This window comes from Acipenser ruthenus, chromosome 10, assembly GCF_902713425.1.
Source record: "Acipenser ruthenus chromosome 10, fAciRut3.2 maternal haplotype, whole genome shotgun sequence".
Taxonomy (NCBI): domain Eukaryota; kingdom Metazoa; phylum Chordata; class Actinopteri; order Acipenseriformes; family Acipenseridae; genus Acipenser; species Acipenser ruthenus.
This window is the reverse complement of record NC_081198.1, coordinates 34,508,301-34,796,658: the sequence shown is the minus strand read 5'-3', so window position 1 is coordinate 34,796,658 and position 288,358 is coordinate 34,508,301. Positions and strand designations below refer to the sequence as shown.

The 288,358-nt window shown below is 37.8% G+C and overlaps 4 protein-coding genes across 22 annotated transcripts; 1 reads left to right on the top strand and 3 right to left on the bottom strand.

Moving 5' to 3' along the window:
- Window positions 1-17,198: 17,198 nt before the first annotated feature.
- Window positions 17,199-25,068, bottom strand: LOC117400650 (leucine-rich repeat-containing protein 3-like). Its single transcript, XM_034000903.3, has 2 exons — window positions 24,995-25,068; window positions 17,199-22,673 (listed from the first exon to the last, which is right to left on the bottom strand). The coding sequence occupies exon 2, from the start codon at window positions 22,454-22,456 to the stop codon at window positions 21,662-21,664; it is 795 nt and encodes a 264-aa protein (XP_033856794.3). The 5' UTR covers window positions 22,457-22,673; window positions 24,995-25,068; the 3' UTR covers window positions 17,199-21,661.
- Window positions 25,069-53,720: 28,652 nt separating this feature from the next.
- On the bottom strand, window positions 53,721-129,669 carry LOC117411024 (poly(rC)-binding protein 3). 17 transcript variants are annotated; one of them, XM_059032072.1, is made up of 17 exons: window positions 129,400-129,658; window positions 99,843-99,972; window positions 99,359-99,470; window positions 98,821-98,968; window positions 95,372-95,502; window positions 73,451-73,616; window positions 72,660-72,683; window positions 71,806-71,838; window positions 70,870-70,986; window positions 69,715-69,846; window positions 68,790-68,918; window positions 67,938-68,081; window positions 64,761-64,802; window positions 62,943-63,021; window positions 58,892-58,944; window positions 58,118-58,287; window positions 53,721-56,738 (listed from the first exon to the last, which is right to left on the bottom strand). In XM_059032072.1, exons 6-17 carry the CDS (start codon window positions 73,517-73,519, stop codon window positions 56,702-56,704), a joined length of 1,029 nt encoding a protein of 342 aa, XP_058888055.1. In that variant the 5' UTR covers window positions 73,520-73,616; window positions 95,372-95,502; window positions 98,821-98,968; window positions 99,359-99,470; window positions 99,843-99,972; window positions 129,400-129,658; the 3' UTR covers window positions 53,721-56,701. The 17 variants fall into 17 exon arrangements, 16 of the variants coding, with proteins under 16 accessions (XP_058888055.1, XP_058888054.1, XP_058888058.1 ...); XM_059032071.1 differs by lacking the exon at window positions 95,372-95,502 and having other exon boundaries at window positions 99,341-99,470; XM_059032075.1 differs by lacking the exons at window positions 62,943-63,021; window positions 95,372-95,502 and adding an exon at window positions 65,398-65,434.
- Window positions 129,670-134,535: 4,866 nt separating this feature from the next.
- slc19a1 (solute carrier family 19 member 1) lies at window positions 134,536-150,136 on the top strand. 2 transcript variants are annotated; one of them, XM_034018769.3, is made up of 7 exons: window positions 134,536-134,670; window positions 134,854-134,989; window positions 135,787-136,070; window positions 142,732-143,491; window positions 145,302-145,494; window positions 146,012-146,153; window positions 147,325-150,136. In XM_034018769.3, the coding sequence occupies exons 3-7, from the start codon at window positions 135,876-135,878 to the stop codon at window positions 147,511-147,513; spliced, it is 1,479 nt and encodes a 492-aa protein (XP_033874660.1). In that variant the 5' UTR covers window positions 134,536-134,670; window positions 134,854-134,989; window positions 135,787-135,875; the 3' UTR covers window positions 147,514-150,136. The 2 variants fall into 2 exon arrangements, with proteins under 2 accessions (XP_033874660.1, XP_033874677.1); XM_034018786.3 differs by lacking the exons at window positions 134,536-134,670; window positions 134,854-134,989; window positions 135,787-136,070 and adding an exon at window positions 137,702-137,826.
- Window positions 150,137-150,698: 562 nt separating this feature from the next.
- On the bottom strand, window positions 150,699-260,597 carry LOC117409287 (collagen alpha-1(XVIII) chain-like). Of its 2 annotated transcripts, XM_059032070.1 has the most exons (44): window positions 260,430-260,597; window positions 260,273-260,346; window positions 187,558-188,096; window positions 183,233-183,316; window positions 182,775-182,825; window positions 179,517-179,631; window positions 178,419-178,502; window positions 177,792-177,904; window positions 177,496-177,513; window positions 176,571-176,768; window positions 176,362-176,388; window positions 175,907-175,969; window positions 174,975-175,049; window positions 174,490-174,540; window positions 174,155-174,310; window positions 173,827-173,889; window positions 173,207-173,251; window positions 170,116-170,247; window positions 169,752-169,820; window positions 169,487-169,522; window positions 168,601-168,636; window positions 168,408-168,479; window positions 168,027-168,062; window positions 167,674-167,760; window positions 167,048-167,077; window positions 166,812-166,847; window positions 166,174-166,233; window positions 164,644-164,730; window positions 164,444-164,479; window positions 164,120-164,173; window positions 163,761-163,835; window positions 163,366-163,422; window positions 162,333-162,372; window positions 161,573-161,662; window positions 161,225-161,259; window positions 160,785-160,916; window positions 160,133-160,277; window positions 159,643-159,707; window positions 159,189-159,317; window positions 158,939-158,977; window positions 158,195-158,515; window positions 157,408-157,605; window positions 155,925-156,040; window positions 150,699-152,956 (listed from the first exon to the last, which is right to left on the bottom strand). In XM_059032070.1, the coding sequence occupies exons 1-44, from the start codon at window positions 260,438-260,440 to the stop codon at window positions 152,743-152,745; spliced, it is 4,194 nt and encodes a 1,397-aa protein (XP_058888053.1). In that variant the 5' UTR covers window positions 260,441-260,597; the 3' UTR covers window positions 150,699-152,742. The 2 variants fall into 2 exon arrangements, with proteins under 2 accessions (XP_058888053.1, XP_033870998.3); XM_034015107.3 differs by lacking the exons at window positions 260,273-260,346; window positions 260,430-260,597 and adding an exon at window positions 201,002-201,962.
- Between the last annotated feature and the right edge of the window lie 27,761 nt (window positions 260,598-288,358).

Genomic DNA, 288,358 nt, shown 5'->3' with positions numbered 1-288,358 from the left:
GCTTGGTGAAAATAGTTTGAAAATGGAACATTCAGAAAAAGCTGATTCATGGCTTTAAAATCCATTCCCCAACCCTGTACTAGATTTAGAGTCATTTTCACTTAGAACTTTATCATAGTGCTAGGCATACTAAAAGGAACATAGCAACATTATTTGACAGGTGTATTTAGAAGTCTTTGTAATTGTCTTTAATCATAGTGCTGTTGAACCTTTGATATTTTTTATACATTTCAGAAGGTGAACATAATTGGACATTCTAAATTTGGGAGAAAAACTGGGGTAAAATAGTTGCCACTCTAAAATAAAACAGCCAAAACAAAACAAACAAACATACATAAGACATATATACCAGTTGTAGTACTGCCATAAACCTATTCTGGATTGTTTTATATTTATTTATTTTATTTATTTATTGCATTTACAGTATATAGTGCTTTTTATACAAAAGTATCGCAAAGCACTGTACAGTACATAGCAGAAAAAAGAACAAACCACAATACATGTGTATAGCATGTCACACATACAACTGCCACAATCAGACCATTTAAATAACAGATTTAAATAACAGTATACACATACTTTTTAACAAGTTAATAAATCTTGGAGTTACGGATACTACACTGTTGTGGTTTAAACCATATTTAAACTGGGAGAAAACTCAGATTGTTGTATGGCCATTGCTTACATTTTACATCAAGGTTTAAATTAGCTAAGCACCTTTTGTTTCCTATTCTGGATTATAATGATGTGATTTACATGACTGATAGTAAGGAGTCACTGAAGAAGATTGATACAGTTTTTAACAGGATTTGTAGATTTGTTCTTCAGTGTACTCCTTTAGAACATCACTGTACCTTGTATTCCAGGTTAAACTTGTTGTCACCTGATAATGGAAGGAACTTTCACTGGAATCAGATTCTTTTTAAAGGGGTGCTTAACAAACTGCCAGTTTATTTGAGTAATCTATTCCAGGAGTTTACCTGTGATTACAGCTTACTAAATGTTTGTGGAACCAAATATTTTAAAATACCGATAGTAAAAAGTGCTACTGGAAGGAAATCTTTTGCTTTTGCTGCAGTTTCAGATTGGAATGCATTGCCGATGGGACTTCGATCAGAGACTTCCCATCGTCAATTTAAAAATGTGTTGTTTCACTATCTGAAGAAGCCCTCTGTATGTGTATGATGTGTAGAGTTTTAAATGTGTATTCTGTGTTTTTATGTGATTCTAATTTGTTGTACACCATTGTAAATGAGCTAATTATAGCTCATATGGCCCTTTTCCAATAATTTTTTTAAAAAATAATAATACACAAGCAGCAATTTTAAAGTTACATTAAAACCCACTAAGAAAGCCAGTATAAAAAAGTGTGTTTTTAGTCTTAACTTTTACCGTCCCAGCTTCACTGACAAACGAAGGCAGAGCATTCCATAATTTAAGAGTTCTACAAGAAAAAGCCCTACCTCCCATGTTGCTTTTGTTGACCCTAGGAATAACCAGGAGCCCCACATTTTGTGATCTCAGAGTGCGGTTTGTAAGATACAGGGTCAGTAACTCCTGCAAATAACTAGGTGCTGATCCAATCAGGGCCTTGTAAGTTAACAGCAACATCTTAAAATCAATTCTATACTGCACAGGAAGCCAGTGTAAATAGGCCAAAACAGGGGTAATATGTTCACTTTTCCTGGTTTTAGTCAGAATTCTAGCGGCGGTATTCTGAACAAGCTGCAAGCGGGATACCACACGTTTTAGGACACCAGAAAAAAGTGCATTACAGTAATCAATTCTAGATGAAACAAAGGCATGCATTAGTCTCTCGGCATCAGATACGGAAATAATTGGTCTAAGTTTGGCTATATTTCTCAAATGGTAAAAAGATACTTTAGTAACTTCAAATGAAAGATCAGGATCAAAGATGACCCCCAAACTCTTAATTTAAACTCAGCCCCATTCGTTTTGGTGCACCAGTGCACCAAATTTTAGGTGTATATTACTCAAGTCATGTAAAAGCCACCTACGTGGTTCAAGGCTTGTTTAAAAGTACAGACCCGGTGCTTTCCATTGATGTATTTACTGTTAGTATGCGGTATTCCTAGCCGGGGCTATGGTCATCTGAAGGTAAGCCACTCATCATGTGACAGGGGTCACCTGCATAGGTTTCGTTATGAGTCGACTGCTCCGTCATTTTAGCAGCGAGACGGAAAGGGGTGGTATCGTTGGAAAGCTTAGAATCTCAGCTATACGTAGATCATAGAGAAAACTACAGCCTCCAGAATGCAATATTACAGTCCTGTGAAACGTGTCAGATCGGTGGGTGTATATCAGTGCCTAGCTAGGTTGCTAGAGAAGCTACAGATCAGAGAGAGACAGACATGGCCTGAACATGTACAATTGTAAATAGTTCCCTTCCGTGTTCCATATGCAATGTTTCTGTTTTCAAAGATGTGATTATTCTCGTTTGGTAAAAGTGCTAATAAAACAGTTGTTTTTCACACAATGTTCTTCATTTCTTTCCCATGTTCATTTCATACTGAAGTTCAATGTTGCAGTGTGTTTTTTTTAGCCATCTATGATTACAAAATATATAGCAGTGACCAAAAATATTTTTTTGGGAAAAGCGTTGTTTTTTTTTAAACATATATTCTCATCTCTACCACATATAGTATGCCTCATCCTGTTGCAACTTATATAATATGAAAGGAAATATATGTTACATGCATGCAGCACAAACTATCCAGTAGTTACACATACATAAATGAAAACAGTGAAAAACAGGTGGAAATAATTTCTAGTTTAAGTTTTGATGAGAGATTGCAAGGGTCGAGCTCATGTAGTTCCACATTTCCTTTTACTTGGTTCTGTGAGTCCACTAGCATAACCTCTGTTTTATCTGAATTCAACATTAGAAAATTCTGTGACATCCAATGCTTGTAAGGCAAGCTAAATAGCTAATAATAGCACCCAAGGACAAATATAGCTGGGTATCATCAGCATAGCAATTCTGTGCATTCTGTGTCTGTGGATATCACCTAACGGTAGCATACATCATGAAAACAACAAGGGACCTAGAATGGTGCCCTGTGGAACACCACAGACAACTTCCGATAATGCTGTAGTGAAAGAATTAAGCTGACAAGTGGTTTTTGATTCAAAAACACTTTTATATACAAGAAAGGTATACCTCCAATACAATCATATAAACACTAGTTCCAAACTGACTGTTTGATATTTATACCTTTGTAAGCAATTGTTGACTCCCCTTCAACCCCATTGGTTTCTGTCCAGTAATCGAGGTAGTCGTTCTCTTATTACACACGGCGAGCCTACCACATACTTCCCCTGTGGGAAACGGGGCGGTGCTCTCTGACCTTATGGTCCGCCACGTGCTACATTCAGCAGGGTGCGTCCATTTTGTCTTTTAATGCACCTTCCCCCTGTCTCAGGGTCAGCCATGTGTAATGAGAGAATTCTAAACTTGGACAATAGTGCATTGGAACAACTATAAAAGAACACAATTTAAACATAATGATTAAAAACAACTTAACTATAAAATACACACACATACACATAATGCAAAACTTATAATTAATAACATAATTAATACCTCATGCAAAAAGCAGAAAGATAATATTTGAACCAGGATAGGACAAGGCCAGACAGTCCTATTGTGAATGGTCTACAATATCAAAGGCAGCACTTAGATCTAGAAGAATTAAAACTGATGGAAAGCCCAAGTCAGAGCTTATCAGCAGATCGTTCACAACTCTGACAAGGGCCGTCTCGGTGCTATGTGCAGCACGAAAACCAGACTGAAACTTCTTGAATATACCATTAACTGTTAGAACTGTTTGTAACTGAATTGCAACAACTCTCTTTAGAACCTTATCTAAGAATGGTAGGTTGGAGATTGGCCTCTAGTTATTGAAGATTTTAGGGTCCAAATTGTATATCTTAAGCATAGGCTTTACCACGGCTACCTTAAGTGCTGAGGGAACTATTCCAGAGGAAAGTGAACCATTTATAATTTTTAAAATGTGGGTATTAATAACACCAAGAACATCTTTTAATAGTTTTGTAGGAATATGATCAAGAGAGCATGTAGTAGTTCTCATATGGTGAACTAGCTCTGTCATTTACTGTAAGGTACTAAAAAAAAGCCTCCATAGTAACCTTAATAGGTCTAGTTGGTAAAATTGTGCTGGAGTCGTCCTTAATAGAAGGTGCCTGTTGAATTTCATTTCTGATGTCTAGTATTTTATTTTTAAAGAAATGTAAGAAGTCATTGCAGCTGTGCGACAGACATCACTTTATAAAAATAGGTTTAAAAAAATATACTTGTGGAGGGTGATGGGGAGGATGACTGGGTCATTTTAACCAAGGCATTTCTGACATTGATCTCACTGACAACCAAACAGATTGATAGTTCCTCTTTGCTTTGTACCTGTCTGCTGTGAATCACATACAGTTTGTCTCTGTTAGCAGAACAGCAGCAATCAATCTAAGTATAAAGCCACAAATGTTCCAGACGGATCCAAATTGAACACATTACTTTTTTCATTTTTAATTAATTACCATCATTATTCTTGTCAGTCCACACATGTATACAGAAAATACTAAAATCTGTAACGGTTTTTAATGAATTCCTTCAGTTACAAATGTACAGAAAACTGCAGTAACCTGCATTCACGTTAGGTTTACATTATGATTCTGTGTGTGTTTCCTGCATTTTTCCATAGCTTTTCCACAGTTAAACTGTGCACTTGACTTCATCAAAAAACAGATTGTTCCTAAATTTGCCATCTGGATGGTTTTTAGTCAGTCTGGCTGGATTTTGTATTGCTGTGTTGCCAGTTGAAGGATGAAATTTGACTTTTTTTTTTAAGATAATTTACTATTGTATGCGGCAAAAACTTTCAGAAATCTCGTTTATGTTGAAAAAGATACAGCAAAGTTAGTTATGAACTTTGACTAGTATTCTTTAATCATTTAAACCACAGACCAGATCACTGATATCTGACTACAGTCCCCTGCACGCTGCGGCCGTTTCTTTATCCAAATTTCAGATATGAAATTATCCATACAAAAACAATTTAACAAAAGTTCTTATTACTCTTTGAACCCCAGTTCTCTTGTCTGTCATACGAGAGTGATGATTCAGCTCTGTTGTTAAAAAAGGGACAGAAACCAATATTTCATGTAGGGAGACACCTAATGCAACAGTGGAGTTATATAAAGCTCTCATTTTTTAGCTGAATATTCCAATGCATGCAGTGTGCAATCAGATGCAGTACAGCATTGCCGGATGATGACAAAATGGACCCAGTGTGTAATCACCATGAGAGTTATCATATAATTTGATTCTCATTTATTCATTGAAAGTCAATCTGCCCTCCTTGCTAGCATATGAATAAACACTTAAAGTGTGAAAAGCATCAAACTGGAAGACCAGGCAGTCTGTCTTAATCACCATTGAAAGTTACTGAGACTAAAGTGTAAATCAGAACTGTCAGAAAATAAATTAACAAAGAATGCACCAAAGGGAGTATTCTAGCTGATTTTAAAGCAGTCGTGCACTTGGGAGACAAAGCTGTACGGAGATAAATTTGAATATCATATGAAACATAATGTGCTTAGGCAAACATGGTAATTTAACACATGATGATGTTAAATTGTGAAAACTTTTGTGTAAACTGCAAAAAATACTGTACAAATATATACAAGGGCAAACCTACAGAAGGGACAGATATCAATGTCATTGAGTTGAAGAAGATATTTTTTATAATATTATCTACCTGGCTGTGCTCAGCAGTTTGCATTGAGATATTACAAAATGTATCATTATTATTATTTATTTCTTAGCAGACGCCCTTATCCAGGGCGACTTACAATCGTAAGCAAATACATTTCAAGTGTTACAATACAAGTAATACAATCAGAGCAAGAAATACAATAACTTTTGTTCAAGCAAAGTACAAGTGTGACAAAACACAATTCAATAATACAGCAGATAATAGTGATAGTTACATCAGGATATGATTAAATAGTGATAGTTACATCAGGATGTGATTAAATACAAAGTACTACAGGTTAAACACTTGGCAGATTACAGTATTCTGAAGTACAGGATTAAATGCAGTAAAATAGGGGGCAGATAAGAGCAAAATAAAGCACATTTAAATGAAGGGTGATAGTGTCTCAGGATACAAACAGAGGAGTTCTACAGGTGCTGTTTGAAGAGGTGAGTCTTAAGGAGGCGCCGGAATGTGGTCAGGGACTGGGCAGTCCTGACATCTGTAGGAAGGTCATTCCACCACTGCGGAGCAAGGGTGGAGAAGGAGCGGGCTTTGGAGGCAGGGGAGCGTAGCGGAGGTAGAGCTAGTCTTCTAGTGCAGGCGGAGCGGAGAGGTCGAGTGGGGGTGTAAGGAGAGATGAGGGTCTGGAGGTAGCTGGGTGCAGTCTGGTCAAGGCATCTGTAGGCTAGTACAAGAGTCTTGAACTGGATGCGAGCGGTGATCGGGAGCCAGTGGAGCGAGCGGAGTAGTGGAGTAGCGTGGGCAAAGCGAGGCAGAGAGAACACCAGGCGGGCAGCAGAGTTCTGGATGAGCTGGAGCGGACGGGTGGTGGACGCAGGGAGGCCAGCCAGGCGGGAGTTGCAGTAGTCTAGGCGGGAGAGTACCAGGGCCTGGACCAGGAGCTGGGTAGCATAGTTGGTGAGGAAGGGTCGGATTCTTCGGATGTTGCTCAGGAAGAATCGGCAAGTGCGTGCCAGAGTGGAGATGTGCTGGGAATAAGAGAGGCAGGGGTCCAGGGTGACTACAAGGTTCTTAGCTGAGGAAGAGTGGTAGATTCCAGAGGAACAGAGATAGAGAGATCAGAGGAGGGGGAGGAGGAGGGAAAGAAAAGGAGGTCAGATTTAGAGAGGTTGAGTTTGAGCATTAAGATCATTAAGCATGCAGACTTGTAAGCAATAAAGATATACTATATCAGTTTACCTCAGTGGTTTTCAGAGGAGAGTTCTGTGCTGGAGACTCACTGCTTCAAGATTGCACAGGGTTAGATGAGTCATTTTGAGGGAAGTCTGGATGAAGACACTGTAGCTGGACAATCAACAACAGCCATGCTCAAGATACTGGTGTACTACCTTCCCTTGTACATTACAGTACATACAAATTTAATTAAAGTGCATTTTGAGATTGGAAAACAGGATTTTACTTCAAAGGGTTACAGAACACCCTGCAAAAATACTACCTTTGCTATTGCTATTTGCTTGTTTTCCATATTGTAGCATATATATGTGTTAAAATACTGACAGTTTATTGATTTATTTATTTATTTATTTATTTCACGTACCATGGATCTTCAATCAGCTGGGAACACATTACTCAATTTTTACTCAGGAGCACTCACCTCCTGCAACAATCTATACCTATAACTAACAGTCAATAGTGCACAATTTAGAAACACTAAAAGAAACCTAGTAAATTCAGTGTCAAAAGTTTGGACTAGAAGTCTTTCTAAATGACTGCAATGTCCTTCTGCAACATTGCTGGTGCTCTGATTCAAATGAAAGGCGTATTGGGATTATTTGATCCACTACAGAATGTATATTTGAAATTGATTTTAATACCTCCTGAAGGTTCCCAGAATTTTCAATCTTGTGCAGTTTTTATTCAGTCTTATTTTTTCATATGCAGAAATGCTTTTCTTCATAATTCAAGTTTACCACTTAGTACTGGCATCAGAGATTTTTCAGCAATGGTCTTATTTCTTAAAGTATACCTGTAAGTACTGAGGATTTCAAATACTTTTTGTATGACTATTGTAATGTCTGTTATGGTGCTTTCATCTGAGTTGAGCAGCTGCTATTATGGCTAGTTGCCTGCAATAGATATACTGAATGTAAGTTTTGCCTCACCCTATAGAATTAACTCATTTTACTTCATAAAGTCGAATAAAACCTGTGGAATAATGTTACATTAACGTATGGAATTACATACCGCTTTGTAGTTTTCCATATACTTTGAAAAATGAAAAATGTGACATTTCAAAATCTAACATGAAATACTGTAGTACTATTATGGTTTTTGATAGACTTTTGCGATTTCATTGTGTAGTTTCTTTGATTAAATGATGTTAAATCTAAATTATGTTTATGTAGGTATTTTTTTAAATGATGTCTCAATCCTAAAATTCTAGCCATATTTTTGGCCATACAGTAGCTGTAGATCAGCCAGAAAAGTAAGAGCCAGCACCATGTAGTGATCTGCCACTTTGGTAACAAGTTAACCTTAGACTGCTGGGAAGCATATGGTACTAAGATAGCATAAAAATCTAAGGAGAAAAAATAAACCAAGGAGGATGATAAACCAAGTTCATGCTATATCTATTTGTTCCAGTTTCTTGAACCCGTGTACAGTAGATAGGGGGTTTACATCCAATAATGATGGCATAGATTATAAGTAGAGCCTCGTCAAATCATGTTTAATTTTTTATAATTTTTTCGTTTTATTTTTCACAAATTTCATTTTATTTCGCATTCCAGTCGACAGTTGCAAAATCTGCACATCATTATTTTGTCACCGTTGTTATGCGCGGTTTAGGCATTTTAGAAACAAAGCTCTTTTCTCTTCCATCACAATTTTAATTCTTAAACATCTGCGCAAGTGCTAGTCAGATCTTCTGTTTCCCTTCAGACCGTGTCTATGGTAATGGCTGAGCCTTGACAACTACGATTGCAAGTATTCATTTAAAGTATTTTTTGTATAAACCTCCCAATTAAAAAATGTAATTCTATTGGGCAGCAGTGTGGCAACAGTGTGGAGGGCAGCAGTGTGGAGTAGTGGTTAGGGCTCTGGACTCTTGACCGGAGGGTCGTGGGTTCAATCCCAGGTGGGGGACACTGCTGCTGTACCCTTGAGCCAGGTACTTTACCTAGATTGCTCCAGTAAAAACCCAACTGTATAAATGGGTAATTGTATGTAAAAATAATGTGATATATTGTAATATATTGGGCAGCAGTGTGGAGTAGTGGTTAGGGCTCTGGACTCCTGACTGGAGGGTCGTGGGTTCAATCCCACGTGGGGGACACTGCTGCTGTATCCTTGAGCAAGGTACTTTACCTAGATTGCTCCAGTAAAAACCCAACTGTATAAATGGGTAATTGTATGTAAAAAAAAAAATAATGTGATATCATGTAACAATTGTAAGTCGCCCTGGATAAGGGCGTCTGCTAAGAAGTAAATAATAATAATAATAATAATAATAATAATAACAATTGTAAGTCGCCCTGGATAAGGGCGTCTGCTAATAAATAAATAATAATAATATTGTAGCGATCCATGTGTTTGTGTTCTGTAATTCCTGCTGTAATTGTGTTCCCCTCCCACTCTGTATTTCCCACTGTTGGTTTGTTTGCCTCTATCTGGGTCTGTGTAATCGTAGCTTGTGTGTGGGCATGTTCTCTGTCTCCCCTGTGATTGGCTGTTGTTTGTCTGTGCCCATTGGTTCTAGTGTGCAGCTGAAGGTGGCGGTGCTAAGGTTAAAAGAAGGTGCTGTGATGCCATTTTGTGTTGTTGTTGTTGTTGGTCTTGTAAACTGAGTAGCTGACAGAGCTGTGGTCTCTGTGAATGAGAGAAAGGTGTGCTGAATAAAATAAAAGCATCTCTGTCATTTTCTGCTTCCTGCTGAAACGCTATACTATGTTTGCTTTATAATGATTTTTCGTTTTATTTTATTTTATTTTTCCATTTTGTTTTTTTCGTGCTATTTCATATTTGTGAAAAACATGGAGCTCCAATTATAAGATAAAGACCTAATAATATAAATATTATTTATATTTGGCTTATAATAACATAAACACAATATTCAATGTATTCTTTTGTCATTCTAAATGATTTATACAGCCCGAATCATGGTATTATTCTAAAAACCAATTGGTGAAATGAATATTTATATATGCCATAGTTCTGATTTTAATTTCTGCTGCTCAATGAAGTAAATGTCTTTTTATATTTAGATCAGGGAATGTTGCCAGTACAATGAAAGCAGGATCTCTATTATTTTTATGTTAATCAAACTACCTCTTGAAATACAGAGGAAATGAGGCACTTGTAGTCTTAATTGCTAAAACTTAAATAACAATGACATGTCAACCTAATTTATATGCAAAATTCATTTTTTGATGCACACACCTGGCCTTTGGGACTAAAATATTAACTGTATTTCGCTTGAGAAATTACTAGGTAACTCTGTGCTGTTTTACAATACCGGTACTACAAGAAACATTGTTGGATGGTGTAAGACGGGATCTCAAGCCAGTGACGGCCGCATTGTAAAACCTTAAGGCCACTTCAGTATTAAGATCACATTGCAACAAAAGCCACTTTCTACAGTACAGATTTGCTCATTTTGACAGCAATGTAACGTTACCTTCAAAAATAAGAATTAAGTCCACCGCAGTCCCAAAGATATAAAGCCTCTCTTACCTCTGTAATAAGATTAACATGCTGTAAACTACCAACCACTATATATCATTTTGATGCAGCATGATATAACTCTATTGGAGTTAGTTCGAACAATTTATGTATAACTGGGATTGTACCAAAACCGCAGACCACCGTGTGTGGAACTGGGGTCTGGGTTTTAATTGTTATGAGGAACAGAGATTAGTTTAAGGAGTCCCACAGGTATAGCGAGGTGTGTCAGAGGGACCTCCTTTACAGCAGAGTAGCGCTCACCATATTCATGGCACCTTTTGTTTGCAATTTGTTTTTCAGTGTTTTGTTTTGCCTGTTTGCATTTTCTGTTCCTGTTCGTTTTGTTGTATGTCATTGCTGGTAGGGTCACGTGCTTTTCTTTTGTTGTCAACATCACTTCCATGTCTCTCCCTGTCTGTCAGTGGATAACCCACACCCCTTTATAGAGAGGTTTCACTGGATATTTAAAGTCTTCCAGTACCACATATTTAAGCAATGTAAAATATATATTTTCACTGCTTTTATGCATAACTTACATAAAGTCATAATGCTTTTCATTTATGACTGTACTGAAACCTTAAACAATATGGCAACAAGCTTACTTCTTAGGGACCACTTGAATCATTGAGACATATTTATTTTCATTGAAGCAAAAATAAATAAACAGCCCTGCCATCTCTTCCTAACACTGGCTAGTCTAACAGTGTGATAAGCAGGACTAACATCATCAATCACGTGGCCCAGGAAAAGTGTTGATAAATTAGGCCTTTTGCCGTTCTCTGGCTCTGGTGTAGTGTAGTGAGGGAGCAACGTCTACGGCCTTCTTCATTTCATTATTTATATTCCTCATTGAAAGGATTTCAGTTTCACCATTGACCCGGATCGCCTGCCATTCCTCACCGAGCCCTTGAGTGCTACAGTGAGTGATAACGTCATGGTGCACTGACTTCATCAGTAACAGTGTAATCAACCTTGGGGACTATTCACTTGGGAGTTGCATTATTTCCTCTTTAATCACTTCACTGTCAACACCACCATATTATCTTTTAAGTATTGTTAATCAATAAGACAATGAAAATGAGCCATTGAAGAAGGTTGGACAGACATGTGCAGATTATTGATCATGCATATACACAGTACAGGTACATTTGATTCTCACTAATCTGTTCAGTTGTTCAGATTCATGTTTTGTTTAGAGTACTGATCTTAAATTTGTACTTTGTTATATGTTCATCCTTATATATATATATATATATATATATATATATATATATATATATATACTGTGTATGTATGTATATATACTGTATATATATGTGTATATATATATATATATATATATATATATATATATATATATATATATATATATATATATCACAGTAGGTAATATCCATTTGAATAAACATTCAGAAACAGCTATAAACATTTTACATCACCTGAAATTGAAGCTTGGTTCCTACAGCTTCTATCATCATATATTATAGAACATCATTGTTGTCTGTATGCCACGACACCTCACAAAGAAACAATTTATTATATCAACCTTATCATACTGGGTTTCTATGAAATAGACCTAAGAGTTTATGTTGACTCAGAAATGTCTTCATCTAGACAATGTGGGGAAGCTATAAAAAAGGCCAACAAGATGCTCGGATATATTGTGAAAAGTGTTGAATTTAAATCAAGGGAAGTAATGTTAAAACTTTACAATGCATTAGTAATACCTTATCTAGAACATTGTGTTCAGTTCTGGTCACCTCGTTACAAAAAGGATATTGCTGCTCTAGAAAGAGTGCAAGAAAAGCGACCAGAATTATCCCGGGTTTAAAAGGCATGTCATATGCAGACAGGCTAAAAGAATTGAATCTATTCAGTCTTGAACAAAGAAGACTACGTGGTGATCTGATTCAAGCATTCAAAATTCTAAAAGGTATTGACAATGTCAACCCAGGGGACTTTTTTGACCTGAAAAAAGAAACAAGGACCAGGGGTCACAAATGGAGATTAGATAAAGGGGCATTCAGAACAGAAAATAGGAGGCACTCTTTTACACAGAGAATTGTGAGGGTCTGGAACCAACTCCCCAGTAATGTTGTTGAAGCTGACACCCTGGGATCCTTCAAGAAGCTGCTTAATGAGATTCTGGCATCAATAAACTACTAACAACCAAACAAGCAAAATGGGCCGAATGGCCTCCTCTCGTTTGTAAACTTTCTTACTTTCTTATGTTCTGGTTTGCTTTGTTCTCAATACACGTATATCACTGTGGCAAGATGACAGAGGTTTGAGGCTCAGAGACAGTGGAAGGGGCAAAATAATGATCTTTATTAAACAAAAAAAAAATCAAATAAATAGGCACAAGGGCCCAAACAAAAGGTTTAAACAAAATACAGAAATGTAGGCTGGGCATTAGCCTTCACTACAGTTTCTTTCTCAAAAAAACTAAACAGCACAGCACACCAACAAACAAACTCACACAAAAACCCTCCACACAAAGGGTTTCACCTGCCTTTTATAGTCTGTGGCTGGAGCCCAATTAACTAATAATTAACAATTAAACACTTAAGGCTCCAGCCACATTCTCACATGTATTTTACAGGGAGGAATTTAACCCCCTCCCTGCCAATCCAAAACAAACAAGAATTCTAAGAAAAACAACAGTAAAAATAACAATAATAAACACAAATTATAGGAGCGAGCTGGCACCCCATCACAATCACTTACCAAATAAAATAAATAAATAAAAAAATCATACCTGAGGCACCTCACAGACTTCAGTTCAACTGAAAAGACAATTCAAAACAGTGACATCCCAGTCTGCCATGTATCTCAGTCATTCAACAGTATTCTCTTCATTAGACCTTTTAACAATATAAAAATAAATACAAAATACAAAATGTATTCCAAAAAAATATTTGTACATGATATCAATATGAATAATAATAATTATCAATAATTAAACAGTATATATATATATATATATATATATATATATATATATATATATATATATATATATATATATATATATATATATATAATAGTTATATTGACACTTGCATACAAAGATGTTCCTTGTCCTTTAACCTTGTATGCTAGCATAGTTCAGATTACACAGATCAATTTGGACTACCAGGGTTCAGATTAACTAGTCTACTGTATATAGATTTACATCTTTCCCATGAACACCTATATAAGCTTAGAATAAGAAGCTAAGTGACCTAAAACAAACAATCATAAAGAATGTTGACTTTTATATAAGAGAGTGAGTGATGAATCTCCAATTGTTTTTTCCCCTGTCTCAAACTAGATTTCAGATGACGTTACTGCTCAATGAGGATTTCTAAGTGACTGACAATTATTTATATTACTCATTCTAAAGTGTCATGTGATGCTCTGACCTTATAATAGCTATAGGGAAATATCAATATTGGAGCACCAGTCAAACATCCAAAGAAAAAATTGCATAAAAAATACAAAGAACTCTTCATTTTTTATATTTTTTTACAGGTTTTTATGCATTTTCATTGTCAATGTGTCCACTGTAGTTTAAAGAATTTGACACCAAATGTATTTGTATGTATAGGGCAGCAGTGTGGAGTAGTGGTTAGGGCTCTGGACTCTTGACCAGAGGGTCATGGGTTCAATCCCAGGTGGGGGACACTGCTGCTGTACCCTTGAGCAAGGTACATTACCTAGATTGCTCCAGTAAAAACCCAACTGTATAAATGGGTAACAGTATGTAAAAAATAATGTGTAAAAAATAATGTGATATCTTGTAACAATTGTAAGTCGCCCTGGATAAGGGCGTCTGCTAAGAAATAAATAATAATAATAATAATAATAATAATAATAATAATAATAATAATAATAATAATAATAATAATAATAATGATAACCCAGTTACCGATAGTTATAGTACCTTGTGACAGGAGTGAAAGGAGTCCCTCTTGTAATTCACCCTCACGACTACTGGCAGCGCTGTGCAGGAAGGACCGAGACAGAGGAGAAAGGCTGAGTCATGGTTGGGGCAGAAGCCGCAGTGGTGGCGGCCATCTTAACTTGGTGCCGGACCTCATGGTTGAGCCCCATTATTGCAATCAGCTGTGCTGCGCTCGACGGTTGGCTGAGGTGGGGCAGTGCACTGGCTGTAGGGGTGGGGCTCGGCACTATTTAGGCTGTGGGAGTTCTGCCATTTGGGCCCTCTGTCCTGGACTGAGACAGTTGTACTGCGTGAGCTCTGTGTTTTGTTCATTTGGTTGTTTTGCTTATATCCAGACTAAGGATTCCCAGGCCGGCTGCCTTCGAGCCCGGACTTTTCCCTGTGATCCTTGACAGCTTCAGGAATTACTTATCCTGTTTTTGAAGGAGCCCGAGCCACCTGCTATGCTGTGTGGATCACTGAAATACCCCGTGGCAGTGTTTCTCTTCTGTTTTGGACTATTTTGTTTTCATTGCAAGCCTCTTCTTACCATAGCTGGTAATAGAGGCAGGTTTTTTTTGTTTGCTGCAATTGTGTTGGAACCCACTGCTCGGGACTTTGTATTTTTGTGGGTGTTGTAAATAAAAATCCAACCCCCAACTACGTGCTTCCTGTCTCCATCACTTCTGGGTCACGTCACTTCCTCCCATAACCCACCACATACCTGTTCTAGGATTCATTGATAACCCACAGTCAATCATGTATTTGTCATCCTCTCAAGTTGTTTTGAATGACTGAACAACCTATATTGTGCTCTAAAGAGACATGTATGCTTTGTTCCAACAGTGGAGACCCAACATTTACTTCTAAATGCGTTTGACTCCACAGATTCAATATGTCAGGCTGACATCAGGTTAGAGGGCATAATGAATGTTCTAGAAACTAATTTCACCTCGGGCAGGGGGGGAAACCTCTCCTCAGCATAGGGTGGAATAAATGCTCTGTGACCTTCTGGAGTGACACATTAATGAACACAGTTTAGCAGGTATTGGTCTTTTACAGTAAAAGACCAATGGAATGGACCGATGGAATTTCATAAATCTCCTTAAAAAGCAACTGATGACCCTGTATCATACGCTATAGTAGTGATTTTCTATACATTTTTCAAGGTCAGTCCAATCAAAATGACTGTGTTTTTACAGATTATATAAAATATATTTACTATCAGACAAACAAATTGTGACGTACAGCAGCAAGAATGAATAAAGTTGCAGAATACAGGAATATTTGTCCCAATTGGCAGATAATCCAGTTGCCATTAAATAAGTTAAGCAGAATGGAAACAAAGACGGTTTCTATAGACCCTTTGGAAAAGCAAAATAGGGTACTACATGCTGACTCATCCATTATCATATTAACAGCTTGCAGTCAAAGGAAAGTGTTCTCTTAAACCATAAATTTTTTTTCAAGAAACAAAACAAAGAAAATTTCAAGCAGATTGCCATGAGCCATTAAAAGCCTGTCTGTATTTTTGCAGTACCATTTACTTTTTTGGAGAGCACAGCATAATGATGTAATCCAGCTATATATCGCTATGATTCTGCATTTTAGGTGACCAAAACCTTTAATGCTGTAGTAGAAATAATGTTTAAAGTACTGGTATTGAACCTCTATTGCTAACCGACATCATATACAAAACAGAATACACTTGATAAGCATATCAACTGCAGTAGCACAGTTAAAACAGACCTGCAAGCCAAAAGGAAATTATACTGTCCAAAAATGATATTCCAAAATACTCCACACATGTGGAATGATAAAATGAGTTAGGAATTCAAAAAGTGAAATGTGCGTCACAGATTTGAAAGTTTTCATCTTGAATGTAAAATGCCTTGGGTCTACCATCAGCACACTTCAGCTTTACTGTCCCTGGCACAGTCTGCAATGAAGTCAGACCAATAAACACGATGCCTTTTATCTTTTACTTTAAATATTGCACCATCAGATCAGGCTCCCCTTTTCCTTTATCAGTCATCAGCTGGCTAGGATGTGAGAGCTTTCCTGGCTAGATTAAAGTAGCAGTGTCTCATAATAGTGTTCACCCTACATAGATCTCTAAAAATACACGTATTTTCATCTTAAACTATAGTAAACAGGTGATTTACTATTTTTTAATGTTAAATTTGACTCACTTATCAATAGGGTTCAATGTGGTAACATTGTCTGTGGTAACCCTTATAAAGGTTTTCCCACAGTAAAAGTACAGCAAAGTGTAATAAAGCAGAGTGAAAGCATGGTAAAGCATAGGTAAGCATGGTAAAGACCAGCAAAGCATGCTAAAACATATTTAAAAACATTGCAAACCAGGGTAAACTATTGTAATTGCATGGTAAAACCAAAGGAAAAGCAAGGTAAAACTTCAAAAATACACTGCGAAAATACTGTGGTAAACCTTTACAAGGGATCAAACCCTTTATGTAGGGCTTCTGGTTTTCAGGTTTAATTTTTTTATGATTTTCAGGCTGAAGTAGGGGGAACTTGGGTGCAATTTGATCATATTCATATCAAATAAACCATTAGATGCTTTAGAATGGAATAGACTTAAATTGAATACCTGGTAAAGGTACAACCATGTGGCATGTGCAGGCATGTCCACTCGTTCACTCACTCCCCCTCCCATGCTAAGTAACGGTATGACCTGTTCCCCTTACAATACAGGTAACATATAAAAGACAAACTGAACCGACAACAAGTCCTGCAACAAAGCAATTGTCCAGGTCGTTACAATATATATTTTTTAATTTGAAAGTAAAAATATATGAAAGCATGACTACCTTTATGTACAAAAATCTTCACTAATATACAATTGAACAAGAACGGTTGAGTATTTATTTTCATTTCATACAGTATTAAATGGCAGTGTTTATATGATAGTGAAAAAAGAAATATCAAGATAAAGAAAGAAATTGATTTATTGTCTATTGATTTATGTTTTCATTTATTTCAATATTTATTATTGTTTTACTTTTACCAACTATATAGGCTGTCCTTCAGCATAGCTAATTCTCAGAAAAATGTATGTTCCTTTTTGTCCAGTGGGGACCACAAATAGCGTTACTCTCATCAACCAGCATTGAAAGGAACCGTACTTCCTTGTGCCAATAGGGACCACAATGAGCATTACACTGACAGGAAACCAACATTTTTCAGAGCTCAAGATCAGTCTCAGAATGATGATGATGATGATGATGATGCTGATGATGATGACGATGACTCGAAAAATCTCCAAAATATAACAAAGTCCTGAGCTGGCTGACTTCACCTTTCAAAATACTGCTTGTCTCAACTAATCATGTAGCACTGACAGTGTAACACAACACGCTTGCAAACTTTATAGTTTTATCAAATCCCACGCATGTCAGACCTTTTTTTATATTTATATATAAAATATATTTTTTGTAGGCAAATGTTCCATTTTAAAACACAAATAAATAATTTAATATAAATGACATAGACGTCACAATAAGTGGGTTCCTTAGTATATTTCCATGTTGACAAAACAAGTTAATTGTCATTAAAACTTGGATGTCCTGTAATATATATATGGGTGGAAAACACTCCCTGGGGTCTTCAAAAAAGTATTTCTTTTTGGTGTGTGATGCGTGCGACTAGTCCATTTTAAAATATCAATAAATCGTTTAATATAAATGATACATATGTCAAAATAAGTGCGTTCCCTAGTATATTTCCATGTTGACAAAACAAGTTAATTGTCATTAAACTTGGATGTCCTGTAATACACCTATGCATGAATAAATGTGCCTGGGGTCTGCAAAAAAATACATTGGGAGAAAAAGGAGGACATTTTTACCTTACTTTGGCAACTTATTTATCTTACTGTATGACAGGTATTGACTTTTTTTTTCTACATTTCACCTAAGAGTGTTGGGAAATACAAATTAAAAATTAAATTGTGCTTTTGGCTGATTTACTTTTGCTGCGCCAATACCCTCAAAAAACACATAAACTATCCTTGCTGTATAGAGTCTGGCAGTTCTCGCGCTTCGCTGATAAATTGGCGCGAGGAACTACAAGTTCCTCTCAATGCTTGAATGCATTACAGTATGTAAACAAGCTTTAGCAAAATCTCAACCATAGTATAGAACTAGTTTAGAAATCTGGCTTACATCACACTCAGTGAGAAATCAAAGACTCAGAGGCCTTACCTGCTCTCACTTGTTTTCTAAATATTTTAGTAACTCTGAACAGATAATGGTCTCCTCTTCAAAAATTGGCAACAGACTTCAATAAGCAAGACATCCAATTAGTGTAGTATCCATTTACTGCCAATGCAGAGTAACTTTGTGGGGTTGTTTGTCCTTCTTTTAACCTCAATTTTGTTTCTACAATGGTGCTTGCCAAGACAGTTTTCATACTTAATGATGTATGAATGATGGCAGCCATTCTTGCAGAAACATTTCTTTGAGGACAATGAAGAACAAATATCCCTCCAAGTTATTCTGGATTACATTTAGCAATGCACTTCTGGGACTTCTTGCTTGTTACAACCTTTGGCTTATTTTTGAAAAGGGGGCAATAATCTAATCAGGGATATTAAGGTATTTAGTAAACAAGTGGATTAATGGGCAATAACCACCTAGTCATTCGGTATTCACAGAAAATGGAAAGCATTTTGGGGAATGACTGCACTTGTGATATGGTCTTCTCATTAAAATCTTGATTTAAATGGAATGTGGAAGTCTATTCAATGGATTCTTCAAGCAAGCTCACAATCAGGTGAAGTCAGAAGATTACAATATTGTAACTGAATTAATCAGAGCAGCACAGCCCTGAGATTATATACATCACGTAAATGGAAAAGATACAGAATGCTACAGAAGGCAGATGTGTTATTTTTCCCTGATCATTTTACATAAACAAACTCTTTGCTGTCTCCTTTGTGTCTACGCTGATTGCCCCCTTTCTGTGCAATACCATTGTTCAGTCTCCCCAAAATGCAAGATTAGGCCAACCCTCATTTCTAAAGTGCACTGTTTATTTTGATCAGTCTCACACTATCTCTCTTTCATTTTAGAGGTCTTGATTTACTTTGCTTCTCTCCCTGCCTCCAAGTCAACGATGGAGTGTAGAAGCTGGTAGGTCCTAGGTCAACCCCTATGACTTCATGTTCTTTCACTCCCTGTTTAAGAACATGTATTGATGCTTTAATATTGTTAATTAATAAATGTATGTTACACACTGTCTTGAAATACCATCCATAGTTCAATTAGAATGCTAAGTTAATACTATGAGAAACATATTATATATGTATATAATACTTTTAAAGCCATAAGGCAGCAAAACTAGGCAATCAAATTTAAAAAAAAAACAAGCATAAACATTTTAATATAAACTAGGCTATATTTCAAAAAGTGGCAATTGTGAATAAGACAATACATAAAACTTTACATGACATACAACTCACATAATTGTAGAGCATACAAACACACACATATATACAATAATACTTTAGTTACAACAACTGTAGGCTAAACATTCGCTGGTGTTGCTCACAGTACTGGTATGTAAAGGTACCTTAAGAACAGTATATTAATAATCTAGCCGCATTTCAAAAATGAAATTCAGCTTTTACATATCGAGACCAAAGTTACTCCTTAAATTCATATAGGTCCTGAGAGCTAAAAATGTATTTAATGTTTCCCTCTTTAAAAAAAAACGTGTTAAACCATCATGTGATTACATACTGAAGCCTAATTTTACCAACTGAATTAATTTTTTTCACAATTGCATGAAATATTTATTTTCACTTACGGGAACCATATAATCCTCCAAATAGGCTAAGCAAAATTTGTATGTGAAGATTTAGTTTTTGTTTAGGTTTCATGCAGACACCCAAACATGTGTGTCTAAACACAACGTCATAGATATAAACTACACCCCGTGGTTGAGTGCGAGGCATGTGAGGCGTGACCGAGATGTTTTTATGTTTGCATTACTGTTGCATTAAAACATTATTTTTTTTTGTGATAGTAAAATTGATAGAAGCCTATATCACAAAATTGTAGGTGGATTCTATTTCTGTCTTCAAAATTGTCATCTGCCCCTATTTACATGATATATATTACAGGGTAATTGATTAAAAAAAAAAAAAAAAAATCACATAATTAGTTTCTAGATTGTTTTCACATAATGTGTTAGTATAATTATCTAACACGTTATTTTTAGGTTCATGTTGGTCTGCCTGTCGTGACGCTGTCACATTACATAGTGGATTGATAACTGTCCTGAAATGTTGCTGATCTGCTCTAAACTCATAGTCTTTTATAGATGCTTCAGGTTGCATTTGGGTGCTATCCAATAAACTGTTTATGTTTTATAAACTTTACAATTGTTTACGTAATAGTGCAGTGGTTTATTCTCCACTTGAAAAAAATGTGCTTTGGTAATAACATGAAGCCAGTCGGTCACAGTATCAAATCCTTCAGAGCAGAATTCACAGTTTAAACCATACTAAACACTGCATGGAGTTAAAACTCACAACATGCTGTTGCTGTTTCCTCTTCTTATTCCTGCAATATACTTGTATTCACACAATAACGAGTAAGTGTTCTAAGCACTTTTTGATATCGATTATGATAATAAATAAATAAAGTCTAATCTTAGTAGTGAAAATATTCATGACAGAATTAAGAAATTTGGTATGCAACACCATGGGAAGCAAATCCAATAACAGGAGTATAGTGGCACAAGCCTAGATTTCGAGAACGAGTTTAGTCAAGACATGCCAGTTACCAATCAGGTTGTGTCTGACTTATCCGAACAGCCTGTAGCCCTTTCATTAACACCGGAAACAGAGAGGCTGCAAACTGACAGACTGAGCACAAGGTTGCGAAGAGGCTGTAAACAGGGTTCGAAATTAATCTGCATCAAAGCATAGTCTGCTGACAATGAACGTAAAGATCTGCCAGGTAAAATAATTCCTGAATTAATTGATTTAATATTTTAAAAAATTGCAAATGTTATCGCTATTTATTTTTAAAATACAGCTATGGCCACAAGTTTTGAATCACCTAGATTTTTAAGATTGAGATATAAGTAAAGATAAATAAATAAATAAATAAACCACTATACAGTATCTTGGTGTTACATACACATTTTCACTATCCTGATCTTTCAGAACTGCTGTACACTACAGAAACTGAGGGAATGAATATTTGAATTCCATTACAATAAAACAGAGCTAAAGCACAGTGCTAATGGTATCAAAGTCCTTGGTAAGTTGAGTGCTGGGGAGAGACTTCAAGTACTCCAGGTGCCGTCTGGCATCTTCCTGGTTATGCCTCACGTAATACACCACATATGAGATGACCATGGTGAACCAGCCAAACATGGTGACAAACATCGCCACGTCAGTGGTCTTGTGGTGAAAATTGCAAAAGTTAATGCCGGAGTCGAGAACCTGGATCAAGGGCTTGCCTGAATACTCCTCTTGGACAGAGGTCTGGCAGCTGATCTCATTGACTGTCTCCGGATCTAACTTCAGCTCCCGCAAGGCCTCCTGCAGGACACACTCACAGTGCCATGGGTTATTAGAGAGGCGGATTTTTGCCTTTAGTTTGGAAAAGGCCTCCTTGGGCACACTCTGGATGTGGTTGTTGGAAAGGTCCAGTAAGCGGAGGCCCTCGGCCACGCCGTTGAAGGCTCCGATGTCGATGATTTCGATCAAGTTCTTGGACAAGTCCAGCTCCTGGAGATGGCTCAGATCTTTGAAGGCATTGTTTGGTATTTTGGTGATTCTGTTTGAGTCCAAGAACAAAGACACAGTATCTCCCGGCAGGTCGTTAGGGATTTCTTCCAGGTTACGGGAGGCACAATGCACAGCTGTCATGCCATTTTTCTCAGCACAGTGGCAGATTTTGGGGCAGGTTAAAACAGGCTCTACAAACACAAGCATTAAGAGTAGAGCCCTGTGGAGTGTTAAACCAGCCACTCTGAAGGGTTTCCTAAACAGAGCAGGCATCGGTTTATTTACCATGTCCGACCCGATTTGTATTCTTCCTCTTAATTTCTGAATGTAGTCATGTTTAAGACAACAGGACGGTGATTAATCAGGGCTTTCAAATGCCCTGGTGCAGCATTTGAAGTTTCTGGGTGCAGGAGTTTCAGTTTTGTTACCCCATTAGTTAAAAGAGCTTCATTCGATGTTCTTACCATTTGGACAAGACACACCATGGGTATCAAATGGTGCAAAGCTGTAAAGATAAAAAAAATAATATATATATTTTTATATATATATATATATATATATATATATATATATATATATATATATATATATATATACACAGCACAGACGGAAGTACCTTGCACTATCTTTTGTGCTTGTCTCAGCTATCTAAAAAATCAATTGTGTCTGACCTTCACTATACCAGACACGATCTACATCTATGGTCAAAAGTTTTGCATCACCTAGAAGCCATAATAGTAGCATAGTATTTCATGTTAGATTTTGAAATGTCACATTTTTTAATTTGTCAGTTTTTTGTTGAGTATATGGAAAACTACAAAGCGATATGTAATTCAATATGTTAACATAATATTATTATTCAGCAGGTTTCATGCGACTTTCTGATGCAAAATTAAATAATTCTATAGGGTGATCCAAAACATTTGGCCATACAGTATGTGAATGAGCAGGGATGTTTTAGAAAAGCTCTCTATAAACAATTAATTGAGAAACAAAAGAGAAGGCTTTCATTCTGAAGAAGTCTACAAAAGAATATTCAACGTTCTCAAAAAGACAATTAAAAATGCCTGCTAATGGAAGATCAAAGGGGCCAAGTAGAATAGACTTTGGTTATAATTGTGTAAGGGGAAGACACTGGGAAGTAATTGTTTCTGTAAGTAAACAGATTGGGGCTCACCATTCTTTAAGAAGTATCTCCACTCAGTGATTATTTGAGTTTTTCAAACCTGTTTAATTAGCTTTGTTTCAAATCTATTAGGGGTAAAAAAGCAGACGCTGGATACCCAGTTTTTGTTCTTTTTATTTACGTAAATGTGACTAATCTTTCAGGTACCCGAGTTGTTCTGAAGGGAATACATGACCCTTCCTCAACGATTTCCACCTCTATATCTTTTAATGGATGTGGAAATCTGCTTCATTCTAGTTCAAGTGGACCAATAGATCATGACTTACTTATGTCCATTTTGTTTCTTGGTGATAATATAGACTTTCAAAATTGCCATTTTTACAAGAGACTTTCTCAGATCATGCTCTCAAGACAAACACACAAATTTGCCAAGGCTAAAAAGGATAGTTTGAAGTCTGTTTAGAGGAGTTGTTTGCCTAAACCAACAAACAAGACACACACAGCAGGGTATTGAAAAACAAAACAGAACTTGGAGCTGAGGGACTGCCAAATACATTTCCATAAACTTCCATAGACTTTATTACAGGTTGCATAACTCCTGTAATACTTACAAGTATCATTCTTATAATCAGTACTGTGTGTGTGTGTATATATATATATAATATATATAGTACAGATACTTGTTTTAGTAACGTTGGGGCATTCTAAAATCACAATGTAAGTGTGTCCAAAACACCAAAGGAAGGCATTGCACGTATACTATACTGCCGTGCTAAGAGTTTAATTTACTGTTTTAGCCCCGTAATACAATGCGCATTGATCAGTTTCCATCAGTACCGTTCAGTTGGGTAGCAGCATGTGTAATGACACATGCCAGAGATCCATCGATTAGGGTAGGGTACCGTATCTTACAGGATTGGATATGACTATATTATGGCAGAACCATTCACCTCAGATCACACCTTGCGTGTAAAAACTGTTGTTCTGCATTGGATGTAAATTAATAATAAAACTTTATTAGCACTGACTGCCACTTTAAGAGTTCACATGAGACACTAAGTTAAAATTCGCGATTTTTTTTTTGTTTGTAAAACAGGTTATTTTCTTCTTTAAATAAACTAGACCACGTGTTTTTATGAGCAAAAGAATTTGAGTATCATAGAAGTCAGAGTTGTACCTTTAAAACATCAATTTATCTTTTGGGGAAAAAAAGAATCAACAAATCAAAAGGCACGTCTTTTAGGCAATAAAACATACTCTGAAAACCGAATCCTACTGTTGCATTAGTATAACGGGCTTGCAATGCAATAAACGAAAGGTAACATAGACTAATCAATGTAATGTAAACCTCCCATAATATCCTGAACGAACATGCTGTAGATAACATATAGATAACAAACTTCAAAGGCATTGATGGCTTATTTTAATAAAGGAACATTTGACATTTTCTATTACAGTCCTTGCTTCTAGCTGAAAACAATGACCACTATATATATATATATATATATATATATATATATATATATATATATATATATATATATATATATATATATATATATAAAACCCTTAATTAAAAACATTGTCAGTATCAATGTATACGGTTACTTAGTCAGTTAAACCTGCCAGGTGTTAACCAGTTTGGCTGCTTTCTCTGTATAACAAAAACGAGAAGTAAAACATAAATATAACTTGATTACCTCAATGCAAGTAATGGGATCTCCACTTCAGTCTTCACTTGTTGCTGCTGTGACCAGTCTCTCTTCAATGAAACATTCTCTCCCTGACCAACATTCTGGTGTATTATTAAACCAATCTGCAGCTGCCTCTGTGCTCATTGGGCTATTCCACCACCGAGAAGAAATCATTACTTCATTACTAATTTAACAGCGACAGTGTGGCAGTATATATATATATATATATATATATATATATATATATATATATATATATATATATATATATATATATATATATAATTAGGCAGACGAGTGAAGGGCTTCTTAGTGCAGCATCGTGTTGACACGTTATTATTGTTATTATTATTATTATTATTATTATTATTATTATTATTATTATTATTATTATTATTATTATTTAGATCTTTAGACCAAAAATGCAAATGAAAGGAAAATAAAAATGCTATACAAATTGCTAGCAAAACTATTTGTTATATGACTTTAAACATATGTTAGTAATATGACAATATGCCCACAGAATAGTGTAAACATATCACTGAGAGTTTTCAAATAAACATTTATATCAAATATCATGCGTGTTGATTATTATTATTTTTTTTTTTGGTGGGTATTGCAGCCTTTACATAATAACTTGTTTTCTTATGTAAAATACAGAGTCTTTATAAGTTATGACGTCATTTCCATTACAGTCCCCCATAAGGCAGAAACACAACCAGAACCAGAGCACTGCAAACACGACCAGCCTAAAACTAATACAACTATTTGATAGATTCATGGATACATGCTAATTTATTTTCAACTGTATACTGAATTTCTCTGATGAAACTTGGTTAGGACATTTTTTAGCACAAGTTACAGGGTAGTGTCTCTGAATAATACATGCCCACATATGTTCATATATCCAGAGAACTAATTGTGAAAGAACCTGTATATGTAACTAATATACGTGTTTATGTACAATTTACTTTCGCCAGCGTGTGTGTGTGTGTGTGTATATATATATATATATATATATATATATATATATATATATATATATATATATATATATATATATATATATATATGGTCGAAATGAAATTTAAAAGTCCCGGTATGAAACCCTGTTGCTGTAGTCCTGCAGCCCATGTTAACCGTTTCACCTCTGAGAAAGAATAACGTTTTTCATTTTATATTTTAACTTAGTTTAAGTGTAAAAAAATCTACACTTAGAATACCTTTTTAGTCAATATTTTATTCATATTAATATGTTAAATTGCGCTTACCTTAAATCATCCCAGCAGGTCCAGACAGATTTCTTGCCTGCCGTGACAGTTGATTTGTTTTTCTCAGTCTGCTTTGAGCGACAAGCGGTGAAGTCTGCATGACGCCGGCCCTTTCCAGCCAAGATCGAATACATAGCTTTCCGGTTTGAAATGTTCAAGTGGTGGACCAACAGTTTTTAAAAAAATCAGCTTGGATGTATTTTCCAGTGACAACGAGTTTCTGATATTGGTTAGAATGTCATTCATTGCGCTGAACGACCGCTCACATTAAAAGTATAGAAAATGGCTATTATTCCCCACAAACTTTGCTTTTGTGACCAGGACAGTGATATTTTGAAATTTACCTATTTCCAATGAGAAAACGGGCGAATGTGTGTCTTTTTGTTCACATAAAGTCAGAAAAAAACAACACATGAATCCAAATTAACATGTATTTATACTAAAGTAATTCAAAAATGACTACAAAAGATTTAGAAGTGAGTAGTTTTTCGAGATTTACGATTATACTGTAAATCACTTTCACGAATCAGCCCCCAAATGTAGTCTCCCATCATGTTCTCGTTATACTGTCCTTGGTAGCGGCGTTCAAAGTCCAGTATATCCTGATGGAAGCGCTCGCCTTGCTCCTCCGAGTACGCTCCCATGTTCTCCTTGAATTTATCAAGATGAGCATCAAGGATACGGACTTTGAGGGACGTCCTACAGCCCATTGTGCCGTAGTTCTTCACCAGAGTCTCAACCAGCTCCACATAGTTTTCAGCCTTGTGATTGCCCAGGAAGCCCCGAACCACTGCGACAAAGCTGTTCCAAGCCGCTTTCTCCTTACTAGTGAGCTTCTTGGGGAATTCATTGCACTCCAGGATCTTCTTTATCTGTGGTCCGACGAAGACACCGGCTTTGACCTTTGCCTCAGACAGCTTAGGGAAGAAGTCTTGAAGGTACTTGAAGGCTGCCGACTCCTTATCTAGAGCTCTGACAAATTGTTTCATAAGGTCCAATTTGATGTGCAGTGGTGGCATCAGCACCTTCCGGGGGTCCACCAGTGGCTCCCACTTGACGTTGTTCCTCCCCACAGAGAACTCGGTCCGCTGTGGCCAGTCCCGCCTGTGGTAGTGCGCCTTGGTGTCCCTGCTGTCCCAAAGGCAAAGATAGCAGGGAAACTTGGTAAAACCGCCTTGGAGACCCATCAGGAATGCCACCATTTTGAAGTCTCCTATGACCTCCCAGCCGTACTCATCATCAAGGCGTCCAGCAAGGTCTTGATGCTGTTGTAATCCTCTTTGAGGTGCACCGAGTGAGCCAGGGGAAGAGACGGGTACTTGTTACCATTATGGAGCAGCGCGGCTTTGAGGCTCCTGGATGAGCTGTCAATGAAGAGGCGCCGCTCATTCTGGTTACAGGCGATTCCGATTGCCTCGAACAGACTGGTCACCTTGTGGCAGAAGCAGAACCCATCTTGACGGGTGAAGAAGCTGGAAAAAGGTTGGTGACGCTTCCTCTGATCTGCGACTTGCACACTTTCATCCAACAAGTTCCACTGCTTGAGCCTAGACATCAAAAGCTCGGCATTGGACTTGGTGAGACCAAGATCTCTAATCAAGTGGTTGAGGTCTTTTTGGTTGGGGTAGTATGGGTTTCTCTCCTCAGCTCCACCTCTGAAATTGTCATCTGGATCTACAACGTCTTCCTCGCTCTCTGACTTGCTGCTCTCTTCTAAAGACGGCTGCTCTCTCTCTGGAGGAGTGGGTACGGGGAGCTCATGGCAGTGTGGCATGGATGAAGGAAGGTCCGGATACGTGATAGCAGGTGCATTCTTGCCAGTCCAACGTTTGGAAGGGTCCACCATGCAGAAGTAGTAGTTGCTTGAGTGGTCAGTGGGTTCCCGCCAAATTCTTGGGATAGCGAACTTCATGGCTGTCTTTTCCCCTCTGTACCATCCTACAAAAATACATTTATTTCACCCATGACTAATGTGTAAGAGATTCTCGCAACATTTTTCATATATGATATATTTTTTCAATAACATTGAAAATTGTAAAACATTTTAAAATTAAAAACTTTTACAATTTTAAAAATTTTAACAAATTTTATAACATAAAATTCCGAGCAACAATTGTCCATCTTACCTTCCAGAGTTTTTTTTTGCAGTGCTCGCAGGGGAAATGAGGTGCCCAGGGTTTGTCTTGATCCCCGACAGGCATGCCGAAATATGCCTTGTAGGCCTCACACATCTTAGCAGATGCTTCCACGGAGTACTTTTTCACTCTTGTCTTGATAAATTGGCTGCAGACAAAATGCGTCTGCCGGATGCTTGCAGCCTCTTGATGCCATCTCAGAAAAATGCAGATATGTATCCACTTAGGCAGCTGGAACTAAACTGAACTGGTGGGCTTAAGGCCCCTGTATTTATACTACTATTTATATCACTGGAAAGTTCTAGAAAGTTCTAGAAGTTACTCCAAGTTTACTCAGCACTGAATCTATCTGGAATGTTCTGGAAAATAGGTAAGTTTCAAAATATCACTGTCCTGGTCACAAAAGCAAAGTTTGTGGGGAATAATAGCCATTTTCTATACTTTTGAGGCATAAGCAATTAGGAAATAACACTTACTACCCAAGAACAAAAATTGTTACATGGTGTAATTGATTCAACTAACTTTCTTCTCATAGATTTTGCGATGTGATCCGTGATGTCGGCGCAAGAATGATCAGACTGCAGTACTCGCCCAACATCTAACCCGTTTTCTGATTGTAAATTTAGAAGCACTGGCAAATCAGTAAACAGTCTGTTTAGTTTCGCTAGTGTGTATACTGTGCGAAATACACGGCATGTATTTTCCTGATATGCAGACTCTTGACGGGCAGTTGCTTTTTCAATGTGTTCCTTTTTAGCTGCCTCACATATCTCTAAGCTTCTTTTGTGCGCTATGCTGGTTTTGTGGTCAAATATCTTTTTCCTTATAGACTGACGTTTCTTTTCGTCTGTGTCACCGAAGCAAGACACTCTGCACTCTATCTACTCTCTAGACAGTTTTAGGCCTTGTGATTTTAAAGGGCCCAATGTACCCGCAGATTTGCATGCTCGGCAGCCAATGTCACCTTTTCCCACTACTAACCACTCATGTTCTTTTATTTTCTCCAACCACTGTTCCTTCTTCCAGTAACTAGGAAAATAGCCACTGCAAGAATCACTTACATGAGTGAGTGTCGCTATGTCATCGCTTGTTCCCTCCCTCGAAGATGGTTCACATTGCCCAAGTTCATTTGTTTTTAATTCTGTTCCTGATTTTACACGATCTTCGTCATCCACAGAAGCAGGAACCTTGCATGTATCTATCATTAATTTTGGACGTTTAATAAGAAATCGATCCATTACTTTATTTCTTTTACTGATCTATCACACTTGCAAACTCAATCTGTACCGTTTTTTTTCAAGGCATGTACGTGTATGCGCAGGAAGAAAGGGTGGGTTATGGATGAGGTGGCGTTGCCATGGAAACACAGCACTGCAATAGAAAGTGCCACACCATAACTACTAGAACCTTTCTCATTTGTTTTACAACGAATGTTTTTTTTTTTTTTTTTATTATTATTATTATTATTATTATTATTATTATTATTATATAATTTGTCAACGTGCATTTGGTATTTTTTGAGAAGTGCCGGTATGGCATACCATTGTATACCGGCCCATTTCGACCACTGTATGTATATGTATATGTATATATATATATATATATATATATATATATATATATATATAAACCTTTTTAACAAGACCCTGGAAACTAGCAGTACGTATACAACTAGTTATAAAAACATGCATTATATTACAGTATCATCAGTTAAAAAAAAAAAAAAAAAGGTTTATTCTTAGTTTTATTAGATCTTTTACTGTTCTCTTGCCAGCTATGTTTGCCATTATCCTGAGTGGTTATCATTGCAATTTCTAATATACTGAGTTGTTTCTACATTTTTTTTCATATGTCTGCGTTAAGGTGCTTTGACTAAGAGTTCAGGAGCAGCTCTTCAGTTCTACTTGCCTGCCATAGTCACATGTACTGTGGGCTAGCTGCTAGATACCAAAGCGGTGTTATATTGGTAAATGCCAGCCAGTGCACAGCAGTGTATTGTTAGCAAAACAATAGGCAAACTTATTCAAAGAGGCAGATCACTAGATGGTGCTGGCTTATCTATTTATTAATCAACTTGGCTGATACAGTCTACAAAACTTATGGCTATACTGAAACTGAAGAGCAGCTCCTGAACTCGGGAAAATTCAAGCCACTTAATCTTCAATTAAAAATAAAAATAGATAAAGTGATTGCTCTCATGAACACTAAAACATATCAGAAACATACATCGGCATTCTGTGTCCATATACCGTACATTACATCATCACTGTGTTGAAATCTATTTATATTTTCGTGCTTGCTGTACTATGTATTCTAACACAGAACAAACTGTCAAAATGTGTACAAATGTTATATCAGTTAGAAAAAAACTCATTTTTGCATGACAAAACGAATTCTTTTTTTCAAGATGGTGAAATGCTTTGTGAAAAATGATTCTGTAAACCTGTTGCATTACCCTGCATGTGGTCTTCATCCAACAAAACTATTTAGCATGTTCTTGCAAATTGGTGCTCTGTGGTAATCTGTGGAGCAACAGTCACGTTTTTTAATTAAACTCCCACAGCACTGTTCTTGTTACAATCTGTTTGCATGCAGCGTTGGCGTCTTAGGATGTAATCCTTTGGAGTCTTCCAGAAATCCCTTGCCGTCACCAGTTCACGAGTAGTTTTCTGGAATTTTCAGTAGGGCACTCGCTTTCATGAAAGCCAGAACTATAGTGTTTCTTCCTCTACTTTATAGTTCAGCGCTCGAGAGTGCCATCAATCAATAATATTATAATGAACCATAGTTCCTGCAGGCACTAATTTCTCACAGGCGGAGGTGGGACGGGAACCCGGGACCTCCCGCTCTGAAGCTACAGTGCAATCAACCGCTGTACAAAAGAGCCGGGTACAGCGGTATCGGCGACGCAGTCGGAAAAGACATAAACTGATATACGCTTTTGCAATCGAATCGGCTCTTGTACAGCGGTATTGCTATGGTGCTATTGCTATGCTTCAGCGCGGGAGGTCCCGTGTTCACGTTCTGCCTCCTCCTGTAAGAAACCCCTGCCTGTGGGAACAGAGATCGTTACAATATAAACAAACGTACAATTTTACTTTAAACATTACAAATGCGTCTGTCTACTAATAATAAAAAGCAAAAAAAAAAAAAAAAGTATTTGTATTAGTTTATCTCGAGTTAGTCTTTGTCACCTGGATGGCTATTGCCAAACTCATTGTCCCAATCTTTAGGGGTGATTTTTTATTTATTTATTTATTTATTTATTTTTATGGTTTTCGGCATCTTTAAACAGCTTGTTGAGTAGTAAAAACAAACTGAAGTAATCTGCATCTACGTTTCACCATGAATGTGAAGTGAGTGTGTCTTCACCAGAAGCAGTTTTAATGAACAAGTACTAAATTTAAAGCAAAATTGCCTGTGTTGATGGTTATATATGATAAGTGTGTTGATTTGGTTATAAACAACCAAAAAAAAGACGTGCATGTTTTTTGCAAATGTAAAACTAAAAATTCCCCGACAGCATAGAAAATCTGTGTTTTTCCGCGTTATTCCGCAGCAAACGGATTCCTAGGATCCAGTGATTCCAGAGCACAACCCATTTTCTGAATCTCTTTAGTATAACTGACCCATGAAATTGCCTTCAAACAATTCCCTTATTTGTATCCTGGAAATGCATTTTACTGTATCAAATTAGGCCCCAATGCAATTGAATGATGCTTACCGTCCAGACTATTTAACAAACTTACTGTTTCATTATTACATTTCCAATTAGATTTCAAATGTCACGACAGGGCATTGTTTGCCAAATCTTACATTTTTTTTCCTAGGCATCCCTTGCCATACTTAGGCTGTATATCTGTATAGCTTTGCATTCTATCACTACAGCAAATCACCTTAGAAAAAACAATACAGATGACAAAGGCTGGGCACGTTAATGAGAAACAGATACAGAAATGCAATTTAATGGCCAGGCCACACAAATTATATTATTTCATTTGTTAAAATAGAAAGAATGAATAGATCTAATTTAGTCTGTAATCAAATAGGATAAACAATGTTGACTGAAACAGTAAAGCCTTGATATCTGAACCCCTCTGTTATTTGAACAGTCCGATGACACACTGTCTTGTGTGCAGTGCCCTTCTGCCCTGTGGTATACAACCCCCAGTCTCTGGTATCTCTGTATTATATGTGATATATTTGCAGGTAAATGGGTTGAATATATTTTCAGGAGTTATCTTGATTGGTAAAGTACCAGTAATATAAACAATTTCACAGTTGCAATTCAATTATCTGAAGAGCCCCTCGTCCCATTTAGTTGAGGTAATACAGTTTTTAGGGTATGGCAAATCGTATTTTGTCATATACTTATACTTGCTAGAACCAAAGTCATTGTATTTTTATCTTGCTCTTAATTGTATTATTACTTGTACTGTGATTCTTGAAATGTATTTTTGTTTACAACTGTAAGTCGCCCTGGATAAGGGCGTCTGCTAAGAAATAAATAATAATAATAATGGCAAAAAAAAAATCAAATCGTTGAAACAAAATTACATACTGTAGCCATAGATATAGTAATAGATAGCAGTTAGCAGTTTTCAGTGCTGTGAATTGTGTATTATAAAATCAATTCAGTAATTCACAAGTTATGAGTCACAGGCTTTCATAGCAACAACCAAACAAGATATGTAATCCTTTTGTGAAATAACATTGTACAGAAAGCAACCAAAACAAACAAGAATCATACAACAAACACAACAACAAAATAGCAGAAACAGAAAAATACAAAAGAAACTACTGGCTTAACCATTCCAACAAGCACGAGTAGCACTGACAAGGGGTCTATTTTATTTATTTATTTAAAAGTAAACTGGGATATGAGTCAGTGAGACCAAGGCTTCATTTACATTGAGGTCCCTGGGGCAAGAGGCAGCAGTGTCTCACAGTACACACCACAGAAAACAAAACAAAACAAAACAATAAAGCAAATACATGCTAACCCAGGTCATATCTGTTTCCTGCCAGAGTGTACCGCAAATAACTCTGCCGACAATTTAGCTTATCGAACCCAGTAATACAGTCACAGTACAGCCTGCACATCAGGAATTCTGGTTCTGAAAGCCTCTATGAAATAAAGGAAACATCCTACAGCTTACATGGCTATTAATAGATCTAATAAATAGCTTACTGACATATTAACAAATGTAGTTTATTTTGTGTTAGTATTTATATGCTTTTGATGTCATGGTAACTACACTATTAATGTGTTTGTGGTGTCATTTACTACATAGTTAATGATGTAATGATCTACTATTCATTTCTATTTAAACCTTCAGGCAGCAGGATATTGAATCTATTCATCCATTTATTTTCCTTTATTCTTTATCTAATTGTATTTCTTCTAAAACTAGGTCATGCATGTTATGTTCATTTTTTGTAGCGTTGAACTATTGGTTCATTTACTTTCTTATTTCTTATGTTTAATAGATTATTCTGTATTCTTTTATATACAGTAGTCTCTGTGTATAGGAACACCTTCTAAGAGAACACTTCGCCTGAGAGAACACCCTTGTGGTGTAACAGATTTTTCCCATTGTAAATGCTCTGGCTAAAGGAACAGGAACTTCACTTAAAAGAACACCTTCTTGGCACCGATACCAACGCGTTCACAACGGATACAGTACAGGTTTGTAATCTGATAATTCATTATCATCAAAATTAAATGGTTTATTCAGTCTTTTCAAAAGCGACCTGCCATCTCGAGAGTGTCTTGAGGCACACTGATTGATTTATTAAATCTTTCCAGGACTGCCGTCATATCATTGAATTGTTTTGTATTCTGATTTCCACCAGTGCACCTCATCGCTACAAAATGGCATGTAAACAAACAGCAAAATGTGCTGCTGTTTCTCTTGCTACAAAAAGTTGGAAATTGTTCAAGCTTTTGAAAAAAGTCGCCGAGCAATTTGGTGTTTCCCGTTCTGGTGAGTTGCTTCACCATTCTGTTAAATAATGTACATGTCTTGTATATTGCTGCTGCATTTTTTAATGTGTGTAGGGGTGCTGTGTTAATTTAGTATGACAGTTAGTTTATTAACTGTACTTTACCTGTTAGTTTATTATTATAGTTTATAAACATAAACTTGCCTTTTGCTTTTCTTTTACTTATTCAGTTAATTTCTTATGTTGATGCACGTGCGTCATGACAAGTAATACATATTTATTTATTTATTTATTCATATTGTGTCTAGTGGCTAACTCCGTCTTAGAGAACACTTCTGGGGGGGTGGTAGCTGTTTCTCCTATATATTTTATTTTGTTACATTTTTGGCAAGATATACCATAAAGAAGGTTGCTAGTTTTGCATGCTCTTTTGAGCAAAAATAGAAAAGTCTAGAAAATGCTGGATTGTAGGTGAACATTCTTAGAGTATAACAGAGTTAGGCATAGGATGATTGCTGTCATTACCAATAAGTCATTATGGGAAAAAGTAAAGAGCTAACTGAAGACCTTAAGCAGAAAATGATTTATTGTCATAAAGCTAGAGAAGGATACAAGAAGATTTCCAAGCATTTGAGTATCCCAATTTCAAATATGGTTTCTATTATCAATAAATACAAGACTCATGGTGCTGTCACAACACTCCCTCGGTCTGGAAGAAAGAAGATTCTTTCAAAGTGAATAACAATCCGAGATGGACTGGGGTTTCCATTTCAACCATAGGTCGAGTATTGCATGGTGAAGGTCTCAATGGTCACAGGCCAAGGAAAAAGTTTCTTAGGAAAACGTCATAAGGACAATCGCTTAAAATTTGCAAAATGGCATTTGAATGATGGATATGAGTTCTGGTCAAAGGTTTTGTGGAGTGATGAAACAAAAATCGAGCTATTTGGTCACGCTGATAGTCGTTATGTTTGGAGAAAGTCTGGTGAGGCATACAAAGAAAAGAACACCATACCTACTGTCAAACATTATATGGGGCTGTTTTTCCTCTAATGGCACAGGAAATTTAGTTCCAATACATGGTAAAATGGATTCCATCGCATACCAAAAGATATTGACCAATCATTTGAAACCATCGGCTACAAAGTTTGGTTAAGCGCAACTGGATGTTCCAACATGACAACAATCCAAAGCACACATCAAAATCTACTTCAGAATGGTTAAAGAAGAATAAAATCAAGGTTCTGGAATGTCCTAGACAAAGTCCCAATCTAAATCCGATTGAGAATCTTTGGTATGAAGTTGAAGAAGGCTGTGCAAAAGAACAATTTTGCATTGAAGATTGGTTCCTCATCGTTTAAAATAGGTTACTATTGCTAAAGGTGCCTCAAATAGCTATTAATGTATTTTTCCTAGTCAGGGTATGAATAGTTCTGAATTGCTAACATAAATAATATCTATTTCTTGTAACTTTTTTCCTCATCCACAAAAGCAAAACTTTTGCTACAAAAGATTTTTCCTATAATTATTTGTTTTTCAAGAAATTTATAGAAATTATAAATTTCCATTGGGGTATGTAAACGTTTGACTACTGTGTGTGTATATATAGTATTGATTTGCTGGTTTTGGTGGATAAAATAAAATAAATTTGGACCAATTGTATTGTAGTCCAATAGATGTGAACTGTGTATTCAATACAGCAAGTCAAAATGAAAAAGCCAGTATCTGCGTGGATGAATTTAAATTTGATTCACAGTTGATGCTGTGACGTAGCAGTGGGCATCTACTGTCTGATAGAAGCCTGCTAGAGCTGAAAGCTCATTGACTAATGGTACTGAATCGTTTTCTAATCTGTATTAATCAATGAGAAAGACCATGTTTGCTTAGGTTAAAAATGTTTACACCCACTATTGTTAACTGGAACACTAAGCATGTATGAATGTTCACTACCCACTATGTGAACATTCATACATGCTTAGTGTTCCAGTTATACACACACAGAACATTATTCATTATAAGATCATAAATCATAATACGTGATGAACTTGTTTGTGCCTCTTTCTTTATTAAATATTAATTATGTTTTCATAAATATTAATTAAAAGATAACATCAGCATTAACCTGAGCCACAGCCAGCAAATATACAAAATACAGGCTATACAGTTGCTGAACTTGTGTTACTTCATATATCGTATAATCTTTATATTAAAACTATGTAATCATTAAATCCAATCCTAGCAGTAAATGTATAATATCCCAAATGTAGTCCCCTATATTTTCTTTGCATTATCCATCCCTGGAATTAGGGTTTGAATTTTAAGATTAGGTATGGGAGTCCACACTTTCTCAAGTGCTCTCCTCATCAATTTGTGCTGAACATGGGGTATGTGAGAGGGTAGCCGAGCAGTGACGTCCCAGACCAGGAAGTTGACAGAGAGGCAGACAGGTACTTAAACAAAACTAAAAATAAAAAGGTTGTACAAACAAAAATACTGTTCAGAGAGCCAAATAAAAACTTTAAACAAAACAAGTCTTGCAACACATGAAACAAAACAATATTGAGGTCAGGCTGGGCAGCCTTCACTGATTCTTTAATCCTAGTTTTACTTTCATTTTTAGACTCACATTTTTTTTCTTTTTGTTTCGCGCTTCCTCACTCTCTCACATACCTCCTTCCAAACACACCACCCCAAACAAAGGATTTCTCTCCCCTTATATCCCATGTGGCTGGAGCCTAATTAATAACCAATTATTCAATAAAGGCTCCAGCCACATTCTCACATGTTTTTGGCAGTGATAGGAATTAATCCCATTCCTGCTATCCACCACCAACACACAAACCAGACAATGCACTGTTTACAGGCAGGGCCCTGCCCTGCCACAGGGCGATACAATTTAAAAGTCTGCTTCATACCACTATCCATTTATCTTAGGCCAAACTGGAAAAAAATTCCCCGACTGGGATTCAACTTGTGACAGATGTAAGCAGGCCCCTTCCACCCTGATCCATATGTACTGGTCTTTCCCAGTTTTGCCCCATTCTGGGCCTTCATCTTTGAGTCTCTCACAGATCCTAAATCCACCCATTGATCCACTTATAGCTTATAGCTTTTTTGGTGCATCTCCCAGGGAAACAGCTTTTTACAGATTGCAGTCTGACACCTTGGCCTTCTCTGGCAAGACAACTGATTCTTGTTTAATTGGAAGCAAGCTCATTTGTCCACTGCATAAAAAACATACTGCATTTTCTTAAGATGGAGAAAATCAAGGTTACACTGCGTGAGTCTACTGAAAAGGACTCAAACTTTCTTGGTGATTTGCATGTGACTCATCTCTCTGTTTCCATTTTAATTTCTTCTCTTTTCTGTCTTTTGCTTTTGGCTTTTCATTAAAGCATAGCGCCGATACTGCTGTACAAAAGAGCTGGCTCCTTTGCAAGGAGCGTATATCGGGCTTATGTCTTTGTGTGTGATTACGTTACCTACCAGCCCTACTGCTGCCTTCCCCCGTGAACGCTACACTATATATATATATATATATATATATATATATATATATATATATATATATATATATATATATATATATATATATATATACAGTGCCTTGCATAAGTATTCATCCCACTTGGACTCTTCCACATTTTGTGGATTTAATTAGGATTGTTTGTCACTGATCTACACAACATAGTCCATAATGTCGAAGTGAGGAAAAAAACTACATATTTTCCAAAATTATTTACAAATAAAAAATTGAAAAATCTTGATTGCATAAGTATTCACCTCCTTTGCTGTGACACCCCTAAATAAGCTCTGGTGCAACCAATTGCCTTCAGAAGTCACATAATTAGTTGAATGGAGTCCACCTGTGTGCAATTCAAGTGTAACATGATCTCAGATTAAATACACCTGTTTCTGGAAGGCCCCAGAGTTTGTTAGAGAGCACATCTAAACAAACAGCATCATGAAGACCAAGGAGCTATCAAAACAAGTCCGGGATAAAGTTCTGGAGAAGCACCAATCAGGGTTGGGTTATAAAAAAAGGCCAATAGTAGCTCTGAAGGAGCTGGAGAGATCCACAACTGAGATTGGAGAAACCGTCCATGGGACAACTATAACCCGGACGCTCCACAAAGCTGGGCTTTATGGAAGAGTGGCGAGAAGAAAGCCATTGCTGAAAAAAAACCATATCAAATCCTGTTTGGATTTTGCCAAAAGACATGTGGGAGACACAGCAAACATATGGAAAAAGGTTCTCTGGTCTGATGAGACCAAAATTGAACTTTTTGGCCTTAGCGCAAAACGCTATGTGTGGCGCAAAGCCAACACTGCTCATCACCCTGAAGCATGGTGGTGGCAGCATCATGTTATGGGGATGCTTTACATCAGCAGGGACTGGGAAACTGGTCAGGATTGAGGGCAAGATGGATGGCGCCAAATACAGGGAAATTCTAGAGGAAAACCTGTTTCAGTCTGCAAGAGACCTGGGACTGGGGCGGAGGTTCACCTTCCAGCAGGACAATGACCCTAAACACACAGCCAAAGCTACACTGGAGTGGTTTAAAAACAAGAACCTGAATGTCTTAGAATGGCCCAGTCAAAGCCCAGACCTCAATCCGATTGAGAATCTGTGGCTGTTCACCAACGGTCCCCATCCAACTTGACAGAGCTTGAGCAATTTTGCCAAGAAGAATGGGCAAAAATTGCAGGATCCAGATGTGCAAAGCTGGTAGAGACTTACCCAAAAAGACTCACAGTTGTAATTGCTGCCAAAGGTGCTTCTACCAAGTATTGACTCAGGGGGGTGAATACTTATGCAACCAACAAATGTCTTTTTTTTGTTTAATTAACTTTTGTGTCACAATAAAAAATATTTTGCACCTTCAAAGTGTTAAGTATGTTGTGTAAATCAAATGGTAAAAATCCCAATTAAATCCATTTTAATTCCAGGTTGTAACACTACAAAATGTTGAAAAGTCCAAGGGGGGTGAATACTTATGCAAGGCACTGTATATATGCATTTGTTCTTCTTTTAAAAATCAATGAAACAAATTATATCTTCTTTTTTTTACATTCTGATTTTCAAGTAATTAGAGCTGGACATTACACTAAAATGGCTAAATTAATACAATTCTTTTTTTTTTTTTTACTTGAATTTTGTACCTGTGGTGAAAATTAAATACATGAGCAGAAGTGTATGTTGTTCAGATTCTCACAGGAGATTATGGGTAAAATTCACATTCACACACATTTTGTTCTACCTTTTAAGTATAATAATGAATAAAAACAAAAGCAATTGTCTAAACAACTCCCCAAACCCTTGAATTAAAATCCTGGCTTGTCTGTTATTAGTTATGTAAGTTTAATGGGTGTTTATCTGTCATTCAAATAAAAATGGTGCTAATGAATGGAGTAAATGGCTTTGTGATTTCTCCCATTTGTATTTTCTTAACATCCTGGTACACGTCAATCAGGATGTCGCATACTGCAGTGATTTAAATAAATGTAGTTCTGCAGCCAGGTGGAAATCCCTTCAATCAGTGATTGATATCTCTCCACCTCAGAAGTGCTGAAGGAGATTAGGCTGGAAGTCTACAATCATCTGCGCCATCCTCTATTAAGCTATTTATTAATTGTCTTTTGAAGGTCAGGCTCTCAGGCAGTGTTTGTTGGTTAAGAACCAGTTTACACAGAGATTTGGCCAAGGCCAATGTAAAACATGGAGTTTTCCACACATGAAAGACAATGCATGAAATAGGCATGTATGTTTGACGTTCAACCCCCAAACCCGGCAATGTGTTACATCAAGCGTGTTTCATACAATACAATTACATTTGAAATTACGTTACCACTATGCAAAATGTATTAAGCTAGGTAAATTGAAACCTACTGTACCTTCCCATGTTGTTGGTGCTTTGATTTGACCTCACACTGCATCACCAAAAAAGCATGCAAACAACCAAAAGATCTTGTCTTTTCCACTGTCTGAATTTTGAGGTCAAGACATTGAAATATTGAAATTATTATTATTATTATTATTATTATTTATTTCTTAGCAGACGCCCTTATCCAGGGCGACTTACAATCGTAAGCAAATACATTTCAAGTGTTACAATACAAGTAATACAATAAGAGCAAGAAATACAATAACTTTTGATCAAGTAAAGTACAAGTTTGACAAACCACAATTCAATAATACAGCAGGTTATAGTGATACTTACATCAGGATATGATTAAATAGTGATAGTTACATCAGGATATGATTAAATACAAAATACTACAGGTTAAACACTTGGCAGAGTACAGTATTCTGAAGTACAGGATTAAATGCAGTAAAATAGGGGGCAGATAAGAGCAAAATAAAGCACATTTAAATGAAGGGTGATAGTGTCCCAGGATACAAACAGAGGAGTTCTACAGGTGCTGTTTGAAGAGGTGAGTCTTAAGGAGGCGCCGGAATGTGGTCAGGGACTGGGCAGTCCTGACATCTGTAGGAAGGTCATTCCACCACTGCGGAGCAAGGGTGGAGAAGGAGCGGGCTCTGGAGGCAGGGGAGCGTAGCGGAGGTAGAGCCAGTCTTCTAGTGCAAGCGGAGCGGAGAGGTCGAGTGGGGGTGTAGGGAGAGATGAGGGTCTGGAGGTAGCTGGGTGCAGTCTGGTCAAGGCATCTGTAGGCTAGTACAAGAGTCTTGAACTGGATGCGAGCGGTGATCGGGAGCCAGTGGAGCGAGCGGAGTAGTGGAGTAGCGTGGGCGAAGCGAGGCAGAGAGAACACCAGGCGGGCAGCAGAGTTCTGGATGAGTTCAGGTTGAACATCAATACAAACCACTGTACTCATTTCTGCAATTTATGCATTTGTCCTAGTAATAGCATTGTTATGTATTCATGATCTAACCCAAGGGTGTTTTAAAACTGAACAGTCTGTTCTAATAAAACATAAGAGAAACACAGCTGACTTGTTAAACAGCTCTTTTATAGATTTACAAGGCAGAATGAGCATGTAGCTTGTGCCAGTATCTGGAGAGAAATGACTGATTTTCAGAAGCTGTAATAGTATTAGTTTATATGCATGCAAGCTCTTAAATTAGGCAGTGTTGAGTGGAATAAGCTACCAAGTCCGTACAGTCTGTTAAAGATGTTTTTGACCTACAGCCAGTATGGCATCATCTTATCAGCTTGAGGTCAAAATTCATTTTTAAGGACATACTATGCAGGGACTGCATTATTGATCATTATGTACTGTAAGTGTCACTTTCTACTCATAAGAAATATACAAGAAAGACTGCAAATGTTGTTTAAACCAGCTGAAAAAGTAATATTCAGTACCATGTTATTTTAAATAATTTTGAATTATAATAATTCTGAAATAAATGATAATTATGGTTTTAAAATATGTTTCAATTATAGACTGCTCAGGATCTTTCAACCAATCACAGCACACATTTTGTCTTCTGTATTCAATGACACATCACAGATAAACCCTATTGATGACATCAACTGTGCCACTTTTTACTGTGCTGTATTCTCCATATCGGCACAGTTGACATCACCTGCTTTAAAACATTAGGCACCTTTTCGAATTCCTTTCAAGTGTAAAGTATGTTTATCAACCTTTTCTCTCTTTTCAATGAAATTGGCAATGGACTAAATAAAGGTTGGTAATGATTAGAAAACAAATAGAGCCAAATCTGTAACTTGTATATTCAATGGATTAACTCTGGTTTCAAAAGTGAGGGGGACAGTTTCTGTAGCTGGGGCTGCATGAAGATGATTCTATCTGAAATAATAAAATATTTCATAAACAGGTATTATAAAATGTTGCATCCCTTGTATGTCTAATTAAAAGACCCAAAGACATTCCTGTGGCAATCATGCATAGCAATAAATTGTTGGCACAATGTTGTCATGAGTGATGAGTTTGGCAAATAGCTACTGTATATTATTCAGTCGCTTCCGAGCCATGGAATTATAAAGCCGTGACTTTAGTCTTCGAAGAGCCCTGAAGCTTCTCTCACATTGGAGCCTGGTTCCCAAATTATGGCATATGCAGCTCCAGGATCGGATCAACATTACGGATTCCCACTGACTACTGACCAGTGATTATACGAATGAATGATTGTGAAATAAGTTTTAGTACTCCTGCAATTTCCCCGTTATTCAGTGAGTGGGCACGTTCCCCGTGTCCCCCATGTAAATTACCCTACGTATATAGGAATAATAAAGCCGTATATTATACATTTATAGGACTGCAAGCGTCTGTGTATGGGTTATATCAGCTCTTGCAGCTCATAAACAGACCTCTGCTTTTGGCCTTGGTCCATTCACTTCTGTGCGTGCCGATAGTATCCACATGCACCGACGTTCGCTGTCCTATAACCCTAAAATTTGCAACATTATTTTATTGTTATTAATATTTATTTCTTAGCAGACGCCCTTATCCAGGGCAACTTACAATTGTTACAAGATATCACATTATACAGATATCACATTATTTATTTTTTTTATGTACAATTACCCATTTATACAGTTGGGTTTTTACTGGAGCAATCTAGGTAAAGTACCAGCAGCAGTGTCCCCCACCTGAGATTGAACGCACAACCCTCCGGTCAAGAGTCCAGAGCCTTAACCACTACTCCACACTGCTGCCCTTGTTGACCCAAGTGTTATTTTGTTTGTCTCTACTTACATATTTGGGATATGCAGTGGTATATCTGTTAACAATGTGTTCTTTTCGCAAGAAGAAAAGCTGCCTTCCTTAATTTTCCCTCCTCTGTACAATTGAGTACTCATCAATTGCAATTAACTTCTGCATTGTCTGATTTAAATAGTGCTGGGGTGCTGAGATTTTAATAACATAAACTGACACAAAAAATGACCTTTCCTTAGCCCTGAGAGCTAATCACGAAGACTGAATTATCTACCTCTGTTGTGTACTGGGAGATGTATTTGTTTGTCGGGTTTAATCCGAGGTTAGATCTTGACGAGGACATTACAGTAAGGGAATTAACACAATGCTATACTCAACATAACATGCAATACAATATATTCTATTATTCTAAATCAATTCTGGTCATATACATTCAGAACATGTTTTACCAGTCACAGTCCATGGCTGTCAAACCATGTTTGTGAAGAAGAATGTGACTGTTTTGAACATGATTATAATACAGTCCAAATATTTTGAGGTGACAGCTACAACATAATCAAATAAAGGGAAGTGTAATGAACCTAGGGAAGAAATCATTCTTAACTACATTTTGCATTGAGTCAATAGCATGGCATCATATCTAATGCAGTTATATGTGGACATAATAATATTATATTTTATGCATGTTATCTGAATCAAGAATTTAACCAAAAGTAACACTGGAATTGCTGGAATTAGTTTTGCAGACATCTTGACTGGCTTTAGTGAAATTGTATTTAGGTGACAGGGTAACTTGTCCATAATGGTAGAATCCCATCCCATAACCCATCTACTAATCTAAGTGTAACAGTTTTGTGTCAAAGGGTGTCCATCTTATTTGATAATTCTGATAGGAAGGAGTCCCCTTTTGACTAGAGACATCTTTAACAGTGATCATGCCCTTTTATTAGGTAATGTGTCAAGACTTTATCTAGGCTTTCATTTTTATACAAATTGTTTAAATGGTAGTTACAAAATGTTTTAACATGTTATCAGTTGTGATGGAATTGCAGGAATAGGAACATACACAAATATCTTACCCATACAGGCCAATTATTTCATTATTTTAAAAAAATAAACAACCAAATACCAAGAAACAGATACAAAAATTACAGAGGCATCTTTTCAAATGCATTGTTTTAGCCTTTTCCTCCAGAAGCCATTAACCTCACAGCAGCTGCTCAACAAAAGGTTTAGAGGACACCTACTGACCTTCAGTTCTCCAGAGTTGTTATGGAGAGTTGCTGCGATGTAGGGACATAATTTGCCATTCTAAATTAGGAAGAAATAGCACCTTTTCCTTCCCTAACCATAGTGAAAATAAAGTTTAAAAAACAATCGAAGACGACCAGCAACAATACTTTTGCGAAATGCCTGCCACTGGTCAGGTATTTACTGAACTTTTTATGTCAGAGCTGCCGATAGGCCCCTCTATGTAGTGACGTCCTTGGTCCCGCCTACTGAGAGAATAAGCAGTCACTCCGCGGAGAGCATGTTCTCTTGTACTTCTCAAAATCAGGTAGTTAAGTTAGGTATAAACAAACCTCTCCAGTTGCTGTGATTGAGTCTGTGTGAAAGAGCTCTCACTACGAGGTTTTCTGGAGTTCCCCTGCAATTTATTGCTGGAAGTCGGCTTCTGAAGACTGAGCTATAAACACTGCGCAACTGCACTCTGTTTAAAAAAATAAAATAAAATCTTTCTTTTCAACAGCCTACATCGCTTGGCGACTGTAGTCTGTTTTTCTAACCCTACAGCTCTGCTGTTTGTGTGTATTTTTCCCCTACCCTTCGGCTTCTGCTGTGTGTGTGAGTGTGTGCTGTCTCCACATGTGCTTCCTCCACTGGGCCTGATTCCAGCCCCATTGTAGAGAAGATTCCAAGGATACTCTTTCTTTTTCTCTCTATACTGTCTTTTTGCTGTGCTCCACTCCGCTGTAATCTACGCGCTGCTCTGGTTGTGTGACTGCAGGCGGTCCAGACTGGTAAAAAGACCTTGGGTTAAAAAAAATGGGTTGAAATGGTAATGCTGCACAAATGGTATTCCTGGTGTCCTGAGGTGTGTAGTGCTGCTACCTGTAGGGGAGCAGGAGCTTTTCAATGTACCATCCTCTGTACAATAGAGGGTTTGGTGGTGATTGGCTGGTCATGTAGGCAAAAAGCTTAGTTAATGAAACTGCGCCATTCAGGTAAGCGGAAACTGGTGGTGCTGTGCTTGGCTGCCTAAGGCCATTCCGGCTATAAGTGCTTGCGTGTCCCCTCAGGATATCCGGACCCTAGCCATTGGGGTGGGTAGTGATTGGTGCTTTTTAAATATACTAATTTACAGACGGCTTACTATTTATTGAGAGTGATTGTTGCTACCTATTTGAAATACTATGTGGTGTTATTAATGATTATTAATAGCTTTTAAAATGTTATTTGCTATGATTGGATGATTATTGATTTCTATTGAAATACAATTTTTTAATTGTTGATACCTGCTGAAGTATTATTCAATGCTGCTAATAATTACCTGTTCATATACCAGTCTTTTTGTGTATAATTGCTGAGAAACACTGTCTGTTCCTTTTAAACAAACCTTTGGGTGTAGTAAAGTCCTTTCGACGTGTGTGGTGAGGGTCTATCTGCGCTTCCAAATAAAAGAACCACTGCGCGTGGAACTGCTTTATTCTGGTTTGCTTTTATAGCTTGGGGTAATTAATGAGCAATTCTAGGGGATCTCTCACCTCTATGTAAAAACCAAAGAGTGGTGCAGTTGGGACTACAGTTATTAGCTGCCATTAATCATAATAGTAATGATGACATTTAAAAGTCAATTCATGTCCCCCAATGGCTCACCTGGTAAAAGCACTGCGGCACGGTGTGCAGGGTGCGTCATACAACCAGAGATCTCAAGTTTGAATCCTGGTTGTTTGAGGCAGCCAGTCCTCGTTGGGGATTCCGTGGGGGCGCCGCATTGGCTTTGACGATCCCGGGGTTGGGGAGGTGGGATCCGGCTTAGACGGTTTCTCTTCACTGCTCTGCGGCGACCCCTACAGGCCAGGTGCCGAGTGAGCTTGGAGGCGGAGATTTGCTGGGCTGGTCTTTGTCCTCCAGAGGCCGGTAGCATGCAATCATCTGCTCTCGAGTTCCTGGGTGTAAAAATGTGCCGATTGGCCCATGGGAGGATGCCCACTGAGCCTCGGTTCTCTGAGCTGTGTGGGGAATCACCGCAGTGAAGGAGAAACAATAATAATAATTGGGCATTCCAAATTGGGAGAAAATCGGGGGTGAAATAATGTTAAAAAAAATCAATTCATAATAACAATAGTATGTTTATTTTATTTTGGTAGCAGGGCGGACTCCGCTTGTGTATCCTGCCACCACCCCCCCTCCCCCAACCTCCTACTGGCCCCTTGTTACAAACATTGTCTATACTGTGGCACATGGGTGAGGAGTAACCCATCACAAGCTGAAACAGAAACATTAACTCTTCCAACACCTTTATAGAGAGCTATGAATGAGAAACTCTTCCACCAGAACAGAACAGAACAGCTTTGGGTTAATTGACATTTTTAGAAAGCCGAAATATTTCATTTCTTGTCATACAGCAACATCTCAGTTTCATACAATATTAATTTAGTATTTCGATACATATGGTACAGAGGCGACTTTCATTACCATTTTGTTTTAGCAGTCTTCCAATTTTGGTGCATGTTTATGAATTTGGAATGTTTTGATATTCGTATGCTTGTTGCAGTATTGCTTGACAATCAAACATTACTTAGCCCACTTTTGAAATAAAAATAAATAAATACACCGGTCTGCAATGTATTATTACCAAAATAACATTTTCATTTCTTTATATTTATATTACTTTTATTTCTTTATTTCCAAATTAGCCTAGTTTGACACAATTTTGCCTAACCCTAGAGAATAATTCAAACTAGTCTCACTTTGACATGAAGGGATGATCAGATCTTCTGCATCGCGATGGGGTCATTAGCATGACAACCCCAAGCTGAACACAAAAAGATTTCGGCTTTCTAAAATTAACCCCAAGCCCGTGGAGGTTGACCCGTTCATGATGGGTTTGTATTTCGGCTTGAGATCCTAACATATACACTAGAATTGCAATTACCCATTTATCCTAAGCGTCTCAGAACCTGGATATTAATGCCTGCTGGTTTGACAGCCTCAGAACAGCATTCAAATTGCAAGATAACAAATTAACTTTGTTTTATAAATAGCTATATTTACTGGGCTGCTTTTAGGTTATGTGGACAATGACACTGAGTTGAGACAGTCAAACGGTAGTGCAAAGAGCAGTCTGTGGATTCGGAGCTGTGTTGTGGAAACATGAAAGATTTTAGATAGGTTTAGAGCATATTCTAAGTTTATAGTAGCACAGTTTTTAGACCAGCACCATTGAATTAGTGCTGATCTGCATTACAAGAAAGTCAAGCTGACAATGGACACTAATAGGCTTACAAAGCTGGAAAGTGAAAATGGAGAAAGCATAAGTGGGTTGATTTGAATTACAGCTAATGCACTGATGTCACAGCGGGTGTCTACTGTGTGATAGAAGTCTGCTAAAGCCTGGAGCTGACTTGGTGGTATGGAATCATTTTGTAATAGTGTTTGAATAACTAAGAGCTGATGTATAATCAAAGGTGGTGTCAGTAGTGATTCACAGTGTTAAGAGGTCACATTCAATACTCATGACCTTTATGGAAGTCCAGGAGAGATAACTCCACTAAAATCAGCAGGACCACCTTAGTTTCACTCAACTCAGCAGATCAGTAAACAATCTGTATAGTAATATGTACAGTTTAGCCATGCCTATTTTTTAAAATTAATTTTCAGTTTAATACACTGAACTATTTACAGTAATTACTACCTAGGGTAGGCTCTCTGTAAGACATGTTGTATTTCCAACACGGCCATATGGTGCAATTTAGCCATTCACGATTTGAGTTTTACCAAGTCGTTTTTTAAGTCATGAAAGTTTATAAGGTGATCCTTTATGGTGTAGAACTGGTTATATGACAGCGTGGTCATGGCTCCCCTTCTCCCCATATAATGACATTTCACTTTTCAAGGCAGAACATCCTAAATAATGTTCCTGACAACAACATTATAGGCTGGAAGCACTGCAATTCCTGCATAAACCTGAAGCAACAAGCCACACTACAAAGCCGACAAATGTACTGTACACAGTGAGATATAAGATACATTTCAAAGGAAGATATCTCTCCTTTCAAGCTACACAGTGGACATTAGAGTGCAATACAATCCAGATGAAAGGGTCAGTATATTGATTTGATAAAATAATGCCAGCTGTCTCAGACATGGTGCTTTTTTCTTACTTTCATGTGTGAGAGGAATATAATAGTCCATAGATGTGAAATCTTACTCTGCCCAGTACCTCACATAATTGTTACCTGTCAAAGTTAAAGAGTACCAGATGCAATTATAATTTTCTTTATACTATTAGGAAGAGCTAATTATCTGCTTTAAGATTGGATGATATGACTCGAGTTATAGAGGAAAACACAAGAGGCACTTTGCATTTCCATAAGGTCTACAGTGAGAAAATAATAATTAAGAATGGCAGATGCTGGCGTTTTGCTTAACACAAAACACCTGATCAGAAAACAGTTATTGTCATTGGATCAGTTTTTACAGCTGTTGCCAGGGCCAACATTTTAATTTCAGTATTATCAGGAAAATGCTTAATTCTTTTTAGATAAAATGATTCTATGAATGTGGCAAAGTGGTATGCAGTGTGCAGGTGTAGAGGTAATAACAACTCCAACAACAGTTCAATGGTGAAAAACAAAGCTTTATTATTGCTTAAATAATATGACTGGCTATAACAGCAATGTGTACAGCCCAGTCAAAACCCACGGGGTTCTGTCCCGAAATAATAAGGGTACACACACTTTAAAACACCTACATGATCACCAGTCCAACAGTGAGTGCTCCGGGTGCAAGTGGTGTTGTGAATACACGAAACAGTGATAACAGTGGTGCAGTGCAGTCCGGTTTTGATGCTGGCTTAACAGCGACAGCTCCCGGATATTTAGCCATCTATAATGACAAATAACAACAGTTCAACAGAAAGACAAGACAACACTAAACACTCATGGTTTCTTTTTACTCCTCCAGGTACTTTCGTAACCATAACAGAGGAACAGACTGCTTCGCTACATCCCCCGATATACCCTCAGTCACGTCCCCTTCAGTAGCAAGTGCAATCACGTATCCTCCAATCCATGACTGACACATCGCCTACCGCATTAAGGCGATGACTTCTGGTATTGTTACTCCACCCCCTTTCTGGATGGCCGACTTCCGAATGACCCTGGAATGAACTGCCAAACCATCCAGTCCGGGGCACACTGTACCTGTTATATAGTGCCCTCACAGGTCGGGAAGGAGATTGTTGACTAGGATTCATTCGCTCTCTGTCATAAGATATCATATAGAGAAATATTACTGAGCTCTCTCAAACCATGTGCCTGTCAATCAATCAATCCCAAGTTTAAAAATACATTGGTTTGTTAATTGGTTTTCACAAACAATTAAGAATGGCCGACGTCAAGGTTACATGTTTTCAGGATGACATCTGACTGTAATACTGGGTCACAGATCACATCGCATGTTATGTTCAATGTAGTTCATGAGTTTTTGTGATTCATATAATAAGTTGTTCTGTAGTTTGTAGGCGTCTCTTAGCTTTGTGTTCCTTTACCCAAACTAAAAGAGATGACATCTTCTAACAATGTATTTACATTAATGTGCATGAAACAAACATTAACATTTTGAAATGGTATAATTAATTCAACTTATGTAACTGATTTGAAGAGATAATTTCAGTGATTATGGTTTTAGGGTCACAGAAAAAGCAATACATTTGCTATGTGTTGAATTTTTAGCTGCAATAACATTTTTTTTTTTTTTCATGGTTCAAGCATATTGACTTCAGATCAACGATTCCATCACAGCAGCCAGTTTCACTGGAATGAGGTGAATGCACTTCTTATGCACCGCTATATAATAAAGGCTCTCTCACAGTAGCTATTGAAGTGGAATCATGGAGTCTCTATAGAGGAGGGTTCTTTACTAAATTCAGTGTCTAGAGACGCAACTCTAGCAGCAAAATGTTTTTTTTTAACCTGGTAAATCAACTAAGAGGTACTTGAATGCAATATTTTTTTGTGAATTAGGCACTTTGTAGATAATGTTAACACCAAGTTTCATGAGATAAGCTTGGTGGGGGTTGGTCTAACTCAGGTACAGTAGCCTAGTCAGGTTTAAAGGCACAGTGTTGCAGCGGTTATAGAACTGTAGTAATGAAACTAAGATATGCTGTGTTGGAACTGAACCATTGAATGTAAATTCTGTATAATATTATAATGCAGGTTTTATCCAGGGCTGAAGTATAACTGCATGTCTATAAGTACACATTTAGGAGGACACATGCAGAGTTGAGGGTGTATTAACATGGTTTGGGTTGGATTTGTGTTGCTGTGTAATAAATAAATAGCTACTTGAGCTCCTAATGGCTGTAATTACCTTGAGAGTTACATAATCTTATTTAACTATAATGTTATTTTGATAACATTATTTTGGGTAGCATAAAACTTTACCTAGCCAAGATTAATAATTTGTCATTTTTTTTTTTAATTAATGTAACCACTGGTTGTATGTTCAAGTTTTGACATAAAGTCATTCTATAAGGAATGGGGACTGGACTAGCCATTACTTCTTGCCAGTTTTGTCTGCTCTCTGAAAGCCCACCTCTTGAGCTAGAGAAGGCAGGATACATTCTGAACACTCTCAGAACATGATCCCAGGAAGTAATTAATATTGGTTTGTTTTGGTGAGTTTGAATTTCCGCATTCAATCTTTTTATTATCTGGTGGACATCTTCACTAGCTAGGAAGTGAGCTCTGACTTCATATCACATATGTTATACCAAATGGATAAAATGCCTACTGCACTCAATTATTTTTATTTGAAAGGTTTTACATTATATTTTCAATCCACTGAGACACACAGTTTAATTATCTGTTTAGAATACAAGTACAAGGTAGGTGAAAACCTGGAGTATTGCCGAACGCTTAAACAAAGTGCTTCCAAGATGAGGCCTAACTGATGACAAGTTGTGGTTCTGCAATTTTGCCATCTCTGCCGATCAATAAAAAGAACAACTCTACATAATAATCAATGGAATTTTTAATTTTAAACCTAATACTCAGGAAAGGTAATGTACTGTGTTTTGTGGAATACTAGAACAGGGATAGTGTATGTGTCCTTATGGTGGTGAATTTGATCCAAAGCACTCTCATCAATATAAAATAAGATGAAACTGTTTTAAAACAACCCAATATAACCTAGTATAAAACCAACCTAAATGAGAATGCAAAGCAGACCCTTTAGTTGTGCATTCAGTAATACTACTTTTCAAAACATTCTTCTGCAGCTATTCTCCATTAAAACAACTTATTATTATTATTTGTTTATTTAGCAAATGCCTTTATCCAAGGCGACTTACAGAGACTAGGGTGTGTGAACTATGCATCAGCTGCAGAGTCACTTACAACAACGTCTCACCCGAAAGACGGAGCACAAGGAGGTTAAGTGAATTGCTCAGGGTCACACAATGAGTCAGTGGCTGAAGTGGGATTTGAACCGGGGACCTCCTGGTTATAAGCCCTTTTCTTTAACCACTGGACCACACAGCCAATAAACAGCTGCATTATAACTTCAAGGTACGTTTCAGAGTACATGTGAGGGTACATGCGGAAGTCATGTTTTTCGGCTCAGAAGAGATGCTCGAACAGTGATTTTGGACACAGCAGTGTGGCATTGTGGAGATGTTTGGGTGCATACAGATTATTATACAATGACCAAATACATTCAGAACAGCAAGGTGGGATAATTTATGTTTTATCTTTCATGTAGTGCTGATGTACCCTTTAACGTTTACTGTAGTTATTCCAGGAATGGCTGAATAACTACAGTAAACGTTAATGAAACAAACACAGAATGAAGTAAACATGCATGAAATAAACACAGCCCTTAATGAATGTTCAAGGAGTATTATATAACAAGATTAAACCAAAATTACTATAAACACTAGCTGAATTCTGAGAATTTATTTTCTAGATCAAGATCTGTATCTGCTTATCAATGCACCTGATAGATCTGAAATTGGATTTGACTGCCACATAGATTCCAAAATTAAATCTGATTGGGAAAAAAAATATTAACATATAATTTGCTGCAGTTTCCTGGTAACTAAACCACTTCATGGTTTGCGCAAACTCACTCTGATGGTCTAGTTGTAATCAGACCATTTGATTCACAGTAAGGATACCAGAACATAGCAGCTTACCTATAGTATAGCATTGTATTAATGTTCTGAAATGAACCACTGCACAATACAATGGAAACCAATATCAATATCAATAAAGCTGATAATGTAGGAACATTGATTTTAAAGCGCTGGCTACCACAAACATCCAACCACAGGTCTCTGGTACACCCTGCAGTTGAAAGGGGCCTGTTCTGTAGTCCAGTACTAGAGCCTCTGTATTTATACACACATGCAAGCTATTTACTACCGTATTCCACATCCCAGTCTGAGAAGTGGTAAAAGGCATAGCATATCAATCCCCTAGTAAAACTATTGAAGATCTAACGGCCATACTGTATTATCAGATGATTGTGAATTGGAGAAACAACCAGTTTATCCTCCTGTAAATGAAAGGGTTGGGTGGATATGGGCAACCATTTATTTGTATCTTGGGCCATCTAGTGGAGCAGTTAAATAAACAGGTTTCAGTGCTTCCTGTCATGTTTTTTAGGGCTATATTGTTATGTTATTGTTTTTTTCTGTTTCCTTTCATCTGTTTATTTTAAGAAACGGGACATCGTCTCATAAATTGAGTTTCTATTTTCTTTGGAATATTTAATTTAGACAATAAAACATATAAATGTCTGTTTCCTAAATACAGTCAAATTCAGAACTCTACATGGTTAAACAAGAATGCCAGTAAAATACAACTCCAGACACAGCTGTAAATTAAAAATTAGAACTATCAGTGTGATTACCATGACGTACATAAAAAAGTACATACAGAATTGTATAGAATACAACATAGCAATGAGGGTTTACTGAAAACTGGATATTTGTCATTCAGTAAGCAAATTAGATGTTGGCATGATGGTAAAGTATATTAAAATGACTGATTTACAGTATATGGAATAACTGCTTGTGTTCTCAATACATGTACAAATGTAAGTGTAACAAACAGACGGACAGTCGGACCCCCCAGCATATCCTCAGAATGTAATACACTCAACAACTCAGTACTAAATATTGTTAATGATGAGTTTCATTGGATAAGCAGTTTTCCAGGTATAAGGACAAGGCGTGATAAAAATCATATTGACGGGTTAGGTTAACCATAGAGAGATCTCATTCTGTTATTTGGGGATTTGATGTAAAATAAATGTATATGTTATATATTTTTCCTTGTATTAGCTCAATAAGGCTGAAGGCTGCACAGTCTCAGTAAGCCCACACCTTCTTGTGTCCTATTGCTTATTTCAGAAAGCAGAACAAAAAAAGAAATAGCAATCTCTCACAGTGTAATTCATGCATACACTGGAAACCAAACCAATACAAATAAAAAGAAGGTCTTCAAACAAGGGATAAAGAAAGTTTATTTTTCTTTTTTACAAAACAGTTAAAAGGGTTATCTAATTTCAATCATTTAAATCTAATATAGATCTGCAAGCAGCATGTCATTAAACTAAAAATAAAAACCAAACTCTTTGTTACAATTTCTGACAGCAGAAGATACATAAGCACATACATAACAGGATCTTTTTTTTTTTTTTTGCTGCTCTAGTACAGGAAAACAAAAATGTTCATGGAAAAGTGGAACGAAAGAAAAAGTGGTTACATAAATGAACTCATACCGAATCTCATGCATCAGAACTTCATAATACAGCTTCTGAACATCGTAATACATTTTTACATTAAATGAAAGGAAATGTGAAGGGTAATTACAAAGAACCTTAGATGTACAGTACAAAATATTATTTTCAAACCATGTGCGAAGTTCCACTACATGAATAATATTTACCGTTCTATAGACGTTGTTAGAATCAGATTCATGGCTTAATGCGATCTCTGCTAAAATTGCTCATACTGCACTGCATGTGGTTTTTCGTATAAATGATTTGTCTGCATGGTTGAATAGAGATCGCTTCAAATTCCATTTTAACATGTATTATCTCCCCTTTCCCTTAACTTTCTATGATTATACTATTTTCTATATATACTATTAGCTCTCATGAAAGGGGAGAGACAATGGCTTCTCCTCACAGCTCTGTCACCTGAACAGCTATCACATGTGTATCTCAAGCACACCGAATTGTGCCAAATTGTATGGTGGTTTTGTGACCAATGCGCATTATAGGCTTAGTTGGGACCACCACATTTATTTCACGGATCCTGAGGTGAAAGGCAAGAAAGCTAGTGCATAAACCAATATTAATAAATAGTGAGTGTTAAATAGTTGTCTTTAACTAGATTTCAGTTCTGCCAGACTGAGGCTGCAAACTTGGTTGGTTCAATTAAGGGTCTAGTTAAGTAACTGAGAGCTCAGTTGGAATAAAAATCAACAGACACAGGGGGTCCCCAGGACCAGGGTTGGGAACCGCTACTCTATAGTATAGTTTAGTACACTATTGTATTTTATCATATTGTACATTGCAGAGTAGTACAGATTCACAATGTGCACACCATTCAGTACATTCCAACAAAACTCAAATCACCTCTCATACTGTCAATTCTGAACTGCACATTAAAAATTGAAACAATCACTACTGAGGTTCAGACCTAAGACACATACTTTACTAACTGCAGTGCAGCACATTAATATGTCATTACTGATGCATGACACACAAGTCATATCATTTAAAATTAATGGTTACTATAACATTGTCCGAACTTATAATAAAACATTTTAAAAAATCTGAAACAATATAGTTTCACACAATGTCTGCTTCCAAACTGATGTTAAATTCCTATTAAACTACTGAAGGTAGTTTACATTCATTTATCTCATCAGTTTCTTTCTCAAAGCTATGTGTGGAAGATCAGCTTGGGTCAGTTTCAAAGCCGCTTCATGTCACTTTAACAGCTAACAATTTACAGCTCATAGCCACTGCCTGTCAATACCAGCTCAGTGATCACTGAGAGTCAGTGAAGAGACCAGGAAAAAAAATGACAAAGTTTGAAATCGCAAACACATTGTTCAGTGCTCGTCATCAACGCAGCTTATTTGAAAAGAAAATAACATCGTATTGGTTATAAAAGCAGACATCAAAAAAAGAAGAAACAATCATGTACGAGAGGTAGGAAGACCAGTTTGAAAAAAAAAAAAAAAAAAAAAGTCCAAACCTACCTCCCTGGGTTCTGGACAGAACCTTTAAACATTCCATGGCCCTAAAACATTTGGTTCAGTGTGATTGTATAAACTATGCTACAGTACAGTATATCTATTCGGGATCAGGTAACACCCTAAAGATTTTTAGATTTCTATGAAAGGATGCACTGATGTTTCCACCTTGTGCATGGCTGCGTCTGTGGAGGTATACTGTTATACTGTATGTATACAATGGGTAAGGGGGAGTTAACAATGTGGGATTCAGCTACAGTTTTCTTGTTGGAAGGCATTTTGCATTTTATAACAAGGGACCCGTTTCACAACATTAAAGCCTTGCATTGAATGGATGTCTTTGTGCGAGGCTACACTAGGATATAGCTGCTATATTGACCACATCACATTTACAAGGAGATCATTTTAGGGAATAAAATCTGCGCCGGGCTCAGTTGTTTCCAAATACACGTAATATGTCCTTGATTGGAATCGCAATGAAAGTGAATGACAGAAAGATTACCCTTACATCAAAATATCATGATACTGTATTTGTGTTCATTTTTATTGACAGCCATTTTTGTCTTTCAACACCTTATGGGGCACCACATCTTTAAAATCTTGTAAAAAAAAAACCCCACAACATCTCAATAGATTTTTACGTGGTAAAACATTAATTCTATATCTATAAATAAACCTCAAAAAATGGACTCAGCCTCTATCTTTTAAATGAAAAAGCAAATGAACACAAATACAAACCTAATTATTGGACTTCATCCATTATACAGTACATACCCCCTTGCAGACACAATATAGACACGTATTATATGGCAATATTGTATCATTTTTTTAAACCACCATTCTTTGCCACGCTGCACCAAATAGTGCAAAAGAAGAGGAGTCACATGTCTGCAGCGCACAACACAAATAGAAAAACAGTACAGCAAAAAGGATGTTTATGCAGAGTGACCACTATTGTCAAGTATGGTACTAGAGTGTCAAAAAAAGAATCTTATTCAAAACAATGGACAAGCAGGGATGGGGCATCTGTTAACAATTCTGGGTATGGGAGAAGGGACACTGAACTGGGGTATATAAATATGTATAAGTATAGATTATATTATATAAATAAGTAAGTATCACTCAAATGCAGGACAGCAGAATACAGAGACTAGGTGCAATGCCATTGGCTCAGGAGGGTCAGGTGATGCAGTGAAGGATGGTGGGTAGAAATTAGAGGGTGCCCATTCCAGTGACCTCAGACGTCAGCCTAGAACAGTACAGGAGAGGAGGGAGAAAGGAAGGAAAAAAGAGATAGAGAGATAAAATAATGTTGTAAGCATTTGACGGTGTGTTTATATCTGTTTCAAGACTAAAATGTGGATTGTTATTGATCGAATTTGGTTGTACCAGATCCATTCAATTTTCATATGTAACATTGAAACAAAACTAAATCATTTGGATTTTAAAATGAACTCTTGTGTGATAATAACAGACTTGGTGTGCAAGGTACAATTAATGTACATGTTTGTTAAATAAATATGCGTTGTAGGACCTAATCTGATGTGCAACGGTCTTCATTTCCAGTTTTGACAGTGAACTTAACTATAAATGCTCATAAACTACAGAAAAATTTTGGATAAAGTCTATCTGAAATGAAAGTACCTTTTTCCTACACATATTGTATTATAATGTGCTTTAAGAAGAATACCTGCCTATTCTATTATCAAGAAAACGTCTCACATTTAAAAGAAAGCTTTTATTATAAGTAAAGTATGAGCCCCCTTTACAGTAGCCTTTACATCATGGCATAAGACACATAGCTCCCATTTCCTAATTAAGTCATTATTCTGCTCTGTTATCAACATTTGGTGATATCTGATTTGCTGCCTTTTTAGTTCACAACCATAAACCACATAAAAGATCATAATCAAAGCATATTTACTGGTGAAACCATGGAAAGCAATGTCCATTAGTTCTGCTTAATTTCCTCTGCTAACCCTTTATATTATAGTATTTATGAAGTGAAACTAGTGAACATCAAAAGCATCTGTAGCTAAATATAGCATTAGGCTATCATTTCTGAATTTGCAGGAACATGCAAACTAGTCTAATGTTATAATTAGCTACAGATGCTTTTGATGTTCAAAGATTTAATATAATTTCACACTGATTTTTGATTGCCTCTGAACCATTAAAGAATAGATATCAAGTCAACATTATAAATATAGAGACTCTGTAACTCTGTGTTTGAGATAAGGTTGTACAGCTTTATTAAATGCCTGCAAAATCTCATCTCAGATGTTTTGATTTCCAATGTGAAAAGCAGCATCAGAAGAGTGGTGGAGACTTGAAGCTTTGAGTGTGATAATGAGAAAATAAATTGTAATTGATTGATTCAGTATTATTTTTTCGTAAACACCAATCACAGTGCTTTTTACATAAGTGGTGAGAAAAGGTTTTAGGTATGTGAAAAAAAAACCCACATTAATCTTTAAATGACTCTTTTGTTTAAGATTGAAATAAAAGAAGGATATCCAGAACAGCCCTGGCAGAAATCTATATTTCTCACAGTTGCTTCAATAGGCATAGTGGAATAGAACAATGGGCATGCGGTACAGTGTGGTGCAGGGGAAGGGATGATGTTACCTTGCGTTAATGAGGTACTGGGCGAGGCTTATGCTGGCGGGGGATCCTGTAATGGAGATTTGACGCTCCGCTGAGCCTTCCATGGCATTAGCAATTTTGATCTGCGCTCCAGACATCTGACGGATCTCGTTGATTTTGGTTCCCTGGCGCCCGATTATGCAGCCTATTAACTGGAAAAAATTGCAGCGGTTCTTAAAAGGAAAAACAGGGTCCTAAAAACAAATATAACCAGGGAATATTTTGGCAATCTGCAATTTGTTAACACCAGAAAGAAAATATTACTTTTAAATTCCAATTAAATAGTACGATGACTGGCCAAAACTTAAATAATAGAGCTATATAGCAGTGTGATAAGAAATTGTTGTGTATTCAGGATTTCTGCACCTTCAAATGGGGCTGTACAAGCAGTTAATCCCTCAACACAGTGGCTGCACTGACCAACATGCTATCAAGTCTAATGGGTGTTCCTGGAATAGCAGCGTTTGCAGAAAACCACGTGTTGTAGTAAGCAGCAGACGTGCTGCAGTGGCCCATATCACAGAAATCTTCAACAGTGGACAAGACATCTTTTTCCATTGAACACTGCGTCAGGTGCTTTTGTAGAAGTGGCACATTATTAATGAATTTGCCATTTATTTAGATGAGCCGACAAATATCTATGAATTGATCCGTAAACACTATACTTTCATATACTATGATATTGGATTAATTTTCTGTTTAACTGTTATTAAGACAATGATGAAACAGTCCCTGGTTTCCGAATGTCATACTCACATCATTGGGAATGGTGAGTTCATGAGTACTGGCCTGGGGATTGGCATCCATACCTGAGCAGGGGGAGGAGAGAACAGAATAAATTGTATATCAAATGGCCAGAGTGAGTCTGCAAACTGTTCTAATCAGCAAGTTAAAACCTCCAGAACAGGATTCGATATGGTCCCAAGACCTGAAAAAGTATAGCAGCATTGTGATGCAACGGAGTTCAGAAAATAGCTGGGCTTTCTTGAAGGAGTGCGTTCTAGTGTCCTTGAAGAGTATGATGTTTATTAGGTTGAAAAATAAAACAATGATATGACTTAAAACATATTTTAAATAATAGGTGTTTTCCTGGGAAAAATAAATGAAATCTTCTTGCAACACCTTGAATCCTAGATTGTTTTCCTAGTTTATCAAAGCAAACAATTGCACAAAGTATGATTTTTATTCTTACAAAATATATTTTTTTAGTTTTTCTATCTCCAAACTACTAGGCTGCATTGCAATAGCGGAAGTACAATTCTCAACATCTTTTGTGTAACAAAACTGGTACACGAGGTATTCCATGATACCATATTTAAAGGTGGAAGAACCATCGTGGCACACATGGTAAAGGCACGACTGCACGATGTACAGGATGAGTCATGCAATCAGGAGAGCATAGGATTTCATCCTGGTTGTGCCAAGTTGCTGATCTTAACTGGGGATCCCACAGGGAGCATCAGGTCTAGCGTTCCCGGGTTTGCACTACATTGGCCCTACTGGCCAGGCATCCTGACATTGGAGCAGGTATTGCTCATTGACATCTGTTGCCCAGCTCCTGGGGGTAAAGAGGTGATTGGCTTGGCAGTGGGATCAGAGGACGCACACTGTTCTTCTGTTCTCGTGAGGTGTTGTGGGGACAGGGAGAAAAACAGTGGTAAAATAATTTGACACTCTAAATTAGAAGGACCATGGTTAAAAGATGACGTTGATTTAGTCCTTCCACGTTTACCCAGCGTCCTTATGAGATCCTTACCCTCATTTTCTTTCTAATTTGAAATGCCCAATTTGAATGTCACTTCACTTACTGATTTAGGAGGACTAAAGATACAGAGACGACATGTTCCCATTGCCAAGCCAACCATTTCACCTTCTTTACCTATTCTGAGTTACTGAACCCTGCAGGCAAGATCCTGTAGCATGGCAAAGCAAACTACCCCTAGCCAGTTTTCCTCTCTAACCTAGGAGACCACTAAGGCCAAGACCGGCAAATTGGCACAAAAAGGATTCTAACCAGCAAGCTCTTGATGACATCACTTCATGTGGCAGTGTCTTTCCAAGGTGAGCCACAGGGGACAAGTTCTTCCACTTTTAACCATGGTCCTTCCAAGACTATCCTTTTTTGTATGGCCTGCACCGGACTGCATATATATTGGATCCTTATGGTTGGGGGATATTGGAACTGGAGAAGTTCCAAACTAAAGTCTAGGAGAAAACCCCAACCATGACCTACATAATTCACTTTATGAAGGCAACAGGCATCCAACACCCTGCAGGCCTTTTTGAAATACATTTGTTTTCGGATCCTCTGCCAGCAGGGGCTTGTAGGCACAAAGCTAATTTCTTAATCTAGGCTGTTAGTGTTATACTGTATCTGCTGTAATTGGATTATTGGCACCTATGTCCCCAAGACACTTGGGTGATATCTCCTGTCTGAAGCAGTCCCGTCATTAAAACCTGCCACTGATTGGACATATGGCATTTCTGGCATTGCTAAATTCTTTCTTTTTTTCCAAACCAAACTATTTCTCAAAAATCTCATCCCCGCCCCTATTCCTCAGGTCGCTATTCTCTCACTGGAATCCTCCTCTAGCAGGGATTTATAATGGCAGCAATGGATCTTCTGACAGATTCATCCAGTGTGGCAATATCGTGGTAAACACTCCATGTAATATAATGAGCCAACTGTACAGTGAACAGTTTATATTTTTGGGGGTTTTGTGTTCACAAATTAATCACAAAAATCCATCCATCCATCCATCCATTATCATTAACCGCTTACTCCTTTACAGGGTCGCAGTGAGCCGGAGCCTAACCCGGCATACACAGGGCGCAAGGCGAGACTACACCCTGGACGGGACGCCAGTCCATTGCAGGGCACCACACACACAGAGGGCAATTTAGAGTAACCAATCAACCTGGACAGCATGTCTTTGGACTGTGGGAGGAAACCGGAATACCCAGAGAAAACACACGCGAACACGGGGAGAACATGCAAACTCCACACAGACAGTACCCTAGGCCGGATTCTAACCTAGGACCCTGGCGCTGTGAGGCAGCAGCGCTAACCACTACGCCACAGTGCCGCCCTCAATCACAAAAATGGCTAGGGAAAATTGTCTTGTAAATCTTCTTGATAATTTTGGTAACCAACTAGCTGGATTGAAATCAGACATCAGCTGGATTGAAATCTTGCCATTGGGCAGGATAAGGGAGTTGTGTGTTTGCTCGGCAACAATGGATTGTGGCAACCAATGATGGCCACAGGGAACCACAGAACAATGCATTTTACTATATAAAAGCAATGTCCCAAGTACAGCAAGTATTATTTTCATATAAAATGTAGCACATATCATTGAAATTGTGAATAGTTTAAATGTTATGACCTGTTGAAATAGCATATCATGTATTAGCAGCACCTGGATAAAGAAGGGTAGAGAAAGTTCTGAAACTGCATCCTCCTATGAGCTATGCTGCCTCCAGCATGGCCAAGCGATAATGGCGTCAGTTTCAGAACTTCCAATTCAGTGGCTGTAGATCAAGGTCTATAAGTGATTAACCAGTTGGCTTGAATGGAGATGGCTCTTGGTTACAGCTGTGTAGGTGAGGACCTAGCAGTACAGAGGGGCATGCCATTAAGGAAGGGTTCTACTGGAAAACAGGCAGCGGTCAGAGGATTTTACATCAAGGGTGGAAAAGATCACACAACAGTAAGATAAATAATAAATTGAACCTGTTAATAAATACTATTAATATAAAAAAATTTAAAAAAATTAAAAAAACACAGCGGCTAAATGGTCCAGGGGTACTGTGCTTGTAAGTGCATTAGCACCTCACTTGAAGAAAAGTTACAAATGACAAGAGGGCTTTCAGCCAATCAATGCTCGTCCAGTTCCTAGTAGCAGATTGATCCAAGAAATTTCTTAAAGGATTCCAGTGAATCAGCAGAAACAGCTTGGCTTTTGACTATTCTATATACCAGTCTCATTCTCTGTGTAAAAAGTATCTTCTGCTATTTGTTTATTAAAGCACTTAATTATTGTCAGCTCATTTTATGATTTAAAAAACTTCAGTAAAGGGTCCCGTAAGTGTTTGTCTGGTTACTTTTCACTGGACATTCTCCAATGTCACAATGTACTTTTGCAATGCAGTATTCTAAGTGTGCGCTCACTAGTGCCTTTACTGTTATTTGTGTTTACTCTATTTATGTTTTAATCCTGACAATCTCACTACGTGCACTGTGCTGCCTTCTTCAGGCATCAAACAATGTATGTAGCAGAATATTCTGAATTCAGAGTTTTTGTTGATTAGTTATATTTTTCTGGTTACTGTTGATGGCCTTTCTCTTTTACACAACAGACGAACATTTAGGAGTGATCTAAGATCCTTATTTCTTTTTTGCATTTATCAATCCTGTACTTTTTGTGGTGTGCTTTGCAATTATATGAAATGATGCTATATTAACACTATACTGTTTTTATGTTGTCATATGGCGAGTAGGCTTGATTTTGATAAATCGACAGGCACTACCAATTATCAACTGTTCTATAAACAGCAAAGTCTTGGTCCTAAAACGTGTTTGGGAACTTGATATGAAAAGAGCCAACTGGTGCCCAGGCTACAGACTACCTGGCACCTTTAGGATAAAAGACCAAAGGCCCCCAAAAAATAGAAAAACTGGATATAACTCAAGTTCTACCACCAGGGTACAGTGCACAGATCAACAAAAACAACAAGATAAGAAAGAGAAAGAAACTCTACAGGTATGAAGAGAAGGAATTTCATAAAGGGCTTCTTGGGTACGTACCAGGGAAAGCAGGGGTGGTCTGTCCAAGGGGAGTAAAAGGGGTTTGCTGCATAGCCAACTGGTGGAGCTTGGTCAACTGCTGAAGGGGTAGGAGGGACATTAGAACTAAGAGGTTATTTTTATATAGCACAGGTCACACCAAATCAAGAACAAAACTTGAATTAGAAAATAACAAGGTGGCCATGATGCATCATGGCAAAACAAAAAAGAAAAACTATGATAGGACTTGGCCTGTCCCATGTGGTCTGATATACAATGTGTTTTTGGGTCATCTTCATTCCGAAAAGCTTGCGACAAAACATCTAGAAGCAGCCACGGCTGGCATGACCAGCATGCTTAGAATAGAAAAAAAAATGAAGACCGTCAAATTGCACTTCAATACTGCAGCAGTGTCTGTGTGTATGCTACAAGAAATCAAACATGTTCTTATTTTACTTTTACATCCTAAGTAGGACTTTCGATTCTGATCTACTGTATTAAGGCCATCGCATCAGAAACACCACAGTACAAATAAAAAAGATTTCTTATAATGATCATACATACATAGCCGTCTGACAACAACTTTGAAGGATATATCCTCTGTTTATACATATATATATATAAGCAACCATGCTAACAGTATTCACAGTCCTATGTTTATACCTCATAGTTGATGTTTTATATTAGCATTAGGAGATGTTCCATTTACCAGCACCCACACCAGATATAACTTTATTCATAGATGTTGTTGGATCCTATTTTGTTGGCAGCCATCTTGAGAAGGCACTGTCTTGCATTTGGTGTTCATGTTTAATCCATAGTCATAATTATTGTTATATTCACATATTGAAAAAAAGATAGCATCATATTACTTGCAGAGACCTCCATTACGTGACTATTTTCTTACCTTGGCTTCATACGACCGATCCAATCAATAGTGATACAAAAACTTTGAATCAAAATATCTTCAGACATGATTAGTCCATGCTTCTTGAACTTAAAGCTCTGCTTTCAAAGTACATGGTGCTAACAAAATAATTCTAGTTAATCTTACCCAACATATATTACTATATATTTGTAGGTCTCAGATTTTGCTATACAATAAAACCCACACACATTATGGTAAAGGTAAATTTGATTTTTTAATGATAATTTATTTGAAGCTGTTGGAGAAGAATATTGCAGATACTTCAATGCTGTGCTTCCTGTGAGCTGTGAAAAGCACTGATTGGTACTCAAATGCGAGCCAATGCGTCTAGCTTCTGGGAGTTTTAAAGAAAAATAAATTACTTCAATGGGAAGTGCAGCATGGATAGGAGAGCAAGACTCGCTTGCCACTTTTACTGTTTATGAATGCTTTGACAAAAATAATCAAATACGTGTTTAAAATAATGTGTGCCCCTTCCATATCTACAAAGTGGTGGCAATGCAAATCAGATTAGATTTACACGATTAGTTTGTTTGCTATATGCACTTTAATATCGCTGATTAAAAATTACAGTGGCCATTCAGAATTTACAGGACTTTAATTGTGAAAAATAAACAGAAAATAATTTGGCATTTTGCTGAAATTGATAAATATGGATAAATCAGAAGGATACTCACTATTTTTATTTTGTAAATGTATTTATTTATTTTTACAAACAGGCCAAGTCCTATGAATATTATTTTAATATGGGGAAGTATAGGTTCAAAGTATAGTTTCAGATTGACTGATAGTAATATGGCAAATTACATATCAGATGTTTTATTAATATTATTAGTTAATATTAATACTCATTAATATAAGCATGCAGACTGTTAAACATAGAAGAGTGTGAAATAAGAGTAGTAACTCACATCTGGATGTGGAATGGCATACTGTCCCTGAATTGTGTAGGCCTGTATAGAAAAACACAAAGTTTACATCAGAATTGTAAATGTGATAAACAATCACACTTATAAATCTACCAACAGTGTATTTGTCCATTTACATTGAACTCTTGTTAAGAATGATTCTATAGGAGTCACATAACCTGCTTGTTGATATTAGGAGGCTTTTTATTTTGGATGATATACTCCAGAACATTGAAATTGCCCCATTCCAAAGGAGGTGGATCATTGAAATTGGCAACAATTTCAATGTCCCAACGTGTATTTTCAGTTTACTCCAAAAATGTAATTTCTGAAAGAAAAAAGAAAACCAAAGAGAAACAAAATAACATTTTTAAAAAATGTGTTAAAATGAGGTTTTAAAACATTATTTCTGACTAATTTTGTAACGTTTTTGTGTGGATTTTGCTTTCAAGTTGTTGTTTCCCATATTTAATTATTCACGTGATAATATTACACAACATTAAAACGCAGAATTCAATCTCAGCTATTATAATAAGGTGCCAAGATAATCCAGTGTTAAACAGTCAAAATATATATGTATGTCAATAAGTTCACCATATGGCTCCAGGTTCACTGGCACAGTTCAGGTTTTGAAACTCACATTGTAATGCATTCTGGCACTTGCAGTCCTGCATCTCCTGAAGAAAAGAGACATGCAAAAGGAACCAGCATGCATTAGGAATGCGTGTCCCGCTGAACCTGGAGTTACTACACGAGCTAGCTATGATTTTTACAACAGCTCATATGTCCTTTTTGTGATGTCTAACGCTTTTCTCATTTAAGACAACTTTTTAGATGTTTTTGAGAACAACAGGAGTGGAGCTTCTTGCATTTTCTTACAGAATTCTCACTTTAACATCATGTTTTCCTTTTTGACCACACCCACATTCAATAGGACCATATTTACTTCCAATTCTGTGTGTGGTCCAGTGGTTAAAGGGCTTGTAACCAGGAGGTCCCTGGTTCAAATCCCACCTCAGCCACTGACTCATTGTGTGACCCTGAGCAAGTCACTTAACCTCCTTGTGCTCCATCTTTCGGGTGAGACGTAGTTGTAAATGACTCTGCAGCTGATGCATAGCTCACACACCCTAGTCTCTGTAAGTCGCCTTGGATAAAGGCGTCTGCTAAATAAATAACCAAATAACCAATTCGTAAATATATTGGCAGTTTTCAATAAGCTCAAATATAGATGGCATACATTTACACCTTTATTTAAGTCCTCCATTACTTTACTGTTGTCAAGTGACATTGGAATTACAAATAAACCACCATTTCACCAGTACTTTGTTGTTTGTCATTGTCTTGAGCACTGCATCACCTCTACACCTGCACACTGCAAACCATTTTGCCATAAGGAGATATAAAAGTCCTACGTAGGAGATACTCTTAGGATGCTTCTCTAGATTACAAATAGAGCAAGATGGTGTAGTGTGAGTAAAAAAATCAAAATGAACACATACTGTAATTTGTAGATTTGATTTGATCTTTGACTTATTCTAAACAAGTCTGTACATAAAGAACCATTTTATACATAAGTTAATACTGCAAATCATGTGTAGCGTGTCTCTCATTGTATAAGAGATGTCATCTTGTGCAGTTTAGGCGAAGTTGTCTTATTATGAATCACAGTTATATAATGGTGTGTATAAATCATATATATATATATATATATATATATATATATATATATATATATATATTTAATCTAGAGGGTGTATTGAACATTTTCATAAAATTATATATATATCGCCCTGTATGGGCACAGCTAAAGTGATCTTCTGTTTGTACACATGCATTATATATCAATAATTTTGCAGATGCTGTACAGTAGTTATTATTTATCAAAGTGAAGTATGTTTATTAGTGTGGAAAAAAAGTAAACTGAATCTATAAATTGTAATGAAAAAACAGTTATGCTTCATTGAACTGTAACCAACAAGACTAGACAATGAAAATGGTGTCACGTTGTTGACCACAGGCTTTGGAACAAGAATCATATTTGTTTTCCAATAATGATATCTGGACTATTAACAGCATGAGGTAAATTGTTATTAGACTGTTTGTGTGTAATGTGAGTCCTGAGCAAAGTGATTGTAGTGCAGCACAGGCTTTCATTGAAAAGTATCCAAATAGGCCTGTGTAGTTACCATGTTTTGTGCAAATGCAATTGAGAGGTTAAATGTTTTCAAATCCTTGGGTCTCATTACTTTAAGTTAAAAGAAGAAGAGGAAATCATGCACAATAAAAATGAAAGGGATATGCTTCTTTAAAATGGGTTGGCATACAATGAGAAAGTATGCATAGAAGGCTTCAAGAGTCGCTTGTGATTCTGAAGCAACCACTAACTTCAGAACAAAGCTAAGCAAATCACTTTTCCCCTTTCAACTGCAAAGAAAAACTGCTTTTTTTTTAAAAGGGTTTAATTGACGATACTTCATCTATGTATTGATTAATTTATTTACAATTCTGATTTTCAAGAAGGTCCTAAATAACAGCACTTTTTTTTTAATTTGCTACATAGTTATATCAGTGTGCCAATTGTCTTAAACATCTCATTAGGATGATGAGTTTTAAACAGATCTTTTTTTGATCAATAGTTTATCGGTTTTCCAATGTTTTCTAACCCAATTTGAAATGCAAATTCTAATGTAGACCCACGGCTGCAATCCACTAATCTGAAGGAGAGATGATCAACAGACAACCTCCATTCCCACTGTCAAGCTAATCATCCAATTTCACGTTGCAGGTCTAAGCCATGGATGATACGAGACAAGGGCCAAGCCAGGGAAATCTCAGCTGGACTAGTACAGGTTGTTGAAGCTCAAAGAGGTGAACTTAGCTCAACCGGTTTTCCTCCCCAACCCACTGGAGCTCAAGAATTGGTAACTCAGCACAAGCTGGATGATGCTAGGAGTCACCCTGCACTCCAGCACGGTAGTGTCTTTACTGGATGAGCCACTGGGGATCCTATGCATATTTTCATAAAAGTAAATCGCTGGTAACCCTGCCTACTGTTTGTTTAATCTTAAAGTCTTTCATGCAAGCTTCCCCCTTTGTCTGTCCCACTCTGAAGCTTCTCTCTGTCTCTTGGGCTGTGAGCATGCAAGTGAGAAGGTGAGAAAACCTGAGTGAACTAACAGGCAGTGGCTGGTGCTGCAGTAAAAGGCTGAGGTTGGCTGCGGACGCTGCCAGCGGGTCGGCTCTTACCTGGCCACCTGAAAAAATGACGGGGGTGGAGGCGGGCTTTGGGCGGTAGGGGATGGTGGCACCTTTCGGTGGGGACTAGGAGAGGGGAACAGGGAGCGGTAGAGACAGTGTTAAAACAGGAACCTTTGGAAGAAAAGAAAGAAACAGACAAGAACAAAACCATATACAGTATGTATGACAAGGACAATTCTGGTCTGGGCAAGTCTTTTTTTATCATCTAAAGCTATACATTATGGCTGAATGTTTTAGAAAAGATGTAATAACATAACAAGACAATATTATGGTGGTAATTTAGATTAGAATGAAAAAGCAATCCCCAACTCCAGGTTTTGAATACATAAGTGCAGGGACACCATGGGCAGTCAGGATTGCCCCGATTCAAAGCAACAAGTCTGCAATGTGTTCTGGAGGGATACATGACCATTCCTCAATGATTCTCAATCTGTGTAATAAAGGTCCAGATGAAGTCATCAGCTGAAAGTTTACGTCTATGTGGCTTTTCTTAGGATTACATTTTAACTATGGCACTGCTATCCTAATAGCAGCTTTTTAAAAACCTATGAGAACTGTGCGCAACTTTTTGAACACAACAGAAAATGGCTAAAAACATGAATTATCTTTATCATAGTTGTTGTGTGTTTTGTTATGTGATACCACAGAAGCAGCAGCCCCCTTAATTTAAATTACTTCTATGGCTAGTTTTTTTGTTATAGCTTTACCTCAGAAATGTAGATTCATTGTTTGAACAGGATAACATACTGGAAGTTGACTGCCATACTCTACCTCCAACATGACCACACATATCTGTTTAACACATTGAATGATGGCGTCGGGGGTTCCAGAGATTGTCACAGCACGCTCGGTTGAATTGGGTAACATGTCCCCTGCCACCTGAACTTGGGCTCCTGTTGACTAAACAAAAAAGACAGAGAAACTGTGAAGAATATATGTCCTTTCAAAAAAACAGTTCTTAAAGTTTTATCAGTAGGGTCCAGTATGTGTTTATATAAGGCACAAATATATTCCGTATACTCATTTTACACTTTCATAGGACAGAAAAAGAAAATGGTGAAAATAAATTGACTTATTTAGGAGTTCTCCAATAACAAAATAGCCATTAAATCACAAGGTGCATTAATACAGCAATATGCTGTACGCTTCTTTTAGTGTGTGAGACGGTGAAAGATGCTCGCCACGCAGGCTCGCCTTGGGTTCTTTTCCAGCTCTACTGACTGACGCAAACACCAAGAAATTGATTTTTAAACACGCAGTAGCGCACATTTTATTTTGAACACAAATAAAGGAGCGCTGACTACATAAACAGGACAGCTAAGCTGTTTAAAATGAACACACTCGGTTACAAAACAAAACAAAAAGGTTCACACAGTAACTTTTAAATGGCACACAGTCAGGCTCTTCACACAGCAGCCTCTAGCAGACTGACTGCTCTCCTTAAATATTGACAGTTGGCTCTAATTTACACTAATAAGCCAACTGCCAAAACAATAAAACAATTAACAAATAATAATACAATTAAGGCTTTTCAGCCTATCACCTTCTTGGAGGTGTAGTCCTGTGCTCCCCAGGACTACACTTTCTCACACAGACATACAGTCCTATTCACTGATTGGGTTTAATACACATTATTATATGTGGAAGACAGCCATTAACCACTAGGATGACCATTTAAAGTATCAATATTACCTACCTCTCTAATTTCCTTTATTTTGGACCCTCCTTTGCCAATCAGTGATCCGCACTGACTGGCAGGCACCACCAATCGAAGAGTCACAGGAGGTTTGCTAGTAGCAGGGCTGTTACTCATTGAGTTAATGATGTCCTAAAAAACAGTGGTAATGCATTACAACAGGTTGATTTGCCCCAAGGGGCTGCCTTTAATATGTCTGATCTGGTGCACTATTCGGTTGTCCGAACCGACAGCTGTGGAAACTGAATTTACACAAAATTTAAAAGTAACATAAACATAGACTGTCTGTCCACTTCATAAGGACCTGTACCCAATGTCAGGTAATCCCAATGTTTGCTCTGATCACACTATTGACGTGGTGTGGTGTCTCACAAGGTGCTGGGGTGTCTCAAGGGATGTTAATCAATTTAGTCATGAATATTTCAGATTTGACATGTTTTCCCTCAGTCCATCACTAACTCTGCAACCACAGTTGTATCTCTTGGCGACCGTTTTCCCTTCAGTTCTCCATTGCTGATACACTCTGATAATGGATGTCTTGGAGCAGCCTACCAAAATGACTGCACCATTTCACTGCATCACAGGATAGTGGACAGATTACATACAGCAGCACCCCCCCCCCCCACACACCTGCCCCCACCCCACAGGCCCCCCCCATCCCCCCACCCCATCCCACCAAACCTGCCACCCAACCCCCATCCCACCTGCCCCCCACGCACCCACCCCACCTGCCCCCCACGCACCCACCCCACCTGCCCCCCACGCACCCACCCCACCTGCCCCCATCCCCCCACCCCATCCCACCAAACCTGCCCCCCACACCCCCACCCCACCTGCCCCATCCCCCAACCCATCCCACCAAACCTGCCCCCCACCCCGCCTGCCCCCATCCCCCCACCCCATCCCACCAAACCTGTCCCCCACGCCCCCACCCCACCTGCCCTCATCCCCCCACCCCATCCCACCAAACCTGCCCCCCACGCCCCCACCCCGCCTGCCCCCCACACCCCTACCCCACCTACACCCCACCCCCCACCCCACAACCCCCCATCACACCACCTGCCCCCCACCCACCTATCCCCCACCCACCTTTATTGCTGAAAATATAATATCCTCTAAAATACAATGCTGCAGTGATATAAACTATAGACGCACCTCTTCAAACTTGTAAGCAATCATTGCGAAGGCTTTAAATATTGCATCAGTGGGGCCAGTGATAGTGACGATTCTCTCCGGACAGTTTCCTTCAGAGATGTTGATCCGTGCTCCACTCTAAACAACAATAAACATAAATACAATGCCTTTTTAAGAAGACCCTATCTGGTAACTACAGTTTAATGATCTGTTATATAAAAAAAATCTATAAATATGTTATAAACAATGTTATAATCGCAGTTAGACAGTTATGGTAATAAACGTTGATAGCGTTGTACAAGAAAGTAACTAAGGCATTTATAAGAAACCTGATATGTACTTTATAAAGCGACAGGAAGCGAACAGAAATAAAAAAAATAAAAAAAATAATGTATATAGTATAGTATTTAATATAAATGTATGCAAGTTAAAAAGTAATTACATTACTGACTGTAACATACATATGCTTATAAAAAATATAATTAAGACGTTAAAAAACTGAGTGACCGTGAATGATGTTCATTGCCTGGAGTTATAACAAGTAAATCACATACAAAATTATACAATGTATTTTAGTGAATCTGTCTTCCATACAGGCTGGTATATTTATCCAAACCAAAAAATGTATAGTGTGTGTCGGATCTGCCCACTAATCCAAGGGAAAATAATGTCCCCAACTGTCCATCTGTTGACACTAGAGGGCATAATCTCCTACTTAACTGAATACTTGTTTATACAAACTTTTCCCTTGGAGCAGTTTGAATAAAAGGGATTTACAAGAGTTTTTACTGTAGATGTACCGTACCTGCAGGACATACTTGATTATACATTTAAAAAAGAAAAATCACATGACTTGGTGCCAGGCTGCACTGTCAGATTAACATTTTACTGTATTGTGTTTTATACCTGTTTTTATTTCTTTACAGTAAAACACAGATTTCTAGTGAGAACACTCACCTCTTCACGCATTTTCTTTACTGTTTCTCCTTTCTAGAAAGATACAAAATAAATAAAGCAAATTCAGTTTGCTTTCATTTTGAGCTGACATACTTTCAGATAACTGTAATAAAAGGTCTAGCGGAAGTGTATACCTTTTCTTAAATCATAGATGATATTCGTGAGGTTGTGGGGTTCAATAAACCCACAGTTAATTACGGAGAAATGTGACCCCACCTTGTAGGGAGTTATATAGAAGGTGTGACTGCTGCTACTACAGTTCTGAAAACAATATGAAGATTTGATGGGCAGCAGTGTGGCGTAGTGGTTAGGGCTCTGAACTCTTGACCGGAGGGTCGTGGGTTCAATCCCTGGTGGGGACACTGCTGCTGTACCCTTGAGCAAGGTACTTTACCTAGATTGCTCCAGTAAAAACCCAAATGGGTAATTGTATGTAAAAAAAAATAATAATACTGTGATATCTTGTAAGTCGCTCTGGATAAGGGCGTCAGTAAGGTTGTTTTGTAAGGTTAAATAAATATCTTCATAAGAACTACTCTCTAGATTTGTTATATTAAAGTTAATACTAGGAGGCTATGTGGCCCAGTGGTTAAAGAAAAAGGGCTTGTAACCAGGAGGTCCCCGGTTCAAATCCCACCTCAGGCACTGACTCATTGTGTGACCCTGAGCAAGTCACTTAACCTCCTTGTGCTCCATCTTTCGGGTGAGACGTAATTGTAAGTGACTCTGCAGCTGATGCATAGTTCACACACCCTAGTCTCTGTAAGTCACCTTGGATAAAGGCGTCTGCTAAATAAACTAATAATAATAATAATACAATATGAACAGCTTGTTACACGGAGCACTATACATACCTTGCCAATAATACTTCCAACTTCCTGCAATGAAAAAAGAGAACATATTTTATTCTGTCTTGTTACATAACTAACCTTCAATTGTACACATTAAATAACGCCCTCTTATTACTGCATTACCACAGTTCAGGCATAAACTAATGTGACGAGTGGGTTGCTAAGCTGGGCTTGTTTCCGCTAGAGTAGAAAGGGAGCGGTATGTGTTTGGGTGATTTAATGTCTCCAAGTCTTCCTCCAAGAAGTTCCAAAATGAATGCTCAAGAAAGGCAATATATACATCCCAGAACAACTGTGGTTTCAAAATATTTAAGCAGACCACGGCAAAAACAGTTTTTACTAGTAAAAGTCTAGCAGTTCCTTGTGTCACTTCCTGGAGAGTGAAATTGTCTCCAAATTGTCCCCACCCTTTCAATGTCTTTTTTTCCCCCCAGTCATTAACTAACCATCTGCTTCCCATGTTACCTGACACACATTACAGCCAGTGACACGGTTTCACCCAGAAAACACTGCTGAGGTGACATTACGTAGGAAGTGAAGTGCTAATGCACTCCCTGAAAGTAAGGCATGCAAACTGCAGATTTTCTTGAAAATACAGTACAGTTCCAGATATTAAGCAGGTATTTTTTAAAATGAACAATACCTGCTTGCTGTAACATGTGTTTCTTTCAAAATTGAAAATTTGAGACCTATGCAACTAATTGAAATACAAAACAGGAAAGACGTGTGGAATTATTGTGTTAGCATCAAGTATTTTAATTGTATGTCACAAAAAGCAGAGAGTGCTGCATTACTTTGCCATGCATAAGCAGCCGGATGGTGAGGGTAACATTCAGTCCGCCTTCTGAGACTTTGGATTCCATTTTGTGTGGTGTGAGATAAAGCAGGAGTATGGTCACTATACAGGAGTCCCTGGGACAAGATGAGTGTGGATGGTAGAGCAGCCAACCAGAAAGTCACCTGGCAAGGGAGGAGAGGAGAGAGTAAGAACTGTAAAAACTGTAACAAACCTATAGGAGGTTGACTGTTTGGTGTGACAACAATGCTTTAAAATATATATTTCCTCTAAACAGTCAGAATAATTTGACAGTGCAGGTTATACTCACCTTTAAAAGCTTTCAAATTGTACAGTGCAATGCTTCTTTTTGAGTTTCTTCCTAAACCAAGGATGCAATCTGATGTACTTTAAATTAAATTTCAATGGATATTTTCCCTTCTAAGGTTTCAAGTTAAGGTGTCTGTCATGTACTTGTATTAAGGCACTACCGTAGGGTTTCTGGTTCAATGGCCTTTAATTCAAGTAGGCATCACAGATGTTGTCTCCCACATATGATTTATAAATGAAACCCCAACATTGAATTGAATGGATACGAGGATTGAAGAGGATACATTTAAAAGCTTCAGATTACCAAAGGAGCATTGCATAGTACAGCCACTAGATGGGACTGTAATCACAGAGATGCATTAAGAAGTATGGTTGAACTGGGAATACATTTTAAATGAAACCCTATAGCTTTTACAAGACAAAGTAACTGAAAGCACTGATATGCTGTATTACACAATAACCACAGACCACTGAATGTGGAAAATATGCTGCTAATATATTAAATTATATAAAATTAAATCCTCAGTTATACTGCATTATTTAACAAACATTGAGGTATCTTGCATCAAATAACTTTTTTTTTATTGCTCTCATTTTGGAATCTAGCTTGCATTCACTCAAATCCCAGAATGACCGGGTGAATCGCACTGTTCTAAATGTGTTGCTATGCAGATACAGAGCTTAATCTAAGGAAAGGAATTCTCCAATAGCAGCTGTTAAATATACAGTAGGTTTAAACACTTTATTTTGCAAACATGTACTTGTTATATAAACAGAATGCTCCATGAACATTCATAGTGCTGTGGTGAATTCCCTCATGACGAGAGCTGGAAACAACATTTGTGGAATGTAAAAAGTGTGACATGTAGACAGGCAGACTACAAATACTCCCATATTCTGATAACCAGTGCTAAATAGGGCAGCAGTGTGGAGTAGTGGTTAGGGCTCTGGACTCTTGACCGGAGGGTTGTGGGTTCAATCCCCAGTGGGGGACACTGCTGTTGTACCCTTGAGCAAGGTACTTTACCTAGATTGCTCCAGTAAAAACCCAACTGTATAAATGGGTAATTGTATGTAAAAATAATGTGATATCTGTATAATGTGAAATAATGTATAATGTGATATGTTGTAACAATTGTAAGTCGCCCTGGATAAGGGCGTCTGCTAAGAAATAAATAATAATAATAATAAATATCTTGGCACCGGATAAGCAGTTCTATAGATGCAGATTGTAGGAAGGACAGAAGGAAGTCTCCATATACCCCTAGAATATGATACTAAATAGCTAAAGACTGTTCTTAGACAATTTCATTAGAATTGGAAAATAGCCTATATTTACTAGTTATTTATTCTGATACTATCAATAATCAAGTAAGTTTCATCATGATTTGATAAGTGATTCTCTAACTAAAAGGGTAGGAGTGAGAGACAGATGGAAATGCAGACAGGCAACCTCATACTCCCCCAGATTATGATGGTCAACTTGAAAAGGATCCTTGGCAAGTTTAGTCACAATTGGACGAGCCTTTCTCTAAATATATGCAGAGCTCTAGTCTGAATGTACTGTATTTTCACCCACCTCCACTACTTTATATTCCAGTCCCTAGGGATATGCAAATTGTGTGATTAATGTTTGTGTGATTAATTTTCTGATTATACTAATTCATTCGTCTATTATTTCCTGAAGCATTAGACTATCTTAATACTATCAGGCGGAGATGGGCAGAGATTTGCATTCTCTGACCCGAACATCCCATTGAGTCCTGGGCCTTGCTTACAGTTCTGCCAGATTGTGTGCTGGTTTTATGGTGTGGACATTTGTTAACTATTGCACATGTGTCTTTTTAATACATTACAATAAAGTTTGACTAGTTTGTCATCTTGCTGTTTTGCTGCAAAGTTGCTTTGTCCAGAATACTATAGCATTAGTACAACATTCTGTACAAGAAAGAATTAAAATGTTCAACTCTGAAGGTATTTACTGGAAAATGTTTTCGGTATAACAAAATGCCCTCTGGGAAGGGGTAAACAAACTGCAGTCAGCAAGGCCCGCTTTCTGATAAATTGCAGTGCACAGATGGCTACACACCAGAAGAATGTACTAAACAGACACAAAGCATTATTACAGTTTAGTGTCAAACTGAATGTGGGGGTGGAACCCGAATGCAGTGATAACATGCAGCTTACCCTAAACCTAAGATCGAGAGAGGAACAAGATCACAAAGGGGATAAAATCTGCTGCCAGCTGCTTCCAAATCTCCCTGGGGAGTAGAGATTGTACAAAACCCTTAATCCACAGTTAGAGCCATGCTTGTGTATAGAACCAGTGGCCATGAATAAATACACTAATACTTTTAAACCCTACAGTGCTGTACATGTTTTGAAAGTTTACATTTGTGAAGAATTCAATTCCAACCTACCACCTGCTGTGAGTATAATGGTATGCGCTGTACAGAGCACTGTTGTAATCTCTGTTTAAAGCCACTTTCCAAGAAGCAGTATTGAATCTTTTAATAAGGACAGACTGACTGGGACCACAAGAATGAACAGTTGTTCTACAACAAGTGTTGAAAGAATAAATGTTTTGTATTCAACTTTTTTGGATCTCATTTTGGAATCTACCTTGCATTCTTTTAAAGTCACTGTTCCAAACTACACTGCATTGCTAAGCCAGTGCTGTAACTAAGGGCAGTATTTCTCAAAATCCAGCTGTTTAATTTTGGTTTAAACATACATACATGCTTTGTACTTGTTACCTGTATATAAAAACAGAATACTCCATGAACTTTATCAGTGCTGTGATTATTTTACTCAAGAGTATGGCAATTACAACTATAGTACCCCATGAACGTTTATGGTGTGTCTTGTATTTGTGATTTTGAAGAGCAGGCTCTGTTGCACTTTGGATATTGGACACCCCTTGGATTTATTCAAATGAAGGATTTCTTTAGCCATTCTGTTTCAGATTAATAGCTCCACTGTAGCAGTCTGAGTGCATAAGAAGACTTGGAAGATCTTGTTCTTAAAGTTAAACTCCCTTAGAAATTATTTACTGTCGGTCCCTTTTTGTAAATTTTGTTAAAAGCTTGATCTGCAACTATTTACCTTTTCAGTCCTGTTGTGTGATATATATTCTGTGGATGAAGTATTTTTGGGAAGAAACAAAACCTGTTTATTCCATGTTCCCGGCCTTGCGTGCCTCTTTATTTTTATTAAGCCTCCGAACAAACTTTAGGAATTACAAAAGAGCAGTGAAAAGGTAAACAAGAGGGATCCACTACCACATATTTTCAAAAATGATGCTTTGAAAAACAATTTTCTGAAACTTTGAGACATTTCAACAGAATAATATAAAATTAAGTCTAAGTCTTACTAAACAAGATAGAAATGTTCACTGAAGAGTATCTGATCTACTGTATATCTTCTCAAGGCAAGCTGCTTTTTATTGTTTGAAGATACATGCTAAACTATATTACTGTATACAGGTCAGTATCACGCATATATTTTTACAGTCAAATTGTCCAAAAAAGTGTTACGTCAAGGTAAGCTCGAACCCACTGCCCAGATCATTGTCAATGTGCTGGTATGCCAACACGTTTAAATCACTGTGGGAGAAGTGGGTTTCTAACTTCTTAATTATCCTAAAGAAGGTCCTCAGCAAGTGTTATCACTGTTGGATTAGCAGTTCTCTAGATGTATATGCAAAACTGTAAAGTGTGTCCTACGCACGTATGTATGTATGTACACCTGCCTGCACTATACCCCCCACAAGCATATGCCAGGGGAGAATACTACTACTACTATTACTAATAATAATAATAATAATAATTAGGGGTGTGTATATACTCATTTTCGGAGTAATTCTATTTAGGAAATATTTGTCGGCACTTGACAGGCATTAAATAAATCCAGAAAAGCTGATCTTCCATCACATTTACAATTCAGCACCAATCCATGGCAATTAGCTTCCGCATTGAGCATTTTAAAAGCTGATTGGAAGCAAAGTTTCCTCTCATCCTGGGCTCTGACATTTTTACTGCCCTACCAAGGTCATAAACTCACAGGAAAATCTCTGACTTTGCAACTGTCAACATGGCGCAACATTGAATTAACCAAATTATTTATCAAAATGGTCAAATACTGAGGGAGCTCTGTATTACTCTCAATAACTTGTGCTAAAGAATGTCATTACCTATATATATATATATATATATATATATATATATATATATATATATATATATATATATATATATATATAGTCAGATTCAATAGTGATTTTTATTTTTTGTTTTGTTTTGTTTTAAAGAAATGAAATAAGGACTCCATTTCTTTTCTTTTTTTTTTAATTACACCAATGCTGTCTAAGCAGTGCTTAAGACTTGAGAAGCCCCTCTCATGTTAATGTTTCCATCTGATTTCAAAAGTGGGTCAAGCCTTCAGTCAAACCGCTCCTGGCTTCTCCATCTATGGTTGCTATTGAATTAATCACGCTTCATGCTCGGCCGAGCGGCATTTCCGAAATGGTCTTTTTCCTTCTAGTATTTTACCCAGATATTTCTTGCATTTTACATAGAATTCACAGAGAATCACTGCTCTTTTAAAACTCTTTGATTTAAATAAAATTGAGCCTCTTTTATTTTTATACATACGAGAGTTAGTTCCAGGACTGGAAAATGTCTGGAGTGATTTCTTTGCTACTAAAATGCTGTGGCCACATAGTTGAACATGGACACAAGTGGGTTAAAAGGAGAAGCTATATGAGACTATGCTAAAATATTCCAAAATTTGAACCCACTATTTTTATTAATTATCAAGGAGCTTATATAAGGTTTGCTAACTTACACACTGAAATTCACAACAGCCTAAACTGCAAGAAGACAGTAAGCATGCATACACTAAAAAAAAAATACATACTTAGTGTCAAACTGAACATGATTGTGGGAAACTGTAGCTGCTGTAGCCATTTCCAGAACCTTCTTGGCACAGGATAAGACTTCATTCACACAAATTAGGCTAACCCATTTGAGAAATGATCATAAAAAAAGGTTATTCCACCAGGCTCCCAGGGGCCAACGCTATGAAATGATTTTCTACAGGAGCCATGTGCAAGCATTGAAATTATAATCACAGCTGTATCTATGTAGAATACTCCCACACTCTCACTCACTATCAGTCTATGTTAGGAGACTTGTAAAGTGCACCCTGTAAACAAACAAATGAACTACAACTCTCTATTGTCACTTTCTAGTCTATTTAACTTAAAAACTAAAGATTATTTTATTAATCTGTCTTTTGTACAGATTTGTTAAGTACAGCAATACAAATTGCATTAAATGTCCAAATTATTTACTCACGATGAAGCAGGCAGCTTGAATACATGAATTAGCCAAGGTCAGCAAACCTTTTTTTTGTTCCCATGTGTTTTCACTGCCACTCAGAGGCTCCGAGTCCACTTCTCTAAGAATGTTTTGAAATGGAAGGTTCCCTTGGTTTCCCAGTATGGCGCTCCCGATAGTAAAGGGCCAGGGTATTTGTGTTTTGTCTTATAATGAGAATGCAAGTGGTAATGTATAACAGATGGGAGCCATGACAGTACTGGGGTCTATTTAATTGATATAAATAGATCTAAACACCACCAATGTTTATTTCATTCAAATAAGGCCAAGGTTATGAAAATCCGGGTCATGAAAATCTAATTTTATTGGCGATATAAGTGCCGTCTCTACTGCAATAATGTCATTACCATTGTAAACGCTATCACACAGTAATAAAAGTAAAACCATTTTTACTGATAGTAGTTTCTTCAGTTCCACAGTTTTTCTCCACCAAGATCTCTACAGCAGATGTTGTCAAACTACAGTGCCAGCCCTGCAAGTGTTGTCTTAAGCTAACCAGACTCCTGGCAATACGTCACTTGCTGTGGAATCTCTAGTGAAGATCGACAACTTTATATAGCCAGGTCTGAGTAGTCCTTTAAAACAGAATAGGACCCAGTACTCTTATAATAAGAGCTTTTGGAAATTCACAGGGAGTTTAAATGAGATCTGCAAGACGACATTCGCGTGGCAGTTTCTGAAGGACCCCTAAACCGATTGCTGAGTAACATGGCTGTCAGTACAAAAAGCTTTAAGGAGCCAGTTAGAAATCCATAATAGAACTGTCAACAGCGGAAATGTATATTTAGAATACAGTAATTATTAAAGAAAATTAACAGGAAAATATACATATGGTATGAAAAGAACTCTCCATGAGTGCTCAAGGAGTATTCTTCTTTTTTTAAAAAATATAAAAATCGTAGCTTAATACCCTTTCAGAGCACCATGGCAGAACCTCCTATACAGTGCTGCTACAGTCCGATCGTAGCAGTTCGCATCTCTGTTACATTTTAAAGAAATGAATCTTGTAATAATGTTATCATTATGAAGCATCTTAAGTTGGCAATATGGTTCTTTCAGTTCCATTTCCATTTTTTTTTTATATAGATTTGGTAGCCTTCAAATTCAGGTTCACAGCTCTCGCTGAACCCCGGAAACCAAAGAGAGTGTTTTTTTTTTTAATGTTAATTTTGGTATCGGGGAAGTGCATCTCAAAACAAAGCACTATTCAAAATGACACTAAGAAATAAAGTTTACAAAAATCTTTTATTCTCCTTACCCTTTATCAATATAGTTTAGTCTCCCAATCATAACAAAATCTCAGCAACAAAAATGGTGAATTGTATGTGTAATTTAATATTTGATTTGGGTAAGTGAAACAATTATGAAAAATATAAGTCTTGTAGGATATTACACTGGTACACTGGTAATGAACCTGGAGGTTTTAAATTAAAGTGCCCTACAGGGGACTTCCTTTACTAGCAAGAGAACTGCCCTGGAAGATGGAAGCATTCAAGTACTTAGCCTATGTAAAATATGTCTATAGCCACTGTTAGGAAGTAACATACATGTAACACGTTACTGTAATCTGATTACATTTTTCAGTAACTTCTAACTGTATTGGTTCTTTTTTTAGACAGGTAACGAAATGTGAAAAATGTACTTACTTTTAGTTACATTTCGAGTGGGTTCAATAATTGCAGCCTGACCAAACCTAAAAAAGAAACCTGTAAAATGTAAACTGTACCTGAGAAGTAACAATTTGTAACTAACTGTAACTATTTTTTTTTAAAGTAATAAGTTACTGTAACTTGTAACCGTAATAGATTACTTTTTAAAAAATAACACTGTCTGTAACTAAAACAGAAGAGCAGCTACTGAACGTAAAGTCAAAATGCCACACACAGTATTTGAGCCATTACAATGTAAATACTTCAAACTTAATAAAAAGATAACGGGACAGTAACAAACTAATTTGATAATATTTATTGTGAAGCTACATACAGCTGGTTTCACAAACCCTAATTAGCACTTAACTGCCTGATGTTACCTTAGGGAAGGTAGTCCAAGATTAGTGCTAATGATGATGTGTGAAACCAACCTTTACTCTCGAAAATAACCCAATATCAGTGATAGTAGAGGTGTGTGAAACCAACCTTTACTTTTGAAAATAATTGAAGATTAGTGCTTAATGGGGGTCGGTGAAAGTAGTAACAAACACAATGCAGTAGTTCTACAGTAAGGCTGCACATGGGCAGCTACAATGGTATGACCCGCTTAGAACACAATGATATGGCTGATACCATTGCAGCTAACCTTTTGCTAATATTGGCTTCATTTCAGAACCCTTGCGCTATGGTAACCCTTGCTTTGGTACCACTGCATTGCCACTGAGGACTATTTGACAGTGGTTTCGTTTCGCAATATCACAAACAGTGGTGTACTTTTGTTGTCAGATTTTACCAGGCAGTCTTTTCTCTTTTGCTTTCTGAGGCAGCGGCGAAGCCTGGTTTAAAAATGCCCCAACCCAACCTGCCTATCTTACATAATGCTTTTTTTTAGTTTGAAATGTAAGTGATTTGGGCAGAGTGGTTGGGATGAGGAAGAGCTTTGATTTATTGTATTAAACAGATCACTAGTCCCGTCACTGAATCAAGTGGCCGGGGATAACAAGACGTGACATTGTTTATTAGAGACTCTGTGGCTCTGACAAGGTTTATGGACAAATGATATCCTCAGGGCATGTGCCTTTTCCCCTTGACGATCTATGCACTACAACAGGCCCCAACCAAAACAAGGCAGCATTAAGTGTATCCAACTCTGGGGTAAAATACACAGTAATTCATCAATAACAGTATAAAAAACACTCAATAGTGGTATATTTAGAAACATGAAAAGAAACAGTGACAAACATTTTAAATAAGTCTTTCTCATTGAAGACAGTGAGAGAGGCTTTTATTCAAAATGTTTGTCACTGAATTGAATATATTTCTTTTTGTCACTTAAAATATACACACTAAATTAATTCAGCTGAAACAAGTCAATTTTTAAGAAGGTGTCGGCAATTTCCATTTCATTGTACTGGGCTATAGGATTAACATTTCAGTCAGAAAACTCTTTTTGCGTAAGACTGTCTGGTAATATATATATATATATATATTCATATTCCTTGATGTCTATTGTTTACAACAATATTTCACGGCCTTCCCTTCTGTGCAAGTGTACCCCCCCCCCCCCCCCCCCCCCGAAATGTGCCTGTCGTTACATCGCTCTGCTCCTTCTGCTGCCTGTGACAGTAATAGGTTAAATAATTGTATTCAGAAGCACTGAGCTTATAACGTAATGACCTTCTTAAAGATTAACAGCCTTTCTTAATCTTACAGTTTTCCCTGAATTCAATCACCGGTATGAAATTGTACAATTGTACAATTGTAAGTTGCCCTGGATAAGGGCGTCTGCTAAGAAATAAATAAATAAATAAATAAATAAATAAATAAATAATAATGAAATGTTCCCTATTTAAAATACTAGTGTCTCAGTATCTGTTTGCAGTAAAATCTGAAACAGTGACTAAGACAGACAAGTGACTGAGCCAATGAGAAACTTGACCGAGAGAGAGATACAATTCATTACCTTTTTGTTTTTCTTGTCCACCCGTTGTAACATGTGTATTGTTTTAATGCTGTCATCTATATACATCTTGTTTCAAGGTTATGAATTTCTAGGAAGCTGTCCACCATTATTATTTGTCTGTATGTCACAGTTACATATCTATCTATCTATCTATCTATCTATCTATCTATCTATCTATCTATCTATCTATCTATATATGAAGCATCAGCATACCTTTATTACAAGCTATTGAGAATATCAAAAGTTTGTCTCAATGTCATGTATAACTTACATATTTACATGTGCAACTTTTTCATGTCACTGATGTTGGATATACAGTCGTGCCTGGAGGGTGAATGCCTCAGACATGCTTGTTATATTCTCTGGCCTTGTCGGGGAAATACTGCATTCCGTACAGTTTAGGAATGGTGCTGGCCAAAATAAATGAATAAATAAGTCATCTTTCATCACAAATGTTTACATAAAACATGCATTTGGATCAATTGTAAAAGTTTACAGTTTAGCAATGAGCATTTCTTTGTAAAAGTTTTAAATGGGGAGCTGATTTTTTCAAAGTTATTCAAGGTAAAACGCTGCACGAAACAAAGAAACCGAACAGCATTATGCTTAAAGTGGATGCACTAAAATTACTATTATGTCACTTCAAAAAATTACTGCATACAGTTATACTGGGGAAAGTCCGCAGCAAGTCATAATTGAGAAGAAGACGAAAAATACTTTTTTAATCACTAACATACAGTATATGACACTGGCACACACAAGCAAGTTACTTTCTGATTAACTAAGCCTTTATAAGACTGAAAAACAGGAATCTGTGCCTATAAAAAGAGATTTTAAAATAGAAAATAACAGAAATTAATCTGACTCGATCCTTAATCGTCCAACCTTTCCTAATCCTCTTGACTAGAGATTCATTATTACATTTTAATATTGCCTAGACAGAAGCGACAGCAGTAAACCTAATCTGAGATGTTGGTATATTTTACAGTTCTAAAATTAATGGCTGTCATATAAGCTTTATATAACCATATCCCACAGAGTAATTAAACTTAAAGTAGAAAATAACACAAAAGGAGTGTTTTACATTTCATATTGGGCCAGTGCCTTGATATTCCTTGGCTCTGTTCCAGGAATCCATACATGTGTGTGACAATGGGGTAACAGGCCATAGTGAAGTATGTAAGTAGACACAAGGCAAGTAACCTAATAACATTGTTATTATGTTTGTTTGTTTCCCTTTGTTGTGATGGAATACATTTTGTATTGTACAGTGTACTGTATGGGGGTGTGGATACAATCAGACATGAATCAATTTTAATGATGTTGTTGTTGGTATTATTATTATTATTATTATTATTATTATTATTATTATTATTAGTCAATTGTTTCAATATAAGAGTAAGTAGCTTTGATTGTCATTTGAATTGCTTTTTTCTTTTTCTGTACCGCAGTTTTTGTTCTAGTGTTAATCTGGTTTCTGTTGCTGAGGAAGGCTGTTCAATTGTTCAGTGGATGCACTTAGAACCTCTAGCTCAAACTCACAGTCAGGTAAACGCAGATTTAGAGCAAAATAATAATACTGCAACTCAAGGAAAATTACTGTTCACCATGAATAATAATAATAATAATAATAATAATAATAATAATAATAATAATAATAATAATAATAATAATAATTTTATTTGAAAAAAGTTGCATGATGGATCCTTAGCTTGGGAATTATTTATAAGTGGTTATACATATGGATCATGTAATTATATATTATGACATTGTTATAACATGATAATGATACATACAGGTGTATTGTAATTCAGTGTTATTATTTCCAATCATAACCTGTAAGTGTTAATAGCATAATTAATAACAGTTATAGATTGCTTAGAATTGATCCCTTAACTACCCATTCTTGTAGTATTACCTGGCAACTGCTGAGTAATTACTGACATTTTTTATGTGTTAATTATTAATTCCACACATCACCTAATTCTTAGTTTAATGGTCAGTAAACTCACAGCGTGGTTCAATGTATTAATTATTTGGTTAATATAATATAATAGGTTGTGTGTTGCCTCTTATTGAATAAGATATATCATGCTGAAACAACACTGTGAACAATTACATCATGCATCAGTGAGACTTATCTGTATAAGTATTAAAAAGTGTCCCTGCAACTAAAACTACCTTTGTAAACAGATAAACTGTTCATAAAAAGGGTTGGTTTCAGAAAAAAAGTACATCCACAACTCTGAGATAAATATTTAAGACAAATGTTTTAAACTTCTGCGTAAAATGCATGTGTAGCCATACTATAATAAAACAATTCATAAAAGAATTGTATTTTAGTGTAAATCTGAACACGGCTGGAATCCACACTCTCTTGCAGTATGTATGCAGGTCACACTTTATTTTAAGGGCCGTTTTTGTTTGTTTGTTTGTTTATTAGCTGTTAACATTATTTATTTTCTGTTAACTGTTAACAAATATATAATAGGCTATAAAACTGCAAACACCAGAGCCCTATGGATGATCAATCAAACATCATTTGCTTGAAATTGGTTCAAATTGTTACTGCAGTAATGTTTGGCAAATGATATCAGGTTTTTATTAACCTTAGCTAAAAATTAACAATGTTTGTTAACAGTTAATAAACAAATAAAACGGCCCTTAAAATAAAACGTGACCGTGTTGCCGCCTCTGAATAACTAAAAGGTGTAACTGCAGCCCTTTTCCTTCTCCAGCCATTGTGAGCGCTGGCTTTCCTTTATCTCGAGCTAGTCAGTGTGACGTATAGTCATATGTGAACAGCTCCCGAGGACCCTCTAGAAGAAATGTGCGTATTCTCAGAGCACAGTCCCGAGACGCGCTGACAGCAGGCTCTAAACCTGTCACCCTGGATAAGCCGCCTTTACTTAAATCTCAGCCTAAATCACAGTCAAACAGCGGAGGAAGCTCACACTGCGCATATCCAAAGCCCAGCAGTAGGACATCAAATGATTTGGCCCATTTCTTTCAACCTCCAGGACAGACAACGGGAGACACACACCTTATCTGCTCTGGGCAACAATAAAAAGAGTAAAAAAAAAACAAAAACATACATAAATTAGGACAAAATTAAGCAAATTCCACATTTGCATTTTGACTTCCACGCGGTTTGTAATGTTTAATAGCCAGTTGCAGTATCTCCCAATCAAATAATACAGTACTATATTAAAAGTGCAGTTCAGTTATTTTACATTCTCCAGCTGTAGCTTATAACCGCCATGCCAGAAGGCTGATTTACAACTAGACAAATATAGACTTGCAGCAGCAGGATGCTATAAATTGCACATTAAAAGTCATTTTTGTTTTAAATTAAAACATTTTCCTACATCCTGTTTTTGAACAAAATACCGATAATATATCTAACGTGTTATAAGAAACACCTATAGAGTAGTTTTTTTTAACATGGTTTACTGTAAACCACTGAAATCAATCTCTAGGCTTATGTTAGAAATCCAGTTTAGAGTTCAAGGATTGATGCATGCTTGCCAGTAAAAATAACAGACCAGTTAGACTGCTGATTGCTACTATATATGCTAGAAGTTTGGCAGCTGAAGGATCAAATCAGTGAAGGAAGGGGAATACATTCTCATAGATGTTGATATGTTAACTGATTTGAGGATAATTATGTGTATATTCTGAAGTTCATGAAGGATTCCAATATGAATCCATATAAAAACGACAATGAACCAACAGCAGGATAAAGAACTGTACATAAATAAATTAAAAAAAAACCCGTAAATTAAATTCAGTCAGGGTTGGCCTAATGTTGTTTAATACAGTGATTTTTAATGAAGAAAAAAACAAACTACCAATACATGTCTATTGTTACAAAGCAGGATTTTAAAACATTATTCAAAAGCATTACTGACAGCTACTGCTAAGCAGACTGTGTGCTTTAAACACAAAGCAAGGTATTTTCTGAATTGCTGATAATGACTTTCAAATAATATCTATATTCTAAAGTAAAAGTACTACTGTTTAGAATTACCTTGGCATTTTTGCACTTTAAAGATGCCAATTGAAATAGCTAGTATCTTTATAATTTCCTTTGCCATGTACTGTACTGTATATTCCACATTATATATATATATATATATATATATATATATATATATATATATATATATATATATATATATATATATATATAAACTAATTAGATTTCTAAATTAACAGTAGTCCAGATATATCCAAATCTTTTTTTTTTTTTTTAAAGAAACCATTGTTACAAAAAGTAAAATGGGATTTTCAGAATAGCTTTTTAAATATTTATAGACATTACACGTATATAGAAAACAGAATATATTACCAACTGAAAATAGGAAACTATTCTATAATATCTAATATCTATTAAACCAGTATACCCGTACGGGACTCCATTTCCAATGTGTTAGTAATTCTGATGCTATTTGTACTGGTACCGGTATTAAATATTCAAGGTCCTATTTCTACACCATAGATTTTAAAATATTGTACAAAATGATATAGTAATATATACAAAATACAGAGATTGTTACAAAGAAGAGCAATTTAAACCCTGGTCTCTATAAGATTCAGATACAGCTTATATAGTTTTTCTCAGAAGAGGCAACTGTGCAACCTTTCCTAACAGCGAACTTAAATTTGTATGTTTCTGATGGAATTTGTATATATACCGTAATAAATTAAAATATTACCTACAAGCACTGTTAAAAGTGCTAATTTCAGAACATTTTAAAACAATGCAACTATTATTTTTTTTTCTATTACTTATTTGGACAGTTTCCAATCAAAGCCATTTTAAGCCTACTGTTTTGCAGGGTGCTTTAAATTCTTACCATTGAAACCTATTACATTTCTACCCATTTCAAAAATAATAGCAGAACTCATAACATGAATAATGAATGCATTAAAGTAAAAGTATTAAAGCATATACACTGAAACAGTATAGGAAGATCTGCACTTCACCATGTAATACAATGTTTAAAAGCATGCTGTATTATAAACATTTTGAGGTGCTATAATACAGATACTGTATGTGCTTTGCATTAACCCAAAACAAACATACATTTCTAATTCAAAGTGACTTTAAAAATATGATTTTACAGTTTATTTTTTTGCAGATTTGCCAGCTGTTTATGTCTTTAAAATCTCCTTAGGCTCTGCCAACCAAACCCCCAAAGCCCCCAAAAAGATTTTTGTTTTGTTTAAGCTTTTACCTTGCCACAGCTTCGGACAGATGGTCACCACTTTCGACGTTTGCAAAAGATTACAAAAAAACACTGAAGGAAAAATGACTTTTTTTGCTTAACTCACATCTGAAAAATCTCATTGGTCCTGTAAAGCGGTCATGTGAGATAGGCTCAGACCACGGGGCCTAAAAAAAAAAAAAGATATATATATATCTCCCCTAAATCCTTATTTTGTTGCGGTGGGATTCCTCAACACTGATGCTTTTGTCATCTCTTACAGTCGCTCTTATTTGTTAAAACAAAAAAGGCCATTGCACAAATCCGCTTGCCTCAGGGCGAGTAGACTGAACCACAGACTTCACAGCTAGTCAGTTAGGTGACTTTGTCAAATAACCCTTTATTTTAATTAATTGTATTATACAAATCATTGGATATTTCTATATATTTGTCAGTTCTACAGCTTTCCTTTTTTGCAAAAAGGAGGATGATGGGATATATCCATAGTCTTTCAGTCTTCAGGCCATCAACTTTCTTTTTCATTATTTTGGGTTTAGCCAGTTGATCTAAATCCATTACAAAAAAAAAATAATAATAATAATTATAAATATTATAATAATAAAAACTTACACTAAAGACACATTTGCATTTTAGTAGAATGTTGTGGAAAGAACTGTTGGAAAGCCCATTTGATAAATCAAGTCCGGAGTTCACAAATCATTTTCAATTATTTTAGAGAGGGACAGAAGTTAATTCTCATTATTCAAAGCACTGTTTAACCTAAGAGAATGTTTATAAAAAAAAATATTAAAAGAATAGTCTTAAAGGACACATTGTTGTGCTTGTTTTAACTCTCCTAACATGACAGACAGCTATTGCTGTCTAAGAAAGAAATGTCCATTATACTAGCATTGCATTGTTTTCCTGTAAACGACGGCACTATTTGATCAAAGGGTTGTCTTTCAGTTTGTGAGCACTCAAAATAATTATTTGAGTACATGATAAATATCATCCACTCAATAGAGCTAAATGTATAAAAATAAACTATAAATGTACCAAAATATACATTGACATTCAGTGAAAAAGACTTCTAGTGGAAATTTTTGGCATGAGAAATATGTATTACTCAAAAAAAAACAAAAAAAACAACAACATACATTACTTGGCAGCAGTTGGTTTGATTCATTTGTAAAGCAACTGGCAGTATGCACTGCAACCAGAAAACACTTAAAAGGTAGGTATTTATTTGGGTGGGAAAGTGGTTCTGCACAAATATGAGTTCAGCCAGTTTGGAATGTCAGCAACTCCCCTCGCTGCTTCACTGTCTTTGGTTTACTTTGTTTATTTCAAGTCCAGCAGTCTTCCGTTGCATGCTTGATTAACAAAAAACTGTCTTCCACTAACATTCAGTGTTCAATTAATAAACTACAGGAAAATAATAAAACTATTTCAATATCATTTGTGAAGCTTGTTTTAAAATGACTTCAATATTGTATCTTACACTTTGGCAAAGGAGACCTATGTGACCTGCTCCCATTATTTTGATATTGTATTACCAGTACTGGTTCTGCAAATATATTCCTCGGCCATTTGCTGTTAATGGAACTAGTCAGATTGTACCTCAATAACTAGGGTGTGAAATGCCAAAAATGCTCAGATATGTTCAATAAAAGAGTCCACTGAATACTGGAAAAATAGTAATTAAATAATTGAATATCTGGTGGAGAAAGTACTACTAGGGTCTCATTTTGGACTGTATTATTATAATGCAGCCTATTGCCAAAACAAAACATGCCTGTACCAGCTGTAGAAAAGACACCTCAGTGAATCTCCCAATAGGCTTGCAGTAAACTACCATCAATGACAGCCTTTCAAAATCTTTCAAGAAAGTCACATACCACAATCTAGTCTGACTCTTTTTATAAGTACCAGTGTCAAATATAAAATAGAACCACTGGTTAATTGAATTGACATTATACTCTAATCAACAAATGCATCCCCTGTGCTATCCAATCGACACAACCCTTACAAAACTTTACCACAGTAATGGTATTTTTCCACTTTTATCATGCTTTGCCTATGGTTATACTTTGCATTTAACGTGGTTTATCCAGGTTTGTCATGTTTTTTTAAATATGTTTTACCATATTTTTCTGTGCATTACAATGCTTATATAATATATGTGTTCAAAATAAAAGGGTACAAACATAATCACATTAAGACATTTTATAGTTTGTTATTTCCAATAATATATACTATATATATGTTTAACATATTTAAATATATATATATATATATATATATATATATATATATATATATATATATATATATATATATATATATATATATATATATATTTCATGTATTTTTAGTATTTGCTGTCTTTAAAATGTATGACTTATATAAACCATAGTTTTTCCTTCCGGTACGTGAAATCAGTAATATTTAATGATGTGACTTTCTATTCTTTCATGTCCGTCTTTTTCTGTTTATGTTGGTATTTATTCATTTAATTTACAAGGAGGCACGGACAGTATAGCCTCATCAGACACTGCACATCCTTGACTAAAACAGAAAGACCAATAGAGAAATGAAATAAGTAGAGCACGAAATCAAAGTATACAATAATGAAATAATGTTTCTGCGGCATTGCAAGGAATTAACACACAGCATCAGTGAGCTGCCAGTGTCTCAAATTAAAGCAACACTTTGGACCAACTTTGACTACAGTTGTGTACCTTCAGAAGGCAGAGTTAGACAGTGGTCTTGAGCCTTTTCAGGCAACTTAATGAAACCCTAGCATATTTCTGTGCATTCCAGAACATCTAGGCTGTGGTATGCACATCTTACATTCAGTTACCAGGATAAAGACGTTCAGATCCTCGCAAAAACCAAAATAATGAGTTTGCATCACAGTCTTCAAATAAAAACTTTGCGCGTGCTCCAACTTGCCCTAGTGCTACAAATACAGAACAACTGAAGGTAAATAAAGTTCCTCTTATAGATCAGTTCAGCCAGAAAGTTATCACAATAAAACCCAGCACGGCCAGTACGAAAAAAAAAAAAAAAAAGACAGAACTGTTGTTTCCATAAAACTAAACAACCGTGAACCACATAATTAAAATTGGTTTCTTTATGTATTTATTTATACTTTAAGTAAAAACAAGTAAGCAATTGAAACTTACCAGTGAGAAGGAAGGGCTTCTTAGGACGAGGAAGGATCACTAAAGATGGAATGCCATGGACACACTGAGGTTTCCCCTGGCTCACCCCGTCTCTATAAGTAAACTAACCCATCGCCCCCAGCAAGGTGACTGTGCTCCCTGCTGGGGGGGTTGGGAAGGGGGACTAGGCAGGCTCTCGTCAGTCTCTTGCACTAATTTCTTCAGAAGGGCGTGAAGGGGAGGTCAGCTCCTAATGATGAGACAAAAAACCACCGTTCTTTTGGCAGGAGTAGGGTGCACTCCCATGTGTGTTCCGAGGGGAGGGTGGGGGTGAATAGGACCATTGGGTTAGTGGAGGTCTTTTGTTTATAAACACATTGATATAAAACATTTCCTCAACTAATTTAACTTTCACCTTCAGCTTCAAATTGAGCAGAAGGGACCATGGGAGACAGAGTTAATGACATATTGCAGTATTGATTGCTTCACTGGGGAATTAGACCAAATGGCTGGCGAATGCCAGGCTGTGCTCATTCTGTCTACATGCTGAAAATACGAGGATAATCAGTTGGGATAAGCACTCTTTAGCACAGTGTTATCTTCCAATCTGGCCTGCTTCGATTTTATCCACAATTTCTGAGTTTAAAGCTGCATTGTCTTCTATTTCTGTTTTTTGCCCAGTAATACGATTTTGGTAACATGCTTTGCCCCGTCCTTACTGTCTGCATTAGTGCCTGTGGTCGGCATAACTTTCAGGATGTGACCTCATTTACATGTTAGCTTTAAGCGATTTCGACGACGGATCAGACAGAGGTGACTAAGTTTTAAACTAACCAGGTTAGGGGAGGTTAAGCTGAAACACAATCGGCGCTGATGCCATTATCAAAAGGGAACAGCTAGAGGAGAAAACACCTTTTCCATGATATATATATAGATTTTATATTTTAAAATAAACAATAAATAGTATAGCTTTGCAAACTGTGATCTGTAATGCACCTTTGTTAACTTTAGGGCTGCTCTGAAAAATATAGATTCATATGGAAAAAAAATAATGCATGCAAATATATATATATATATATATATATATATATATATATATATATATATATATACTGGAAGTAATTGATTCCAAAGTGTGGGGTCTTTCGGAACTGGCATATGTTTCAAACCCCACACAACAAGAAAATATTCTCTTAAAAAAAAAGATCTGGAATACATTATTTCACACAGACATGAAGTATGGGCTTTATATTATTTAAGGAAACTGTTTTTGTTTGTCACAGTTTTTCAGTGCAGTATTAATGTATGAAGCTGGTATAGATCGTTCTATCTGTACAGTGTCACTTTGGAGATATCCTAAAAGCTGTGTTGGAAAAAACGTGACTGATACCTAAACTTTAGTGATACTGTGAAAAGTTCACCCTTTTGAATGATGTATTGGATTAGCAAATAACTGAGTTTATAACGATGTATGCAGTACACAAAGTCATATAGACAGTATTGCATGGAGTTGGCAAATGGGACCCTGGTCAGATGTTATTGGCATTTTGTAAAGCTGATGTTACTGGCATTTTGTAAAGCTATCGTATACAAATAATATCCAATTTTTTAAAAAAAAAAATCTGTCTGTGCTTGGGAATAACAAAATAAAACAAATCTACTATCTTCCTTATAACATTTGTCACATTTCAAGTTCCCTGCTTCAAAAAGAATGAGTAGTTGTGTTAGAGATTGCTACACTAAGCACACAGTACACAAAACCCAATCGCTTTAAGGCAGAGCCTATTGTTTCACAAATAAAAGGACTTTGTGCTTTCTGCTCCCTGGAAAAAGCTTTTTCACTGCCAACATCCTGCATGACCCTTCGCTAATGGAAAATTCTGCCTGCCCTTCTATCAATGCATTCAATAATGGCACTCCCTCGCAGCTAAAACCAGTCTTAAAAATATCTGGTCCAAACTTTGCGCTTAATGCACCAGTGCCTTACCAATATAGATTGTATCCAGTGCCCTTGCTTTTCCATGGGATAAAGAAAACCACTGTGAGCGAGCGGCTGATATTTTGCATCACATTGCTATTTGAAAATCTAGCTGTGCTGTCATTTCCACTTCCATCATCATATTTAGAAAGTCCAGACCAGTCCACTTTCCCCTCAATGTCAATTACACAGGAATTATTTTTACTGGTTGACTGTAAAGTGACTTGCACACTTTGCGCTGATGGTGAGTTACAGCGAGCAATTGTGTTGACTGCATAATACGGCCACCATCAGCGAAATTGCATTAAAAACAACAGAACACAGCATTTACATAGGGACCTCATTACATGTGACTTCTTTCAATTTGAATTGTAACTGTATAATCACCTTGTGCAATGTTTACAAGTAGGGCATTAACACACATCCCCAGCCACGGGTGTAAATTCTACATTAGCACTATCAGTACGATTACAAAGTTGATGACCACAACATATATCAATATTATATAGAGAATACTTTATTGACAATTCCATTAGCCATTCTCCAGATATATGCACAAATGTAAGTGTGACATACAGATGGAGGGATGTACAGACAGACAGACACCTCCCTTATATCCCCGGGATCTGATATTCTCAATAATATATGCTAAATAATGTTAATACCACATTTCATGACAACTAGATAAGCGCTTCTCCAGATATATGAATACATGGGTGAAGTGTGACATCCACACAACCATCTCCATTGGATCCTCTTTGCGGGGGATTTCATCTCCAGCGGGGGGTAATAATATCATCATGTTTTGTTTAAAATACAGAAATAAAATAGCACATTAATTGCATTGTAAATTGGTCATTACCAATGGCTCTTGTGGTTACACTATTGAAACTAATTGCAAACAAGTACAATGGCTATTGAAGCTTCTGGAACCAGATTTTTGGTTCCACTTCTACTGGCCATAACAAATACAGTAGATCTGCCATTTTTTTGATCTTGGTCATAGTCAGTACTTACAGGATTTGCAATTCCAGTGGTCAGATTTCAAATAAATATTTATGAATGATTTAAAAAAGGTATTGTGAAGAGGCTGTCTTTATGTTCGAAGGCAATGAGTTCCAAAGATGAGATGCTTGATATACAAAAGGCACCTTGGAAATCTCAATTGAGGGATTTTAAAAGTAGGCAGGTTATCACGGGATTGCCCCTAAAAGGCTTCATGCAATCCAGGTGGAATCCCTGGTAGGGTAAAATGCTTTATAATAATCAAGCAGTGGCTTATCCCGGTGCGGTATAGGTTGATCAAACCCCTTAGTTTAAAAACGACCCAATACAGAACACTAAGAAGCATACTATTAATGTAGAGGCATGTTCACTAGACTGGAAATGTATGTGTACATTCAGTGTACTCTGAACTCAAATAAAACTTCATTTTTTTCCCCTCCTTTGTACAGTAAAATCAATCCAATGGGAAGCGTGTAGGAGGTTTGGTTTTCAAATAATTGTATTTCTTGTGAATTATGCATTTTGCAACTGAATTGGGATCCATGCCTCAATGCACAGGGAAAGGCCTTTAAGCGTTGCCATCCATGATTCACTCAATTGCCCCATGCGATAAAGTGTAACTCCTCCTGACTCAGTTGATTGTTCACTGCAACGGTATCAACATGAACACATGTGCATATGCAGTATCACTGCAATAACATTGTTGTAATAACTGTAGATCATATATATTATGTGCAGACACATTGTCATTTTTATCTTGGAATTGATACAAAGGTTACATTAAAAATGGTATTTGCTAAATATATTTCAGCACCAGATCTAGTTTACCCAATGTCCTTGGGTGTCACTCAGGAAATATAGTAAAACAATTAAGTGCAGGGCATTCATGTACCATAACCGAGGTGAATACCACCATTTTTAAACTTTTTTAAATAAGAGTTGAGGGTCTGTCTGGCAGGAAATCCTTTAGCAATCTAACTTACTCTCATCTTAGCTATAAAACTCAAACAGCTGGGCAGGATTAGTGGTGTAATCTAGTAAGAAGACAGTAAGAAGTCTTAAAAATAGAAACATTTTGCTAAAACATCAAAAAATGTTGGCGGCTATTACCCAGAAAGTGATCAGGGCATTATTTGACAGTGATTTTGATTGTTTTGAAGTTCATATGTTTACCAGTGGGTTGGTCTAAAACTGTAAGTGCCCTAAGAAACAAGTAAGAGTAATAACCTTTATACTCACGTGTTACTTGTACTATGACAACTTTGTAAAGAGCCAGGTTTGAACAATTGGGTCCTTGTTTAATAAATTGTTCCTGTCTTTAAATAAGTGATAACATAATTTGTTGTTGGTTGTTGTTGAGATGCTGGAATCTGGGGATACACAAAAATGTGCAGCTGGTCAGTTTGGTGTGACCCATTCTGTTTCCAGATTGTGTACATGTTGACAAACCACAGGTTTGTACACTAGACATCCTGAATAAGGTCATGGGAGCTAAAGCACACCATGTAATGGCTGATTATCTACACAATATGGCACTGAGTAATCACCAGTTCATTACACATTGTGACCAATCTGTGAGAAACAGATTGCATGAGTCTGGTTGGAGGTGAAGAAGACCAGCTACAGCTCCTCAGTTGACCCACAACAGATCTTATTGTGCTTCCAATGGGCAAGTTCGTAGCTTTACAGGCAAACAAGTAAAAATAAATTTGATATGTTCAATTGGTCCATGGCCATTAGATTTATACAATGTTTCTATTAAGTATTCATGTATTTTGTTACATGTGGTGTTTGCTTTTGGAGCAGTACTATTTGCTGGCTCCTGTTCCATGCTCATTGGTGTGGAGTCATTCTCAAATGGACTCAGTCACACCTGAGAATGACAACATTGGGCAATTGAAAAGTAGCTCTAGAATACCCAACAAGATCACAATCAGACCCCACGTGCCCCAGCCCATATTTCTGTTGATTACACACTGCTACTGTCTCCTGTCATTGGTCCATTATAGCTATTAAAAATGAAGAGAGCTCTCCTCATGGGCACCAAGGTTAAAATATGATATGGTATACGGAATAGCGTATATCCAACTATACACGAACAATTGTGAATTTGGTTACACAATGAGAGTTTGTATGGAAATGATTTGCAGAGATCTTCTTGTCTTTAAGGCTGCAACAGTACGGGTCAATTTAAGATGTACTTGGTACACGAAAGCTTGTTAAAGAGTATAGATTTTTGTAATATTATTTATTTTCTTTGCCTTGCCTTGGAGCACTTTCCATGTCGCTAATGCTCTGGTTTGATGCTGATTGCCTCTGACGGGCTGTGAGGCAGGACATTAAACATTGCCTCTGTCCCTAGAAAACACACACACACACAGCACTCCATTCCCTTTCAGCCCCTTTCTGTGTACTGCTTACAGGACAGAGCGCCTTCATTAACCACTAAAGTGCTGATGTACAAGATAAGCGGTAAGTTAACAGTAAAATTTAAATCAATTCTATACTGCACAGGGAGCTAGTGTAAAGAGGCCAAAACAGGGGTAATATGTTCACCTTTTCTGGTTTTAGTCAGAATTCTAGCGGCGGTATTCTGAACAAGCTGCAAGCGGGATACCACACGTTTTGGGACACCAGAAAAAAGTGCATTATAGTAATCAATTCTAGATGAAACAAAGGCATGCATTAGTCTCACGGCATCAGATACAGAAATAATTGGTCTAAGTTTGGCTATATTTCTGAAATGGTAAAAATATACTTTAGAAACTTCCCTAATATGAGTCTCAAATGAGAGATGAGGATCAAACTCTTAATTTCTAGTTTAAGTTTTGATGGTTAAGCTCATGTAATCCCACATTCCTTTTAGTTGGTTCTGTGAGCCCACTAGCACAACCTCTGTGTTTTATCTGAATTCAAAATTCTGTGACATCCAATGCTTGATGTCTGTAAGGCAAGTAGCTAATAACACCCAGGCAGAGAAAATTCCTGACTTTAGGGACAGATATAGCTGGGTATTATCAGCATAGCAATGGAAGTTCACTCCGTGTCTGCGGATAATGTCACCTAACGGTAGCATATATAATGAAAACAACAAGGGACCTAGAATGGAACCCTGTGGAACACCACAGACAATTTCCGATAACCGATTTTACCTCCCCAATAGAGACAAACTGAAACCTATCAGAAAGATAACATTTAAACCAGGATATGATAAGGCCAGACAGTTCTACTGTGCTTTCAAGATGATTCAGTAGGATGGAATGGTCTACAGTATCAAAGGCAGCACTTAGATCTAGAAGAATTAACACTGATAGAAAGCCTGAGTCAGAGTTTATCATCAGATCATTCACAATTCTGACAAGGGCCATCTCGGTGCTATGTGCAGCACGAAAACCAGACTGAAACTTCTTATATACCATTAAGAGTTAAACATTTTTGTAAACTGAATTGCAACAACTCTTTAGAACTTTATCTAAAAATGGTAGGTTGGAGATTAGCCTATAGTTTTATAGGACTTTAGGATCCAAATTGTGTTTCTTAAGCATAGGTTTTACCACAGCCACCTTAAGTGCTGAGGGAACTATACCAGAGGAAAGTGAACCATTTATAATTTTTAAAATGTGGGTATTAACAACACCAAGAACATCTTTTAATAGATTTGTAGTAATAGGATCAAGAGAGCATATAGTAGCTCTCATATGTTGAACTAGCTCTGTCAGTTCTTGCAAGGTAATCAAAGAAAAAGCCCCATAGTAGCCTTAATAGGTGTAGTTGGTAAAATTGTGCTGGAGTTGTCCTTAATAGAAGGTGTCTGTGGAATCTCATTTCTGATGTCTTGCATTTTATTTTTAAAGAAATGTAAGAAGTAATTGCAGCTGTCAAGGGTAGGACTATTAGGGGAAAGACTAATTAATGTATCTATTGTATCAAAACGAAATCTAAGATTATTTGTATTTGTTTCAATTAAATTAGAATAATATGATGATCTAGCCAATGCCAGAGCCTTCTTATATTTAACCAGGTGGCCCTTCCATGCGATGTAATGAACGTGCAGTTTAGATTCCTGCCCTCTCCGGTCTAGTTTATGACCTTCATATTTCATCTTATGAGTTGTATCAAAGAGTAGGAATCTATTTGTAGCAACTACACATAATTTCCCAGACAAACTTTTCAACAGAAAAGTAGTTTTTTCTAGTTTTCTCTTTCATTTTTTTGGGGAAGAATTATCAGGCTTGTCTGGAAATCTGCACTTTGCATCTTTTTTTCTCTGAGGCAGCATTAGTCATGTACAGAATGTGTTCACTGATTCGAAGACATGTTCTTATTAGGATAGCGTCTTAGACACTGTAATTGAAATGTAAGCGACATAAAGCACTGCAGTTGTTTCTACTGCTGAAGGTGTGGTTGACTCTCTATTACTTAAAAACGCATGCATTATTATGTGTCCAAAGGCACAGTCTATGAGAACATTATGCTATATTTAGCAAAAGAAAACTACCGATTGGCCAGTTGAAAAGAATTGTGTTAAGCACTGAGGCTCAAAGACATCTTCTTTCCTGATTTGAAGCTTTGCTTTTAAAGCTTCAGGGAGCTGCACTATATTACACTCTGTCTTTATTGTATGCTTGTACTACATGAAAGGAGCTATACAAACATACATTTTGTTGTTGAAACATATATCCACTTACCAATGCTGCACCCAGCTGCTAATCTCTATGCATAAGGATGAACGTAGATGATAGGAAGGTCGGAGGTTGAGGTGACCTGCCCCTGGGTTTTGCAGGAGATTAATTCATCAGCCGTTAGACTTCTTTCCAGGTTGAAATCCAGCCCACTCTGTAATGAGCCAAACAAATCAATACATATAACGCTCAAGTCAATCCATATCCATGTAAAAGAAACAGGGGCATTAAAAGTTTTTGACACAGAAATGCTCCACTCTACAGTATGCACATTTATCATATACCAGTGGGTTTTCCGAAGTCTATTTTTTTGTGCATAAATCAAAGATGCAAGCAAATATTGTTTGTCAAAACGAATTAACACATCTTAGCTGTAACCATCACATGTATTTCAAGAGGTGCAGTACTGTATACTATATATGCTTTTTAAATTCACTCCATGCATTTTTTTAAATGTGTAGGACACGTTCAATCTGAATGTCACCAATAACTGAGCTACTTATTGCATAACAGCACATTTTAGTACATTAAAAGTGTTGCCAACCACTGAGTGATCCCAAAGGTCTCTTGGGTTTTCCCTTCCAGGTCATGTGACCTTTGCGCCTTCACACTTCAAGCAGACTTTTTAAAATACTGTTGCTGCAATGAGGTTTCACCTGTCGAGAAAAGCTGAAATTAGACGCACATAAGGGGAGCAGTGAAAATGGTACTGAAATTTCTATGTAGTTATTCATACAAAGTAAACTTGAGCGTACATTGTCATATGTCCTAAAAGTTTTTTTTTAATTCAGTCTTTCGCCAGTGCAAAGGAGCAGCCCTATCTTTCCCTGTCTGACGCTTATGGAAGTAAATATTTGTTCTTCCCAAAGTCTGAACTCCTTTCACAGATAATACTTATGTCCTACTCAGCCTGCTCCGCAATACTTACAGTATATCATCCATGCAACTTGGGAAATCTTGAGGAAAAGTGTTTATTCGCACAGAGGCATATAATACAATAAACACTGCATGGTGGAAATCATCCTTACTTGAACAATTTTAGCTCATCGACCAGTCCCTCTGCAACTCAGACGAGTTTTGAAACGTGTGCAACCAGACGCAGTAGCGGCCTCCTTACTCTAAACGCTCAGCACTTCAACTCAAAACATATGGAGAGCTCTGTGAAGAAGGGAAATAAAACAAGAATTAGCAAAGAAGCAAAAGCGTGTAACTGGGATAAGTGTAGATATTCCTGTTGCTTTTTGTTATATTATCTTGACAACATATTATATATGAGGCAAGGCAACGTATAATTGAAGCCATTACGGCAAGTACTTTTATGGCCTGATTTTAATGAAGGGACAAACCCCTAACACTAGGAACTGATTTAACTGTACTTAGGGTTGCCGCCTGTCCGGATTTGACCTGGACAGTCTGGGAATTGGCATCTGTGTCCGGGTGGCAGGAATTAATAAACCCGGACGCCCTAATGTCCGGTTTTAAGTGAAACGCATAAGAAACACCAACCTTCCTTTAATATTTTCTTTGACATACCGTATAACATGACATTTTGGAATGGAATTTAATTTGGCTTTATTGACGGTTTGGATTGGATCGACAATAATACTTCCACCAATCAGAGTGTGGCATACAGTGTGCGAACCCGCCCCCTGACATACTGGTGGTATGTAGCACAGGTTAAAGAAGTGCTGGACAAGGGAAAGAATGTGTCAGATGTCAAAGTGAAGATGAGAATGGCAGTGAGTGATGAAGCCAATTTGCTTAAAAAAAATTAAAAACAGTTTTAAATTTAAAGCGTTTTAGTTTTGTGGCTTTATTGTTAAAGTTTTTGCACGTGCAATACTGTCCTACAATTACTACATGATACTGTGATCATTCCACTGTGTTATGTTAATTAACCATAGCTAAGTTTTAAAACTAAGAGTTAGCAAATTCCTGTCGTTAAAGTGTACTGCAGTTAGTAATCCTTTCCAATTACTGATCTTAAAATGTAAGGGTAACGATAAATATTGTAACTCATTTTTAGAAGGTCTTCTTTGTGTGACATTGTAGATGCTATAACTAGTTACTGTAAATTAGATACTGTTTTACCAGACACATTTCGTCAAGTAAACATGTATTTGAATGGTTTTTTTTATTAAAAGTAGAAATACAAAACTGACGTGTCTTTGTGAATAACATTAGTTATTGTATTGGTTCACTCAGTTGACACTTAATTTAATTTAAACGTAAAATTTAGTAATGGTTAACTGTTGACAATGTGCAATTATTGATTTTTAGAGCACAGTGGCCCACCCCTTGTATATATTTATGTATGTATTTTCATTTGTGGTTGTTGTTGTTGTTATTATATTGTGTTTGTGTGTGGACGGATGAAAGCTGGTCTCATAAAGGGTAGCTGGCGTGGATGGGGTTAAATCCCTATCCCGATAAAGCCCGTCGGAATGTGGCTGGAGCCTTAATAAGGTAATTGTTTAATATGTAATTAAGGCTCCAGCCTTAAGGCTCCAGCAGCAGAGAATTAAGAGGAGTTAACAGCGAGAGCGAATGCTACCAGTAAGCGAACCAAGGTACTCGATTTATAAAAATTACTCGTTTTATAAAAATTATTGTTTGTGTTATTTTACTTTGGCCAATGTGCCCTTTGCTTTTTGTGTGTTTTGTTTAAATCTTTATTTTTGTTTATTTAATAAAACGTTTAGCGCCATACAGCCTCAGTTTCACCCCGTACGTTTTGTGTTTCCAGAATGAGGCATAAATTGGGCCTGATTTGCTAACAGCTTTTGACTCCCAATTTTTCTTCATTGGTCAAAGCAAATGGAATTCCTCCAGCGCCCAGTGCAAACTCGCTTAAAAATTACAACATGAAGGGCAAAAGTAAAGCACTTTGCCTTACGTTTTACAGTATTTCCTCAAAATCAGACCCTTGAAGTTTTACTATCAGCAACCATCCATCACAGGCTTCAGAGTGATTGTTTAAATGAAATGCCGGCAAAACAAAACTAAGATTTACCATTCAACCCCAATCTCTAAAAAAGAGCAATTCCTATTCAGATTGTGTCAGAACATCTTAATACTGGACAGCAAGTTACTTACATGAAAACTGGCATGCCTTTATTTCCCAAAGTGATATTAAGTACAGTTGACATAAGTTGTATGACAGGTAACTGTAGGGAGTGTGATGATAACCACACTGTCTCTGCTGACTCCTATTGTATTCAGGTCAGGAAATGTCAAAGTGGTGATAATAAGCAGAGTTAACATAGACAAGCAATACCATTTTTAAGGTGTAAAAATAACCACTGCCTATGCTGCAGGTCACAAATCTGATATAAATAGTTAGATTGATGGAATGACTCTCATCTCACCTACAGCACAGGAACTGATTAGCTACTTCTAAACAGATTATGTTGTATTTCAAGCTCTAAATATCTGCAAAAAAAATTAAAATCACTGAAACACTAAAACACATGATTGTAACGCTAGTGCAAATAGGAGGTAAGCTAATGGATTTTAAAGTTCGTCATCGCTCCTTTAAGAAAGAAATACAACATTATCCTAAATGAATGTAATCCATATAAACTGCCAACATTAATAAAAATGAGTCCTATATTAAGCCTATCATAATATCAGAGCACATTTAGAACAGCTGTGCTGTGTAATAGCCCAATAGAAAGACAGAATTCAATTTACAGTATTCAAGCATTAAACTATTTTAAAATTTGTCAAATCATGTCAAATTCTACTCCAATACAATCAACTAACTGCATTAGAGACTCAAAAAAACACTGGATCTACTTTACTGTACATGAAGAGCACTGCTTTAAAAGAATGACAATGCTGCCCTCTGTTGGGGAATCAGGGTCATGGCTAGCCTTGAAGGACAAATGGAAAGTATTTACTGTCATCTTTCACATCACAACCAACATACCTTGCAGAAATAACTTTGGAGTGCTTGTGGCAAATAATACTGAAAGGTGAAAAGTGTACTGCTGCTAAAAGGGGGCTTCCGCTACAGAAACCTTCTCCCTGACCCACACTAATATACACTGGGGTGGGATTAGAATCCCTTAAACTAATCCCTGTGCTTGACGGTAGAAATTACGATCTCAGTTCCACACACGGTGGTCGCGAACTTGTTTCTCTCACCCTGGCTAAGACATGCCATCATGAGCCTTCAGCCAATCCCTCTCAGGCTTGCAAAAGAACAAAGAACTGGCTTTTCAACCCATTTTAGTGGGCAACTAAGTTGGTCTTGAATCCTGTATAGTTTTCATTTTAAGTTTCTTAAATACTCCTAAAACTAAAGGATATATGTTTGTTTTAATGTTTTACCATCACGTATTATAAGCAGTGATTACTGGCCACTGTGCACACAACACTTCATTTGTATACCTTGTATAGTATAAGTGCTTCTGGTCTCCTCACTCTCAATTCGAAGGTCTCAGAGGAGAAATTCTATTACAACTGTGCATTAATTCACAAGCCTGGACAAATGAATCTGACTATATAAATGTTTAATGATTTCTAAAAGCTAATGTGTTCACTCTCTTTCTGCGCTTTCATGAATTACAACTTGACCCTCACTCAAGGACTCACTTGCTAAAATAAATCTGCTACATTAAATAAGGTACTGTAATCAGATACAGTCTGGGGCAAAGGGGGTCATCAGCACACTGGGGATATTTAGCTCAAATCTGTTCCATTCCATTTTCATCGTGTTTATGTCAAACTGATAACCAGCTATGTATCATTCTGCTTAGTTTAACATACAGGACCCTTCGCAAGTGCCAAGAAACTGTTCTAGACAGCTAATGGCTTTGTTAACAAAAAGGATTCATACTAAACTTCACTTTAACCTGCCGGATTCCATGTACAACCATATTTCTTTTGGACTCTTGGTAATCTGAAATAAGATGTCTGCACAGATTTACGGTTTGCCTGAATATAAACTGCATTATGCAAAACTTGTTGAGAGATCTAGCGCCGAATAACATTTTCTTACTGAACATGATTCAGTTCATGTTTTTTTTTTTTTTTTAGAATCTACTGTATCTTGCATTCATTCAAATACAACGACAGAATGACCGGGCGACTCTCACTCTTCCAAATTTACCACAGTACTTTTGCATAGTAATTTTTGCCACATTTTACCACGTTTTTAACATGCTTTACCATACTGAACCTCTATGGCTTCAATAATCTCAAAATACAAAGGAGATCAAATTATCTAGGGCTCCCAAGTGGCGCACCCACGTGGAGTGCCCTGTAGTCTGGACGTCGTGAGTTCGAGTCCAGGCTATTCCTTTGCCGACCGAGGACGGGAGCTTCCAGGGGGCGGCGCTCAATTGGCCGTGCGCCGCCTAAGCAACATTGGCAATGTGTTGACTGGAAATAGGAGGGAGGTCCTGTTAGTAGGCGACTCAATTATTCACCACGTTGACAGTGATTTTAGCCGTAAAGACTCTATGAACAGGACTGTTACCTGCCTCCCTGGAGCAAAACTTAGGACATTGAATCAAGAGTGTGCAAATTATTAAATAATTGAGGCCCATCTCCAATCTTCCATTCTTAGACAAGGTTTTAGAGAGGGTTGTTGCATTTCAAGTACAATGTTTTTTAACTCTTAATGGTGTATCTGAGAAATTTCAGTCTGGATTTCGTGCTGCACATAGTACAGAGACAGCCCTTGTCAAAGTTGTAAATGACCTACTGATAGCTCTGACTTGGGCTTTCCATCAGTTCTTCTTGATCTAAGTGCTGCTTTTAACACCATAGACCACTCCATCTTATTAAATCGGCTCAAATACTTAGTGGGACTGGACTGTCTGGCCTTGTCTTATCTTGGTTTCAATCTTACCTATCTGATAGGTATCCATTTGTCTCTATTGGGGAGGAAAAATAGCATTGCCCGAAGTTGATTGCAGTGTTCCACAAGGTTCTATTCTGGGTCCATTGCTAATTTCATTATATATGTTACCACTGGGTGATATCGTTAGGAAACATGGTGTGAACTTCCACTGCTATGCGGATGACACCCAGCTGTATTTGTCTTTAAAACCTGGTGATACTTCTGTCAGGGTGTTATATGCTGCTTGCCTTGCTGATATCAAGTGCTGGATGTCTCAAAACGTCCTAATGTTGCATTCAGATAAAACAGAAGTTATGTCTGTAGGCTCCCATAACCAACTAAAAAATGTAAGATTGCATGAGTTTGACCCTAGCAGTCTTTTATCAAATCCTAAAACTGATATAAAAAAATTGTGGGGTTATCTTTGATCCTGATTTATCATTCGAGTCTCATATTAGGGAAGTTTCCAAAGTATCCTTCTATCACTTGAGAAACATAGCCAAACTTATCTGACGCTGAGAGACAAACACATGCCGTTGTTTCTTCAAGAATTGATTACTGTAATGCACTCCTCTCTGGCATCCCAAAACGTGCGGTATCCTGCCTACAGCTTGTTCAGACTACTGCTGCTAGAACTTTGACTAAAACCCCCAAAAATGAGCATATCACCCGTTTTAGCCTCCTTGCACTTGATTTTAAAATCTTATTATTGACCTATAAAGCCTTGAATGGAGCAGAGCGTGGCTATTTGCAGGAGCTACTGAGCACGTATCTCCCAAATCACACTCTTAGATCACAGGAAGCGGGGCTGCTTGTTGTTCCCAGGGTCAATAAAATCAATATGGGAGGTAGGGCTTTTTCTTTTAGAGCCCCTAAACTATGGAATGCACTACCTCCATGTGTTACGGAAGCTGGGTCTGTGGGTATTTTTAAGTCTAAACAGATTTTTATAAAATGGCATTTTTATCTTAGTGGTTTTATAACATACTGTAACATACTGTAATTGCTAGCTTTTGATGATTTTTTTTTTTTATTACTATTTGTATATTTTGTATTTTATTGTATTTTTATGTATTTATGTACCGTGCCTTGTGATACTTCAGTATGAAAGATGCTATATAAATTAAATAAATAAATAAATAAATAAATAAATAAATGTTTACCTATGCTTTGCCATTACATTTTGCTATGCTTTACTGTGGTGAACTTTCATGTTGCCAAGTAGATGCAGAGGTTGATTTAATAATTCTCCAGATTTAGCAGTTTACTTTCTTTTAAGTTTTGGCCCATCTCATCCCTTCTTAGTACACCCTTTGATTTTTCCCTTATTAAGGGGATCTCATTTAAAAGGACAGAATTTGAAAAAAAAAAGTTTAATGTTACTAGTCTTTTAAATGCTGTTACGTCACCTGGTAGGCTAATAGATGACTGTATATCTGTGTAAAAAAGTGTTTTCTAGCTTCTATTATAAAATTCTACTCAGCTTCCATGTATGCCCTCTCGTCCTACTCTCTATGCTAAATTTGAATTAATCACTTGGGTTAACTTTATCTATATTATTTAGGATTTTATAAAATTGAAGTCCCTGCTTTCCCTGCTGAAGATATTTAATTATTTGAATCTGTTCCCATACCTCATGCTATTAATTAAGTCATAGGGTCGGTCTAGTTTTCCACTGTACTTGTTCTACAAGCAGAATACTGTGCTATGGTTTTTTCACTCATATGTAGAATAACTAGTCCTCCACAAACATTCATGGTGTATCCCCTAGATATCACTGCCACTTGTCCAGATGAAAAACAGAGGGAGACAGCACAGTAAAATTCATTTTTGTTCCATATGGTAAAAACACAAAATAGACATTTTAGACACACAGCTCTTTCTGGAATATCACAAAAAAAAAACCTCAGAATTCTAAACTCACCACCTATTGAGCTCATTCATTCATATTTAAAACACTGAGCGCTTCTCTGGTGAGTGATGGAAAGGAAGAAGCATGTAGAGGTTATATTATTCATCCAGAATGTCAAACCAGATATCTCAAGCTGTGAATGTGGTATTGTGTAGAGGGTAGAGTTTTAAATGATGTCACAGCCTGAGCCAGGATGACTTGGATTCTCACTCTATACTCAAAGCACATTAGCAACCACTTCATTAAGCAGCATTTTATATCATGAAACAACCTGTGGTTAGTAACACAAATTAGTAATGCAGTAAATTATTCTCCATATCCGAGTAGAGATCCAGTTTCTACGAAATTAGGGACACAGGTGCAGGTGTTTGTATAGCTAATTCACATCTTTGAAAGCTCCACAAGCAGTCTTGTATTCAGCTCCTGTGGCATTTTTTCAAGGTTTTCAAAACAGCGAGTTTATCTTGTAGTGATGTGGACAAGCAGGCAGTTTGTTTTTATTTCAATATTGCCTCTCTATTGTGCAGGCGTTTTATGATACATGTATCTACCTTCCAATCTCCTCCATCTTGGATTCTTCAATCTATAAGAAATATTCCAATAATGTGAGTAAAGCAAGCCCAGGTAAAATTGATAATAAAAGATAAACAAGGCTCTTTGTTTTTGCTTTTTTATTTTATATAAAATGTATTGGGAATTTATCAAATTCAGTGAAAATAAAAGGGTGAAAATCAGTGAAAATAATTAATTTCCCAGTTTTGCAGGTATTATCAGGGGTAATTTTCGGAGGCGGTTGGAAAAGCAACTCAACTGCTTCTATTGTGAATGAAAACCTTGTAAACGTGGTGCTGTTAACCTGTATCAGTACTTAAGTTCAGTATGTTAACCAGACAACCTCTAATTGCACCAACACTTTTTAATTGTTTTATTAATATAAATGTATCTACCAAAAGTTATGGATTTTGTTGGTAAAAATCAGTATTTTCAGATGCTTGAGTGGGAACATTTTGGGGTCTATATTGGTTAATTAAACGCCTAAACACCTCCCTGAACAAGCAAAACTATTCATTGATTTCACTTGCCAACATTTAAATATAACCTTTTCAGTGTCATGAACACAATTTTCTGCCCCTGTGCTACACTATTAAATCGACTCTGCTGACACTGTGTAATCAGTCTAATTGATACTCTTTGGTACCCAAAAAGTCCAATAGTCCTTAATTATAGTAATCCTCTGACTTCCCTGGCAACTACATTTCTTGGGAATGTGGTTGAATAGGTTTTAAATACAATCTGAGGATTACTTCTCAGTGACCTACTTCATAAAACACTACAAACAGTATGTATAACTCCATAAAAGTATTAAATATTTGCTATTTTTGTACAGTGGCACAACAGGAATACCGGTATTCAGTTTGTATAAGGAGTCTAAGCAGTGGTTCCTGGAACAGTCTTTTGTTTGTTATTCTTTGCCCCCTTTTGAATTAGTGGGAGTTGGTGACTTTTGCCTCCCCGCTTTGGAGGTTGACCTTTGCTGGGCCTCCTTCCCAGTTCCTTTCTCGTGACTTTCTGAGTGGATTCTGTGCTGCACTGTTTCTACCCTAGTTCCAGCATTGCTTTTGAATCTGTAGCAGCCTGAGCTCTCTAAGCCACTGCACAACCTCATATCTCGGTACCTTGTCACATAATGTGGTAGTGACGCTCCCTATATCCAGTGCTGCCATATTCTTTACCATGGCTTATATTATAATGCACAGGCAATTTGCCTATACCATAGTTAGAAATAACACTGGCAATTTGCCCACAGTGGAAAACCAGGTCCCATATCTCAAAACATATATCCCCAAAATCTAGGCATCCTAAGCATTTCTACATTACTGACGTTGCCCAACCAACTAACTGTTGTTCAGCTAAGACCAGCTTGGTCATCAGAGCCACATTTATTCAACTCTTAGTCTGAGTGGCGCATATAATACAATGCGACAGCCCCCCCCCCCCCTGGACCCAAAACGGAGGTTGGTGAGCCACTCGCGACTGCCCGAGCACACACTTAGAAAACTACAACTCCACCACACATGCTTGAATACTGTTGCTGTCACATCCTTAATAAAGGTTGCTAACAACATCAACTTTATTGTGAAACCAGACTGGTTTGTGCATAAAACATTCATGAATAGGGTTAAATGAATCTGATACTACCATTGAGGCTTTTTTGTGCTTTTTAAAACGTTAAGTTACATAAAATATAATGATAATTAAACACAGATCAACAAAGAAAACCATTGTCAACTGTCTATGACTGCTACAGAACCTAAAATATATGCAAACTCCAGCTGTAATTTTATTTCAAAGCAACAGGAAGCTACAGCATTATGAACACAAGTTCTGCAAGACATATTGTAAAAACATATATATAAATACTGCAATCTGTCATGCTTACTGTATAATTGAATCTATTGTCTTTATCACTGAAACTGTCTTTTCATCTACTATTTCAGCAAGGTAATTCCTTTTGTAAAATATTTAAAACAATACGTTATTTACTATAATGCATATTAATAATGTATTACCACTTGCTTTCAAACAAGTGACTAAATACAATGCTCCCTTGTTATAAGGTGGCCCTATACCACAGAACAAGGTATAAGGGTATGGTTATGTCTCCAATTTGCCCAATAATGCCATTACACTAGCACTTGTATTGTTATACAAGTGCTAGTGTAATGGTGGTACACTATAGCGTTATAAAGGGTACACAGTGTAGAAGTTATGAAATGTAATTACAATTTGCCCAATAAAGACCATGTGATATCTATAAAAGGAGCAAAGTTTAAAAATAAAATCATCTTAAGTTGCTTCGCCCTCCCCCAACATTTTATTCCAACAAGATCAACTAGCAACAAGAACAAAATGGGATTGCTTTTACTTTCATTTAACTTGGCCCCTTTTTGTGAAAGTTGAATGTTTTTGGTCATGTCATTTTTTTTGTAAACATTGCTTTGTTGCTTCAGACAGCTAGCCCTGCTGATCTCTATTTTAGTTATCCAAACTTAGCTTGATAATGCCATTGTTATTTAAACATATCCCATTTTCTAGCTTATATTTTAGGATCTGTCTTAACTTACAATATGTTTTGCTTCAACCAGGAGAAAACACAAAAAAGAAGGAAAAGATTTCTCCCACTTTTTGACTGCTTATTCTGGTCTATTGAAAGATTTTCAATAAGAAATACACAGAATATATTTTAAAGATGGATGGTTAAATCTCCCATTTGGTGCTTCAGGTGTTAATTAACTACATTCAAGCATCACACAGTATATTCATCCAAAAAAGCGTAGCTTTAGTGTGAGTAGGTCTTTGATGTTCCATCACCTTTTCTAATTGTATTAAAACATGTGTGATATCATTCATTTGCAGAACAAACCTAATATGTCATCACACTGTCCCATGGTTCCATGGTTTATTGTCACACTTTCATGGATTGCAGAATTCCATTATTAGAATCCTTAGGTGAAAAAGCCTCTGGCTCCACAGACCATGGTTAACACTCATTTGCACGAAGGTACCTGGAAGCACAGGGTTTTATATTTAGTGGAGTGCTACACATAGTCCTATATGTTATTGACAACATGAACAAATTAACTAAAAAAATAATTTATTGAAGTCCCAATGACATTATTTAACAATGGTAAGTCTTTTGCATGCACCGATTCAAAGCTCCTGGTGTGATCCTTCTCAACCAGGTGTTACAAAAACAGAGAGCTAGCAACTTGAATTTTTCATTTCACTTCACCTTCGGCTCAGTCTTTTTACTAGTTATGCATTGTGTGTCGGGTATTATTAAAGGGAATGTATATATCTGATAGTTTCCCACCATTGCATTCAAGTTTTCCCTTACTCTAATGCATTCCATTGCTTTTGGGATGCAGTTTGAACATTAAAACAATAATACATCACCCTGCTCTTGCAAAGGAAATACATTCAGTCTGAGAAGCTTGCATGACTGGGCAGAGCCAATGCAAATTACCTAGGTATTATCCCCACTATAGTTTTTAAAAAATAGAAGAAAAAAAAAGAGTTGCAAGTAATTTCCGACATTACCTCTAGCAATTGTTGCTAAGGGATTCAAACTAACCTGTTATTTAAAAAAAATCAGAGATTTTTTATCATTTAATATCATGTTGCCTAAAATGAATACCAATCTTGGAGTTGGGGGACATGACTGCAATTACTGTGTACAGAATTACAAACTTTTCATAAAGCATTTTCAGATCCATTGCCCTAGAGGGAAATATTGATATGAAGATTGTTTTATTTTATTTTATTTTTTTTACTATTGTACCTCTGCTTCTGCAGTAAGTTCCCATTATACAATATTAGAGTTATATTACAATTCTTTAGTTTGTATGGCAAATAATGATCTAAGCAGAAGCAACAATAGAAAATCACAGGAAGACACATGATATTAAGGAGGCTGTGTGGTCCATTGGTTAAAGAAAAGGGCTTGTAACCAGGAGGTCCCCGGTTCAAATCCCACCTCAGCCACTGACTCATTGTGTGACCCTGAGCAAGTCACTTAACCTCCTTGTGCTCCGTCTTTCGGGTGAGACGTAGTTGTAAGTGACTCTGCAGCTGATGCATAGTTCACACACCCTAGTCTCTGTAAGTCGCCTTGGATAAAGGCGTCTGCTAAATAAACAAATATTAAAAAAACAAATATTAAACATGAAAAAAAAAATACTTATAAATTATCATGCCAAGAAAACTTCTTGCAAAAAAATGGTATATATATATTTTTTTTTACAAAACTGGTTGGTTTCCTGATTTTGGTATTTAGCATGTACATTACACTGTCAACTAAAAAGCTGTGAAAATATACTCCACTGAGTTAATAGGGTGATAATTGGTAACTGGCAAGCTATTTTTGCCCCATACCAAACACATTTATAGCCTGGTACTAAGGAAATGGGGAATAATAATTCATTCTACACACTGTGGAATTCAATTATAGTGATTACCAGCAGTCAGAGATGCACTTGCACACCCTCCTTCACTCAGAAGTATTTTCTAAACGGAATCATGTCTCATTGGATTCCAGTAATGGAATAATAGTGTTTTACAAGGGCCTGACAATGATGCATTTTAACAGCTTTTATCTGCTTCTTTATAGCATGGTTTTGCTACTTCTAATTGTATTAGAACATCATTTCACTTACAATCATTTGTGTAAAACATTTGAAGCCCGATATGTATGTACTTTCTTAAAAATATCAAATATTGTGTTTTCGATTATTTGTAAAATCTGTGTTAAGGGGCTTTGAGTATGCGTTCAGGAGCTGCTCTTCAGTTCTATTTGCCTGCCACAGACATATGCTACACAGATTAGATCTGCCAATGTCTTTAAAGGGTATTCGAGAGCAGTACTGAATATTGTCAGCAAAACAAAAGGAACTCTTAAGTCTCTAAAGACACTAGCCTGTTACATGTAAAAATAAAAACTAGAAATGTAAAGCAGATCCTGAGCTCAGATGAAAGTACGTTAACACATTCTGTACATTGAGATACAGTATTTGAGTAATTGCAATAAGAGACATTCTAATTAATGATCATAACAAGGGACTTAAAAATATGAACATTAGATTCAAAGCTACTTTAAAGTGCCAATAATCTAAACATATTTGTGTAGTTTATTAGTTTGCTATTGCTATAAAACTTCATTTCAGGACACATTCATCTTATATCATTTCTGTTCTTATGAAACTATGAATAAACATTACCACTAATTCCTCACAAAATATCAAATTATATAAAATTGTTAATCCCCTTTTATAATAGAAATCAGTCTGCCGGGTGCAAAAGCAGATTCAATTACAGCATCATTAAGATACTGTTTAATGAGAAGTTCCATATTCCTATCATCCCTTTTTCCAGTGACATTGTATTATTATTATTATTATTTATTTCTTAGCAGACGCCCTTATCCAGGGCGACTTACAATCGTAAGCAAATACATTTCAAGTGTTACAGTACAAGTAATAATACAATAAGAGCAAGCAAGTAACTGAACTACTCTCTATCTAACATTTCTTTCACCTTAGCTAAAAAAATAAAAAAAAAAACAGAAAAAACATCAATTTGATTTAAGAGTCTTTTGAAAGTGATATAATCCTTGCAGATGAAAAGGGTCAAATTAACTGTTGTAAGAGCCCCCATTGGGTGAAAAGGAATGGGAACAGAGAATTATGACCCCTCTCACGCTATATTATTTCAGATATCGATGCTGTTTAAACTTGGCAGGTCACAAGCAAGATAAGTCGAAAAGTATTAGCTAAAAATAGTGCAGGCCATGTAGTGAAAAAGCCAGGGAAAGCACAATGTAAACGTAAAACTGATCTGGGGTTTTTACCAGTCAACAAACAGTTTTCTTATGATCATGAGCAATATGCGGCTACCATTGCAGCTACCAGTGCCTATTCATGGAATCTGAACTGACTGTGAGACCCTCAGTAAGAAGAAAACTCACTTTAAGACAGGCTTGCAGAACTGTGATTCCTTCACAAAGTTACAAATATAAAATGGTTTATCACACAATACTTCCTGATCCTTCTTTCCCAAGTGATGTCAGGTTTACTAATTCCATTTTGAAATGGTAGCTCACCAAGACCGACATCAGTTTTATGGCCATTTGTGTGCATTTCTCATGAGGTTGAGGGCATGAGCATTTCTTTCTTTTGACATTGAAGTACTTATTCCAAAAAACTGTATATAAAAATACAGATTTATTAAGAAACACAAATACATTGAGAGCATTATAGCAGTTAATTGAAGTGATTTGGAGTTAAGAATCATATATCTTTTACCAGAATTATTTTGTTTGAACTTAAAGCTGTAAATATTTGACCAAAGTTTTATTCCTATTACAGTGAAGCTGATAACCACACCAAACACATATCAGCAGTATATAGTTAAAAAAAACTACAATGCAAGTCGTAGTAGTGGAAACATTAAACAAATAATTACATTTTGGGCAAGTGGTGGGCATGGTGAATCATGCAGTCAGGGGAGCACTGGATCTGACTGTACCAAGTTTCTGGTCTTAGCTGAGGATCCCACAGGGAGTTTTGCATTAACCTTGGTGCTCCCACGGGTTGTGTAGGTAAAATCAGCAGGCACTGTATCACCTTACCTCACTACAGTAGCCTCTACCAGCCAGGCACACATGCAGAGCTCGCCAACATCTGCCTCCAAGCTACTGGATTCAAAGATGCAAATGGTTTGGCCTATCCCTAATGGAAATATCCCTATTATACTACAAGTTTTTCAAGTTAATTTTTTATTTATCTTTATAACCATTAATCTGAAATAATTATTGTAGTCCACTGAAAGAGGTAACTTTTTTTGGAGCACGGCTCAAGCGCCTGTATGAACTGTTTCATCAGTAACAGTGATTTTAGAACAGGTGTTGTTTATTAGTGTCATCTTCTCAGTAATAACAGAATTTAGGCTGACTCCCATAGAAAACAAAGTAAGTGTCTGGATGTTGTATAATGTTGTACAAGACACTGTTTTATAAACCACCAGCCATGGGTTGATTATTTTGACAAGAAACTTTAACGTTACAAAATCCAGACGGATGGAGCATTGTTTTGTATTTCTTATTATCTTTAGCTTTTATTTTATTAGCGTGGACCCATTTTCTCTTAGCATCTTGAGACCGTTAATTGAATGAGCATTCCTGCATCCATGTCTATCAATTGGATTGCTGTTCCATTTCTGTCTGACCGTTCTGTTTCCAGTGCAAGCTAAAGAAGCAAAGAGATCTCAGACTGTCAGAAGCCACTCTCTTAAATACCAGGAACTGACTTTAATTAACTTCAATCAACCAACTCTCTGTGGGGGAGTGGCCCTTGGTAGATCTGCAATTGGGGTACAATGAAGCAGAAAAACCATTAAAGGTAAAACATGCCTTTTAGAAAGGTTTGTATCATTGTCAACCATTACAATTGCAATGTATTATCCTGGAAAAAACCCTAGCAGGACCATTAGCAGACCACAGTATGGTGTGCACAGGAAAGGATAATCCCGTAAGGGATAATCCATCATACATTGTGCAATGTCATTAATGTCTAGAAGTTATCAAACAAATAATTCTTCAAATGATATGGTTACCTTTTCCAAAAACAATAGAACAAAACAGTTTCATATTATATGCAAACTGCCTTTTTATTAATATATTTAAAAAGTCACAGTGTCAATTAGGGTAGAACAACTATTTATTTGCCAGAGTCAAATAGTCAAGGTAAAAAAAAGGGCACTAAACATTATGGCACACCATAATTGCAATTAGTGTGAACGTTCATGATTTCCGTATTTACTATTGCAATTGTATTAATTATCGCATGAATACATGCAGTGTGCACGCTATGGTATGTAAATTAGCCAACTAGTGTGCATGTAAATTAATGCGTACTCTGTTAGCAAAGGGGACAGTAAATTTATATTTATGGTGCACGTTACAGCTACATTTAGTGCCCTTTCGTAAATAAGGCCCATAGTTGTTTGTGCACTATATTTTAAAACTTTAAAAACTATTAATCAATCAATCAATCAATTTTTATTTTATATAGTGCCTTTCATAGTGGACCACCATCACAAAGTGCTTTACAAGATGCAGTAACAACAACAAAATCCATAATACTTTAAATACAGAGAAATGCGTAATACATGAAAATAGCATAATACATAGTAGCAACAACACAGTAAATAGTAGCAACAACACAGCAGCTAATAGCAGATATCAGGCTTAAAGAGCATGGAAAGCAAGAGAGAACAGGTGGGTCTTGAGAGTTGATTTAAAGCGAGCGACGGTGGGAGCATCACGCACCAAAGCTGGTAGAGAGTTCCAGAGAGTCGAAGCCATGAAGCTAAACGAGCTATAATAATAATAATAATAATAATAATAATAATAATAATAATAATAATAATAATAATAATAACAATAATAATAATAATAATAATAATAATAATAATAATAATAATAATAATAATAAAAGCAACAGAAATCAGTAACATACAAAACAGCCAACTCTGGCACTGAAAAACAAAAAAAAACATGAATTGCATAGTCTGTGCAAAGGGTGATAAGCCACTAGCTGGTTAAAATCACAGTCGCCCCCCGCCCCCCTCCGCCCCCTATTACTCCTCCACATAACTCAATGCAACCTTGGATACATTTGTGGCTGCAGTTATCACTTTTGCTCGGTCATCAAAAAATGGTGTAGTGTGTATAAATTAATAGTGTTGAAATGAACTAGAGCAAGCTTAGGGAATGGTCCCTACAGCTTATATACAAAACTCATATAATGTGGGTCACAGAAAGCTTGTCTGCACAGCTTCAAACGCCATTAATCACACAGCAACAGGCATTGTACTAATCTATTATTAGTATTACTGCCACCAACACAAACAATAATGAGCTTGTAAGGCTTGTATTTTGTAATAGCTTTTGTATTAGAACCAATTATTATTTTATAATATGTTATTTTCTGTGAGAATCTGGGTGTGTTATTAGAGCTCAGGAATAAGAAGGGGCCTCTGCTTGTGTAACCCTCCTTCTCAGCTATTGGAGTTATAGTAATGGTAAACTCACGAGTTGGAGTCCACCTGAAACCAACTATTCCCCTGCCCAGCCCGAAATCTTACCGTTTAACAGGGCTACAGTACTTTTAAAATGGGCGGACTCGCTGTGCCCTGTTATTACTGGCACAACTGTAGCGCTCCGGTGAATTAGTGTGATTAAACTAGATACACAGTTTCGGGCAGTCAGTGTAGGAAATAAAACTTCCCCTTAATTAAGTATGTACAGTATTTGCATTGTGTGGTAGTTTGCATTGTGTTCAATGCATTAATAATAATGATCCCAGACCAGATGTCTTTATATTTCAAAACAAGCCAGCAGTATTTATTTAGTTCAGCACCTGTTATTTAACAACAAAAACCATAAATAACACACAGGTATGCAGTGACCTCTGTACATTACTGCTGTGCTTCACGTCTCTGTGCTGTCTGACGCGAATAGGAGAGATTGCCGCAGTTTTATAAGGCCAGACAGGAAGTGATGCATTTTCCTCTGGTTACACTTGCATGGGGGATGGATGAATCTCAGAGATAACAGATTCAAAAGGAATGTTTGCGAGGCTTGGAAACTTGCCACGTACATATGTATAGGAAAGAGAGGTCATAAATGACATCATTACAAGGGTGTGTTTTGGAATCTACAAAACTAAAGTGAATGCATTGTCTGATGCTCAGTTCTCAATCACTGAGTGATGTGACTCTGTTCATTAAAATGATTCTATTCTGAGCTATACCAATAAACATATATTTGACATCAATAATATTGTTTATCAGTTTCATGTCTTACAAGCTGTTCATGTTGCAGATAAATCATACAGCACACAAGGTTACTCGCTGTGAAAGCTGAACTACTACACACAGAGTTGCTAGAAGCTTGTAGTACAATTTAGAATTGTTTGATATTTTATTAAATGAAGAGAATAACTGACAACTTGGTTTTGATAAGTTTGTGATGGTTAAAATGGAAGTTTCAGCAAGAAATACATTTTGAAGTGGTCTTGAATATTTATCACAGGTTTATGATTTTTTTCCCTTAACTGCTCCAAATCATGTCCTTAAAAAAAGTATTTTAAGCATGGGTTGTGTTGTTAGCATGGGTTTGTGGTCAAATGTGTGCTTTAAGTATTTGTTTTTGTAAATGTTAATATACACTACAGTTTATGGCTTCCGCTATAATGTATGGGGGAGATGTGAAGTTTGTGACCCCACAGAAATTATAAAGGAAGCAATTAACTGTTTTGTATACAAGCTCACTTGTCATAAAAGCTGGCTAAGTACAAAGAAAAATTGCCAAAAAGTGCTACAATGGCTTGAATTACTTCTGTGACGTGGTCTGAATATTACCACGGCACTAAGTGAGTTGTGGGGTCATTGGGGGATATAAAAAACTATGAACCTCATTTCACTGTATTTCTGTTCTATTTAGAAATGTTAATAGGTAAAAATAGGTAAGAAATCACCACCGGAGAATCCCCCAGTTGGATTAATATAGTGTACAGTAAGTAGCATGTAAAATACAATTTTTGTTGACTACATATAAATACAGTACATTATAATACCTTTCTAAAAATGTATACATCGTTTATATTTTTTTGCTTAACTTCTAAAAAAAATGGATTTGAAGTCTCTCCTGAGCGGAAAAACAACGCGATCTGGCAACTGCTGCCGTTGACGTCAGTTTAGAACAAACAGCTCGCATTGGATCCGGCTTGTTTATAAAACGGTGAAGATATTTTGTTCTCTACTGTAGGGTTGGAACAATAAATCACCATTATCGATAATCACAGTATTTTTTTTTTGCAGAGAATTTGATTGCGTTGAAAAATTATTATCGATAATCATAATTATGGCCCGTGACCCAATGAAGCAGGACAAAGGCTATTCCACACTTTCCCCCCTTCATTTATTGAACCCATCGAATATATATAATAAAGTAACGTTAGCAATTTTTCCGTTATATTAATACATTTGGTGGCACTTTTTTATTTTTTATGAAAGTAAACATTCTCAAATTATTATTAGTTTATTTAGCAGACGCCTTTATCCAAGGTGACTTACAGAGACTAGGGTGTGTGAACTATGCATCAGCTGCAGAGTCATTTACAACTACGTCTCACCCGAAAGAAGGAGCACAAGGAGGTTAAGTGACTTGCTCAGGGTCACACAATGAGTCAGTGGCTGAGGTGGGATTTGAACTGGGGACCTCCTGGTTACAAGCCCCTTTCTTTAACCACTGGACCACATAGCCTCCTATGTTTAAATAAATGTTTAAATAAGAACAAAATATATGTATTATTTTATAGGAAAACGACAATTTATTAATATACAAATTACAATAAGTGTATTTTTATACTCACGTTTGTTCTGGGCACACAACAGAAATGCAAAAACTCACCGCGTCTAGTTATTTTTTTATTTTGTTCTAAACTCTGATTTAAGACTGGCAATTGTCATGCAGCTCAAGTACAACTTTGATAAATTACAAGAATTTAAAATATTTTATTTATTCGGCCGATATCCCTACGGAAGACCAGCTGAGTTCCGGGAATAAGAGAGAGAAACCGGTAAGGCACTAGTCCATTACTATTTCAGACATTTGGGAATCTTCATGTCCTGGGTCACTTTCATTTTCGCTGTAACTGTTGTACAAATTACTGTAATCCAAATACCTGTCGCTGGTATCGCTATCAGTTTCTGTAGTGGACTCCATTTCCTCATCTGTCGGGTAGTAGAACTGACGTCACAGAAACTTTGTGAACGTTCGGAGAGTGCTCGGCACTTTCCGGGATTATTGATCAATTTCAGTAATTTTCGTTCTATATTGGTCACCCTGGGTGTTTTTTTAAAAATAAAATGTCAGTGAAAATATAATATAGAGTGCTTGCAACACGCAAAAGTGTGTATATAGAGTGCTACTTAGACTTTAAAGAGCAGCAGTATTTAGATCTGCCACAGTGTAGATCATTAAAATAGACTTCCTACCCCCAGACTCCAGTACTATTATTAATATGTGCTTAAGAATGGACATAATTGGACAAGTGGTTGTAAACCTCTAAAATTACATATGGAAAGACATAATTTAACTTGTGATAAAGAAGGAGCAGTCGAAGTGTCGTCACAATTGGACAAGCGGTTCTCAAGATGCAAAACTCTAGTCTCTCTATTTATAATATCCCTAGGGGTTATCAGTCCTTTAACAATTTTAGAATGTTAAAATCAAACATTATAGGTCCTTTAAAACCAGCTTATCATTTTAGAAACCAAACATTGCTACTTACAATGAGTAAATCAGCTGTTTCACAGCTCATGAGAAACAGCCCACAAGAAATCAGACATTTTGTTTTATTTTGGATGAAAGCCAGACAGCGGATTTTGCTCTGCTCTGGAAAACAGTCACAGACAAGCTGATCAGTGTGTTTTCCCATACATTCCATTATCCACGTAGACTGTGTACAGCGCAAAGTTTCGAGTCCAGTTTACTTATATAAACACATCTCTTTGTCAATAAATACTATTGAAAAGAAGTCTACGAATTGGAAACCAATCCAATTTGTAGAAATGTAGCTGTTGAGACAGTCATATTAGCAGTGAGCGGCAGGCAAACTCATCTCTAGCATCCTGCAAGCATCCTGCTGGCATTCTGTTGGCTATTGACCTGGAAACCAGAAACCCTTGGAGACTTCAGACATATTTTTAAATTGATTAGTAGCATGATTTTTAAAAAAGGGGGAAGGGTGTGATGCTACATTTTTAAAGTTAATGGGCCTGTAATGTATTTCTGGAACTGAAATCCATCCAATGTCATAAAAGCTTTTAAGACCTTTTTGTGTCTCCTCCAAAACAGATACATTAGGCGTATCAATATTCCATGACATCATAAAGGCAGTTCAAATACCACAAAGGCCTGGCAAAACAGAAAAATCTCAGACAACTGCAGATTACACCATTTTATGAAGTAATTTCTCAGTCAATTTAATAGCCCTTAGTTGGCTTGTACCTTTCTGTGTTGTTGTGGTACAGTCAGGAGGACAACTTTTGTGATTTGAGAACAGCAATTTAAAAGAGAAAACAGTCGACATATGCATGTAGCACATCATTTTCACTTGTTTGGCTAGGTCTCGCCTTCAACATTTTGACTGACATCTCTCAGCCAGCAAAGCAATTTAAATGCAACACACATTAACAGAGGAAATTCCATATATGCTATATAGAGGTTATCCTTATCATTTGGATTAATATGCATGAGTACCAATATTAAGTGATAAAAAGTGAGGCAATGAATGTGAGAGTTACCCCCTTAGTCTGCATGACTTGATGATGTTTACAATGGTTTCCTGTTAATAAAATGATCATATTTGCATGTGTTTTTAAAGTATCCTTCCTGAAACTTTGCATAGCTTTAAATTCTCAACAAATGTTTTTTTTCCTGTTAGTCCTGTTTGCAAAGAGTCATATTTCTTTGTTTTGAAAGGGAATTCAAGCTATGATACCAGTAAGGCGGCCATGTTGATATATTTTTGTGAACGTGTAAACCATCTGCACTAAACTGACTCCAGATATTTAAACAATGTGCAATATGTAATATAATATAATATATAATGCACTTTTCTAGGAAAAAAATGCTGAATCGAAAAAGGAATCTACCTGCACTTCTGTTTTGTAGTGAACTGAACTAAGAAACATATGGTTAATTTAAATACCATGCAACGTTAAGCACACCAACTGCCACTGTTTCTTTCATTAATACTTTCACACTGCAGAAAAAATACAATGCTTACATTAATAAATACATTTATTCAAAACATAGATATGTTAGCTTGTTTAGTCATTGATGGTTTTTACTTGTGCCTCAATGTCCTAATTATTTTTGAAGCTCTACTTGAGGAATGAGTCTGATTAAGTACTGATAAACAGATAAAAGCATATCAGACAGATAAATAAGATAGGTCAAATATATATATTTTGATGGGTAGATATATAGTAGCATAACACCTTCTGCCAGTCTTTGATGGTCCACATGTCATGCATCTTACACCCGGGGCCAGATTAAAGCAGGGGCTTTAGAGGCTGCAGCCCGGGGCCTCGGATTTTGAGTGGCCCCCAAAATATATATAATTTAGAATACTATATATAAATACATAGCGCATGACTGTATGGATCGGAACAACAGGGCTGTATTCAGTTGGAGCAGTGACTGCCTGATCATATGACTTGACCCTTTGATTCAGCTTTACAATTGGTATATGCCATTTAAAAATGTGAACTGAAATACCCAAGGTAAATTAACAATAGAGTGTTTGGCATCGGCCATGGGTGGTGGTAAAACAGCAAAGGGAAGGAGTTGAATATGCAGAGGAGCCCCCAAAACTATATCAGCCCCGGGCCCCCATAAAACTTAATACGGCACTGCTTACACCAATAGATAAGAGAAAAACAATTTGCAAACTGTAGTTGTGGTGTAAATTCCCTTTAAATTGAGTTTTCTGTGAGCAGATTGCACAGATAGTGTCACAGTCAGCAGTCCAGATAAGCTGAGTACCTGCCGTTTCTATGCATTAAATAATCCAAAATACACACTAAATTTAAATTTAATGAGTAAAAATACGCATACCAGGTAGCAATTTTGCTGCACAGCTTGTCTGCCTCCCCTCCCACCTCCCCTAAAACGTCTACTAACAACTACATCACCCAGAATACAATGTCTTCAGTTACTAGGAAACTCTACTCATGAAAAACCAAACAAACATTATCCAATCTCTGGCTAGCTCTGTTGTCTTTGCAGTCAATCACAGTAAGAATAAGAAAAAATGACACTACACAGGTTGAAGCGTAAACACACTAGTCCAGCTACAAATCCAACTGTAACCATCATCAGAGGCAACCGCTAAAAAAAAGGTGCCTATAATTTTAATGTTAAAATATAAGTAACGTAATTAATTTGCAGTCAGTGTGATTCCTCGAAGAAATGCGTGGAGCCGATAAAGAACATTGTAGAGTGGTTGTACAGTAGTTCAGAGTAGTATTGCAGTTAAAATGGAAGGCTCTTTTTAAAGCCTACCCCATTACCATTAAAGATTGTACAGTATGTATCGAGATTACTCATGACTTCAAGGTAATGTTGCATTTTACCCCTGAAAATACATTTTACTCTCTGTGTTAAAATTAGAGGGTAAGTTACTTCCAGACCCAAAACTGGAGTGCTGGTCACAGTGCAGGGCTAAGCTGTTCTATGATAACTGCGGCTGGTTCCTCCCTATTCCTGTAGACTATTCAGCACAATGTCATTGCTGTTATTGATGCTTGCTCTTAACAGGGCAGGTCACAGGATAAGAACAAACTACAGCTCTCGTCAAGGAAAATCATGTATTTAACAAATATACAAACAATAACAGCACTAGATAGCACAGCTAATACATTCCTTTACAGGTGTTGTATAGATAAAATACAATACCAGTAAACAGCTAGTTAAATTCAGAAATAAATAAATAAATTATATATATATATATATAAAATCATTATCCTTTGGATTAATATGCATGAGTACCAATATGCTGTGCAGGATGTATGCCTGTTTGTGTCAACTGCCATAGAAACCCTTTGTTACTTTTGTCAGCTTTATTTAGAAGTCTAAAAAGAACATTTCTAAGGATAGACATTAATATGCATGTGACTCAACACAAGGTACATTGGTTTGTTCCTGAAGTAATCTTAATATCTGCCACCTTGAAACCTGAATATCAGAATTGTTCTTTGTTGATTAAATATGGATATGTTTTAATAGGATATTCTGAGGACCCATTTTACTTTGTTGTCTTGAAAAAACAAATTGTCTACCAAATAAATGTCAGTTTGCTTTTGCACTGCGTTTTCTCCTTGTCATGAACATGGCCCTAAAATAAACCATGTCTCTATTACTAAACAAATGTCCCCAACATGGCTCAACTAAATGTCCTGCTTTGTTAAATAGGCTATATTTCTGAATGAGCAGTCCTCTTACAGAAAAAAAAAATCACTGTGTGTTTAATTTAATCCTTCCAACGGATTATGGAAATTGCACATGAAGGAATTGCTGACTTCACCTTGTGAAATATTTGAAAACCAGAACTCAAAGAGTAAAATGCAAATGTCAAGTAGGCTTATTTGTAAAGTAAAAGCTAACCCTTTCCTAATGATCTTCAATGGTAATGCAGTAGCATTCCAAATGCACTGTGAAGCTCCCATATGCATTAGAGGGACAGCAGCCTTATACATCAGGCTAACAGTTTAAGACATTAACTGCTGCTATCCATATTTTAACTTTTGACTTGGCACAGGGATCATGCAAGGCTCTAATGCGCTGTTTCTTTTACTGCAGATGGTGAAAAAACCAGGCGCTACAAAGAAGCTAGCAACACTTAGATCCTGCGGCTAATGCTAGTGCTTGGAGCTAACAAACTAATCCCATAATTCATACCTGTTATGCATTTGTTATAAACTAGATATCTGTTACTAGGTTCACACATTCTCTGTTTACAAGCCATGCTTTAAGATAGAGTTGCGGTTCCTTGTTCAATTCACATGGAGAGTGAAATTGTCCCCAACCCCTAAATGGCTTCTTTACTGTCATTAACCAATCAGCTGCTTCCCCTATAGCCAGTAACATGCTTTAACCCAGAAGACATTGCTGAGGTGAAAAGTAACAGATTTCTTGAAAGTAAGGTATGGAAACTGAGAACTTTCTTTAACCTAGTCTTATACAATATTTTGTGTTTTAAAAATACAGGTTGGCTATAACACGTGTTTCTTTTAAAACTGCAAGTGTGAAATCTATGTAGCTAATAAAAGTGCAAAAAAGGTAAGATTTATGGAATTATTTAGTTAGACACAATAACCTTTCAGGGCCCGCCCAATGTTAAATACCTGCCGGTGACCTGGCTCTTTAACTCTTTTTACTCAGGCACTGTGAGAGTATACCCTGCTTGCCATATGTCATTGGAAAGAGGAGATTTATACCTTTAAAATGAGGTCCTACTCATGTATATCTGGTAGACGACCATATTAGGAGATAGCATTGAATGCGAGTGTTTTGGAATGTTGCTGTTGAGCTGCCGACAGACCTCGGTGCAGTAAACAAACATCTTCAGACAAAATCTTTAAAAATAAGAGAAATGGTGACATTAAAGGCACAAGGACCTATTATTTGCTTTTGGTCTCTTTTGTATATATGGCCATAATGTTGAAGTTTCATTGTGCACTGTCAGATTTGAACTAGCCATGCTAAAAAAAATTTTTTACAAACAATGTTTTTTGTAAAAAAACCATCTGTATTGAACAGGGTGAGTTTCAGACTATTTCAGCTTTTTTTTTAGGAAAGCCTAGTGTGTGCACATTAATTTAATGTATAGTATGTACCTGTAACCTTTATAGTTAAAGAGTTATAGCCACAAATCTAACTACAGTAAAAAAACATTCAAAAATAGCTCGGACCCTAAATGGTTTTAAAGAGTTAATAACAGAAATGTACTCCTGTATCGAGACCACAGTATTAGTTCCAAATCCATTGTGCTGCCGTTACTGGTAGCTAATAGTTCTGCTAGTGTGTGCAGGCATACGTTGCAGCTAATCCCTCTTCTACAGCACAGTATATTGAGTCATTGTGCTTCTTATGAGTTCTATTCTGATCTATTCATTTACCTCCTGTTGAGTGGCTATTTTTAACTGCAGACAGCGAGGAGGAGGCTTGCTTTCCAATCTGCTGGGTAGGATTGGTCTATAAGATCTATAAACTCTTGATTGTATGTTAAAGCTGCTGAAATTTAAACAGAGCCCTGTCAAGCTCTTCAATTTGGAGCACAGATTATTTTCCCCTGGAAAGATGTGTGTGCAAACAAGGTTAGCTGCCTAACAAGGTATCTGGCAGCTGTAATTGCATTCAGAGACCCACACGGCATGCTGCAAGATACAAAATTAAAATGCTAACATTGTTTAAATGCGTATTGGCCGTACGGTTTTAGAATAGAATAATGTCTATTCAATTGATATTAACAGTGACAGACCTAAATAACAAATTAAAATATTAAAATAGGATCAAACCTGGTATTTTACTTTTTATACTGACATTTCCCGTAGTTTACTATGGTTTGTCGTAGTTTTAACATACCTCTCTGTGGTTTTTACCATGGTAAACCTTTATGATGTTTGTGTTTTTTACTTCAGGCTATTTTTATATACTTGCAGCAAATCAACATACTACAGAATATATGGTACTTGTTTGTTCTGCCTCTCAACACATTCAGACGTAAATATTACACCGGCTTAGTTGTACCTACTTGCAGAATGACCTTCATTCATAAAGTAGGTACAAGTCTGAGTATGCTTGATATATTCAGTTAAAAAAAAAAGACTGCTGAGATTCCCTTAGTTTTACAGAGAAATATGCCTACAATATTAATGCCAAAACTGCTAAGAATCTAAAAAGTAAAATATTAGAACATGCCTATAGACAAAGGTTATGTAATTGCAGGCAATTAAAACTAGCAGTCTCAGGCACACTTGAAAAGGAAGAACACAAGTGAAAGAAAGTACAAGTTGGCATCTGCAGCAGCTTTTTTATACTATTCTGTCTAAGATGGATGTAATGCTGAGATCAAAAGTGACAAGCCGTGCCTCAAGAGACAACATTTGGTGAAGTGTGGAGACTTGGCTTCCCAGTATTTAGACTTGAGGCAAAATGCAAAGATCCTTGTTTAAATGTTTGTAGTGCCATTGAAGTAGTAGCAAATTAAATAATTCCATCAATATGCCGGGGAATGGCAACCCACTCTTGCTCAAGTACCTGGAAAAGTCCTTGTAACGTCTGTGGCTCGGGGTGACGTCGTCACAGACGTCGATCAACCTCGTCCCACAAATGCTTAATGGGGTTCAGATCTGGTGATCGAGACGGCCAGGGAAGCACTTGAACATTGTTCTGAGTGAGGAAAGCTGTGGTGGCCCGGGCTGTGTGTGGTCGTGCATTGTCATGCTGGAAAATGACATTACGATGGTTCATGAATAGGATCACATGAGGCCGTATGATCTCATGACAATAGCGCTGAGCTGTCAGGTTGACTTGAACATGAACAAGGTTGGTTCTGCCACTGTCTGAGATTGCCGCCCACACCATGACACTCCCACCACCAAATCTGTCAACATGTCGCACACAGTTGGCCAGAAAACGTTCAACGTCTGTATACCTGGGCTCTTCCATCTGCACGTCGAAGCAGAAATCTGGATTCATCACTGAACACCACGTTCCTGATACTGCAGATGTTGTAGAGGTTGCAGTGGTGAACCTGTCACGTAAATGACGTAGGTGTATAAACCTGTCCTGAGCTGCCGTCGTCACACGTGGTCTACTTGGGCGGTCAAGGGTTGTTCCATGTTGCTGGTTTCGGTGCCAATGTCGTACTATAGTGCTCTGGGAAACATTCAGACGCCCTCTACTTTTATAGTGAATGCACAGGAATATTGCAAGTCTGAAGCAAATGGTGTTAATTTTGAGAATATTCACATGTTTTGTCATTTTGGCGTACATCGTATGTTGTAAAATACAATTAATTCGTTTGATCAAGTTAAGAGATTGAAGAAAAAATATCTGCTATGTGTTTCTTTTTTGAAGGATATATATATATATATATATATATATATATATATATATATATATATATATATATATATATATATACATGGAAGTGAGGAAAACTACATGGAAGTGAGGGTTGAAAAACGATATTTTTTTAATATGGTACCATATTTTAAAATGAAAATACATGTTTGCTATATCTCTATTTCTTTGTAAACTGCACATGTGAGACCTCTATCCCCTTTGTGAATTGCTTGTATAATTATACCATGTTATGTTTTCTATCTATACTATAGTTTATAATGCATACATATGTTTTCAGTCTTGGCAGGTCAACCCCATAGAGTTTGCATAAACAGATTTTAAAAAACTTACAAAAAATGAAATTACCAAAATGGTCAACGAAAGGGGATAAAGTGAATGGAAGTGCATGACACGTACGATTTATGGAATCATTTTGTTAGCTACAACCACTTTAGAAAGATTGCTTGCTAGTCAGAGCACTCAGGTACACTTCTTGCAGACTATACTATTACTATAACTGATATGTTTTCCTTCTCAAGAGAGACGTAGATAATTATTGTTCACTTCTGAGCCGATTATTTTTTTTATTTTACACATACAGGATACATGTTTCTTTATTTAAACAACACCTGTATCTACAACTGCTTTTAGTAAAGTACACAAAGACTCATTTGCTATATTTGGTCAATGACATATACTTTGTTTACCAGTCAACAAATATGTGAAAATGAGAATACAAACTATTGGTATATAGCTGGTTACAAGATGCACAACAAGGATTTCTGGGTACACTGCTTGGATCATTGTGTGCTCTATACAAAGAGACATCCCCAAACAAAAGCACTTGACAAGACACATTGCACACTAAGACTCCAGTTACAGAGAGAATGACACTTGACACATAAGGCTGAAAGATGTGATGTCATGCCTTGGGGAGGTTTGAATTAAGAAGGGTTTAACTGGGCTTTTTCCAGCAACAACCATGTTCACATATTTTTAGTTGAGCCAATTAAACCTACATCCAGGCTCTAAATTAATTTCTTATTTGGACAATGTCATCTTTTAAAGCTGGAGTAGAATGCCCTGTCGGGAAAATTGGGAAATGACCCAGTGTTTAAACGTTAAAAAAATTTAAATATTCAAATTTCTTCAGCCCTGATGTTAATCAATAAAACCCTAGTCAAACTAACACAAATTATAAACTGCTTGATGAACAAATTAAAATAATAATAAAAAAACTAAATAAATGTCTTACTTCTTTTACAAAAAAATGTATAATAAATAGCATATTCCCAACCCAGACACCCAGAAGTCTCTAGAGTCATAACAACAGAAGATTCTGCCACCACTCCAGAAAGAATCTTGGGACAGCAACACCGCAGAAAAAAATAAATGACCAAACCAGTAGATTTTCCCCACAGCCTTTTAAATGTACATAATTCACACAGAAACACCCTGCTCAGAAGTAGCGTTCTACTTTATAGGGGTCACATCTTGCATTAGTGGATTGTGCTGTGTGTTTTTCTTAGATTCTTGAACATACTAACTTAAGCAATTAGACTGCAGTATTGATTTTTCAGATGACATGTGCATTCCATAAAAGGTTGCTGTGCAAGCAGAAGACTTCACGGTAAACGCACGGGCCTCGAATGGTTTCATTGATATGCTGGCTGTCGATGAATGCAGCCCACTGTTTGCGAACCAGCAACTTCTGTTTTTACCTAAATAGTACCCTGATTTAGCTCTGGGCAAAATGTTTTCTTACATATCATTAAATAAAAACTGTATTGACAAGCTTCTTGTCAAATCAGTCTTTATATTCATTAATTAAAAAGTATCTTATGGACATTTCCCACTGTGGTGCATACTATGATACCATATTATTTATCATCCAGAGCTCAGATATTTTCAAACCCAATCATACAACATACGCCTTACAGTGCCCCACAACTACAATTAAAATATGAGTCTGTATCCGACTTTCCTCCTTGATTTAAATTTCTCTGCATGCTATCAGAAACTACATTTGCTGTCCAGTTGGTTTATATTTCATAAAGATAGTTCCAGCTGCATGGATACAACCGTCTTCTGTCTTTGAAGGCTTATTAAGGTTCTAAATTAAATATGTCAAAAATAATAATGAAAAATGAAAACCATGTGGGCACATTTAACTTGAATTTAGACCCTGGAGAAGCAAAAACCAGAATTTGAAAAACCATAGCTAAATAACAGCAAATGTGTCAGAGTTAAAGACAATGTATTACATAGGATGCTATGTACACTGCATATTTATAGATATGAAGCTGCTATATTGAAAGCAGTTCAATAAAAAAACATTTATATTCTTAACTGGTCCTCATTTTTTTCAAAACAGGCCCACACAGAAATGTGGACTTTGGGGATCGGTTTAGGGAATATTAGCTCTCTGCACCAAAAAAGTGTAAAACCAGGAGTAAAACTGCTCTTGTGAACATACTAAAAGAAATACTGCCACTTCAAAATTGTTGCACATTTTGCTACCAGTGTGAGCAGTTTTAAAGTACATCTACAGTGCAGTCTTACCTGGTTCAGAAGGCAGGATGAAGTTAAGGAGGTGTCCCAAAGGATTGTGGTAAGTGGAGGGTCCAGGAAGGTTTGGGTCAGTCCGGTTTGAGATGGGTGCTGGTCCGGGAGGGAGGAAAGGGTTGACAAGGAACAAGGAGACAGGGAAAGCCTGAGGGGGGAGATGAGAATGCTCTCCTCTCTCTCACTCACAAGCAGACAGCAACACCTGCAGTCTCTCAAATAAAGGGAGAGGAACCTTAGCACACACAGCAGTGGGAAGAGAAAAAAAAAAATAAGAAAAGAAATTCCCTACCCACTCTAGCCCGGGAGCCAATCCAAGCCACCAAAACACTGCCACAAACAGCCAATCAGAAGAAAACCTGTCACTACCACAGCCATTTAGTGCAATTGCTCATGTCCAATCAGAATAATTAAACAGGAAACAGCCGCCCCCCCCCCCCCCAGCATAATACTGATGCACAAGAACACACAGCCAATAAAGCTGATCTAAGACTGCAACCAGACAGCAGAGTAATTGGATTGTGAAACACTTAACCTAAGACAGGAACTGGAGTATTGTTTGTGCAGATTGCTAGAGGAACCGATGAGAGGAAAGTGTTTCAGGGGATTAAAACAAAACAACTTTTTGTGCAGTTTGAACATTAATTTAGAAACAGAGGGACTGTGTCATTTACTTTATAAGGAAACAGACCTGGTTGACTGTCCTGTTTGTTTACATTACCTACTTGTATTGTGAGCTGCAATCAACCAAACTAAACATGCATTATGTTGATCATCTGCAAGCTCCACTGTAGCTCCAGGAAAGGGTATTTTTTAATATACTGCATTTTGCAGGAAATGCATTTGGGGATATTTTCAATAATTCTGTAGGGACACAAGCTTCTTCTCTTTAAACTTTATTGTGATTGCAACACCTTAGTGGTCATTTCTAAAACCACCTCACATCAGAATGTTAGTATATAAGCTTTTAACTACAAGCACTCAATCATGAATTCGTAGGTAAAACTATACATTTCACCTGTCTTAAGCAGACAAAGATGACATGTTAATTCCCTTTGATGTCAAGTAAATTCAGGTTACAATGTAAATTATCGAATCAGTCAGTCAGGTTACGAGTGATAAGATAATAAAGGACCTAAGAATCCTGGAAATGGTTTAAACATAAATTGCAAGCAGTAAAAGCTATCCAGTCTAAAACATAACCTTGAGATGCAAAAACATTTGATTGGTTAATAATATCCACAGCAGGTATCATTATTTGTGAAAAACTGACCTTGTCTTTCACTAACTGTCGCCTTCAATTGCCTAGCAGGTTATGTTGGCTGAATCTGTCAGATTACAGATGCCTTTTAAAATTCTCAATATTTCAAACGATTAACTGCACAATTTTAACAGGCTATTGCCTCATCAGCACTGTGTTTCTGGTATAAAAAACTAAATCACAGATAACATTGAATAAAATCATAATTTCTACCCTTATTTACTAAAGCTGTCTTTGAGCAGGTGCGTGTATTGTTCGGGTAGAGACCATGCCGCGGATTGGATTGGGTGTTGGATTGGATAGCGACAGAATAGTGGTGGTGTTGTTTTGGCGTGGTTTTAGCCCATTGAGACCGAGGCTGTGTTCACGATACGCAGACTTTGTTAAGTCTGCGGAAAATCTGTCCAAATTCATCGTCTGCGTGAACTCAGCCGGAAAAGACAGCACCAGGTCACGCATCCACGGGTTTAAAAGTCTTCTCAAGATGTACTGCGCTGGAGCAGCCGCGGCTCAAAACAATACTAGACGAGCGTTGGCTGACAAAGAAGTGTGTAGGCAACCAGATACAATCCTCACTCCATATGCTACTGCCACCTAGTCAGGGGGTGTGAATCGCCTTCGAGTCATGTCATTAATTATCTTATGAATGATTTGTAATACAAATTAAAATGATTTGACTCTCTATCCACACAGTTATAATAAAATAATCCTGAATAAATCAGCTTTAATAACAGGTAGTTGAAGTGAGATATGTGACCATATGTGCAAGTATTTGAACCATTTTTGTCCCAGATCAAGATACAGTACTGTCTAACAATCCCTTTGCGAGGGGTGGAATCCTGCCCGTTATAATACTGTAGTGTATGGTAAAGAGTATGTATCTGCAATCCCTGTCTGTCCATTTATTCTGTTAAAAAGAAAACAAGAGATCTATGTCGCCACAATATATATATTGTGCAGTGTGGAGTAGTGGTTAGGGCTCTGGACTCTTGACCGGAGGGTTGTGGGTTCAATCCCCAGTGGGGGACACTGCTGTTGTACCCTTGAGCAAGGTACTTTACCTAGATTGCTCCAGTAATAACCCAACTGTATAAATGGGTAATTGTATGTAAAAATAATGTGATATGTGATATGTTGTAACAATTGTAAGTCGCCCTGGATAAGGGCGTCTGCTAAGAAATAAATAATAATATATATATATATTTATATTGACAAGTTTCAGACGTGAGAAGGCCATTCAGTAAATGCAAGTTATTTTTTATTTATTTATCTTTCTCTGAATAAAGCAATTTACATATACAACAAAAGCAGAAATAACATCTACTTTAACTGGATACAGAAAATAAATAAAACATGATCTTAACAAGCTAAAACTTAAACACTTCAAAGAATAAAAACAAAATACAGCTGAACCTACAGTAAAACAGCAAACCCTTAATATTTACAATTCGGTGAACAGTATCATAATAAATGTAACCTTGCAACACACTTTAGCTGTGTTGATATCTATTGCACGTTCATTGTTGATTCCTTGATATGTTACATTTATTTTTTTTTTTTACCGTTGTTGCATTTCATCCACAATTTGTGATCGACTTGGCTCCCTTTTTAATTCGATTAGGCTGTCTTGTAGGAGGTCCACAGGGAGCGTCTAGTTTAATTTATGCATGAAACAGGTGGAAAATCCGACAGGAAAGGCGTTCCGAATGTCGGTGTTTCAAAATGGCAGTTTGACAAATCCTATTTAAGAAAAAATGTAAACACGAAATTCTAGGTAAACATTTTTTTAAAAAAAATTCTGAACACCGACTCTTTGATGAATCCCTCTGGCCGGGACTCAGGTTAATGGTTACACTCGTTACGATATGAGGCTCCAGGAGTGCTTTAAAAAACGTCTGATTGAAAATCAAACTGCAAGGAATACATTGGTTAAGATGAACACACTGAATACATTGAAAACTGTGATATTTTATGCCCATACGCATAGCATGTTCTTCAAACAGCTCTTAATGTGACAATTAGACTTAAGACAAATCTAAAACAGGTTGTAAATTGACCGGTGAGTGGGTCTTGATGAACTGAAGTGTTTGGAATGTTGAAAAATTGTTTAATTTAGACTAATACAATTATCAAATGAGGTCAAACCAGATCTCAGTGTAGCACCGAGTTAAGTAGGTTAAATATTATGTTTTGAATGATTTGAAATAGGTATGTTAGTTTAAACTATTCTGACTGATAAAATTGTTATCTAACATGATGTGAGGAGCTAGCAGGATAAATACTGGCAAAAATAGAGCTACATGTTCTCCAGCTTATCAAATATTTAAACAAAAGAGATAAGGCAACATGTCTCCCAACAGATTGAAATCTTCACAACCTGCTGTTTCCTTACTCGTCCGATTTCATTTTTGGTTTCTGGGGATTTTCAGTCAACAAAATATCAAAAGCTGCAATTGAAACCGGCCCTAACAAGTTATCCACTAAATATCTTGGCAAGCCTAGATAAATATATATGCAAACTAGTTTAGTTAGCAAGCAATCTCACACGTGCATTGGTATCTATTTTTAAGAATGTAGAACAGCAGGTGATAGGGCATTCCCTTATGTAAGTTCCCCACAGTAAAAGAACAAGGTGTATTGAAGCATAGTGAAAGTGTGGTAAAGCATAGGTAATCATTGTAAAGCACAGAGAGGTAAAGCATATAGATATATATTATTTTCAAAAACATGGCAAACTATAGTAACCTATGGTAAATACATAGTATAAACATGGTTAAAGCATGAGAAAACTTCAGCATTATTTTGGTAAATGTTGATATTTATATAGTGCTCATTTTCCTCACTCTAACACATTGCTCATCCCAGTACAGATAATATAACCAAAACGTTTCACATGTACAAAAAAAAGATTAGCCGAGCAAGACGCAATAATCTCAGTGCAAAAGCGCTGATACAAATAAATGGAACTGTGTTGCAAAATGTATATACAGTACTGTGCCATTAGGTGGGGATATACGCAAATGTGTGCTAATTACATAATTTATTGTATTATATATATATAATATACGCTCGTTAAGAAAATGAACAACAGATATACCTCATGTGGGATAATTAAGCAATAATACACGGATAACTTTCATAGCCCCTTTTGTCTGGCGCTTGGTGTTTTCCTCAGTGTATTCATTTATAGGTTGTCTAAATCTGCTTCATTTACCTCAGTATGGCGATGTTTTTATTTATTTATTTTTCCAATGTTTTAGCTGCGGAACTTTTGTAGTTAATCTCAGGGATTGCTGTCACACAGCTGACTCGAGTGGTTTGGTTTACCAAACCGTACAGTTGCAGTTCGCATTTATTTTTTTTACTGTGATGAGGCCGATCACCAGATATGTAGGAAGAAGGTCTCAGCCAATCATAATCCAGTATTTTCGCCAATTGTTTCTACACAGTTCATAGTAGGTAATAATATTGACATACTAATATGTTTCATATTGTACAGTGTAATTGGTAATCTTTTTTTATTGTAACGTATGTAAGATAAATACATTGTAAGTCTGTACTCTAATTACTGGTTTCACTGACCTAGAATAGCACTAAACTTGGACCCCTAGTGTTATGTAGGTAAAGTAATCCAAGATTAGTACTAATCGGGGTATGTGAAACCAGACGAAAAAGTACAGTTTAAAGTTTGCACTGTTTTCTAAAAAAAAAAAAAAAAAAAACAGGCACACTTTTTTTCTAAAAGGAACAATCGTGAAATCAGTGTACGTGTACACACCATATGTCCTTGAATTAACATTGGTGTTAATTTATTTCTGGTTCTGAAACACCCATAACCTAAAAATAATAAAGTCCGTTCACTCAACAAGTTTAAATATGCAACAACAACAGCTTCTGTTTCTGTGGTGCTGACGGTTGCGTAAACCCACAAGACTGAACATTACCACCACGTGCTGTTCACGGGAGCACGTTGCAGGACTTAATGACTACATCTCCCAGGATACATAGTGAGTTGTTTTTTTAAGTCCTAAATCTAAATTGTTGAGTTACATATACAGCCACCACATATATAAACGGCAAAGTCAGGGTGTGCTTCTTAGATAGACAACTGTGCATCTACCTTTAAAACCTGAAATATGTTATTGTGCATGAAGTGAAATCTCGTTCACAAAGCATTCTCGGAATTGTAGTTCTGCAACCTTTGACCCACCAACTCCAGGCTGCAGACCACTACAGCAGAGATCTCGAGAAAACCTGCGACTAACTAGTGTGGAACGTCTGTTTCAATGGAAGCGCAGTGTGCCAGCTAGTACTGTAAAGAGCAAGGTAAGTTTGTGGTTTAGTTTTAGTCACTGCTTTGTGTAAAACAATGAGGCTACGTGTTGTCGAACCATCTGTAAAAGCTAATAATAATACTATAATATGCAGAAAATGCTTTGCATATTTTGTTTCCTGTTGCTAGTACATACCAGTAATTAAAAACAAGTACAATAAAAAGCATGGTATTTATTTTAATCTACATCTATTTGTGCGATCTAAATGTTTAACTAAACCTAGAATATAAATAACCTAAAGTGTTAATATGTTCAATACGAAAGCGGCACACGTCTAAGTAGGGAAGGGGTCTTGTGATCCTGGGACAAGGAGAGTACGAAGATAAAACAAATGCCCCAACTTGTATGGTAATAAAGTCATGTTTGAACTTAGCCATGTTGTTGTATTAATTGTAAGAGAGCGTATCGGGTTGACATGGATTGCTACTGTAACTGAAATATTATGATTTTGTTTCCACCCCCCATGGTTCAGACCTAACACACTCTCGCTCTCTTTTTAAAGTTCGACTTCGTAATTGTTGTTTATAAGTAAGTAGTCTTTAGTAGCCCATATATTTCAATGCAGCAATATCAACAACTGCCTAAAACATAATAATGAATGAAATGACCGTTAAGTATATGGAAAAGTACAAAGCGGTATGTAATTTCATGTTACTTTAACATTGTTCAGCAGATTTCATTGGACTTTATGAAGCAAAATGTGTTCATTGTATAATGTGATGCAAAACTGTTGCATAACTTTTTAGCTGTATATTGTTGTGTAAACATTTTTCATCTCATGTGTTACAGGTAATGCCCTGAAAGAATAGATACAAAGAAAAAAAAAAGGTAAGGGGCAGTGACAGTGTGGGAAGAAGTAACACAAGCAGGTAGACAGGATGGCTGTGACAGAGGATTTGAAAGAACAGGAGGAGGCCAATCCCAGTCCAGAGGAGAAGCAGCAGAAACCCCAGCTCTGGAAGTGGTCTGTTATCTTCCTCTGTTTATATGGATTCATGGCTCAGCTCAAACCCGGAGAGAGCTTCATCACTCCCTTGCTGCTGAGTTTAGAAAAGAACTTCACCAGGGAAGAGGTAAGAAAGAGTTACACTCTTAGAAAATGATATTCACTGTTAGTGGTTCTGTACTAAGGGGCAATGGCAGCACAGGAGCAACTTGGTAGACTGGTGTTATAATGCCAATGGTATTTTTCAAACTTTACTATAGGGTGTGATGTGTGGTTATTATAGCCATGTTTCCACTAGCTCCTTTCATCAAGCTTGATGCCTGTCTGGTAAAGTGTAACACAAAAGTCATTGGTCATATTCACAACACAGGCTTTATCTTTGTACAATTGCCCCAAAAATATTTGTATTCCTTTAATTTAACAAAAGAGTTATTAGCAGTTTGGACCACTCATGAGCACCTTGACTTTTAATAAGCCTTAAAATAAACAAATACAAAGTAAATAAAAATGCTATTTACTTGCTGTTTTTTTTTTTTTGATGGATTTACATAGGAGAAATAATGACACAAAGCTGCAGCTAAAAACAGCATCTTCATGTCTCACAATCTTAGGAAAATATGGTGCTTCAAGATGATAAAGTATAGACTGGAATTTAAATTGAAAGCAAAAGTCAAAAGCCGCTGGCTGGGAAGCATCCTGCATTATTTCTGATGGACTCTAGGTACTTGTTTTGACAACTAATATCTCCTATCTGACACAATAAATATGCACATGATGTTAAAGTACAAGGGCTGTTACCTGTTTATCAATAGCAGAAGCACTGTTTTGAACGGTTTCATCTGTAAAGTGACGATCAGATATACTATTTGAGTGTATTTTGGCACAACAATGTTTTGTGCATTGAGCCTACACAAAACAAAGCTACCGTCTCATAATCTTTATGGTTCATCTGTTCACCATAGGTGCTGTTTTTACCTTTGTAAAACAATGCTATAGTATGTACCCTGGCTATACAATGGGATTGTGAAACAGGTCAAGTTCTACAACATGGTGCAGTATTTATACTTTGGTATAGGCTGTTCATCAGAATTTAACCACACTGATTTACATTTTCATTTCAAAATAATTAAAGGAGGAAGAATTGTATTCACTTTTTTTTTTAGTTTTTCAGTGAAACTTAACTATAGATCATTTAGGTTTCTAAACTTTATTTTCACCTTGACTGTAGTGAACCCTGTTTATCCTGCCACCATACCATACTATAAGGTATTATGACCACCTGATCCCAAACAGAGTCATAAGCCAGGAGTGTGAGATGCCTGCAGTAAAGCCTGCTGCACAAGAAGTGACTTTATAGTAATAAGCGGTCAACATGAATTGACTTGCAAGAATCATTAAGTGATAACTGGAAGCATTGACAGCCATGAGTAGATGCAGGCTGGGACAAGGTTTTTAACTAGCGAGGCAGGCTGTTGTCACCTGAAGTACAGTGCATGCAATGTGTCCTCCAGTTATATATATATATATATATATATATATATATTTTAAATGTGCTATGTGACACCTCTGTGTCTGACTTCTGCATAATCAGCCATTCAGCAACATGGTGTGTGCTATGCAGGAATAGGAGCATTTGTGACATTTGTCACTTGTACTGTGTCCTGGGTTTTTTTTTTTTTTTTTTTTTTTTTTTTTTTTTTTTTAGATAACAGGATTTTGAATTTTTCTCCCTTCACATGAGCACCCTCTGCAGTTAATGGCAAGTGTGATGTGTGTACTCACCTCGATACTTGAAGGTCAATGATTTTGAATCCTGCCCAGAGACAACATGGATCTGCTCCATCTATCACATTGTGTAGGGAGGGCTGTGCAGTTGCAAAGAGGTGAGGCTTGATTGAAATATAAAACTGATGTGAGTTATCTCAAAGCATCAATATTAGAGACTGACCTGACTACATCGTCTCAAGACTATGACAATAAGCATACAGCATACCTTTTAAATAAACCCAGTCAATAATCATTCTTCCTGCTTTGTACTGCAGCTGATGGTTTTGCTAGCAATTTCTTGCAACTCAGAACTGGATTCCAGACCACCTTTTGCAGAATTTTTTTTTGGTTTTAGATCAGCAAGAAACTACCTAGAACTATAATGAAACCATTCCCTCATGCAACTTCATACGTTAGTTAGGGGTGTGATTTTGTCACGGGGGTCACGGAAGCCGTGAATTTTGACATTTGTTTCCACTCAGCGTTAAAAAGGAAAGGAGCCGTTCATGTCTTGAATTGGTTTCAGTGTAAAGTTAAAGCGGTTAGCAGACGTCAAACTAAAGGTAGGGCTGTGTTCGAAAGTTTGTTCGCTAGGTAGGAATTCAAAGATAGTTTTAAACCTTCAAAGGTTTGTCAGGCGACATTCAAGCACTGTGTGTGTTTTTTCTTTTTCTGTTAACAGAAACCGTTTGACAATGTGCGAGTACTATAACTCGCACATTAAAGGTCACTCGCATGCAAAATTTGATCTTTTAATTTGTATAATGCATATTACTTAAACAAAAGCTGTATTAAAATCCACTACCAGATCGTTATACGTAGCAACTCTATATGGCGCCGCTGCAGTGTATGGAGCAGGGTATATGCCAAAGTATTGGGGGGTACCTATAGCGGTTTTAGAGCCTCAGTACAATATGTACTGAATACCTAGTATACAAGACCGTGTAAGATAAGTGCTATGGTAGAATATGTTTGAAACATACAAAATATACGCTATCACTAATAATTTTAATTTTGAAAACTGAGCACCGTCCCCCCCTCCCATCTCCAGCTCGTGTTATCCAGAGGCAAACCCTTAATTTCTTCATTCGCCATCTCAACAGCATTGTGTATCGTAAGCTGTATTGAAAGAAATGTCTCAACCCCTCTGCTGTTTGGGAGTTTTTGGTTAAATGTCCATATGACCAAAATAAAAGTTGAATGCAAACTGTGCAAGCGACTGTTGATGTATCATGGAGGCACATCCAATCTCTGGGGTCACTTTACAAGCGTAAGTTCATATTATTATTATTATTATTATTATTATTATTATTATTAGTACTAGTACTAGTCGTAGTAGTAAAATGTGACTGTAACTGATAACCTGCTTGGAATGGTGACTGTTAAATAAAGCTTTGTTTTGCTTAACCGCTGCAGTTGGTGCTGCTGCAATGCAAGCTTGCTGTATATATTGCAAGCTGCATGAATTACGGGTAAATAAACAGTGCACTTTTATTTAAATTATAAAATACATGTGAATGTTTTATTCTATTTATATGGATTACCTGTAAAATAATAGGCTAGTAGCTATGGGGACGGCACCAGTAAATTATGCAAATTAGTACCAATTAGAAGGTTCGAACCTTCCTTCGGTAATGTGTTCCGAACCTTCGAAGGTCAAAATGTGCCCTTCATTGCAGCCCTAAATAAAGGTGAATAGTTACACAGAACTATAAAAAAGTGGCGAAATTAAATTCTAAGCATCTAGCAGTGCAATATCCCAAACAATTTCATGAAAGAGGAGGGAGCAGCTTTAATGAGAACCAAACTTCAAATTAACCAAAGCCTTTTGTGCAGAAAATAAACCTCTGCTTACACCTGATAATGCAAAACCTAAAGGGAGGACGGTTTACAGTTCTGGATAAGCATGAACCCCGATTTGCAGCTCTTGCAGTCGTTCCCCTGAGGTGCTTAACCTGTCAACAGTGTAAATGCAGAACAATCCTTCTGATCTTCTAATGTACATCTTGTAATACCAAAACCACAGATGTGTTTAAAGAGACATCAACAAATAGCATCTTGTAAAATTCTCAAGCCAGAACATTTATTAAAAAAAAAAAAAATTTCAGCGTTCAGATGATTTTTTTTTTTTTTTTAATACATCGGACAAGGTGTACATGTTAAAAATAAAAGGTAGGCATATATGGCTGTTTTTTTAAAGGTACTGTTATAAAAAATCTGTGCTTACTTTTGTTGAAGTATGTGTTAAAAGAAAACACATTAAATACATGTTATACATGAAATGTGTTCACTTTGCACAAATATATTAGCCTATATAGTATATTACATGAATAAATATAAATATTTGTTCAGATCTTTGTAGCTGTGACCATTCTGTGAAATTGTTTATTTTTAGCCATGACAGTGCCGTGATTTTTACATATTTTTGCATATTTTTACATTGACAAAATCACATTCCTGCTTCTAGTTTTGAACACAGTCAGATGTCAAAATGTTGACCAGCAAAGTCTTTATCATCCACAGTTAAAAAAACAGTCAGTGGTGATTTTTGTCTTCAACATTAAAAAAGACTTCTATTCAAAATGTTTGCCATTGAATTTATTGAGTTTGTTTAGTATTTCTAAAAGGAGCTAGGTACTAATCCGTAGTTTGCCGCAGCAATCCGAGCACAGGATGTAGAGTAGAAACAGCAGCCTGTTTGTTAAAAGGGATGAAAGTTCACATTCTTGGTAGCTGAGTTAACAGAGAGCTGTAACTAGGTGTGATTTAAAAACCTTAATAGCTTGTATGGCTTGTGGCATAATGGCGGGCGGTAAGGCTGGTCAGCGGCAGAAATAGCAAACCCCAAACCCAGAACTTCAGTTTAAAGTGCCTTGGCACACTTTTATTCAACACAATAAATCAAAACAGGAACAAACTAAAGGTTTAAACAAAAACCCTACAAACTCTTCAAAAAAAACAAAATATAACACCCAAGCTTTGGCTATCCCGGAGTTCGTGCGTGTGTTGCTGTGCAAGGGTGGCCATCTTGGTTCCAGCTTCCTTCACCAAACTCACATACACACACACGTACACACCCATGTGCAGACCTGAACAGTGAGAACCAAGTGTTAATCAAACTTATTTTTGCTTTTGCATAGTACTTATAAATAGTATACTATTTATAAAAAAATCAGTTGGAAACTGTACTCTTTCTCTACTCAGTGCCCTCTATTCTATAACTGTTTGATAAACGGTTTAAACATTTACAGTCTTCTATTGAATAAGCCATTTATATTGCATCACCTACAAATAGTTATACTTGTACTACTTATGTTTGCCATATTTTAGAGTCAAGTTGAAATACAACCCCAACAGCATGGGGTTCAGGGGTTAGACCATTTTAATTCTCCACTATTTGCCACTTGGAATCCAAACCAAATACATTGGTTTCCCCTGAATAGATAATCGTACAACATTAAAACAGTTTGAACAGTTGAACAATTGTTTTTTCTAAGGGCTAGGTGGCACATAAGGATAGCCTTTAATGCCTTTTATCTATGGAAACCTGGGTTTCTCAAGGTCACAAGTGAAATGATGTAGGTGGTCTCTGCTACCCCTAGGACATTCGTCCACATCACAAAACCACACCACAATTTCACCAAGTAAATTCACAAGCTCCATAAAAAGTCTCTACTAACTTTATAACCACTCTGTATACTGTATGTCTGCCTCCAGCATCAACTGTCCACAGCCAAAACAACAGTAACACTTCTAACCAGGACATAAGCTGAGAACCTGAGTTCTTGATTGGCAAGAGTGTTACTTGGTTTACTAACAAAATTCCGAACAAGAACACTGTGACCCACTTTTGATGCCAAATTGCAGTTACACAATCATCCCTCTCTCCCTCCCAGCACAACACCTGTAGAATGCAAGTTATATATAAACCTGATTTCCACTGCTTAATCTTCCTTTTGTCATGATAAATACCAGTTTGTTCGTTTTCGCAGCGGTTCAGGAGTTTCCTGGACAGAGACACAGCAGGGTTGTCTACAAAGTTTCAGAATAAGGTTCAGTGCCCTGCTGCTCGCATAGCAACCCTGTCAGTTTGGACTTACAGCAGATTTTTGTGCGCAGAGTGCTGTTATAATTTCTCAGTCCTAATTGTACAAAACGAAAGCCCTAGATTAAGTAGTTTAGCCATTTTTATTTGTGAAGTGCAGCATTTAATATTGTTCATGTACATTATGGACTTACATGGTTCACATTTGACAAGCCAGTTCAGATTTGTAAGTCTATTTGGTACATGATGTGAAAGCTAAACTGAATTTGTAGTAATAAAAAGTACCATCTTTACGGGTGATAAGTGGTGAAATTTAAACGTAGTTTAATTTGCAACACAAGTAATTCATTACTTATCAGTTACTGTTCAAAAGACTCAGTGCTGAGTTATTTCTAAATCTGGAAACACCTCGCACCACTGATTCATTGTTCCATGCAAATGGCATAGTTGACGTTCTGTCATATATAAAAATAAAAATAAAAATCTTTCTTTTCAAACACTGTTTTAATTCATAGTGGACAAGACAGCAGATCTGACATACTTTGTTTCTGTAGAGGGATAATAGTATGCAGTTGCTTATCAGGTGCTCCTGCACCCAAGACAAATGACTAATATTTTACAAGGTACAGTCTCAAAAGTGATGACTCTATGGACCATTCTTCACAATGGTTTTCAGTGCAGATTTCTACCCCCGATTACCATAAATAAATTAGAGGTGGTAATGCTTGAGTAACAGTTGCTGTTAATTTGCCATTTTTCACTATTTTTATCCCTTGCATGGGGTGCATCCAGAAACTGCTGATATTGTAACATATCTCTAGGACTGTTTATCCAGTTTGTAATTCAATTTCCTCACAATACTTTGCAATGATTTTACCATACTGTTAAGTAAACGTTTGTAATGTGTACCCATGAGATAACCAATAGTTAAATAAATAAATAAAATGATCACGTTGTTCTTGCTTATTTTCTATAGGTGACCAATGAGATCACACCAGTGCTGTCCTACTCTTACATGACAGTTTTGGTGCCGGTGTTCTTGCTGACAGACTATCTGCGCTACAAGCCAGTCTTGATCCTGCAGAGCCTCAGCCACATCTCAATCTGGCTCCTCCTGCTGTTGGGCACAAGCCTGCTGGAGATGCAGTTCATGGAATTCTTCTACGGCATCACCATGGCAGCACGGGTGGCCTATTCCTCCTACATCTTCTCGCTAGTCACTCCCTCCCTCTACCAGCGTGTGGCCAGCTACTCGCGCACCTCTGTGTTGTTGGGAGTCTTTACCAGCTCTGTCCTTGGCCAGCTCTGTGTCTCTGTGGGGGAAGTCTCCTATGGCACCCTCTCCAAGATCTCGCTGGGCTTTGTGATCTTCGGCTTCGTACTAACACTGTTTTTGCCATGGCCCAAACGAAGCTTGTTTTTCAACAGGAAATTGCAGGGACCAGAGGAGGCCTCGTCTGCAGAGTTGGACCAGATGAATCGCAATTGCCCTCAGCCCACCGCTGTTAAACCAGTGTCTGCCTGGCGGAACTCTGTGTTCTTTCAAATGCTGAAGGAACTTTTGAACGTGGTCAAGCTTCCCCAGCTGCGACTGTGGTCCTTCTGGTGGATCTTTAACTCAGCTGGGTACTACCTGATGGTCTATTACGTCCATATACTCTGGAATGAGGTCTACCCAGCCATTGAGAATAAACATGTTTATAATGGAGGGGTGGACGCCGCATCTACTCTTCTAGGTAGGTTTTAACATCCTAAATGTTTGGAAGAACTTGAGACACTTGGTGCGTGCTTGCCAGCAGATCTGCACAACTTGTCCTGTGCATAGTCCATGGTGATAAAACTTGGTATGCAAAGTTTCTTAACCAGAAATTATTGAGGTTCTTGTAATCTAGCTCATGGTGACTTCTGTCTTGGCTATGTTAATGAAGACCTACATTTGCTAAAACATTTTTACCGACAACTGTTACCATAATGTATTGTTCATACAGTAATAGTAGCTGTTATCCTACCAGTTCATACAGATGCTTATGGAGTGTAATGTTTTCTCCAGCTGACTCAATAAAAGTTTTAGTCTTCTTGTTAGATTCACTCTATTCCTTTCTGTTTCAGTTATCACATCCTGTTGACTTTTTAGAACTATGTTTCTTCAATATAGCTATCAGAATCTTGTCGAACCTTGAAGTACATCTGGTACATCAGTAACCATTAACCCTTTTTAAAAAGCCCCGAGAGTGTGATGACCAGAGATCCTAGGAATCCATTTGCTGCAGAATAAAATGGAAAAAAACACAGATTTTCTATGTTTTCTGAGATTTTTTAGATTTACACTTGGGGAGGGGCAAAAAACATGCAAGGCTTGTTTTTTGCACATATAACATATAACCATTAACACAGGCAACTTTGCTTTAAATTTACGTAAACATACCTGTTTAATAAAACTGCCTCCGGTATTCAAGTTCAGTTTACTTCAGTATTCAGAGCTGTTCAAAGATGTCGAATACAATAAAAATCTCCCCTAAAGATTGGGTCAACGAGTTTGGCAAGGATGAATTTCACGTCAATGTTAATGTGCTGGTTTACTCGTAAGTAGACTATTGTAGAACACATGGGAAGCGCTAAACTTAAATTGAATGCAAGGAAACGTAAACAAGATGAGGCCAAAGCAGCAGGGCCATCGAAAACACTGAAACAGACCACTGTTTGGATCATTTCAACGTCTTACAACTGCCAAAGAACAGCGTGAAACTCTCAGATTTTGTCAAAATGTGTGTAAAAGCCGATATTCCTCTGTACAAAGTGGATCAACCAACAGTTCAAGATTTTTTTCAGCAAGCACATTAGGGAGGTGGTGCCATTCCAAAGTCAGACCAATTGTAGCTGGAATGCTGCTGCTCTATTTTAACAATAGCCATCCGGATGACGAAGACTAACTTGGAGTTGAACATATATATATTTATTTATTTATTAGCAGACGCCCTTATCCAGGGCGACATAGAATTGTTACAAGATATCACATTATTTTTATACATACAATTACCCATTTATACAGTTGGGTTTTTACTGGAGCAATCTAGGTAAAGTACCTTGCTCAAGGGTACAGCAGCAGTGTCCCCCACCTAGGATTGAACCCATGACCCTCCAGTCAAGAGTCTAGGGCCCTAACCACTACTCCACACTGCTGCTATATATAACATGTACAACAATAACTGCTTCATCTGTTAAGTGTTACCCAATAGTACTGTTTGAGTGTCTCATAATTTGGCAGGAAAAACTTAATTTTATAGCCCTTTTATTTTACTCGTGGAATAACGTGGATTTTTCTTCTTTTTTTTTTCCTGGAGAATTTCATTTTTTTTTTTATTGCACAAAACTAGGATCTCTGGTGATGACTGAAACAGGTTTGATTTTGACCAATTTGTCTGTGTTCACAGTAAAAGTGTGCTGGGCCATATCTTATGTTAAAAAAAAAAAAAATGCAGTTTGAGGTTTGCATATTTTCATATCCATATGTTTTTTTTTTTAATTATTATTTTTTTCACCCCTCAGGTGCCATGGCTTCATTTGCTGCAGGGTATGTGACAATCCGCTGGTCTCTGTGGTCTGAGCTTGTGATTGGCATTGTCACATCCCTTCAGGCTGGTCTACTGCTACTCATGAGCACCACATCAAATATCTGGGTGTGCTACGTCGCTTACGCCTTGTTTAGAAGTTCCTACCAGTTCCTTGTGCCTATAGCCATGTGAGTATCATTATACCTAGCACAGCCTATTCTTTTTCACATATTCATAAGAATGTGGCGGTATCTGTTCTTTTAGAAATGGTACTGTTTTATTTGGTTGTTGTACTTGAATATGAAATCAGGTTCAAACAATGCAGATTGATAATCTGTATGAGTACATATGATAAATACATCATCTCTTTCATGTATAAAGCCCATTGTGCCACCTTGTCCCACAGCAAATATTCTGTCCAGTTTAAAGACCTTTGCTCAATAGTCATTGCAGGTGACGTTGAAAATGTAACGTTATTTTCTGTTCCACCTGGATGAACATGCAGACGAATCTTTCATTTTATAGTCTATTCTCCAAACAGTACATGGTTATGAATAATCTTGTGTTAAACCTATTCAAGTTGAAGTACTTGTTGTTTCTGGCTATCTACAAGCTACAGTGCTATCACAATACAGAATATGTTATACTAGTTCATTGGCTCATTATTTTGTTTTTGCTAAATACACTTTATTTCTGTGCTTTTAGTTTCCAGATCGCTTCGTCTCTCACAAAAGAACTCTGCGCCTTGGTGTTTGGAGTTAATACTTTCCTCGCCACAATTTTGAAGACCGTCATCACAATTATCATTGCAGATAAGCGAGGACTGGCTCTGGCAGTACATCCGCAGGTATGAGAAAAAAATCAACAAATATATCTAGGTTCAGCTGCTGCAGAAAGTGAATGACACAAACTGAAAAAACAAAGAATTAACTAAAAATAACTGACTTCCTCTATGACACCTAAGTTTTTGGTGTTCATGGTAGCCAGCAAAATGGTTTAAACAAAGAGTACCACTACGCCAAATACCTATGCAATCATACCACAGTGCCATAATGAATCACTACACACAAGATACATGCTTAACTAACATGCTTAAATGACAAATCTAATAAACAAATGTAGTAATACTGAAAGAAACTTGCAGAGTTATTTCTCATTGTCTTTGCTAAATCAACAGTATCACTGAGCAGATCACAATCTCTTCAAATATGAAGTACCTGGCTTGGCTGTCCCCACATTGCAAAAGTCCCACACAGTCATTCTGCCTTGGTTGTAAATGTATTTGAAGAGCAGAGAATGTGGTTCTTTCAAAACTAAGTACAGTATGTGAGGCAAGAATAGCCAATAGAACTGGATTCGTAAGGTAAAATAAGTATTTATTTAAAGCCTGCCCTGGATTACGTTCCAATAATGTGTACACATGTTTTCAAATTTCCCCTGAGGCAATCCAGCATGCCAGCATTGCAATAAACACACTAGGTTTCCTGTTGTAATCTGAACCCAATGAACTAAATCTTGTTTACTGTCACTCTGTCACGGCTTTGTGTAAACTCCAATTTAGTAGTAGGACAAACTTTCTAGCACAAAGTTGGTCTCCTGTAGGTGTCTATATTAATATTTACAGTCGCCTAAAGAGAAGAAAGGATGGCGACCAGAATGGAGCACTGATTTTAAGAGTCCTACTGCAAGATTATTAGGACCCTCTAGGTTTGTACACTGGTTAAAGTTGAACAATACAATACAGCATCTAAAGAACATCTTTTGGAGCACCTTGAGCTGTAAAAAGGCCAATTTTAACCATAATCAAATGTGAACAACCCGTGAACCTATTTGACATTCACACGTTTCATAGTATCAGTATAACACAATATGCCAGTGGTTTTGGACTGGCTGCTAGATTAATCTGGACTTAGCCAATGTGTCAGGGGCAGATATAATGGTATGGAGGGCCACAGGAGAATTATTTGTTTGTTCAACACAGCCCTGTGTATGTAATGTGTTTATTTTTTTCCCTCCAGTTTTTAGTTTATTTTGGCTACTTCACATTGCTAGCTGTGATCTACTTTGGAGCAGCAGCCAACGTTATCATAAAGCACTTCCGCAATGAGAAGAAGCCAGTGACCCCGAACCAGAACGGAGACACAGAGCTGTGCAGTACGGTGATGGTCGTCAACGACGCAGAGAAACTGACCAATGGGCAGGTCTGAAACCAAGGAATGTATTTCAAAAGGTGGACATTTCTGTGAAAAATGATTTATACCAGGGCTGCTTTTCAGGTTACAAAAACATGGGGTGTTTTTAGTCAGTGACCCATGTCTTGAACCGGCATGGTGATCACAGACTGTCATCTTGCTTGTCAGTTGTGGTATGTATATTTCTACAATGTGTAAACAGATGCACAGAATCCTAGTATCGAATGACAGCTGTGAATTGTGCGTTCTTGAACACATTGACAATTGGACAACTATGTCAGTGGCAAAGCTGGAATTCCAGATCTCAACAAGTACTTGCTAGAATAGAAATCTGGAGAGAAAATGTAGTTTAAAAAAAAACAAAAAAAAAAAAACTACATTTTAATGTATTTTTTATATACCAAAAGAAAGTGCAGTAATCAGTGTTAACAATATTGAAATTCTGCCCAATGGCTCGTATCAGTTATATGGCTCTAATATTTGATTTTGGGAGCCAGTTATAACCATGTACTGTATGTATGCATGTACAGTATGTAAAATTTACCACCACTGGGGTCTATATCAAAACCGAGCATTTCTACGCTTTCCTCCAATTCATTGTTTTGTTTTGTTTTTGTGCACTTCTTTCTCAATTCAATAGGGGTAACCATATCTTATTACCTAGCACTTACTGATTAAATGTAAGTGTGTAACTCCATTGAATCGGCCGCACCCCCATTAGTGGGTACGTTGATACACCTTGCACTTGATAGCTATAAAATGGCCCTTAAGTCTGACTTTTAAAAAAGCACTTAAAGAGGAACTGTAATGCAAATGAATATATAACAGTTTCAGTAGAAAACATGTTAACTAAAGCTTTTGATGCATTTTCAGTCTGTCCTTGAGCAGTATCTCATATAAAAACCATTAAAACAAATTCGTTGCGCTTTGTGTGACCTCCTGTCGTTGACTCGCTCTATAGTCACACATAGTATTCTATTGAGCGGATGTCCCGTTTGTAGATATGCATTTGGTTCGTTTTCGGAATTGAATCGGAAATTTCTAGGTGCTGTTTTCCGAAAACTTACCTAAGGAATATTCAGATACATTTTCCGAAAACTGTGTTTACATGACTTTTGATATCGAAATTAGTTTTCCGAGACATATTGGAATTCTTATGCTCATGTAAACGCACTGATTGACACATTCTGATCTCTGATTGAGGGTGTTATCTGAATTCCCCCTGCATCAAGTTGCAGAGAGCACACCTTTTCAGAAATTGCTTATATCACATGTGTTTTGGAGGCTTACTGTGTTATTAGATTTAAGCAACAGGGTACTGAACCCAGGTTTGCATTTATGTAATCTGAGGATAGAGATACACTTCTTTTGATATACCGTTTCACTAAGACAATTGGATCGATTCCTCAAGTGTTTTTATTTTCTGCTGGCAGATTTGCACCACCAAGTGTCTGTATAGTGTCACTGCATTAGAAATGAAAAAATGCAGTGCTTTTCAACTGTTTCCGGTGCAGGTTTTGTTCCATCAGTAAATACATATTTTATTTGTAACCTTTTTCTGTACTCTATAAAGACAGTGAAGCTATTTTAATGAGTGAGCTCATTTTACAGTAAAACAATTTTAAATATGTTAAGATTCTTTTCAAACACCCACTGATTCTTAGAATACAGAGTACACAGTAATTGTGTTTTAAATTAAAATTTATTTAATGGTGTTTTTTTATGGTAGGAAGAATTACAGTTGTGATGAGATCTTTAGTGTTAGGACAGGGTACAGCTTGATGCAGAGTGAAGTAAAAATGTTAGTCAAAAACTGATTGTCAGTGGACATTCTTTCAAACCTGCCGAGAGATTTGGAAGGCTGCGAGTAATAAATAATAATAAATACTAAAACATACCGGCAGTAAATTATTTGCTGTACCAATACAGGTATATCTTTGAAACAAGTGCTGTGTCCCATTTGCTCTAATGGAGGAAGTTACCTAGCTTTTAAACTGCAGATTGCAGAAAGACATTTATAGGAAAGGCAGAGAGCTGTGACATAACGATAATATTGGTAAAATTATACACGAAAACTGAAGATTCGAAAAGCTAGACATTGAGTAAGTCTTTAGCCTTTGTGTAATGTCCGGTTGCAGGTTGGATTGCAGACTGCAGTTCCAGTGTGATATTGTATTGAAATGAGTTTTACAAACTGATTTCATGGTGCTGATGGAAACTTGGCATTACAGTGCTCCCCTGCAATGCATGAGATTGTACAAGATAACATAATTATTGCTATGGGATGTGTTGTACCCCTTTAAACCAATGCACCACAATTGTCTGGTGAATGACAGGAGTCTTAAATGGGGAGCACTGTATAATCCACTGGACATATTTCAAACCTTCTGGCTATCATGTTTCTTATCAGGATCTGTTTATATTTTGGTATTGCATTGTCAAAACCTTTTAAATACAAAACACTTGTATTCATTACCTTTACCCCCGTTCCGACTGCTCTGAAATGGACCGGTACCTAGTTGTGATATTAATTTACGTTGAACAAACTATGTATATATAAAATACAATTTGCATAGTTTTTGTATATGGAATTATATATTCAATTTACACATTTACAAATAAATTAATACAAATATAAGACTGTATTGGTTTTTTTTTTTATTTGGAACACTTGTACAAACATCAACAGCATAATTTATTTAAGATTAAATGTCATTTTCCAGTTACCTTTCCAGTTGCTTTGTGAAGTGTGAACCTTGAACAGTGCGAGTCAGTGAATTTTTGTCTTTAAAGGTAAGTAAAGGCCAGTCTTGTTCCTGTTTTTAATATTTATTACTGCCACTGCTTAGGTGATTAATAGAACATGCTATGTTTTTATCTAGTCATTCTAATATTGTATTTCTCTCTTTAAGCACTTTTCTATTTTTAAATTTGTACAAATGTGAAACATGAATAGCTGTCCTCTTGGCTCTGGAAATGAGAGGTCGTGGAACATACTTGTCCTGGATTGTAGTGTTCCAAAAAACTCTGATCTGGCTTGGTTTAGAGAATTAAAACCAACCCCCGAGGTCTGCTACAAACTGTATTAACCATGGATTATAACATATGGCGGCAAGCCAGAAACCAGCCATGGAATGAACACCAGACTTCATTTTTTGTGCCTCCATGCAGTTCAGTTAAATAACAAGAAAACATACATGTAAAAGACAATTGGACTTTATTCAGTGCTTCAGAGAAATTGTTTACAGCACATACAGGTTACAAAAACAGCAAGAGTCAGATTGGAAATCTGCAGGTTTATACTGGTTCAGTCAAGAGTATAATATTGGTAACACTACAGCAGTCAATCGTAGTTAACAAAAGGAGTACATAGGTTAAAAAAATAAAATACAAAGTGTCTTCGTAACATACATTTCTAGTTTTCTGAGTGGATCATCACAACAGTAGTTTAAAACAAAATAGAACTGATTTTAAAATTAATAAGGGATTAAAAACGTATTTAAATCCCCATACATGATAAAATATGATGTTTCTGATTGGTAACGTTAAACATTCATTATATGTAGCATACCATTTAATGGGCATTAATAAAAACAGTATTGATAAATCCTCCCTTCCATTAAATGTATTATTATTGTCAAAACTTGCTTCCTCAGTGTGACTTACTATTTAAACATGTTACATTTGCATTTGGATCTGGTTTGCCATTGATGCATCTCATATGCATATACAAAATAATCACTTGTTAGCATTTCATTACACCCTAATACGTGACATTCACTCTAATAGGCATTTCCTGTGGACAACACAAGGCTTCTTTCTTTTTTTTTTACTACTGTAAAACTTAAAGGGGTTATAGCAAACGAAATAATTATGTACTGTAGGTACTGGTTTGAAAGAAACACATGCTATATCAAACATGTATTTTCATTTAAAAACGATTATATCTGGTACCACACTAGATTAAAGATGTTCTATTTGCCTGCCAGCCATTTCCCATGGAGAGTTACATTTGCTCCCCTCTTAAATGCCTTCTTTCCTGTCGTTAACCAACATGCTGCTTTACTATTAAATGTAGACGGTGAAACGCTAACAGAATGCATGAGAGTAAAGCCTGTAACCTAGAAGGGTAGGCACAGTAATAGCTATATTTTGCTTAATATTTTCATCATGCGGTATACTTAAACACTGTATTGTAATACATTAAATGTAGCTTTGCTACATACATATCTGACCTCAAAGACCAATTTAATCCATTATCTTTCTTTAACCGAGTATGGTACTAAATACGTTTGATAAAAACACACGCTTTCTACAACACATGGTTCTTTCAAAACTGCTTATAAATGTACAAGGTCCACATGTCGAATGAAGTGCATGACAGGTAAGATTTGTAGAATTATTTCATTAACTGTATCCCTTTAAAATGGCTGCATTGACAGGAATACCCTTTGACCTTACTGTAACCTTTTTCTTTTGTTTGTCAACATTTGTTTATTTTTTTTGTACAAAAAAAAGATTTAAAGGTTAGGCATATACAAACTCTTTAGGGAAAACCTTAAAACACATCCTCCCTTCAATCTTAACCCGCTGAACCTATTCTTTCTTAATGCACATTCATTAATAATGTGTAATCTTAACATGTTAACATACAGTTAGATATATTCTTTTACATTTTTAGTTGTGGTATAAAAGCAGACAATGACTGTAGCATATTGAGTTATTTATTTAGAAAAGGTGCATTATAAAATTATATTGCATCATTTAAAATCTCAGTGGTTTTCAGATTGTCCATGTTTGTGTTTCATTAATTACAACTTTTTCAAAATAAATACATTTTTTTTTATCTAAAAAAATACCAGAAAGTTGCACAAAGCCTCAATATGATACAGTCATTGAATCGGGGACAAAATGGATGTTATACAAAAAATATAGCTAAAAGTGGTTAAAAATATACCAAAATGACAAAAAACAGACCAAACAAAAAATAATTTCATATACAACAATTTAAACAGTTACCAGTTGCCACAATTGCCAAAACACTCTGGTGTTTCCCCTAGGAATATGTGCCAATGCCCCATAAAGGAGGAAACACATTTTTGTTAAAAACCCAGCTCTTTGGCATTCAATGAATACAGTAGGGGAAAAAATAGAAAACTGCCCTGCAATGCAGACACCACACCACAGGTGGTGCTAAGGGAGCCGTACGTTGTCATCTGCAACAGGTTTGCCGTTGGGGTTCCTTTATTTTTTGGATTGCAAGATGTAGCTGTTCTCGATACACAGGACGATGTGGGAGCTGGTGCAGCTGCTAGGCCGCTGCTGGAGAAGCCTGCCGGCCTGAAGGGAGGAAGCGAAGCCCGTCACGGCCCGGTCGCCAGTCCTCCACGTCTCGCAGTAACTGTCAGTCACCCGATGGCCCTTGTTGTTCGACCCGTGCCAGACCATCTTTTCGTGCCTTAAAAGTGACACACACACACACAAAAAGAGATTATAATGGTTCCTGTAGCTTTCAGCAATACAGTGCCGTGAAAAAGTATTGCCCCCTGTCTGATTTTCTGCATTTTTGCAGATTTTTCACATTGTATTTGGTCAGATTTTTGTGTGGGTTGTAGTAGTATATAGAGGGAGTCTGAGAGAAAAAAATGACACCAAAGTTTGGTGCTTCTTTCATTTGTTTGGTGTGCAAGGTAATCAAACATGCAATCTTCAGGTGTGAAAAAGTTATTGCCCCCCCTAGTTAACTCAACCCAATTAAAGGGATAAGCTATTTGAGTACTTTGGTTAACAACCAGGCCTGATTTGGGCTAGCCCTGCCCAATATAAATCTGACTAACTTTGGCCCTTATCAGTGTGGAGTTGTTAGCACACAGGTTCTAGAGGCACATCATGCCACGAACAAAATAAATTCCTGAAGATTTCCGGAAAAAAGTTGTTGATGCCTATCAGTCTGGAAAGGGTTACAAAGTCATTTCTTAGGCTCTGGGGCTCCACCGAACCACAGTCAGAGCCATATTGTCCAAATGGAGAAACTTTGGGACAGTAGTGAATCTTCCCAGGAGTGGACGTCCTGCCAAAATCTCTCCCAAGAGCAAGGCGTAAAATCGTCCAGGAAGTCAAAGAACCCTAGAACAACACCCACGGATCTGCAGGCCTCTCTCGCCTCGGCTAAGGTCAGTGTTCATGACTCCACCATCAGAAAGACACTGGGCAAAAATGGGATTCATGGCAGAGTAGCAAGGCGGAAACCATTGCTCACTGAGAACATGAATGCTCGTCTCAAATTTGCCAAAAAGCACCTGGATGATCCTCAAGAGTTCTGGAACAATGTTCTATGGACAGATGAGTCAAAAGTGGAACTTTTTGGCCGACATGGGCCCCGTTATGTCTGGCGAAAACCAAACACTGCATTCCACAGTAAGAACCTCATACCAATGGTCAAGCATGGTGGTGGTAGTGTCATGGTTTGGGGATGCTTTGCTGCATCAGGACCTGGACGCCTTGCCATCATTGAAGGAACCATGAATTCTGCTCTGTATCAGAGAATTCTACAGGAGAATGTCAGGCCATCCGTCCGTGAGCTGAAGCTGAAGCGCAGCTGGGTCATGCAGCAAGACAATGATCCAAAACACACAAGCAAGTCTACATCAGAATGGTTGAAGAACATGAAATTTAAAGTTTTGGAATGGCCTAGTCAAAGTCCAGACCTAAACCCCATTGAGATGTTGTGGCTGGACCTGAAACGAGCAGTTCATGCTCGAAAACCCACAAATGTCACTGAGTTGAAGCAGTTCTCCATGGAGGAGTGGGCCAAAATTCCTCCACGGCGCTGTGAGAGACTAATAAATAACTACATGAAGCGTTTGGTTGCAGTTATTGCTGCTAAAGGTGGCATAACCAGTTATTGAGTCTAAGGGGGCAATTACTTTTTCACACGGGGGCATTGGGTGTTGCATAACTTTCTTTAATAAATAAATGAAATATGTATCAAATGTTTGTGTTGTTATTTGTTCACTCAGGGTCCCGTTGATCTAATATTAGGTTTTGGTTGAAGACCTGATAACACTCAGATGTCAAAAATATGCAAAAATGCGGAAAAACAGACGGGGCAAATACTTTTTCACAGCACTGTAGATAGATGTGGCCTTAACTACTTCTGTTATTTGTTTATGCGTTTTAATAACGTTTTTACAACAAAAAATTAATTTAGATTAATTTTTAAATTGTTCACCAATTCAAAGACATCAATAACGTACAATCAATTTACATGCTTTAAGGGGCTGGATTTATCAAGGTTTTTACACAATTTACAGGACATAAAAACAAAACTGTTGATGTTACATAAGTACTTACAATCATAGGCACACTTTTGAGACCTTAATTAGCCCTAAATGTGTGTGACCTGTTTTTGTAAGTTAATATGGAGCTTAAATATGGAGCCAATTGCACTTGGTGTAAAGGCCTTGATAAATGCCCATTGTGTAATAGTGGTGTGTATGACATGTAGAATTACCAAAAACACTGTAAAAAAGTGAGCAGAGGCAGGACAGAAATATGTTAGGGTAGGGTGTAAGAATAGCAGAATTTCATGCGATATTGCTTATTATAGGGACGCTTGATTGATTCTGTTGTTTACCTTGGCAAGCAAGAACTGGCATTCAGAGGGCACGACGAAGGCACCTAATTTTGTGGAATTACTGTCTCTCTTTTCTGATTATGACAGCATGTTACGCAATCACTTGTCAATAACCACAGTATTCTCCGGTTCCGAACAGCTTAATCTCTTTGGTGCCTCAGGTTCTGCTAGATGCAGAAGTACAGGAAAGAAGCCAAGTACGTCGCTATAATAGTAGATTAAACAACTGATGCTGGAAACGCAGCTCAGCTGTCTTGTGTTTTCAGGTATGTGACTGACAGTGGCCCGAAAGAACGGTTGTTCTGTGAAAATGTGTTACATTTACTAAAATAAAAATGATTTTAAAAAGACCAAATTCCCATTGGGCTTTTTTTTTTTTTTTTTTTTTTTTTTTTTTTTTAGATTCTATTGATTTTTTAGTATTACTATGCAGGACAGCCGTTATAATATCGTTACCAATTAACTAATGCCCATAAATTAACCGATCAAAAATTTTAAATCGATTGACAGCCCTAATTATTACATATTTATAGTTGGTATAAATACTTATTGTGACCGCTACTCCTGATTCTAGTCCCACACCCCCATATTTTCTTCAGTTTATTCTGTCGTTAGATACTAGATTTTCAGAATCTTCATTAGGGTATACGACTACAGTTTTCATGTTGGTAACCCTGTGGAGCTGGTCTGCTTCAAACAATAAAACACGAAAACATTACACAATTGAAACTGTCAGTCAAAGCTGAGTCCTCAATATATCCCATGTACAATGATCTTTCACTGTACTCACCATGTGCTGTCTCTGAGAACATCCCGCCCATCAAAGGAGTAGACTGCAACATTGGGCTTCATCTGAGCATCCGACCCATCAAAGAGAGACTCCCAGTTATCAAACAGGACCTCATCCTGAACAGGAGCATAGCCAGAGGTTAGACAAAATTACAAATCGTACAAAGCTATTGGGTCACTCCAGCTCAACTGGACCAAATTCAAGGAGATCTAAATTTTTCCCCTTGTAGGGCATGACCAAGACAATACATTGGTATAATTTAAAATCATACTCCAAGGACATTCCAACACCCCTTGGTCCACTTGAGCTGGAAAGAACTACATACAAATAAAGAAATAAGGGCTTGAAACTCGCACTAGCCTTGCAACCCAGTCCTGGGTTTCAACACTTTCCTAAACAAGGGATATTAAATCAAATTACCAGATGCCAGGAGTTTAAACAATCAGGCCCCTGGTAGTAATCTTGCTCTAAAGTGATCGCACCCATCACATAAGTCATCGTTCATGCAGCTATATAACAAAGGAACAATTTATTGAACATTAAAACTCCTGGCTCCTGATCATTTACATAATCAGAGCATCAAAAGAAACGTATCACTTATATTTGAGCATCAAAAGAAACGTATCACTTATATTTTGAGCATCAAAAGAAACTTATCACTTATATATTTGGATAAAATTCATTAGATGTGATCGGAAAATGACAAACTCTCTTTTAGAGCAGGTGCAGTAACTTTTTATTGTGCTGATTAACAACTGACATCACGAAGATGCTGAAAAATGATCTGTCGATCTTGGGCAGGTGTTGTGACTCTTGGTCTCCCAGTTCATGGCCTGTCATTGACAGAGTGTGTCTGATTATACCGTCTCGCCAGGTCTGAAATTGCTGGCTGTGAGCAACCAAGATGGTGAGCCACAGTATGCTGCCCTAGTCCAGCCTCCAACATGCCGATTGCACGAAGGCGCTGCTCTCTTGACAGACGTGGCATATTGTTTTTTTTCTGTAATTTTCTTTATTGCTTTTATTCAAGCTTGCAATTCAACAGCTGAAATCACTCCATATCCAGTGTCCAATCAACTGTCTCACTAATTAGGTGATTAAGTGCATATGCTTCAGTCAGTCACTCAAGCGTGTCATGGTCAAGGATGAATGATCGAGTGATTAAAAAGAAACCAAAAACATTTCATCAATGTCCATCATTTATATGCCTTATTTTTTTTCGAAAATAAATGTGTTATAATAGTGATAAGTTTTTTTTGATGCTCGGTATACTTAAAGGTAGTTCTGGAACCCTGGACTAGATGCAGGGCTAGTGCAAGTTCCAAGCTCTTTGAATAGATCTAAATCTACAGACTAAAATTGAAATTTGGCAAGATACAAAATTAGAAATGGGTATATAGCTAAGAGATATTTTAGAAAGTTTGAAGGCAGTACCAATTTTAAAAATTTTCAAAAGTTACTACAGAAAGGTTGGCATATGCACCCTGAGATTGATGATGGGCAATGTGGCTCTGTCGGCTCTCCGCACAATGCTGTAGAGGTCCTGGAGTTTGGAAGACAGGAAGGCACGGAAAGTGCCAGTCAGTCCCACCGCTCGGGCTTGCTGGAAGCACTGGAAGTCTGCCCCACGGATTCCACGCATGTCTCCAGTCTGGGGAGCATTCAGGGCTATCAGGTGGAGCTACATGAAGAAATAAAGGAAAGGTATTGCAGCAAGCAATCAGAAGCAGATTGTGTAAAACAGTATGGAGTGGTAAATGTAGACCAATATCTGTAAAACATGTATTGAACCAGGATCAGAGTATAGAATTATCTTCAAAAGTACCAGCAATAATATTGCTATAGTTGAGTGGTGTCAAGTCATACTTTTCTGTACTAGTGTCAGGATTCTGGATTGAAAATATTGATTTGAAGACTAAAATGTGCTGTAATGTGTTTGAAGATCACTCTGTTGTTACCGTCATCTTGTAAAAGGTGGAGTAAAAACTAAGTGTCTGTAGTTTAACTATACTGAGACCTGCCTTGGGTGTTAGTGTAGTGTATGGAGGTGATTTTAAAAAGTAACAAATATTTTTTAGAACACATATATAAATTCTTTTTTTCTAGAAGAAAAAAAAAATGGTTTATCATAGTATTATCATGAATTTTCATGTTTGTCCCATTACTAGTTTTTACAGCAATACTCTACTGCTTTGATTTCAGGCCAATTGCTGGACAATCTGAGAATGACTGTTCTTAAACAAACCATTTCAAGCCACTAAGATACTCACAGCAGGGCCTGTGCCATGTTCATGACCTGCAGGCCGTGTATTCTCAGGCTGGCTGGGTCTTCGCTGGGGGTGGCTGGGGTAACTGGGATAACCGAATTCTGGCCTTGCTGGGTTCCTCCCTGCTGGCTGTCGCTCCGGGGTGCTGGGGTAGACAACGTGGCCCTGGTCTGGCTGGTGGGGAGGATGCGGCCAGTGTGGTTGTTGCTCTGGCTGTCTGTTTACGGGTTCGTTCTGGGAAATGTGTTCTGCCCCACTGTTGGGGGAATGGCCTTGTGAGTAATGGACTACCGGTGGTGGCTGCACCGCGGCCACTTCATTTTCCTGAAAAAAACAAACAAAGAAACAAACAAACAAACAGAAACTTGAGAAAATAGGTAGATGATGATGATGTTTCTTCCCATTCACACTGAAGGCTCTGTTTTGCATAAGGTGTCAGTACAGGGCTTAAGAACGGAGCCTACAGCAGACAGGAGTGTTCAGCAGCATGACTGTGTTCTCTTACTGGTCAACAGACAAATTCACCCACCAACTGCGTTAATAAGCTTTAGGTTGTTTAAAGCGTTTATGTTCGCTGCTTGGCAGTACTTGAAGTAAAACATAAGATGTACTGACCTCTACAAAATGCTGACTTAACTGCTCCAAAATACATTATGTACATTACTCCAGAAACTACACTTTATAATGTCTTTAGTATTTTGCGATTTTGTTTTAAGCTACTTCTGCCAAGAAGATTTAATTACTTACAAGGACACCGCCTCCAAAGAATGGTGTGTAGTCCCCAAGCTACAAAAAAACAAAACAAGAAGACTAGATTAACACACACACAAAAGCCAAAAAGCAAGTCTCCTCTGTAAGTTACATAACCATTAAAATAAATTCTTGCCAAAAATATGTTATTAAAATATGTATGTTGCATGTTTTACACACTTTATTTAGTCCTATTATCTATAATATTGAATACACATGTCTATAGAGTTTATTTATTAAACGGTACCAGAACTTGACGGAATCCATCCCGCACTCGGATATAGATATCTGCCTTGTCCAAGACAAAGATCATAGTTCCTTCTGGCAGGCCTCGCGCTGTGGTGACCATTGTTTGGTAAGTCCTCAAAATGGTAACCTGTTGGGAAATTTACATATGATTAAAGGGATGTTTGAATGTGCCATACTTTTAAAAGAAGACGATGGAGTGGCGTCAGAGGGCACTGTTGACCGCTCTTGGCAATAGAACAACCTATTTTTGATAATGTGGCTCTGCATTATTCATCTGGGATGCAAGTTTCAATCTAAGGGTTTAACAATATTCTATAGTGTTTTAAATAGAGAACTATTTAAGGAGGTACCCATTATGTAACCCAAGGCTGCCAAGTCATGTGTGTTATCCACAGGTTGTGCATTATATACTAAAATCAGGTGTGAAATGGCATCTCCTAATGGACGCTTACCCCTGAGGAGTGTCCGGGAGGGCCTGGTGGGCCTTGGGGTCCAGGTGGGCCTGGAATGCTGATACCTAAACAGAGAGTGAAAGTTAGCATTCCATCACATCAAAGACTCTTCTTGGACTGCATCAATCCAATTTACAATACATGAACTGAGATTAGTGGCCAGAAGAATTTTTTTGCTGTACTGGTTAACCCATAGTAGTGTAAGACCTCCCTGTTATGGTGGGAATTATTTGTCTCTACCTCTTTTAGGTGTTGAAACCATTAGGGGGAAAAAAAAACTTTGTTACAAACTCAACGTGCACTATAAAATCAAACAGTAATGTGGATCTGGATGTCCTGTATGGGCAGACTGAGGATTGGTGTTGTCTAGCTCATTTCACCGGTAAAGTACACATACTTTATTACTTGAATACAGCTATCAGGAGCCACCTCAGGCGCTTCAGCGGTTTACTTTTTAAACATGTTCCACCGCCAAGGTGGAGGTACTCACTCTGCCTGGAAGCTCCGGGCAGCGATGGAGGTCCGGGTGGGCCAGGCGGGCCTGGTTGTCCTGGACGCCCATCGTACCCGACCCCTGGGGTTCCTGGAGGTCCCTGGGGACCAGGAGGGCCTCGGATAGAGTCACCCTTAGGACCCTGTGGATTAGAAACACATACCTTCACATAACTAGCAACATAATACAATCAGCTACCCCCTAACAAGCACGTTGGGGGAGCTTAAATGTACCACAGACAGGACCTAGGTACCACCTAAACGGAACAACACCCCATATGACTAAACTGTTATATTGTTTTATATTTTTTTGAAAACAAAAAAGTGAAAAGCCCAGAAACCATTTCTGCTTTCAATACAATTCTATGCTTGCGATGCACTAAATATTTGCAATGCAAATATACCAGGCAGATTGCTTTTTGAATGGACATTGTATTATAAATTGCTTTTGTCTTGGCAGGTGGGTCCTCTGTGCCCCTGATCACTGCATTTCACCGTCTTGTCAAGTACAACTGTTTACATTTTAGTCCCTTGCTGGAGATCCAGCAGCAACGTAATGCTGGTTGACTGACTAAGGCTACCTGTTAGAGGTAGTATGTACTGTTTTAAATCACTATAAAAACCTAAAAGAAGCTACTGAACAGTCTTACCGGCAGTCCAGGGCTGCCCGGCTGTCCAGGGGGGGCTTGAGGTGCAGAATAACGAGGATCATAGTATCCACCGCCTGGTTCTCCCTTCTCACCCTGCAGCCCCTTGTCACCTTGTTCTCCCTTCAGTTCTCTCTGTCAAGACAGACATTTAAGACCATTGCATCACAATTCAACACTGTGCTTCAGACAACCAAACCGTTTAGGCCATTCTCTGCCTTGCAGTAACACAACAGTGCCTATAAAGCTTTTAATTTACACAGTCATAGTGAAACCACTGGATTATGTAAACAAAAGCTAATATATCTTGTATATTCAATAAAACCCCAAATCACTACAACATATAAGTGTATTGTATCAGTGGTGTTTTATGTATATAGGAAGGGGGGTGGTCCAGCTGGTAGAAAATAGTCAGTAAAAATTGTTAAAAATGTCTGACTTACCTTTAATGCATAAATATCAAAGTCTGGGAGACCACCTTGGAGTAAAAGAAATACATATTTTATTACACATACCACTTATCTATTGCTTAACATTAAGGCTTCATACTCTGCATTATCCCCTATACAAGCTTTTCATATTTTAATTCCATTGTAAATGTCTTGTAGTCGTTAAATTAAGATTTAAATCAGCACAGGCATTGTGGCAAAATACAAATATCCTGCTTCTAAAGCTTATAGTAATAACTCTCAGTAATGACAGAGCATACTTGTAACAATAAATATAACTGCATTCACACCATCTTTAATGGATTTGAATCGAAAGCTTTAGAAAGAATATATTTTGGCTACCTGGTTGTCCAGGCAGGCCAGGCAGGCCAGGCTGCCCTTGCTCTCCTTTCTCTCCTGTGTAGCCTGGGAAGCCCCTCTCTCCCTTGGGACCTGCAATAAATATAAAACAAAAAGGCATGTTACTGTATTGAAGCAGCACAGTACAGGCGTCAATACTAGGGGTGTGCAGACACTCGGATTTTCCGAGTAATTGCTTTTGAAATTTGAAGAAGTTGTTAGGTATTCAATTAGATGGAATAAAAAGTGTTAATTACTCAGCACAAAACAATTCTGTCTCTCTGTTTCCCTTGTTTACACAGTTATTGTGTACAGTATCAATCAATAACAAACTGACAGCATTACAAGTGTTATTTAATCTGTAGTATTTTGTATTTAATTATATCTTGATGTAACTATCACTGACACTTATCTGCTCCGTTATTTAATCGTATTTTGTCATATACTTGTACTTGCTAGAACCGAAGTCATTGTATTTTATCTTGCTCTTAATTGTATTAATACTGGTACTGTGATTCTTGAAATGTATTTTTGTTTATGACTGTAAGTCGCCCTGGATAAGGGCGTCTGCTAAGAAATAAATAATAATAATAATAATAATAATAATATGTAGAGCCTGTTGTGAACAAACTAACAAACGCATTCATATTTTATAAGCAATTTTATCCTTTTGCTATGAAATAATTTATTTTCCACTGTCCTTAGTTTTGTTAGAAATGCGTTCTTTGCAGTGAATTATAAACCAATAAACAGCCTAGCTTACCTGGTAAACCTGGATATCTTGGAACAGCTTCATTAAAGTCCTGTAGAGAAATGAAAATGTATTTGCTGGTGAGGACCAATAGAAGACCCAAGGCTACTTTAAAACATTATGTCCAATCTTTCAAATTACAAACATTGAGGGACTGGATAACAGCAGAGAAAAACATGGAGTAGGGGGCTACAATAAGAACATAAGAACATAAGAACATAAGAAAGTTTACAAACGAGAGGAGGCCATTCAGCCCATCTTGCTCGTTTGGTTGTTAGTAGCTTATTGATCCCAGAATCTCATCAAGCAGCTTCTTGAAGGATCCCAGGGTGTCAGCTTCAACAACATTACTGGGGAGTTGGTTCCAGACCCTCACAATTCTCTGTGTAAAAAAGTGCCTCCTATTTTCTGTTCTGAATGCCCCTTTATCTAATCTCCATTTATGACCCCTGGTCCTTTTTTCAAGTCAAAGAAGTCCCCCTGGTTGACATTGTCTATACCTTTTAGGATTTTGAATGTTTGAATCAGATCGCCGCGTAGTCTTCTTTGTTCAAGACTGAATAGATTCAATTCTTTTAGCCTGTCTGCATACGACATGCCTTTTAAACCCGGGATAATTCTGGTTGCTCTTCTTTGCACTCTTTCTAGAGCTTGCACTCTTTCTAGAGCTACAAAACTGAGCATACCTTGAGAAATGTTAAGGAGTTATGAGCTAAGGGTCCAGGCAGTGAAAAGAGTACAATGGAACTGGTGTCCACAATGCAGAAAAACAATGCATTCTGGGAGATAAAAATAAAACAACTGACAAGTAATGAGTACTAAAGAAAATTAAGAACTTAAACTTTACAACTTTTGAGAACCTGCTGAGGGGCGGAGTGGTATATTTCATTACCCCTTGGAACAGACAATGTTGATGGCAGTTCATTTGAAATATGTATAAATACATGCCGGTCTCTTCAGAACTGTAATGGTATCAGTACTGCAAACCATATGTAATTGTAAAGTATACATCAAGAACATAGTCAGCTGTTTTAAGATCACTTACATAGCGTTCAGTTAATTGTCCGGGAGGACCGGGGGGACCGGGGGGGCCGGGGGGACCCTGAAAAAGAATAAGACAGACTTCACATCTTTCCTAAACAAAACAGAAGTACTAATGGAAACTTACAACATTTATTTTTATGGGAAAATATTTGTGGTTGAAAGTTATAAGCCAAGTATCAGTTTTGTAGGGTTTTCCTGTAGATCAATATATGTATTAAAAAAGGATGGGGGCAGTTTATATAATATTTACATTTTTGTTTTCCTTCCCTGAGCTACAGGAGTTTGCAAATATCATGCATCACCTCCTGCTGCTTCATGTAGCATTAGCACCCTTCCAGTTTAGTTCAATGGCCGAGTGCTTATGGAGGGCTATAGCATACTGTCACCAACACTTACGATAACAGCGTAACCGCTATGGCTGTCACTTGGCTCCCCCTTTTCACCTTTAAATCCATTAATGCCAGGACGACCCTAGAACAAAACCAGAGTATTCAGTGAAAGCAAAGCATTTGCAGTAAAGCCATCTGAAGCTTCTTTTTTGGTGAAATTGAAGGTTTATACACAAAGTGAATTCTAGTATTCAAATCCCCACCATTCATATTCATATTCATCTAAAGCGTCTGTGATTGTAAAAAGAGTTGAGGTTCCCGTTTTCAAGGCATCAACACAATACACACATCCTATGTACAGACCTGTGTTCTATTCCAAAAATGGAACAAACATTAAAAGCCAACCTGTACAAAGTAAATACTTACAGGCCTTCCAGGTAAACCAATTTCACCTTTGTGGCCAGGACGACCATAAGGACCCTAAAAAATAAAAATAAAATAATGGCATATACCAACAAAAACATATCATAAGATGTTGCCATGGTTTTAAATATTTCAATAACTCATTCCCTTTTATGAACCCTAAAATTACAGCTGCTCTTACAACAGAATACTGTACATGACAGCCATTCCATTTCAAACTTTTTTTTTTATTTATTACATTTTCCATTAGCACGTACTATCTGTTATGCTACAACAAAAAACATAATTCAAATAGCGGTAGCTGAAATATCAAAAAGGTTAACTTACCACAGGGCCGACTGGTCCAGGGATTCCAGGGTCACCCTGCAAATACAAAGAAACAGTTTAAAAAACAATTCAAAAGGCTGAAAGAAATATATAATTTTATATGGTAGACACAGAACATAAGGTAATATCTTAATAAATCTGGTTACTTAAGACACCAGTTACACATTAATGCCTGATGCAGAACATCAGTAGCCTCTTACCTTTTCTCCCCCAAATCCCCCAAGAAATGCACTGCTCAGGATATTTCCATCAGGACCAATAATGGCAGCAGGTTCTCCCTTTTCTCCCTGGAAATGGGGGGGGGGGGGGGGACGACACATTTCTAGTAATCTGGCGCTAGGATTACAACTTTGAACAATACTGTACGGACATATAAATAGTATGATACTATTATAGTTCAATGACCAGTGCCATTCATAGGGAATGCAGAGCCCCATTAAAAAAAAAAATACCTTTACAGTTTCAAGTTTAATCTCATTAGATTTTTTCTTTTCTGTCCTCGTACCATTTTATGACATTTGCAGTAAATATGTTTGCTTCTTATTTTAATTAATCAGATTTTTTTTTTTTTTTAAATAAATCTTAGTGAATGTGCTTTCACCTTGTGATCAAGGTTGTTTTGTTTGCAGTACACTTCAGTGCAGTAGATGGTGCTGTCACTTCTATAAAGACACTGACTGACCTAACCTACATTAAATGTATACGACAGGCAACTAGAACTTAATAGCAATTCCTGAACTCAAAGCACCTTAACACACTCAAACAAAATCGCTCCTAAATGATTTCAAATATTATAAAAGGTAACATACCATAAAAAAGCAACATGTATTTGAAGTTACAAAATACATAATACAAGGAGTAGCTGTAAGAATTAATAAAAAAAGAGGTAAGCATTTCAAAGCACTGGCTAGCACTCCTCTAAAGCCCCTTTCACATTGGCATGATCTACAAGGGTCAGAACCTACCTGGGCAGGACCTGGTGTCATGCAGGTCTGGTACGCAGTTTGACACTGCTTTTGATAAAGCAGGGTTGACCTGGGTGACAGACGCAAGTAAACAATACGTGTATCAATGCCTCAGAAGCAGCTTGTCACTGACGCTTCCATCCAAGCATCTCTGGCTTGAACCGTCGGCCCAAATGTTGATTAGAGCAAACATTTATTCATCCCTGCTGCAATCTGGCACATGGTGTGTCTCAAGCAACAAAAATATGGCTAAACAGAATAAATAGAAATGTTCCTTGCAGAAGTGAAACCTTCACGCAGGCATGGCTGTTTGTTATTGCGTCGACTCACGAACGGCTGTCAAGCATTTTGTCTCGCTCAACCCAGTTCAAAGCGTGTAAACCCACATCCTGAGGTGGGTTGCTGGGACCTGGGTTAAGCCAGGTATGACCCAGTTTCACACTACGCAGGATTCTGCCGTTAGTCAGGAGCCGGGTCCGGACCCGGGTAGGAGTGCCAGTGTGAAAGGGGCTTAAGATAGCTACTATATAACCTTGCTACACAAAGGGACATCTTAAGCTTTTTATAGAGTTGTCTCTTTTGGAAAACTTAAGCAGTGGGGGAGGAAAAAAACACCACATTTGTCATTTCATTTCCAACATTATCATTTCATGTTGATCGCTTTAACTATTCAACATCAATTGACCACTATGTTGTTACTTTTTTGCAGAACACTATTTGTAACAAGAGTAAACAACAAAGCTTCATATTAGAAGGATATCCAACCTTTATTCCATATCCTGGTGGTCCAGTGTCTCCTCTGTCGCCCTTTGGCCCCCTGGGGCCCTTATCAAGAAAAAGCAGAAAGTTTGTTAGCTTATACGGTAGCAGCACTTACAATACGGACATGTCAAACACTGGTCAAGTGTTAAAGTTTAGAATGTAGCTAGAGCTTGTTGTCATAACGACAGAGGTCAGCCTCAGTGTCTATAGTACAGTACTGCATAGCGTAATTCTGTTATGTGTGTGGTGTCTATATTTATATACACACAAATGTACACCTGTGTTTAATTGATCTAAATAACTTAACAGTACATTTAAGTCTCTACTGTGTTTATGGTTCTGTAAAAAAATAGGAAAGGATCCTATTTTAATGTATTTAAATACACCATTTATCATTTGATTTGAAACCCCTAGTTTTATAAATCAATGTCTTAAAATGTAGTAATTTTTCATTATACTCATTTGAAGTATTAATAAAACACAGAATCTAACACTGATGAGTTTGCATCAATATCACCAGGATTAAATTCAGCCCTGTAATATGTGTCAGTCCCGCTGTAAATTTGCCAGGTGGTTCAGACTCTAATGAAATACAATCAAGGTGCTGTGAATATAATCATGTTCTGTAATTCACTACTTACTGGGAAACCTGCATGACCAGGCGGACCTTGTATTCCCTGAAACCAGAAAAGAAAATCTTTACAAATCAAGGAGTCACAACTTATATCTATGAAAAAAAAAATATATATATATATATATATATATATATATATATATATATATATATATATATATATATATATATATATATAAATGGCAACTTATTGTGAACAAAACGTTTGTGGCAATGGTGCAGGTTGACTGTTAAATGGCTTACCTCTCTGCCTGGAGCAATGTTGCCTTCACGCTGAAAAAAAAGAGAAGACTACTACGTTAGAATTTTTCACCACCACTATAAGAATAAACTTAAGTCCTGAGAAAATCTCCACCAAATTAGAATGTTTGCAAAAACAGCTGCATTTACTTTATATGAAGTGGAATGAGTGTGTTATATAATTTGGAAGACTTTGTAAATTGTAACTTGTGTGCTATTCAAAGATGATTTAGATTATTAATTAAATAAAGATCTCGAAGAATTGGATGGTTGTTTTAAGCTTCTTGAAACTATTTGTCTTCAAGGACAAATCAATCAAAAGTTAAAGAGAATACATACTTATTATTTGCTAGTGTGTTACACCTCAATTAAGACCATATTTTTACAGCACAATTCCATTGACTTCAACGTTAATATTACAATCTTCTCGTTGTTCCCTTGAATGGCCTTACTAAAGAGGTTTCACTGTAATTTAATAAGGTTTTCTGTCATTTAATAAATAATTCATTATCTGTCCAAAGAGCAGATATGGCACAAGCAAGACACGAGGACACAGTACACACATCTCTGGAGACAGGCAGTAAAGGTGCCCTGTGCTCAGAGCCAGCTGGTTTTGCGAGGGGTCTTACGTTGTCTGACTGATATATGATCCGTCCAGGAGGTCCGGGCAGGCCGGGCTGACCAGGAATTCCAACACCATCTCGACCCGGCTCGCCCTACAAAGAGACAAGGTTGCAATTAATATATTAATGTGGACTTGAAACCAAGTGGAAGATTCTGATTCTGACTATATATTTTAGGGAAGACATTTGAAGACTATACTAAAATAACTGTGTGAAAGAAATAAGCCTCACAGTTCCCTACCATTTGGGCCAGTGCTACTTTATCTCCCCCATCCCCCATCCTAGTAATTACTTGGTCCATTGCAAATTGGAAAAAAAAAGTTAAATGAGAAAAAATAAATACAAAACTATAAACGTACTCTTTCGCCGCTGTCCCCTCTGTCACCCTTTGGTCCCTGAAAAGAAAAGCACAGGATACAATTCATACTGTTTTCAAGTACATGGGGTCATACATCCTTCTATGAATTAAAATGTATGTGTTAATGTTCAGCATGCTGGTCATTTAATTGTTTCAAATAGCATTTATCATATGATTTATTTTTTTTAAACACCATACCACCACCACCACTAATAATAATAATAATAATAATAATAATAATAATAATAATAATAATAATAATAATAATAATAATAATAATCACATTAGTGAGTGTAAAAACAATTACTACTGAGCAAATATGTGTTTGCTGCCTGGTACAGTATAAACACATTTGTTTGTAAATGCTCTTATCATGGCTTACTTTCAGGCCGGGGAATCCATCTAACCCTGGCTGTCCATCAACCCCTGAGAATCCTGGAGACCCAGCTTCTCCCTGTGAGGTAAACAATCATATTATAGAACACTGCATTTCAGCACAAAACAGGCAAGGTGGGTTTGAAAAGGCCTTAAAATAGTTGTCAAATGAATAAAACAGTAGTGCAAAAGAAACTCACCTTTGCTCCTGGAAGACCAGGCAATCCATTGTTACCCTACCAGTGGGGGAAAAAGTAAAATACACAAAGAAAATAATTGGTAAGTCATTGAATTTTTGACATAAATTAAATCTTTCCAATGTCATTTCAGAGAACTGAACTGCTCTCCTGATGGCAAATCTTCTAACAATTCAGTACTGTAATACTATAAGAAAAGGTGCGCAACCAAACTTTTATCACAGGTCGCATATCCAGAAAACAAGTTTAACCTAATGTGTATAGCGGGCCGCATATTACTAAAGAATAATCAGAGTCTAACCCTTTGCTGCAATATATATATATATATATATATATATATATATATATATATATATATATATATATTTTAGCAGACAGGTTTGTTCAGTTGTAGCAGACAGCAATGTAGAAAAAGTCACAGGGCAGTGACGTCACTTCCCTAGCAACAAGCCTCCAATGTTGGGAATGGGTTCTTTCAATGCAGCGGGTTTGTACATTTAAGAAAGGAAAGGAACTCATAAAAATAGTTGAAGACAAACTGATGAGAAACAATTACCCTCCGCAGTACGAATTAAAATTAGAAAAAGCATGTCAACAAGGTTTAAAAAAAAATGGGAAATGGAATTAATACACTGGGCCGCAGTTAAACAACAAACGGGCCACGGCTTGTATGTCGCTGCTGTAAGACAGTACACACAGTTGAATGGACACGTTTCTCTAAATATCTAGAGATTGTTATACTCCTAATAAATGAAGAATGGGGTAACCAGGTTTCATCACAAGTGGGTAAGCTGTTCTCTAGAAACATTCAGAACAGTGCAGCATATATCCATGTCACCTGTCATATGCAGAATTGTAATAATACAAAAATAACAATAATAATACTGACCGGTATGCCTGGCAAACCAGGTGGTCCAGGAACACCCTAGGAGAAAAAAATGAATACATGAACACTACTGCAAAATGGCCTGAACGTTAACGTGTAAACACAGACCACTCCCTTGTTATTTTGCTATCAGAGTTACGAGAACTCATATAGTATTGCATGTACAAATTACGTGTGCATAAAAACAACATTTATAATTATAATATTGATATTAATATATTAATATTATATCTTTTTATCTTTTCATATCTTTTTAAATGATACATACCGGCCGTCCATCTGGCCCTCTGACTCCTGGACCATGTATTGATCCAAATGCTGACCCTTCCATATCATCCTAGAAACAAGACATTTTCACTTGTATTTTGGGTCAATAACACATGACAATATAAAAGTCCTGCCTTTCTGAAGGCACTGGTAAAAGCGGTCTTTGGACACAGGCGAAGAAGTTTAGTTTTTCTTAGTTTGACTGAATCAGCTTTATGACCTATTGTATCAGTTATAAGCATGAGGGATAGGAGTAATACTTTTTTTTTTTTTTTTTTAAATCTTTATGAAAAACAAATACTCTTATTCTCTGATCCCACGTCATCCTTCCTGGTACATCAGGAGGAGGAGGACTGGATACTTACAAAGCCCACTGGGAAGCCTGGGCCTGGAGGTCCAGGGGGGCCAGGCTGTCCAACTGGTCCCATTGGTCCAGGAAGACCAGCCAATCCTGTCTGCCCTGAAATACCAGGGGGGCCCACATCACCCTTTGAACCCTGCAAGGATAAAGACAAGAGCATATTGAGAGTTAGTAGAAATCCCAACTGCATCCTTTCAGTTCCATTGGCTAAATCTGCACTAATGTAGAGCCAATTGAGTTGAAAGAGAAAAACAAAGACAATAGGCAAGTTAGCATCTCAATATTGGAAAGGTTAAACAAAAGGGGAGCTGGGAGAGCTGTAGAAAAGATGCATCGCTTGTAAAGTTACGGAGATAGCCCTACAGATTCATTTTCTTGCCCTATGTAGTCAACTTAATATCTTAGAATGAGCGTCTAGGTGTGTATAATACATACATTTCCAGTACTGTAGTCGATTACTGCATTTACTTACTTCAAGTACATCATTGCAAAAAGACATCTTTCATATACAAGGCTATCATTAATGCAGCCTCAGTTGACTTGTACAATCGATGCCCGAGAAAAAGGACAGACAATTCCAAGTATGGTAAATGTGCCTCCATATACAGTACTGTGAAACTTTGATAATGGTGCTATTTGGATTGACATTCTTTTTTTGCTCTTGATGGTATAAATGAAAGTATGCACTTTTTTAACAACACGGCTGAAGCTACTTTTTTATGTGCACTACAACTCCATACTGAAGTACAGGTATGTGTTGACTATTAAAAAATAAATAAATGACTAGATTAAGTTTCCAAGTACAACATACTATTTATTTCTGTAGTTTATATTTGTTGGAGAACATGAATTAACCATTAAATAAGTACAGTGTAGCAGATTCCTAAGCGTGCGGACTGGCAGAGCTACAATCATGTTATTTTCTGAAAAGCGACTAACATTGGAGATAGCATACTGCTAGTTCCAAGATTGCTCGCACTGTTGACAACTGGGCTAGAGTCACAGGCTCTGGGCCTACAGCTTACTTGCCTGGCATTTATTGCAAGAAGGCAATAATTGACTGCAAGTTGCATATTCTTGAGAAAAACAGGAAGATAGTCAAATCCACACGTTTGGGCGTCGAGCTAACGGCAACTTCTCTTACAAACGACGGACGATGGCTGAGGAAACTGAAGCGCCCAAAATAACATGACAATAGCTAGCTAACATCCTAGGAACAACAAGTTGGAAAACAGTAATTATGTTGACAAGCAATTTTCAAGGCTACCTCAGCATATGACACTAGTCACATCTTTTGCACACAACAGAAAAACATTATACACACAGGCCTAAGAAAGAGGTGTAACCACAGAACGTTGTCCCTGTACTATTGGTTAAGTGCCAGGAACAGGGGAGTGGAAACACCCTGTACAACAGGGTATTTAATGTCCTGTAAACAATTTGAATCTGATTGTTCTGTATCTGGGATCTGATTTCCTGCATATTTTAAAATAAACATAACACTTATTGAAGAAAAGGATAATTTTCTTAAATCCACTTACTCACTTTAAAAAATGACTTCAATATTTTGTGTCTATGGCATTTAAAAAGGCATTTATTGCTGATTGCACATATTTAGAAAATGCTTATCACTTGAAAACATTCATTCAATACAGAACAGTTTACATGATAATATAAACCTGTTTTGTGTCGTTCTTTTATTTTAATTCTAAGTTAACCGCATTTGTGTGTGTGGGATACATTTGCACCCCTTTTCTTCTTCCCTGTGAACTTAATTATTACCACTGACAAAGGGTTAACATTATTATTATTATTATTATTATTATTATTATTATTATTATTATTATTATTATTATTATTATTATTTATTTCTTAGCAGACACCCTTATCCAGGGCGACTTACAATTGTTACAAGATATCACATTATTTTTTTTACATACAATTACCCATTTATACAGTTGGGTTTTTACTGGAGCAATCTAGGTAAAGTACCTTGCTCAAGGGTACAACAGCAGTGCCCCCACCTGGGATTGAACCCATGACCCTCCGGTCAAGAGTCCAGAGCCCTAACCACTACTCCACACTAATGCCCTGTACATGGGATAATGTACTCTGAAATGTTTCTTGCAACTAATTCTCAATTATAAAAAATAAAAAAAGGTCACACACAACAAATAAATGTAACTTTTTATGTATTTAAATCATCAAAATTAATTTGCTTTAGAGTAGGATATGTTTCATCAGGGAAACACCACGCTAGTCAGAGTTAACTGGAAAAACAATAACTTTTCAGGATTGTTTAAAAGTTGTGACCATTAAAATGTTTTGCCTTTCTTTTAAAGGACGGGAAGCTTTTCAACTTTATGTCATTCAATATTCAAACCACGCTATTTATGCCACGATGCAACAGCACGTCATGCAGAAAACCTGGTACCTCGAACCCAGTCACCCCAGTGGAAGAAGACGAGGAATAATAGGACAGCAGTTCTAAGAGGTAAGGAGGAACATGAGGAAAGGTGACCTGCTTGGACAAGGAAACAGCAAGTGGTTTTCACTTAAAAGAAACAGCACAGGGAATCTGTAAATAGCTCTAGGTGCAGTTCAGTAGAACAAAAAGGCAACTACTGGCACTTCTGAAAGACCCTTGTGCTACTATGATCGGGTACCAGAATTCTGCTGTAAATAATATGTGTTAAGAGAACGCTGGTACAGGTCAGAAATATCACAGCTATCTCAACTTATATATTTGTCTTGTTGTTTAGATTCATTTTCTGTTTCAGACCTCACATCCTGGTGACTTTTTAAACAATAAAAGCACTGCAGTGGGCTTAATAGAAATCTCAAACATGTCTAATTTACAGGCACTCATGATGCTCTACAGTGTAACCATTAACCTGCCTGCTTGCCTGCCTCCAACACAAAGTATGTAAGGAGCATCACTTTTGCTCAAGGTGGCTTTTCTTACGGCTGCATTTCTTCCATCCACCAGGGTCAAGGTATTGCAGGGGCAGGTCAGTGGTTGAGAAAAGACATGTTTGTGAGCTGTATTGATTCCTTTTAGGAAAATGAAGACAGGTTTCAATTCCAGCACTCACCTTTTCACCAACAGCTCCAGGAAGTCCCAAATCGCCTGCATCACCCTGGGGTATAAAAGAAACATCTTTAGCTGAAAGTATAAAGCAATGTGAATAGGAGGCTAAACTATACTAATTGAATGATTGGTTTGCATGCGATGGGAAATCTGTCCATTGTAACAGCAACGAAACACCATGTATACCATTTCGCTTTGCTATTTTGAAAATGTATTACCAGAGATGCAGTTTGGCATAACGAAGCAGCTGCTGGTAGCAGCCATGTTGAAATAGGGCAGCCACGTTGAACAGAGCTATAACTTGAATAAAAAGTATTCTAACTATCTATTCTATGTTACAAGGTACTGGTAAGACTTTTTTGTTAATCCAGGTTTATATAGTGATTTTCCAAGTTGGTCAATTACTCTATATGAAAAAGTTGGGGGATTTGCAGGACAAATGGGTCCAAATACTACTTTGCTTGGTTTTATGATGGTTTCTCCTCTGCAAAACCTTGTGACATTTAGTACCACCTCAAACTCTACAGAGAACAGAATAGCAAAATTAGAACCTAGTACACATGTTTTCTTCAATTAAGACTAACTGACTTGGAAAATGAGTAAGCGGGTTTGAATAATGCTTACCTTTTCTCCTCTGGGTCCAACCAGTCCTGGTTGGCCATTATTTCCTGGAGGACCTGGGGGGCCCTGAAGTAAAACATTTCTTTAGATCATCAAATATAAGAGGCTTGGAAAACACACATTTTTTTTAATCCATAGTAAATGGCGTGTAATTCATCTTATTTATTACTAGTTACTACAAGTTACTCTATATGCACCCTGTAATTGCACAATACTGAGAAGTGTTTCAGATAAAAAATGATACAATACCAAGCTTGTGCAAAACCCCCTATACCTCTGCACATCCCCACCGCATTTCAAGTTACACACCCCATCTCCCATCAGCACTTACTGGGGGCCCTTGAACACCAGGAATGCCATCCTTCCCATCAATCCCTCTTGGTCCAGGTGGCCCAATTGAAGCTTGGTGTCCAGAAGACAGGTTGGGGGCTGCAGGGGGGCCAGGAGGGCCAGGAGGGCCCGGAATACCAGGAAGCCCTTGGGGTCCCTACAAAAACAGAAACATACTTGTATCATTTGTTAGATTATTATTAGTGTGTTTGGTCATGGATAAGTCAGACAGATGCTTGAGATGGCCATTGTTAGAAAAACAAAACAAGGTTTGGCAGTTGCTTTGCAAGGACTAGGTATCAAGAACAACCAAAACATCAGGAGAAACAACCATACCCGAATGCTGTCCAGATCAGGGAATCCGGAACCTTCCATATCAAAAAAGGTCTTTATAAAAAAAGAGAAGAGTAATTGTATCAGTCCAGGTGTCAGAGATAAAATGATTTATCTATCATCATAAACACTATTGATGCACGATTTAAAGAGCAACTTCATATAACTAATGCATTATTCTTCTGCTTAGATTCAGTTTGTATCATTTTCTGTTGTCACATCAGTCACCTCTTAAAGCCCCGTACACCAGTTTAAACATTTAGCTTTCCTCCTGCAACACTGCCTCTAGTGGATGTAAGAAACATATCAGTAAGACATACCATAGAACAAATGTGGTATTTTTTACATACGACAAATGTACTAATATATATTTCTAATACAAAGTAATGCACTTTGGCTTCATGAACATGCAAAAGGGATCCACTCAAAAGACTTCAAAAAGAATGAATGAAAAGGAATTGAGATTGTGTGCTGGTGTTTTTCGGTACCTCTGAGCGTGATGCCGCTGGTCCTGGCAAGCCAGGGGGTCCTCTTGGTCCAGGTTTGCCTTCACCAGGGTCACCCTGTTCAAACACGGTAGGTCATTAACACACAAACCACCCACCAAAGAGAACACATTGCAGGTGTCCGTACCATGAAATACTATAGGTCTGATGCAAAATAGCATTCTCCTAACAATTACTCATGCATCGTTTCAGCAAAACTGGATACATGATTCCCAAATTAAAATCTTTAACGTGTTGGTAGATTCAAATTACACCCCCCCCCCCCCCCCCTTACATTTTAATGATGCTGAGTCGTTCTTATTGCAATTACTCAAATATTGTCTTTTGTATTTATTTGTAGTCTGTGTTAAGGTGCTTTACCCTGAGTTCAGAAGCTGCTCTCCAGTTTTAGATGCATATGTAACCTGCTCTGTACAATCAGCAATACAAAACTCAATCAAGAGTTGATGTTTACGAGCTGGCGCTTACTAACATAAAGACACACTGATCTAGCCTACATAATATTAGTCAACTAGAGTGGCAAGTACTGAATTCAGGCCAAAGAACCTTAAACAAATACACAGTATTTTAGAATTCACAATTATTTTACAATATCTGTACAATGTCTTTTCACAAATGGCCATGCAAAGCTGTATTACATGTTAAACAGATAGTCCTTCTATACTACAAAGCTGGTCTTTAATACATGTTTGACATAGAAATAATTTCAACAAGGTCAAAATGTAGATACATTGTATGTCAGAGATATAATTGTACAATTGAATCTATTCTAGAATGTCCACGACTGACATTCTGTTTGTCTGTGACTGCATGCGCAAATAGTCAAACAGCAACCAACTCCTCTCTCTCCCTCCTTCCTAAAGTGGTTTTAAACAGCCATGTACTTAATAACTAAAGGAAAGTGGAATTCCTACCTTCTCGCCCTTTTGACCAGGGTCCCCTGGAGTTCCAGGAAAGCCAGGAGGGCCAGCAGGACCCTGATAATAAAACAAATGCACAAAACGATAAGCCATTTGAAAATACACATTCAAACTTGTTCCAGGCTACTTGAGTGAAGCTTGGTAGGGTCGCGAATATATCCACTCACTATCTCATAAAATCGTTCAAGACAAACATTTCCTTCAGCCAGTTTTGTGAAACCTATGCTTTAGTGGTCAATGAGTTTTGCAGCAGATTGCAAGTGGGCAAACACAGTGCCCTATGTTCTTAACACACTTTTTTTTTTCCAACAAAACACAACAAAAAAAGGGGGGACATGATAGGTAATTTCAGGTGCTGGCCTTAAAACTTACACTATTTGAACTGGTAAACTATGATTCTCAAAGCTTTGGTCAAGAGACTGCATGATAGATAAAATGAATAAACTTACTGCAATGCCATCTTCACCAGGGTCACCCTATGGAAACAAAATAAATAAATTGAATTTATGTTAACTGACAATTCCACAGTATGAAGGACAAAAAAAAAAATCCTAATAAAACCTTCAGTCAAATTTGGTTAGCGTCACAGTAAATACAATGTGTGTTGTCATATTCATTTCTGACAGTTATTTCACGCAGTATGATGAGGCAGACTCACAGGCTCTCCGTCTGCTCCTGAGGGTCCCGGTGGGCCTGCTGGTCCAGGAGGTCCTCTGGCTCCCACTATCTGCTCCACGACACTGCCGTCTCCACGCTCCAACCGCTCCGCAGCCGGGCCGGGGGGACCAGGAGGTCCTGGGGGGCCAGGTTCACCGGTGTCTCCTTTCTTGCCGGGGTAGCCAAAGCCAGCACTTCCCTGGAAACGAAACAGGGCATTAGACAAAAAAAAAAAAAAAATAAGAAAAAAGCAGGGTAATGGTAAAGATATTTCCCACATTTTTTAAACACTAAGCAATTTAACCTTTTCCCATCTCCCCAAGTAAAAATAAAATTCTCAAATATTCCCCAAGGCATTTGATAAACCATGAAATGTATGATTTTTTTTTTTAACGGAAGAATAAATATCAAAGTTATCACAGTTTTTAACCAGCAGGTGGCAATATTAACAAATGAAATGTAAGTGAAAAAATGACAGGTGACAAACTGTGGTGATGCACTATGCCAGTGATGCACAACTCAGGTCATGGAGGGCCGGTGTCCCTCCTGGTTTTTGTTCTAACCATACCCTAATTAGTTAATTGGACCAATTAAGCTTCTAATAAGGTCCAATAAAGCACTTTAGGGTGCGGTTGCAATAAAAACCTGCAGGGACACTGGCCCTCCAGGACCGAGTTGTGCACCACTGCCCTATACACTGCGGACACTATATACTTCCACTTGTCATTATGTGTGAGTAATTAGAAATACAAAAAAATAAAACAAATTGCTCAATATTTCCAGTGTGCGATTGTCTCTCTGATGTTTTGTTCCTGCAGGTACACATCTCAAATGTGAAGGACTTTCCCCTGGTATTTTGGGGTTTGGCAGTACAGTTTTTTGATTGAGTGCTAATGAGCAATACAAAACACTACTTTCAGCCTTACCTTCATGCCATTTTCTCCCTAAAAAAGAAAAAAATATTTTTACCCCAGAAATTCAATACCTAATTTACATCATAGACCATGGATATTTATTGCAAAACATTTCTTTAGTGTTTAATTACATGTCAATCTATGGAAAATAAATCACAACACCAAGGACCATCAATTAAGGCATACCAAATTATTAAAACTTAAATGATCATACTCCAATCTTAATGCTGGAGCCAATTATTGACCATCACAAGACAACCATAAAATACCATTGTGTCAATAGGGCTTCAGTTTTTAAATATTCTTACCTTCTCACCACGAGGTCCTGCAGTGCCCCCTGCAGCCACCACACTCTCTCCTTTTGCGCCCTGGGGCCCTCTTTCACCTTGATCGCCTTTCTGCCCCCGCTCTCCTTTGGGTCCTGCACCACAGAGACCATTGCGTATTGTACCATGTGGTTAAATGCAAGTACTGTCAAATGTACACTCGGTGTGTTTAACATCAGAATCTTATTTCTCAGTATTGCCGACAGCCACACAGGCGGCTCTTCAGATCTCAGAAGCTAACAACGTTGGGTCTGGTTAGCATTTGGACGGGTGACCACCATGCTGTGGTGTACGTGAGCGGCAGGTAGGGGGCACAATGATTGGGAACACTGGTGCATGAGTCTCCATTCTTCTGCATATTGCCCAGGTCACCACAGTAAACAGGAACCTGTTCTAAGTTAGTCCTACTTGATATTTTGGTTCTCTTGTTTTGTATTTCATCACTGATTATTTAGCATGATTTTAGATAAACGTAGAAGGTGCCATTTGAAAATATTATGTGTTTACTTATTCATTTCTAATAAAAAAATACAAATTCAAAATTAAATCTGAACTTTTATACAGTATAGTGTGGTGGTTTGGCAACATATATTTGTCATGAATAGTTACCCATTGTGTCAGATTTTTGTAACTTTCCAGCTTGACCCGGGACACCTGGCTGGGACTTCACTTCAGAATGAGTTTGAGAGTCAACTGAAAAGCACAGAGATTGAAACCACACAGGTTACAGCAGCAAGCATACACATGCATAGTGTTTTTGATTTCATCTGTAGTTTATTTTTTTAAATATTTGCATTTTACTTTTACATGAGATGGGTAACGAGTGACAGAAGACATAACCACGAGACATACAAGTCTTTTTCTTGAGTTACCCACAGAGAACCATACCGTGTTCTGTTTATCCGACTCGAAACAATGAAACCAAAGCACAAACTGCAGTGGTTACGGTGCAGAAACTTGCTGACACGGTGCAATGCTTTCATTTGATTTGCCAGGTTTGGGTGATGGTACTGGTATTTCTTTTCACAAGCTGGCTATAGATTTATGGAAAATACCTTTACTATGGAACACCCCCACACAAAGACCATAGGATAATTATGGAACCTTGTCCATTTTACACTCTCACCATGCTTGGAACAGACATACACCACTTAACTTTTTGCCAATGCATAATATATAAACAGCAAAACTTTTTTTTTTTGTGTGTGTTTCTTCCTTTTGTTAGCTTGCTCACATAATGCTTTATAAAATATCAACAGGCATTCTAGTAGACTAGGCATGAAATATTGTATATGCTTTATTGTATAAATAAAAATGAAGTATTTATAGAAACAGCATTTCAGTAATAAGGTCAGCTAAGAATTCCTGCAATATGAACCATACCCTGCACATGCCACAAGAGGGCGCTCATAGTTCGTTTAAATGTGCAACAAACAACAACAAAAAAGTCTCAGTATGGTTTCGCAGAATACGGTAATGTCTGTACAAAATTTAATTTCACAGCCTCACACAGCAATGCTTCAGGGAGATAACGAACTGAGCCAATGCTTCCAGTTCTGGCAGAAACATAAAAGTGTAATTACTTTTGCACAGCATTGTTCTGCTTTTAAGTTTAGAAAGTAAGCAAAAGTATACAAAAACAATACAGCACAATGAGTGTGGTGGGTGGGGGGGCAGCAATCACAGTGACATATTGACTTCACGCACCTATCTGCTTTCCAGCAGTCTCAGCAATGGTTTGAGGTGAGAGCTTCTCCTTCCTTCCTGTAGAGGGCGCTGTCACTGGGGGCTGTTTCAATGGTCTCTGGGCAGGAGGTGTCACCTGTGTTTAAAATTTAAATAAATAAATAAGTGCATCATAATAATAATATTTTTAAGTCATAATGCTGAACGGTTTACATAATTTGTTACTGTTTTGTATTAAATACACTACAGTACCATAAAGGTCAAACTCTTTTGGTTCCCTGTATAGCAAGATCTGAAGAAAGATAGACTGAAAGAGAAATATCTTTAGGGCTAAGTAATTCTTGATTCTTTTTTTTTTTTTTTTTTTTTTTTTAAACAATGCATTCAACCTAAATTGTATTATTTTTTACTGTTGCCATTTATTTTGTGATAAAATCATTCAGCAATATTTTATATGCAATGTTAAGTGATATGTAGAAATGATCCTAATAGTTTAGTATCTGGGCAAAAAAGAAAATAAAACAAAAGTTACTAGTAGGAAAAAACTGAATTCAGTATTTGAATAGCCACTCACAATCTTCACAGTGTCTTTTTGCACAATGAATGAATTTTATCATGTCTTAAAGTGACATGTTAGAAAGTAAGAACGTGTGCATCTCATTGCACTGTAGGTGGCTATAAAAACCAAAGCCATCAACAAAAAAAAGAAAGAAACCTTTTAATTTAAACCTCCAGTGCAATAAAAACAAAATAAACCCTGCAATAAAAAACAGGTGGAGACTTTAAAACTCCAAAACTACACTCAAACCAGCTTGAACAAAAGGAAAATTGGAACACACATCCTCATGAAAGACTGGAATGTCTTCCACAACAGCACACACTTAGTTTTACATCAAGTGCCTACAACTGACAACAGGTCTGCAAGCAGTAACACTAAATCTATGTGAAGAATGTCAGCTGTAGTGGGGTCCAAATCTAAAATTAAAGGGTAGAACTTAGCAGTGTAACTTCCAAGGACCCCATATCATGGATTTTCAGGTGGCATACCCACAACAGTAACAGTAATGGAGTACACCTAATGACTGACTAGTGCTTGGATTCCCCTTGAACTGTGATACTTTTAACAAGAAATCCATTACAGTTAGAAGTTATTTAAACTAAACTATAACTAGTTTCAATCAGTTACTTATAATAAAATCAAACACATCTGGTGTACATATATACTGAGACTAATCTATGAAGCTTTTGTCTATGGCAGGAAACTAGAACTGAAGAGAAACTCCCGAAGTCATACACCTCAACAAAGACTTACACCTCAACAAAGACTTAAAGATTTGATGAAAATACAGAATGACTGCAAATACAAAATGAAAAGAATTCCAAATTGGGAAGTACTTATTAAAATGTTCTCATGATGAATATATTGCTGCCCAATGTGACACTATAACTCCACCTCTATCAATGGGATAACTTCTCAATGTCAGCTGTATAATGCCACCAGCCACTGAAATCCAGCTGCAGTTGGTATGTGTGGGAAGTGGGGAACTTGGAACTATAAAACTACCAATTAATGTTCCAGTGTGGGAAGTGTCTAATTAGAAACTTAAAACCTAAAATCAGAGAAATATGCAGAGCATCCTCACACAAAGTCGACATCACTCAGCAGGCAGCTGTTACGCTTATAAAAAGAAAATCTCAAACATTGAGCTTGAAAAAAAGCAAAGCTTAGAATGTCAGCGAGTCAATGTGTTCTCCATTTGCAAGCATACAGTGCAGTTTATATAAACAGTAAGTGGCTATTTAGTGGAATTTCATTTTAAAAATAAAGTACAACATCTGCAGCTGCCCTGCTTAAATAATACTTGTATATGAAATAAAGTTTAGAACACTGATAGCACGTTGTAAATGCATTAGCGAAACATTGGTATTCTAGAGAATTTTCTTTTTTTGTTGTTGTTGATCCTCAATTTATCATGGATTGCATACACAAATGAATGCATATACAAATTAATGCATACTTACAGTACATACCCAAAACATTTATGGTTAGTTGCTTGTTTTGTTGATATTGGGATAACAATACTACAGAATCAAGGTATAAGCCAATGCTTCCTGGTACCTAATCAATCCCAGTGGTTAAATAGTCTGAATACAGCAAATGCACTAGAGACTGTCGACTGTGTACCAGGAAGATGCAGCAAAGCATAATTTAATCTACAGCGTTAAAACTGTCTTTTAGAACATTATACTGGTTACAAGACAAGCAGCAGTAATTGACTGGTGGTTCAGCCTGGAGAGGTTCTGTCTTACAGCTTGCCAACAGAATACATCAAGACTGATCTTGGATCACAAACCTTCCCCTGCTGCAAGTCAAAACTGCTCAAAAGCTAATGTAAAAAGCATTGATCCCACTACAACATATTCAAAACGCCTTTAACTGAGCAGGATTACAGTTGCACCCTGTGGCCTAAAGATACATCTGTTGCTCCTTGTAATTAAGGACACAATGTGTGTTTTTTTGTTTTTTTTTCCACCAGGCATGTCTCTGAATTCTAGTTTATTACTAATTACATAGTGTGGGGTGTTCAAAGGGCATAATAAAAATATGATTTCAATGCTGATCGAAAAATATCTAGCATATTGGAAAACATCCCAGCCTCCACTTTATTCTTTTTGCTAACATTAATGGTTTACAGACCTGTGTAGGATGTTTTGGTACTAATCTGTTGGCTTGGCAATGTGAATCAGCCTTGCTCAACCTGCAACATAAAGGCTCAGCTCCCAGCAACAGACCTGATCTTAACAGCATCCAGAGATTTAATCCTAACCCCTTTAAGGTTTTCTAAATTTGAACTGCAAACAACCTGAAAATCAACTTTAAGATGTTGTTGCCACCTGCACGGCTACAGATAGACACTCTTGCTGATCTGTAATCTACAAATGAAAGAACTGCAAGTGTCTTGTAAAATATGAGCTGATAAACCAGTACAATTGCAACCAGCTTCTTGTAAGGAAGTGGTTTATACTGCTGCCAGCATCTACACAATCACAGCAGTAAAGTGGAACTAGTGGCCCATTCCTATAATGCACAAAGACTGCAAAATGTATTTCTTGGTAAGTAAAGTTTTAATGGTTTGAGGTGGCTCTCAGCTGACCAAGAGGTTGTGAAATATTCTATTTGGGCCAAAACAGCACAAACAAGCATGGGTATGGTCATTTATATAGCATATAGGAACTGTAGAAGTCATTTTAAGAACTTGCCCATTTGGAAATAGTTACCGTTTCAATTTTAGGTCTCTCCTCGTATCCACTTCCAAAATCACCAGATGCCTGTCAAAAGAAAACAGTGTGGTTAGCATTGACACCTAAAATCTGTGATCCTTTTACCAAACCTGACCATGGAAGAGATGTGTACCACATTAACATTCGCTGCCATTTAGATCAACAGAATCTATCCCAATTTGTTTGAGTGATATGTAAATTCGTCAACTGACCAATTAATATGCGAGTTCTGATGTTAATGTGTTGCTTTTGAAGTTGGACTTCTGGGTCGTTCATTCAAGTGGTGTACAGTATGTACTAACCACAAATGGAGGAAACCCAGAAATTGTCTGGAATGACCCTACTGCAATATGTGCTGTATTTGTGATGCTGCTGTGTGTGTTATATTACTTTGGACCCCTTATACCAGTTCTGGGAGGTCAGATAAATAAACATTACATTTAACAAATACTTACAGCATCAGAATCATCTCCCTCTTCATCACAGTGTCTCTCAGCAGCTCTGGGATCTCCAACTACCCTGAGCTCAGCAATAACACCCTAAAAACAGAGAAAGCGGCACTATAAATCAGAAAGTGGCGTACAGACATCCAGATTGCCCATTTACAGAAGGCGGCCCCAGAAAGGTCATAGTTCCAGTAGATATGGGTAGAGCATGAACGATATCTGGTCCTGATTAGGCCATAGTAAATGGTTAATGGTAAGAATAAACAAAACTATTTGATTGCCCTTGATTGTGTGTTTTCATCACAATGTCACATTCATGTGCCAGACATACATCTAGGATGTTAAAGGACATGATGGTACCAAGTGGAGACATTTTTATCTTAGTACAGGAGCCAGATCCATGCTAAAATAATGTCAAATGCGTAGAATAACCATTATTTAGAAGAATGGAACTGTTTTGAATTTATCAAAAATATCTTTTGATGTTGGTGCAGCATTCTTGGTAGCCATGTTTTAGGGTAATGGCCACATTTGCCAGGAAAGTATGCATCAATCATTATTCCATGTGCTGTACATTTATCACAATCAATTCATTAAAAACAAGAAGCACTTTTAGTTTTAAAGTGAATTCTTACTGAAGCTCTAGAAATGAGTTTGTATAAATTGTATCACTGGTAACACAGACATGACCTTTCTTTCCCAAAATGCTTTGGGCCGAGTTCAGGATACAATGCCCACTAAACTGTTAACGGTTCTTTATAACAGTTTAATTGAGCCTTTGTGTCCCCCCCACTCTCATTCCACCCCCTCCCCACCATCTGTCTTTGAAACTTGAATAACTTGCATACATTCAGCATTTTTCACTTGCAAAGATATACATTATAGAATGGCATTTGCATATAAAACCCACATGTGGTATGTAGATGTTTCTCAAAATAACTTCTCCATTGGGTACAATGGCCAAGAGGGAACTAAACTGATAACTGAAGGCTGAGCAGAAGCTTTCTCCAGTTGGTGAGGGGCACAAGTGGATGCCATTTAGGGTCATAAAACAAAACAAAACAAAAATAATATTTCCTTTAAAACACAATCCTATAAAAGACTGATTTGCCCATCAGTATTGAAAAATAGCATACTGTAGTGCTGGCAATACAGGTCTTGTTATTGTGGGTCAAACACCTTCACAAATGTTGTATTCCTAATGCTGTGTCTTAAACATCACTGTTATCTTAAACATTGTGCAGTATTCTTCTTGTGTAAAATCACTTTGTATATCACTTTTTAAAAAGCACCCATGTGGTCTCTCAAACATGTGGTTCAGCTGGTGCACCAGCGTTAACTTGCCCCCTGCTACACACTCACTAGTGCACGCAAGACAAATATCAGTAAGAAATAAAACATAGAACAAATGCGGCATTTCTAACATCCTCTGGAGGCTGTGTTGCAGGGGGGCAAGTTAAAGGTTACAGTTTGAGAGCCCTTAGACAACAGTTGTGCGTTAGTTTAAAATAAAATAACCAGGATGTTGACAAACAGAAAATGACATACGAAGTGAATCTAAACAAGAATAATAAATCATTAGTTAATTATGATATTTCATACCCTGACAAAGTTGCTCTTTAATAAGGCATCTATATAACATGAAAAGGGAATACAAACATTTAAACAATGGCATGTATATAAAAGACGGAAATCACAAAGTTTCTTACCAATAGGAAAAAAAGAAACATCATTTAAAACAGAAAAATAGTTAAGGAGAAATGCAAGTTAGTCTCTTATTAGTTGCACAAAGGGTATAGTAAGTTTGTCTGTTTCTAAAACTGATCACAAATTCCTTACAAAGTTTTAACACCACACAGGGTAATCCTTAGATCAGGGGTGGGTCAACCCTGGTCCTGGAGAGCCACAGTCCAGCAGGTTTTATAGGTAACCCTTAATCATCAGTTTCTAAAGACTTGGAATAATTTCATTTTCACTAGTTAAGCAGTATTCTTTTGAATTGAAAATGGACCAGAGCTGACCACTCCTGATTTAATTGAACACATTAACTTGCTAAATTGATCAACAGCTTACATAAAGAATGCTGCCTTAGATAAAGAATGTGACCTTAGTTTCCTTTCATCTTTGGATGGCATCACACAATAAATAAAAATAGTTTTTTTTTTCTTGCACACAGAGACAAAGACATTCTATATGGCTAGACAAAGAGAGTTCACCCACATTCTTAACACACAGCTAAAGTTCTCTTGGATCCAATTTATTTTGTACTCAAAACCTTCACTCAGAAATGCTTGCCCAGCTGTTGACCCTTTTTTGGGATGGGTGTTTAAGGTAAAACTTGTAAGAAACTTAACCCTTTGCGGTCCTATGTCGTACCTCGTCCGAGGTTGCAATTTTCCCTTTCCGGTCCAATGTCCGACCCCGTCCGACATCATCAAAAAGACGTAAAAAACAGGTCTCTAGTCGTTTTTTCTCCGAAAAAAGCCAAAAAAAACTATTCAATGGCCAAGTGAGACCGATAGGAGCCGAGAAAAAAGGGGCGGATCTGAGCAATACACTTAGCCCCTGGCACCACAGACATAAACAAACAAGATAGCTGCTTCTGCATCCAGTGCTCAAAGAATATCACAGACATTTGCAGAGCTTTTTGAGATGTTATAGTAATACAATAATGACTTGGATCACATTATTGAGGAGTTTGGTGATAAAATGAGTGATCAGGAGATGATTTATTGGTATGCACTACTATGAAGAGGTATGTGAAAAATACAGCGAACAAGGGGTGGGGCGGGGCTGGAGATGCAGTACTGAGTGTCCTGTTGATATGCAGTGCCTTTTAAACCTGTTTTACTGTGATAAAAAACTTTTAAAACAGCGCGTCTAAAATAAACTGTGCATGTGAAAATAAACTGGACCTGACGCGCCTGAGACGCGCTGAATAAATGGACCGCAAAGGGTTAAGCAGACAAACATTTTGTCTAGTGTCTTCATCAGTGTTCATCACTATCTGAAACATTTTTTTTACTTAGCTTGGGGGTTGAATTGATCGTCCTATCTATGCTGGAAGCATTGCACAGCACTGGGGAATCCCCCTGAATGAATCACCCACTTCAGTGCTTATCCTGGAATCACCTGGAAAAATAAGGGATTGATGCCATCCAGGTGGTTTCCCGGATGTTGTAAAATTTGTTTGGTTTCTATAGGTTTTACCTTATCGTTTAAAGTTATGGAGCTGTGTTTAAACTTGTCCAACTCAAGCATTCAGATAAGCATGTTTTACTACATGTACTGTACATGGGATAATCATAGGTTTGCATTATAATGAAGGGAAGTTGTAACCAGAAGTATAAACAACTGTAAGCAAATGACAACGGGATGAACATTTGTCTGGCTGATTATTAACACTTTGAAATCTGAATGCTTCCAAGTCCAGTTCCTTGATAATCAAGGATAAGAAGGCCTCAGAGAAGGAATGAATCTTTGGGACATCTCCCACTATGTGTGTACAAATGAGCCATTTCAGTATGCCAGATTTTACTGACATTCATTAATTTTATATCTTAGTCTTTAAACTAAAACTCTGTGCAAGTTGACACAGATAGCAAAAGACCTCCGAGGTCTTTGAAATATACAAACTCATTTCCATTGAAATTCTTAGACCCCTAAATGACGAGTGACCTTTTTAACAATGACAACTGGTAAACTACTTCACTCTACAAGCTGAATTATGTTTCTTTCACTACCACCCCCAAAAACACGAGGTGCTGAGAGATTTTAACATACAAATGGATAGGAATGTGGTTCCATTCAAAGCTCTGCTGTGAGTGATAGTGTGCATTCTCTCAAAGCTTGCCGGGAATCTTTAAAGCCTAAGGTTAGGATTGTCACCATCACAGATGTGAAGTATAATAAAATAAAATTTCCTTTTCAGTTCATTTGACACATCATGACATTTCCTCTTCTGTGGTACCACCAGGGAATGGAAGGTCACCAACCATTCTCACAGCTCACAGCAAAGGTCAAAAAGGCTAGCAATTGGATTTACAGAGGAAGGGGAAAGAAGTGAACAAATTGATCCTTTGTGGTCAACTGAAAAGTAGTTCACCCCAGTATCTTACGAACTTCAACAGACATCAACTGGAAATGAATGTACTGTATATGTAACATTTCTACAGCTTCAAAAGTAATGCACTGACCATATTATATCAGAGATGTTTAGAAACTAACTTTGGAAGTTGGTGGTGGATGAGGCTACTTTGACCATTAAATCGAGTATAAAGGTACAAGCTGGGAGAGAGGGAGGGAGAGAGCGAGAGAGAATGAAACCCACATACCACAAATCGGTCTGGATCTGCTCCTCCAGCCTGACCAACAAAGACCCCTGCTCCACTTTCCAGCTCCATCTCGTCAGGTGAACGCTCGAAACGTGTTGCTTCAGACTCCTCACAATCCAAGAAGAAGAACACCTCTTCACCCTCCACGCTGATGGCGAAGCGTGTCCAGCGGTTGGCTAGAGATGGAACATTGAAGGCTGCCGCCTGGTAGGAGGTCTGGGACCCTGGCTCTGTGTAGTAGAAGAGGACCTTCTGCTTGCCTGCTTGGACGGCGGACAGCTTTACACCCACATACATGGATGCCTGTGTGGGGTCTGTGACAGAGAAGATCACGCCTGCCTTGTGGGTGGTTGGCTGCAGGTGGAAGAGGAGCGAGAAGTCCCGGTAGAAAGGGCTGGGCAGGTGAGCACGAGCCAGCTGGCCTGTGTTGGCATCTGGGCCAAATACATAGCCAGGGCTGTTGTCTGGACCGTAGATTTTGGTGATCTCTTCCGGAGGCGGGTCGCCTATCAACTGGAGTAGGGATACACCTACATCATCTGAAAGAGAAAAACAAAAAAGACTTAAGTATATATCCTTTAAAATCCCCTTTGTTTAAAAGAAGGTGTAGTTATGTACAATGTGTCGTTGATATGCTGCCAAAGGCGGTATTCTTAAAAGTTATTGGGATAGTCTACAAAAATGTAGGAGAAATCAAACAAATCACCAAATAAGGATTTGTCAAAATCTCAGTAGATCTTGTCTTGTGTACACACCAGACGAATTAACTTACATTGAACGTTTAACAATTTATGCTTCAATTTTTGGCAATAGATCTACTGTAGTTATTAATTAAAATTGGTCCTTGACAGGGAGGGGAAGGTACAGTACCTCATTAAAACTTACGAGCAAGGGGAGAAGCCCAAAAAGTAAATTAAAATATCAACATTAGTTTGGTGGCAAAGGAAGCCACACACAAATACATTAAAACACAGAAATGCTCCTGTACAACTTCTGAAACAACTCATTTCTAACTCCAACGTGGGAAACTTGGAATGGAAATTAATCTTTCAGCAACTCCCTGAGAAAGCCAGTCCAATGGGCTTCAAAATGTGAGTGTGAGAATTGAAAACGAGAAAGAAATATATACAATGGAAAGTCTCAGGACAGAACCATCATTAAATGTCACAAAGTATTTCCAGAATATCGCCTTCATTAATGTGCAGTATCAGTTTTAGTCTTAACCCCTTCAAACCTGAAATCATGCTGCAACAGTAACAACTTTTCTGCAAGAAACCCAAATAAAAGCAGGACCTCCGTCAGATGAGAGTTAAACAGCCCCGTTCCCATTCATATATTTAAAATAAACGGACTGACCCCAATCTACACAGCAGCTATGAGTGGAGACACAGGGAAAACAGAAACTCTCCCCTGAGTTTACAGATAAAATGTATAAACCAGGCACTCCCTGTTATTTTTGGATGGCTGAAATTATCCCGTCGTGCACTGAAAACATTTCAACTGTCAAATCCGCAACATGAAAAGCTGCTTCGCTTCAGCACTATGGTTTTTCTTTAACCAAGATTAAGAAACAATTTCTACCTAAGCAGTCACAAGTACATTTTGGGTTCTCTGCAGAATCCTCTGTATTCCACAATGGAAGCCCATCTTTACAGTACCTGGCACAACATGGTCCTGTGCTGTAGGCTTTAGAACCCCACCTGAACTCATAAAGAGATCTACAGTATATGCAGGATGAACTGGGAATATACCAGCTCAGGTGAGGTCCACAAACCTACAAAATGTAAACAGGGACAGGAAGCCAAGTGTTTACCAACAAACTTTTAGTCTTATGCCAGGAAATATGAGGTATGATTCAAAACAGGTTTCAATCTCCTTGATTATGCTGGCTCACTCTTCGTGATTAAGCTAATTTGCATTGATCAATTTAGAAATGACCGCTAGTATCTTGTCTAAAACAAAAAACCCAACACAACCTCTGCAAAAAGCTCAAGCCATACATACCATCTAACCACAAAATGTTCCTTCAGCAAGCTACGAAGGCCAACTTGGCATGTTTTCCCTTTTCACAGGAAGAAAATATGGACTGTTTTTACAATACAGGATTAGACGAGAAAGAAAAATGTCTCCAATCTGTTTCTCTAGGGCCAGATCAGATCTTTTGTGCCTTTAGTCTCTCACGCATTGCAGGCTTCACAGATTGAATGAAGTTCAACAGTAATGCAGATCAACTATATATGGAGTTTCCTTCCTTTCTAGAAGGAAACTTGGGAACCACACACTTACCAACTCTCAGTAGTAGCCAGTACTTTATTTTATCTGGGCTCCTGGTATACCCATTAGTGAACTCCAAATCTAAAGGTCTTCTCCATCTGGTATGTCAGCCACAGCCAAACATGTACATGACTTCCTTGTCTAGCTGCACAACCGTTCTAATTAATGAAATAGGATAACTTTAGATACAAACAAATTGTAATGCGTCCTCTGGAAGTCTGCTTACATGCACTGGTTTTGCCAAAAATTGTACCCAAGTTCTTCTCCCGTTCATCACACAGTTAGCCCTTGTAATACAACATCCTGGTGATCATGTGCTTTGCACTACATAAGCATTTCAAGAATCATATAATAGCACGTCTCTTACTTCGTGGAAAGCGTTACGCTGTTTTTTTTCTGCTAACTACAAAGGCTGCCAGAATGACACTGATTAACAAGGTGTTGCATTGTATGTGACTATTCCTTAGTGATGGTCACCTCTGGGAATCTGTTCTCCAGACAGTCGTCACTTTTGAGACGTTACTCATAAAGCATGGATACGGAAGCCTCCGTCAGATCAATGGTCTTGCCCAACATGAATGAAACCTGCTTGCAATGGGGCGATGTTTTAGAATACAAGTATATGGTTCCGTTTGAATTACACTTTAAAATCAGTGACAAAAAAAAAGTGCGGACAACATCACAATTTTTTTGTTTGGCGCTAGCTAGTGCTTTATCAGCTGGATTAATCACTTTAGACCTAAAAGATTAGGATCAAAAGGTTTTATCTTCAAAAAAAGAAAGGAAACCCAAATATCCTGTGGCTTATGACTGCAGACAAAACAGTGACAGCAAGTGATTTAGTTAGCCTTAAAAGTAAAAAAAAAAAGTTGAAATGAAATGGGGTTTGAAATTATTATCTTACTGGAGCAGCTATATCGCTTGTTGTGTCCAAGGAGTTTTACAGAATGTTGTCACCTACACCATTTCCTAGTTTTTTTATTCAAAACCAGGTAAAAGGACTGTTGGTTTTGACTACAATAGGGTCCATTGTCCATTCCTTTTTTTAACAATGGAGTTAGTTATGAATGACAAGAAGAGTGTAGTTGACAATAATATTGTATCTACCAAAATATAAATATATAATTAAAAAATTACTTCTAAAAGATCAACTTTGAATTGGACGATAGCCATTTATTTCTTCCAAATGTTTCCAAAATATTGCATTATTGATTCTGTTTTGCAAAGGTAAAAAAAATAAACATCTCATGTACAGTACATGGATTTTATTGTAAATTACAGTTTATATACTTTATCAGAATACCACGATTCTAGCTTGATGGTGCTTAGCAGCTGATGCATGTTTTTTTCCTTTCTTCTTGGAGCCTGTCCAGGTTACTTGTGTCTACACGATTATTAATATTATTATTTTTTAAACCGCGTTGAAAGAAACCTAATCCGTCTATGCACAACAATAGGGCGCTAAGATGGTGATTTTGTCTCAAATCAAAACATACAAGCTTCCCACTTAATGTAAGTCCTACCTGCTCATTTACAGGATGGAACAGAATGAAAATAAACCATCCCCAGGCTGTAAATCCACTTAAAGCCTGCGGTTGTTTTAGGAGCACCTCAGACAGTCAAGTCTCTCTGTGTGGCTGGCAGTTCAGTTAGCTGGCTGGAGGATCATTCCATTGCATGCTGGGGCAATGGGCGGATATTTGGCAAAAATTCACAAAGAATTTTAATCCAGTGTTGTGGTGGCACCTTTTTTTCTTCTAAATGTAAAAACAAAACTATTGTCAAAAGTTGTTAAAATAAGTGTGTTAATTCAAGGGCCCCTATAAACAGCTTTAGAATACTGACAGGTCAATAAATTCGAGGCGACTGGTTACAGATACAGTGATCGAGTGGAAACAGGTTCCTCTCCTCCAGTGTTGAAGGTTTATGATTTGGGCCACTGCAGGATGACGGTTGTCACTTGGCATGCATCTGCAGGCTTTATCCACTTATGACCGCAGTTACTGTATGCTTTCCTGGGGTGGTTTTCCGCTATGCCTTTCTGGAAACACTCAGGAGACAGTAAACGCTCAGTGAGTATAGACCATTGTGTATTAAATGCAAAGTATGAAAGATGGACCATCATATAGCAGTTAAACTGCTATGCAATTGGTGTCTTATTTCCATTCCTAATATAACAAATTAGTGCCAGAACAACCAATGCACACTTTCCTAAATATTTATAATTGATCACTCAGAGCAAGGGCAAATTATCTTAAAAAAAATTACAGCTAGCACCATGTTTTATTCCAAGGCAGAATATTCTGTTAACAATGGAGTGCATTAATTAAAAAGGCAAAGAGGCCACAAGTACTGCAGTAATCCAAGAGTAAAACGACTCTTTTCTACAGATGGAAGCTTAATAAAGCACAGGTCTCCCACACTGCAATACAGTGATGATTTCCTCAGCACAGTGATGATCTCCTTGTTATAAATGTACATGCCAGGGACTGGGAGAATAATATCTTGGCAATGGCATCATAATAAACAACCCAGTTATGTCATGCATTCCTGTCAGAGAGCCTCATTAGAACAGATCGCCTACAATGTGTTCCACATCCATCTGCCAGCTTCTTCAGCAACAAATAATTGAAGCACTGCATACAGTGCAACACCATTCCAAATCTCAATAACCTTACAAGAACATAATCCTGTACTGTCATAGTAGCAATCGCATGAACAAAAAACAGCAATGCAGAACCACATTCATTCAGCAGTACTGTAACTACAGTACTGGTGTAAATTAACTCTTGCAAGAAAACTCTGAAACAGCCTTAAAATATGCCATATATGGGTAATTTCAGAGACCCAGTGAATCTCTAGAAATGTATTAACCTTAGAGGGTGGCTGTTTACCTACCGTTCCTATTTTAAATCTGAAACTGATTTATTTTACAGTCAGAGTACAATTTAAATCTATATATCACAGAACCCTGTAAAACAAATACGCGCCATAAAGTTATATGGTTCTATAATAGCTTCTAATGCATTCATCTGAGCAAATACTTTATATATATAACACGCCAATAATTGTTATGTGTGAATATTGTTATAAGGGTGAATGGCTTCACTTTAATGACTTTTGTTTTTTGTCATTTTGTAAAGCAGTACAAAAAAAGTTTGCATATTTGATGAATCAAGTGTTCCTTCATTGTTTTTTTCAAGCATGACATCTGTTTCTCCATTTCTTAACCTTTGACAGCTTAAAAACTAATCTGGCAACTAAGCTAATAATGAAGCAATTCCCAAAAGCGCTGGAGAGATTGTATAGCCATGTATTTAGCTACCAAAATTACAATGACTCCCTGGTGGTTTCTATTGAGACCAGCAGCACAAAACCAGTGTGCCCTGTTTAAATCGCAAATAAACTTCCTCAACATTATCTCTACAGTAGGACCTTCTGTTTCAGGGCAAACATGAGAAACCATCCAGGTGGGAATAGAAGAAACATTTTCCAGAGCTTGTGCGCGGCCGAACATTTCATGGGAAAATAAGAAACATCTGGCTGAATTCGATTTATCATGCTGGACTTTGCTCTCCATGTCAGCCCTGTGTCACCAATCAAAACAACTCCTTTGAGCACAGGCTGAGCCATAAAATTGTGGTTCAAACTCAAATACTTCTACTTTGCCCGTCTTGGTTGTAGACCCAAAAGGGACTGCTTCATTCCTCTTTCAACTCTGTAGGGTTAGGGTGGAAAGTCAAATGGAGCTTGTTTGCCTCATCCCACTAGTGGTGATGCTCCCTGCAAGTCCAGGTACGGCCTTTGCCTCTAGAGTTCGGTAGCTTGGTAACATCCAGCACTTTGGTTGAGCGGGTGAAAAAGAGATTGTTAAGAATAGACAGAAAACACTCGCAGTCCAGATTCCATAATTTTAAACTGGAAAGGACACAGAATGCCACTTTCTCCAGGACATTCCTGCACTAATATTTAAACTTCACCCCAGGACAATATGGACAGTGCACAGTATATATTTAATTGTGCTTAAAAATGCTTCCTGGTTGAATGGAGTTCCCCTTTAAAATAACTGTGCCCATGTTTTATGTTGGCTGCATTTTTGGGGTTTGTATTGTATCAGAGTCAAGCATTCTCTACTATGTTCATTAATTCCATGGGTATTATAATGAAGCCTGGAAACAGATGGCCTTTTTCCTAAAGAGAATGTCAAGTGGTAAACATGTGATATGTACTGTAGTTCTTTCCTGTGTAACATGGTTGAAAAGTAGCAGGGATCCTTCTCAAGCTTGGAATTAGCAACTATACACCATTTGCTGGTAAGCTGCACTTTGAATAGTTGGCAGATAAACCTAATTTTTCACAAAGTCCACAAAGCATGGTTATGGGGCTGCTGTTAACCAATCTCATACAGCATTTACTTTTTTTAGTGGGAAATTTGTCTCAATATGACAAAGCTTGAGCATAAACATTAAAACCTAATGTTAGAATCTTTTGCTTTGGCAGACATACCAAACCTCTGTAAACACAATGCTATGTTTACACTTATTATAACTCTTGCCAACATTTGTAGCTCGTCTCCTGGGGGGGGGGGGGTCATATGCATCATACACATGGGAGGAGTCATACGCAAAAAACACTCATCATCATATAATAGACACCCCCCCCCCCCCCCCGACTCAACACGACACGACCAGCATGACAGTAAAAATAGACATAATGAAGCATTCTTACCGTTGTATAAGTTAGTGATCAGCAGATGTGTCAGCCGCACAAAGAGCACAGCGTGTGGTTTTCACTAACTCTACTGTGCAGAATAAATGATTGTTGGTGAAACAAATATTTGTGTGTTTTTTTTGCACACACATGAAAAAGGTCCTCATAATTGTGTAAACATTTGCATTACTGGCAAACACATATGTAATTGTTTGCCTTCAAATTAAGATATTGCATCGGCTCACGAAGGGCCATCAAGCATTTTGTCTCGCTCAACCCCGGTCAAAGCGAGTAGACCCACATCCTGAGGTGGGTTGCTGGGACCCAGGTACGTAGTTTCACACTACGCAGGATTGTGGCTCGGTTAGTCAGGACCCGGGTCTGGACCTGGGTAGGAGTGCCAGTGGGAAAGGGGCTATAGAGTCTTTATGGATTAGTCTGGTTCAATTAGAGTGTTTATAGCAGGTAGACTTCTCTTCTGCAGCAGTTTTCAAAAGGGGAAAGTCTAGGACTATTTCTGTAACATACCATTTTGGTGAACATTACTCATTATATATAATGTACATACATACACATACATACAAGGCTGGAAGTTAACATATATTTGGTAGTTCGCTCTGCTTTTTGGAATGCCAAAAATCTTATGACGGCATGTCGTTAAAAAAAACAAAAAAACACACACACACACACACACACACACACACACACACACACAGTCTTTTTAGTGTAAGCCAGTATCTCGACAGAGTTTTGGTGTCTGAACCGCTTGACCCGAGACAGCCAGCTTCACAATATATTAGTTATCTCTGTAATCAAGTACAAAGGGACTCAGTCAAGATGATAATCATCACTATAGGAATTAGAGAGCAACTGTATAGCCTCCTCCAATTTCATTCATGGACAATTGCTGGAAATCTGGTACCATCAATGACACCCTTGTACAAAAGACAAAAGGCTATTTTTCCCCCTTATGTCATTTACAGTATACAACTGACATGCTCTCTTTAATTCCCACACAGGCAGACAGCTATCCATAATAGCCTGCCAGCCACAATGCTCTTGACTCATTGCTGAAGTATTATATGCTGCATCTATACAGTAAATTACTTGTTGGAAACCAACTCTTGCAGGGCAGATTAAAGGACCAAACCACAGTGGCTTAGTATACCTCTCAAATCAAGCGCTGTCAATTCAAGTGACAGCATTCCCTGGGCTAGTGTTTGATGTACAGTACCATGCACAGGGGAGGCCAACACATACTGACAACCCATGTAGAAGCATGCAATTCACAACTCTGTACCACCAGACTACAGTAAAGTAGTGACAACAGAAAAAAATCAAAATGTGATAAAAATGGGAAAATAGAAGTCAGCAATAGAATTCAGGTGTTAAATGTTGCTTGATTGAGACCAGATAAAATGCTGCACTGCTTAATAACGAGAAAAAAAGCTAGATACAAATAACAACATTATTTGGTAGTCTGTTGTCCATATGGATTTTGAGATGCTGCATGGACTAAAAAGAACGAGCCTTTAAAATAAAAAACAAAAAGCAAAAAATAAATAACTCTGAGCACCTGCCAATTACCCTTTGGCATGGTTTTAGGGTCATGTAAAGTGTTGTTTACGTTATTTAGCACATGCTGAATACCTCTGTTATAAATTAATGAATGTTGTTGATGGTTAACCCAGCTGAAAACGGGTACCTGGTGTATAATCAGGCAAGTCACCATTGCGTTGCTATGGCCACACAAACAAGCATCTTAACTGTGCAGATATGCTTGTTAATAGCTTGGCAGTGAGCTGCTCCTGTTCTATATGCTTGTCTACAATAGGGGGAACAAATGCATGGTTTTGTCTATACTTTCTGCTAACCAACTGCTAATTGATACAATGTGAACCATATGAACCAACGTCCAAAAACATTTAAATCAATTACCATCACAGTACTTCTAGTACAGTAAAAAAAACACCCTCTAGAGGTTAGATATTGTCAACAGCTGTAAATGATAAAGTTAAAGCATCCATAGCTTGGAGACAAATCAGGAGGTATTATAATATGCCTTGTCAAAGCCTTTTAACTGCCTGAACTCCCTGGCAGCCAGCCCTACAGCAACTAAAACCACAAATTTAATTTGCAGTAATTATTAGCATGCCTTTCTCTGTACATCATGAGATTTGGCCACAGGTAAGAACTGCAAGGAGCTCAAATCAAGTAGACAAACTTTTTAGCTAATGTCCGTAAATAGCTTCTGTCAATTTGTTGTGCTAGTTATGAGCAATATAAACAACAAAAAAAGCAGCCAACAAATAGCAGTATACTAGTGACTATTTGTCTAAACAATGTAAATAATGAACCAGAAATGAACAGTTTAGGTACAATATAACTGTATTGATTTGTACTAAAAAGTACAAGTGTTGATGATAGGGAGAGAGCCACTAGCCGTCAGTTAGCAGGGGTGTACCCTATGGTACTTTAAAGTTTGGTGCAGGAATCCTCCACAGGGAAACAGCCGGAATGTGTTTACCATAGGCTCACGTATGCATTAGATGCTTGAACAAGCCAATATATACAAATTACTTGATCTCATATGTATTCATTGTATGGTTATAAAAACAAAAGTTGAGCCCAAAACTATAATAAAACAAAACATTTGCCTTACACATGTATAATGGCAATTGCAAAAATAGCTCAAAATATAAATAGAAGGGGGTACATTAAGTTCTAATTAGTGTGGAATATAGATAAAAATCGTTTTCTGTAAAACTTTTCATAAAAACAGGTTTTTTAAAGCAATAGTTCAAAGCCAATAGCGTGCCTACTTCACCATTCAATTCCAGATATCATCATCTCGTGAAGCACAACAACCACTGCACAAGCTGGTTCAAACCAATCCATCTCATGAGATTTACTGTAAACTAGAACATGCCAGATGATACTGCAGGTGGATCCCTCCTGAACAGGCAGTCCATATCCTAATCCAGCCTGGAATCCGATATAGATATGACTTTGGGAAAATGCCAGGAATACTTTTCATTTCTTATTTAAATCCAACCTTTGACCCCAAAACAGCCCCTCTGCTGAAACACTATTAAAATAACATCAAGATGTACTAATATTATTGTTAATAAACATCTAATTAACTTTCATGAAACATTATTAAATGTGTTGTTCTAGTTAGCGAGTTATTAGGTATTGCTTAAATATAATTGCTTAAATATATAATTGACCTTAAAACAGGTTATTCATTGCAATTTCAGACTCAAGATAATACAGTAGGTCTGGGCCTAATGGAGAAAGATGGCCCATCAACAAATCTGATGGATTAATCTGATGGATTATCACCATCACAGATTCCATGTTGTTATATTTCACATGGATGCACTAAAACAGACCACACTGGATCACATTACAGCTACTTGACAATGAGGTACAAGTTACCACCTTGTTTTCCCTTCCCTAAGGAGGTGGGAAATAAGTGGTGTAACTAAATAGCCTTCATTAACAGGAGTGAACAAATTGACACGGTCAACCCGGACTACTGTAGATTAATCAGTTAAAAAGGTGAACACACTGAACGTTGAAGTTGTGTGTACATATATTTCATACAGTAATTGTCCTATGTTGACTTTAGAGGCACCGCTCTTTGAAGTGCCATAATAGTGCCTGTTGCTTAGCAACGACCTTCACTTAGAGTGGTGCATTATATTATCTTTTTTTCTCTATATACTGTAGACACGTTTATAAATCTTGCATTTTTGTGCAACACTAGGACACATTCAAATAATAGGAAAAGGAAACAAATATACTGTTGAGATCAAGTTTAAAATACCTGTCATTTTATACTTTCATAAAGCTGTAGTCTTATATGTATCCATGGTAGAACAGTAGAATTTGGTGTGTAGTACTAGGTTAATCAATAACAAGGCATTACTACATATAAGGAGCTCCACCAATGCATCTTCGTTCCCATCAGAAGGCAACTTTACAGGCTTGTCATGTGAGACATTAGTGGCCCCCCTATTGTACAGGCACCTGTAGCACGAGCTGTCATTTGCTTACCATGGTGCTACACACTGAATTTTACTTCCCTGGCATATAAATACACTTCATACCACAGTTAGCTGAACTGGGTTAACCCTACTTTTAAAAAATATATATATTAGAAACCATTCCGTGTGAGCGTTTGTGATTTAGTGCTGTTCGCATGATGCTTCAAAGTGTAATTCATTCTCTCTCTTGGGCCAATACAAAAAAAGGCTTCTTGTTATGCAAGAAAAATGAAATGGGGTTATAATGTGTCACATGCACTGCAACTGTAATAAACAAAAGAGGTACAGTTAAAACTTCAAGCAATCTTTTGCTTCTATATTTGTCATGAAAAGACGATTTTATGTTTAAGAACCTAACCTCCAGTGGGTATCTGTAGCAGGCACGGGCAATGCATAAAACAGAAAAACAGGAAAAAAATCCTAAAAGACAAAGTCACAATCCATAAGAAAATTCATAGTGTAGCAAGTGCAGTCTCAATCCCTATATCATTCATCTTACTGTTTACAGAAAAGGGAGGCTGCGTGGTCCGGTGACTAAAGAAAAGGGCTCAGAACCAAGAGGTCCCCGATTCAAATCCTGGCTCAGCCACTGATTCACTGTGTGACTCTGAGCATGTCACTTAACCTCCTTGTGCTCCGTCTTTCGGGTGAGACGTTGTTGTAACTGACTCTGCAGCTGATGCATAGTTCACACACCCTAGTCTCTGTAAGGTCACCTTGGATAAAGGCGTCTGCTAAATAAACAAATAATAATACAAATAATAATAATAATAATAATAATAATAATAATAATAATAATAATAATAATAATAATAATAATAATAATAATAATAATAATAAATTAAAAATCATTTCACCCCAATCTGAATTGTTTGTTGTGCAACTGGCCCTTTTGACACCTATTAACACACAAGAACACCGACCAAAACAGTTGCCAAAAACAGGATGGACTTACTGCAAGCAAACACAACCTATTTCTGTATGTCAATAATATGTTAAGGTTTCCTTATTAATATGCCATTCAGACCATACTCTTTTGTGTAAGTGTTGAGCAACAATACATTTAGCCAACACCGACTTTGGAGTTCTAGAGATAAGTGGTGTCAAAGACTCTTTGTTTTGTTTTGCAACCCTACTGGTAAATCAGTAATATTGCTGTGAGGGTTAATTTAGGAAATGCTTTACAATGGCAGTAAAACCATTCAGCTATAAATACTTAAATTATACTAGATAAGCAGACATTTCTTATGACCAGCAAGTGGCTTTGCTTCTCAATATCCAAAAAGTTGTAATGTTTATTATCATCAATTAAACACTTAATAGTGCTGAATGTAACTAAAAAGAAACATTAAATGACAGACATTGACAATAAGTCTTTCAATGTCTTCAAACTTAAAAGAAAAAAACATACCCTACTTAAAACATACAAACAGGTGCCACAGATCTGTAGATTTGCTGATAAATACCCTTCAAAACATTAGAAGCCTGGTGTTGGTCCCGCTTTTGTGCAGTAAACATTTTTTAAAAAGCCTGGTTTAGATTATTCTTTTTGTAGCCTATATTTCCATGCAAAACAAACTAACTGAATACACATTTCAGAAGCCAAGTGATATTGAACATTATCACACTCCCCACTATAAGTTCCCTTGTAAAGTCTGGAACTGCCACTTTTTCAAATGACATTTATCTCTTTTAATTTAGAATACCTTCTTAAAGGGCATTTGGTGACAATGGTGTGGAATTTTGATACCATCTCGTTTATAAAAAGTGAAAAACACAGAACGAGACATTTTTCAAAGTTAAAACGTATCCCAAAGATGCATTTTAACCTACTTTTACCTTTTTCGTTACTAACACATAAGCATGAATACTCATTTTCCTTCTCGGGGAGAGAGTCGCATGACACTGGCAGGCGTCCCTAAGCACCTCACAGGAAACACGGCAGGGCAGAGCATGCGCCAGGTGAGCCAAATCACACCTGGGCACCAATAGCAAACAGAAAAACCTTAACAAGCTGGCATGGCAGCAAGAATTCAAGAGCCATGCCCACTCATGCAAAGCTGCCCGGATTTGCGCCACGCTGCTGTGATTCAGATAATTGGGTAAAAAAAAGCTGTCGAAACCCATATTGGTGCAAAATGGCAAATCAGTTGCCCCGGTCAAGCAACGGGCGGATACCGATAACATGACATTATCAGCATCTACAATAGACTCTAGGCTTTTAGTAGTGGTTAGTAAATCAGATTCAATTGACACTGAGTAATTATTAGAAAGCCCCAATACCTGATTAGTTGCATTCAAGTTAAAACTACGACTACTGCTGCTAATTATACTTCTAATCAAGCCAGTTATCTCAAGATGCTTAGAGAAATTAAGGCCTTGGTTTGATTGGCCGTCGATTTGGTTACCCCTGTTGCTAGTATCATTCCCTGCAGTCGTCCAATTGGCAAAGTCTGTTAAATTGTCGGATAGCTGCATCTTTAAAAAGCCCGTCACCGCTTTCCCACCATGCAAGCTCTCATTGGTCACCGAATCCCGCCAGTCTGAGGTATTGCCCACTTGCAAAAACTCTCCACTTCTGATAGTGCTAAAAGAAGATGTGAGGTTTCCCATTTCCAGTTGTCCAGCTTCAAACTGTCTCTCGCCCATTGAGGACCCACTCTCCCCTTCCCCCGACGACTCAAAATTAACATCTGGTAAATTCTCCAACACCGATTTCGTATGAAGGGTTGTAGTACCATTTTCAAGCAAGAGGCGTTCCACCCAAGGTTTGGTAGTTGGTAGAGAATTGGCCTTTGGTTGCTCTGTAACCTGCCTAGCAATGGGCAAAGTTGTGCCCCTGTCCGTCTTATGTGCATCGGTTGTTGCCTCTCTGTCTTCAGCAGGGGAGGTTGAAACTTCTACTGCACCATCTTTTGTTTCTGCTGTTGGTTTTTGGTCCCAAGTTTGGACAAAGCTGAGGATTCCCTCAGCCACGTTCAGTATCTGAGCCCCGACTCCAGCAAGGTTCTCCACGGTCGCTGGCCCTGGTGGTGGTGGTCCTGTAGTTGGGGACGCTGCTTCTGAATCAGGGCTTCTTGTTGAAACACTCAAAAGTTCATGTCCTTCCTGGTGAGCTTGCAGGATGACCATGGTGGTCTCCAGGCCTGTAGCCTCACTAGCAGTACTCTGTAATCCCTGGTTCTCCTGGGTTGCTGTGGTCTGTGTAGTTGCCTGGGCATCTTTGCCAAATGGCCACCATCCCCACTGGGCATCAGAGTAACTAACACAAGCTAAAAGGAGCAGGGAGCAACCCAACATGTTCCCAGACTTAGCCATCAGACACACAAGCTAGCTAGCTCACTGTTCTCTCTCAGGGTCTGGTAGTTAACACTGACATACACTCTACCACTTCACAGTATGCACTCCCCCTTCTACCAACAACAATCCGAGAGAGAGAGAGAGAGAGAGATAGTGAGTGAGAGAGAGAGAGAGAGAGAGAAGTTAGGAGGAGGTGTGTCGCGTCAATAAAAAATGAAAAAAATACACACATACAACTTCCTCCTTATTGGTTGATTTCAGTACTTTTTTTTTCTTCTGAAGTCAAAGTTAAGTTAGCTCTGAAAACAAAGAAGCTAAACATCTTTGCAAAACACAGCTGGGTATGTACAAATTGTGAGCTCCAGTTGCATATTTAAAAAGTAATTTGTGTGGCTTGGAGTTCTGTATCTAAGAAAGAAGCCCCACTCCACACCCTTAAAGCAGCAATGCGTTACACCCAACAAACATTATTTGTGTCTGCGTCTCTCAAGCAGCTCTTGCAGTCTTCATCTACACAGTGTACAGCCAAACAGATTAATAAGTTAAAAAAAATAGACCATGCCAAAGACGTGAACAATCACAATAAATCAATTCAAATGATTAAATGCTTAGTACACTAATATAATTCTTATTCCACTTCACTTCAAACAAAAATCATTGCATGTTATTTGTATCTACTTTTAAACATGATCAACAGACTTTCAAAAGTAATTAATTTACTGGATGTTTCACATTATGTAGACTGTTGCTAATCAATAGCAAATGCCTTTCTGGATCATTGGACAGTGGACAAACTTATGTTATGCATGTATTCTTAATTATTGTTACTCATTTTTAATCATATCTAAATGTTGAGAATCTGTCTCTTCATCAAAAGTATATTATATATAATTAAATGTGACAAATGTGTCATTTGACTGGCGGTTTCATTTTATGAACTTTAGGACAACAAAGTAACTTTATCAAATAACTATCCTAAGCTAACTATTTAAAATAGTTTGAATGTCTTAAAATAAAGACATACACATATTAGCACATTAAATAAGTCAGTGTATAATGAAGGCGGCACTAGTCTAAACATTTGTTTACTGTACTTGACTAAGTTTTAGGGCTCGAAGAAAACCCAGTTGTGTTACTGTACCCTTAATCCATAACTTCACTTTTCATAAAACTAGGGATATATTTCTTTAACTCTACTGACATTGCTCCTCCGCTCCTAGCAGAGGTTCTCTAAAGGCAGAAACTGCCATATCACTCCCTCATTCATTCGACTGAATGTGCCTTCAAAGGGCGTAGACTTGAGGCACACAGGAGGCACACTCATTCGCTCATTTGTGACAGTCAATGTGTTTCTAGCAGCCTGTTGCAGACCTTTTGCTGCCAGTCAAACTGACGGGCGGCTTCAGTCTCTGCCTGTCAGCTAGCTTTTGAATCCGTCTGATGAAAACGCTGTTTTAAAACAGGTCTCCTATAAAATCAAGGTTAGCTACCACATCTCAAGATCTGACCAAGAACAAAAAGGGGATCCCCATGACGAGACCTCTCAAAGGCACTTAAATGGTTACAATGATTACCGCGACCATTCCGCTAGCACAGAAATGAGATATAGCAAGGCATGTGAGGTGCTATTGAAACAAAACTGCCATCTGGAGAGCAGAATTCATTCCATCTGATAGAATATACTAAAGCTGAAAGACATTACAATTAACAGCCCAAACAATAGCAATCAACCCCTTACATAAAATGTAATTTCACTGTAGTAGATATTTCTCAGGTGGCAGATCAAATTAATCATGAGGTTAATCATGTTATGTTAGTGTTTTGTTTAGTTTCTAGCCCTCAAAACATACCTGCTGGATTGCGATAATATAATTAAACATACAGTACAATTGTAAATCTTTCTTAAAATAACTGTGCCTGCAGACCAGTACTGTACATTTAACACTTTTTTGCATGATTTCTACCAGTATTGATCAGGACTGCTAAATATTTAAATGTGTCTGTAGATCAGTTACTGTGGTAATAGTACGTATGTATGAATTGACACCGTCAGTGCACTCACAGGGTCATCTTGAGTCATGCAAGAGAGTGACTTATCAATTACTTAAACTGCACTGATCTGCCAAATTGCATTTCTTTTTTTTTGGTTATAAATCAATAATTTTCTAACAAAAAAAACACACCTTTTAATGAAATACAGAGCCCCCATTTATAAGACAGCTCTTTATATTACAGAACAGGGTATAAAGATGGCATGGTCCTGTCTCCCATTTGCCCCATAATGCCATTCCACTAGCACTTTCATTCTTCTTAGAAGGCAGAACACAAATAGCGATCTTTGCACTGTACATCCAAGAAGACTTTGTAAATGACATGTTACATCTATACATAACAAAACTTCTTCATTACAAAATAAAGAAACTACTGCTCATACATTAATAAGACTAATACTACTACTAAGACCACTGCTTGGAAAGACAAAGAAAAGGAATTATAGTTTATCTCCCAGCTACTGAACTTGTAACCATGCAACTCAACACTATCTCTAGAAGGTTCACAGGTTACAACAGATTTTCCAATATTCATAACATACGCTCAAATAAAGAGTCTTGCTTTCAAAACAAAAACAAAAAAATAAACCCTGGCAAAACAAAGTACTGACTTTTCTAATGACCTTAAACTAATCTTGGTTTACTTGTTCCAGCATGTGAGGCAAGGAAAAGGGGCAGACACTTGCCATTAGGAGGCATCACATACACTGTAGCCTCTGTATTTTGCAGATATTGGAGCTTAAGATTAAAATGTAAGTAAACTCCAATTTGTCTTCAAAGGGTCTAGCAATCTGTTACATGTCAGTCATAGCAATACACATGCTTATTATGATATTTTCCATTCTAAAATAACCACCACATCATAGAAAACAAAAAAGGATACTTGCAGTAATCTTTACATTTCTACACAAATTCTACACACCATATGAGCCATGTTTTCAAAGAGTTTCCTCCATTCTTCATTGAAATCGTGTTAAGTTACAAAATGAAAAATGAAACACACATTGAGGGTGCTTAAGAGGACTTGAAATATTGTACTTTGTTGTTTGGTTCTAGTTTTGTAAAATTAGGATCTGTTTTACCGTTTTCAACCCCTGTAATTATTCTGTAAAATTCAGAATAAACCGGAAACGTGGAACACTACGTATGCCGTGTACATATTCAAGGACTCAAAAGGTTACTATGGGAATTTATAAAAATATAAAATTTGACTATAGATAGCTGTGACACGACAAAAGGAGGTTATAATGACCCACATATCAACAACATCTAGAAAAACTAGGAAGATGCATGTCCGTTATGATCGGTTCGGTTTTTTGGGTTTTTTTTTTTTTAACTCTCAACTGTTTTTGATATCCAAAACCTGAAAAGCCAAACTGCATTTGTGTAACAAAAGGAAATGGGACATAACATTATTACACACGTGTCATTTTTCTCTTTTCGTCACTGTGAAAAATAAGCTCAATACAGTTTTTTTTGCATCACTCATACCAATGTATTATACAACTAGACACAATGTATAAAGAGAATTACACATATGTATTTATTATCCCCATCCCTGCTGCAGTCAGCTGTAACTGGCCATGCATCACATGCAGCTCATGTCTGAGTAGAAAATGTTGCTGGCTTAGTGCCGAGACTAGTGCTGCTTTTTGTTCTGTACAAAGAAAAAAAAAAGTGTTCTGTTTTGGTTCAGTTTTATCTTTTGGTCAGAATCGTTTGGTTTGGAATTATTTGCAAATGGTTATAAAAACTATATGATTTACCGATTATCCTAAAGTTTTATCAAATGCATAACATTACACTGTCACCTGTATGTGTACAGAATAGTATCTATGCTCTGATCCAGCCAAACAGTCTTTCTGTCTAATGGCAAAGCAAGGAACATGTTCTTGAACCAGATCCCCTGTAGTATTCTCTTAGTCATGTAACCAGAATCACATTTATATATATTTTGTTATCAGGCCTAACAAACACAACTTTCATCAAATCTGGCAGGCAGATGCCAAGTTCTAACCTTCAAAAGCTTCGGGTGTCATTCACAGTATGTGAACGAGCGATACTTTCCAGTAGCCATGGGAAAACAAGAAATACCCAAAATACCATATGGTAATTGACTGTTGAAACTGATTTCCTTCATAAATCGGATAATCAGTTCTCAAGATAACTACAATGTAGGTGTGATATGCGTTGCCTGGTACAGATGGTCACCTCCTTCGTTGCGCATACCAGTAACAAATAATTGGCTGCTTCGGCTGCGAGAACAGAATTCTATACAGATGGCTTTTGATTTCTAATTGGAACGGATTGAGGACCACAGATTACTACTCTTTGCAGATCCCACTGTTTCCCAGTTTTCCAGCCACTAGCTCCAGCACAGCTGTTCATGCTCTTCTTAGGCCTCACATCCCCATGTTTTCCTACAGCTGAGAGCATTTGTCTCGATTCTCCTGTGGGGGTTTAGGCCAGCTGTTCAGCCTACCAGGTTTTGCTGCAGCTGTTTAACACCTCAACAATGTCAGAGCATCACATGGTTTCATTCAGTTGAATTCAGTTCAGTTCATTTGAATTCAATTCATTGCTAGAATCATTTAATTACTGCTGTGATTACCACTATTATGCCTTAATAGGACCTGCTACAATGCAACATTGTTTGTCTTGTGACCAGAGGGTTTTGGATACACAAAGGAGTAGGGAAATGATGACCTGTTATTAAGCTACAGTACCACAACGACAGTCATTAGGCTTAAAGACCACACAGGTCACAGCATCAGGTGCAAAAAACATACTGGGGTATGGGTTTGCTTTTTAATGCTACCCTCTCACTAAGGTGTAAATCTTTTGTTTGTTTTCTGTTTCCCTTCACTTTTCAACAGAACGGTAATGTGAAGTTATCCAAAACTAAAACTGGTAACCTCTTTCCCAGAGCTCTTTACCATTTTTTTCTTTTTTTTTTTTTTTCCATGTTCTTTCCAATGTGTAGCCTTGCCTTATGCTAGTCAAGGAAAAACAGTGAGCCATGCTTTTCTGCTAGCTTTCCCTCAAATCAGAAATTGTCCTGGAAAAGGCCATCTAAATCATAGCTGAAATCTATACCACAGGCACCTTTGATAGTCTTGGTTTGCTTGTTTCTTTAAGATATGAGGCCAAATTGGTATTTACTGTGAAGCCTCCGAATTAAAATAGGACGGTATGGAAAGGTGTTCTTCCATGCTGGACCAGGCTATTTGAAGTGAAAAGTCAATAACAAAAAAATACAATGATTTAAAAACAACTCTGAGTTACTTCAATGCGCCCCTTAAGAATTAGTTGGAAATAATTGTTTTTATTAGAACAACGAGGCACTGGGAGGCTCCCTAACCCTTTACGTTTCCTACAATTAAGCACACTGAACAAACACCTTGTAAAAATGAATACATAAATAAATAAATAAATAAAGTTTTTATAGCAGAGCATGACTAACCTCAACAGGCCTAATTGGTGATATGTAAATCCTACCATGGCTCACTGGCCAGCAGTTAAACAGTGACTGCTCTTTCGGGTATACTCAACACATGACTGCCACAGAAAGGTTTAACCTTAGGCACTAAAGCAGCATATTCCCTATTGTCCCTATACTGTATACACTATATGCACAGTTAGCTCTTTGTCAGTAAAGCCTGCTATTGGACTTGTTTAGGTCATTTCCATTTCACAGTGAAATGGAGACCCATGAAAACAAGATGGCGCCGTTAATGCACTTAAACAATAGGGAATGGCTTATCCAAATAACTCTTTCTATCTCCCAAGGGTGAAAAGCCATGGGATTTAACATTTGCTTGCCACCCCTCACCAACACAACATAAATCTTACTGTTTTGTCTGTGTTAGACTTACTGTAAATCCCACCAGACCTCAAGTAGTTTCCTAAATGCAAATGTTCCTAAATGCAAATGTACAACACAAGGTGGACTTGTTGTTATATACTAAGGTACTGATCGGTCTGACATTGGTATATACAGTGTTATACAAGAATGAAAGCACTAACCTTGCTGAAAATTCCAACAAGGAGTTGTGAATGGGAATAAATACTAGTCTCTCACTAAGCAGACAGCAGATATACAGCATCTCGGACAAGGAGTGCACACAACATACAGTTGACTAGGACATTAAAATGGCTCTATTTAAAATCCCCTTTTTAAAAACCAGCACGACCAGATAAAAACCAGCAAACTGAAATGGACCTCAGGGATAGAATTTTATGTTTAGTATACAAACTATTTTGAAATCAGCAACAATTAGAACACAACAATGTCCCTTTTAAGTTCACTGGAAAAGCAAGTTTCATCACAATTGGCTGACTGTTTCACTAAAAGCCCCAGTCGTCTGAGATATGCATGGCCTGTGGGGGGTAATTACACCATGCTCAAGAAAGCCATTCCAAAATGAATAGTCCCATGTAAGCATTGTCCAGAAATGACTGCATACTTTGTAATTTAAACATAAACAATCTGTCCACATGCAAGTGTTCCTTAGCCCAGAGAAAGTGGTGCATTTTAAATAGATGAGGTAAGCTGGCAAATGTTTTTTAGATAAAATAAGGACTGGGTTAAGGTACTTTTTACAATGGAGTCGTCTAACTTGAGACAGCTGTTCTAGTTCTAGTCCCTTGGAACCAGTCCAGAGCACACACTAAATTGCAGCTCTGTTGGGCAAAAGTAGGTTTACTCAAAACTTGTAAGTCAAAACCTGAAATAGGAAAAGTATACAAATGATTGTTTAACCTTGTTTGGCCTCACTGGTCTAATGCATGAGCAATGGAATTACCTGAGATTACCATCAGGAGAAATGCAAAACTGTGTAGAACAAGACTTGCTTAATATAAAAAAGTATAATTAATAAAACATTAAACAATATCTAAATAGTAAGACTGCATCATACCCACTTGTGCCTATGTTTCTTAGATTTAATTTTGAATGATCCGATAAAACTTGTATTATTAACCCAAGTGCAACATTGACAATATTTCGATCAAATACAGGTGTCTCACATTTACCATTTCACTGGTAATGTGGCAAAGAAAATGCTTGAAGCTACACCTTAAAAAATCAATTGTGGATATAACAAGTCACAACCATACTTTAGTCCTGGTTTCACTGCACAGCCAATGAAAACTCAGGAGAGGTGTGAAGTGTCTCACTTATTAGGGATGACCCTAAATATTTGGATTGTATTTATAACTATTTAAAGATGCTATGAGCTCATATGTAGTTTGACCAACTATTCACCACAATCTTTTCAACTGTACAGATTTAAAAAAAAAAAAAAAAATCAAACATTAAAAAAAAAAAAATCAAACAAGACATTCTTCTTTGTCAATTTGGAGCTTTTGTCTGTTCTTACACCACTGTATCAAAATAACACTAAAAGAATAAAAAGATAAGGATCCAGGCCTATATTTTGACAGATATATCTAAACCTTATCTGAGTCCTCTGTTCTAAACTAAACACATCCTGTTCATGCAGCCCAAACTTCCAGGGCCTAAAAAAAGAACCGATTACAGTTTTTAGAAAATAAAAAATATATCAAAAGGCCATCTAAAAAAAAAAAAAAAAAAAGTGATTGCCACTGATCCTTAGAATTGAGATGTGCTGGAGTTCTGTAGATCATTCCAGTACCTCCTTAATGTTTTCTGTTTTTGTTAAATCAGATTATGATTTTGCATGCTGCACGTTAAAAGCCATTTAAAAGACTGTAAATGTGCAAAGAAGTATAAATATTTGACATTGGTGCCCTCTGTTGTAAGTAACAGGAACTACACTTACAAAAATATACCTCTTTCAAGCCACTAGCCCATTCTGTGTTAAGGGTGCTGACTATAGTAATACTTAAACTGTCATTTAATTAAGTGGAATATAACATTTTAAAATGGCCAGCACTTTCTCCATGCACTTTAAATAAATTGTATAAAGATATTTACAAGAACAGGAGAGATCCAACCTATAAATATGAACTACATTCAAAATACTTGACAGATAAGACTGTTATATTTTTAAATATTTATTTTTAAAAAACCTACGCCAAGACCTTATGATGCACATTCAAGATAAAAGTACATACAGTCGGCACCACCTAAATAGGGATCCTGATAATCGGAATTGCTGCTTAAATGGGATACAACTCCGGGTGACGGTTCTTCCCAGTGCTATTTATGTTGTTTAATTGGGACGTCACTTCATTTAATTGGGATACAGTATTTTCAAACGATGAATGGAGACCACTTTTCAGAGCAAGACAGGCCACGTAGCACAGTCAGTGCAGGGAGTACGTGATTACGCTGTGACTTAAGTAAACCATGTTAAACTCTTGAAGAAGGAGGAGTCTCCTGTGGTTTCTCAGGCTGCTGTTGCAAAGAAAGTTGGCGTTTTTTGATTCACAAAATGGTAGTCTTTGTTCTTTTAAGTGACTTGAGTTCCATAAGCTTGTCAGGAATGTATTTTATAAGATGATGTGTGCCATCCACCTTCATACCAAGGAATGCAGCGTTAACAGAAAATTAGCTTGGCCTGTAAAGACTAGTATGGACAGAACAAAAGGCACATTCATTCCTCAAATATGCCTTTTACACCCAAATTAATATACAGTAGGTAGGTCTTTCATATCCTCACTTGTTGAAAACTGTAAATAACACAAACAAAAAGGCTACTACTTTTGTGAAGTGTCATGGAAAGTGCTGTAAAACAGTATTACAAAACTTGGTATCATTTTCTTTTCAAACTGATAATCTGTAGATGACCCCTTAATTCTGGTCACCATGTTTTAATATACGCAGATGTCCCAGGATAGCCAGCACAGTACCCTTTGACCAAAAATCCAAGCAACAACACATTACTGTAGGTGAATCATCCTATGTTGTTATAATAAGCTAATAAGGAGTAGCAGATCCTTCAGTTTAAATTAATTTAATACTCTTGTCAATCTGATTCTATTATGATAGAACCAAGTAAAGAAAGTTGAACCAATAGTTAAACTACAATCCAAGATATATCCACAAGAGGGCGCACTGAGATTATTACTATTGTAATTGGCTAAGACTGAAGCAACGAGTTACATTTCAGTAAACTTGGCAAGACAAACTTATAGGTGCCACGCACTCTTGCAAAACCAAGACATAGGAATAAATTAGGTCTGGCAGAAAGGAAGACCTTAGTTGCTCTAGTGCTTTAAAAAAAAAAAGGGGGCATTACTGAAAATAGTGGATATACTGCACCCTGTTTCAAGGGAAATACGTGGAAGAAAATGTTTTATTAAAATGACTCTAGTTAAGTGCTACATTAGTAATAACCCCAAGCACTGGTGTTCATGTAAATTTAACAAGACCATTTTACTTGTTCCAAGGCAGGTGCAAGTCTCGTCACAACTGGATGAGCTGTTCTCAATACCCAATAATGGTCAGTGTGTCTGTTCCTGTCTCCATTATACATAAATAAAAGAGGCTACCGGCTCAGACTGATCACACTTATTACAGACTGAATGAGTCTCACCCAGTCTGTAGGTTTACAATTAGGATCCATGCTGCTACAGAGTAGACACACTGCACAGCAGAGGCCTGATTGCTCACACTCCTGTCTCCGTCATTTAAATCAAGTACTTTACCTTTCCTTATTTATTCCTTTTTTTTTTACTGTCTGTCCCCTAATCTTTCTATGTTTGCCATTATTTCAATTACTCAAATACAGTTCTGTATTTCTTTTGTAGTTAAGTGTTAGGGTGCTTTTGACCAAGTTCAGGAGCTGCTCTTCAGTTCTACTTGCCTACTGTAGAAATTGGAAACATAGGCTAAATCAGCTTTTTATAAAGAACCAGTATAAGAACCACTCTGGATGAATTCAAACATCATTAAAACGATAAAGGAACAGTGACTATGGAGCTACTACTCTTTAAATAATACACTGCATTAGAGGGAAACCCAGGACCAAAATGCCAACCCTGATGTCCCTACATTGCCCTTGACGGCTCTTCAATTAAGATGATTATCAGTAAAAGAAAATCTAATATGCAAATCAAGATAAATATCCAGTAAATCACTCCTGTTATTATCTTACAAATCAATTTTATAACACGCTATAACACGATTAGTAGTCAGATTCACAAGTAACCACCTGTCTAAACATACACCTTCCCATCAGCTACTGAAAAGCCCTGTCAGTTTAGTATAACATTTTATTTACCAACGCCACTCTTTCACAAAAGGAGGCTATTATGCACGGAAAGAATAGCCAAGGTCCTTCGGAAAACAGGTGGCTCTGCAGCAGACACGCACACATCTCTAACTACCAGAATATCACCCTTCAAAACAGAAACAATGCGACAAGCTGCTTCTATGAAAACAGTGCATGTCAATTATTTAGCAATCAGATATTTCATTAAAAAAAAAAAAAAAACACAGGTACAACAAACTACAGTCACAGCTATCAAAAAATGGACTACAGCACCACCTACTGGCGGTGACTCTCTGATATTAACAATGGATATGGTGTGTAGCTCTGTTAACACAACCTTACTAGTCCTAAAGTATCACAGGGGCATTTCAAGACTTTTGAGGGTCACTGTGAAAGCATATACATAAATAAATGAATGAAAGGCAAGTCTAACCTTTGGAACTTGACCCCTATCCTCTGGGTTTGGCCAGACTGTTTGCAAAACAATGTTGTATAAAAAGACTCCAACATTCCTGAAGCACCAAGAAGAAAGAGGAGATTAAAAGGAGTGATAGCCAAGGTTTGACCTCCTATTATCTTTATTTAACAGCACCACTTCTCCACTATTATTATCTTTTGGGTTTTCACTTGTTTTTATTTATTTTTAAGGATATGCAAATATCTGAAACACATGATTGCGGCCATTGGAACAAGATTGAACTACGACCCACAGGGGTCTTTTCAATTGATGTAAAACAGTGACACAGCTAAATTCACCCTGCTGTTTAACAATACCACATTATCATCTGTGGCAAAGACAAAACTACACTTAAGAGACTTGCACACTTTTTCTAGGTTTTAACAATGTTCCCTTCTTTAATGGATTAAAAGACAGCTTTATTTAGATCTGGCGTGAAGTGATTAGGTACCAGGTAGCAGGATTACATTTTCATCTCTAGAGCTGTCTTTGAAATATCAGCATAATATACGTTTTTAAAACCTTGTTTGTTTAGCACTGTTTAATTATATAAATCCCAAATACCCACTGGGGTCTCTTTGCTACCTAGGTCCAATGAAAGAGGACTCCTCACTTAAACTGGCATTGAAAGGTTTGGTGGAGAGATAGCAGACAACAGCTGTCTGCTCTGAAAAGGTGGAGTCCTTTGATGTGGAGGCATCAGGGTGCTTTAGTCTTTCAAACTGCACAGGCTGTGTAAGAAGAGAAGGTCTGCAGGCAGGCTGGGACATCGACAAGTGGGAAACATGAGGATGGCTGTAGGTCATGAAAGGGAGGCAAAAGTCGCGCCGTGTTTTCAGAACCGAAAGCGAGGAGTGAAATACTTGGTTCAGACGGGCATGAAAAATCTATATCAAGTGATTATTTGGATTGTGTTTTTAAAATTAGCAAGAGGAATAGGTTTGAAAAAATAATGTTACATAACAAACAAATATGTAAGCTGTTAAGTATAGGTGCTGATTTTGGGGGCTGGGAAACAGCAATCAACGTATAAAAAGAACTGAAACAGATTAGAGGAAGTGAGTTGGAGGACTTTGTCAGTGTTTGAACGTAGTTTGCATACAAAGCAGTACAATTAGCTGAAAATCTTATTTTAATGCACTCAATTTGAAACTGTGAATAGCTTAAAATGTCCCTTTTATGATTTTTAACTTCTGGCACCAATATTGAGATTTAAATCACTTGGCTGTGGAATGCTAACTGCCTGCTGATGATAGTCTTCATCTCATTCTAGAAAGTTATGCAAGGCTGCAACATACAATACAGTATGTTGGGGAAAAGGCTACAGAGAAAACAATGAGAACAATAGGAAGTCTCTTCTTATATCATAAGCACAAGGAAGCTCAAATCTACCACATTCTTTACCTGAGTGAGTCTGCTGAACTATAAAATTCACTTTTATACTTCAAGTAACTGTGCACGAACGTAAAGAAAGCTCTCAGCTCAAAAGACATTGCTCACACTGTCTGCCAGCATCGGTTTAGCTACAGAACATAAAAAAATTAAATCGGGATGATGAAAAGGTGGAAAATGCCAGCTGCAAGCCGAAGAATAGCCGCCCCCCCCCCACCACCTCCCACACACACACACACATCACCCACCAAAAGAGCCCCCTGCTAATTTATGCTTTGCATTCTCTCTGATAAATTGCACTGCATTCACACTGTGGGCCCGTTGTCCTGTCATACCAATGTCAACAGCATATTACAGGCTTATTGCTGTGCTGTCAGAAAGAAAATGTACTGAGTACAAGGTTCAGACCCCCAGATGATAAACCTGTGAACAGACTTGCTATTGCGGATGAGGGGTGATGAGTCTATGTAGGATTTACAGCTTTGGAGTGTGATTTTCAAATCAGAATAACTTTTATTGAGTAGATCAATAACAAAGCTCTAGAATTGAAAAAAATAATCCTACTTGTGCATATTATCACAACTTCATGGAGAACAAAAAAGAATATTAAACTTTAGTATGATAGCAGATTTATAGCAGAATTATAAATCTGAAATTATAAAAAATGAGCAAATGTACTCAACAATCTATTTTTCAATGCTAATTCAATGTACATCAACAAACAAGCGTGGCTATTTTCTTAGTTCATGTACCATATTAAAAATACTTTAGGGGCTCCCGAGTGGTGCATCCGGTAAAGGCACTCCGCGTGGAGTGCAGGAATGTGCCCTATCGCCTGGACGTCGCCGGTTCGAGTCCAGGATATTCCACTGCCAACCATGGACGGGAGCCCCCAATGGGCAAATGCACAATTGGCCGAGCGTCGCCCGGGGTGGGTGAGGGCTTATGTCAGCCAGGTTGTCCTCGGCTCACTGCGCACCAGCGACCCCTGTAGTCTGGCCGGGCGCCTGCAGGCTTGCCTGTAACCTGTCCAGAGCTTCGTTGTCCTCCGACTCTGTAGCTCTGACGTGGCTGCATGGTGGGGCTGCAGTGTGACAGAGGCTTCGGAGGACAGCGTGTGTTCGTCTTCGCCGCTCCCAAGTCAGCGCTGGGGTTGTAGCGGTGAGCTGAGCCTAAAAACAATTGGCTATTCTAAATTGGGAGGGAAAAAAAAGTACTCTAGAGAGTGATGAAGGCCAGATGCTTCATGAAGCAATAAAACCGATAAGAGCAATCTTATTAAAACAGACTGTATTAACCTGGAAGGCGTTGGGCTTTTAAAGAGGGTAGTAATATAAAACTGAACAATTCCAGTTTAGTGTTTGAAACCTGTGACCTGACCATATTTGATTGTTTCAGGCAGGTAATAAAAACACAGCTTTGTTTTATTATTACTGACTGGTTTTTATAGCAAATAAAAATTTAAATCTAAGAGTAACTGCCAAACAGATCCCCCCACCCCCCAAATAAAATTCTTATCATTGTGTAGATAGCTTGAGTTGATATAAATAAAAAAGGCTTTCATAAACCAAATAGAATTTATAGTACAGTCCAAGACCACCCCAGAGACAGTAATCTCTATAATCCAAAGATTACTTTTGGCTATGAAATATTTGTTTTAATCCTAGCTAAATGCGGGTTTGAAATCTAGGAATGTGATGTATACAGTGTTATACACACAGAGTCTGATCGTCAAAGCTTAGTAACTTAAATATCAGGTGCAATTCACATTTTTGAATATTTACGTAAAGTGTATGACTTTACTGAGCAAAACAGATTATAGGCCTATTTATATTGAAATACAAATTGTAGATTTGTAACAGAGAAACCAAGTTCATTACAGGCATTTATTTAGTTGTATGACTAAGTCGTGGAGTTATAGCAGGAACATTTTACTGAAACCAGTTAATAAAAAGTGAAAGTTCTTTTTTTGAAAACCTTGGTTAATATGTACAGAAATACTTTTGTATCTAGCAGTATAATGAAGCAATTCAAGAACATTTCTGAAATGCTGTAGTCAGTTCACATCTGCTTTGTTTTCACAGTGACTGCTACAACATGTGAATGGTTGCCTTCAAATGCTGGATGCTATGAAGAGCCAGTACAAGTGGATATTCAAGTAGTGTTCAAATGTTTCTATTGAAAAAAGGAAAGCAAAAGATTAAATCACTGGTGAAGTAAAGGACCGAGGCGTCCGTGATGATGCAGCAGGCTGCCCTTTGACTTTGTGGCCTGACTGACCCTTGTAAAAGACTTATGATGTGCATTCATAAAGAGCCCTGGCCAGGCCACAACTACTTCTGACCTTCAGCTTCATTTGTCTGTGTAGCCTATAATAAAACCATCAAGCTTTTTCTCAAGAGTGATATTAAAGCCAGGACGTTTATTAAATCATGGAGGGAAAGGGAATACTAAAAAGCACATTGTAAAGCCGCCTTTGCCCTTTGTGTTAATTAATTAATTCATGTTTTTGGCTTAGAACAATGTAATCACAGAAGGCCAGGGAAAGATTTAAAAAAATCAGGAAGAACTTCTGAGGGTGGAAGAAGAAAATAAAAGGAGGACCCCCATGTTTGGGAGACATTAAAATTGTTGAGATTTTCAAATCTACTTTCCTCCCCCTTTATTACCTTCAGTGCCATTTGTATTGCTTCCTGTAACATTGTGCACTCGAAACGTTCACTTCTAATACATTTTCTTTACTTTGAGTATCTAAGGCTGTAAACCCCCCCCCCCCCCCCCCCAAATCAACGACCTGTCAAAAGCTTGTTCTCAAACTGATCTCTAGTACAAGAAGCAGACCGATTCCCAGGATATTAAGCTATGTGGTTTTACGGTATAAAAGAACCGAAATATAATTGAAAAATGCTAGTTTTGAGGCATACCCTGTGGTCACTCTGGTCAGCCTCTGCCTTTCATCACATTCCCACATGCCCCCTGAAGGGAAGACATTCCATTTTAATTATCCTGTTAAAAAAAAGGCTTGCCCTCCAAAAAAATCTCAATTATGCACTACCTCAAGACCCGTATTTGGAAAGGTAACAAAAACAGTCAATGGAGCATTGTCAAGGTCGAAGGGTCAGGTGGAGAGAGGGCAGCCACAGCTTCAGGTCAGGCTAATGCAATTGAGCTTCACCCTCCAAAGAACACCATCAGAGTTCCAGAGTTCCATTCTCATTGTCAACATTCTACCCTTTCAGTCCCCTCAGAGCCAAATTTGGTGTAATTTATCATAAATTTTAACATTGGCCGCACCATGGGGAACTGAGCAGAGAACACCCAGACATTATTACATTTGTGGAACAAAATGGCCTGTTATCCCTCAAATACGTGGTTAAAAAGCTAAAATAACTTTTACTAGCCTTTTAATTGGGGGGAAAAAATGATACACTACAGATGAGGACCAGTAAATATGGTCCAGATACTATGTATGGTAAAGTGCAATCAATCACATATATACAACGCCTTTCATGCCTAGGCATCCCAAAGCGCTTCACATTACAGATAAATATACTATATTATAATATACTATAATATAATATAATATAATATATCAAAAAACATCCCAAAAAAACGGGGGGAAAAAAGAAAAAAATACATTAACAAAACTCTAAAATAGGCAAAAAGGTCTGTGTAAAGATGTGTTTTAAGCTTTGATTTAAATGCATGTATTGAGTCAGAATTACGGATTTCAATTGGAAGATTGTTATTATTATTATTATTATTATTATTTACTTCTTAGCTGACGCCATTATCCAGGGCGACTTACAATTGTTACAAGATATCACATTATTTTACATGCAATTACCCATTTATACAGCTGGGTTTTTACTGGAGTAATCTAGGTAAAGTACCTTGCTCAAGGGTACAGCAGCAGTGTCCTCACCGGGGATTGAACCCATGACCCTCTGGTCAAGAGTCCATAGCCCTAACCACTACTCCACACTGCTGCCCCGATTGTTCCATAATGCAGGTACATAATGGTGCATAATGACTAAAGTGCAAGAGGGTACAAATTAGTTTTACTTCATGAGACTATAGGCTGTTTATTAACTGCTCTTAAAATGGCTGTTCAAAAACTGCTGTGTGTGTGTGTGTGTGTGTATTACCTCTTGTGGTTGTATTGAATATATATTTAACAATTATTATTATTTATTTCTTAGCAGACGCCCTTATCCAGGGCGACTTACAATCGTACAGTGGAACAGTTATCCATTGAATATATATATATATATATATATATATATATATATATATATATATATATATATATATACACACACACACACGCACACAGTATATGAGTAGGAGCCAGTCATGAATAAATGGATGTATATGTAGTTACAGTACCATCCATTTATTATTTTCTTTTTCGCTGCACAATAAAGTGCAGTTCCCAATGTTCGTTGTCCGATATTTACTCAGTGGAAGAAGCCGTTAGCATGCAATTCCTAAGATTCCTAAGATATAATGTCGTTGAAAAGGTCATGAGAATGAAAACCCAGACAAACAATCAAATGACTTCTGTGTTCAAGGAAAAAAAGTGTCAAAATGTTCAGGATGGTGAATGCAATAAAAGCAGAAGATTAAAACACTTTTACAAATAAGGTAAACAAATTAGCCTATGGAATGCAACCTATGCAGCAGAAATATCTACCCAAAATCCCCTCCATAAATATCTGACTAAAAAAAAAAAGAGAGCACATGGAACACTACAACCAACTTTCTTAAAAAGGAGTTGACCTTTGTGTGAGTTACCAGCAGATTTTTAAAAGCATGTAAAACAGTATAAATAGTGTTCCCAAAAACTTTACATTCCAATTCCCGTAAAAGTTCATTTGACCATAAAAAGGGTCAGAACTATAAATATTTTTCAAAATGTCATGACATGACGGAGAAATTCCCCCAACACTTTTGGGGTTGAAGAATATTTTTTTTTTCTTCACTCAAAAGCATTACAGTGACTAACTCAATGTATAAAGCAGAAATTGAGTTTCTCAACTTAGGGATGTCCAGTCCATCTCCTTTTATAATCTCTTTTCTTATAGTGTAAATGGGTAATTCGTTAGTTAATTGGTAATAACATTATATTAAATTTTCATTCTATTATTGGGAAAGCTCCCACCCATCAGGTCCAGTTCTGTAGTCCCCTGTGATTCTCTCAGCTCTGTATCAAATCTGATATCTGTGCTTTATATCAAGGTCTGCAAGAAGCAGCACCACTGGATCACCCACAAGCAATTGCTGTCCATACTGTCCAGTATCATTAACTCGCATTAAATCAATTCAAAAGTAACAGGAAACAGCACACCCAAGGAAAGTTACTTGGATGCAACAGAGTCTGTTCAGTATCAATCATTTGGGACCAACACCCTGCAGAGATGGACCCAGAGCACTGCCTGCCTGTAATCTGCTATGCATTTGGTACTTTTAATCAGTCTTCCTTCTTCTCTTTGGTTCTGCAGAGTCCCAAAAGAGAGGGAGAGAGACAGGAGAGAGAGTTATTGTTTCTCTTCCACACATTCAGAGAAGAATGTAGGCTTCACTTGGGAAACGCTGCTGGATACTTAAGAGAATAAGCAGCATATCTGAGAGCCCCCTGCCTGGACTCTCTCTGCCACGCTCAATGCATTTCAAATTTAAAAAACGAGAGAACAAGAGAGAGGAGGAGAGAAAAAAAAAACAAAATGGTTCAACATGAATCAGTTTCTTTATGGCAGAAATTAGCGTCCAGTCATCAACCCCGTCAATACATTTTTATGTAGGACTTTGGCAGTAATCGTGCCAAAACCATGTTTTGAGAAATAAGAGAGTGCATTAATCTGACATTGCGTCTGACAATATGGCGTTCATAGAGGAATATAATAGACAAAAATAAGAAAAAGCAGTAGCCGATTTGGAACGATCATTTCTGAAAACCATTTTAAATGGTATACAAAAAAAGGCCAGAACACGCGATTATGCATTTTGGCAGCTGAACATTTCAGAGTTTTGTTTTTCAATTAACACATATAAAGTGAAACATGTCCGTACAGACTGAAGACAAATAAGAAATGGCTTTTATCTCATTTGTATTTATCAACAATATTAGGGACAAAGAAACTAACTTGTGCTAAAGAATGTCTTATCCAAGTTTCATCACAATTGGATAAAAAAAAAACACAAATGTGTCATACTTATGTAAAAGACAGACCGACACCTCCTATATAACCCTGTCATGGAGGAGAGCAAGAATGGCTTGACAACATGACATGCATTGGTATCTCCATTATCTCTGTGAGCTACCAACTAATACATCCATTCAGCTACAGTTGTAGGCACCATAAGGAAAAAGTGCAGCTTGGAGTTGCGGCTTTGTACATGGTTGCTTCCATCTTGAAAGCCATTGTTGTGAGGCAACCAACAATGTTGAGCATTATAGTGATTTCTGTATTATAGCTAAAATGACTATAAAAACAGTAGAGACTGATACAAAGTATAATGCTCCAGAATTTATCCTTATTAAAGTGACAGCAGTATAAAAAAGCAGCAATTACTACATTATATGCTGATCAGAAAACATTTGGCCTAATTACAAGTGTGTAAGAAAGAAGCCCAAGATGTTTCCAGAAACTCAGCAGCCAAACTAAACTGCTAATGTGCAACTGTACAGCAATTCCTCAACAAATGAGCTAAACTTTGTATTAAATAAAAATCTAAAACTAGAAAACAGCAATGCAGACTTGGAAAGTGGATACTAAAAACCACCCCGAGCTGGGTATCAACTGACGACCAAAGAAATGTGCTCAGTCAGCACTTTGCATTGTCCACAGGAAGTGAGGCGGAGAGAGACAGCTTATACCTTGCTTCAGTCCCAGATGACCGCTGGCAGTCGTCCCTGGTATACCTGTGTGAAGTTTCTGTCACTTTGGGCAGCAGACAAATAGAGCTTTAGTCCTGAAAAGGATAACCTGTTCCAGCTGCCGGTCTGTAAAATAACTATGCTTTTCTTTAAATATCTGCCTCTAAACTAGACATGGCATAAATCAAAAGTGGTTTTGGTAAACTTGTAGAGTAGACCCCATCACCCCCACCCCCCAACCACTGCATACAGGTGGCCCAATGTATGTACTATACAATAAAGAAAAGTTAGCAACCTGCCAACACACTGGGCATGTAACATTCCAAATAGAAGAATACACTTCATGTTGTTACCAGACACAGCCAGGTGTACATTTTAGTGACTAATACCTGTGTCTAGACTACTTCTTTTCTGCTCCATATATTGGCAGAAATTTGTAACACCCTCCCTCCCAATAATAATTCATGAACCAAGTAAAATAATGTTTCCACCTTTACATTCTTCTTCTCCCCCCCCCAAACAAAATCTGATCCTTTCAAATCTTATTTGAAAAAGGAACATAAAAGCAAATGGGCAATCAAACTGTTTGTTTGAGCCACTGGTACCGAATACATTTATTCTTTAAGGTCCACTGTAGTCGTATTGGTCTCTTTTTGAAATGGAAAGTGTTCTAAAAGCTTGGAGAAATTATATTTTCAGTACACTTTAAAATGGTACCGCAGTACACCGTCACAGACAAACACAAATATTGAATATACGTTTCTAATAACATAAAAAGGCTGTACCAATGAAAAATGAAATAATTGTAGGCAAAGTAGTTCAGAGGAAAATGTAGGGAATGTCTTTAAACAAGGTGTTCTGGCCAACTGCTGCAAAGAGTAGCACAGAATATACCTTGCTGGTCCTTCAGCACTGGGATTACACAATGTGTCTATGCACCTGTGTGATGACTCTCTGCTATAGCACACAGCCATAGCAGCTCTATGAAGAGTTTAATAAGAAGTAATTTGTCGCCAGTGTACTTTTAACCTTCAAATAATATATCAGTAATATAAATCTAATTCTGGGAACCCCCCAGAATCGTGGTCTCCCTGGCAGATTTAGAACCCTTACTATCTGATAAATGTGTGCATTTGTGGTTTTTGGTAAAATTGAAAAAAACCAACAACAAAAATTGAAGTGAAGTTCCATTCCACATAATTTCAGAGTAAGCAGAAAGTGGCAAAAGGAATTGATTTCAAATCACAGTCTTGACAGAGGTCCTCAGTCCTACTTCAATATTCATTAGCAATAACAATAACACTTTCTGATAAATAACAAAATGGTAAACTATTACATATATAGTACAACATTTCCAAGTCTGTAGACTTCAAATTAAACAGAAGTGTGATGTGCATATCAACAGGAACATTGTTCCGATTCACAGAAGGATCAGGCACCGGAGATTACAAACAGTTAAGGGTTACGTAATGCAGCTTGATCACAGTAACCCGCATGCACTTCTTTTCACACTCAGTCACAATCAGCCCATTGTTGGCCGTCAATAAGGTGAAAGAGTTCATTACCAAAACCGCCCGATAACAGCACTACTCCCATCAAGCCACTGCACACAGAGATATATCTTTCCATTCAGTCAGGCGCTCTTTGTTCACACCCGGAACCATGAAACCTCATTGCCCATCTGCAGGACACTTCAAAGGAAGCTTAGAGGGTAGAAAACAAACATCAACACAGTCTTGTAATCGACAACAATTACCCCCAGCCCTCCCACGTCCCTCCCCAAAACAACTTTGAAATGCACTGCCGATCTTCATTAGGCAGAGGATACAAGAGTTTCTACAGGAATACATTTGTCCATCCTTACAGAAAAAAAAAGAAGAAACCCAAGCAGAGCACACTATTTTAACAGCACTATCAGATTTAACACCAACACAGCACAGTGGTAGCGCAATGGTATCACAAAGGAAAAACAGCAGTATTGGTTTTTACTACTGGACTTGCAAAATATGAAACCTTTATCACTAAGGGTAAAGAGTTTAAACTTTTGAAGTTTGTCTAAATGTTTCAAAGGAATCAGAAGGACCTACACAATGTGAGTATTTGCTTAATATTCAGTATTTATTAATTGTCTATTCCATCTACACATTAATATTGGAGTTATTTATTTTAAACTGCCAACATTCCAAATATAGAATTTAACCATTTAAAAATGGGTTTAAATGATTAGAATCTATCACCTTTAGTTATCAATGGGAAGCATACCATTGTAAAGCTGCACTGTTATTATCATTTCCTCACACTTTACAATGTCACTGAAGATTATGTTTATCAAGAAAGAAGATGCAACATTTGATACCTGAATATACATTTTCCCATTTCTAGGCATTGCAAATAGTTCAACAAATAATTGTCTGTAGCACATAACATTTGCAAGTCAGTCTTAAAAACCAACACTATTAGCAAGAGGTACAAATCCAAACATCTGGTTTCTTGTACACAGCAGGCTGTGAACATTCCATTCATTTACTCTGTAAATGAATACCTATAAATCATACAATCCCAATTAAATTGGTGTAGGATGTTGTGCATATTAAAAAAAAATAGAAAACAAGCCTATAGTAGTACCATAATTTGTTAATATAACCTTAAACTTAAAAATTTCTGCGTATTAATCCAGTTAGCCTGCCCATGACCTTAACATAATTAACAGCCATAGGGCAGTTCTCAAGTTAACCTTTTCTAGCACAGCTTTAGTATGCAGGAAGAGATTGTGTGAGTCTGAACAGTACTTTAATGAATATTCCCAGCAGGATGGGGTGCATGATAAATCCACCATGACTAATGTAACCCTGTAACTATACAGAAACATAACCCAGAGATGAATGCATTTGCAGATATGCAGACCGTTGTTCTGTTTATTATACATTTACACAGACCAACATGAAACTAAACAGATTTTTTTCTTACAAGTCTAGGCTCTGGGTTAAATCCTCAGTAATGTATGTACTGTAGCCCTGCTAATTGAGCACCAACTATGAGTCCTCTAGCAAAGCCCATCAGATTTCCAATGTTCCCCATTAGGACTGACACTGAGCCAGGAGATAGGGCTCTTACAGATTTACAGTGGTACTACTGTACAATGACATTTCTATACAGCAAGTAGCTTCAAATGTCAGGATCTTATTTTATTTATTCACGCTTATGTTAAAACTAGATTTTTATTACCAGCTCGAAGCACTTCACGTGATGGGCAGCAGTAGCAATGGTTAGGGCTCTGGACTCTTGACCGGAGGGTTGTGGGTTCAATCCCAGGTGGGAGACACTGCTGCTGTACCCTTGAGCAAGGTACTTTAGATTGCTCCAGTAAAAACCCAACTGTATAAATGGGTACTTGTATGTAAAAATAATGTAATTGTATGTAAAAATAATGTGATATCTTGTAACAATTGTAAGTTGCCCTGGATAAGGGTGTCTGCTAATAAATAATAATAATAATAATAATAATAATAATAATAATAATAATAATAATAATACTTAAGTAATGTCCAAACATGAATTGTATAACTACTGTATAATGAGACTACTCTAAGAATATACTGTCATACAGTCCACATCCCAATTTGTGATTCCATATTTGGTGCCAAAAGCTAAACTGTTAGTCTAAAAAGAAAGTTCTGGGGAAAAAAAAAAAAACCTTTCCCATGAGCAGCAAGAGAAGGATGCAAGAGTTATATTCTCTCTAAAAGCAGCCATTATAACCAACAAAAGACAGCTACTTAAAACACTGTTTTTATACATTATTACTTATCCATTGTGCTTTCCCCAGAGATACCTGTAGTAAATAATTAAGATTCATTCTGTTTTAGGTTTATATATTTTTTCAACGGGAACAAAAACGCTACACTTTCAAAAGAATCAGGCGTCTCAATGCTGATCCGCAGAAAGACAGGGTTGGGAACAAGACCAGCCATTGTCACTTTCCAAAGTGAAGGCTAATTAAAAGTTCTTGCATGTAATCATAATTCCAATCACCTGACAAGGTGATGCAGTGATACTGCCAAGGCTAGCTCAAACATTTCTGAGGTGAAAATAGAAAGGATTTTTTCTTACCAAAAGAACTTTAAAAAAAAGGAATACTTGATACCCTAGGGGGATGAGAGGAATGTGCCAAGCTAATTATGATTTCCATTATTCTAATATTGAGTCAGCATAAACCTTTTATGCATGCATAGTTTAGGATTTTGACGTTATCATAATCTCAAAAAATGTAAACATTAAAAAGGTCTAAAAGGTATTCCTAACATAATTTAAATTAGTTTATCATTGCTTATATACAATTAAAATACACAAGCAGTCATTCATCCAAAACATACAAATGTACAAAAGTACAACATAACTGAAGTGTATATTTTAATTATTTATGTGACAAAATATTGATGCAAGAACCTCTTAAAAAGTACTTAAAAGTGGACATACATACTACAAGATTTTTTAAAAAGATTTACAGAGTGACAGAAAACCTTGCGATCAAGGAGGTCCACTTAGCCAACATAGCCTATTGTGGAGACCCAGCACCTACTTATAAAATGCATGTCATTGTTGAGTCGCTACAACAATATTACATTTAAATAAACTGTTCAGACAGCATCAATTGCCTTGATGATATCCTCTGTGCATAACTGCCCACTGTCCCATCTTTGGACAATCGCTGCAAGTTATTTGGAGTTTTCCCCATCTGTACATGGTGCATTAAAGAGGGATTAAACATGCAATAGCCATTAGCTATTTTCCAGCAAGTCCCTAGAAAACAGCTGGATTGACAGTTCCCAGTCATTAAAAATGCATTTGGTTTATTGTAATTTAATACCACCTCCAGAAAAACAAATTAGTGAAGTGGAATCCTTAAATGGGGGCCTTTGGCATTATGCAAGGGGTTCAAAGCAACTCAATGAAAGATAAAAGGCTTCAGCTGTCCCTGTCTGATTAGTTGTGTTGTCCTTTAGAAGCTTTTGTCTCAGAACAGCAAAATCCAAACATCATTACATACCCCCCCCCCCCCCCCCCCCACCTCCATTTCAGTTTTGAATACGCACGGCTTACTCAAAGTTACTCCTCTTGTCATGCGACAGATACTCACAAAGAACCACCAATATGTGCCATTTTATGTGTGTAGCTGTTATATCATAAAAATATCCTGATAAATATTTACCAGTTACCTTGGAATTGCAGCCCTGTTTGAATGAATAGGTTAGTACATACCTTACATATTTACGACTAATGGCCATTTCTGATGCTTTCACTCCTCCCCAAAATATGTATCAACTGTAAGACACTAAACGCTGTAGGTTAAGCAGTCATTGTAAATGTCTTTGGTCAGTTTTGTTTTCATCAGCATGCAGGGCACTTGATTTAGGATCAGTTGATTAACCAAGGGAGTTAATGTTAATGGGAGTTAATGCTTGTAGGGTATACTGTAACAGATATTGAAAGCTTGGTTTTCTTAAATCAAAAGACCAACCTTGTGAGAAAAATGCCAAAAGCAAATGACTGACTTGCATGTTTAATACAAATTTATAACATACTGGTACTACCAGAAAAGCTTAAACTTCCAACTTTTGACAAGCTTCAAAAGACCGGTTCACCATTAGAACCATTTCCTAAATATTTGGAATCCCACTGCATTAGTTATTGTGTTATCTTAAATTAAGCCTATAAAGTACAATACTGGATAATTAGACATTTGCACACAAATTCCAGGCCTGGATTTCCTGCCATTTTCAGCCCTCTTAATTGGATGATATAATTAGAACCTTCTTGCTAAGCGGTGCATGTTTCTCTTTACCTGTGCCACAGTTTAGTCAGTTAACCCCACTAATACTCACACCGCTTAGATGTAATTTAGTTGTAAAAGGTGCTAAGTAGCTGTTAAGAAGCCACTGGGAGATAATTACAACAGGTACATGAAAGTAAACAAAGGGCTCAACTGGTGAGAAAACAGCTCATTTTAGCAACCGTCCCGTCTTTGGTTTCACAGAGACGCAGGCTTAGGAATCTTTATGATTCACTTTGATATCTGCTGGACAACCACTCTTTCACATAAAGTCTGATCTACAAGAGCCATTCAAGGTTGAATAAATCTGCCTTGTAACAGCAATAGACTCCAATATTGGCTCAGACTAGCTGGTTAACTGCTTGCCTGCACAAGTCAAACTTTAAAAGCTCCCTATTAAAATTGTACTGCAGGAAGAATACGCAACACTCCTGATCTTCTATCAGCCAAAAAGACAGCTGCTGGTTTATTTGTTCCAAGTACAGATTATTAAATTCAGTAGCCCATTGATTTTAAGCAAGCATTTCAATAAGTTGCATGCAAGTGTGCAATGTTTTGTACAATTTGTTGCAATAAAGTAATGCTGCTTTCAATGAAACATAATGCTATTTGATTCATATATGGCCCTATTCACAAAACTTTAAAGGACTATTTTTAAGCCTATTTGATTTCCAGCCATTTAAGTGAGGGTTAGCAGTTTATTTCAAAACTGCACAGTTGAGATTTTAATTATTATAATTATTTTAATTATTTTGCTTGCTACAACCGCTTCAAAGTTTTGTGAAAAGGCCCTCCGATACAAAGATGAATGCAATCTTGAGAGGATGCTGAACTCCTTTCGAAAGTATGAAGCACAACAAAGTAAATCAAGATAAAATCCAGCTGCCAAAGAACTCTGTACCATGTTGATTGTGCAGATAGACTAGATCGAAACTGAAAAGCCCTCAGCTCCAGTGGTAATTGTAAGCCAAGCTACAGTATGACGTTGAAGCATTGCCAGCTCTCAATCTCCCTCAGTTAAATGTGTGGGTCTGATCTCACAGTCAGAACTGACATTTACAACAAACAAGAGAATTCCAAAAAAATGCAAAAATCAGCATTTCACATAGGGAGTGAGCAGCCTCTGTGGCAGCCCCAGCTGTTTATTTGAATAGAATGCATAAAAAAAGTAAATGTAAGGTGCTGGTATCATATTCAACATGATTAATTTTGGGCCTGAAGTTTGATAAAAGTTTGACAAAGGGAAAATGCCAAACAAGGTTCCTTTTATCAATGCTATTATTTTAATAAAATATAGATTATGGAGAGGAAAATCCATTAAACCCATAACTACCTAAAAACCCTATGGTAGAAAGTTGGCATCAAAGTCTAGGGCCATTACTATTCAATGTTAATCTCAGTCCTTGGATACAGACCTTCAAAGAAATTTAATAGTTAAGGATTAGTGTCTAGACTGCATGACCTTTTCCATGATTTTCAATATATAATTGGAAGAATCAAGGCCCAACAAATAGATGGAAGATAACCTAGTAGCATTTACTGGAGCTTTTCACACTAGAAAAAAAAAAAATCTCCTGCTGAAAAGGTTCAACAACAACTTGCTCTACATACACACACACAATGTATTACAGTGAAGCTGCGGCCTAGCAGCTGAACACCAAGCCTGGGATTCACCAGGGCCCCGAAGCCTGACAAAGGGTCCTTTCATCAGGAAGACAATGTCAGCACTTCAATTAGCAAGGCAGGGGCTGAAAATAGATTATGAGCCCCATTGTTGGTTCTGGGACAGCCTCTTCCTAATGTTTTTATTAACCCTTGTCTTTCTTTTTGACTGAAGGTTACACTAACCTAGTAATGGCCAATTAAATAATTAAATATATGCAGTAAATATATGTAAAAACTGCCTCTATTTGGGTATATTGTCTTCCTTATATTTTAGCATTTTATTGATATTCGTTGTTCCCACTGCACTACACAACCCAAAAATTTAAGTGGCTAGACAGTTCATGGTTTTGATTGGTTCACCAGTCTGCCATTTTGACATACAGAAGTGAAGGACCGTGTTTATAAAATCTGCCATTACCCATTCTCAGTACCCAAACTGCCCTGCAATACTGCATGTTTGAGGCAAGACTGCAGATACTGTAGTGCCTAACCTTCACCCCTACCCCCCTGTACTGAACCCCTTGAGAAAAGGATCAACTGCAACACAAGGGTCAACTCTGATGAGATGATGAATATTCATCAGATTTCTGTGTTATTCAGGAGGAGGCTGCAGATTAAAAACAGGTTTGATCCAGACTGCAACTTCATGACCTTAGGGTCAAGCATCCTACCAGTTACTCTACAAGGGCTGGCCTAACCAAGTAGCCAGATTTCAGCATCTTTATATCACTGATGGTCAATAATAGCTGCAGAAAAATGTACATTTAATTGCTTACTTTAGTGGCTGCCCGTTGCACTATGTATTATATATTGCAATTGAACATTTTCACATTTTTTATTTCATCGTTAAAATTAAGTTTTGTAATCGTAGATGACATGTTGCAGTTAATCTTCAGGCATCCCCACTGGCATTTTGTCCGTTTGTTCGAACCAGTCTGTCTGTCAGAGCCATCATACAGTTAACCATACACCAGAGTACCTTGCAGACAGTCGACCCAAACTCGGACAAAAATGCTCAGGCAGATGAGTCGCATATCCATTAGACGTGCAGGTTACGAATACAGTTAAGAGCACAGTGTGTTAAAAGCACTGGTGTTGATTAATCGGACCGATTAATCAACTAAAGGAGTTGATCACAGATTCATTTTTTTAAAAATTTAAAATCGTGCAGTTTTATTTTTGTAAATAAAATAAAATCAACCAATAGAAGATCTGCATTTTCTACACGGCAGTCCAATCATAAGTGAGCTGAGGCAGGACATAAACAGTTTAATGTTTTTAGTAGATTTAACCAATGGAAGCGATAAAGATCTGCTTCTTGTTATACAGATGTCCAATCATGAGTGAGCAGAGGCTGGATATAATTGGGAGTTTAACCAATGGGAAAGCCAAAGATCTGCCTTGGTTTTACAGCTGTCCAATCATGAGTGAGCCGAGGCGGGACATAAATATGTTAGGGTAGGGTGTAAGCATAGCTGAATTTTGTGTAATATTGCATATTATAGAGACAGTTATTGAGAATTATCTTGAGAACTTTGAAGTAATATTTTGAATTGCTTTTTACAAATTAAAACAGAACAAGTCATGAGACAATGGAGACACTGTAGTCGATTTGATTACAAATCAATTTTCAAAAACTTTCTCAGAAAAAAAATTGAAGTATACACCTGTGACAGTCTGGCTCGCAGTGGTGATGTGGATGACGTCACGGACCAGGAAGTAACTCAAACCAAACAGTGGATGGGCGGTTGAAGCTGAGTGTTAGTGCACTCAGCGTATTTAATAAACAAAATATTAAACAAATTAACACAACACAAAACAAAAGGGCACAAGGGCCAAACGAATGAACAAACAAACAAGTAAGTGATGTGCTGGGAAATCCAGCACGTCTTAGCAATTGTTTTGTTAATGTTGCTTTTTCTCTCTCCGCTCTCCCGTACTCTCCTCTACACTCTCAACCCCGAGTGCAGAGTGCTGCTGGTTTATATACTCTGGCCGAGGGATTTAACTAGTTGGTAATTATCTTATTATCCCCCGGCCAGAGTCTGCACGCGTTTGGTAAGGATGCATGACTGTCAGCTAGTTAAATAATCAGTAGCTGATCAGCCATGCATCCTCACGGGGTTTTTAAATATAATAACAAAAGACGCGGCGCTTTTACCCGCGCCGCAAACAAAAATACAAATAATAATAAATAGGGGCGGGACACTCCGCCACACATGCCCCCCCTTGTGCGCAGCACACATGGCCTTTTCGGCCACCTCCCCCCTTAGTCCCCAAAGTCCCGGTCAGCAGTCCCGGCGCAGGAACAGGGGCAGCAACGGGCCAAAGGTGGCGGCCACGGTGGGATGTCCTCCTCCCACCCAAACAGCCGTAGTGTTCCAATGGCCCGCGCACCGGCCAGCTCCTCTGGCCAAAAAATTTTTGGGGGTGGTCTCCAGACCTGCCCCCCCTTCTTCATGGCCGACAGCTCCCCTCCGTGGGGCTCTGGCCACCCTTTCTCCTGCAGCGAAATTGCTGCGGGGGAAGCTGGTCTCCTGACCTCCCCCCCCTTCTTCATGGCTGACAGCTGCCCTTCACGGGGCTCCAGCCACAGTATTTCCTGCCGCGAAAGTGCGGCTGGGGGAGCTGGTCTCCTGACCTCCCCCCCCTTTTCCATGGCTGGCAGCTCCCCTTCGTGGGGCTCTGACCACATGATCTCCGGCCGCGAAAGTGCGGCTGGGGAAGCTGGTCTCCTGACCTCCCCCCCTTTCTTCATGGCCGGCAGCTCCCCTCCGTGGGGCTCCGACCACAGTGTAGTGACCCCAGGCGAAGCAGGATCCCTGGCGACCCCAGGCAAAGCAGGATCCCTGGCGACCCCAGGCAAAGCAGGATCCCTGGCGACCCCAGGCGAAGCAGGATCCCTGGCGACCCCAGGCGATGTGGAACAGGCAGCCCCAGGCGATGCGAGGCAGGCATCCCTGGGTGGTGCGAGGCAGGGCAGGAGCAGTCCTTCCCATGACGGTGGATGTGGAACCAGCAGGTATTCACCCTCTGCTGGTGGAGGTGGGAGGGGAAAGCAGTCCTCCCACAGCGGCTGAGACGGAACCAGCAGGTATTCACCCTCTGCTGGTGGAGCTGGGAGTGGCAAGCAGTCCTCCCACGGCGGCTGAGGCGGAACCAGCAGGTATTCATCCTCTGCTGGTGGAGGTGGGAGGGGCAAGCAGTCCTCCCACGACGGTTGAGGCAGAACCAGCAGGCATTCATCCTCTGCTGGTGGAGGTGGGAGGGGCAAGCAGTCCTCCCACGACGGTGGAGGCGGAACCAGCAGGCATTCACCCTCTGCTGGTGGAGGTGGGAGGGGCAAGCAGTCCTCCCACGACGGTGGATGTGGAACCAGCAGGCATTCACCCTCTGCTGGTGGAGGTGGCGGAGGCAGAGGCAGCTCTTGCTGCTCTGCTCCTGGTGATGGTGGAGACAGAAGCAGCTCCTGCTGCCCTGCTCCTGGTGGTGGTGGAGACAGAGGCAGCTCCTGCTGCTCTGCTCCTGGTGGTGGTGGAGGCAGAGGCGATGGGGCGGATGCTGGCCACTCAGAGGGAGGCTGTGGCGGTTCTGGCTCCCTCTGCTGTGGCGGCTGGGCTGGTGTGTGCCGTGCTCCCTTCAGCAGCATAAATAGAGGCTGCTGGGGAACATCAGCATCCTGCCCTTCTCCCCCCCAGAAAAATTCAGGGGGTTGAGCCTGTAACTCCTCCCCTTCTGGCTCTTGGGACTGCAGCTTGGGTCCTAAGGCTGTGGAAGCGCAGACTTCCACCTCTTGGGCTATGGACGCACCGACTCCCCCCTCTTTGGGCTGTGGACGCACCGACTCCTCCCTCTTGGGCTGTGGACGCACCGACTCCTCCCTCTTGGGCTGTGGACGCACCGACTCCCCCCTCTTGGGCGTAGGACGTTCGGGCTCCTCCCACTCGGGCGTAGGACGTTCGGGCTCCTCCCACTCGGGCGTAGGACGTTCGGGCTCCTCCCACTCGGGCGTAGGACGTTCGGGCTCCTCCCACTCGGGCGTAGGACGTTCGGGCTCCTCCCACTCGGGCGTAGGACGTTCGGGCTCCTCCCACTCGGGCGTAGGACGTTCGGGCTCCTCCCCAGGCTGTGGAGGCGAAACCAGCAGGCATTCTCCCTCTGCTGGTGGAGACGGTAGCGATGGCTCCTCTCCCTCTGATGCTGGAGACGGTAGCGATGGCTCCTCTCCCTCTGATGCTGGAGATGGCAGCGATGGCTCCTCTCCCTCTGATGCTGGAGACGGTAGCGATGGCTCCTCTCCCTCTGATGCTGGAGACGGTAGCGATGGCTCCTCTCCCTCTGGCGCTGGAGACGGCAGCGATGGCTCCTCTCCCTCTGGCGCTGGAGACGGCAGCGATGGCTCCTCTCCCTCTGGCGCTGGAGACGGCAGCGATGGCTCCTCTCCCTCTGGCGCTGGAGACGGCAGCGATGGCTCCTCTCCCTCTGGCGCTGGAGACGGCAGCGATGGCTCCTCTCCCTCTGGCGCTGGAGACGGCAGCGATGGCTCCTCTCCCTCTGGCGCTGGAGACGGCAGCGATGGCTCCTCTCCCTCTGGCGCTGGAGACGGCAGCGATGGCTCCTCTCCCTCTGCTGGTGGAGACGGTAGCGATGGCTCCTCTCCCTTTTGTGCTGGAGATGGCAGCAGCAGGGTCTCTCCCATATCCGCAGCCAGGTAGTTGAACACCATGGCTGCGATGTCTGGGAGGGAAGCTGGGTGGTGTTGCTGTTCCCAGGCCTCCCAGCGCTCCCCATCTCTTGCCCACAGGAGGTTGATCACTGCAGGGAGGGCTTCCTCATAATCCCTCCCCGGCTCCACCAGCCAGTCCCAGACTCCCTCAGAGGAGAGTGCATTCGTCCTCTTTGGAGGATGCAGGTCCTCCCTCACTGGACGCTCTGGCTCCTCTTTCTCCTGCCATGGAGGGGGTTGGTCTGGTGCCACGTGCCCAACCTCACCAACCGCGAAGCACCACTCCTCACCCTTCAGGCAGGTGAGGCAGATATCCAGTGTGGCAAGGTAAGGCTGATGTTGCTGCGCCTCCTGCTGCTGTTGTTGCTGCTGCTGCTGCTTTCTCCTCCGGCTACTTTTCCCCATTTTTAATTTGAAAAAAAAACGAACAAACAAAAAAAAACGCACTTTTCAATCCTGGTCCGGCTGTTGGAGGCGTTGTTTGTCCCACGCAGGCCACCATATGTGACAGTCTGGCTCGCAGTGGTGATGTGGATGACGTCACGGACCAGGAAGTAACTCAAACCAAACAGTGGATGGGCGGTTGAAGCTGAGTGTTAGTGCACTCAGCGTATTTAATAAACAAAATATTAAACAAATTAACACAACACAAAACAAAAGGGCACAAGGGCCAAACGAATGAACAAACAAACAAGTAAGTGATGTGCTGGGAAATCCAGCACGTCTTAGCAATTGTTTTGTTAATGTTGCTTTTTCTCTCTCCGCTCTCCCGTACTCTCCTCTACACTCTCAACCCCGAGTGCAGAGTGCTGCTGGTTTATATACTCTGGCCGAGGGATTTAACTAGTTGGTAATTATCTTATTATCCCCCGGCCAGAGTCTGCACGCGTTTGGTAAGGATGCATGACTGTCAGCTAGTTAAATAATCAGTAGCTGATCAGCCATGCATCCTCACGGGGTTTTTAAATATAATAACAAAAGACGCGGCGCTTTTACCCGCGCCGCAAACAAAAATACAAATAATAATAAATAGGGGCGGGACACTCCGCCACAACACCAGAAATACCTGAACTGGTCAATAGCCACAGTATTCTCGGGTATCTGTGACAAGATTCCCAACGGCTTAACCTCTTCAGTGCCTCAGGTTCTGCTAGATTCAGAAGTACAAGAAGGAAGCCAAGTACGTAGCTAAGCAAACAACCAATGTTCTGTGAAAATATGTTACATTTACTAAAATAAAAATAATAATAAAAATGCTTTTAAAAAGACCAAATTCCGGGGCTCCCAAGTGGCGCATCCAGTAAAGGCGCTCTGCGTGGAGTGCAGGATGCACCCTATAGCCTGGAGATCGCCTGGTTGCTATCAGCATGATTGAAGACGGCCTGTCTGTGAGAGAAGTTGCCTGGAGAATGAGATGTTCTGCTTCAACAATCAGCAGACTAGTCCAGTGAAACCAGGAAACTGCCTCTGTGAGAGACAGGCCATGTCCAGGAAGGCCCAGGACCGTTACATCCGACTGATCCATCTGCGTAATCGTTTTCAGACTGCAATGACTACATGCCGTCTGCATGAAAATGACTTGCATGCTCGGAGGTCATTCAGGGGTAACATGTTGACAGCTGAGAGACAAAATCGCCATCTTCTGTGGGCCAGAGAACATCTGAGGTGGCGGCAGAGTGAGTGGTGGAGTGTTTTATTCACCGATGAATGCCGTTTTGCCCTTGACAGACCTGACGGAAGACAGTGTGTGTGGAGACGTCGTGGTGAGCATTATGCTGACTGTTGTGTTGTTCAAGCCAATTGGTGGGGTGGTGGAAGTGTAACGATATGGGGAGGAATCTCCTTTAACACAAGAACGCCTTTGATGCAGATTGAGGGCAACTCAGCGATACACTGACAATCCGGAAGTGTTGATTTTCCAGCAGAACAATGCAAGAACACACAGTGCTAGGATTACAATTGCACAACTTCAAGAAAACAATGTCGAGGTTTTGCTGTGGCCAGCTTTTTCTCCTGAGTCCAATAGAACATTTGTGGGACCAAATCGCCAGTGCCATCCACAGGAGACAATTGCGACCAGCCAACCTTCGCCAGCAGGCTGCACAGCTGCACAGGAAGAGTGGCGGAACATCCCACAGCAGTCTATTCAGAGGCTGATCAGGTCTATGCGTCAACGCTGTCAGGATTGTGTTAATGCTCAGGGAGGTCATACCCAATACTACCTTTGTAATGTTTTCATTGTAACAGTGTGTCATGTTTCATACTGAGAATGTATCTTTTTCTGTGATTTTGTTTGATATCTATGTTTAAAATATTTTATTAAATCCATTGTGTTTTTTTTGTGCATCAATATATATATATATATATATAAGTCAAATACAGATAAAATAAATTCTGAATAAATACATGCAGTAATTTAAAGCACAACTGAGACTATCACTGAGTTGGTACTCAGTTAAGGAAAGGATTGCTTCACCTCCTACATATCACATTTCTAGTTGCATTTTTCCAAAAAGAAATGGATCAGAATTTCCTTGCATTATTGGCTCAATTCCCTTTCCATCATTGTCATCCAGAAACAACATGCCATGTGGAAATGTAAAGGACAAGAGGGGGCTTCCTTAACATGTTCTGGTGCCAGTTCTGGAGGAGGATGTTAACAGATTCCAGTAATCTATTTCCCGGAATGGGTTCTGAAACAAGTTCCTGCAAAAGGAATCACATTTCATTTCTGTCACCTGTGACATTACAGCAGCATGTAGTTATGCTTTTGTATTGCAGTTGCAATGGCTCTGGATCACAGCTTCTGCAGGCCAAAGTAAGTGCTGTTGGACGAGCTGAACGCTTGTCCAGAACATAAGAACAAACACATATAAGCTTTAGGAACCAAATTATTCTGCTCAGCTCTGCAGCAGAGGAAATGATCACAGCTTGAAGCTCACTTAAATTTCAGCATGATATAGGATATTAGCTCTCAGAACAAAAAACAACTGCCAAAAGCAAAATAGAGAAATCTACTTTCAAGGTACAGATGAGGGATTCCTTGTTTAAGATGCTTAAAGTGCTGGAATGCTATATGTAAGCTGGGTCACCAAAAAAAATGCTCCTTATTTAACAACGTTTGTAGCACAGCGGAACATCAAACGTCTAAGTGTCAGGAGGTTCTTGTATTACATGGAAAATGCAACAGACCCATTTAAGACTGCTAAGTCTTGAAGAATATCTCACCCAGTTCAAAGCCCTAAACCAACACTTGCTATGGAAGACACTGTAGTTCAAAAAGTTTTGCCGCTCTGATCTTTTTGGTAAACATTAGCCATTCTTTTTCAAGAATACCATATGTGGACATTGTCATAACGAGAATATAGGCTATAGCTGTAGGTTGCTAATGCATTTGTAATACATGTGGCACTGCATTTCTTACTGATTAGTGGACCTGTGTAGTGGTCTAGACCTGTAGGCTTTTCTAGGTAACAGTAATCCATGACCACTCACCATTATTTGTCAATAACATAAACACCAAGCAATGCACAATCCACACTCCATAAAAGGTTTCCACCAGACAACGAGTTATCAGTGGAAGTCTGTGTCCTCAGTAAACATCAATGTGTTTGAACTTGTGGAGTTTTTCTTGCCCGAGGACATTGATATTTCATACAAAGAAGGATTCAAAAATATATCGAGAAGGGATAAGGAGTTCTCAAGCACTGCAGTGGAAAATGTGTGTGTTGCTTTTGGTAAAAAAGCTTTCTGAAAACAGGTGCCTAGGTAAACATGAATGTGAGGAATTTTATAGACCCCCTCCCTCCCTCCCTTTACGCTTGTGATTTCTTTGCCCTCTCAGCAAGCAGTTTACTTCATTTGTCTTCATAATTTGTCATGGCTGGAATCTGAAAAAGAGACAGACCAGGATAGATAGAGGCAGCAGGAGAGCAGAGTCCTGTTTCATGCGTTCACAAATTAGGACTCATTAATCAAGTCCCATTTTAATTCCTTCAGAGTCTACGCTTGTCCATGAGTGTCAATGTGTGAGTTTCAATGGCTTTGAGTGTGGGGCCTTCACTGCAACCTCAGCAACTATCATTCATTTTGTAATTTCTTTGGTAGCAAAAGGAGTATGACACCACCCAAAAATCATCAGCTCTCAAACTCACTTGCCGGCTTTCTGTTGTAGGTTGACACTAAATAGTTCAAATTCCCTTTTATTTCATTTCAGAAAGGATTCGATATGCTCCTTTCAACTGAGTGCAGTTCCTTTACCACTGTACACTCAGAAAGCTATTAGCATGTACATGTAAACAGTACTTTAATGGGAGCAACAAAGTGGCTTGTTAGAGATCGAATTCCGCACAAATAATAGCATACACACAACTGGGAACAAAACCAACATCTGGTTTCCGTGGTAACCCTGAATCAAGTCATGAATCGATTTTTATCAGCTCACCTCGTGCGTCTGCATGTGTGTACCTTATATAAACCTGTGTTGAAAATATCAGCTCATAAGGGTTTCCTGAAAAAACAGTTTATACATTTTCCAACCTCTTCCTGCTTAATGTCGAAGGCATATTTGTGACACCAATCAATATTAGGGGTGCACCGATAAAGATTTTCTTGGCCAATACCGATAGCCGATGGTTATCTACCCACATTGGCCGATACCTATACGATACCGATAATATATAGACAGTGCAGGTAAACTACCAGAACAAGACATAGGGCCTATATTTAAACTGCTTTATAATTATAAATGTTAAAAAATTAAACAGATATCGTTTACTTGTTGTATTTATGACAAAAACTAACAAGTATTGTTTACTTGTTGTATTTACTTCAGAAAATGAATACAAAGAATAACGTAGTATTATATTGTGTGCTTGACAGCAATTTATACATTTGTTTTACAACAGTCACACAAAAATAACACTATGAATGTGTACTAGTAAAAACACTTCTGTAGAAAAATATATATAATGTGACATTAACTTTTATAGCCACTTACTGTTAAACATTGCGTATTATAACTTCGACCTATACTGTACAGTAGAAGAAAAAAAAACTACAACAATGTTAATTAAATTCTTATTTTAAGCATAAATTGTTCACTTAATCAAAAACAAAAAGATGTTATGAAAATATCCGGTTACAAAATTCAGTCAAACTTGAATTTGTTACTAAACAAGACGGCACAGAATCAAGTCCAGCTTCAAAATGCCGTCAATACACCCGCAAGCAATGCAGATTAAGAAGATAAACAAACAGAGCAAGATGAACAAAAATTACAAAAGGTAATTCCAATTTAACGTTTAGAGAGCCCACAACTCTTTGGAAGTTAGGGAGATTGTTGTCATTGCTGCTGTAGTCTTGGTTTTAAAAAAGTGCTTTTCAGCAAAACTATTTAAGTTCAAGCTACAGAGGAGGACCTGAGGTGATGCCAAGCTGCCAAAGAGAGAGAGAGAGACGGAGCAGAGACATCGCAGAGGCATCGATGCTGCATTTGAACAATAATAACCACTATATTTATTACAGTTTTGTCAGCCTGAAACCAACTACAAAGCATTACTTAGGGTGAAAGTCTGATAACTGTATAGGCTACATAAACTACGAACAACAACAACAACAATCAATCAATGTTATTTAGGATTCAACCTTTTTTTTTTTTTTTTTAAGCATCAGAATAATATTCTACTTGCAGTTCATCATTGGAGTTAATGTAGCATCAAGTCCTGCTGCACATAACTCACTATCCTATTATTGTCTTCAGATATGTAAAACAAAAAAAATCCAAACACCGCTCTTTTGAGACGTATTTACTGCATTTACACAGCACTGGGAAAATAAGTGTCCATGTTCTTGTGTTATAAGTGCGCCTGACCAAACATGACATTCTGTGCTGGAAGAAATTCAAGCATGAATATCGGTGTACAGTGCTAAAATAACAAAAACTGCCGATAGCCGATTGTTTTTTTTCCCTTATATCGGTGCCATGCCGATAGGCTACCGATTATCGATGCACCCCTAATCAATATATAAGTAGTGTATTGCGGTTTCCATTCTTCCCTTCACTAAACCACTGAGCATTAGTTCAGAAAACCTAAAGGTTCACATTTTGGCTTTAGTCCTTTCTGGCCCACCAGTCATTAATAAACCAGATTTATGCTTTTTTTTTTTGTTTGTTTAAAGAAATGCGCAAACAAACAAGATGTTATATTCACATTCATCAGCAAATTTGCAGGACAATGTAGATCTGGTGTCGGCATGACATAGGGAAACAACATCCTATGCAAAGTGAAGCCTCTTTCATTCCAGTCCTAAGTACACATTGCATTTTCATTGTTATTTCTGGCTGCACAGTTGACACAGCACTGTATTGAAAGGCTCAGGAAAGCTATTCACTGAATTAGTCCCACGCTTCCCTTTTTTCTTTTGTTCCCCTCACCCCTATCCTATATCAACTGGGCAAAACCAAACATTCTTGTTCAACCTATCCAATCAAACACAATAGGTGAATTTCTAATATGGCATGATCGCTATAGAGTCCCTAAACCGAACATTACTTATAACTTGTTTACCAGCAAAAGTGTACCATGTTTTTTAGGTAACAGCTGTAAATGCAATTTGTTTGTTTTTAAGGAGGTGCTAAAGCTGAGTAAACACAAGGAAATGTGTCATTCTGACAACACCTGCTGTATTTGATAATATGCAAATATTTAATAGGAGTCACACAGCCTATATAATCCAAATTGGAGGAAGGCAGATGGATGTATGCTTGGAAAGGATTTAAATAATCCAAAACAATGAGGAGCAAATTGAGGCCAGCATTAACAACAAATTGTAGAAGACGGTTTTAAGCTATTACTAGAGGATATAGACCTTCACAATATGTCTGACAACTGGATTGGGGAAAAAGTTTACCCTCCTGGTCCAGTACAAGTTTTAAAAGTGAGAACCAACTAAAGCATAGTCATTTACTAAACTTAAATATGAATGCCTAGTGTTCCCACTCTACCATCATTGTGGAGTATAAAGTTGACTTATTCAGTCTGTTATTGCCAAGGCTACAAATACACAAAGAAAAAAGGCCCAAAGCGTGACTTTAATCCCTGTTGAAGTTAAAAGTGCATTGAAACAGTAAAACCCTTCCATTTTGCTTCTTCCCCAATGCAGAAGACAAGATGGGGGTTTGTACCGGTCAGGTATACAATGGGTTGAATTGACAATATGAGAGCCCAGGAGCAATGACAATCAGACAATACTATTCAAAATCAGCTCTTTTTATCAGGCCAAATCTCACTCTTGTTTACAAAGCTTTTATCCAAACAAATGACCAAAAACTCCCAACTTGTTTGGTCTGATCTAATTGGATGCAGAAATATCTCCCAGAAAAGGACAAAAGTGGAGTCTTAAACAATTGGTCGTACTGGTTAAAATACACAAAAAGAGGAGTACATAGTTCCTCCCTCAGCCATAGAAACAGAACATTACATGTATTTTCTGCCAGAATATTTATTGTATTGCAAGTTATACAATAAATAAAGGAATTCTCTTCAGTTTGCCTGTCTTCTGTAGTGAAAGATAACTTTTTTCAAAACAAACACTTGAAAAGGTATTCCATGAGGTATATATTAGAAATTGACAGCATGTATTAAAATACTAAGGGGTAGATGTACTAAGTTGGGCCAGTCACAGTGCAAACATACTACAGTTTGCATTTTCGTTATGACAATTCGCAAAGTGCACATTTTGTCGTATCTACCAAGAAAAAATATGTTAATGAAGTGAGCCTCAATATACTAATTTAAATATTATTTGCGTCATCTTAGCGAGAGTTGTGCGACATTTTTTCAAATAAAATAGCGGCAGTTGAGTTGTGGTTTGCTGCAGCAGAGGGTGCCCGAAGAATGCAAGGGTGCAGGAATCAAAATAACATTGTTTTTGTTAAATGTAAATGTCATCTGTACAATGCATTCTGTTTTGTCTTCATTTTACCTATTTAAATACTGTTATATAAATAAAAAATGAAAGGCAGTTTAATCCCATCAGATTCTATAGTGGGGCCCCAACCTTCACTCCCAAAAAGCTTTTCATAATCATACAGTAGCCCCTCGCTAAACCGGACATGTTTGTTGGACATAAGGAGGTGTCGGGTTTAAAAACAAGACAATAAAATCGCACACACGTACATTTACAGTTCTCAATAGATTTTAAATATAAATCACTGCGCTGAAATAACACTAATGTGTTTTGGTAGGCTACACGTTACATTATGCAAAAATATAAATCTGTACAGAAGGCCTATACAGTATACAGTACAGTAGTAAAATCAAATGAATACCTACCGCACCTTTTTTGGACTTTAGCCTACTGGTAACACAAAATAAACCATGCTGCTGCATTGTACACAGTGGTGTACAATACGAATAAAATATTATTTTAAATTGAAACTAAATGATTTTAGGGTATTTTTTAATTTAATTTTAATTATTATTATTTTTAACTTGGTCTACTTAGTAGCCTAGACAATTAACACACAATAGATCATGGTCCTATAGAGATGCTCAGAATGAGCTGGAGGGGTTTGTGGCACATGTGTGCAGTCTATTGCTCCCAGCACGCTGGGAAAACCAGAAATGTGATAGAAACTAGTTTTCAAAGCTTGTAAGTACACCTTGACTTTAGTGAAAATTAGGTACTTGGCTATTCATCTCAAAAATACATTGAGCACAACTGGCAACACACGAGAAAAAGAAGACTGGGAAATGCCAGCAACAATTGCAACTGTTTAAAACATGCTTTCAAAAGTTCTTAAATTTAATGTAATTGTAAGTTTCACAATTGCCCACAGCTTTAGTACGTCTCATTACAATATTTTTGATCCCTCATTTGCACGATCTCCACCCTGTTTTTGCAAATTTCTGCAGGAACGCCCAGAATTACATATTCATTTAAGGTGTGGTCCAATGGTTAAAGAAAAGGGCTTGTAACCAAGAGGTCCCCAGTTCAAATCCCACCTCAGCCACTGACTCATTGTGTGACCATGAGCAAGTCACTTAACCTCCTTGTGCTCCGTCTTTCGGGTGAGACGTAATTGTAAGTGACTCTGCAGATGATAGTTCACTCACCCTAGTCTCTAAGTCGCCTTGAATAAAGGCGTTGGCTAAATAAACAAATAATAAAGCACAAACAAGAACTGCGGCTGCAAAGCATTCATTAAAATGTTGCTAACAGCATTGTGTTTGTTTAGTACATTCCACGCTACACTTCCGGCTGCTTTGCATGTGGTGTGCAACAATAGCAACAGATGCAACACTTTAGTACATCTACCCCTAAATGTTCTAATGAAAATGAAGGTACGTTTAATAAATAAAAAAACACACACAAGGTTTATTTTTTCAAAATTTCCTATAAATGAAAAAAAATCAGTCACATTTTTTCAGTTCTGTGAATTTTTTTCTCATATCTTTTAAAGTCTGTGGTTTGGTTATTTAAACAGATGTGGCTGCATTCTAATTATATATAAAACATAACCTTATGTGTCTCATTGCCATATGGTATTGATAAATGAGTGCCTTTACATACATGGTCACATATTCTCAGTTGCTGTATCAACTCGCCTCAACCTACAGAAGGGATTCACTTTTAGAAAAGAAAGCCGTTACAAACACTAGAAATATTCTATCCTTTGGGCAAGTATGGAAATCATACTTGAGGTGCAAGGACTGACACAGGTAAGAAAGCTACACAGATACCATCATAGAGGAACTTTGATCTCAAACCATCTCGGTGGGGATCTGAGCCAGCCTGTCCCAGTCTCTCCTCAAACCCTGCATGAGGTAACCGACAAGTGATGTTAAACACACCCAGCTCTCAGCACTGCAGGAGTGCACAGCACTACAGCTGTGAAAACACTAGCAGACATTCACTTCTCCAGAGATAACGTCTCCACTTTTTTTTCTGAATTGTGGGTTTTAGCCTTATAGCAATGTAGAAATGGTAGGACTAAAAACTTGGAATGCAGTGATCTGCGGGGCAAACAGAATAAGAATGCTGGACTACAGGGCATGGCCACTTTAGTAAAATACAAGCAGGCACCCCAAGGATGTGAACCATGCAATGCAAAATGGGTATTTGAAGGGATTCTATGGTCTGTCTGCAGTCTGAAGCGACTGACAGGGCTGCAGGGGATGAATGGCGATAAGTTCATTAACACCAAAAAAATATTAAATGAGACGGGGTCAAGCAACTCCCGTCACTACGGCTAAAATGACCAAAACACCAAGAGAGTCACGCAGTACCTAGGGTAATGTTCGGAACAACAACAAAAAAAGGTGACAAAAACGTAACAGCATGGTTCTTAGAAAAATAGTTCAATTGAAGTTTGAAGAGGATTGCACTAATTTGCAAGATTTGTATTTAAGTGCAACATGTACAGCAGTTTCCAAATATTTTAACATCTTACTGTTCAAGAGGACCATCTAGAAGAGGAGGGTTAGGGATGTAAGGAGGGGGATATTGATGATGCTACTGTGGGAAACCTAAATGCCTAACAAGGAAGACTACAGTATTTTAAAGGCTCTCAGAGCACCATCATCGCTTAAGGCTGTAATGTTTAACAATGCCAATTATGGAAACCTGTCTTGGGCTGCAGGTACGAATTATAGTTTTCCTGTGGGTTCCAACAATGTAAAACATCCTTAAGTGTCCGCTTTAGCAGGTCAAGAGCAAACCTAGACGGTGACAAACGTAGGCACCCCATAAAATAAACTGCAGCTGTTTTCAAAACCTGTTTTAAAATAACCCCTAGCCATTTCTACTTGGGGTTAACAATACAAAATAAATTAATAAAAACTCTACCTGAAGTGATTCTCTTGAAACCTTTACATGAACAAATTATAGAGTGATACGATTTTACTATGAATTCTAGATCATTTGTGCATCTAAAAAGGTTGGTAGTACTGTAGGTTTTCAAACTTCCTGACACTCAGTTAAATGTATTGGGAATTAAAAGTAAAAACTATTTGAATTTAAAAGGGTAGGGTAGCACATTTAAGACACAAGCAGCAGGTATATCCGAACCTTAATGAAAATAAATGTGAATACATTTGTGTGTCTTGCAATACAATACAGTTCTATTGTACTGATAAATTGAAAGTATTGAAGTGCAATGTAACTGGAAGACTAGACTACAGTCCACAATGTAATGGCTTATGACCACAGTTGAAGAACAAAAGATACACATCAACAGTTGACCCATCTGCAAAAGAGTACCTGGAGTTCAAATGGGGTTTCTAAGGGTTAGGAGTCAAGCATTGTACACTGAGGTCAATCAAACAAGAATCTCTCCCAGTTGGTACAGTAAGAACTTGATAGGCTTGGAATTGATTTTAGGCTAAATATACTGCATGTGCCAGACTATGTCAAACACATGCTTTAAGGAACACTCCCTAAAGAGTCTTAAAGAGGCAGCATGAAAAAAGAGAGAGATCCACTAGGGTAATCCAATAAACCATTGGGCCAAACAATACTTAGTAACTGGTGGCTTTTATGTTAAGGGGAATTTTAGGCCACCCCCGCCCCCAGTCCAACCCAACTTCAAAATGTCCAGCATGCGTTAATTATTTCATGATCTTCTTGTGATCCGATCTGTTAAGTATGCTGGGGTCATAAATGTAATTGCTTGCAAACAAGAGCAGGCAGCAATAATGTTAGCCCACAGCAAACACCCAAATCTAGGACCTTTTCATTATTTATTATTATTATTTGTTTATTTAGCAGACACCTTTATCCAAGGCGACTTACAGAGACTAGGGTGTGTGAACTATGCAGCTTAGGTTGGCCAGGGTGTCCTAGGCTCACCGCAAACCAGCGACCCCTGTGGTCTGGCCGGGCGACTGGGGCTTGCCTGTAAGCTGCCCAGAGCTCTGTTGTCCTCCGATGTTATAGCTCTGAGGTGGCTGCATGGTCGGCCTGCAGTGTGTAAAAGAAGCGGTGGGCTGACGGCACATGCTTCATAGGACAGCGTGTTTGTCTTCGCCCCTCCCGAGTCAGGGGTGGTAGGGATGAGCTGAGCCTAAAAATAAATGGCTATTCCAAATTAGGCAGAAAATGTTAAACAATTGGCAACTACTAAAAAAAAAAAAATAATAAACAGTTAATAGGAAAATGACTTTGATAAAAATAAATTGTCCTAGAAGTGTGACACTCCTCTGCCCTCAAACACAGGTTGATAGAATCCAGGACATAAACTTTAAAAATATTAAACCTCTAACCAAGTCTAAAGTGCTTAATCATTTAAAGACGCTCAATACAGTAAACCTACTGTAAAGCCCTCAAAGTGGGTTTAAGACCACATACACAAATGTTGTACATGTATAAAGCCCTTGAATAAATATTGAATATGAATTACATAAGCAGTACACTTACAGTAGTAATTGTATAAACACTGTGACATCTAAATTGTATAAAGTAGTTTATTCATGTCAACGTATTCAAGGAAAATATTTACTAAATTTCTTGTGGGTTTTTTTTTCATATTTGTTGGAGACATCTCAAATGCGTTGTTGAGTCTCAAGAGAAGAATGGAGTGACTTCAGGTACCCCGGCAGTAACAACACACAAGTCAATAACATGCAATAACAACGGAGCCAACAAACATAATAATAATAATAATAATAATAATAATAATAATAATAATAATAATAATAATAATAATCATCCTAACATAAACAATAGGCTTCCCCAGCCTACGACTTGGAAGCCTAATAATATCAGCCTTTAAAGAAGATATCCTTGTGACAGCACAGTATTCCATGCACTGATCTTTGCACTGAGTATGTTTATCTCCCAATCACAAGCATAAAAACCAAACACCTCTGATAAGACTGAAAATACAGACTAAACAAATCTATAAGCAAAAGAAACACAACTATGACCCTGGTCCTTGAACTGTGATAATTCATTCTGGATGCCACCAAAGACTACACTAACTTTAAAAGCCATACTGGGAAGTTATTTACTTCATAGGCTTTTGTTAATGGATAAAACCCTTATCCTCCCCCACCCACTAACTCTCGTCTTGCATAACCTTATTCATCCCATTGAAAGTTTATCAGTGTTACCAACCCTAAAAAAGATAAAGGTAAACCACAGAGCTGTTGAAAGAATGTGGTTTCCTAAAGTATGGCCTTGTGACCACACAACCACAAGGTAGATATGCTAAAGTTCAACTAGATTGTGAATTAGAGGGAGGAAAGCAGAATCTGTGAGAACATTATACAGCCACTGTAGACAGAAAAATAATTGGGTTAAGTATAAAAACACCTTGTAGTCCATCAATGTCACAGGTCTCATATGTTCCAGAGAACCTCAAAAAAGTTAATAAATGTTAATGAGTCACTGCACATTTTCCCATGAGCCTTAATTGGAAGTTGCCTGTACAGAAGGTTTGAGGTTTGTCTAAGTTCACAATCAAAGATGGGACGGCTTCAACTGTGATGCAATGGGAGTCTTAAATTATACCCTGAAAATTACTGGACACTAAATCAAAATCAGACAAATGCATTTGTGGTGGCATTAGTTGAAACATTTGTCTTCTTTAGTCAAATGATTATAATTTCTAAAAAAATATTCATGCCATGTAAGGCTACTTTAAGGAACGCTCTTAAAATCATCTCAGCCCATCTTAACTGGCTATAGTCATTTGTTGAGTTTAAATTATACCCACCAGCAGCTTTGTTGTCAGAAGTTATCAAGCATCCATTTTAGAAAACCTGCGTCAACGTTTACCAGCTCTTATAATGACCGCTACCAGAGCCTGCCAAAAGCATAAAGAGGCTGCATTAACCTTTGACCACATGTGAATCTGTTTATTGACTGGAAAATTCATGGATTACAGGAATTGATGGATTTGCTGAGCCAGAAGAGTGCAATTCATGGACAGCAACCTGTAACTGCATTACACACTGACCAGATGTGCCTAACAGAGACCACCACTGGTTAGCATATATATCCTACAAAGGTATGGCAACACAACTCAAGCTTTCACAAATGGGACAAATCAAATGTACTCAAATGCTGTAACTTGGTTATTAACACACTTGGACGAATGGGAAACTTGTTTAAATGTTTAAAATTACCAACACCTCTTAAAACAACATTATAGATTAAGTATCATGAAACTGAAGTTCACCATTTCCATCCACCCATGATTTTAACTCAAAATGTGTCTGAAGATGCTCCCTTGTTAAATGGCAAATGGCTGGAATGAAAAAGTCAAATGGCAAATCTCGGTACGTTTCCATTCCTTGTGGGAAAAAAATGGGTGCTCTCATACAATTAAAAGTGGAGCTTTGGGGGCATGCAGTCTTGGAAAAAGAAAGAAAGAATGAAACAGGATAAGCAAGTTGACACTAAAACCAAAGTATTAGTGATTCAAAGTTAATGCTGGGGCTTTCTTTCCAGTTTTAGCTACTGAACTCCACCCCTAAGGAATTGCTCAAGTCAGATCAAGTTTAAATCCCTCTGCCACATCCTTAAAAAAAATAAAAAGGGAGAGTTAATTCTTGTTTGTGGCTACCCCCTTCATTGGAACTCACTTTCTGATCGGCACATTACCGGAATCTCTCATCTTTGAGGAATTTATTTTGCAAAAAAGTGTAGTTTTATAGAGTGAGATAGTCCTTAGCTATGGCAATATGTGCCTGCAAACATAACATACAGAGTTTCATGTCTTTATGCAATCACCTTTACATAGTGTCCAGCTGCCGGTTGCATAAACATAGACTAAGTCTTTGTCTTAATATAATTATAAGCCATACTAACGATAGACACTCAGTTCGGTTGCATAAAACAGTCTTTCGTTAGACTGGTCTTACTTAGTCAATTACGCAACGCATTCTGGGAATTAAGACACTGGGGGGGGGGGGGGGGGGGGATGGGGGAACTAAATATGGCTGACGCTTTTCTCAAACAGCGATGTTCACAGTTCACAGTAACTGAAAATTTGTGCTTGTTAGACGAGTATAACGCAGAAAAAGAAATACTTTTGGGGAAATTTTCCGAAAAATGCACCAACGTACACAAACACAAGGCGTGGGATAAAATAACAAAAAAAAGTTAACAGCGTCAACCCGCTATGTGTGCGGTCTGTAAAAGACGTGCAGAAACGTTGGAAGAATATGGTACAGGATGCTAAAAAAGAAATATTTAAGAGGAAACATCCGCGTACTGGAGGAGGACCTCCCTCAAAACTTAAACGGACCACAGAATTGGTTATTGAAATCTTTGGGGAGGAGTCTCCGATGTTTTGGGGGATTGCCGGTGGGCAGGAGAGTGGAGTGTGTGTGAGCCAGCGGGAGGCTCCGCCTGTCAGCATCAGTGACCACAGTGTCGCCTTAGCAACTGTGTCTCAGGCAAGCAGTGCTGAAACTGAAACTTTGTTAAATAGTGACGGTATGTTGACACGGTAACAACAAAACGATCACATGAAATCAGATAAATTGTAACAACCTAAAGTTTGTTATTGATGATTGCGTGGCTATTTAATTTAAATGTGTTACTGCGCTTTGTAAGGTTAACAGAAAGGATATTAACGCTAACACAACTAGCATACAAAAACTCAAACACATATTGAAAAAAATAGTAAAGTAAGTTGTTTTTTTTTTTTTTTTTTTATTTTACTCCACCTATCTCAGTTGAGCAAGTAAGCAAGGTCCCACCCCAGCAAGCTGTAGTGGAGCAACCTGAGTGCAGCACTGAGAGAGACAGGGAGAGAGACAAGAATCACCATGGCTAGGATCATGGAACAACAAAACCACAATTTGATTCTTGAAGAGAGGAAGCTACACTTAGAAATAGAAAAGTCAGAGTTAGAAACAATTAAACTAAAACTGGAAATAGCAAAAATGTCTGAACAGTAAACTGCAACAAATTATAGTACAATGGATCTTTATTTAGATATTTTTTCAGAAAAAAGTACTAAAGTATTAAATGCAAGTTTAATTTTAAATGTCTACATTTGTTTTAAATAAAAAGACCTAATGAGAAATAAAGAAATCATTACACACTAAGTTTATTATTATTATTATTTTTTTTATTATTATTATTATTAGTATTAGTATTATTATTATTAGTAGTATTAGTATTATTACAATTATCAAGGTAATTGAAAGGTTTTTACAGCAAAGCAAACCATTAATAAATTAGCAGCAGATCAAAAGTATATTTTGAGGCCTGCTGCAGGCCAAAACCAGCGTCCCTGAGGGGCTACAGGTTAGTTTTGCACTTGGATTTTATACAACAAATTGTGGTTTTAAATTATATGGGGGAATTCATGTGACTTTGTAAATACTAAAACATTAATTGGAGAAACAATTCTCCACAATCATTTGGCGAATGTATCTTCCTGAGCCATCTTCATCCACTCCTGCTTGCTCAGGCACTTCCTCCTTTTCATATACAGCCGCACTATTCGGTCCCTCCGGGTCTGGCAGTGCAAGTTCCCTGTCATTATATAAACAATAATTTAATTGCATCAAGTAAATATTTTATTTTCCACAATGTATTTTAATTATATCTTTATATTTATTACAGTATCTATAAAAAGTTAACTTAAGATAAACATAAATATACATTTAAATTGGATTACACCTGTTATGAAGGAAGAATTAACATGAAGACACATTTACTCTTACCTTGCAATATTATGCAGGACTACAGCAGCACAGATGATATTACAGGCTTGCTCAGGCACCATCCTCAGTTCTCCATGTAGACAGTGGAACCGTCTCTTCAGCACACCAAAACACCATTCCTTGATTTTGTGTGAGCGTTGTTATAGCGGGTATGGGCTTCATTGGTTGGGTTGATGAAAGGTGTAAGTAACCATGGTTTCAGCTGATATCCACTGTCTCCGAGCAGTATACCTGGTATTGCACCACCTTCAAAAGCTTCATGTACAACAGACTGCCTCAGGATGCAAGAATCATGGGTTGAGCCAGGCCAGCGTGCCACACAGTTGATGATGCTCAGGTTAGCATCACAGATCATTTGAACATTTATGCTGTGGTATCCCTTTCTGTTGACATACAGGTGTTCATCAGCTGAAGGAGCTTGTATCTTGACATGAGTCCCATCAACTGCTCCCACAACATTAGGAAAACCAGCAACTGAAAAAAAGTCACTTTTCATTCTGTTGAGAACAGTGGACTCAATAGGAAACATTGGCAGTCTTGTTGCAAGTTCCTTTAAAACTCTGAAGACCATCCATGAGGCAGTGGATTTATGCAGCCCTATGAAATCTCCCACAGAATTTAAAAAACAACCCATTGCGTAAAATCTGAGTGCCAAGCAGACTTGTAACAAAACAGGGACACTATGGCTTCTGCCTGTGTCAGGCCTCAATTTATCCTTTAGGTCTTCTGCTAATTTTATAATGGCTTGCCTTGGTAAGCGAAGCCTTTCAATTACCTCAGTATCTGAGTACACTTCCGGTGGATTGTTTCTGTCTTTGAATACTCTTTCTCTCCTCAAACAGTGCACATATAGCCAGATTGTGGTGGGAGACCATGATTTCTTTCTGACAGTTAATGGTTTCCATGGAAGATAGACTTAAATTCTAAGTTAGTCTGGGTGTGAAGAGGCTAACTTTTTAGGCTAAGTCTTAGTCAGTCTTAATTTTTATGCAATTGACTAACTTGCATTAGACTAGTCTAATTGTCAAACTAAGACTAGTCTAATGGTTTAGACTAGTCTAATATAGTTTTATGCAACCGGCCCCAGGATAGAGGAAAAAGCACTTTAAGTGTTCCGTGCCAATGGTCTGTCACAGTTCTTTGATTCCAGTCAGTTTGGACGTTGTTCAGAGTGTGGGGTACGAAGTTTTGTACGTTCTGTCATCATTTTTGTCCTGTAATTTCAGCAATGTTCTGTAATAATTATTTTCCTGTTCTACGTTGTCTGTGAAATACTATATAAGATTCGGGGTCCCCAGGTCACCCACCACAACCGCGGTTACTCTCACCCCATTGATAACAGACTGCAGGTAACACAATACTGTATCTACAAATTCCCTGCTGCAGGACAACTTTGCCCATCTCCAAATACACACAGAATCCAAGCAAAGGTTTCTCCCAAAACGCTTCATACATTTGCTATCTCAAAATCAGTGGCAGGTTAGAGAGTGACAGGTAATAAAAAAGTGCTGAAGAAGTGAAGAGTTTTTGTCCTATACTGTAGCTCTTATAGTAGAACAGATGGCTTCACAAGCACAGGCATGCATCCCTATCCAGGGTATTGCCTTGAATTTAAAAAAGGGAATTCTGAACTTGCAGCACTGAGGCAAGAGAAGATGTAATTTACCAAAGAGATAATGGTCTTCCACAATACAATTGTCATATTTCATGAAGAAAGAGACACCTTTAACTAAACTTAATAAGCTTAAAATATACCTTTGAATCAAGCAGGTGTTTTTAAAATACAGAAAACATAAAAATGTGTGGTCCAGTGGATAAAGAAAAGGGCTTGTAACCAGGAAGTCCCCAGTTCAAATCCCACCTCAGCCACTGACTCATTGTGTGACCCTGAGCAAGTCACTTAACCTCCTTGTGCTCCATCTTTCAGGTGAGACATAGTTGTAAGTGACTCTGCAGGTGATGCAAAGTTCACACACCCTAGTCTCTGTAAGTCGCCTTGGATAAAGGTGTCTGCTAAATAAACAAATAATAATAATTAATATTATTATTATTAGTCATAGTAGTTTAGAGTACATGTAGTCTATACAGTTACCAGACTAACATTCACCCTAAGTAATGCTTTGTAGTTGGTTTGAGGCTGACAAAACTGTAATAAATATAGGAGTTATTGTTCATAAAAAGAAAATAGTATTACCTAGGCAAATTATTGTTCAAATGCAACATTGATGCGCGGTTAGTTACAAAACTGCCTCTACGATGTCTCTCTCTCTCTCTCTGACAGTTTAGCATCACCTCAGGTCCTCCTCCATAACTCGCTTGATCAAATCCTTGAACGTAAACAGTTTCGCTGAAAAGCAATTTTTTAAAACCAAGACTACAGCAGCAATGACAACGACAACAATAGTAGTTTACCTGCACCATCTATTATGATCGGTATCCTATCGGTATCAGCCGATATGGGTAGATAACCATCGGCTATCGGTATCGGCCAAGAAAATCTTATCGGTGCACCCCTACATATTTGTCAAATTAAAGCTTTTAAGGTGATGTAGACAGTGCCATTCCACAATTGACCAATGAACTACAAGCCTATCACAGTTGAGCAGTATTGTCAGTCATATTAGCATTGTTTTGGTGCCAAAATTAGAAGTTACAGAAAGTTATTCAATTACAGGTAAAAGCACAAATACCTATTTGTATGTGTTTCACTACTGATTACCCACATTGGTTGGCTGCACCTTGTTGGAATTTGGTCTGTAGCAGAAAGTAATTTATTTCTCAATGACTAACCCTGCCTTTTACTCACTAGTAAAAATACACATTGGTTATTAATAAATCATCTTTTGTGTCACCCAATCGCGTCCGCCCATCTGGTTGTAAGTGGACTGTAAATGCCATACCCATATTTTGAGTCTAAACCTGATGGCGTGTGCAGATTAAAAAGTGGTCAAGTTCGCTATCACTTCAGTTTTTTTAGCAGCATTTGGCCTGTGCCTCTGCAGCACTGGAGGTGAGAATGGCTATAAATAATTTCTGTTGCCAGTTTATTTTTGTTTCATTGGGGTGGATTTTTCTTTTCCAGTTATTATTAATCAAAATATTATATTCTCTTATGTCTCATTTTACCACAAGTGTCAGAAAACAAACATTCTATGAATGGAACTACAGTAGAAGGGTGGTGACAACAACATGTTCATGGAATAAAACATAAAAATTATGTATATCCCACTCTTAAGATTGTTAATTTCAGTAGGAATTTATCCAGTTGACCCAGTCTTTTCCAGTATAAGCCCATCTTCTTGCTTGCCCTATTGCCCACCCATGGTGCTCTAAAGAAGACACCCCAATATGACACTGAAACCAGATCTATTAATTTATACCCGACTACAACAGTAGAATGGGTGATCATTAATAAGACCAATCATTAGCGCACAGGCACATAAACGGTACTGTCAGACTACACACATGGTTTTATCTACTGCATTCATCATAAAGGTACATGTGCAGTATGTTAAATCAAATATGTATGAGCAGCAACTATCAGTTACATACAACAGCTGTGAAGTCGAGGGGAGAACCACTCAGTAAATTAAATGTACCACCCTAGGAAGGCTGAAGTAGTAGGGCTACTGATTTTACGTGACCGCGGAATCACGGAATTAGGCATTGGGAAAGGAATTTTACAGTGTTGTCTTTTTCATCTCGCAACTCCAGTTTTCAGCGGTTTTTCTTTTTGCACTACACCCAGTCAAGTTGAGTTCATTCATTATGTGACTTCACTCACGTGTCTGCTGAAACTCAACATGGCGGCTGCAGCAACAATGGGAAAAGAAAAGCAACGTTTCAGCAAAAGACAGAGCTAAAACATTTTCTGATAATCTATACGAGCATGGAAGGATACTAGTCTACCAATGTTGATGTCATTTGATTGATCACGTACGAGTCAATACCATTAAAGATCATATTGCCATTCATAAACACGTAGAGAACAAGAAAGCAAAAAAGATGGCAACAAATGCAAAACACTGCATTCTTCTATGTTGAAAAACTTAGACCTAAAATAATTAGCAATGTTAAACCATGACTGTTTCTTAATTAAATTATAGTATCCGACGATGAAGCTAATACATTCCATAAAGGAAATTGATCACTTACTGTGTAAAGGATGTAGTCACTACACTACACATCGTTTGTTTCATAAAGACATTCTGTCTGGAGACACACCTCTTGTCAAATTTAGCAAATAAGGCAGAATTAGCAAAGAAACAAGGGGGCACTATTTAGATTACAATCAGGCGAGACACAGTAGAGAACCTGTGTAGCAACGAGTCAGTCAACACGCCTTTTTTTTAACAAAGTGTTTCATATTTTATCCTGGTTATGGTAATGTCAGTAAAACGCTAAACTTAATTTGTAGAGTACTGTAAATAGGATTACTCTCACAGGACATTGCTGGACTGTTACTAACCTGTTTAATATGTGTTATTGTTATTTTAATGCCAGCAATAAGCTAAACAGGTCTTTTCAAAACACCTTAATTTGTAGACCGAGTGGAAGACTGTAAATATGATTCTCACAACAGTGCTGAACATTTGTTTTCTGAACTGTTGTAATATAATTAAGTTTTCCTGGTTATTTTAATGCCAGCAATGAGCCAAGTGATATTAATAAACAGGATGACATGTTTGAAGTGTCTTCAGGTGGTTTACTTACTATTACAGCAACAAGAGTCTGGTTGAAATGCTTGGCTTTAATAATAATAATAATAATAATAATAATAATAATAATAATAATAATAATAATAATAATAGTTGTGGTAATATGTGGCAGGTTGAAAGCGTGCCAGTGCACAGGTGTGGATGTGTGTAGGGAATATTGGGTTGGCAAGGAGGAGGTTAAATTCCTCCCTGTAAGAACATGTGGGAATGTGTATAAAAAGGGTGATCACGGGTGCTAATGTTGGTGAAGGTTAGCGTTTGTGTTGGTGTGTTTTGCAGTGCTCTGATAGATTGAGAATTATCGTTGATGTTTAGGGGAGTTGTGAATCTGTGTTTCAATGGAAGCGGCTGCTCAGTTTAAAACCACAGGTGTAGTTAAAGTGTTTTGTATCGTTTTTGTATAACCGTTTGTTTTGGCCCTTGTTTTGTTTCTTATTAATTAAGAAATGTGTGCATTAACACTTTAAACTTGCATCTTCTGTCTCTGGGGCTCCTTCCTGATCTCCTCCAGCCTGAGCTGCAAAGCTATCCCTTCCACATAATATTTATTTGTTTACTTATTTTAACTGTCAACATTATATTTATGTTCAAATGCCATGTTTAATTATCAATAAACTGATAAAAAGTGGGAAAAATTGGACTTGGTAATTGTTGAAAAATTGAATTTGCTAGTCCCTAGAATGGAAAATGAGTAACCCTACACTAGGTTAAGATAAAATAAAAAAGAGAACCATTTGTGCAGTTAAAAATGTACCTTTAAAACACTACTGATTAATGTGTTAAATAAGTGAAGAGGTACAGAAAACATGCAGGCTATGCATGTATCAAGAGCATGAATGAAACAGATGCATGTTAATGTTTGCACATTTCTGTACCTTACTCTTAATGTTCACTTGCCTGAGAAGACAGATTTCTACACCCCCTACACTTTCCAGTTTTTATCCCTATTAGGTGCACATAAATTGTCCCTGTTGATGTCAGGTCTTAGCTAAAACAATTTAATCTGAAAGGTACAAGATAACTACAGTAGGTTACCACTCCCAGGGGATGGTCTTAGTCAGCTAAAGCCCGCCGCACACAGCCTGACTCAAGCTGTCCCGACTCATCTCATCTCAACTGGCCGTACAGAGTCTGGATGATCGTAGCAGTGTGCGTGCCCTTAAAACCAAGATTATGCAGATTTCAGTTGGGATGTCTTCAGATTTGAAGATTGAACATGTTGAATCTTTTCCAGACGCGGTTTCGTTCGACCGACACTGACTGAAATCCATTAGTCATAAGGGTGTCAACCAATGGTGAAGCAGGTTTAAGTGACGTAGCTTGTGATGTAACTTGTCATACAAGATGGCGGAATATTGACAGCTTTAGTTCCACAGGTAAAAATACATTAGTCTTGAATTGCTCTGAGTGTCCCGAATTCATAAATACCAGATATGTGCACATTAATAGATTTTTTTTTTTTAAGCGTTTACTAATCAAAGGTAAATTTTACCTTTTTATTATCAATCTACTGGCAGCCTATATTTTCTTACTGCTCTAAAACAGAAGTAACCGGTGCGTTGATCTTCAGTAGGTCACAAATCACAAGCCCCCTAGATCCACACGTGTGAAAGAACACCCTGCAGTGTTTCTAAGAATCTCACAGCCTGCTTTATCTTTGCTGTACCGTGAGACTTCTGCACTGAAGGGATACATTTTTCAACATACTCCTGATTTTAATTTCTATAAGGGAGCATTTCCCAGGAGGAAGAGAATTTCTCTTGTGAGCATCACAGGGTAACCAGATCATGCTCCCTCCTGCAACGCTGCTCTTTATCTGTTACCACAACAAGCAGCTAAATTTACAACCAATATCAAAACAAACAGTATTATATCAAACTCTATCCCTGTGATACAAACAACACAGGTTACAGCAAAGGTAAATTAATGTGTAACACCAAGATATGTTTTTTCCTGATCATGAATTTGAGCATTAAAACATGTACCTTGGTACCTAAAATATTGGGAAATGTAGAAAACAATGTATAACAATCAGACTGTGCTATGGTAAAGAAAGGGTTAATGTATATTTCAGACAAGCTTTGTGAGTATGCAAGAGTGAGTGGAACAGAAGCAGCTTGGGATGCAAGTTTTGTCTACCGAAGCAGAACATCCTGTTATTAATACATTTCATGGTAAATAGGATAAGTCAAGCAAGAATGTGTTAATGTAATGTAAAGAATGGTTTTGAGGAAACAAAGCTAAATGATTTGGGTTTAGCAAATGATTAGATACAGGGCAGGTTATGACCCTGATAAAATGTAACCAATAAAGTCATGCATGCAATTAAAGTTGTGTTTTAAGGAAACAGGGGGTAATGTCACTCAAGGTTATAACTGTCAATAAGCTTAGGGCACGCATATAGTTAGTCTAAAGCTGGTTGTTAGCTAGTATAAGGAAAAAGTACCTGAGCATCTGAGAACTACTTGGGGATTCCAATCCAGATGACAAGACTTAACTTCTCCTTGCAAAAGAGTCCCCAGTATACATGGTGGTAATTGACTAATTATGTTAACGTATCGATAGCTGACTTATATAATTTGCATAAGAACATATTTGCTATAATTGTTTGTGGTAGATCACAATGCAATAATGGAATAAACCATATAATCTGATATACTATAGTCATTGTCTTCACTATTCACTGTTAAATAAAATAAGGCTGAGGGTTAAGGTATAACTACCACAATTCCCTACAGTATCACTCCCACAAAGGCATTCAAATGCTATCTGCCTCCACACTGAAATTGACTAACTATTGGAAACAGAACACCAGGACAGAATTTACTTTATATGGCAATTGAAAAAAAAAAAAGAGAGAGAGATTGTTACAGAAAAGGCAAACTAACCAAACACCTAACAAAAAACATTTATAAATGAGAACCAGGTTCTTGAATTGTTCTGACATGCACAATACAGCAATTCAGTGTAAATCTTAAAGCAGATCAGTGGTTTGAAATGCTATTTTTACGGAAGGGTGCCACGAGCCACATGGAACAATAAAAAGTGTTTATCTACATCTCTTAGTCACAGGCTATCCAAAAACACCCTGTGCTCAGTTTTGGTAGTATTTACACAAGCTGTGGTTTCACCCGACTGCAGCCTTTATACTGCAAGTTACTAGGCCAGAGGAGAATGCCTGGGTCTACTTTTCTGTCTGACATAAAGTAAAACATGTGTACAGTAAGATGACAGCTGACAGTTGCTATGTCTCCCAGTCATTAGCAATGGTGTTGTGTTGTAAATGTCTAGTTGTTAAGTTCTTGTTTAAGGCGGGCCACTATTTTGACAAGAAACCTGCCCTTACTTCTAAAAATAAATTTCATGTATTGTCCGGTAGCACACGCTGGTCTTTTGTAATGATCTAAACATTGACACCCTTCCATTTCTAAACACTAGAGATGTGATATTGAGATCTGCAACTGTTTAGATCATTAAAACAGACACCCACAAGCTAATAAAAAAAACGTTTACTCAACCTTTTTTTGTTTGTAATGAGCATAAATCACATAAAACCAAACTATTATCTTTGTATTCCAGACAGTAAATATAGTAACACTTACAAAAAATGAAATCATGGAAGTCTGTTGCCTAAATAAATGAGTCAGCTAAATGAAACAGATCTACTGTGGGAAGTAGTGACACCCCATACATACCCTGATTTGCTGACACCTACAGTAAATTGTCACTTCTAAATATGCCAAGAAAAATTGGATACAAGGTTTTACTGGTTTGTATTGGAAAGGGCTTAATCCACTTTTTCACAAGATGGATTCCCCTAGTGAGAGCAGCAAACTGTAATGTATTCTAACTGATAACCATGGACTGTAGCATCAGCATGCCGTTAAACACATACAAGAGGAAGGGTAATGCTTAATATAGGAATTCTCTCCAGACTTGCCAGCAGATCTTATGTTATTTTGTTTTAAATATATATATTATTAAAACAAATATGTTGTCTTGGCCACTGAACCATGAACCACAATTTAAAAAGAAAAAAAATAATTAAAAAAAAACACCCTGTATGGGGATTATCTGTCATATTGCCTGAACAAGCATAAAACTGTGGACACCTTTAACAAGAAGGTTTAACAAGCCCCACCACAGTATGCATACTTTCTTCCCTGTGCTACCTTGGAAGGAAACGTTTTCTTGTCCAAAAGGCTGCTAGTCTTTACAGCCATGCAACTGACCCCTCCAGGTCCAGCAAAGAACACACTCATTCAGGAAAGGTATTCAAACGTTGCCCATGAAGCCATATGAGACCAGGCTTAAAACAGACAAATTCTGTAATCGCTTTCTTGGGAAGCTACCAGAAAGCAAGCTTCATTAGTTTGTAAGAAAGAGAGATAGAGGGGCAATTTTGTAAGATGACAATGCCCCAGGGTTAAAAATAGCTTATCTCCTGAAAAAAGCACAACGGACAAACTATAGAAGGGAATCAGATAGACCAGTAGATAGATAGATAGATAGACAGATAGATAGATAGAAGTGATATTTTCAGAATCATATCGTTCTGAATTAAAATACTTCTTCTGTTGAAAATATAGTACTGTACCAAGAAAACCAACTACAGTGCATCTAAATGGGAGCTACTTAGGAGGCTGTGTGGTCCAGTGGTTAAAGAAAGGGGCTTGTAATCAGAAGGTCCCCGGTTCAAATCCCACCTCAGCCAGTGACTCATTGTGTGATCCTGAGCAAGTCACTTAACCTCCTTGTGCTCCGTCTTTCGGGTGAGACGTAATTGTAAGTGATTCTACTGATGCATAGTTCACACACCCTACTAGTCTCTGCAAGTCGCCTTGGATAAAGGCGTCTGCTAAATAAACAAATAATAATACAATCCAATAGACTCCTACACAGGTACATATGCCAAATGTACCAATGGCTTTAGCTAAAACGTTGTATTTACAAAATGGGATTATCTTCACTTTACCAAGCGTTTTGAGGTCGTTTGGTATTTGTTAGTTTTCTTGCTTCAACATCTCCCAAACTAGAGAGCTGCCAGATATAATAAAGATGGGAATCGTCACATCAACCGCTGAAAATGTCCTTTGTTGACGCAGATATTCGAATGTAAATATATCTCTGTTGGAATTTGCGTTTCACACGTTTCTTTAACATTCTGTGCGCTACCGATGTGCTTAAGGGAATAATACATTCCTGAGATACTTAGGAATGAAAGTGTTAAACTGCGTCGATTTACATAAACTATTTTATACCGACTTCTATTGTCATAACTAAGTGTTTACTTATCTGAGATTATGTTTAAACACTGCTTACAATGTATTTCAAGACAATTCATTTATCTTTTAGGTCTTGGTTTATTTTAACAAAGCAAATATATCAAAACATTGTCTATAAAAAACACAATAAAATGAAGCAAATTAAGAAGATGAAAGGTGCAATTTACTTCTGAAGTATAAGCATAAATAACATCAGAAAAGAAAACAGTTCGTAAGTCTCAATCGATGTGAAGAATTAAAGGGTACGCGTTTGCTGACTTTCCTCCCAGCTACTCTTATACACAGCATGACTTGTCGCGTTAAACTTTTACATTCTAAACACACCTACTACCGCAAAAAATGCAAAGCGTAAATCACCGCTTTTAATTCATTTAAATAAAATCATAACTTATTATTCAGTTTAAGACAAAGCGCCAGGCTTACTCAAATTTACCAGAGTTTAACAGGTTTATATGAAAACAGACATATTTCTCAAGTTTCTCTTACCTGGTCCTTGAGATTCTATTAGAGACGCAGCAAACAGGACAAAGAAAAAGACCGGCTGCAGCCACAAGAGACACCTGTAATGAAGGGCAAGTAAAAACAGTGAAAAGGTCCAGATTGTTTTCAAACTTTTTTCTGCAAAAAAAGTGAAAAGGCGTACCTGTTGTGCATTGCAAATTCAGTTTCTATCCTGAGAAGGGCTACATAGGTTAAATTAAAAAATATATATAGTATGGCTCTCCCCAAGATTTGGAGTGAATGTAAGCCAGTAAAACAGCTGATGAGACTGGGACAAGCAAGTGCAAACTGTGGCGAGAAAAATGTGGGGGGGAGTATCACATAATAGAATGCTATCCCGCTGGGTCCTAAAGCCTGCAATTTTCCTTGTTCAAAAGACGGCGCAGTTTTGCAGTCGATTAACGGAATGAAAAGAGGGTCGTACATGCCATGAGATGTTCTCCACAGGTCCTAGCGCCTGTGGCATTTTAACGACTAAAAGGAGGGATTTTAGTCATATTCGAGTCCTATTCACAAAGCTTTTACTCCTTATTTAAAGAACGTTTTTTCAAAAGTCTGTTTTTATATGATTACAATACAATTTGATATTCATGAAACTGTTTGAGAGTGTACTTTACTTAAGTACTTTATTTTTGGGATACTTTTACTTTTACTCAAGTACATTTGTTTAGAAAATATTGTACTTTTTACTCCACTACATTTCCCATAAGCATCTCGTTACTCGTTCTTTCAGCACACTGGGTGCAGAATCTAAAAAACCCTGAATGACATAATGGGGGTCAAAATATATTCACTGTCACATACAGTACTTGTATCTCAGACGATATTTGATGCTCTGTTTTTTTTTTTAATGTAATCTTGACACTATGGGGAAATGCAGGTGTCAAACTACATTGAAAAAAACGAATAGCCTATCCACAAATGTACTCATATCAGAGGCATAATTTATTTTAAGACCTTTTTTTTTGAGAATTTTTTACGACCTGCTTTTCCCCCACTGTATGAAGACAACCACAGCTATCCTTTTCCAAAAAAATAAAACCCACAATGCCACAAAATCTACTACTAGTTATTTTACAAAATGTAAAAGAAGTAGATATGTTTAAGGAAGTAAATATTTCCCAGTTGAAAAAAATTAAGGTACACCAGTAATGGTTGTGTGCAACTGCAAACAAAAAAAACTAACACTATGGCCAGCGTTACCGATGCAGCATGCCAAATGAGCAAACTTTCTACATGTATTGCATTGTGATTGTTTCTGTTAATGTAGTTTAGCATTAAAATTCTAAAATGTGATGACATGTGATTCATGCATTTCAATGTAGTGTAGCAATACTTTTTGTTTTGTTGGTATGTGCTCAATAAAAAACTTAATTACAAAAAAAGAAATGTAAATATTGTTTTAAAAAGTTATCGTTTACCCTGTATAACTTTTTATAGCCCCTTAATCATTGGCACCTTTGGCACTTATATTGTAGCATGCACAGGGGAAGGCAGCAGCAGGGCTGGTAGGTGATGTAATCCCACTGCTAACACCAATGTGTTAGATGCTAAATGCCGGGCTCTCCCTTGGGGGCTCTGGTAGCACGGGACACTCTCTCTCTGGTGGCTCGGGATACTTTCTCCCTGGCGGCGGTTGTGGAGCGGAGCTCTCTGGCAGTGACTGCAGGCTCTCCAGTAGCGGCTGCGGGCTCTCGGTCAGCGGCTGTTGGCTCTCGGTCAGCAGCTGCGGTGGCAGTCCCAATGCTAGCAGTAGGTATTAATGCAGTGGCTCTGGGCACTCTGGTACGATGCTTGGCACTCAGGTGCTGGGCACACCAGCCGTGGCCACCCTGGCAACAGTGCAGGGCACTCCAGCAGTGACCATGCTAGCAGTGGTGGCGTTACCTGCAGTATCAACGCTGGCGGTGGTGGTGGGTGTTAACTCTGGTGTTAGCTGCTCCTGTGGTGCCAGCTGCTCCTGCTCTCTGCTCACACCATATGCAGAAGCCCTGAAAAGAGCTGGCGCTTGCAGCAGCAGTGGCGGCTCTCCCCATCTTGCGACTATTTCTGCTCAGAGCTAGAGCAGCTTCAGCCACCATTCCTCCGGTATGCTGGGGCAGTACACCGCGTAGTGCCCATACTCTTCACAGACACAGCACACCATGTCTAAAATACCCCCCAGGTAGTTTTTCCAGCCTTCCTCCTGTGTAGCGTGCAGGGGTGCGGGGGATTCCAGCGGCAGCAGCACCTCTCTCTCTGGCACTAGAAAGGGCAGGTCCTCCCTCTCTGGCACTTGAGCAGGCAGTATCTCTCTCTCCGATACTGGAGCCAGCACCGGCTCCTTTGCCTGCCTCCGGGAAAGGCCGCCCCTCCTCCGCTTTTGTTTTCAGGCATCCCTTGCAGACTTCATATCCCGCTTAGTTCTGACACCAATGTAGTGGAGGCATATCTGGTCTACAACGGACCAGATATGCCTCCAAAGTTCAAAGCAGTTAAAACTGCTATTTTTATTGAAACTGGGATGACAGGCAAAAGGACGCTCTTTTTAGCAACAGGATAAGTAGCTCAGTTAGGCAGTGCCAACCACACAACACACTACACAGCCCCGAGCTGAGCGCAGGTAGCTCATAAATAGAGATCCCCCCCAAGCCCTATTGGCTCACACACACACACAAGGGCACATTTACATACACACTGACCAATCGCTCAGACCCTCGGTCCCACGCAAGCAGCTGACTGGCGGAACCAAACACAAATCACAGTGCAGCCAACACAGACCCCTCGCTCATACAGCCGCAGGACAGCACACACACACACACACCAATACCTAACACTAACACTCCCGCTCCCCTCCCAGCGTCCAGTCCTAAGCAGTCCAAACTGACCCACCGTTACAGTATTACATAAAGGTCAGGCCCACAATAAGGTCCTGCACCAGAGCCATCTTTCCCTTATTCCGCCACTGACTTGTTCAGCATACTGACCAATGCAGTTTGCAGGCAGATGCTCTATCCACCGATCCAGAAGGACCATGATCCTCTGTATTGCTGGTGTTTATTTACAACTGCTTGGCTTGCCTTTCCTCAGGTTTTGTTCCTTTGGTTACTCGGTCTAGTTTTTTCCTTCTGTTACTCGGTCTAGTTTCTTCTATAAAGTCCTAAATTCACATGGTATAAAATAATGTTTTTAGTGCCTGCATTGGGAGCATTTTGCTACCAATTTGGTGGGGTTGACAGGTCTACTAAGTATGATTTGACTGCATTTGAAGAAGGTAACGTATATGGCCTTGTATGAATGAAAACAAGTATTTCTTTTCAGTCGCATTAGCATATCTGCAGCATTCTTTATATTAGTTGTCATGTTAGTGGCCTTGTAAAAATATAAATGCAGATCTACTTTACTTCAAAAATGATCAGAATGGGTTAGATATTCCATAGCTTTCAAGACCTTCCAGTGAAAATGTTATACATCATTTTGATCTTAGTATCCTATTACTCTGACCACTGTTTCTAAAAAATTAAAAGCAGAGAGATGAGGCTAGTCTTAATTAGCTTGCTTGCACATCAGTGATCTATATATTGGGTATCCTGTTAGATTCCGTTTATAGTTCAGCTTGCTGGGGAGCAAGCCACCAAACTCACTTCACATGCTGTTGCACCACCTAGCCCCATAAGAATTTGATTTTAGTGTAAAATGATTGTGGAAAACAGCAGCGGCTTGTGGATAACTTCCAGCATGGCAGACAATCATTTTGACAAGATCACTGTCTTACAATGTCCTAAATACCAGATGGAAACATTCTTCTGGACCCTGTGTGCACATTTGTTTTGTTCAGAAAGTGTACAGAAAACAGGTGTTGTAGGTAGCTGGTCAACATGTGTTTAAATACCAAATTATAGACCTGTGTCTGGTGTCAGCACTAGGTCTAATAGCTAGCCTGTCTTTTTTTGAGATGAAAGACCAATTGACCCATTTTGTAAAGCCAGATCACATTGCTGGAAGCGGGCAACAACAAGAAGTGGATATCGAGAAAACTACATCTTGGAGGTTCCCAGCCAGCAGTCCAGTCCTGTGACGACATCCCAGGTCTCACCTGAACAATTCCCCCAATCTTAAGATTATGAAATACTACAGATGGTAGAATTGATCAGTCCTGCTAATCATATGCTGTCATTTTCAATTCCAATTAAACCCCAAATAAAATATTATTGTAGTTTTAAAGATATACATTTGTTTTGCCAGACTCCAGTTAGTAGTAATCTTGGACTACCTTACCTAAAGTAACATTAGGTAATCTAAGATTAGTTCTAATTTATGCGTTTAATAGCCTAATAATTGATTATACTTAGTCAGCACCGCCTAATTGGGATCCTGTTAATTGGGATTGCTACTTAAATGGGATACAACCCTGGGAGACGGTTATTCCCAATGCTATTTATGTTGTTTAATTGGGATACAGTATTTTCAAATGATGAACGAATGAACTTTTCAGAGCAGGACAGTGAACATGTTATTATGCTGTGACTTGTTTAATTGCGTAAACCAGTGCTTTTTACCTTGCTTCGCCTGTAATCATGGCTGAGAAGCGAAAACGAGTTGATTTGCCTCTGGTTCAGAAGTTTGAACTGTTGAAGGAACTGGAGTCTCCTCTAGTTTCTCAGGCTGCTGTGGCAAAGAGCAGTCAAGAGTCCAGAGCCCTAACCACTACTCCACACTGCTGCCCAGTATTTAAATTACCTGGACCTTGGGCATCTACCCATAAACTGATCACATTATGTCATATACTAAAGTCAAGAATACACACTAAAGTAAGTTTTAAGCAAGCTTTGTATCCCCTATGTTCTGGCCTAATGGTAGTCTCCAGCTTAATTTCAAGTGCAGAGGCAGTTGACTAATCTTTTTGAGCAGGTTTTTATTTAAAAAAAAAAAAAATGTATGAACTTTTTTTAATTATTGTAAAGCGCTGTGGGATTCATGTGTATAAAAGGCACTTTATTAGAGTAATTGGTATTGTAAGGGTGGGAAAACTCATTACAAATTAATTCACTCAAAGGGTTCCTGTCTATTTGAAGACTGAGGAGTATGGGGGGAGGGTTGGAAATTACCAAGAACTCTCAGATGCTCTGGGTCTTATACCTGCAGGGCTCGCTGTTCTGCTTAGACATGTCTGCTGTTCCTCTGCTCCCTGCTCAAAGCAAATTCCACTCCTGGACTGAGGAAGCATGTTTTAATTTGTTTTACATTTTAGTGGAAATCACTGATGTAGGCTATAGTTTTTAAAATAGTTTTTACATTCAAGGTAGTTCATTTACGTTATGAATGCTTTTGTTGTCCTTCCTGAAGTATTGCATAAGTCTTGTATAACCACCAACTGCTGCAGTTAGTTCACGGAACATGTCTATTTGTATGCATAGAGACAGGCTGGTTTTAAATGGGAGAGGCAGTTAATTGTCATATAAATAAATACAGTATAAAACCTGTAAGGGTCTTCTGGTAAACGCTTGCTTGTTCACATAAAAACGAGGTGTGTGAACCAAGCTCTCTGATTGGTTCCTAGCAATCACATGACTGTCCATAAATCTTTTTTTTTTTAAATCACATAGGTATTCATCCACCATCAGCTGTTAAAATATCTCATAATTCTCAAACACTGTCTTTCTTTTTTGATGCTTATTGCTAGCCTGCATCATAGGCATTTTATCTAGAACTACCGTATTTATGTTGCACCTGTAAGTAATAGATGATATTTGACCTGAAAGTAATATTGTTTTCATAGTGTTTTCTTTCCAGTGGAACAGAAACACAGGGAGGAGAAATATCTAGCTTGAGGGTATTTATGCATATCAGTTACCTCAGTTATTAGAAGAAACCTGGACTTCTTTATCAAGGTATAACAAACCTGTTTCTTCACATTTAGTGAGGAGCTTCAAATTACATATTTTTTTCCTTTCTTGGGAGTTGTGCAATGAGTGGTTTGTATAGCAATTATTAAAATATTCTGGTTTTTTTATTTCTGATAAGTCTGATGTGAGTTTCCTTTTGTTTTGCTATCAATACTTAGCTATGCACAATGTAACATGTAACAATGTAACAATGTATCATGTCATCTATGGCAGACAAATAGAACTGGAGAGCAGCACCTGAACTCTGGTAAAAGCACTTTAACATAAAACAATAAAACTATGTGATAAGAACCTCTTCCCCTATCTCTAGCACAGAATAGACAAAGGGCGGCATTTACAGTCATGACAGTTTTCCTCACGACCTGTTTGCTGGAAATGCGTTGCTATGCAGTTCTGATTTAGTAAAAAAAAAAAAAAAATGGCTGTACCAATGCAGATTACTCAATTCATAGTCATTTAGGGGATGGGATATTTACATCTGTTTGCTTAATAAGTAGGAAAAGAACGACTCTGAATATCGCGAGGAGAACTTCGTGCGTTGCCATGAAGATAAAAACATTTAACAAGAGAAATTAATTCACGTGTTGTTGCGCATATTCTGAATTACACCGCGCATTAGCTACTTGTTTGTCTGGTTACCTTTCCAACACACACACACACACACATACACACACACACACACACACACACACACACACACACACACACACACACACACACACACACACACACACACATACACACAATTATATAAAATATAATTTCTACAAGTTTTACTACTTAGAATTGATATTTGTGTGTGCGTGTTTGTGGAACATCTAAAAGTTACATTTCATTAACACTAGAACTGCCTTTTACAATACATGTTTTTATTTTGAATACAACCTACAATATTCAGTTTATATATATATATATATATATATATATATATATATATATATATATATATATATATACAGTGCCTTGCAAAAGTATTCAGACCCCTGACCAATTCTCTCATATTACTGAATTACAAATGGTACATTGAAATGTCGTTCTGTTTGATATTTTATTTTAAGACACTGAAACTCAAACTCAATTATTGTAAGGTGACATTGGTTTTATGTTGGGAAATATTTTTAAGAAAAATAAAAAACTGAAATATCTTGCTTGCATAAGTATTCAACCCCTGTGCTGTGGAAGCTCCCAGTTTACACCGATGAAAGAAATTGCCCTAACGAGGACACAATTACCTTACCATTGGCCTCCACCTGTGAACCATTAAAGTTGCTGTCACATTTTCTGGATAAAAACCCCACTTTTGAAGGATCATTGGTCAGGCTGTGAATCTGAAGTTAAATGAAGACCAAAGAGCACTCTACAGAAGTTAGAGATAAAGTAATACAAATGCATAGATTAGGGAAAGGGTACAAAATAATATACAAGTGTTTGGATATCCCAGTGAGCACAGTTGGATCAATAATCAGGAAGTGGAAGCTGCATCACACCACTCAGGCACTGCCAAGAAAAGGCCGTCCCTCAAAACTCAGCGCTCAGACAAGAAGGAGACTTGTTAGAGAAGCCACAGAGAGGCCAACAATCACTGAAGGAGCTACAGAGTTCAGTGGCTGGGAATGGAGTAATGGTGCACCAGTCAACCATATCAAGAGCTCTGCATAACACTGGCCTGCATGGGAGGGTGGCAAGAAAGAAGCCGTTACTCAAAAAGTACCATCTGAAAGCACGTCTGGAGTTTGCCAGAAAGCATGAGCGTGACCCAGCTGCGATGTGGGAAAAGGTTTTGTGGTCAGATGAGACCAAGATAGAGCTTTCTGGCCAAAACTCAAAGCGCTATGTGTGGCGCAAACCTAACACTGCCCATGCCTCAAGCCACACCCTCCCTACAGTGAAGTATGGTGGTGGCAGTATCATGTTGTGGGGATGCTTCTCATCAGCAGGGACTGGGCATCTTGCTAAAATTGAAGGAAGAATGGATGGAGCAAAATACAGGGAAATACTGCAAGAGAACCTGCTTCAGTCCGCTAAAAAACTGAAGCTTGGGAGGAAATTCACCTTTCAGCAGGACAAGGATCCCAAGCACAAGGCCAAAGCAACATTGGAGTGGCTCAAGAACAAAAAGGTGAATGTCCTACAGTGGCCCAGTCAAAGTCCTGATCTCAATCCCATACCATTTGTAATTCAGTACTATGAGAGAATTGGTCAGGGGTCTGAAAACTTTTGCAAGGCACTGTATATATATATATATATATATATATATATATATATATATATATATATATATATATATATATATATATAAGCCTGTTGTTATCTCTACTGGACCTGGCAGCCATCAATTCCTTCATTTTGTACAAGGTAGGAGAGATTTCATCTTGATGCTAGCCACAGCGCTTCAGCAGAAACATTTCGATCAGAAAACTGCAAAGCTGCAGGCTGCAGCAGCTCAACCTGGATTCTGTGCTGCAAGTGACACACACACAAAATAAATAAATCATATTGTAGCGATCTCGGTTAACGCAGGCAGGCGCATCACACAGGGTGATGCAATCCACACACAGGTGGAGGGCGGGCGCGAACCCAGGACCTCTCACACTAAAGCATAGCGCTAATACCGCTGTACAAAAGAGCCGTCTCCTTTGCAAGGAGCGTATATTGGGCTTATGTCTTTGTGTGTGATTACATCACCTACCAGTCCTGCTGCTGCCTTCCCCTGCTAACGCTACACTCTCCTCTGCCAGCCTCAAGTTCTCCCCAGACTTGCTCACCAAGCTACAGTCCGATGAGTGCGTGTTGGGGTACCTGCCTCCACTTCTTACACCAGTATAGCGAACCTCAGTCAATGCAGGCAGTCGCATCACACAGGTGAGGCAATCCACACACAGGTGGAGGCAGAGGCTAGCCAAAGCAGCCCCAACAGCAACCACAGAAACTGGCTGTTTGGAGAGAGCCGGGTGCTGCAGCCACGGCGCAGGGTATTCTCTCTCGGGCAGCGGCGCTGGACTCTCTCCCAGGGGCTCTGGTGATGGTATTCTAAAAACTTAATTAAGAGGAGCTTGTTTTGAAACCTCTTTCACAATCTTAATGCAACAATTTATAGAAGTCCAGGTTCATTATCTGCAAAAGGTAAACCTAAGCAACCAACCTCAGGTCTACCTAAGGTTGACCTGGTGATGCGGCGCTCTCTCTTGGGGTCTCTGGCGATGCGGCACTCTCTCTCAGGGGCTCTGGTGATGTGGGGCAGCCTCTCTCTGGCGGTGTGGGACACTCTGTCCCTGGTGGCAGTTGTGGGGCTGAGCTCTCTGGCGGGGGTTGCGGGTTCTCGGTCAGTGGCTGCGGGCTCACTGCCAGTGGCTGCGGCAGCTCTCTCTCAGGTGGCGACGGGAAGAAAGAAACACTGCAACAGGATTTTTTTGGCACTATCTGACCCATGTAGTTTTGAAAGAATCACATTTTATAGGAAATATGTATTTTCATTAATGATACATACTAGATTAAGAGATCTCTCAGTTTGCATGCCTTCAGGCAGTCTGTTTTTCACCTCTGCAATATCTTTGGTGTCAAGGCATAATACAGCTATTTATTTCCTATCAGAATACAGATATTATTCTGGAGATTATACTTTTGTGTAAAAAGCTTTGTGAATCATAATTAGCTTATCTGAGTTCTGGTAGGATCAGACTTCAAGGTGGTATCACATTATTTCTGAAGAGAACACTATTGTACTATTAGATGATTATTTATTTATTTTATTTTTCTACAATATGCATTTAAGAGCAAGTATCATTGGTGAATGAAAACACGTCTGCTTTCTGATATATTAACAGCCAAGTAGGATAAACTATGGAAGAAAACAGCAAACACAAATTAGATGGTATATAATTTATAAATTATATGGATTTGACAAATTTCCAGTACATCTTATCTTGTGTGAAAATACCACCCTGTGCATAGAACATGTCTTTCATAGTTCTTGAGTACAATCTTTGTTTTTGTGATTTATAAGTTAGTATGTCATGTAAGGTGTCTCTTCCATCATTTTACACAGTTTGAGCAGCCAACTTTGTATCTGACGTGGCCGCCAGTGGAAACAAGGCAATGGTCCTCTCAAGACAAACTACACTAGATTACATTTCTTAAACAGTACAAGACTCCCTAAACATGATGTATGAAATAAAACATGATTGTTAGGACTGCAGCTTTGATAATAGTTGCTTGAAATAATCATTAATTGTCTTTCAGTGTGGGACATGATAAAGCAGAGTTTTTGTATTATCCAGAGGGTGCGTACAAGTAATTCATACTTAACTCTTCAGTTTTTACATTAATACCAGAAAGACATATTTTTTTACATGTCTGCAAACTGGAACATTTAAAAAAAGGCTTACCATGCCAGGTCTAAACCTTAATCTTAATAGTTTGATCTTAATAGTTTAGTTTTGTTTTCATTTTTCAATAAGCACTACATAATTGTCTCTTAAAGGGTACATAAGGACCTTTTTTATTTTATTGTGTTACATGTTCCCATGTGTTGCTACAACTTAACGTAAGGTGTATGTATTGTTTTATTTTTTTACATTTTTTACATTTTGACCACTTTTTAAAACTTTTAAATTGCATTCCCTGCCTCCAGATGGCTTCCCATGTACCTGCATGGACCTCTCAGAACTACATTTCCCATCATCCTCCTGCTCACATATGTAACAGAGATGGATTTACCAGTGAGCTGGAAGATGATGGGAAATGTAGTTCTGAGAGGTCCATGCGGGTAAGTTGATTGGTCTCCACTTTAGTCCACTTCACAAAACCACTATACAATTCTCCACAATTGTGTGTGCTGCAGAGAAGCTCAGGGCTGAATGGCAGGGGGCAAGCAGGTCAAGATTGAGGTGTGTCACTCACAGAGCACCAAAATGACACTTATAAGATGGCAATTTTGCTTACAAGTGACATCCAAAAATGAAATATTTACTATGGAAGTAGTTTCACCTTTAATAGAACTAATATGGGGTATATTTGCAGAAATTAATTTGTCTATTGACACATTCTTATGTGTTCCATGTGTATCGAGCCCTATGTAGGCCCACTTGTGCAATTTTGCTCATTTAAAGATAATTTGTTAATGTAAGTGGCATCTTACATAATGGACACACGGTAAAAAAAAACCTAGTTATGGAAAACCAGCTGAGAACTTTCTCTAAATGAAAATATATGCTTGCATTTGCATGTCAGACCTATACAGTGAATAAAAGTGGACAACAGGTAAGATTTATGGAATTGTTACATTAGCTATACACCCTTTACGTCATGTAAGGGAAGAGAAAGCATGCTTGGGTGTGCCTGTTTGCAATGTGCAAAAAACTGCTTCTGTTATTAGTACATAATATAATTGTTTGTCAGATAAAATGGCCAATCAAAAGTGACTTCCTCTTATTGGTCATCCTTTATTTTAATAGTAGCTGAAGAACTTGAATGTATAACAGTGTAATTGTTGACAATCGGATAGACAGAGAAAATGCATTAGTCCTGTAAACATATAAACTTAATTGCAGCGATCACAATCCAAGTCCTTTCCATTCAGTGCCATCCTTTGAACACTATACTGATAAAGTGCCATTTTACCCTTCCTTTAACTTTTGATGATGTTTGAGTGGTTCTGAATTCTGTTACGCATTTTCTGGTTCATTTTATCTGGATAGTGAAATTGTCTTTACCCCATCAAACCCTTCTTTCCTGTCAGTAACCAACCAACTGCTTCTCAAATGACTGACATGCTTTGCAGCCACTAAGATGCTTTGACCACGAAGACACTCCTGGGGTAGAATGACCAAGAAAGTAAAGCAGGAACAGACTTCCTGGAAGGACAAGCAAGCAAAAAGAGAATTTTCTTTAACCTAGTGTAGTACCAGATGTCATGTTTCTTTCAAAACTGCAAATGTGAGACCTACCGTATATGTATAATATATGAAAGTACATAACAGGTCAGATTAATGGAATTATTTTGTTAGCTTCAATCACTTTAAGAGAAGGTCTTGGACTCAGGTGAGCACACCTTAACACACACACACACACACACATGTAATTGCAATAAGAACCACACAGAATAATTGCACACATCAGAAGGGACCAGTAAAATGAAGCTACTCGTTAAAGCATTAGCACACCAGAAGAAGCAGAAACTAAGAAGACCATGTAAACATGGGTCTATCACAGTTGTTAAGCTGCTAGAGCTATTTATCAAGAACCAGGATTCTATCAAACTAGTGCCCTCTGAAAGACCCCTTATCTTAATCCAACTGCATTCCATGAAACTGGAGCTGAACGGGCAGAAAACATCTCCTCCTACACAAGAATTAACCCTGGGGATAAACAACATTATCTCCCACATTCACAAGTGGTCTTCTGGATTGGCCTGTTTCAAAACATGGGAAAAATATGAAAAATATTAAGTAAGAACATTTTAAGAACAAGAGGAGGCCAGCAGAAATGAATGTGTTTTGAGCTGGGACTCTGACAGAGTGAGTTTTAAATACGTACTGAAAGAATTTGCTCCGGCCCAGTGGCTCTGAGGGAGGAAGTTACCTAATGAGCACCCAGTGAGGCGTAAGAGGTGGGTTTTAAATGACAGATTAAGAATATAGGAATAAAAAACAAAATGTATAAATTAGATGCGTAGAGGAGGCCATTCAGCCTGTCAATGGTCGCCTGGTTCCCAGCAACTAATTGATCCAAAAACTTTGTCAAGTCAGTTCAGCCTCAACAATGTAGCTTGGCAACCCGTTTCATACACCATTCTCTGTGTTAAAGATAACATAAGACAAATCACAGCAATCCTTTACACAACATCAACTTTATGTTTTCACTGTATTTGCTTCTGCCTAAGACCACTGATTGCCCTTGCAGTCTTTTCAAACGCCCTTCATGGGATACTTCAAAAGAGACATATTATGCAGCTCAATGAGCCATATATGGCTGAAGAGTCATCTGCTAGACAACCTTGCTCTAAACCATCATGCTTTTCCAATGTATACGCCACGGTTTAAACAGCTACACCATATCACCCATAACATTAAACATGTTTCATCATTTAGTTTTTTTCTGCCACAACCTGTGAAGATTCAGTGATTCTATTTCCAGAGGGCAAACTTGATGTTCTCTTTGCCAAATATTGCCTAACGTTTGCCTACAAACAACCTTGCCTTGAGGAAATATTTAACTTGCTTCATACACAATGAAATGGCAACTTGACAGTTTCTAAATGCTGTTGCATACACTTGGATTTCCTTTTCCTGTCTTGGGGCCAAAAAAAACAACAAATAAAATAAATCAGCTTTCATTTATAATGCTTAATAGGCTCTGAGCAGCTGAGCCTTTGTAAATTACATTATATTATTAACACAGTTATATATAGTGGTATATTGGTGATTAGATTATTACTACATTATTAATGTTTCATGAAACTTGTGCTAAATAAGTAACAGTGTTTCCCTTATAAAAGTGTAGCGCAGTAAATTTGCATGGTAATTTTGCAGTTTTCCCATGGTTATATTATGTATTTACCTTAGTTTACCATGGTTTGCCATGCTTTTTTTATAAGTTTTTCCTTCTCTGGCTTTTTGCCTTTACTGTGCTTTTTTACACTTTGCTATGCTTCACTATGGAGGGATTTTATAAGGAATCATTCACCGATTCCATGACAAATGTTTTGACAAATTAGTTAAGACCAAATGTACATGCAGGGGAGACACTGAGGAGCGTACAGTTCTACGATTTGAATTTATAAATTACTTTGTAATTGGAATGTGTCATTTGCTGCAGCTGTCTTTCCTCCTAAATCTAAATGCTCTAGAACAGTAACATTTAACCCTGTTTGTGAACATTACTGTATGTCAGTTTTAGCAATGACATAATCAAGGAACACGCCACAATCTGAAATGGGGGAGTGCAATGGCTAAATCCAACCCAAAAGCATTTTCCATTTGTCTGAAGATGTTTGTGGTATGTGTTTGCCATGCCCTTCATCAAAAACATGAATAACTGTTAGAAATTGCACCTACAACCCCAAACTAACCACTAAATTCCTCCTTATGAGAATGAGGTTATCACAAAAGCCCATTTGTGTTCTCCCAAGGACAACAAGCTTTAAGGTAAAAGCAGAGAATACCTCCCACATTTAAACATGTTGACTTAACAGACAATAATTACTATAATAGTAATAATCTCTCATCCCTAATAATAATAATAATAATAATAAGAAGAAGAAAATATTTTTGTCTTATGTAACCATGTACAGCCTAAACATAACATAGTAAAGCAAAACCAACCTACATGTAAAATTCAAACAGTCAAGTGAATGCAACTGATGAAATGGACTAAATAACCTTCACCTAAAATGAAAACTCTGACATTTTGTAACATTTTGGGTTTCAACTCAGCCAAAGAATTTGTCATTCACATGCAGTATTTCACAGTTAGTAATACATAGTTATATTTTGTGTTACACGTGGTTTGGTAGTCAGGCATTCTCAAACTACTGCTATTCAGCAGCTAATATTGTTGCACAATTCATTATGTGACACCAGCGTGGACCATTCGCTATAAAGACACAAATACAATATCACAAAATCATTCATTCAAAACGAACAAGGCAGCTCGTGGCAAGAAATTGACAGTTTTACTCCATTAAAAGAGATGTAACATTTTGTCTTATTTAGATGAAAGATGTAAACATGGTCAACAACAGTTTGTTCACAGCGCTGCCTTCCAACTCCTTTCCGCGTTGGTTTACTGTCTTTCTTCAAAATCTCCAGTGCTAGTGTTATTCTGCCGTCCTTAACAATTGAACGTCTCTCTTCTTGGGATCTTACTGTACAACTTATTTTCCTCAGGTCGCATATAATATCAGATTCAACTAAAGCCATTACTGAACACATTAAAATCGCACAAATTCTAACTGCTCCAAATCCAGTAGGTGCCTCATCAAGCTGTGGTTACCATAGCAACACCTTCAGCAAGGGACTCCCTTGGTGAGTTGCCATGGTAACAAGCAGATTTGTGAGGCACTCAAGGTTTGTGCGTCACGCGGCAGTGCGGCAGCACTACCTATTTCTTGCTTTCTGTCGTTGCGCTTTCGCTACTGGTGAAAGCGAGTTGGGACTTTTAAAAAATGTCACTAGCGCTTCTGTGGACTTAAATTTATTTAATATTTTAAAATGTGTTTATATTTCTCAATTAAATAATACGAATAAGAATATGCAAAATGTTTTTTTAGCCTTTGGGACTTATTGGTGTGGCCATGCCCCACTTTCCTCGGCTGACGAGCCGCTAATGAACGAGCATAAATCTCTGGTATCACAGCAGTCCCTCAGTTGAAACCACACCCTCGTCCATCCCCTACTGGAGGTCATGTTCTCTGATGGGAACTGGACTCAAATAATCCATCAACTGCAGACAATAAGTGTGCTCAAGAAGACACTAACACAAGGTATGCAACAGAGAACATCATAATGTCTAGGTCAGAGCTGTTCAAGATTTTTGGCTTAAAAAGAGCCTTTCAGGTGACTAGTGAGCTCTTAAAAAGCCAAAAGATTACAAATATGAATTGAATACTGTGACCTTAAATAGGCTAAAACTAGATTAAACTAGAATTGTGTTGCATTTTGACCATAGCCACAACCAAAAACAACCATACCGTCCCAGTATTCTTTTCAAACTCAATAACATCCTTAACGGGATACTTAACCACTAAATCTGAAGAGCTATATTGTGCAGCTCCACCAGGTTTAAGAGCCAGTTTTTGGACAGACCTGGGCAAAATGATGATATCATTAATATTTCTTTATTTATTTCCACAGAAAAAAAGTTAGCTCTTAATATTAATCAATTACTAGTGTGTGTTATTGCATTAGCCTTAATGCATTTATTATAAAGTGCAATGGGATGTCTTAATGATTGCACATCAAATACTTCCATTGTATTTCTTAAATAAATCCAATTAATCTAAATTTAAGTAGCAGTTTTTTTTTATTAAAGGAAGATTAATGTTCACTGTTTCCGGCTTCACGGACAGTAACAGTACACACTTGGAACTGAATCAACACAGCACAGCACATAATGTAGCGCTTGATTGCCTCTTAATCTAGTGATTCATAGCTAGAAGAAATGCATGTCTGACTCTGTAACAGGAACACTAGTTTCTTTTATGGCAGCACATATTGTAGATTTGGGTTTATGGTCCTGGATATCTCTTTCAGTAAGGTAATACATCCATAACTTCAAACACTCCTCTTAACATCACCAATAGAATAATAATAATAATAATAATAATAATAATAATAATAATAATAATAATAATAATAATAATAATAATGTCTAGCAGAGAAATGTTCAACAAGTTGTCTTCTTTGGACGTTTGGTAAACACATTGGCTATTGACCAATTGTCTCTTTTTCTTTATTCTTTTGGCATAACAGACTCATTGAGTATGTTTTGTTTCCTACGATGCTATTTTTTGCAAACCTAATGCCAAAATATTCTTTGGTGTTTGCCAAACCTCTGCTAGATTTCCATCTAAGGGTCTAAAATGATCAATGGAATCTTGTTTACTATTCCTAGACCCAAAAATGGAAATCTCTGAAAATTGTGTCCATTCAAAGTACAGCTCAGCAGTAACATAAAGTAAGGCCTCTGTTTTTGTCGGCCTTCATTTTCTTTATCAAATAATGTTTTGTTTGGTAACTACATAACTCAAACACTGGATTTAATAACTGTACGTCACCTTAGTACTGAGGATCGGAATATCTATATTGGTACCACACAGTGCAGCCCATATGATAAATCCATATATGAAATGACCTTTTTAAGAACCAAATATGAACATTCTGGACTTTGAACATTTTTCACCTAATACAATAATCACATCAGTATAACACACTTGATGGCAGCAGTTGAGGGATAGCTGTGGTTTCCTGTCAGATGCATCAGGGCTCAGCTGAGCAGTGAGGTGGCCTTCAACCCTGGATTTGGAAACCCTGACATGTGCAGTAATTCTAGGGGCCAATAAGCTACTTCCTGTTGGTAAACCTAACCTCTTAAATATAGTACTTACCATTCTCTGAATGTTCTGAAGTTCTTTCTTCTCCTTTTCTACCTTCATGCTGCCTGATTTGCAACTGAATCTTCTTTCTGGGGGGTCGATGGTCCTCTGTCACGTGGCCTTGGTTGACCTCTGACCAGTGTTGAAGTGGTTGACCTCTGTCCAATGCGTGTGGTTTCCATAGGCCTGGAAGACAAGATCATGGGCCAAACATTCCTCCAGAACTATTCCAATTTGAACCTACCACATTTATCAGAGAGACTTTGAATATATTGGACCATGAGTTAAGATTTATTAGATGTTTTCTAAAAACTTAATTAAGAGGAGCTTGTTTTGAAACCTTTTTCACAATCTTAATGCAACAATTTATAGAAGTCCATGTTCATTATCTGCAAAAGGTAAACCTAAGCAACCAACCTCAGGTCTACCTAAAACAGGTGTCAAGAAGAGGGTTTAATAATGGCTGATTTATGAAGGTATATTCTGGAGCCACTTGCCAATGCCACAGGGGCTATACATTGAATCTGGGTTTTGATTTGTTTTCACTTTTCTTGGTTAAAAAAACTGTATTGTAAAAAAACCCTGTTATAATCAGGATTTATTTTCATATATACACACAGAGAAATTGGGTGAAATCTGGTTTTATCATACAAATTATTCCAATTTAGAATTATCAAAAAAGAAAGTACAGTACACCTTCGCTATAATGCGCTTCATTATAACAAACTTTCGGCCTGTAATGAACCTGGCCCCTGGACCCCAAATAAAAAATAAAAAATAAAAAAAAGATAATGTTACAGAAACTGTCAACATCCTGGTCTGTATGCATAGGATGCCACCTCTGCAGTGAAGTAAACTTTTTGGTCTTAATAAAAAGCGCGCACTGTGTAACTATGCCTCCGAAATGAATTATTGTATATTGCAACAAAGCTGGAAAACTTGATCTTTTGAAAAAAAGAAGTAACGCAGGCATATCTCTGTTATGAATACAGGAATATATGTTTTTTGGCTTGTTCAGCAACCATGCAGCAAAGCAAAATTGATTAAAGAAGAAACAACAACAAAGCTCACTTTGGGATTCTTGCATTTTTGATTAAGATTTGGTTCACTTTGAAACGATTCATGTCAGAATGATTTTGAAAAAACGTTCATCTTCAATTTGGGATTTTTGCTTTCTGTATTGTGTTTTCATTCTTTAACAAATAGGATAAAACAAAGGCAGAATACTGCATACATGAGACTAACAGGTACATGTAATTCTACTTTTATTCACAATATCATGTCATTAACTTACTCCAACAGTGTATCGTTCATTTTGATTGTTCTTGCACTGTAACAAACCCCTCAATATAACGACCAAAAGGCTTGGACCCCAACAGGTTCGTTATAGCGAAGGTGTACTGTACCTGATAATTGGTTCAGGAAAGGGGCATCATTTCAGAAAAATTCGGGGGGGGGGAGGGGGGTTCAAAGTTGTGTCAACATTGTTCCGTCTCTGTTTCAAATAACATCATCAATGAGAAAAAAACAGCAATAATTTACAACTATATAGCGTTCTGCACTTTGCCAACATCATTCTTATTCTTAAAATATATTATACAAAATGTGCAATGCGTATTTTTAAAGCCTGGCACTGGTTTATATAACAAACTCGAAAATGTCGGTCCACTAAGTCTCATTTTATGATAATAAAGTGTTGTAACGTTACTGTCATCGTTTTCACTGAAACCTTTGTGTTTTTATTTTTTAATTGTTTTATTTATTTTTTTATTTTTAATTTAATAGTCGCCAAATTAATTTTTACCCAATTTTTCTCCCATTTTCAAATAGCCAATTATATTATTTTAGGCTCAGCTCACTGCTACCACCCCCGCGCTGACTTGGGAGCGGCGAAGACGAACACACGCTGTCCTCCGAAGCGTGTGCCATCAGCCGACCGCTTCTTTTCACTCTGCAGGCCTGCCATGCAGCCGCCTCAGAGCTACAGCATCGGAGGACAACGCAGCTCTGTGCAGCTTACAGGCAAGCCCACAGGCGCCCGGCCGAGGAGAGGACACCCTGGCTGACCTATGCCCTCCCCACCTGGGCAACGCTCAGCCAATTGTGTGCTGCCCCTTGGGAACTCTCGTCCATGGTCAGCAGTGGAATAGCCTGGACTCAAACCAGCGACCTCGAGGCTGTAGGGTGCATCCTGCACTCCACCCGGAGCACTTTTTCCGGATGCGCCACTCGGGAGCCCCCTAAACCTTTGTGTTTTAAAAGCGGATATCCCTTATGTAAACATTTCAGTTATATACTGTAACTACTGCTACATTAAACACATAGCGGTACAGCATCATATTTTTTAAATCGTTTTAGAGTAGCAGCTTGGGACACAGACTGCTCTTATTTCAAATCATTGAAAAAAATCATGTATTGCACGGGCTTTACAAAAAGAGCCAGGGTAAGAATGCAGTTTAACTCTTTATTTTAGCGCGTCCATCCGAATACATCTCACCAGATTTGATATATACTTACAACCTCGAGTTAAGTTTGATACATTTCACCTGCTTTCCACAAAGAATGACACTGAATGTCGAAAGCTGAATGTGAATGTCGAAAGTAGAAATATGTAGCAAAGTTTTAAATAACATGTTTACACAGACAATCACGAATAAACTAAAATAATCGGGTTGGCTAACAATGACCATACCAGTGTGCAGGTATGATTTGACCCTTTCCATGCACAAAAATAACCTCTGTGTTTGGCGAACTAATAGCAACATTTGCATACGGTGAAAATAAATCCATTGATTTATATGTATAACATTGCCTGATAATTTATTTCCAAATAAATGCGTATGTAAGCAATGTAACATTTTAAAACAGTAATTCTAACAGTACATTTCAACCAGAGCACATTTACCGAGCAGGCCTGCATCCTGAATTCTATACCCCTCATTCATTTAGAACTGGAGTAGTCACTTCCACAGCAAAGGCCAACATCATTATCCACACAATCACAAATATGGCGCACTGGGCTTACTCAGCAGTCGATTCATACATTGGTTCATCATCTACTGATTCTGCCGAAGCCCACCAAAAAAAAAAAAAAAAAAAAAAAGGTAGCATGCCCAGAGTGGGGTCTACCTGTCCGCCAGGTCCACCAGAGGTTTTCCCCTAAGAGCATACCATCTCACACTAACCCTTTATTAACCTCTCTCCTGTTCGTCTTGTTTGTTCTTTCCTTTCTCATTTTTCTGGTATGCCTTTCTTTATGTTATGCACTGGCACGTCTCCTGTTTGTCTGACGGTGGGTTTTCTGTGGTGAGCCGGGGGTCCATTCTTTGGGGGGCAAGTGAGTCTCATTTCCCTGACCTCAGGTCTACGTCAGCGTCCTCATCCTTGCTCTTAGTCAGAGGGGACCCCAGGCCACACTATCCTTTCGCAGCTCATGCGCTAATCTTACCTCGTCACTCGATCTGCCCCTGGCTTTGGATTCCTATGTCTCACCTCGTCCGAGGGCAGCACCAGTTCAGTCAGGGAACCCCTTTTCTATCTGCCCCTTTTATGTGTTTTCAGATCCTCGGGGCTTCAGCCTTTGACCAAGCCCAGTACGACATAAAGGCGACTCATGGGTCGGGGATCTCTTCCTAGCCTAACTTCAAGTCTGAGCCCCTCCAAGACCGCCTCTAAGTCAGCGCCATCAGCTCGCCTTCTATCCTAATTCAGGGCTCTCTCTGTCCGCCTCTGTCCCACTAACAAGCTTCTTTCTGCTTCCTCTGCTCTATCCTTACAGCCTCAGCAAACGCCCCGCGAAGTGGGTCTATAAATCACCCCAGGGGAAAAACCACAGTTAGTATAATATAGTGAGAGTGGCAGTATTTAGTTCTGCCACTATTTAGATCATTCAAACATATTCTATATGTTAAAACTATATGATTATTATTACTAATTTAATAAATATGTCTGAAAGAACTTTCACTCAGAATTGATGGTGGAGGAAGTGGAGGCTATGACCCGTTCAGAGAATTTCACAAAAGCACTTCCAGTAATTAATCAAGTACAATTATTTTGAATAGCAACAAGTTTAAGTGTAATGTATTATGACTGTGTTAAACAACACACCAGGGACTGATATTAGCCCCTCTTGCTCTCTGGTATAATGGTATAGTGTAGCCAGCAGTGTTAACATGTCATATTGCTACATGGTTCAGAAGCATTCTCATTGCAAACATCATCAAAAGATTACAATAAAATAGCACCTGAATATACAGTATATACACTTACAAGAGTAACTTACAGGTGCAGGTCTGAAATATTAACTTAACAAACATGTTATTCTTCTTGTTTAGATGTAGTTTGTATATCATTTGCTGTTGCAGTCTTCACATCCTGGTGACTTTGTAAAACAATATATTTTGTATGATGGTAAAATGCCCTCCTTGTATGTAACACATCCTTTGTAGAATTACACCTCAGTATCTCATTGATACCAGGCTCAGGACACCCTTTTCAGTCTGGACACTTTTAGCACGTTTTCTAATCTGGTCAGGACCACAGCCAACGTCCACTACTCATACATCATGAGACAGCTTTAATATCAGGAGACTGAAAGAAAAGCATGAGTTACTCACTTCCTGTTTCCTGCTACACTTTGCCACTTTAGAGTTTTTCTGTCTGTGAAAATGAAAGGATGGGTACTATTTTAATATTTAAGATCAATTGAATTGACCCTTTATACAGACTGTTTATATTTTCACTGTGGTTTTTCCATTCCGCAAGGCAAGGGCCAGAGCCAGTGACAAAGCCTATTTCTAGTGGCAGATCAATCAATGGCAGTCAAAGGAGGGCCTTTTATTTGACATATTCAAGAAAAAATGTTAAGAAGTGTTGTTAATGGATTTTTCTTTTTTTTTTAAACATTCTCTTAGCTTAAACAGCTTTGAAAAATTATAACAAACAAAAAGCCTTCTAAAAAAAACAGTAAAAGGGTTTCAGAACTGGGCAGACACATGGCAAATGACATTTAATAGAGAAAAGTGTAAAGTACTGCACGCAGGCAATAAAAATGTGCATTATAAATATCATATGGGAGATACTGAAATTGAAGAAGGAATCTATGAAAAAGACCTAGGAGTTTATGTTGACTCAGAAATGTCTTCATCTAGACAATGTGGGGAAGCTATAAAAAAGGCCAACAAGATGCTCGAATATATTGTGAGAAGTGTTGAATTTAAATCAAAGGAAGTAATGTTACAACTTTACAATGCATTAGTAAGACCTCACCTAGAATATTGTGTTCAGTTCTGGTCACCTCGTTACAAAAAGGATATTGCTGCTCTAGAAAGAGTGCAAAGAAAAGCAACCAGAATTATCCTGGGTTTAAAAGGCATGTCGTATGCAGACAGGCTAAAATAATTTAATGTTGAACAAAGAAGACTATGCGGTGATCTGATTCAAGCATTCAGAATCCTAAAAGGTATAGACAGTGTCGACCCAGGGGACTTTTTTGACCTGAAAAAAGAAACAAGGACCAGGGGTCACAAACAGAGATTAGATAAAGGGGCATTCAGAACAGAAAATAGGAGGCACTTTTTTTACACAGAGAATTGTGAGGGTCTGGAACCAACTCCCCAGTAATATTGTTGAAGCTGACACTCTGGGATCCTTCAAGAAGCTGCTTGATGAGATTCTGGGATCAATAAGCTACTAACAACCAAACGAGCAAGATTGGCTGAATGGCCTCCTCTCGTTTGTAAACCTTCTTATGTTCTTATGACTTGCAAGCTTAATTAAATTAATCACAAAAGTTAAGGGTTAAAAAAAACAACAGAACAAAATATTTCTTAAACAGTCCTTAAAGTTTTCTGAATAGGTTCCACAAACTATATATATATATTTATCTCAAGCTGTCCATTGCCACATAATAAAGATGAAAACCAGTGGGACACAATTTATTATTTTGTGGAGATGAACATCATATACTTCATATATTTCAGTATAGTTGCAGAATATGCGGGCCAAATTTAATACAGTAAGTAAAATTTTACGGATTTGAGTATTTTTCTTTTGTGTCTTGTTTGTTTCACCTGTGTAGCTGAACTTTATTTCCCCTTAACGAAGTGGGGTACTAGGTAAGATTTACTGGAATTATTTTGTTTGCACCATGTGCGTTAAAAGCGAGTATTAAAACCTAAACTGACCTCAACCAGTATTCAGAAAGAATAGATTTCCTTTTCTCAAACTTCAACATGGAAAACCTTTATTTTTTTTTAAACTAACGGTGCAGTGAAAAAATTATATTGTTTCGGTTTTACAAACTTATTGTAAAACTAACATCTGTATAATCACTTCCATATAGGTTATAAAATTCAAAACAGATGCCAAAATGTATTTTAGTATGACTAAGCCTGAATCACAAGCTTGAACAACCTCAGTGCCAAAGCTATTTCATTTATTTGTCTGTTTTTTTAAAGTACAATTGAAAGCTGTCAAAGTTAATACAAGTGACATCTCAAGTATTTTCCTTACTTAAAGGGGGTTTACACAAGTCCATTGTGTATAGGAGACATACATGGATTTGTGGTGAAGATGTGATATAGATATCTTCTGATATACCTTTGACATTGCTGGATACAAATTACAGAGTAAATGAAGAAAGAGACGCAGAAGCAACAATAATTTAAAAAGGGTATGGTATTTTTACAAATAGGATTTTTGTGTTTTCATGACAAAGAAATAAGCATAGCAACTTTCTAAAGCACTAAGCACTATAGAGAAATAGATCATAAAACAGCTGAACTAGGGACAAGGAAAACTGTTGATTAATTTGTTTTCTCAAAACACTGAACTTTGACATCAGAGTCAAGGCACAAATCCTGCCCAGACCCCAGATACTTCACATATATCTTATCAGACAGCTTTGAATGTCCCTTGTGAAACAAGTTACATCCTTGAACTAGAAAAATACACACTCCCAACCCCGAAGCAGGTTACCACTCAGGGCATTGAGAGGGCAGGTTCTCAAATAAGGCTGTACTATATTCCCTCCATAACTCTACAAACACTCAATGGTGGAATCTGTAGTAATACTAAAAGAAACTTTACAAAAGTGAGTGACAGATGTTTAAGTCTTTCCCAGTGTCTTCAATTGTATTTCTAACTCGGCCAGTTTGGAGTTTGGGGTGAGTCTGCCTGGATTTATGAATGTGTGAATATATGTATTATGTTTGTTTATTAATAAAATAAATATGATTTTAGGCTTTAACAGTAAAAACACAAATAAAATGCCACCCAAACAAAAATGGATATTGGGTAATATAAATTGTATCCTATATGTTACAATACTGCTCATAAATTTTTTTTAAAAAAATACTGTGACACTTGTACTATATTTCATTGTGCAAATGTAAAGCTGAATATTGTATATCTTAATAGGGAAATCAACTGGTCGATAAAGTAAGAGCTGTCTGAGGGGGTAAAATGGGCAACACCACAAACCAGCACATGTTTGAACATTTCTGCTAGGCCAGATTTGTTTGTAAGCAATGCTGATTCCTGTGTGTATAACTTGATATCACTTTTTTAGTGTTATAGCAGTTTATTTAAGCTGCAGCCTACTCTCAGTTGTTTTGTAGACAATTATGGCATGTTCAGTTCACATTGTATAATGTTGCTGCTATGGCAAATTAATGTTACCTAACAAAGACAGATATAACAGAATCACTGTTAACTGTCCCCTTAAATTTCCCTCCAAAGAAGGGGATGTTAACCTGTAACATAAACACATTTCTTTGTGGCTAACTGAACTTGGTACTATAGTCTTGGACAATAGAAAAGCTTCATTTCCAAGTGTGTATTACCTCTGCTTAATGTGTTTGTGGAAAAGAGGAAGTCAAGTCTTGATTATCCCGTATTGATTCTGCCAAGTACCGTATGCTGAACACATCCCTTCATGATGTTTTCTTGGCCCAGGTTACATGGAGGACGTTTGGAGATTTTGTGCCAACATAAGAGGCGGAAGAAGTGGATTTCCTAAAGTCTGTCTCTAAAGTAGAGTCCCAGGTGGGAAGCCTGCACTACTTGAAACCAGAGCAACCCCCCGGTTGTCATAATGAGATAGCCAGGCAACCTTTGGCATGGATTTAGAAAGAGAAACTGTTACATGCTCTATAATTCATCATAACAGCCACGCTAGAACAGCGTAGTATGGGAGCAGTGTTTTAGATTTATGAAGCAATGAAACAAGGGCAGTTGGAGGCTCAAACACACCAGTTGTAAGGGGCTAACTAGCGGACTCATGCTACTGAAATTCATAAAAACATGAACTTGTCAGGGTAAGGGCACTATTCATACCAAACATAAACAGCATTATTTTCAAAAGGGGCAAAAGAAGAACTCTGTTGCATGTTTTTAAAACACATATAGTTCATTAAGAGTTTGATCATCCTATACCTTGCCAGGATAAGCCACAACTGGAGTTCAGAGCATTTTACAGCACCCTGGATTGTATAAGCCACCTGTCTGATTTCCAACAGGGTATAATAATGCAGTAAGTATACTATGCTTCTTGTTAAGATTCACTTTGTACCTTGTTCTGTTTCAGTCATCACATCCTATGGCCTCCATAGAGCTCTCTGAATCATGTCCGACCTCCAAGTAGATATGGTACACCTAGAGTCTAATCATGAACTCCCTGAATGCAAGAAATACATCAGAAAGAAATACAACATTGTGGTATTTCTTACATCCACTAGGCGGTGTGTCGCAGTGGGGCAGGTTATTAGGTAAACACTGGTGCCCAGATGTACTCAAAGAAAATACATGATTCTGAGACCACCGCGTAAATTTTTTTTTTTTTTTTTTTTTTTTTTTTAAAAAAGAGTCACCAGGGTGAGGAAGCTGAACAAGAAAGTGAAACTACAAGAAAAACACATTTGTATGAGGGATTAATATCCAGTATGCTTAAAGGTTATTTGATTAAAGTGTATATCTTGTGTTTCTCATATTTAAGTTTTGCAAGATGATACCTACATCAAGCTGGTTGACAGACTTTTTAAATAAGCTTTTAAACTCCCTATTGTGTAACAACACTCAGTCAAGCATCTACCGTAACAGAAAAACGCAGTTTTGCCTGAAGATACAGATGGATTTGGTTCTCTATTTCCAGCCCCCATTGTGAACTAGATCTGTGTGTTCAGCTTACTCTACTCTGCCATTATTAAATCAAATAAATAGATATCAAGATTTAGAGCCTGATTTTGAGGGAACATAATAAAACACAAACATTAGGGCAAAGTGCTTTCCACTTGCTCTGGATTGGACCGTCCACTTCATGTTGTGATTGACAGGAGTTTGAGCTGGGCACTGGCGGAATTCCGTTGACCAACGAAGCTGCTTGCAAATCACAATGTAGATCTTATGACTTAAAAATAATTAAGCAAAAGTTGAGTCAATTGTTTAATAATGTGTGTTCATTCATGCACAACTACACAACTGTGGCATGCTCTTCTTGCACATATCGGCCTATGACTTTGCAATCCAAATGGAAGTCTCCATAGCAAAATAAATGTACCAGCACGCCATTTATTTATTAATTCAATACACTATTTAAAATATAAGAGCCTGATTCAATGAAAAAAAAAACACTCATTTACTAAATGCAATTGCTTATATAAAACAAATATAATAAATAAATAAATTAAACAAGGCTGTAATTGTACAAAAACTGCTGCATCTTTTCTGGCAAGAACAATAAACCTACATCATAAATCACAAGCATGTTTAAACAGGCTTCAACTTGTTGCCATTAAACAGGACAGAATACAATGAATTCTGCTAACTGTGATACCTTATTACCTCATCTTAAAAGATAAACAGTTGCAGAAAAACTGTGTGGTGATTGCAAGAAACGTATAACTTTACCTTTTCTGTGTCCTATGATGTAGACGGATCACGGGGACATATTTTTCAACATAATCACGATCATTATGATAGTTTTATTCATACATCTTGGATATATCTGAAGGGCAATGGAACAACACAGATTTTTCAAATTATTCTCGGGACTTTGCCGAAAATACAGCATTCTTTTCAATGCATATTAAATGAAGTGCTTTATGTCCACCTGTGCTTGTGAAAGTCAGTGTTAACAGTACCGTACATACCATGGCTCACAATCCCATCAGCCGTGATAGGCTACAGTATATAACAGAAAGGTTAAACACTTCTTCATATCATTGGATAAAAAACAAGGAAGTGTTATGAATTGTTTTTGTCAGTCCTACGGGACAGCCAGCTAGCCAGTGTTGTGTTACTGAGCCATAGGCACTGTGAGCTGCATGATAGCGAGTGATAGCAGAATAACCCTTGATGAATGTTAGTTGCAAGCAGGATCCATGAAAATGTCTCTATTCATAAAATACAAACACTAAAATAAAATGGTCATTTTAGGTAATAAATAAATGGTGGAGCGGCACCTTACCCCAAAGAAATGCTCCGGTCCACTCCAGCCCCATTACACTCCTGGTACCCTGTGTCATACAGCAGCACTGTGTGTGTACTGTATATCCTTTACAGATATTTTCCAATCAGTCACTTGCACTCATTTGGAGGTACTTGCTGTATTACATTATTTTTGACATAGCATGCTGGAATGTAAGTTAGGTCTAAGGAAATTGATACAATTGTGTAACTCTGTGTACTGCATACATTATTATAAATGCAATTATTTGCTAAACCAATTAATCAATTGAAAGGTTGGGGTATTTAGATTTTTAAAAAAGTAGATATGTTAGGTATACAATCTTAATATATAAAGAAGAAAGTTTGTCTGTCTGTTCCATTATGCATTTGGTCATCTTACACTATTTTCTGAAGATTTGATTTAAAGGCTAAACACCAATAAGCACAGAAAGGAAATCCTATGGTTTAAGTGCTGCGTACATGGCTTACAAGGAGATTTCTACTGTGCAGACATCTCATAAAACAGATTTACACAGCAATAAAACAACTCCATGGTCTATTGCACAGCAACTCAACACAATTCCAAGTTTAAGGACCACTTGTGTAAGGACTACTTGTGATTTTCAAATAAAACTGAAAAATGATGCT

What these genes read in the sequence shown, in the direction of transcription:
- slc19a1 (XM_034018769.3), top strand. Translation starts at nt 135,876, where the DNA reads ATGGCTGTGACAGAGGATTTGAAAGAACAGGAGGAGGCCAATCCCAGT. An exon ending in CGCCGCATCTACTCTTCTAG is followed by an intron (nt 143,492 to 145,301) that starts GTAGGTTTTAAC and finishes TTCACCCCTCAG; the next exon opens with GTGCCATGGCTTCATTTGCT. An exon ending in CTCTGGCAGTACATCCGCAG is followed by an intron (nt 146,154 to 147,324) that starts GTATGAGAAAAA and finishes TTTTCCCTCCAG; the next exon opens with TTTTTAGTTTATTTTGGCTA.
- LOC117400650 (XM_034000903.3), bottom strand. Translation starts at nt 22,456, where the DNA reads ATGGTAAATAAACCGATGCCTGCTCTGTTTAGGAAACCCTTCAGAGTG.
- LOC117411024 (XM_059032071.1), bottom strand. Translation starts at nt 73,519, where the DNA reads ATGGAATCCAAAGTCTCAGAAGGCGGACTGAATGTTACCCTCACCATC. An exon ending in TAAAGAAAATGCGTGAAGAG is followed by an intron (nt 70,987 to 71,805) that starts GTGAGTGTTCTC and finishes ATTGTTGTTTAG; the next exon opens with AGTGGAGCACGGATCAACAT. An exon ending in TATGTGTGGTCATGTTGGAG is followed by an intron (nt 68,082 to 68,789) that starts GTAGAGTATGGC and finishes CCCCTCTCCTAG; the next exon opens with TCCCCACCGAAAGGTGCCAC.
- LOC117409287 (XM_034015107.3), bottom strand. Translation starts at nt 201,911, where the DNA reads ATGGCTAAGTCTGGGAACATGTTGGGTTGCTCCCTGCTCCTTTTAGCT. An exon ending in GACTGCTGGAAAGCAGATAG is followed by an intron (nt 178,503 to 179,516) that starts GTGCGTGAAGTC and finishes TGTGCTTTTCAG; the next exon opens with TTGACTCTCAAACTCATTCT. An exon ending in TGGCCTGCCTGGACAACCAG is followed by an intron (nt 161,260 to 161,572) that starts GTAGCCAAAATA and finishes TTTTACTCCAAG; the next exon opens with GTGGTCTCCCAGACTTTGAT.